The following is a 274631-nucleotide window of genomic DNA, read 5'->3' as shown; positions in this document are numbered from 1 at the left end:
CCAGAAGGAGCAGCTCCTCAGAACTTTGAAGGAGTCTGATAAAGCAGTGTTCCCACAGCCTTGAGCCCAGGTCTCACGGCCTTGAGCCTGGATGCGATAAACTGCCCTGTAGCCTTGGGTAGGCCTGCATGCACAGCTCATATAGTTACTTCACTTTCTGGCCTGTAGCCTGTTTTATTTAGGACTAGAATTTAAGGGGTAGGAGCTTTGGATGAGGTGGGGAGTAGGGGCGCCAACTCGGATGTGGGCTTTTTGGCCTGTGTGACTCCCTCCACATGGGCTTGTGGCCTGTGTGTGGCGTGGACACGGGTTTTGTAGCCTGTGTGATTTCCCTGGACACAGGCTTGTGTCCCATGTGACCCTCCAGAATAAAGGCATGTCAAACATCCCCAAGGCTCTATGCATCTTCTTCCATATACCTGAGCCTCGAGTGGACCTGCCCAGCCTAGAGAAGGTGCAACACAGTACCATAGCAAAATAACATAGACTGAGTGGTTTAAATAACAGGAATTTCCTTTCTCACAGTCGAGAGGATGGAAGTCTGAGAATAGGGAACCAGCATGGTCAGGTTCTGTTAAGAGCTCTCGTCCTGGTTTGTGGATGACTGGCTGCCTTTTTGCTGTGTCCTCCTATGGTGTGAGGGAGAGCAAGCTCCCTGGTGTTTCTTTCTCTAAGGGCACTACCATAATTATGAGAGTTCTACCCACATAACGTCATCTAACCCTAATTACATCCTAAAGGTCCCATCTCCAAATACCATCACAATGAAGGGTAAGGCTTCAATATACAAATTTTGAGGGGACATAAACATTTAGTCCATAACAGAAATCATGATTGAGAATGTCACCTGAGGCTAGTCCATACTAGAATCATGAGGGATAATAATAAATGGTTGTTGTTGCTTTATGTCATTACTTTAGAGATAATTTGATGTATACTGATAGACAACTAGCATACTGGATAACTTATTTATTTTTCAGGCTCCTGCTAGTTATAGTTATTTCCAGAGAGAATAATTCTCTGTACTGTCCTTCCTCATTTCTCTCACCCAGGTGAAGTAGCTATTCTTCCTATGTGCTCCCCAGAATCACTTTACTATGGCATTTAACACAAATGAGTATAATATCCTGTTTCCTCCATGAGAGTCTCTGAAGTCAGATAATACAGAAATTACAAAAAAAAAAAAATTGTTGAAAATATAAACATGTAAAATCCCTGCACATATGATATCTCTGAGGAGTACTTATGGGTAGAGAGGAATTGGGGCAGTACCAGATGTGGAAGAAGCAGTATATTACTCCCAAGGAAAATGTCAATTTGACTCTCCATTTTCAACCTCCAATAATGTGTGTGTGGGCGCACGCGCACGTGCGTGCGTGCGTGTGTGCGCACACGCACAGACTATCTTACAAGTCGGAGAGAATTTTAAAGCACAGACCTGGAGAGGGGAGCATGGCCAGAGGGAGCATGCTTGTTTTTGATATAATAATATATAAATAATTAAATGGGGCCTCAGATGGCAATTAACACTGCAAACATTGAACAGAAGAAAGATCCAAATATAATCAATTAATCAAAGCATATTTATTGAATATCAGCTATGTGTCTGGAACTATCTTATTTGCTGAGGGAGAAATGAGAGAATTAGAAGGAAACCTTAAGGAAGTGATTATCTAATTAGTGAGATAAGACATAAGTATAAAAGAAAATTAGTAATAGAGTAGATAAATGGCTTATTTAAACATATTAAGATCTGATACAACCCAGTAGGAAATAATCAATTTAATAAGTAACCAGCACTATACTCAAAAATATTTTTCCAAAATTGGGACTTTTAAGATTTAGGAATATGAGCTATACCAAGCTTAAACACAAAAGGAACTGTTTATATTTATATATTTTATTAACACCATGATTATTTAAAAAATCCTACATTAAAAACGCTTTACTCAATTTTCTAATTAAGAAAAACAGAAGTGATCTCCTATGGGATCAATAAGCACATTTACTTACTAATTTTTCTCTTTCAACCTTATATTATTTAAAGGATATTTATAGATTTTTCCCTGGTATTTTTAACACCTCAACATCAAAGCTTTCTTATGACCCATGGAAAAACACTATATCAAATTTTATTCAGGCCATCAAGTAATATATGAACATTTCTTAACTATTATTCTCCCTGAAATTCATAAACCCCACTCCAAACAATTGTTATTTATTCTTTTTCAGGCTCTGAGGGTCAACTAGATAATTTTTCTCAAAAAAAATTTTGGTTTTTACTTTTATATATAGTGAGAAGTCCGTAGAAAAGCAAAATCATTTTAAAAATGCACCAAATATGTAATGGAGAGATTAAAGAAAGCAGATGGAAATGTGTTAAATTAGCTACCTTTCCCTATCCTGTCCTTTTTCTTTATTCTCTCTATTAGCAAATGGTTCCATCATTTACACAACTGTAAAGATCAACTTCAGTAGCTTTAAACTTAGTAGGGCTATAAATAATGAATAGGAAATTGTAATACACCGTTCACTTCTATAATCAGAGCAGGACAGAAGACTATGGAACAATCAGACTGAAAGAAATTTTTCAAAAAACCAGAAAGTACCGAAAAAACATGGTTAACAAAATCAAAGCAGGGAGAGTTCTAAGCAGAATTAACATTACAGACAAAGATGAAACGAGAAAGAAGATTCATCTGCAGGTGCAAAAGGAAGCCCTGCATAGCTGCAGTCCCAAATGCAAGCTGGGGATTGGCAAGAGTGGGGCTGAAGAGATAAACAGGAAAGAGTCTGTGAGGCTAAGGAGTATTGGACTTACTGAAGGCAAGGTGGAGACACTGAGTGTTTTAGGTAAGAAAGTGACATTTGCTTGTTGATTTTCCTCTTTCTATTGTGCTGAGAATTAACTGAAGGATGTTAAAACTAGCTCATTGAAAGTAATTAGTGATCTGAACTAAGGCAGTTGAAGTTTGCAATGCACTTGGAAACTAGTGAAGAAATATTAAGGGTATTGAGTTGACAGGATCTGTTGATTAATTTGTGGGCTGTAAGAGGATTTTATTTAAGGTGATCGGGCAACTTGATGGATGGACTTGACAATCCCTGACACAAGTAGCACAAATATAAATACGGTTTTGGCTTGGTGATGTGCTCAGTCTTAGAAGTGGTGATTGTTTCAGATGCATACAAAATTTGAAAGTGCAACTCAAGACATGGAGTTCTACAGGGCTATTATACAATTAAAGCCATGGAACTCAATGGATTTACCCAAATGAAGTATATAAAGTAAAAAAATAAGCTTAAAGAGAATCCTGAGAAACACCAACTTTAAGGAATCAGCTGGGAGATGAACATTTTCAAAAAAGTCCCAGCAGGAATGCCAGGAATAGTGGAAGGAGAACCACCATGTAAACTAAGAAAAGAGTGTGCTTTTGGAAGGAAGCAATGGAGGGTAGCAGCCCCATCCTTTTCCTAGATGTTGGAGAAGAACAGCGGTAATGACGTGGTGGCGGTGGAAACCATGTTGCCCATGAGTGAATGAAGTGTTAGGAAGTGTAAAAAATAAATAAATAAATAAATAAATAAAGTATATGTAGCTCTTTCAAGAGTTCTGGCTGAGAAAAAAGAGGTCATCAACTAAATCTCATTACATAGAATAATTTCTAAAAAACTAAAAGGAGGTAGCCAGGATGTTGTGACATGTAGAAAACCTCCTCTCTGTTCCTCCTTTACTGAAACCTAAGTGAAAATATTGTCTTCTGTTGGGAAACGCCCTGTCTGGTTACAGGCACTGTAGCCCTGCCAACAGGCGAGAGGGCCCCAAGGCTGGAGCTGATCAAGGAGGCCTTGGGAAAACAGGCCCCTGAGGGGACAAAACCTGTCCCTGCTTGGCCCTGGGGGATGGCTGGTTAGTCAATGACAGGTTAGACCCCTCGATGGAAGGGGCAACCTAAGACAGGCGCAGCCACATGGGCATCTGGGAAAAACTTGGGGGACACAGAGAAAGGGCAAAAAGACCCGCACCCCTCGGCTCAGCTTTGAGATGGTTGGGGTCCTCATTCTGCCTTGCCCTCCCCCTGCCTGGCTCAGGTTTGAAATAATACTGGACACAGCCCTGAACTGGATCGGGCAGTTCCCAGGGGAAATCAGGCCTAGAAATAAATTCTTTAAAGCATGCTTTTTGTTTTTCCCTTCAAAAGCTATGATAATCAGCTCATTCTGGGAAGGGAATGTACATTATTCACAGACCCTGACCCTAAACCCTTTGGCGCCCTTATGTTTATGCCCTCATGTTTACTCATCCCATCTCAGACCCATGTAAATCAGTGTGTTCCTGCCATTTGTTTTCCTAAACATCACATCTATTCTCTGTGAACATTAACATATTGACGTAATTAGATCACCTGTACATTCCTATTACCTAGCCCCATTGATAACTTTTTCAATAAATGCCTTTTGAAAAAGGGGCTCGGGGTGCCTTCTCCACTAGAGGGAAGAGCCATGCCCCTCTCCTGGCAGACAGAGTTTACTAGGACGACTCATTTTGTTTGCCCCCATCTGTGACAACCCCCGGATGGGCTCTGTGGGATCAGAGCCCACACTCCCACCTCAGTCTTCTCTGCAGGAGGTTATCTTGGTGAACTTTAGAAAGCCTCTAAACTTCAACTCAGCGGTAATGTACAGGTGCCTGCTCTTGCGTGGCCTTCTCACCTTCACCCAGCCGAAGTTGCAGTTCCTAAACCCTGGCCTTTTCCCTTCAGTGGTAATCAGTGAAAGATTGCATCCTGCAGCTTGGCTGGGCTGGGTAGTATATGAAAGAGGTCAGTCAAGCTGGGAATTGGTGAGAGCCTCTTTTTTTCTCTTATGTCGAACCGTTTAGGAAGAATTGGGACTTCAAAGCACTTCACCTTCAGACGTCAGGGTCAATTAAAATAGACTCTACCTTGGCCAGCCCTTTATGGCATTGCAGCACTGTAAAAGCTTGAGTCTAAACCTAAGGAGGGGCTTTCTTGAGGAAGTCTCAAGATTCCTTCCAATTAGCTTGAATACAGGTCTTTTAATGGTCTTTGAAGGGATGAACACAGCTCACAGCTATCTCCATGCCAAGAGCTTTCTTAGTCGAGTGTCCTACTTACTTCTGGATGTGATGAAGGCAAAGACACTTGGCATTGATAATAGATTCTGACATTATAATCATTCAGGATAACTTGTCACCAAGATAAGCCTGGTCAGCAGCATGTCTGTGGATACATTTAACCTAATTCTTTTTATTTGAAATGGCTGCTTACAGTATAATTTCATCTGGATAAAAAAAGCCACTTCATTCAAAATGATGAATCTGCTTGAAGGTAGGATTTTTGGTACTTCAAAAAACAAATAGAAAGTTAATGTAATATGAAACTGAGTCACACATCTCAATTTTTTAAAAATGTGCCAAGTCTCAGCTACTTTTGTTGAATATTTTGTATAATCAGATATATAGCTATTCTTGTTTGAATGTCACTTCCCATCTTAAGAACTTTTCTGATCTGGCATAGGTCAGTGGAACAGAGTAATTCACCAGAAATAACATATATTTCATATGTTTTGAGAAGCATTAGAACACTGAGATTTAGAGAGGGAGTCTTGAGTCAGGAAGACTGAGTTCAATTCCTATCTTCATCTCTTATTAGCTATGTGACATTGGGCAAATTATTTACCTTTCCTCATCTAGAAAATGAAGATATTCTTGGAATCTTGCTTATTTCATTGTTATGAAGATTAAATAAGTAAACATCTTAAAGGACTTAGAACAATTCATAATGCATTATAGAATGCATAGTACATAATAAGTGATAAGTATTTGTTAAACAAAATAAAGCTTTTTAATCTAGATAGGCTTAGGTCACATCCAAGTTGAAATTTACTGAGGATATACTTCTTGAGAGAAGAGTTCTTTTCACATCATTATCTCTCCTGTATTATCTGGGATATCTATCTGTACTTGGTACTTTCTCAATAAAAGTTATTGATTTTAATTCTTTTCATAATAACAGAAGCTTAAATAACTTTGGAGAATTAGAACCAGGAAGTTTTCTAACTGCAAGTCAAGAAGATGACAATGAAATGGAAGTATATTACAAGAAGCCCACAAGTTTAATAACTGCACCATACATAAATAGTGGTAATTTCTGGTCAGAGCTGTAATTTTCCTGCTAATAGCAAGCCATTTCCAAATGCTGAAAATGTGATAAATACTGCTGTCATGTTTGTTATAAATTTTTATTTATTATTACCAAGCTGTTCCAGTCTACAACTGAATTCTCCCTGTGACCTAACTGTCCTCTTCCTGTATACATAATTGACCCAACTTGGCTTCTCAAAGTCTCTGGGGTACCCTCTGTCTCTCTATGCGCACATAGCCCCTCCATGGTGTATTCAACATATCACACATCTCATTGTCAGGCACACCCACCTGGACCCATTCTCCTTCTGACTTACGTGTAATAACGCCAAACTCTTCATCATCTTCTTGAGTCACTATTCCCCTGTGGTCTTGCATCTGGCCCAGGGACTTGGAGAATCAGGAGTCAAGCCCAAAATTCCTGGATAACTCTTATTGCCAATTGAGATTAACATTTGGGTTAGACTAACCATGCTTTCAGCTTGTATGAATTACAGAATACAGTGGACCTAAGTGTGTCCAACATGAGAGCTGACCAAGCCTTGAATACAGGAGCAAAGTTTAGGCCTTCTTTAGCACACAGCCAAGATTTAGAATTCGTAATATTTAACCCTCATTCTATTGCACTAGGACATCCCTATTTTCTCCTTATTCTAACTACTACACATGAGGTTAATAATATTCAGTGTAATTTAAAGAACTTTAACTTGTTCACGGATTAAAAAGCCCAAGTGAAATAATTTTAAAGCAGTATAGAAGATGTCTAACTTGATAAGGCCTATTTTACTTTGGGCATGACTTTTAAGTTTTTGAAAATTTGTTTCAGGTGTATAGCACAGTGGTTAAAGAATTATATAAAAACTGAGGCCCCAGTTAATTCTAGTACCCACCAGGCACCAGATATAGTTATAACAATATTATTGATTATATTCTCTCTACTGTACTTTCCATCCCTGTGACTGTTTTGTAACTTCTTACTCTCTTCACCTTTTTCAATCATCCCCCTTACCTTCTTCCCATCTGCTAATCCAGTTTTCTACTGTATCTATGAGCCTGTTTATGTTTTGTTTGTTTATTGATTTTGTTCTTTAGTTTCTACATCAGTGAAACAATATGGTATGTGTCTTTCTCTGACTTATTTAACTTAGCCTAATACCCTCTATCTCCATTTATGTAGTTGCAAATGGTAAGATTTCAATCTTTTTTAAAAAGATTTTATTTATTTGTTTTTAGACAGAGGGGAAGGGAGAAAGAGAGGGAGAGAAGCATTAATGTGTGGTTGCCTCTCGCACGCCCCCTACTGGGGACCTGGCCCGCATTCCAGGCATAAGCCCTGATTGGGAATTGAACTGGCGACGCTCTGGTTCGCAAGCTGGCACTCAGTCCACTGAACCACACCAGCCAGGGCAGAGTTAATTCTTTTTTTATAACAAAGTAATAGTCCATTGTATACATGTACCATATCTTCTTTATTCAATCTATTAATGGGCACTTGTATTGCATCCATATCTTGGCTATTGTAAATAATGCTGAAATAGACATACAGGTGCATATATAATTTCAAATTATTGTTTTAAAGTTCTCAAATATATGCCCAAAAGTGGAATTGCTAGGTAACAAGGTAGTTCTATTTTTAATATTTTTGAGGAAGTTGCATACTGTTTTCCATAGTGGCTGCACAATTTTCATTCCCACCATCAGTGCACAAGGTTTCCCTTTTCTCCACATCTTCACCAATACTTGTTTGCTGATTTATTGATGATAGCCCTGCTGATGCGTGTGACGCATTATCTCATTGTGGTTTTAATTTGCATTTCTCTGATGATTAGTGAGCATTTTTCATATGTCTGTTAGTCCCCTGTATGTCCTTTTTGGAGAAATATTTATTTAGGTCAGCTGACAATTTTTTTAAATTAGATTGCTTGGTTTCTTTGTTGTTGAGTTGTATGAGTTCTTTGTAATTTTGAATATTAACCTCTTATCAGGTGTATCATTGATGAATATCTTCTTCCATTCTGCAGGTTGTCTTTTCATTTTGTTTATGGTTTCCTTTGCTATGCAAAAACTTTCTAGTTTGATATAGTCCCATTTGTTAATTTTTTTCTATTGCTTCCCTTGTCTGAAAAGATAACTCAGAAAACAATGTTACTAAGAGTAATGTTAGAGAGTTTACTGACCATGTTTGATTCTAGAAGTTTTGTTTTTCCAAGTCTTACATTTAAGTCTTTAATCCAGTTTGAATTTGTTCTTATACATGGCATAAGAAAGTCATCTAGTTTCTTTCTTTGCATATATCTGTCCAATTTTCTCAATACCTCTTACTGAATAGACTATCTTAAACCCATTTTATATTCTTGCCTCCTTCGTCATAGAATAATTTGATTATATAGGCATGGGTTTATTTTTGGGCTCTCTATTCTGTTCCATTGCTTTGTCTGTCTTTATGCCAGTGCCATGCTGTTTTGATAATTATAGCCTTGTAGTATAGTTTGATATTAGGTAGCATGATACCTCCAACATTGTTCTTTTTTCTGGGTCTTTTGTGGTTCCATATAAATTTTAGGGTTACTTGTTTTAATTCTTTGAAAACAGTATTATCTTGGGACCTATGGGATAACACTATTTCAGGCCCTGGTGTCCTGGTTCTAATGAGTTTTCACACTCTGGGCAGTGATATTATTTAACAGTGTGCCTCAAAACAGCATCTACTGCTATAAATCAACAAGGGCATTAATAGTTCCTTAAAATCCAGCAAGCATGGGGTTCACTTTTCTCCTTCCAAAATTAGAGAGTATTATATCAAAGAGATGAGGATGTAAAGCTCTCAGACTCAGCAATCACTGAGGGTTGTTTCATTGTCTAGACAATTGAGGGAAGTAAGAATGTGAGTATTATCAGCTATAGTAATACACTAAATATTAATCTGTTTTGACAGAATATGTTATATAATGCATATCATGTAAATTGTATATCTATATCATAATTATTACATGTTATACATTTTTAATAGTTTCATAATATAAAATATTTATAAAAGAAAATGTTGCATAAAATGTAAATTAAGACTGATGTCACTAAGATGGCAACATCTTGACCTCGCTACCACTCGATACAGGACACCACCAAGAGAATCCTAGAACACAGGATGAGGCTGGAACACACCCCTGCATTACAGACACAAACAAAGACCACATTAGAAGAGTAAGAGGAGCAACCACCCAATGATCACATTGTCCCTCCCCTTGCCAGTGCAGCTGCATGTGGAAAGATTTCGCGTGAGTTTACAGTTCCTTAAGTAAGAAACGAGAGTCTACAATGAACATCTCCCAACACTGTGGGTCAATTCTTGGGGGCCCCACATTGGTCTCGCCCCATGGGGATTGCAGGGAAATCTGCAGGACTTAACCACTGGCAATCTGATTGTGAGGAAGAAGAGGGGAGGGACTAGCCACAACCAGCACTCAGATAATGGCAGACCAAGTTCCTACCTGCTCTGCCCAAGTTGTAGTCCCAATGAGCAGCTTTGTTCCTCTGTAGAGCCCTCATGGTGACATAGTCTGACAAGAGTACTTGGTATAGGCCTGCCTAATTTGGATCCTCAATTGAAGAGCTTTGCCAATCCTGGAGCTTGATCTGCCTCTATCTGGGCAACTGAGATTAGTCAAAGCCCAGCTCACTGCTGAATGTAGCTTCCAGTCCTTCCCCAACTGAAAGCTTAGTTAGATGCACCTGCGAATTCCATAGCCCAACAATGCTCAAGCACAGTGTCTAGCAGGCAGTGCTGATCACCTGCAGAGCAACCAGAGAACTAGGGGAGCAGGTTGGCTTGAGTTAAGAGGACAAATGAAGAGACTTGAAGAGCTTGAAGCTGCCTCCTCTACTCTGCCCAGGCAAGGAAACTAATTTGTAACTCCATCCATTGATGAATGCAGTCTTCAGTCCACAAAACCAAGGAATCTCACCAGAGCACATGGGAAGTTTTATATTCCATAAAATAGCTCTGCTTACAGAGGGACTTAAGCAGAGAGCACCGGCTGGATTTCCCATTTACAGACATAATTGGTGACCCGTCTGGTCAGGGAATTCTGTACACACTTTGTCTTGATTTGGGTACCCAAACAGTAAGCTGTGTAAGCCCTGGAGCCCATTCTGCTGTCCTACTAGGGCAAGTACGCTGACTGATTAAACCCACCTATGGCTAAGTGTGGTACCAAGTCTGACCATTTAGTAAGTCTGATCAGGGAACCCAGCCAGCATTTCTATCCTACTATTATTAGCCACTGGCAGCCCCACCGCTGACCTCAGAGCTTGGGCAGTGACATTACCCAAAAATTGACCTTGATAGTAAGCCCCACCTCTTCAGAGATGTTACCAGCAGACATGTCCTGAAATCCAAACTCTGAAGTCTGGAGGAGAAGACCACTTACTCAAATGCGCAGATGCCAACCTAAAGAATAAAAGATTACAAAAAAACAAAACAAAACAGATATATATAACACCACCAATGGAAACTAGTAAAGCTCCAATAACTGACCCTAAAAAATGGAAATCTGTGACCTGTCACAAAAGAATTCAGAATAATCCTCTTAAAAATCTTAGTGAGCTACAAGAACATAGAGACAGACAACTAAAATAAATTAGGAAAGCAACACATGAACAAAATGAGACATTCAAAAAAGAAATAGAAACCATAAAAAAGCAACCAGAAGTCCTAACCATGAAAAATACAATGACTGAACTAAATAATTTAATAGAGAGATACAAAAGGAGATTTACCATGCCAAAGAAAGATATCGGTGACCTTGAAGTTGGGGCATTTGATATTATCCGTTCAGAAGAGCAAAAAGAAAAAAAAGAATAAGAAATAGTGGGGAAAGCCTATAGGACTTATGGAACACAATTGAAAGAAATAATAAACAAATTATGGGAAATACAGAAGGAGAAGGAAAGAAAAACTATTTAAAGTAATAATGATTGAAAAATTCCTAAATCACTAGAGAGAAATGGACAGCCAAATCTATGAGGCTACAGGATACCAAACAGTTTGAACCTGAATAGGGCTTCACCATGACACATTATAATTTAATTGTCAAAAATCAGAGACAAAACATTTCGAAAGTAGTAAAAGTTACCTAGAAGAAAACTCGGATAAGATAATTGGCAGAATTTCTTAACCAGTTTTTCAGACCAGGAAAGGATGGATGATATATTCAAAATATTGAAAAAATCAATGTCAAGGAACAATTATATTCTATATCTGTAAGGCTGTCCTTCAAAAATTGAGAGAGAGAAATTTTCCTGAACAAAGAAAATGCCTATGGGAGGTCACCACCACTAGACACGCCTTGCCAGAAATGGTAAAGAGAGTTTTCTAAGGAGTAAAAGAATGCTCATTAACACCATTAAAACATAAAAAGAGAACATACAACTCATTGGTAGTGATAAATATGTAGTCAAAGTTAGATTCTGTAATGTAATAATGGTGGTGTATAAATCACTTACAATCTTTGGTTAAAAGTTAGAAAACAAACAGTGAAAGTAACCATTGTTTTAATAATAAAAAATATGTGAACTATAACATCAATAACCTAAATTGTGGGATGGGAAAAAAGCAAAAGTGTAAAGTTTAGGAATGTTATTGAAGTTACCAATTTACAATAAGGTGTTATAATAAAATTTAGTATTTTATGTAAGCCTCATGATGACCACAAGGGAAAAACCTGTAGTAATTACAGAAAAGAACACAATAAAGAAATCAAAGTCTATTGATAACAAAAGACATCCAAACACAAAGAAAAATGGCAGGATAAGAAATAAGTAATGTTGGATTTCCAAAACAGTCAGAACACAATTAACAAAATGGCAGTACTTAGTCCTTATCTATAAATAATTACTTTAAATGTAAATTGATTAAATTCTCCAATCAAAAGACATAGAATGACTGAATGGACCAAAAATAAGATTCAATAATGTGCTGCATACAAGACATTTACTTATGCTTTAAAGACAACACAGACTGAGAGTGAAAGATGGAAAAAAATATTTCAAGCAAGGTAATCAGGAAAAAAAAGCATGGGTAGCTCTACTAAAAGCAAATAAAATAGGCTTAAACTAAAAGTGGTTAAGGGACTAAGGCAGACATTTTATTATGATAAAGGGGTCAATCATCAAGAAGAAAAAACAGTTGTAAATAGTTATGTACCCAACATAAGAACACCAAATACATAAAACAAAAATTCACAAAGTTAAAAGGAGAAATAAATAGCAATACATTGATAGTTGGGGAATTTCAATAATTCACTCTCAAAATGGACAGATCATCCAGACAGAGAATCAATATGGAAACCATAAATTTGTAAAATACTATAGATCAAATGAACCTTGTAACCTATGACAGCAGAATACACATTCTTCTCAAGCACATATGAAACATTTTGTAGGATAGTGCCTCGACCCGCGCGCAGCGGTGGTCTGAGTGGGAGCGACAGGAGATTGAGAAAGAACAGCACAACACAGACATAACACAAGACATTGTAGAGGAAAGTGGGGGCCGGGAGGGAGCATTGTCCTCTGATGGAGAGACAGTGACAATGACCGTGGTCTCCGTGTTTATTTTATAGGGATTGGTTAGATAAGGTTCAAAGGAGTTTTGCAGGCGTAAGGGGATGCTGTGGGCGCGGACTGTTCTTTCCCCAGGCAATCTACATGATGAAGCTTTCTTCTGCAGAGGTTGCAGTCATCTTGAGCGGAAGCTTGCGGTTATCTACTCCCTTCTCAAGCCCCCAAGCTTGGGCTGTCGCCAATTGCCAGTTTGTTCTGGCTGGCAGATACAAGCGGTTGAGAGTGGCCTTGCCAAGCACTGAACCTGGCTTTTGACGTCAGCCTTCACCGTCCTCCAAAGATAGACCATTAGTTAGGCTACAAAACAATTACTAGTAAATTCAGTAAGATTGAAATCATATCAAGTATCTTCTTTTACCACACTGATAAGAAACTAAAAATCAATAACAGGATGAAAGCTGGTAAACTCTTGAATACATAGAAGTAAATAATAGTTTCCTGAACACCCAGTACATGAAAAAAGAAATTAAAGGGGAAAATTAAAAGGGAAATTAAAAAGTACCTTGAAACAAATCAAAATGAAAACACAACACACCAAAGTTTATGGGATACAGAAAAAAATGTTTGTAAGATGGAAGTTCTTAGCAATAATTACTTAAGAGAAAAAGATTACAAACAAATAACCTAACTAAATGCCTTAAGAAACTAGAAAAAGAACAAACAACGTAAAGTTAGCAAAAGGAAGGAAATAATAAATATTAGAGCAGAAATAAATGAAATTGAGAACAGGAAAACAATAGAAAATGTTAATAAAACTACATGTTTCTTTGAAAAGATAAAATTGACAAACTTCTAGCTAGACCAACCAAAGAAAAAGGAGAGATGGCCCAAATCAAAATTATAAATGAAGAAGGAGCCAATACAGCTGATACTTCAGAAATACAAAGGATCATAAAAGGCTACTACCATTAACAACTACATGCCTACAACCTGGACAATCTAGAAAATATGGAAATATTCTTAAAAACATACAAATTACCAAAACTGAATTAGAAACAGAAAATTTAAACAAAACAATTATTGTTAAAGAGATTAAATCAGTAATTTAAAATCCAACAAAGGAAAGCCCAGGACGAGATGGTTTTACCAGCCATTTAAAGAATAATTAATGCAGATTCTTCTCAAACTAAACAAATTAAAGATGAACATTTCCCAACTCATTTAGTGAAACCAGCAATACCCTAATACCAAAGGCAGAAATGGATACTACAAGAAAACTATAGGCCAATATCCCTGATAGATATAGAAGCAAAAATTCTCAATAAAATTCTAGTGAACTGAATTCAGCAGCACATTAAAAAGATCATTCACCATACTCAAATAGATTTTAGCAATGTGATACATTGCATAAGCTTCTTGACACCTACATACTGTATAAATGTTCTGACCCTCTTGCCACCCTCTTATAAGGGCCCTTGTGATTACGTTGAGCCCACCTGGATAATCTAGGACACTCTCCTCTATTTTAAGATCCTTTACATAATCACATCTCCAATTTCCTTTTACCATATAAACTGATGTATCTACTGGTTCCAGGGATTAGGACATAGACATCTTTGGGGAGACGTTGTTCAGCCTACTACGGAGACTCCTTATTTTCATTGCTCTGGTGTCAATAGTATAGTACTTGAAGCTAAATACCATCCTACTGAAGATGAAAGGTTCAATATTTTCACAGTCATTTCAAGCACATAGTGAAGTCAGCTAACTTCAAGTTTTAAAACTAGTATCAGAAATTCATTTACTGAGAATATAGGGTTTCAAACTTCAATGCGCCTTTTAGATGTAGGTATAAACTAGGAAAGTACCAGTATAGGAAACATTCATTATCTGAGAATTGACAATAAAACCGTTTTCTTTTTTAAAAAATTCCCTATGATAGGAAGATAAATGCATAACAAATAATAATAAATAAGGTTGATTGAATGTTTAGTCAGATGAAATTTAAAGTTCTAAAAATACATAAGGATGTTAAAAAAAATTTAGATTATATTTTAACTGTGCTCTAAGTTGACTCTCGGTATTGAAACTAGAAAAGTTGGCATTCCTGCTGCCTGTCACCCCCAGAACCAATAAATAGAGATAAGGATTGAATCTTTATCAGCGCTTTATTCAGATGCCAGCAATCCAAGACAGCAGCAGATTATGTACCCTCAAAAATGTCTTAACCTCTCATCTCAAGCTGACATTTTTATAAGGAGAAGAAAGGCTAGGTAAGGGGTTTGGAAAAAAGGTCAATTGGATAAGAGTTGTGGTCCTGCAGCAATTTTCCTACTACTTCTTTATCTGTTAATCAACAACTCTTTATCTGCATCAGGGACATTCTCTCCCTGGAACACAGTAGCTCAGGTACCATCTCCACAGCTTGTAGACGCCCTGGGGCACAAGGTTGAATTGCTTGTTGACCTCCTGGAGTAACATGGTCATACATTCCAGTTCCTGGAATAACAGTTTCCCACATGCATTAATCACTAAAGTCTATCAACTATGACTGAACTAAAATCTTAAACTCTTGCGTTCCCCTATTAGTATAGCATTTTTAAAGAAAATGTGAATATTACTGTCTTCATAATAGGCTTCTATAGAATGATCTTAAAAAGGTATTTCTGAAGACATATTTGAGGGCTCCCAAATATCTGAAGCACTCCTAATAATAATTTGGCTCTAAATAATCTATTTTGTTATCATTTTTATAAATATTTTCTTTATTTTTAATGACTATTATGCTAGATCTTCATTTCTTTACGGGATTTGATTATAACATTTTTTCCCAATATTATTTTCATCAATTGCATTAAATTTTATCTACTCAATAACAAGGTTATATTACCTCATAGTTGATTTGCATGATATTTACATAGCTAATCAGGTCATAACAAACAAATAGCAATAATTAAAAACCTGGATGGGCAAAGATGTTGCTTTCACAGGCAATGCAATGCACTCCTACTAACAGAAAAGGGCTATTTGAGCAGGGACTGAGTCAAAAACTCTAAATATATTTTTATCACAGGATAATCATTTCTTTCCTATATATATTAATACGAGGAGCTCAAATAATGAATACCCAGGTAACAATCTCAAGCTTTTAGTTGAATACAGTTATAATAATTTGAAAAATAAATGTATTCAAGACTAAAATTCACATTAAATTTGCCTTAAAATTTTGTTCGTTATTTCACTATTATATTAAGTACATTTAATAGGAAAATGATTAATTTTAATGATATTTTTCTTATATAAAAGATGCATGAGGGCAGTAATTATGTCTATATTGTTCATTATTGTGTCCTTAACACTAACATACTAATATATAGAGTAGACACAGTATCGGGGAAGAAAGCGTGATATATAATTTTTTAAAGTGATTATGTTGAAAGGGTACTCACTACACTATACTATTTACCATAGAGAATGTTATATTAATATCAACAAAGAATTTGTTATAGAAAGTAGGAGAATTGAATTAAATATTGTATTATCAATTTAATGTAGAAAAAGCATAATATTTAACTTCTTTTATTATGACAACAGTCTTGGTCATAATTTAAACTCAGTATTTCCCATAATTCTTCTACTGACCATAATATTAATCAAAACAGACATTTAGAAAATAGTAGTTTCCATTATTATACAAATTTGGAAATAATATACTATATCCTCCTCTTTGAGTTTTAAAGACTCTGATAAGTCCTGTTACAAAACAAAACAGGACAATTTTTGCAACATTTGCTATACTTATTTAATAGTGAAGGATCCACCCCCCTCAACTACCTACAGGGACACAATGAATATATTTAAAACATTTTTTGGAAGCGCTTTCTGGGTTTTTTTTTTCTTCTTCCCATTCCATCTGTTCTCTATTACTTTGAGCTATAAGAATCTGGCAATTGAAGAATAAAGTTTTAAAAAAACCAGAAAAGTAGGTGGAAAAAGAATAAGAGAAGGAAAAAAGTTGGAAGAGTAGAAATGTTCAACAAGTGTAGAGGAGATAGATAAACAAGAGGCTGTACTCTGGAGCCGAGGTCACTGACAGAGGACAGATTTGGGGGTCAAACTGCTGGAAGAGATGGGTTGTCATCATGCGCAGGAAGGTTTTTAGATCCCAGTATCTAATGACAGGGTCACAAATGGCTTTTTGCAGAGAGCAGCTAAGGAGTTGTAGGCATTTAGATCTTTTCACTCTCAGAAATCCCCTGAGATTGTTATGCAAATGTTCTTCACCTCCCTAGAGTTTTAAAAGCCAGGGAGTCAAGAGGCAGCCAGGAAGATCTACTGCTTGGATTTGCATAAAACTGCAGAGCCCACTTAAATAATTCTTTAAAAATAATTGTATTTATGGAATTATGTATGTGTTTATATATTCATGCATATGCACAAAATGTATAATGTATATTGATTAAATAAGAACAAAAAAATTTATTCTCTGTATTCTCTGTATTTTATGTAATACAGAGAATTGTATTGCATACAGAGAAACTTTATTCTCTGTACACTTATTCTATGTATTGTCTGTAATACATAAAGTCAATATCTTTGGAACCTCTCATAAACATGTCTCTGATCACAGCTCTTCTTCCCTCTGGAGCTAACCAGAATCTTAGTTTGTATTTATTATTCCCCTGTGTTTCTTTGTTAATTTACCACACATGTACATATCCTTTAGCTATATATTGTTTAGTTTATTATATTTTTTAAACTTTACTTATTTACTTTATTATTTAGAGAGAAGGGAAGGGAGAGAGAAAGAGAGGGAGGGAAACTTCGTTCAGTTGGCTCCAGTACTTGCCCTGACCATGGACTGAACCTGCAACCTAGGCATATGCTCTGACTGGGAATTGCACTGGTAACCTTTTGGATTACTGGACGATGCCCAACTAACTGAACCATACCAGCAGGGCTAGTTTATTATATTTTTTCAATAATACGTTGTCTCAAGTTAAGTGCTCCTTTATGACTTGCTTTTGTTTTTGAGTATTGTTTGTAAGATTTATGCATGTTGACATTGTAGTTCTCGTTCATTTTTACTGTTGAATCCATCGCATAACTGTTACCAAACAATGGACCCATGGAGGGGGGTGTCCAGATGCTATTACCGAAACAATGCCAGCCCCCCTTCTCTGGGGTCCCTCGGTTGTAGGTCCTTTGCCCACTGTCCTTGGAATTATGGCTCTCAATGGCAGAGTTTGGCGAAAAGGAAAGGAACTATATATTCAAAAGCTACATAGTTTTGATTCATGGCTAAATGTCACTCTTAAATCTCAATATCCCTTTAAAACACCCACCATTTAAAACACCCACCAACACACAGTCCTGCCTTCCCCCCTTTGCCCAGTCAGGCCAATCAGGGGTACCATCCTTCAGAAGACAAAGAACAGAAGTCTGGGTCTCAGCTAGGCAGGCCTCTGGCGGTTCCCGGCACCATCCTCTGCGTTGCCGCGACTTGCAGTTCTTAATCCAAACCCACGTGGCATCTTCTCACGGCCCACGAGCAAGCGTCCCTTCTCCCCTCTTTCTTCCTGAGTGGTCTTCATATTGTTCCCCAGAGCCTGTGTCCCTTTTTTCTCCTGCAGGACCCTGTTGCTACTCATTCCTCTCCCAGTTACATTCCGCATTGCAAGTTTTTCAGATCTTCCTGGTTAGCCTTGTTGAGATGTAAAATAACCCTCTTTGCATATGAGGAATGAAGCTATCCTGTTATTGACATGCAAAATGACTCTTAATGTCAGGGAGGAAGTTGGCCTGCTACTAGTAGACAAAATAACGCAATGGCCCTGCTCCAGGTCTCCCATCCCCCGTGGCGGCCTGTCTTAGGGTGGGGAGAATATATTTTTCTTGGACACCTCAATTTCTGGACCCTGTAACAAATATCCTTTGGGGGAGGCCCTGGCTGTGCCCCATTACATAACCATATCATAATTTATGCAACCATTTTCTATTGCTGGGCATTTTTATTATTTCTACTTTTTTTGCTCAGACAGTCATGAACATGCTCATCTTCAGCATATACTTAGGAACTGGAATTATTTAGTGTAAGCATATTAACATTCCGAATTTGCTAGATCTGAAATTATTTTTCAGGGTAGATATGACTGTTACACCCATTTTTTTCTCTTGTTCTTAGTTATCTCGACTCTAATCTTTTTTCCCTAGGTTCTCCCAACCCTTAACCTTTAGTTCCACCTTGAGGATATTTTTTTTGAAGAAAAAAAATAGCTCTAACAAAGTTGGCCTCTTACCTGAAAACAGGGAAGTCCTTAATTTAAAAAGAAAACCTCACCCACGTTTACCCAATGCAAATCAAAGAGCTGATGGGACGCAATGGGCCCCTGCGTGTGGCGTGCACAGGTCTGGGTCTGCTAGGTGGCCCGGGTGGGCCTCTCTGGAATTCTGCTGCTCAATGCCCTGATAAGATTATCTGAGTCATGCACTATTATTAGTGGTGAAATGACACCAGAATGTCACTGGGCCTTAGATCTAGGCTCAGGTGTGCTTTAGACAGAGCAAGCACTGGGGAAAGCAGGGGGTATGGAACGAGAGGATCTCAATAGAATATTCATCAGCTTTCCAGGTGTGTTTTTTCAGATTTGTGGTCTTCATTGATTGGTTGGCCCTAGAGAGGGGGGTCATCAGCCATGCAGCTGGTCCTGGCCTCAGTCAGCTGTGGGCCGCCTTGGCCTGGCTGCTTTTCAGAGCCTGGAGCTGAAACACAGCTGAGGCCTAGACGTTATCTCTAGTTTGACCAAAACTCTGTCTCTGTGGCTTTGTTTCTAAGATTATTTGATGCGGGTCAGAACCTCATTGTCTTGAGAGCTTAATGCTTAAGGGAGTGGTGATGCAAGGGCTTATCTGGGCGTTGCATGAGGCCACTCTCAGACCTCTTTTGTTCCTCCTCTAAAGGGGTCTAGGACATGGCTAGGGACACATCAGGGAACTGAGGGTCAAAAGAAGGGCCCGAACCATAGGACCAGCAATGTGCTAGAGGAGGAAATGTCACCCTGGGGACAAGGTTCCACCTTACAACTGTCTGTTGCTAGGCACCCAGGAGGCATTCCACCCTGGTGACCTTCTGTACCTGGCCTGTCGCCTCATGCCTATCTAACTGCCTCCTACATAACCACTTGTACTCCTACTAGCATTTTATAAACCTTGAAGTTTACTCAAGTCCTCAAGGACACTTGGTTTTGTTAAACTTGTGGCCAGTGTGCAGCAGCACAGCAAAGTTTACCCCATGATCAGTGGCTGGGAGGCAGAGCTTGTGGAATTTTGAGTTTACCCTCTAAGAACGTCTCTGTGCTCTAGTGTCCTTGTGAACCAGGATGAGGTCAGACCCAGCCGCTGTGGGATACTGTCCTCTTTTAAGAAATAACTTCTGAAAAAGTAAGTTTTTACCTACGGTCTCCATCCTTGAAGCTGAAACGTAGTCACTGCTCCATCCTGTGCAGGTACCAGGACTAGCAAGCGTACCCGAGCAGGAGGGGAGAGGCGTCCTCTGACTGTGTGAGGTGCCCTGACCAAACCAGTGGAGGACGACAGCTAATCTGACTTTACAGTCCCCTCTTCACGCCGTCTGGTGTTTGGAGACAGAGCTAATCACCTCCTGTGGGTTCTGGGGCAGTTTAATGTGGCACTGGGGCAACAGTGTGGGGGCCCATTTTAAAATGGGAGATTGAAAGCCTTTTGTAGTGTAAGGAGACTTGAAAACTCTAACCACTAACTGGAAAATAAGAACTGCAGTTGTATTTATATTGCAAGCAAGTTAAACAGGGGATGCCAAATTCATATTTTTTGGTGACATAAAAACCTTTCACAGACCTCCTATTTTCACATTAAACCTCTTGTAAACTTCTCTGACAAGCTGCACACAGACTCAGTCTTCTTATTAGCACCCAGCCTTATTTCTCACCGTTTCCTCCAAAATTTCACCTTGTCCTGTGACTCTGGTGTTCTCAAGGCCTTACGGCTATGTGAAGCTTTCATTATCGCTATTTCCCTTTCTTTGGAATGACCTCTCCTCCTTTCTTTCTCACCATATGTAGTCTGAGGTTACACTTAAAATTGTACCTTAAACCACAACAGCTACAAGTCTACACCAACCGTGCTTGGAGAAGTTCCAGGTTTTGTAAGGACTTCCCTTTTCTAGAAATGTCCAACATTTGCTTGTGGTAAATTATACAATATATGTCAGACTCCAAGGAAGCAATACCTCAGATAAGGCTCTTAGAGGTTGAACCCCATTTCCAAACCCTTTTCTTCCATCATCTGACCATGGCCCCTAAGACATTGCCAGTGATTTGTTGCTGTTCTTCCCAGTGTGCAACTGGACATAACATGTTACCGCTAACTCTGCTGGAAGCCCTAGCAACTCTTCAAGCCTGTGGCTCACCTAAACATCAATCACCTCCTCGTGAATCCCTAGTATCATGCTCCCCAAGATCCTGATGAAAACTGCTGCCACTGGCCCCATCATTCTTGTCTCTCTCTCTGAAATAACGATGGTCTATTCATCAGTAAAGGCTCTCTCTAAAAGAAACCAAAAGCAAATTCAAGCTGCCTTAAGTAGTAAGCAAGCAATAAATATTGACTCATATACCTGAGAAGTCATAACATAAGATAGACTTTGACCAGATTACATTCCAGGATCACTAACAAGCTGTCAGGCTCAGTATCTCTCGGTTCTGCTTCCTTTTATGTGATGTCTTTATTCGTAGTCAATATTTTCCACATGTTAGAAAAGATGTCAGCCTCAGGTCAGTATCTCCATGGTTTATGAACCAAAAAAGGGTCTCTCTCTTTCCCAGTGTCTAATCTCATCAAGGACTCAGAGAGGTCCTGATTGGGTTTCATGTCCCTTCTTGGACTATCACACTCATCGATTAGGGAGATAGGTTATCTGGGAGAGGTAGGCCAGATCTCGGGCTGAGCGTTGTGGCAAGGAGGTGGTGGCACCATGTGACTGACAGGCCCCCCAGAATCACAATGAATGAAAGATTTCCACAACAGAAACAGTAGTGGTGGAGCTGGACACATGTGTGTACATAAACGGACACACACAAGATCTACCAGGCCCCTCTAAAATAAGCCCACTTAGGGGTCCTACACAAAAGACTTCCATTGGCCCCATATCTAATAGCTCTTTAATGGTGCAAAACTGTCAGTCAGTCTCTAAATTTTCGCTAGTGTGAGTAGGACTGCTTAGAGAGGTCTTGGAGTTAAGTGCACAATGTTCCTAAAATCGCTTTCCTCAGATAAGCTAGATTGTGGCACTAAGGGTTTTTCACTGGTCCAACCTCCCCTGCTGTGATGAGTTTCTTTTGGAAGAACTCAAGCTTGAAAATAGCAAGCTCCACTTACTCAGTTGCACCCTCATCAATCAGAAAGGCTTTTATGCCTTTACATCTCAGAGATCAAATGGTCAGTGCCCTTTTCTTCTAGGAGAGGCTTAAATACAAATGTGAATGTGGGGTAGAGGTGCCCACTAAATCCACCGCTAACATCCGAAGCCTAACTTTGGAAATGAATGGTGCCTCATTCCACTGCTCAGCGTAAACTGAACCTCAAGTTCTAAGACTTCAAAAAGATCTATATTGTTCCCCCTGAGAGTCTATGAAGGTCTTTTCTGTATTTGTATGTTTTCCTTGTCTATTTAACCAACAATTCTTTGAACAGTTATGTATTTATGTCTTTAGAACATTGAACACTTACGCATGAAGGTGAACTGTGTGGTTAACAAGGCTGTGTAGTTATAAAGCAAAATCTTAAACTTATACTACATAATTTTTATATTTAATGCATACTTTTAACTAGTCTTGAAAATATAAAAATTGGTCACATAGTTCAGAGAGTAATTATGACAAATTGGTTTCCTGAGAGATGGTGGAAATATCTCTAAAATGCTCTTCTGCTTTTTTCCTCAACTTTCTTAGAGTGAAACATTCACTATTTTGAACTAATGTTCCTCAAACTGGTCAAGTAAATTGACACCGTTCTGCAAGATGTTTGTCAAAACATATCCAGAGAAATGCTGACTATTTTTCTCTTGGATATTTACAAAGTAGATTAGCATAATAGAAGTTCTAAATTTGTCTGCACTAAAAAAAGCTGTGTTAATTTAAACCTTGTCCTTCCTAAATTATTCTAGCAGAAATTGTTTTTATATGAAATGTCTATTAAAATCAAGTCAATCTTGTACTTAAGGAATATGTATGGGAAAGGCTGACCTATTAAGAGACATGGACTTCCCTTTTATAAGACAACATTTCTGGAATGTTTTGCTAGAAGATAGCTCCTTCACTCAAAATGGGAAGAAAAGATTAAAGTGTCAGGATGGTAAGAAAAATGACATTTACCTTGGAGATCTATCATCTGGGCTCTATGTCAATCATAGGACATTAAATGCACAAGTTTCCCTTCTGACTCTGTATTACCTTATTTTTTCTCTAATTCATTTCTTGTTTACTTTTAATTTTCGAGTTAGCTGTGTTATTTGTCTTTAGGTTGCTTTAAATTTATCTTCTCATATACTGAAAAAAGTTTATTGAGAATATGTATAGGCTACCTGCTCCATGCAGGAATGAAAAGTTAACAATAAATCCATAAACAAGACCTTTAATTATCCAGCCCACTGGGAATTTCAGATAGGTAAGCAAGCTATAACCAAGTGTCATAAGAGGGATTCTAAGGTACTTGGGAGAGTATTATCTGAAGCTTGGACAATCACTTAAGTTTTGTTGAAAGAAATCACACCAGCCCTGACTGTATGGCTCTGTGGTTGAGCGCCAGCCTGGGAACCGAAAGGCCGCCAGTTTGATTCCCAGTCAGGGCACACGCCTGGGCTGCAGGCCACATCCTTGGTTGGGGGCATGTGAAAGGCAGCCAATTGGCATTTCTCTTTCGCACATCGATGTTTCTCTTCCTCTTTCTCCCTTCTCCTCTCTCTAAAAATAAATAAATCTTAAAAAAGAAATCACATCAAAGAATTCAATGAATGAGTGACAGTGAAGTGACCACATGTCAGGGAGCAGCGTTCCAAGTAGGGAGAATAATGAGTGTTCTGTTGAAAGGAGGTTCAAATAAACATAGTAAACTAAACATTTAGTATGGCTATAGCACAGAGGCAGTTTGTGAGGGGGAATGTGGATAAATGAAGCCAGAGCATATAGGAGCCTTACAAGCCATTTTTAAGAGTTGGGTCATGATCAGACTTGTGTGTTAGAAAGACAATGCTGACTACAATGTGGAAAATGAATTGAAAGGAGATAAGACAAAGCAAGGACATCCATAGTGGAACCTGTTTAATAATCCAAGGAATGGGGGGTGTCGATTTTTAAATTGAATGTAAAAGTTCCCCAGATGGGAGCAACTCATGTAAGACGCTTGGGCAGCTGATCCATGCTCCCTCTAGCTCTCTGCAGCTTCAGCTAACAGGGCCATGAGGAGCGGCAGAAAGCATGGTCAGCAGAAAAAAGCAACAGGGAACAACCACACAGTCTTCTATGCTGCAGATACAAGTGGTTGATTTATAGAACAAGTAGTCATAACTCATAACAATGTATCTTGATTCTGCTGCTAGTTAGAACCACCAGAGAATTGTTAAAATGCTGATGTTAAGGCAGAGATTCTGATTCGATTGATCTGGATTAGTGTCTTGGAAACATCCCCAAGTGGGATCAGTAGGCAGGACTAAGATCCAATGAGAACCAGAAATTCAGACCTACATATTGTAGCTTTGTTAATTTGTGTGTCATAATCTAAGGTAGTTGTTCTCAAATGTTACTAGGTATCAGAATTGCAAGGGGAGCTTGTCAAACCCAGATTGATTAGAGTTTCTGATGTAGTAGGTCTGAATGAAACCTGAGAATTTGCATTTATAACAAATACTAAACTGATGTTGCTGCTGGTCCGAAGACCAGACTTGGAGAATCATTAATCTTAGGCAATCATATTGGAAATGAGAAATTTTAGAAGTAATTTATTTTTTACCAGAGAGAATTTTCTTATTTTATTAATTTATGTATGTGGAGTCTTTGTAGTTTCATACCGTGTGTACTGCAAAAATGCCATGTTGAAAACACCAAAGATTAAAAAAGTATAGCATGCTCTTATTGCATGATAGATATGAGAAGAAAATTCAGAGTTTTGAAGAATTTGCTCAAAGTACTTCATAAGCTGATTTTTCTGCTTTTAATAAATTTTATTGGGATTCAAATAAGAAAGGTCGCTCATGTTTTTATAATCAGACATATATAATGGGAGAGTATATAATAATCTGAAGGGTCACTACTGTTTATGACCTAGAAAAAGTTTGTCCACTGTAATCATTGTAGTGGTATGTCCAACCTATGTTTCCGTCTGAAATGAGTCTACAACTTAGGACAAATTCCAGTTCCTAAGACTGCTGGCTGCCTTGTAACTCAGAGTCAGAATCAAGTACATCTTATTCTGACCCTGCTAATTCATTATTCTTTATGTAGAATTATTGTTCTTTCAATTCTCTAGGAACCTGGGTTCATTTACAAAGAACTTTTATTTCCAGCAAAATATTATCAAGCAAAATTTGATTTTTTAGTTAAGCCTGATATGTTTCTCAAAAGTACACAAATCATTTCAAAGTTCTTGTTAAAATTAAAACCTACTTTTTCTTTATTGTGCACGGTTTAATCACATAATATAACTTAGGTCAGAAATTTAATATAAAATAAATTTCTTTCTTTAAAAAAGTGAGTCCCACAATGTCAATGTTTTTAATATTACTCTCTCCACTTAGCTCATTAACATTTATTATGCCAACTGATGAATAAAGTCTTATTGATAGGCAAGGAATTTTCATAATAAATAATTTATTAAGAAATCAAGTTTTAACATCTTTGGCATGTTTTGTACAAACTATACATTTTATTGCAACAGTATTACTTTTAGCAGTAACAAAATGAAATCTACTCAAAGGCCAAAAGCATAATCATTATGGACTTTTATTTCTAAAAATGTACCAATATCAAAAATTACTGGAACTATAAATATAAAGGTAACACCATCAAAATAAAATGAAATGATGCAATTTTGATATTAAGGAACTGGATGACTTCTCAATTAGGAAAAAAAAATCTAGCTAAACAGATGAATTCTATACTGAGTCTTGAACATAAATACACTTGATTTTATTGGACCAAGACCACTAGCCATGGTTTTGTCCTCTCTTTGTCATGAACTCATAACACTTTATCAGACTGAAATGTTCCAGGAATAAGATGGCAATTAAATTAGCTTCAGGAGAATCTTAAAAACTGGCAGGAAAAGCCAGCACATTACAGAGAAATACTTGACTAACTTCCCACACTTGACAATCAGAATTACCAGAGGGAAACTTGTAAGAATACAGATTTACAGGCCCTGTCCCGGAAAGCCCAATTTATGGGGATGTGTTGGGACTCAGGAATCTGTCGTTTTCATAATCACTCCTGGTAATTCTGATAACTGATCCAGTTTAAAAAACTGGGTCCTGACCTATTCTATTAAAATAGGCCTCACTGATTCTCAGTTCTCAACTTTGGTACATAGCTTCTGAAGGCATAGGTCTGGAGCAGGCCCAGGAATTTATATTGTTACAAGTGCCAAGCTTCTGTAACCACAGACTGGATGATGCTGTGCAAACTGAGGCTGACGATTCACAGTGAAATGCTCAGAGGCTGCAGCCAGGTCTCTGCGGAAATCCATACATCTGCCATATGCCTACTGTTGCCCTTCCTGCAAACCTCAGTTGGGTGTTTCTGATTAGCGAAGTCTAAACTGGGAACTCCTCATAGAGATTTCGGCAAATGCAGTTGCCAGGCTTCTATTCTGTTACAAAGCCGGGGGTGGGGTGCGGTGTGGTGCAGCCAGGTGTAGGTGGGGGTTGGAAGGATGAGATGGGTGCAGGGATGGTGGGGGTGGGAAGTAGAAGAGGGGAAATTGTGCTTAACCTTCAGCACAAAAGGTAGCACAAATGTGCAGGTAAATTTTAATAGGAGTTTGTCCCAAACTATGGGAGCCAATTAATATCTGACCATATTCAAAATATAACACAAAATTTCCTTGTCTTCCCTGTGAGAAGTGCAGTGAACGCTATAATATGCTCCCTGGATCTCTGTTTAGGACCGGCACTCATACTTCCCAGATGCCCTGAACATTACCAGGAGTGCTGCCTGGTGAACGGCCCTCAGACCTCAGCCCTCTTCAGGAATCGCATCATTTGATGGGAGTCACCTGACCTAAGGCCATGCCCGGGTCAGGGACAGCTAGCATCCATTCACTAGACATCTGGAGTCTCCTGACAAAACTCTGACAGATCATTTCAGCTTTTGAGCTCCATGTGGGTTTTTAAGGACTTTATTATGATTGCATAACACCCACCTTCTCTATCTGCCTAATCTTGTTTCTTTCGCTTCTCACAAGCGTTGATTCCAAAAGCATCACCCCAATTCTTCCTTCACTCAAATCCTCATGTCAGAGGATAGTATACTAGTAGCTTCTAGTTAATATGGTTAGCAAAAATAAATTAGACATAAATGATTGACAAGAGAAAAATTGCTCTCTGGAAAAAAAAAAAAAAACCCTAAAGAAAATGAACAAATACAAAAACTTATAAAAATTCCCTGAGGAAATCAATAAAACATGAAGACAATGAAACCTATAGCTCTCCCATCTCAATAAACACAACTGTAAAATATAATGGGAAAATTCTAGAAATAAACCAAAAAATAAAATAAAGCAAAATATATACGAACTGCATTTTGAAATTTCAAAAAAATGAGGGTAATTAGGATTAAGGTTTTAAGCTACCAGTTCTCAAATGACATAGAACACTATTGTAATTTTATCAATTCATACTGGATGAGAAATAGATACAGAGATTATAAAATAGAAGAGCACCTAAAAATAGGCAAATGAATACATGAAGATTTAGTTTGTCATAAAAGTATCAATTTATATAAGGAAAGAAAAGAATGAACTGGCCAAGAATAGGGTTGAAATGAGTGTTCAACCATTTGCAAAACATTAAGTCTGATTCATACATCATACCATACATTGAAATAAGGTTAAGTCTTAACTTTCCACTTAAGCTTTTGATTCTCGTCCTTCCTTTCACCTCCATAACGTCATTCCATTTTCCTCATCTTCTTCTATATGACCCTCCTCTGCCTTCCTGTTCCATCAACAATTAAGCAAACTGAAGTCTTTCCTGTCTTAGACAAATAGCCGATACCAACAGCAAAACAACTCTCCAAACCCCACCTGTTCCTTGGAGCTACCACCATGTTTCTTTCCTCTTGATGAAAGTACTGCCTGCTATTACTGTCTTTGCTGATTCCCCTCCAGTTACTCTTCCTACGGCAGCCTGTCTTCTGAACCCACGCCTGACATTGGATCTCTGGGAACAGATTATGCAGTCCAAGAATTCTAGACAAAAATGTTTTCAGAACGTGCTCTCTCTCAGAAGACACGCTGGTGTGGAACTGAAAAAGACTGATTAAGCAGATTGAGAAGGTAGCCTTCAGTGTGCATCTTACCGAGGCCTCAGAAGTCCTGTGTGGAGCACGAGAAGTTTCCATTTGAAACAAGGGGGCTGGACCTTGAAATCCCCATGTCAGACAGTTTCTGGCCTGCGCTGCCTTGTGCAGGGCCACGCTCTGAAACTGAGCGCTACTGCCTGTGGTAGATGCCAATTCCTGGCTGAGGAATGAAGCATTTGGCCCTACACAAGGGTTCAGGGTGGAGTTCCATAGTATTAGCTATGTCTTCGCTTTGAGGGACACACAGCTACTTCTTAAGTAATTTATCCCTCTCAGGGAAAAGTTTTGCTGGGATTCTGGTTTTTCTGGTTTGCTGAGGGAAATTATGAAAAAGGAGGGGTTGGAATAAAATATAGCCTTGCTGCTGCACCTGATCTTGAAACTACAATTGATACTATCTCCCTCCTCTACCACTCGTTTTAGATTACCCTTTCCGTCAGCTAACACCTCTGCTGTTGAGGCTGTTTGCCTGGTCACAGTGCCATTCCCAGGCTGTGGCTGTCGACTTTTCCAAATACTGTTAAAACGAAGCAGAGCAGTACCACAGACATCCCCGGGGATCGTCTGGGGACCTAACATTCTCCCCTCACCTGCAAAGGCTGTCCGGTGCCCTGCCTTCTCCTGAAATGGGATCAATCACTCCTGCTGGGATGGGAGCTCCTTTCCTCCCCTGCCGGACTCTCGGCATGAGGTCCCGGAACTCTGAGTGACAGTACTAAAGTTCAATGGTCCTGTCCCTGGGAACCAATATCTCTAAACCTGTAGAAGCTAAAACTATGTGAAGATGGGTGGAAACCACAGATTCACTCCAAGTAGATCATTGGAAGTGATGGTAATCAGAGTCATTCTTATTTTAACTCGTGGTTCTCAAATCCCTGAATGCTACCTGTGCGGAACATAGCTACATAGAACAACAATTGATTTAGGCCGTATGTGACACCCTGGGACCCTGGAAGGTGGTGCCATTCTCATAGGGTGTCCTCTCTAAGCTGGCACCTCAGCTGTGCTTTTAAGAGGCCAACCCATCTCTATCAGGCGGATTGGTTCTGGGTAGTGCAGTAACGCAATAGGACCCGTGGATCCCTGATCTTCTGCTGCGGGGTGGGCGTGCGGCCGGCGAGTGTGGGGCAAGGGCAGCACCTAGGGTGCAGCATGGAAGGGATCCCTCAGTCTCAGGGCTGTGGCACTTATCTTGGGCCACATCTCTTTCCATATAAGATGGCTCATCAGGTCCCAAGGGGAGCTCTGCTCATCAGGAGAATTTCTTACTAACTGCTGTGTTTCAGGGTCAGCCTGGAGTTTCTTGCGCTGCACAAACGTCTGTTTTTAGCTTGCACCTACCATACCAGTTGACCCATCTATTAATCCTGCTTCTCCATTTTTCGCCTCTGTAAATGCCATGAGGAGCTTTCTGTGAGGCAGTGGGAACGAGCTGGGGAGAAGTGCCACCTAACAGGGGTGGATGACTGGCGACATGAGTCACATGCTTGTGTAGTTTTCATATGCTTTCTGGTTCTGCTCATGCTCAGTTTCAGATTTACCACTTCCATCTTGCAATGGATTGCCGCTGGGTCTTCCACTGCTTGGTGATTGCAGCTCATGAAGGAAACTCTGGTCATGCAGGCACCTGATGGTCCAGGATAAGCTGCTCTTTCCTACTGGGATTGTTGTAAAACCCATCTTGTATCATGTGAGATTGCACCCTATCAATAAACTCTCTCTATTCAATTTTATGTTAGATCCCCCTTGATCTAACATCCTCAGGATCCAGTCATAGACACATGCTCCTGCCTCTTGCCAATACATATTACTCCCATCTTGCAGCTCCATTAGTAGACCAGCACATACCTACTGAGCTGGGCTTGGATTTGACCTTTAATATGGTAGCCAGCAGGGGAAGTACCAGTAGATGCTAAAGATGAGCAAACATCCTATTGTGAGTCATACAAGACCTCTAAGTCATACAAGACCTCTGAGTCATACGAGACCTCTGCATAATCCTCATGCAAATAAAACCATCACTAGCTTTCAGTAAGAGGAATGGGCCATGTTTTCATGCTCAGTAGCTTCATGGGACTCTGAGAATTCAAGGAGCTCAACAGCATCTACTCTTTTCCAGTTGGGGTTGCACCATGGTATAGAACTTTCAGAGCTGAGAATGTAACCTCTTTTAAGGTCCCCTATTCCTACAACTAAATTGTGAGTCTGATCCTCTCCTCTCTCTGCCTTTTGACGGCAGGAGGTTAGGGTTTTTAGAAAACATGCTAAAGAGGCCCTCTGACTCTCAGATTTTGCTTCTAATTGGTGATTTATCACTTTGAGACCTTCTTTATCTCTCTTCAGTGATGCTCAGCAATAACCACCCAATTTAAGAAGGTGCTTTAACCCATTTCTTGCAAGTGCTAGAGACAGTCCATCAGTCAGCACATCCTTCTCCACTGGTGTCTTATCCTACTTCATCATCAGTGAAGGTTTCAGCAATGGCACTGTCTCAACATGCCAGGTGCTACCCATGCTTTAACTACTGCTGCTGGCTGAGCAGTGAGAGATCTAGCTCCAAGACCCAATTTCGAATACACCTTGGAGGACCCCGTCCAGTACCAACTATCTTAGAATGCATTTCCTGAAATGAACTCTGATATGAGAATTGTGAGCAGAAAAGTTATTGATCTCAGCAAAACCTATGAGAGCTATGAAATTGAGATTTCCCTTCAGAATTTCTCTAAATTGAGACAAGGGTTCTTTGTATTCTCACATCAGGACGTAGTTGGTCATTAGCCATCCCTGGAGGAAGATGTAATTCTGAATAAAGCAGTTCCCTGTGGCTGAGTACAACTCCCACTGAGGGGCACAGCTGAGAAATAATAACCACGGGCATTTGGAGCAGGTAGGGGACGAACGTGATGAATGGGCCCCGAGGTGGAGATCTGGATGGAGAACTTCATTGCTTTTTGCAGGGCCACTAAAACTATGCCTGATTTGTTGTTCAGATCAATGAACATCTTTTCAATTTTAACTTGACTTCATCTCAACATTAGATTCTATGGGCACCAATCTTTTTTTGAAATATTCTTTCTCTGGCTTCCTACAAATTATTTCCTTAACACCAGAATCTGTTGATTTCCCTATCTGGCCCCTGCTCAGTCTTTAAAGAGAAAAGTTCTCTTTCTCTACCTAGTCCTTAGCAGTTGGTTTCCTCAGGATTCTGTCCAAAGCTCTTATAATCTCCAGCTAGAGTCACTGCTGATCTGAAAAATCAAGATATTGGGGCTGGGTATGCTCCTACTCTAAACAGAATAATTTAATTTTGTTTTTATATTAGCCTTCTTAGTACATTGTTTCTTTTATTTTTTTTTAAAGACTTAAGAAAGCAAAGAAGTTAAAGCAAATGTTTGTCATGCTCAATAATCAATGGACATTTAGGTTGTTTCTGATATTTTGAGATTAAAAACAATGCTGTAATGGATCAGAGTAGATACAATTTAAATTTTGGTAGGTATCATCAAACTGCCTTCTATGAAAGTTATGACAGTTTATACCTTCACCAAGAGCACATGAGAACACCAGCTTTCCCAAACCAACTGCAGCATGGTGCACTGTCAAACATTTTTGGTGTCTGAGAAAATAAAATAAAAATTTGTATGTTATTGTATTTCAATTTCTGAGTGAGGGGGAACATCTTTCCATATTTAAAAAATTATATTTATTTTTTGATGAATGACATTAATATCCTTTGCTTATATTAATTGGGTCATTGATTTTCCTGTAAATTTCAAAACTCTTTTAAAGCTACTTATTCCTATAATTATCTGCTTTACAATTTTTGTTTTGCAATTTTGTCTTTTATCCTGACTGCATGAATCATATGTGAGCCTTGTAGTTATATTTTATATTTGTATAGATGACTTGGTCTTTCTTCTGGTCTCACATAAATTATTTTGTATTTTCTTCTAGTCCTATGTTTCATATTCTACATTTATACTTTTGATCGTTTTAGGATTTTAAAAATAATAAAGGCAGGAGGGAAGGATCTTCTTAGATTTTCTTAACATCTTTTATTTTAAAAAACCTATTATTTCCTCACTTTATCACATATGTTCTCATCATACTGTAAATTAACATAATTCTAAATCTATTTCTGGCATCTCTCTTTCATGCCTTAGTCTTTGTGAATAATCCTTCCTTGTCATACCTAACTCATTAAAACTGTGTAACTATTTAAATAATTCTATCATTATATATGTGATAACTATATAATTAATAACTATATATGTAAATGATCACATTGGCTTACCACCCCTTGTTTATGTTTATTTTTCAAAAATTTCTTAGGATCACACAATGACTTAGTATGCAAAGGTTAATGGAACAATGTTCTACCTCCATTGCAGCAACTAGTCCAAAAGGAGTAAGTGACATCTATTTTCTCCTTCTTTTATCACCAGTTTTATACTTTTCTCACCTTGGCTAGAACTTAAGTCTATGTGGCTTGCTTCATTAGGGTTTGGAGCTCTCAGTTGCTTTAATACTTCCAGTTTGGATTTATTGCAATTTTTCATTAGACTCTTCAGTAAGCATGAAAAGAGATGCTCTGGTGAACCCCTGCGTTCTAGATACACTCCTGCGTTTCCATATTGTGTTGCAGCAACCCTTGCTTATGGTATTCAGGATCCCTTCCCATGATATAACTTTTTCCTTTGCTTACTGTTTCATCAAAAAAAAAAAAAAAAAAGAAGGAGGAAAGGAAGGAAGAAAGGAACGAAAAGAAAAGAAAAGAAAAAAAGAAAAAACATTACAAAAAACAAACTCATAGAAAAAGAGATCAGATTTATGGTCACCATAGGTGAGGCATTGAAGGAGGGGGAACTGAAGGAAGGTGGTCAAAGTAACAAACTTCCAATTATAAGATAAATAAGTAGTAGGGAGGCAATATACAACATAATGGCTGCAGTTAACATTGTTGTATGGTATACATGAAAGTTGCTAAGAAAGTATATCCTAAGAGATGTCATCACAAAAACAAACAGCAAATTTTTTCTTTTTCTTTTTTTTGGGGGTCTATATAAGATAATGGATTAACCAAATTTATGGCAATCATTTCACAATATATCTAGGTCAAGTCATTATGCTGTACCCCTTAAATTTATACAGTGCTATATGTCAATTACATGTATCTCGATAAAACTGGAAAATGAAAATTAAGAAAAATATACACTTTAAACATTCTTTTCCATGCAGCTATTTAGGAAAAAAGTTAATTAACATAATATGAATCATAAAGATCCAACTTTTCCAAGGCAACTTTGATTTTCAATCAAGCTACACAAATCTCCTCAGGGGCAACGGAAAACCATGGTCTGATCACCTGCTTTAAAGTATGAGGGCCAGGAGAAAGAGAGCAAGCATTGTGAAAGCAAAATAAATTATCCTAATAATTTATCGTGCCCTATTTGAGCACATACACAGACACACTCTTTTAGCAGTTTACTTCCAATACTTCTGTAGTCGTATAGTACAAACTGAGTCATCCAATGTGCTCTTCATTGACCTTTCACATTTCTGTGACCCACATTAGTCAGCAGTGATGATTAATTAGCACTGGTCCGTTTGCTCCCGTGCTGTGTCTTTCAGTCCTTCCATCAGCACGAGCCATTGCGCTTTGTGCCAGGGCGCTCTGTGCCGCGTCCACTGGCCTCTGAGTTATTCAATATTATCCTCTGCCCCTTCCAGGCCATGTACCTTCTGTTCGTCAAACTTGCACTCCACAGGATGCATTTCTCCATCTGGGCCTTACTGACAACGTTTCTGTTACCCTTTTACAAGGTCTTTTTGTTCTATGTTACTCTCATTTCTTTATAGCTCTACAATATGGTTACTGATCAGGATTACAACATATTTCTGTAATCCTAACATAAAACTTCTAACATCCATTTTGATGTGGCCATCACACAAATTTTGAACACAAGGCTAAAGATTATATAATAAGCTTTTAGTTAAAATGAACTTCCTATTTCTTTTGTACATTTGCACTCCAGCTATGGTGATGAGTGTGTATGTGTGTGTAATGTGTAGTGGAAGCAAAGATTTAATGAAAGATTTGAAATGGTGTCTCAACTGGGTAAGATAGTTTACCCCTCAAACCTTAAAATGCCTTAATTAGATCCCAGGATTAACTCATCTTATTATGAACTGGGGTGTTCAAATTCCTGTCACATTCAAAGTACCAAGGTAAATCTGCATTTTAGAAGTGTTTTCTTCCCCCTAAACTAGTTGTAAGCATTCACTTGATTGATTGGATACATTTTCTAAATCAAAGCTACTAATCTAAAAGATCCAGATAGAAATTAACCTTTTCAAATGCATAGTCTATGACTGGGCTAAGTACTGTGAGTTATTCAAAATAGTCTGAGGTCTTTGCATCTGCACAAAGACATAAAAGGTAAAGTTAAGTATGTAAAAATAAAACTCCAAATGTCATAAGGTAGTACATTTTTCAGACAAATGCTATAGACAATAAAAACTCTCTGTTGAAACTTGACAGGAATCAGAAATCATGTGAGCAGGTATACAGTAGGCCTTTTATTTTGTTTTCTTTCTGCAGACTATTTTTATTGGTACTATACTTAAAACTTAGGGCTGCAATTGAGAATACTTTTAAAAAGAAATGGCCAAAAAGAAAGGACTGGGAGAACAGGGGTACATGTAAAGAAAAGCAAGAGAAAGAAACAAAAAAGGGAGCTAAAGGAATATAAAAACAGATTATAGAGAATGTCACCCGTACGTGACATACTACTGAGTTGCACCCAAGACGCAGACCTCAGCACGCCCTCTGGAACGGGAGAGAACTTGGAGTTTTAAATGAAAATCAAATCCATGTGAGTGTATTACTTAACTTACCTTAGTCTCATTTTTCGTTTTTGTAAAGAAACAGTCTGACCCCAATGATCACCAAGATTCCTTTTAGCTTTAAAATACGAAAATTCTAGGAAAGGTCACACTCTAAGCCAGGTGGCCGCTGGGCAATGCAAGTATGTGTTTACATTCCAAACATGTTTCAGAAGCACCCTGCAGAGTTTGAAAAGGCCCTCAAATTTGTCCATCAAAATCCTTAAATATGAGCTGCTCTTTAGTATTTGTAAAAGTGTTCTTTTCTTCTTTTGTAAGAGACCTCTGTCTAAAAATGCCATCTGGGACATATTCACCTCAAGTTTTTTTGTAGCGTGGAAACACTGTTGAACACTAACTGCCTAGAATGAGTACAAATCTATCCAATGGTCAGTAACTGACACCAAAACCCTAAATCACTTTAAGCTTGGAGGAGACATATGTGCTGGGATGGGTCCCAATCAATTCGTCTGTTTCAGTTGAACTCCAGAGTGAATTAAGGCTTAAGCCAATTCTTAATAAATACACCAGATTTTAGCATCTGGAAGGAAGCTGATCCAAAACAAATTATATGATCCATAGAGTTTGTAGCTCTGATGTGGTCATCTGATTCCTGAGCAGTGACCATACCCTGGGTGAGTAGGGTGAACTTTTAACCCAACGAATGACAATTTAGTAAACAACAGCTGCACAGGCCTTTCACCAGTGGAACTATAAAAACTCAAATAAAATGAATTATGTTTACAGTGATATTAGCACTTCAAAAATGACTATTTCTTTTAGTCTACAGAAAACAGCAAGGTCTGCAGCAATCACACAATTCAGCAATTCCTTAGGAGATAAACCATGCCTAGGAAAGGCAGATAGAATTAAATGCCTTTCCTTGTGCTCAAATGTCTATTTACTTTTATCTTTAGCTCTACAATATTTAGAATCTTTTCTAAGGAAAGGAAGAATCTGTCACGAATGATTTTGTTAACAATGTGGCTTATGCTATAATTTATGACTAATTAAAATGGGACTGAAAACTGCATAATGGTGTCACAAATTAACACACTCCCATTTAGATCCCCCCAGGGCTTCTTGACTCCACAGGGTGTGCCCTAATCCTGTAGCCCTAAGCACTTCTAGGTGGTTATTGATTGAATCTACAGATTCAGTTACCGCGAATGACAGTATGCGGTCAGTCCCTTAATTACTTAATGCAGTCTCCGTGGGCCAGGACAATAGGCACATTAAAACAGGTGGTGTAAATTTAGCGGGAATGGGCCTCGTTAAGACAATTTTTATAAAAGCTACTCTACCCAATTGGGAGGTATCTCAAATTCAGTTAGGCAAAGTGTTCCAATGAAAATGATGCATTATCCTAAAAGCCATTTGGTGATGTTATCTGTTGTGTATAAAATGACCAAAGGAAAAAATTAAATTGATAACTAGACTGTAATTGTCTGTATATTGGAGTGTGGATATGCAGGGTAGTATATTGCCTTGCAGCAAGCTTCTTTTAAAACTGGAATGAATAGGAAAAAATGATGATATCTAATTCCTAATCAGAGTCCACTGGATTGTTATTATGGATTCTCTTTTTGTCCTAAACATCTCTGAGGCACAACTAAATGTACTGTGTAATCCTCAAGGCATGAAATCAGTTAAACCATCAATTAAACCACATTATATCGTCTGTTAGTTTCCCTCTAGTTTTCATACTTTATTATTCTATGAAATAATTTTGCTTGTCATTTTTGTTGTTGTTTTTGGTTGAAGCTGATTTGCTGTTTGGTCCAAAAACATTGTAAGGAAGAAGCCAATGATGAAGACTTGGGAGAAACTCCTGAGCTCAGGCCCTCAATGGGGGAAAAATAAGGTCTTCAGTTTTAAGATTTCTTTTTCAAGATTGCTAAACAATGCATGATTAATTGAAAGTTATGTGTATTTTCTTACTGATTCTTCATTTTATGCTAGTTGATGATACATGCATTTTCACTAGGTCCTTAGCCCAACAATGTTTGGTGTATTTTGAATGACAAGGTCAGAGCCCAGAACTAAAATTCCGTGCTATATGTTATTCAATATACTGTCCATTACTTTTATAGTCTTATTAGCCAAGGAGTTAGAAAGTATAATATACTCTATTATCATAGTTAGACTTCATATTCATTCTGTGGTATGTGAAGGAGATAAAAGGAAGGGATATGTCTACGTGTTGCCTCTCTCTGAAGTCTATTTTTCACCTTTCTTCTAACTTAAATCACAACATTAGTTTTAGAAATAACAACTATTTAAAAACATTAGTCTTAGGAATACAGATATTTCCTTAGAATACCCATAATTTAGGAAATATTGTCTTAAAAATCACAGATGATTATCATAAAGATCTATTCTGTAAGTTCCCTTATGTCTTCTAAAGATTTTATTTATTTATTTTTAGAGAGAGAGGAGGGGAGGGAGAAAAAGTGGGAGGGAAACATCAATATGTGAGAGAAACATCGATTGGTTGCCTCTCCCTTACCCCCAACTGGGAACCTGGCTTGCAACCCAGGCATCTTCCCTGACCTGGAATTGAATGGTGAACTTTTGGTTTGCAGAATGACACCCAACCCACTGAGCCACACCAGTCAAGGCTCCCTTATTTTTTAATTAAAAAGTTATAAATATACTGTCCTTTTACCCCCCCTCAAAACTAGTTAAATGAGGTTAATTTTTCTGCTCCCTTCCTTTTGCAATTCACACCTATTTAAAAAAATAATAATTTCCTATAGATATAAAAGGCCAAAGACATTTAGAACACTGACCTATAATCTAATGTTGGGGGAGCAAACTCAAAATTAACTATGAAACAGATAAATGCAACGGAAGATTTTATAGAGACAGAAAGTTCTATAGAAAATTATAGAGTCAATATTCTTTCTCTTCTGTTATTTTCCTTGAGTTATGTTGTCCTCCTTTGTAGCTTCAGCTATCTCTTTGTGGAGAGTCTCTCAGTGGTTCCTACTGCCAGGTCTCAACACAATCAGGTGAATCTCTTCCTAGTTTGGTATTTGCTGACTTCATATTGATAGACATGATAGTAGTATATATACCATGAAAATAAGCAGATGTTACACATCAGGACTTTTTATTTTTCCTTCTGTATAGACAGTTGATAAAACTTTGACTATTGTATCACTAGTCTTAATCTTATCCTAAGTCAGGTTAAGTGTTGGTGAAAATAATTTTTACTTTTTTCCTAGGGTTTTTAAAGCAAGCACACAGAAAATCATATTAATGTAATGAGTCATTGCTATAAAAAGTATACAAAATTAAGTCCCTGAGAAAAAGTTATTCATATATTACTACAAAAGAAACAAGTAATTGTATGCAAAGAAAAAGTGCATGTTTTTCAGCTTTAACTGTTCCAACTGAAGACTGTTTCAAATTGTTGACAAAGAAAATAAACACTGGTTTTATTGTGAAGAATGGGAAGAAAAGAAAAATAAATGTTCTCTTCTCCAAATTGTACCTTCATCCTCTCATACATCAATTATAAATATGAACTAGGTCTCGCCATTCAAAGTATGGTTGGTGGACCATCAACTTGGGCATCTCCTAGGTGCCTGTTAAAAATCCAGAACCTCCAGACTAATCCTAGACCTAGTCAATAAAAAGCTACCTTTTAACGATGTTCAGAGGTGATTACTATACACATTGAAATTTAAGAAGCACTGGAGTTGAGGAGATGGGAGCATGGAAGAGGTAGGAAAAGGAAAGAGCTTGGAGGAGGGTAAGAGAATGTGGGGTTAGGACAGAGGCTCTAACCCCTCTGTTAGAAAAAGAATTCAGCTTCAGGCCATGTGTTGGCTTCTCTAAAAAGGAGAGGTGCTATAGTGGACAAACTGGGGATTTTTTTGATGACTTTTTTTAGATGACTCTTCTATCCCCAACACCTGTGGTTGATTACCTCACTCCCAGCACCTGTTTAAAAAGACAGTGATGCTGACAAGATAATTGTCAATTACTGCTGAGAAAACTGGAGAAAGTTGTCATTGTGACCCTGAGGGTGAAGCTTTTCATTTTTTTCACCATGTAGAAAATGCAGAGTAAGGAAAAGCATGTTCGCCTGTCATTTTGGCACCATTTTACACCAAGGCCATGTGTAGATGAGCAAAGCCAAATGAGACTGACCCAAAAAATCTGGTCTCGTTAGACAGTGCAGTTGAACAGCAGCCAGGCAACAAACTGGAATCCCAGAAATTCAAGCTCTTACTTACTTGATGCTGACAGCCAAGAAGAATAATTTTTTGGCCTTGTGTGCACTTTTTTGCACTATATAACCATATTTCTAAGTCATATATATATATATAGATATAGATATATATCTATATATATATCTCTATATGAAAAAAATACTGCATTGAGAAATAGAAAACCTGGCTTAGTTATAAAAAATGTGTGACCTCTTACAGGTCTCAGTTTTCTCTTCTGAAAAATGGTTGCATAGCTGCTATTGGGATCACCTGGTTTTTCCACTTATCCTCATACTCTTCACCACAGAATAATCTGATCTGTAAGAGCCATTTATCTCAAAAAAATTTGCTTCCTTGCTCCAGCTGTTTCAGTGTGTCCTGACAACCTGTTCGTTTTGTCTTTTGGGTTCTTAAGCCCTACATTTGTTACATTTGTCAGAAAGAGTTTTTTGAACCAAATTGTGCATAGACATTGTCAATAATTCTACACATGAGCCGTATTTTAACTTAATTGTAAGCATTGATTCTTCTTGTGATAAAAGTGATATCCTGAGACATTACAATCATTGGTATGATTGATATAGTTGATAGTTACTAGATATTCTGATATGATGAAGTCACATTATCTGCAGAGGCAAACATCCATAAACAGGAACACAGAGCTGCAAGTCCTCTTTTATAGATATTACTCAAATATTTCCTGCTAAAAATTATCGCCAACATTAAAGATTGCTTGAGTTTCATAGAGCACCTATGGGGATTCATAATTTAATAAGACATCATAGTTTAGAATATTCAAACTATTAACTCTCTTATTAATATTAAATGTCTTAATGTTATTAGGCCTTGGTTTCATCATCTATAAAAAGGTAAATAATAGTACATAGTTTCTAGGTTTGAAAATGAGAATTAAACTAGATAATGCATATGAATGACAATGCCTGGCAATTGGTAAGCACCCCATTAATGTTAGCTGTAATGCTGTTATTATTATTATTACTTTTTAATGAAAATCTACAGCACAAGTTGGCAATATTTCAAACCATTCAATAATTATTCAACTAACCCAACCGAAGATATCAAGGGCCTTCTAAGTTTTGACACACCTAGTCTGGGTGTACTCACTGATTTATTGAGAGAAGAAAAATATTCATTATTCTTCCACCACTTTAATCTTATTGACTCCTAACAGTACCTTCTTGCTTCAAATTCCTTTGAGAAACAGCCAGCGCATTCATCTATCAATGAAAATAAATGTGTCTCATCTCTCCCTTCTTAAATATATTGCTCTCAAAGACAAATAGCAGAGCCCACTATTTCAGTATTCACTCCATTTTCTTATGCATACATCTATCTCTATCTCTGCTGTTCCATAACTTCTACTCAGAATCCATCAGTAGATTCTTTTTGCACATTCATTATGTTCCCTCTTCTATACCTATGGAAATCTTCTTCTTCCTCCACTTTAACCTCTATGAATTCCATGCTTCACAGTCCATTCCAAGATCCCTCTGCAGCATGAAACCTTCCTTGATTACTACAGTGAGGTCTCCCTTCTCTCAACTCTTACTCCTTGGGAGGCATAGGATAAAAAGTAAATGTGGCTTTCAGTCCTAGCCTGGCAACTTGCTAGCTGTGAAGCACTAAGCTTGTTTTTCCATATATAAACTGTGTATGTCAGTGTGTACCAAATAGGCATTGCTATGGGAATTAGATGAACTTGTGTGAATAAATAGGACTTACATAGCTAACAGAACACTAGTAGAACAAAGTAGATACTTTAATCATGTTCTCTTATTGCCCTTGTAATATAGTCAACAATTTGACTCTACTAAGAGTCATCTTTTATTAACAAATATTTTGTATTTGTCTTGGCTTTCCCTTGGAGAATGAAATGGTGTTATTTAGTTTTTCTGTGAAGGTGGAGGGTATTTGTTGGTGAGTTTTAGTGAGTGTTCTACTTACCATAATAAAGCCTATGGATTATCAAACCAATAACTGTTTATGTTCTGGAATCTATATTATAGTACCTATTATTAATGATTCCTTATTCATTAGATATGAGAGTTTAAAAGGATTTGCTATATGCTATCAAAAAAAGGACTCACATGTTTATTAAACATTTATTATACAGTCAGCAATATCTTAGATGGTAGTAATAAAAAGTAATTGAAATAGTAAGCTCACACCATAGCTGGCAAGAGACAAAAATAACAGATTAAATGCAATAAAAAGAGTGAATGCTCTAATATAGTATGGATAAGCAAAAAGGAATAAACCAACCTAGGGAAGTAAGAGAAATATTAACAAAATTGTGCTTTTTTCCTAAATGAAACTATTTCAAGGAAGCCTGCAAAAAAGTTTTCATTATTTCTCCTGACAAAGTAAAAAAAGAAAACAAGTGCTGACAATCTTTAAGATGCTAAGCACCCTTCATCCTGTTTTCTGGTGTAAATGTTTTGCTTCCTTCCTCTCCCAACCCTTCCCCTTTCCCCACTTCCCCGCTTCCCCCTTCCCCACTTCCCCGCTTCCCCCTCCTCCCCTCCCTTCTCCCCTCCCTTCTCCCCTCCCCTCTTCCATTCCTCCCTTCCTCCCTTCATTCCAGAAATGGTGTGTTTAATGATAAAGCTTAGCATGTCCCAGCACCGGGCATGCCCTGGAATCAAAGCAGCAGGGACAGGTAGGTGACCCCCAGAGTACCTCATTTGGCAAAGAAGATAAGGAAAGTGACCAACAAACGGAAGAGCTCCATGGCACCAGACATGGCAAAGCCCAGAATGGCACAGAACAGCTGCTGCTTGTGAGATGGGTTTCTGGCATAGCCAGTAATTAAACTCCCCGACGCTGTTCCAATTCTGGCCGCTGAGCCAGCCACACTCACTATGGGAGCTCCCTTACCAATAAACTTGGCTGCTGTGTCCGTGTCCTGGGAGACGGCACTGGTCTGGCGCTCCCGTCTGGCCACATGGAGCCGCAGCCCTGTGGGAAGGCTGGAGGTTTGGGTGGGGGCAGTGGTAGGGATGGAGCAGGACTATTCTCTTTCGGGAGAGGTGAAGATATGAATCAGTTGTTTATCCATTTTTTTCTTCCTCAGATTCATGTTTCATAAGTATTGTTATCCACAGCACCCATAATTATTCTGTTTCTGAGAAGGTACCTGGATTCACCTTCATTTTCAAAGCCTCGATGCCAGCTTAAGGGAGTCAGTCCAGTGACCATATTTCTAAAAACACTTAGTTTCCCCTTTCACATGGCAGAGAAAAGCAGTAATCTGGGGGAGAGTCTTTTGTGAGGAACCTAATAGCCCTGGAATCACTGCTTCCATGTTGACCCCATTCCCCTAATTAAAGATTTGACATAAACTGCATTGTAATTTCACTTTTCGGAAAAAGGATGTTTCACCGTTCTTTAAGCAGTCCTAGGTTGCTTAGACAGCTTGTTTCTAAGTGCAAGATGAAAGCACATCCCTCCTAGTAAATTAAATCAGGATTAAGTAACAGGGCCATTAAGGCAGCTGGTCTTTGCAAATTGTTGGCCTATTAACCATGTTGCATTATGTTTTCAGTGCGATTATTTATTGTGCACTCTCATCCATGAAGGCTGTTTGCATCCTCAGTTATTTGCGGCCACGGTCCATGTGACCCCAGCCTATCCGAAAGCATCCACACGGCGTTGCCTTTAATGGCTCTACGATTTTTATCCATGACTGTTTTGGTTCTCAGTATTGAAACTGAAGCCACTTCCTCCTCTGAGTGTTACTCTTCTGACGGTTCTGCAGGTGCTGCCTGAGGCCACCTCTAGGTCTCTCTTCAAGCGGCTGCTTTTCCCTTCTGCTGTGCTCCGCCCCAACAATTCTCCCTCAATCTCTGGGAATGAGGACTCTCTCAGATTACCCCTTTCATCTATTTCAAAAGAACACTGGAGGAGGGATCTATTACCAGTTGATTATACCTCCATTGAATGGAAGTCAATACTTAAATCTACCACAGTTAATGCATACTTTTTAAAATATGCCTTGGTCTCCTAGTAGATATTTCTGTTTCCTTTGCATTCTTATTCTCAGAGGTCCTCTGAAATACAGCCAGGAATATTATGTATTGAATGTAACTTACTCCTATGACATCATTGGCCTCTAAAGACTTTTGTAACCCTGAGAATCAAACCTGAATTTCTCACCCTGGTCATCAGGACCCAAGTGCCTGCCTTGGATTCTCTGCTTTTTGGATCCTGTCTCATACTTGTCTTCTTTCTCCTCTCTCACTTAGGTCCAGACGCACAGATTTCCTTTTCTTTCCCTCAAGTCTGCCAGAACTGTCTTCACCCTAGGACCTTTTACTGAATTCTCCATCTTCCCCTAAAGCACTTTTCTCCTGATATTTGCATGATTTCCTTACTTTAAATTTCTTCATAGCATGTATCTCAACCTATTATGTGATAATTTGCTTGTTTTTTTTCCTTGTCTTCCCCTCAATAAAGTAGGCTTTGCAACAACAAGGAAATTGCTTTTGTTCCCTACTATAACCTCAATACTTAAAATAAAGCCAGGCACATAGTAAATGCTCAATAAGTATTTGGTGTAAGAATTGCTTTATATTTATTTCTTTTTTTAAATTTTTAAATCGTGTTTATTCTATTGCAGTTGTCTCAATTTTTCCCCCTTTGCCCTCCTCCACCCACCCCACCCCGCCCCCCTCTCCCACATTCAATTCCCACTCTGTTGCATGTCTGTGGGTCATTCATACATGTTCTTTCTTTATTTCTTCCTCTTTCTTCCCACCATTGTCCTCCTTCGCCATCCCCTTTGGTCACTTTCAGTCTGCTCCATGTTTCCTTGCCTGTGGTTTATTTTGTTCATTAGTTTATTTCGTTGAATAGATTTCACTTATACATGAGATCTTATGGTATTTGTCTTTCACTGACTGATTTCACTTAACATAATATTCTCCAGTTCCATCCATGTTGTTGCAAAAGGTAGGATTTCTTTCTCTTCCTTTTTCTTTCTTTCTTTTCTTTCTTTCTTTCTAATGCAGATTGGTTTTACTTATTTTTTTTAATGTCAATATCTATTACAAAATATTAAAAAATTTAAATCCATTGTAAAGTTCTCAGAGTTTAAAACAACATGATACCAGCACAGAAATAATCATGTAGATCAATGAAATAAAATGAGCATTCTAGAAACAAATGTATGTATCTTTCTAACAATGTAATATATGATTAAATTGATATTTCGGATCAATGGGGAAAATAAGGCTTATTCAACAAATAAGGTACATGGACCACTATTACTTGAAATAAAACAAATATAGAGCCCGATTTCACACATTATAGAACAAATATTCAGGTGAGTTAAACATCAGTATGTAAAATCTAAGGAGTTTGAGGCAAAAACACAAAATAATATTCTTCTTACTCTGAAGTAACATATTCAAACCCAGAAGCTATAAAGTAAAATACTGACAATAGAACTATATTAAACATTTAAGACTATGCAGTAATATTCATGGAAAAAAGTTAAAGGACAAGTAATAGAATAAGAAAGTATTTGCAACACATCTATAAAGGGGTTATGGTGTAAGAATTTATAAATGATATTCCCAGCAGCAAAAGCATAGCAATAAAATAGCCAATATTATCTGATGTTGATTGTACCTCAGGTAAGTTTTAAGCACTCTACATGAATTATCTCAATCCTGACAGTCCCTTGAGATTGATATTATCACAATGAGCTTTGACCTGATAAGCTATTGTAGATAGCAGTAATTGAGGAAGTAAAATCCAGGCATTCTGTCTCCATGGCCTGAAATAGATGTTACCTAGTGTCCTATAAATCATACTACAAAGGTTGCTGTATTGGAATATTTTAATAGTGGATATTCCTTAGTGAGATTCCCAATAATTAAGGAAAATGCTTAAAGTTTGGAGCTAAACTCCTTATATTTCATGTTTTGGAGCCTTTAGAAAGTTATGTAACTCAGGGAAAGTCTCTAAATGCATCAGACTTTCAGTTTGTCCTTTTCAAAGGAGATTTATACCATCTACTTCAGAAGATCCTGGGAAGGAAGCAGATATGTATAGTGTGCATGCTTATACAGCAACATTCACAGAAAATGATGAATAAATGGCTGTTTTTTGAGGAGGACGCTAGTGGTAGTTCTAATGGTGCTATAGCTGTTGATGCTGTGATTCGCTTGTCTCGGGCATGATTACCATGCGTGGAAGGTTGGCTGCCAGGACAGAACCGACAGGAGGCTGCAGTATAAGGATACTGAGGAGCCTCATGAAAAAGGTCAATTTTGTAACACAGTAAATGACAGTTAACATCCAGGATGAATTAATCTAAGCTCCAGAAGAGCCAGCTTCTCACAGTAAATACAATGTTACCAAGTGAATGGAAAATAATTCGATTTGAGAAAAGAAAGAGACAGCTATTGATTTAGGAAAGTAAAAGTTCAGGGTTAGCCCTGACCTGGTGGCTCTGTCGGCTGGAGCATCATCCCGTACTCCAAAAAAGGTTGCAGGTTAGATCCCCAGACAAGGTGCATATGGAAGCCAACCAATCAATGTTTCTCCCACATCAATGTCTCTCTCTCTCTCTCTCCCTCCCTCTCTCTTTCAAATCAATAAAAACATATCCTCGGGTGAGGAATAAAAAAAGTTTAGGGTTAAAAATGAAAACCCACAAGGTGCATAACAGTCTAATGATCATCAGACTGTCTGCTGGCCAGTGTCAGGAAGATACGGAAATTGGAAAATAATAAAGAGAAACTGTTACTGGAAGTTCTGGATGAAGCAGAAGAGTTTTATAATAATAGCATGTCATATGAGTATAAACTAAACAAATATTATCTTAAGCATGTGGCAGAAATGTTATACACATTTTATACGTAAATATGATCCCAACCCTTGCAACAGCTATATGAGGTGAATAACATTATTATCCTCATTTTTCAGATGAGGCACACAATAGGCAAAGAGAGGTTAAGTAACTTTCCTAAGGCCACTCAGTAAGCAAGTGGTTTCTGGGAGTCTGTATCACAAATGATTATCCTGGGAAACCATGGAGGTGGCTCTACTGATCCAGAGGACGCATTGAAGACAGGACTTGAAATATTGGCACAAGTATTGAGAAGAATGCGGGTTTCCAAACATTTTTTAAAAATAAAATGATAAGAGAACACAAACAAATTGTCGGCTAATTAAAATAAATTTCGGTGATAAGGATGTTACATATATTCTTTAAAAAGTATTTAAATATTTCAGTAGGAGCACTGTAATGAAATTTCTTCCATTCTCATCTAATTATATAAGCACATTTGCTCATGCTTATTAGAAATAGTGTTTTGTTGAGCCTTGTTTCATTCTGTCAAGTAAGATTCATCTGTAGGTAATTTAATTAACCCAAGAAAAAGAAGATTCACCTATCTCATTACATGAATTTTCATTTAAGATTTGACTTTTTCTGTTTAATGATTTTCAAAATTTGGTATATGTATGGTTTTTAGCCAAATTTTGGCAATTTATAATTTTAATTCAATCTAAAAGAAAAATATTAATACTCAGAGTCTGATAGTTACGGGATATTTTAAATGGAAATTAAGCAAATATGCATACTTTTTGTTGCAGAGTTGTATGAAAAGTAGTTAATGTTTTTAAAACATAAAACATATTATGATAAATTTTTGTGAGCAAGTAGAAGAGAGATATGAATCAGAGAAATAGAAATAATATAAAATTTGTTAGATAAGACCTTTTTTGTTATTAACTAAAAATATAATAGTGGGTACCAAATTTATGTATTTTGATTCCATTGTTGTCATTTTATAAAGCAAAAATAATAATATATTGTGGTGTCCAAAATATGTATAACAATAAAATAGATAGAAAGAAGAGAGTAAAAGGTGAGAAAAAGAATTTGGATTATACAGTTGTAATATTCTTACATTGTTTTAAAAATAGCATAAACTTTGAAGTTAGACCATGGTTACTTAAATATAACTAGTGTAATAACTACAGAAATCACTAACAATAGCTCAAAAATATAACTAAATGATAATACACAAGAAAAATGAGATAGAAAAAAAATGCAGAATTTACCCATCAAAAGGCAGAAAAGAAATGGTATAAATATGAAATAAATTACAAGATGAAAGAGCTAACCTGAATTATATTGATAATTACCTCAACTGTAAATTAACTTAACAACCAAATAAAAGGCATGTATTTTCAGCCTGGATTAAATAAATAGAACCCAATTGTGTTTTTAAATGATATACTTAAGATACAGCAAATATATAATTTGAGTAAAAATGAGCATACTATGATGTGGCCCCATTGTGCACTAAGTAGATTTTGAAAAATATAGTGCCAAAAAATTTATAATGTCAAGGAGATCAAGTTTTTTAAGAAAAATTACAGTACTCAGTGTGTGTACCTTTAAAACTTCTATACACATGAGAGAAAACTTAGCATAAATAAGTAAATAAATAAATGCAAGACATAGTTTGAGATTTTAACAACTTTCAGGATTTGACAAAGTGGACCCAAGAAAGTGACAGTAAAAATATAAACAATTTGAAAAACATTATCAACCAATAAGCTGACACTTATTGAATGTTACACCTACCAAATACACATGGAATATTTATTAGAATAGACTGTAGGTTTTGTAAGAAGACATGTCTTAATAAATACCGAATGCTTGAAATCATTCACTTTATATCACCTGTCTACCATGCTATTTAATTAGAAGTGAATAGGTATCTGATGATATATCTGAAAATATTCCAAATAACTATTTGGAAATTTATCATCATACCTCTACATAAACCATGGAACAAAAAATAAATAAAGCAATATTTTTTCAATGTCACAATTTATATCATACTGGAAGTTAAATCTGTGGCAACTAATTAAACACAGAATAAAATATCTAGATGTTAACTTTAGAAATGTGTTAGGGAATATGTAGCTTTTGAAAATTCTCCTGCGAAGTACTTGGGTGGTAAAGGGTGAAACGCACTGCTCAAGCTCAGGGAGGTAGGTAACGAATAATCCGTGCAGTCAGAGACCATTGCAGTTAAGGGTGGATTGTGGAGAAAGGCTGGTGAGCACATAGGGGTTTTGAGTTCTATTTTTCTACCTTATTTGTATATTTGTGTTTTGAGAAGTTTCAGTTCCTGGAGGGGTCAAGAGTGTGTGAGCACACATATACTTCCTAGGAGTTTAGGTAGGAGCAGACCTCAGCTTGTCTTGCAGAAAAATCCCTGTTCCATTAAGTGTTTGGATGTAGTGAAAAGCTCATCTTTTCTAAAAGGACTTTGCATCAGCAACAAGGGACAACTCATTTGACAATATCTGTGAACTGCTGGCAATGTTTAAATAGAAAAATGAGCCCTGGCTGGTGTAGCTCAGTGCATTGAACACTGGCTTGTGAACTGAAAGGTCGCTGGTTTGATCCTCAGCCAGGGCACACGTCTGGGCTGCAGGCCAGGTCCCAATTTGTGGGCGTGTGAGAGGCAATTGATTGATGTATCTTTCACACATTGATGTTTCTCTCCTTCTCTCCCTCCCTTCTCCTCTCTCTAAAAAAATAAATAAATAGAAAACTTATGTCACCATAGATGCCAATATAGACAAGTGACATCAAATATCGGTTGAGTGATTTTGATGCAATCTGAGGTAAAAGAGGGGACACATGCTTAAACACTTGGAAGAAATAATTTTGCTCTCCTAATGGGAAAACAATAGCACACATATTGAACTTTTGCGATGTTCCAGGTACTATAAGAATTCCACATATATTAACTTAATTCTCATAAATGCATATGATATATGTTATAATTCCATTAAGGAAAGCAATTCATCAAGACATATGTAATGCTCCTTGCAGCTACAATGGGAATTTGAAGTAGAGACTGATATTTATTTTGAAATAATAAAAATTGAATATAGCTATTGTGTAGATTAGTTTGTGCATAAGCTGAGGACATGACAAACATATATATGTGTATGCAAAGATATCATTTGGACTTCACTGATTTTCTAGGCTGATGTGGCTTTGGTAGCACTTTCCTCAGTTTTTTGTTTCCCATGCCTCCTTTTCATATCCATGAGTCAAGTTAATTCTCAACTTCAATCTATGATTTACAACTGCCAAATCAACTCAGAAGATACTTCAAAGGTCCAGCTTCTCTGTTTGATGAGCAATGCTCTATTCTGTTTGCAGCTCTGCTCAGAAGCAGAGAAGGGAAGATGATTATATACCCCTCTCCCCTTACATGCATGCACAAACACAAATCAGTAAAACAAAAAAATAAAACAAGAAGGTGTGTTTTTTCTTATATAGAATGGCAGACATAACATTTTGAAAAGACCTAAGAAAATATGAAATTCCTTTTAGCTCTTTGTACCCTTCATGGGCCAAAGATTGTACGTGTCTCACAAAAAATATCCAGAGAAACAATAGGAATAATTTATTATTATATCAATTCTATCATATATCCATTTTTACTTGCAGAAATTATGATGTTTTTGATCTCATAAAATGTTTGGATGGCATTTTTTATGTAAATAATTCAGAGGAAAGGAAAACACTTAAGAAATAGAATTCACCCCGTTTTTGTTCTTGGGGGTTGGGAGGTAATCTAACATAGAATAAACAGTTTTAATGTGTTTGCTATAATGTCATTCTTTAATAGCATTTTATGTAAGTAACACTCAAGCATGGCAACATAATAGCCCTGAGAAATACACAATTCAAACTGAGTGGAAAGTATTATTTTATGAGGTGAATAGACAAATACATTAGTCAGTAGAGTGAAGATGGCATTTTTTTTTTTAAATCTTGGAGTTAGTTCTTCCAGTTCTCAATACCTGTGCACTATGAAAGGAACCTTGTGATGAAAACATAAAAATTGAAATACAGGCCCAAGGCCCCTTAGGAAAAACAATTTATTGGCCATAAAATTCACCAAATAGCACATACATGGAAATTGTTGCAATTGGTTTTGATTTTGCAGAGGGGACTGCATTCTTGTAGAAAAAGGTTATTGGATAAAGGGATGGTATAAATTAAGAAGAGTAAAAATTATTTTCCACAACAGTCTTCCACAGTTTTGTCATCACACATAAAATTCCATGAAATTCTCAATGTCTCTTGTTAAGTAAACACTTTTACTTAGTTAGTCTGCTTATTTTCTTGTCTAGACTAAAGATTTTTATGGGCTTAACTATACTTCCAAACAGAGCTACAGTCTTTCTTGCCTTTAGATAGAAGAATATATATATAGGAAAGTGTCATCTTTTTCTTAAAACTTTTTTTACTTAGACAGGAATTATAGAGCTCCAGAAATGCATTAAAATTAATATAAGGAATACACTGAAATTATTTTAAATTAAGGTTAAGTTTAAATATAAGCAAGGGAGATACTGAGAAAAAAATTGGGGAAATTAGGGAGTAGCACAGAGTCACCAGATTGAAAAGACTTGTTGGGGTAACTTTTAATTTCTGTTGTTTCCTCTTTTTCCACTTCCACTACTACAGGTCACAAGCCCAGGAATAGAAGAAATCTCAAAATCTAAATTTTGACAGGCAAATGCTTTATTCAGTATCAAATTAAATATTAATTATACTAACTACATTTAGCTTATTTTCTTACACAGAGTGAACATTCACTGTAGTGACAGTTTCATCATGCTAAAATCTATTCACAAACCTACACTTTGGAAAAAAGTGCTTTTCTAGGAAATGTTATGTACAATACAAATGGAAAACATACTAAGTCTTTTGAATTGTCAAGTTACAGAAAATAAAACCAATCAACCACCAACATTCAGTATACTTTAACAATGGTTTTAAGAAAGAAAATTTTCTTTACATTTGGCAGTTCTGTTCAAAAAGTATTTCTATAATTTTAAAAGTAATAAATGTCTATACAATTTAATAATGTCCAAAGAAAAAGGCATTAAATAGGACAAATAATATTACAAAACTAAACACCCTTATCATCTATCAGTTTGGGTTTACATGAAGCAAGGGGTCCTGTGAGTTTCCCCTGTCCTCTGACTCTGAAACAGTTGTACTTTCAACTCTGTACACAGAAAAACTTGACCATAAATAGAGAGGATGGTTTTGGCTTTGCACACATTTCTATTGGTGCACATAGAGGAGAGATAAAGAGATTTATTTACACCCTTTATGTAGGCAAATTATTTATATAATAAATTGCTTTAGAGACTACTTCAGAATCATACACGTTTGCAACAATAGCTTTTAATTAATAGCTCTTTTTAAAAAACTAACAATATTTTTGTTGAATTTAACTGCTATTTTTGCCGTTTAAGGCCTCCTCTTAAAATGGCATAATTTACTACCACTTAGATAACTAATCATATTCTTAGATTCTGATTACTGGTTAGATTCATTTTGACAATGATTTTTAGTTCTTGAAGCTTTATATTGTAGTGCTTTAAAAGGTGACGTCTTTACCTTGATTACCTTCTTCATGGATAGTTAACTGCAAATAAAACTTTTGTACTAAATTTTGATTAGGTGTATCATGTGATTTCCGTTTGTATTTGGAAACATAAAAATATCTTAAGTGGTAAATAAAATGAAAGAGCTATGTTTATGACTTTAAAAAAATACGAAAGTAGGAAGATGTGTTCATGTTATTTAATGTTACTATTATTTGGAGTGAAAAAACCCTTAATATTAAATTATTCTAATAATATAACTCAAACATACAACTAGAGTATAATTATTTTATTCATCACAAAAATTCCCACATTTGTATTTACATACCAGTGAACATAATGCACAAACATCCTTTTAAAAGAAAGTATGTCTGCTTTTATTCAGACTAGATTTTTTTTCATTTCTCCACAAAATGAACACCTCTTCGGAAGACACAAAAGGTCATTAAAAATAAGCTGGTGACTTAAAAATCAAGATGATATCTGAGATTGGTAAACAAAAAAAAAATGAGCAAGTCATTAAATTAATTATTAAAGTTAAAACTAGTCACATTCTCATAAACTTTCATTAATAAAATTGCATTTTCTACTTTGTTTTTATTATTATTTCACTTTGATGGTTTCAGCTCTCATGGATATGAGGAGTGATATTTGAATTTTTTTCTTCTTATATTGTTTAATTTGTCACACAGACCAAAATACTAGAACAAACTCAATAACTGATTAAAAACTATTAGATTATAGTCTCTGAGTCTAGAATAACTTCAATTACTTCCAAAAAAAGTGCTTTTGTTTGGAAGATGATAACAAAAGATTATAAACTTAAATGCTTCACTGACATAACCCAACCAAAGACGCTTATAGTGAGGGTCATTCATTTTATCTTCCTGAAACAAGGGGACAAAGATCAATGACAGATCTCAGCAACTGACAATTTTTACAAAATTAAAAGTAACCAACAGCATATTTCACTCAAAGCATATAAACTCGTCGTTTTCTCATGAACCACTTTTGTTTTATAAAACTATTCAATGTCCTCTTCCTTGTCCTTTTTTCTATTTCACGTTCTTAGACTGCTATTTTGCCACATGCATTTATACAATTCCTACCATATAAAAGTTGTAAACCTGGTATTTGTTTTCATATATTAAATCAGTGACAATTAGAAATCCTTAAAGCAAGGAAGGAAGATTACAGGTTTATGGCCCTCATTCAATTAAGGGATGTAAGAATTCTAGTTTTATAACCACCATATTGATTTGAAGAAAAGGTAAATAAAGACATAAATAAAATCTAGGTTAATTTAAATATTTATGTGCACCATGAGGACCATGACATGTCTAGTGCTAGTCAATATCATACAAGAAAATGCATGCTCATTTCAGTTCATGTAACATTCACTTTAGGAGTGTGTGATCACCTTTCTCAGGAATTTCCCATGGGTAAGAACAAGATTCTTTGTTCAAAATTTGATCATTGAAGACAGACAGATCATTGACAACTATGGGAAGCATAAGCCCCACGTAAGAAAACATTAGTACTCTGGCAACTGATTCCTCCTGTTTCTACTTTTCCGGCTATTGATGAGAGCCTTTAACTTGCCATAGTCCCCTCTCATCTTCTGAGATTCTTCTCCATGTTGATGTTGCTGCCGAGTGTCTTTGCAATACTGATTAATCATCTGCATTTCTGAGTTGCTGAATGCCCCTATGATGTCCTTTGGGTGGAAGGGCAAAGCCCTCACAGAGCTGGCCCAGGTCCACGGTGACCATTTGTCTGTTACAACAGCGACCATTTCGGAATCTAAAACCTTAAAGTTGATCTTGGCTATGGTCTGCTTGAAGCTGTTTTCTGTTGCAATGCAGTGATACAGTCCTTGGTCAGAATCCTGAATGGAACGGATTAGGAGTCCTTGGGAAGTGGCTATGATGCGTTCGTTCAGCTTGACCTAAAATGGGGACATCAAAATTCTGAAAACCCAACTCTTGTCTTCTAAAATCACATGAGCATCATAGAGAGAATACTGTGGACTTTCACAAGTTTGTCAAAAGTATGGAATACTAACTAACTTCCTTCTTAGTGGACAGAGATATCAGGTGAATCTCATTGCTTTCTTTTGCATTGTAGATCTTGTCTCAAGGGTACTTACTCATTAAAGAGAGGGTGAAGCTATCACCCATATTGCCAAAAATAACTTGTTCATTCCTTTTGGATAGAAGTGCTTTCTCCATAGATAAGCCCAGAATTTTGATTGCTCCAGGAATGTGATTCATAGTCAAAACATGCAGCGAATGAAATTCACATTTCATTTAAAATCTCTATTTCATTCTGGAGTTCTCAACTTTTATTGTAACAAGAATACTTATTAGTAATAACATGAAGCAACAATTATATGATTTAATTTTACCTTTTTTTAATGAGTGAATGAATATTCTCCTAACTAAAAATTATGTAAGCAGTTTGGAACATTATCAAGGGCTTTTTCCAAGTATCCCACACTAAGGAATCACTAAAAATAAGCTGGAATGTCATTGTCTCATAAGACTTTTAAGTGGTTTTACACTTCAAGGAAAAATAATAAAAAGCTATAAGGTTAATATGCAATTACTTTATAATCTTATACTGAAAAAAAAACAACCCACTATCATTTGCTAGATATTAGATAAATGCTGGAAATCCAATCTCCTTACAGTTCTAGCTACAGCATTGTCAATGAACAGATTAAAAACCTAAGTGGTAAAAATTTCCCTGACATGTTTACTCTGGAATATGCTTCCACTGAGGGGAAAAAAAAATCTGACCCAAAATAATATAAAGGAATGTATGTGAAATGTTTTTTTTAAATGGTACATTTCTGTGTAAATGCTGATTTTATTACTAATGGACTCTAAATCAAGGAAAGGCTTTTGTAGATAAAAAGTTACCCACATACAACAGCACAAAAAGGAAAAGTATAGAACAGAACTAGAAAAGAGCAGGAAGTAAAGACTAAAATATATAAAGCAAAAATTTGATGTTATTTATTTTTGAAAGTTTAAATGTACATCATAAATAGTTTAAATGTTGGAGAAATACATTAAAGAAAAGAAATTAGAGGAAGCCTTTCCTTTTTGTGCAAAATTGAAGACAGTTTTGGAGGTCAAGTTGATAACATTCCATATAACATGTATATAATATATATAAGATTTGGTGCAGAAACTTTTTTCGAGAATTTGTTTAGAAGATATACTCTTGCATAATGTTTCTGATAAGAGTAAAAACAAGAAAACTGAATTATAGCTTTAAAAAACTTAAAGTACATTTATACAGTGGAATACAATGCAACCAATAAAACTGAGGTAGCTCTACATATGCTGATATTAAACTGTAGGGGGGGAGGGGCATAGAGAAAAATTATGGAGGATATTTGGAGAAATATGTAATAATTTAATATATCATTTTGGTAGCTTTATGCTCTGGGAAGTGGGAATAAGTTTTAAAGTGAAGGGGAGGAGGGCTTTTATTTTTTTACTTTACTATAATATACTTTATTTTTTACTTTATTATACTATACTTTACTTTTTACTTTACTATAATTTACTTTATGCTATTCTGCAAAACTATTTTTATTTTTCTCCAACTTTTTACCATTTGTCTTACTTTTTTAAGAAAATTTCAATGTTTGTATATCATTAATGTGAGAGAGAGTGTATATTTGCCTAAACTCATAAGAAAGAATTAGGATAAAATTATTAAAATATTAATAGTACATTTAACTAAAGTAAAAATGAGTGGAATTGTGCTCTGCCTAAATTTTTATAATTATTAGTTATTTTTCATAATCTTAAATTATAGCATGCTTGTGTTTTTGATTGAAAATTATCAAGACAGTAATTAGTATTTGAATTACCACATTCTTGAGCATTCGGAAATAGAACACTAGAATTATCACAAGAGATTTAACATATTCCACTTTGAGTTTCATTTATTAATTTCTGTGGCATGTGTTCAAGGCTATATATATATTAATTTAATTTAATTTTAAATAATAAAAAATTGTATTCATTTATTGATATTATTCTATTGCACTTTCTGCTGAATAAAAGGTAAACATTTATTCTTGCTAGATAATCGCTGTTTGAGTTTTAGATTTCACATTAACATACATAATGCAGACTTTTTCAGGAAGGATGGTTCATGTCCATCCTGCAAGACAGTTATTATAATCCAATTCCATTCAAAATAATTTAAAATTAATTAGACTGTAGAAATCTCAAGACTTTATTGCTGATAGATACGGTATCAAAGAAAATAGATATCAAATAAATAATTTGTTTATTAATACAATTTTTTAAAAGTTTTTTAAGTATCATTGATACATTGATTTAGTTCTGGAACAAGAAGGGGCCTGAAGTCTATGTAGCTCATTTTTTTTCCAGATAGGTAAATCCCTTCTTATGCCAATGGTCATCAGCCTGTCTTAATATTCCAGTGTCAGAGTACACACAATTTCCTAAACAGCTCCTGAACATCTTGGATAGGCAGGTTTGAGTGTTAGTATTTTCTCACGTGGAATCAACATCTCTTTTACAACTCTGATGCTGTGTTTATGTTGTATTGTAGCCTGGGAGATATCCATTCTACACAGCCCTGATTAACTTAATGCGTAGTGCCAAACCTGCCCACACGGAACACCTATAAATGCAGAAGGCTCCATTTTTCCCCTGCACTATCAGACTTTATAGTGTTTGGCTAACAACATTACATTTTAGACTACTCTAGGGCTTTCTATATATATTTATTAGGACAACATGACATCAATATTATGAAATTCATTATTTAGACTATTTCACCCTATGCCATTTTACAATGTTTCCTTTTAAAATAGCTGTTTTCAATCAGCGAAGGGTTAATGCAAGTGCTCTTTTATTTGAAACTCTATAGTTTTTTTCCAAAATCACTAAATAAAGGCAATGGTCCCACAGATAATAATTCCATATATTATCCAACCAAACCAGAAAGTTATGAATAATAAAGCAGTGGGAACAGATTACCACACAGCAGAGAAACACTCTTTACCATAAAGGTTATAGTTTAGGGTAATTTCTTGCTGAGGAAAATTGAACTTTGTTTAAAGCCTCTTTCATCTTGTGAATCACACAAAGGTGCTGTTGTGTGAGAACTTGGCTTCTGGATTGCACACATCTTGTTTCTTTTACAAGTGCTTCCTCACATCAATCCCCTCATCTGTGTGCCCAAGCTCTTGTTTCAATCACTGTGTTATTGAGGTGAGCAGGCAGAGAGGATTTCTAATTAATCCATCAACTCTACAGACAAAGGGTTTTACAGAAGGTGGCACTTGTCATCCCAAAGACATAAAAAGATGTTCATATGCTTTTCCCTTTTTCCTTTGATCTGAACCTCACTGAGGGATGGTGTTTTAATGCTCTTTCCAAAGCCCTGATTGATGGCTGCTGTGCTGCGCTACTCGGTTACTCACCTCTTTCCTCCTGTCTTTGTCTTTCTGCAACAACCACTTGATAGATGCCTGCGGAGACTTGGGGGCACACTCAAGGAAAGTGGTGTTATTTTTTACTCCATATTGAACAATTTCAGCTGCATTTCTATATGCTGGAAAGCAAAAATAAATGGAGAGAAATAATGGAATTTAGAGCACATTCTCCTTTTTGAATGTTTATTTCTCTATCAGTTATGACAACCCCCAAAAGGCAGTCTTAATCATTTAATGAGCAGACTATTGTCCATGGTTTTCCTGTTTTGTTTAGTCTAAAGGGAAGGAGAGAAAGACATAAAGAAATCAATATTTATTCAAGAATTACTCTACACCAAATAGCAGAAGGGTACTAGTAACAGGAACACGCTCAATATCACTTTGAACATTTAACTATTACAACATTCTCGTGACTTAGGTTCTCTCAGCTTTTCATAGCTGCGCAAGCCAAGCCTGTAAGTTATGAGGAGACTATATCTTCATAAGGAGTTGGTATGTACCAGGCAATACTGAAACCAGGTTCATCCCACCCCTAAACTCCATACTCAAGGCACTATTGATGGAATTCAGAGACACTGGAAAAAGGCAGACGGCAGGGGGCGGCCGCAGCAGGCTGCCGTGGCTGGGAACACAGGCTTTGGGCTCGAGGTGCCTGAGGTAAAATCCTGACTTCACCGCTACTGGTTGTGAACGTTTAGACCAATTACTTGATCTCTCTGTGTCTCATTTTTACTTGGCTCTAAAACAAAGATTATAATAATTTCATACAGGTTTTACAGAAATTGTTAAATTATGAAAAAATTTAGTATAATCATGTGGTGGCTTAGATATGGACAGGATACTCATTGATAGAGCAGGGATAAAAATATTGTAGACCCTACTTGGGAACCGTTTTTTGAGCATTAAGTGAGATAATCCTTAAGAAAAGCATTTAGCTCAGGTTCCGACACAAAATCAACAACAGCATTTGTTCATTACCTCTACTGCCAATACTGCTACCAGGATGACAACTATGACTATTAAGGAGAACAGATGCTAGATTTATAAAATATTAGGTAAATAGAGAAAAGATAAACTGAATTTATTCCCTAAGTTTGATTTGTGGAACAATTAAGCAAAATGCATCTTAATTTCCTCCTTCTAGTTAGTGTAGTCAGTAACAAGACAGTCATTTTTTATTAAAGTAACACCCACACTCAGAGAGATGAGCAAATGATGTCTGTGTTAACTGCTAACCACAGCACATCTGTAGCACCGTGATGAACCCAGAGGAAGTCCTGCCTGGAGATTACTGTGCTGGTTGGGGTGATGGGGAGGGTGAGCGGGGGAGGGTGGATTAGTGGGGAAAGTACAACATATCTCCATGTCAGGATGGAAAGAAAAACATGAAATTAATTGTAAGAGACAGTACTGTCAAAAGTATATGGGATGATTATAAATTGTAAAATCAAGGCACTATAGTACACCGATATGTGGAGCAGGATTATTCACAATAACCAGCAGGTGGAAGCAATCCAAATGTCCAGCAATGGGTGAATGGATTAAAAAAATGATGTGTTCATACAATGCAATATTTCTCTTTCTTAAAGAGGAGAGAAACCCTGACACACTACATGAATGAACCCGGAGGAAGACATTATGCTAAGTGAAATAAGCCAGTTATAAAATAATAAATATTATGTTTTTCACAACTCTTAGTATACAACCAAATAGCATTTAGTTTTAGTTGCCATATATGTATACAAAGAATTTTTATATCAAATCTTTCTTTAAAATGAAATACTGGAATCGATTGAAAAGTTTCCTTAATTGAAATATGATTTGGAACATTGCTGCTCTTTATCAAGTTTGACCACTGCTTGCTTTTACTACCTTTTAGGTTAAATCCTCTGCATTGAGTCAGTGGATTGCCATGTCTCACATCTTGTCTTCGGCTCCTCCTGTGAGTGAAGAAATATATAAAATATTTAGCATTAACAGTGCCAGTTACACCACACTTAAAAGACAACATTTTTAACTTCAAAATCTTGTGATTGCCTAAGCTTTCATAAGGAAAAGAGGTCTGATTATCTCATATCTCTGGTTCAATACTTCAAATATAATGTAAGGTACTTAACCTTGCTTTTAATCCAAACGAATTCAGTCTCTCCTCATGTACCACTTGTGACATAATCGCTATGAACCTCCTATTATGTGCACTTCCTGGGTAAATGCTAGATTCTGTATTAATAGTGTACAAATAGTGTACTACCTCAAGAGTATAAAGTCACTACCATCCTCCTTATAAATTTTTTCTTAATTAAGCATACTTTCCTTTCAAAAGTGAATACTTTCTAACAATTTCCACATATAGTAAAACTTTTCCAAAAGAAATTATATAGAGATAGAGCATGGATATTAAATATTATATAAAGTTAAGCAAAAGTGTTCATTTACTGGAATACTCATTTTCCTCCAACTTCTTATTTCAAAAATTTTCAAGTCCAAAGAAAAGTGAGTATGAGTACAATGAATATGGCTATACCTGGATTCATGAATTGTTGTAGTTTGACATATTTATTTAGTCTTCTTTCACATCCAAGTATATGTCATGTATGTATTAAGAATGCACATATATGAAAAATTTTACAAAATAAGTTACAGACATGATGATGTTTCACCCTTATATGCTTTAGCATGTATCTTCTTAAAACAAGTAATTTTCCTACATACCATTATCACATTGAAGATAGTAATATTTATTCAATAACATCCTATAATACACATTTTATATTAAAATTTACCTAGTTGTCCCCAAAATATCTCATACATTTTTAAAGGTTTATTCAGGAATTATTAACTTTCACTTATTGTATTTAGTTGTTACGTATCACCAGCTTAAATATTTCAAAAATTCAGTTACATTCCTTATAAGTTCATTACTATTTAAATAAGTTTTAAATTATTTGCAAACTAACTATTTAATTTCCTGAATCTTAGTATTAACTACATATATTAGTTTCAATTGTATTACATGGTTCAACAAATCAAAATAGAGCAACTGACATTCTCTTAGAAATGATTTGTGGATATGAACATTGCTATAAGACACCAGGAAGGGAACTCTCCTTAAATATTGGGAGTACAACTATAAATTGACTATTTACTATCAATGCTGAGAAGTATATACAAAGGAGCATATAACCTAAGTAGGTTAGTTGTTAAGTCTCTCATAATATTTTTATCCTTGAAGATAAGTTAAAATCAGTAAAAAAAACAGAAAGATGAAAGTCATTCAGAGATTATCAAATTCACAAAGCAAAACTAATCTCAAAGTCATCGATAATGAAAAAATTTATTTTAAGGTTATGGCAAATTATTAATAGTTTATGTACTTAATATGTTGTATACATGTATCTATGGAAATATAGGTATAAAATTTTGTGTCATGTAAGTATGCTTTTTTTCCAGAAAAGTCACATGATCCTTATTCGATTATATATTTCTATACAACCACACAGACATAAATTAGTAGTAGTCACTCTTGTCTCAGAAAATATAATTATTGCTAAACTTTAGAATAGCTCCTATAAATGATTTTACTGCATTGCATTTGCTATACAAGGTCTGTCTGGAAAAAGTCCAGCCACTGTCAATATAAGAAGAATGGTTTACATGACAAAAAAGAATGGTTTGGGTGTAATCTGGCAGCCAAGGAGAGTGGACTGGAATGCACATGTGTGAATGATGACTTCACTGTACTGGTCAGTGTGGGAGTGGTAGACGCTGTTGAGTGGGCATGTGTACTGTGTGGCTCTGTATTCAAAATGACTGAGCGAGTAGAGCAACGAATTTGCATTAAATTTTGGATTAAGGTTGAACATTCCTCTGCAGAAACTATTCACATGATTCAGAAAGCACAGCTATAGGCAACTGGTGATTGGCAGCTTCATCAGGACAATGCACCTGCTCATTCATCCTGTCTGGTGCAGAGTATTTTGCTGAAACATCAAATCACCCAGGTGACTCAGCCCCCTACAGCCCAGATTTGGTGCCCTATGACTTCTGGCTTTTCCTAAAACTAAAGCCACCTTTGAAAGGGAAGAGATTCCAGACTGTCAATGAGATTCAGGAAAATGCAACAGGGCAGCTGATGGAGACTGGGAGAAGTATGTGAGGTCCCAAGGTGCCTACTTTGAAGGGGCCTGAGGTGTCATTGTCCTATGTACAATGTTTCTTGTATCGTGTATCTTCTTCAGTGAATGTCTCTATTTTTAATGTTACATGGCTGGATAATATCTGGACAGAAATCGTATATTTAAGTCACAGCATTATTTACTATTAGCTAGCTAAGTGTGTGTATATTATATGAGCATCACGTGAGAGCTCTTATGGATGAACTGGTCATTTTTAGCTATCAAAACAAGCAATACCACTCACAATGGTTAAATTTATTTTTCTGCGATCAGTACTATGTTATGGTTTACTCATGCACATGAACCCTCAAGCTGGGTAATCTAAATTTACAGTATCACATAACTTTCAGACATTAAAATATCCCCCCAAAATTATTATGACTTGGTTTAAATGATGAGATCAGCAAGGCTGTCATCTGAGCCTTTTGTATGTGCAGATTCCCTGTAAGGCATTCCTCCAACATCACAGAAGTGTGCTGGTAGGCAGAATAATGCACTATTATATTGCATGCAGGATTTGGGATTTGTCTCAAGTTGCCAATGTTTCCTTCATTATAGTCTATTCCTTTGGCTAAACAATGAAATCATTTTCCTCTTGTATAGAAAACAGATATTTACTTGAAGACTGAACTGATTATCCTGTCTTAAAATAAAATTTCTAACTAAATATCTGAATCCAGAATAAATATCATTTGAGTCTAAATTGCAGTATTTGATACAAATGCCAAAATATTTAAGATACATGCGGGTGAAGAGGAAAAATGCTTGTATTGCTTACTAATAACTTCTTAAAAAAAGAGAAACTGCTGAACCAATGATATAGAACCACTCTATGTCAAAGTATGGACTCCATTGATTTCCACATATAACTACTTCTCTTTTTCCATACAAAGGACATGTTTTTATTTCATTCCTATGAATTCCTCTATGTGCTCTTGTTCCAGATAGACAGTACAATTGGGAAAAAAACAAAACAAAACAGGCAAGTTAACACTACAAAAGAAAATAAATGTGGAAAATTCTCCAAATGAACATTTTTTACCATTACTATTTAATCTCTAAAGAAAATAAATACTATATATGGGAATTTAGTAAATAGTTAATTCATTCAGCAAACATGCTTTGCTTTCACTAAATTGAAAATAATCTGGAGAATTTAAACAGTATAGATATTTTTAATGAAACTTCCAAGGGATACCATGTATGTTATATTTTTGGCTCCCTGTGTATAATTAGCACATTCCTAGAGATCACCAAGATAGTTCTTTAAATGGCTACTACTTTCTAACCCATGACACATACATATATATTTTTGTTTGTACGGTTTTACTGAGGTATAATTGACATATAAATTTTAGGTGGATAACATAATTTTTCAATATATTTATATATTGAAAAGTGATCACCATGATAAGCCTAGTTAACATCATACACACATAGTTGCAATTTTTTCTTTTGTTGATGAATTTTAAGATTTACTCTCTTAGCAACTTCCAAATATGTAATTCAGTATTGTCGACTATAGTCACCATGATGTGCATTTCATCCTTATGACTTAATTATTTTATAACTGGAAGTTTGTACCTTTTGATCCACTTCACCCATTTCTCTTACCCTCCAACACTCACCTCTGGCAACCATCAATCTATTATCTGTATCTTTGAGCTTGGTTTGCTGTTATTGTTTTTTAAATTCCACATATAAGTGAGATCATATGGTATTTGTCTTACTCTGGCTGACTTATTTCACTTAGCATAATGCCCTCAAGGTCCATCTTTATTTTCACAAACGTCAAGGTTTCACTCTTTCTTATGGCTGAATAGTATTCCATTGCATATATATTTTGATATACAAAATCAATATTGTAAAAAATACTGCAATAATCACAGGGGTGCATATATCTTTTCAAGTTATTGTTTTTGTTTTCTTTGATAAAATACCCAGAAGTGGAATTGCTGCTTACAAAGGAGTTCTATTTTTTTGAGAAAACTCTGTACAGTTTTCCATAGTGGATGTACCAATTTATAATCTCATCAACAGTGCACAAAGATTCCCTCTTTTCTTACATCCTTGCTAACACTTGTTATTTCCTTTCTTTTTGATAATAATAATACTAATGTGTTATCTCATTGTGGTTTGGATTTACATTTCCCTGATGATTAGTGATTGAGGTTGAGCATCTTTTCATGTGTCTGTTGGCTACCTGTATGTTTTCTTTGGAAAAATGTCTATTCAAATCTACTGTTCATTATTTAACTGAACTGTTCATGTTTTATTTTTGGGTTTTTTTTTTTTTGCTATTGACTTATATGAGGTTTTATATATTTGGATATTAATCCCATGTCAGATATATGATTTGCAAATATTTTCTCCCATTCAGTAGGTTGTCTTTTCACCTTGTTGATGATTTTTCTTTTTCCTTTTCTTTTCTGTGTGAAGCTTTATAGTTTGATGTAGAACTAATTGCTTATTTTTGCTTTTGTTGATTTGTTTTGAGGTAAGATATAAAAAACTTATTTCCAAGACAAATATCTTATTGTTCTGTATTTTCTTCTAGGGGTTTTATAGTTTCAGATCTTACATTCAAGTGTTTAATCTATTTTGAGTTAATTTTTGTGTATATGTAAGATAGTGGTCTAGATTTATTTATTTGTTTGTTTGTTTGTATGTGGCTATCCAATTTTGCTAACACCATTTATTGAAAAGACTGTTCTTTCTACATAGTATATTCTTGGTTCCTTAATCATAAATTAATTGGCTCTATATATGTGCGTTTATTCCTGGGTTCTCTATTCTGTTCCATTTATCTATGTATCTCTTCTTATGCCAATGCAATACTGCTTTGATTACTATAACTTAGTTTGATTATTATAATATAGTTTGAAACCAGGATGTGTGATGCCTCCAGCTTTGTTCTTCCTCTAGATTGTTTTGGCTATTTGGAGTCATTTGTGGTTCCGTACAAATTTTAGGATAGTTTGTCCTATTTCCGCACAAAATATCATTAGAATTCTGAAAGGGATTGCACTGAATCTCTAAACTGCTTTAGGTAGTATGGACATTTTAACAATATTAATTTTATAATCCATGGGCACAAAGTATATTTATTTATTTGTGTCGCCTCAGTTACTTTCATCATTGTCATATAATTTTCAGTGTGCAGGTCTATCACCTTCTTGATTAATTTATTTCTAAGTATTTTAGTCTTTTTGATGCAATTGTAATGGGATTGTTTTCTTAATTTCTCTTACTGATAGTTTGTTATCATTGTATAGGAATAAAACAGAATTTTATATATTAATTTTGTATCTTGCAACTTTACTAAGTTCATTTATTAGTTTTAACAACAAATCCATGATACATGGTTTAATGCCAGGTACCATATTGTAACATTAAGAATTAAAAGATAGTTTTAGTTTTTTGATTATTGCAAGAACATGATTAAGATCATGATTTTTGATATTAGGATGGTAATGTGGAATCTATGTTTATGTATACATCTTGGAAAGAATAACTGGGGTTATAATAGGTAGGAGGATATAGGAACAAATAAGTTAACTCATATTTTAACACAAACTTGTAAAATATGGTTCAAATATTCAATAATTGTCTACATATAGTATAGAATTTTATTTTAAGAGTATTCCTTGTTTGTTAAATAAGAATGCCTGTTGGACAAAACCAAGGTCTGTGAGTTTTACAGGGAAGGAGTGCTAATCTCCAATTCTTTTATAGAAAAGGCTGATATGCCTATAGGACTATGGTAAGATTCACTTCATAGTCCCCACATCACTTTCTTAGAAAGTATAGCGTTTCAGCTTTTTTCTGTACTAAATCTGTTTAATAGATTGAAGATTGTATTCCACGTTTTACAGGTGCCAGCTTTTGGAATGGCTTACCAAGAAAAATTTTTGCCTTACAAATAGTTACAGAAATAATCTTGAAATATCACTGCTATCAAAATTGAGAGTAAAAAAACAAACAAGCAACACATACAGCGGAATGAGAAAGAATAAAGCTATAGGAGTCATGCTACTTAGTATCAAACTATACTATAAGGCCATAGTAATTAAAACAACATGGGAGTGGCATAAACATAGACATATAGATCAATGAAACAGAATAGAGAGCCCAGAAATAAATCCATGCCTTTATAATCAATTAACATTTGAGTAAGGAGAAAAAAACATATAATATGCTAAAGATAGTTTATTCAATAAATGGTGTCGGGAAAATTGGACAGATATATGCAGAAAAATGAAGTTATACCACCTTCTTAATCCAAACACAAGAATAAATTCAAAATGGATTAAAGACTTAAATGTTAGACAAGAAACCATAAAAATCATAGAAAAAATATAGGCAGTAAAATCTTGGACATTGTTTGTGGCAATAATTTTTCTGATAGATCTCCTTGGGCAAGGGAAATGAAAGAAAAATAAACAAATGGCACTACATCAAACTAATGTTTTTGCACAGCAAAGGAAATCATCAACAAAAGATAACCACTAAATGGGAGAAGATATTTGCCAATATATCTCATAACAGGTTAATATCTAAAATTTATAAAGAACTTATAAAATTTAATACCAAATAAAAAACCCCCAAGCAATTCAATTAAAAAGTGGGTAAAAGCCCTATATAGACCTTCAAAGCCCTTCAAAGAGGACATAGTGATGTCCAATAGGCATATGGAAAAGGTACTCAAGGTCACTAATCATCAGAGAAATGCAAATTAAAGCTACAATGAGATACCACCTCACATCTGTCAGAATGCTTTCTCCCCACAAACCTACTCTTTCCACAGTCTTCTCTTTCTCATTAAATTCCATCTACATATTTCCAGTACTCTGTTCTGAGAACTTGGTTCCTTTTTCAGTCCTCTCTTTCTCTAACATCCCACATCTGATACACAGCAGATTCTGTGAGCTCTGCGCAGAATCAGACCACTTTTGCCACCTCCACCTCTAGCATCCCCGGGCAGATCACCATTACATCTCCCCTGGATCATTAGAGTAGCCGGTCTTAAAGCTTCTCTTTCCCCTCCCCCATCCTCTTCCTACCTCAGGGCTGCAGGTCCAGACAAACTCAACTAGATGATCTTATTGAACCAAAGTCAAATAATATCACTCACATATTCAAACATTCTCTGTAGTGTTTTATTTCAATTCAGCTTTAAGGATTTCTGGTCCCTTTCTTTGGAATGCTCGTTGCCCAAATAATGCCATGGTGGCATTCCTCTTCCCATTCAAGTCCTTGTTCAACTATCACATCCTCGGTAAGGCCTCCCCTGCCCGCCCATTTCACATTGTAACCCCTTGCTTCCCACATCTCTTGTCTCCTTTCTTTGCCCTTTTAAAATTCATTAACTTTCTCATTTTTTTGATGTACTAGAGGGTTTCCTTATTTGTATATTCTCTGTCTTTCCCTTTATAATTTATTATCCCACAATGGAGGAATTACTGTGTTTTTGTTGTTGTTCAGAGTAATACATGTACCTCTAGAACACTGCCAGGTAAATAATTGTTCCTTGATATGAATTTGTTCAAATAATAGATAAAAACATCAGAATAATCTTGATATGTGCGACTGCAAGGGCTGTTTAAACTGTCAATGTCCTTAAAGGCCTGTATCTATGACAGAGCATAAAGTAGTTATGATACAGTATCACCCCACTGATTTCACTTGAAAGATCCTTGGTGCTCATGGCTGGTTCTATTTCCTTTCTGCTGTTGACACTAATTTTTATAGGTTTCGTCCTGCCATCCATTTCAAGGTATGATTGAAATTATCTGTGACCTTGCTGACCCTAGATTCTGCATATTCTTTGTTCTGAGGTCAGTTTCACTTCTGGTGGTCCCCTTTCAAAATGATGCACATTGGTTCAGAGTTTCTTGCCTAAACCTTTGTTTGGATAAAAGACACTCTGCTTCAGACTGCCCTACTCTCTTAATCTGATCAGAAATCATGTGGTCACCATTCTAAAGGGTAAAGAAAGAATGGTCATTAAGGTTTTGAAGGCAATTCAGCGTACTCATCCTGGAGCAGTGCTCCTTTTGTGTAAACTACACAAGCATTTGATTACAGGAGAATTAAATGGCACAGGGAAACCCTGAAAGGTGCGATTTAAGGGTATACTCAATCAAGCATATAAAACAAAAATGACTTAAAAATTAGGAAATGTGAACAAATGATAAATGTTGCTTGTGTTACAGATGTGTTTTAAAAGGAGAAAAACAATTTTCAAAGTCCTTACACTAGTTATCATATCCCTGAGAATCCCAAGTTATAAAGCTCTGATACTTTTTTCATTCAAAAACTATACATGGAGCTAAACAGAGCTGCTGCTTTTGGTGCTGGCTTAACAGTGCACCACAATTGCCTGGTGACATCAACTTTGATTTTCAGCTGAATGTTAGTACTCACCGCTTCCCTGTTGGGTAGAACCTAGAGCAAGAATGGCCATCCCAGGCGCAATAAGGGTCCCTTGCCAGACAGCAGTCGGCGCAGGCAGTGCCGTAGATGTGGCAGCGATGCAGAGACACTTGGGAAACCCCTTCATTGGAACTCACATACAACTGTTGCTATTAGAAAAACGATGATGATTTACTTCAGATGTGGAAGTTAAGAGAGGACTTTCAGCGGGAACACATTATAATATATGCCCACAAACCCTTGGAATCATTTTGAAAGTAGACTAAAAACGAGAAGCAAAGTCCAGAGGGGTACAAAGCCAAAATAAACATAATTTTCCTATGTTAATATGCCTATAACATTACCACTTTCCTGTTTAAAGAAAAAAGCTCAGAGCACTATGTAGAATGGTAATGTGTTTTAGACATTGGGATTCATTGTTCTCTCAGATTTGAGCTAATATAGTACAGATTTAAATTATGATGTTTGCTTTTCTCTTTTAATGCTGTCTTTTAGCAAAGCACAAGGCAGCTTTCTTATTCTTCAAGTCTGGCAACCCATTACATTGTAAATTTGAGAGAGTGAAGACTAAAATACAAAGCATTTTTGAGTTTAGAAAAGGAAGTAGATAATATAAGATAAAATTTAAAAAACATTTCTCACATGCCTTTGAAAGTGACATATTTTTCATTAGAGGAATTTTTAATTATTTAGAAAAATATCCATATTTATATTTAGACATATCTTAAACTTCTTATATATCCAGAGCTATTCAGCACCCTCAGTCATAAATAAAGATTTTATCCTCCTTCATTTGTAGGGTGTCAGGAGTTTTTATGATACTGCTCTAGTTCCTTTAGCTGTGAACAAAATGGTTCTCAGGAGTTAAAGGGATATGTTTCTAACTGACACTTAATATTTTACAAAGGACTGATATACAATTCAACTTAGCATAGAATCTCTGCACTAGAACCTGAATACATGCACATACACATTCACACACACAACTATCTATCTATATCTATCATATACCATCTATCTATCTATCTATCATCCATCTATCATCTATCTATCTATGCTATTTAAAATTAAATCAATGGGGACATCATTGATGTGGCAGGCTCTGGAGGAATACTTCTGGGATTCAAATCCTGGCTCAACCTTAAAAGTGCTGCGTAACTTTTCTGAATATCAGCTTCCTCTTTGGTAACTGGGAAAATAGAGTACTTATCCTACAGAGTTTTTGTAAGAACTAAACGTAAAGGCCAACTCCCCAAACAATGCTTAGAATTGTTTTTGACTCCTAAAACCTCAATGCATGGGAAATAACAGTAGTAGTAAACCATCAATTTGTAAATTTTCAATTCTAATAAGTCATTTGAATCACATCTCTATGTCTAACATAATTATTTACTCATATCAATGAACTTTTTAGAAATTGGGCTGAAAAATATTGAACCCCAGTTGAGACAAAGCATAAGAAAACTGCATGTTTGAAAATAATCATTTCTCTAGGAATATCTGAATAGTGTTTATTTCAGATAATTGAGTACATTGATGAATAATATAGTGATTGGCCCTGGCTGGTGTGGCTCAGTGGATTGGGTACCGGCCTGTGAACCAAAGGGTTGCTGGCTCGATTCCCAGTCAATGCACATGCCTGGGTTGCGGGCCAGATCCCCACTTGGAGGCATGCAAGAGGCAACTGATCACACATCCATGTTTCTCTCCCTCTCCTTCTCCCTATCTTCCCCTCTCTCTAAAAATAAATTAAATATATATATTTAGTGAATGCACCAGCTTCATTAAAACAATTTGAGGAAACTAGTTTATTTGAGAAAAGGATACCAATAGTTTCACTCTAGAAATTATCTTTTTTATTAATCAAATTATTTTCTGCAATACAGAATGCAAGAATAAATTAGAGAATAAAGGAGCATAAAATAGACAATAATATAATTTGAGCACTAGGGAAGGCACTAAATTTATGACATTTAACTATATACATAAAATACCATTGGCAATTTGTAGTTCTTTCACACTGTAAAAATAATGCAGTATGCAGTTAGTTGGACAAATGAATTCCCCCCAAATCAAGTAAGTACCCTGCCCTCTATCTAAGCGATTTAATAAAACACTTTTAATTATCTACATTTTAAGATGTTGAAGTTATCTAATATTCACTTTTTTCTGTATGTGTGTGTTATATATTGAATTTTATGGAATGGATTGTGAACAAGTTCATAAGTGGAATTACAGGTTGAAACCTGTAATTGTATATTGAACTACTACTATGTCACACAAATGGCTTGGTGTTCATTTTGAATTTTGCTCTAATACTTTTCTTTCCATTAAACTACGGCAAACAAAGGGCTTCCCTGCTGACTTCAAAGACAATTTTGACTAAGGATCAGCTCTCTAGGACACTAGGGGAAATGACAAATAGATTCTTGTTACTTGGAAATATGTTTGTTATTAACCATACAAATATTTTTACAAATAGATCTTTAGCTTTGTTGTACCCTATTTATTTTTCTTCATAAAAAAAGTCAAGTGAAAAATAGGAGAAGGACTGTGGATTACTTGTTCATCTGTAGCAGACCAAATATGGTGAAGAACACTAAAGTTGTGTCATCAGTTATGCTAACACATAAAACTTTTATTCTCTATTCCAAGAAAAATAAGTCTTAGGCTCTTACAAACTAGAGTTACAATGACTCACTTTATTTTAGGCAATTTATATAAATTAATTTGTTTGTGAGAAAAGCATTGCCTTGCAGAGGCAGAAATTTAGCTCAGTGAAGTTAAATGATTTGTTTATAACTTATAGTCAGGTTGGGATTCAAATGCATGCCAGCCCTACCCTGAAACATACTCCATTTTTGATTTGCTTAGAATGTTTGTTTTGGGGTATCTTTGGGGGATGGAAAGATGCATATTTTGCACATGTAGAGACTGGAACTGACTTTTCCTTTCTGTGATTCTTGTGTATTTGGATGTGCAGGCACAAGGAAGATTAAACATTCCTGATAACCATAGTCTAACATTTCTTCGCCAAATCCTGAATGTGGATATGGCTTAGATTTGAAACACTCAGACTTTTTTTTAATGACATGTATTATCCTGAAAGATAGAAATGCACATCTGAAACCTGCGATGGCAGCAGGACCTCAAAAGAGGATTGATTACTTACTCCAAGCCCCTGAAAATACAGGTGAGGTTATAGTAGAATGCACATTATGCTAAATTCTTTCTAAAGAAAGATTATTTTTATTTCGGTTGGCTTCACACAGAGTAATATTTGAGAATATAGGATATACAAAATATTGTGATATCTTGCTGTACCTATGTATGTTCTGCTCTGACAGATTTTTGTACAAAAATGAATCTGTTTTGTGTCTATTAATAGCTCATGAATTCTACATCAAATTTGAAGGTGATTTGTGATATTTTGTAAACAGTATTAATTAGTTAATACTAACAATTTTTCAGGCATTATAAATATATTTTTCATAGTAAATTTTTTACATGCAAAGAAAGTAAAAATGGTGTTCATTTTACCTTTTTAGATGAAATTTTCATTGTTGTTATAGGAGCATGATTCTGAAAAAAGTAGAAAAGCATTATGTTAGTTGCTCAAATAATTATTATAAAGGATTTTGCATTAAAAATGGTCTCTTTTCTGTTGAAATTCAAGAAATCATCATTTCTAATGCATATGTACTTTCAAAGTCTAGCAATACTTGTCTATAATACATTTCTGCTGTTGGGAGTAAGGGTGGTTTGTTACACAAATATATGCTAAACTATAAAAAAGGTGGCAATTCTAACATATATATCAATGTAGTTGTTAGAAGATAAAGCAAATTTGGGAGAATTGGGAAAACCGTATATGGAATACTGAATCCAATAAGTAACTCAGGATGCAATCTGGGCAGCTGGGTGGGGGGTTGTGAAATGGTGTCCCATCTTAATCCAAAACATAGCACTCCAAGTAAGATTCTATTGTTCACCTGACAAATGTTGCTTTGGAAAGATGTATTAGCCTGAACCATACTTACTCTTTTTTGTTGCAAACAAAGTAGTAATGTTAAGGTTCTCCTTCGATAAATGTGAATTAGTTAAAGATCCAAAGAATTTTCTGAAATAGTGACAGTCACTCCTTTCATAACTTTACTTCTTAAATATTATTAGTTACTTTTAAAGATTAAAAATTAGACTTGTGATAACCTGATGAAGGTCTGTGAAATTTTATTTAATTAACTCAAGTGGAAGCAACATCTCAAAATCAACTATGCCCACAATTATTTCACTTTCTGGATTGTGTGTGTTTACACTTAAAAGATAAAATGGTGATATCTATAAACACTCTATTGCAACAAGTTTTGATCATCACTTAGAAATACACATGCATACAAAAAAAAGTATTGCAAGTTATATCCACCGAGGCAAGTTCTAATATTTGTACCTCCAATGCAAGTTAAACTTAGGAAATCTGGACATATTTTCAGAAAATATTTTGTACAGAGGATTGAAATAATAGATTGTGGTTCTGCACAGTATGAAAAACAAAGTGCCTGCTTTTTTCAAGTTGCATTGAGTTTTCTGTAGTATATCAGTGTGACACTTAACTAAGACTTTTTTTTTCAATTTAAATGCATCATTTCCTGACGTGCCCATCATAGTACATCATATACACCCAATTATTTTTACCTCACCTCTGAAAATGTGACACAAACACCATGTTGAAGACAGTAACTGTATTTGGTAACTGTATCTCTCAATTTAGCCACATCAATCACTGGCACACGCATCCATAAGAAAGCTCAAACTTTTTTAGCTTCTCTCTTGGGCGGATGTCCCCCGCATGCATTTTGACTGACTCTATTTTTCCACTGAGAGTTTATTCTTTGTGATGATAACACCAACATAACTCATATAACAGACCATAAGTAGTTAGCACATGATCAGAAGAACTCATGTTTCTTTAAGACCTTTCCGTAACATATATGTTTGAGTTTGTGTCAAACTCACTTAATTAACATTTCCTGAGGACCAAAAAAATGGTATTTCAGAATTAAAAATGAAGTGCTGCAATATGGCATTTTTTGCTATCTTCAAAAGGAGTCTAGAATAAGGTACTTTATATTATTTTGGCTACCTAAGTTGTACCTATTGAATTAAATGAGAAAAATATATTTTACACATAACATTACTCTGGTTAATATAGTGAAAAATCAATTTCTTCACAAAGCAAGGCACAGCAAAGGCAGTTGAATGGACACGGTTAACATTTAATGAGCACAATTTTAATGCACTAATTACAAAAAGTTTATGAAGTGAGTCTAGCATTAAAAATTATAAATGTAATGACATTGGGAAATTTGTCAGGATTCCCCACATTTTATATTTGACTTGATTCATTTTAGAAAATATTCCTTCACATTTAAAGTTTATTAGCATAATATAACAGCATTAAATCTTGATCACTTATGTGCTTATAAATTCAGCATTTTTCATGACTGTGGTAATGTATATTAACAATAAGTTAATACATGCTGGGTCTACTAACCTAAACGAAACAACTGACAGGACTAGAACTAGTCTGCTCTTGAGTTCTGAAATGCTACTTTTATTTAGTTAATGGCTGACTCTGGTCTTTTGGTCTGTGGGCCAATGTTTCTTAATTGGTTTAGTTGGAAACAGAAGAATGCAGTGGCATTGATTCCATGTCAAAGTTTCTCCATCATCCTAACAGCTCCTTCCTCTATGCTTCTACTCATCTTTCCAAATGCAGATAAAAGGGGCCACTTGAACTATGATGACCCACACTCTAAGGAGAGGACATGCAGGACATCACAGACGCATAAAGAATAGGCACTCTGCCCTGACCAGGTAAGACCTTATAGGATCGGACTTCCCTCTGTGAGCCTTTTTTTTGTCATGTTGTGTTTTTATTTATTTATTTATTTTTAATGCTTAGTTCAAGGACAGAAAGGCTACTACAGTGAAATGTCAAGTTCAGAGAGAACATGTTTTGAGTGATAAAGGGACAACATTTGTTTTAGTTAATTAGGGTGACATTTGAATTGAAAGCAATAAAACAAGAAAACAAAGGTTTTCTTGAAATTCCTGGCTAAAAAATATGAGAAAGTTTATCTAACAGTCAATAATGTAAAAAGTATTTATGTTTCAGTGGTTTGTAAAGCAAATGATAAAAGCCTTTTCCTGGAAAATCTTGTAGCCCTTGACTTTTTTTAAAAGAACTCATTTAAAAAAAATAATGATGAGCAAAATTCTTAAAGTTGTGATGACAGCTGAAAAAACTAATCTTTTTATGTTAAGATAGCTTGAAATACATAAAAATATTTCAGACAAATATTCGTTCTATATTTCTCATTTTATCTGGTGTTTTCTACCCTCACAATTTATAACATTCTTTATTTGGTCTTTTATAAAATTTTCTTTTTCTCCAAAGTGGCAGTAAGATTAAAGAATTCTATTCATCATGCATCTTTAGAGATTAATAGGTATTCAAACCTTGAAAACTTCCAACTCCTCCAGAATGAGCTCACCACTGGCAGAGCTGTTAGTGGGAAGAACCACCACCTTCTGCACAGTACCCCGATCTGAATCAGAGAAGAAAACAATGAGAGGTTGCAGCATTTTTTTTTAAGGAAAGAAATATACTTAGACATCGGATTACTGGCTTAGAATTTAAAGTAGTATTCTTATGTCACATAAATATTTTCTAAGCATTTAAGTATGTCACTCTATGAATCATGTATATTTTGGTTTAAAAGAAACCAGTTGAGATTTAGCAATGTGGGGTTAAAGCAAATTTTGAGTGATTTGTTGGAATAACAATTATTGCTTCCAAAATATGTTTCTAACATAATAATTAATGATACATCATAAATATCAAGTGATTTTCCTTTTAATGTATGAGCATGTACCTGTGAATTTGTAATTTGGAAAGGTAAATTGTCACATGTAATGAAACATTTTAAAAATTTTGTTGACAAATCAATAAGGTTAACTTGAACTGAGTTGTACTGGACTTTGCAACTAGAAATCATTTAGTGATGAACATCACCTGATCTTAGAAGTTTCAAACTATACTTCTTAAGCCACACTAAACTAAAAAATAATCCCAAACTTTGCAGGCTCTAGGTATAATTTTAAAACTTTAATTTTTTTCTGTTTCACTGATTAGCTTCCTTAGAATCAGCCCTGGTAACAAGTGTACTATTTTCTTGGAAGATAAGTAATGAAAAGTATATATTGAAAATGAAAAAAACATTTGAGGATGCCATGCAGAGATGTCACAATTGAAAATTAATAAATATGGTTGAAGGTGTTTCCCAATTTCTATTAATCACAAAGAGCAGTGGAAACTTTTGGGGAATAGAACATAACCAAAAAATCTAAAATAAAATCCTTGAAATTATAACACTTGGGGCAGGATACTTTTTTTTGTGTGTGTGTGTATGATGGATGAGAGTGTAAAAACCTATTTGTTTTAGGTTATATTATCATAAAGGTCATACTTTTTTGAAGAAGAAGAAGTCACAACAGAGTTTTATGGCTCCCTGCTACAGCTTGTAAGGATCACTGCCATTCTTCATGACAGCAATGACCTCTTTCTTGAGTAGAGACTGAGCAGAAACTGTTTAACCATAGTCCCAAATAAAACTACATGAAAGGAAATCCTGGTTACAGAGGTTCTCAAAGATAAAGCTATCAAATCTGACAACAATTAATTATTCTCAAATGAGACAACTGGCTCCATTTTTTACCCAATGTCCCAACTTACTATGAGAGTAAAATTTTACATAAATCATCATTTCTCCTAAAAGAACCCACAACAAAGGTACTTTATTCATGCCATTTATAAAATATTACAGAAAGAGCAGCTATAAAAATGGCCTAATAAAAGGATAATGCAAAACTTGGTTTTCACTCATTTGCAATAAAAGCTAGAATGCCCCTTTTTATTGCGTGTTTTCTTATTTTAGTAATTTTTTTGTTTGTTGGTAATGATGAGTAAATTTCCATTTTAAGACCATTAAAGGGAAAGATACATTTTTCTACCAAGTAAAACCAAATGTGAAGTTATCTGAAACTCTTGCAAAAATATAAGTATTGGTAACAATACTGAAAATGAAGTTTAAATAAAATCATAGAAATGCAATATCTACAAACAAATATTCCATGGTTGCCTAACTATGTGAGTGACTCTATGATAAAAATATATTATTTAAATCTGACTTAAAAGAAAATAGATATCCATTTTAATTCTTTAATTTTCTGTTTTGACTTGTTTTGCTACTTCATGAGATAGTATTTCTGCAGAGCCCTTTTTTATACTGATTTAATTTTTATCAGCATATTACCAATGCATATATTTGTTCTTATTATAATTATACATACTAAAAGTTTTTTATTCATAAATTAGTCATTCAAATTTATAGTTTTAAATATGAATGAAATAGGTTTAAATCCTTGTGGTATTGCTTCCATCACTATTAGTCATGATTAATTTAGGTTTTATGAGACATTCAACTGATAGAGTTTGGGGTGACTTCTTTAAGTAAAATAATACAAAAATACAAAATCAAATTTGTTTGAGTCTTTCCAAAGAAGAACAAATGAGTAACTCTAAAGATATGGTAAATCCACCTCTGATAATTAGCCTAACTTTTTTAAAAAAAGGATTTTATAAAATTGGACAATAATACATTCTTTAAATTGAAGAAGCTCTAATTATTCAATATTTACAGTATCTTATTACTATCATTTTATTGTTCAAGATTGCTTTTTCACAAGTCAGAGAAAGGTTGGAAAATCTCTTCTTCAATTGAATATAAACAGATCTAACTCTTGGTTTCATTTATTCATTGGCCTTTGTTCTACATCTCCCGAGTACACTCAATCTGTTTTCTACATCCCTACAAGTTTGTCTTTACATGTGCATACTCTTACCCTGTTCCACGCAGGATCACTCCCTTCAGGAATACCTTATTCAAACTAAAATACACATCATTTTCCCTGTCTTTCTCTAGACATCCTGCAGGTTGGCATTATTCCATTTAAAAAGTGCTCAGAACCATACAGTTTTTCTTTTTAAACAATGATGCCAGATCTCACTGAGACTGGAATATTTAAAAGACACAGCAATAGTTCTGATGGTTGATCAACAACTTAGGTGACTGCACAGGATCGCTAGGACTTGAAGTCTCGGAAACAAATACCCCAACTCTAGTCTTGTACACCACTTACAAGGTTCCCACTCTGGACGTCTTTATATTTCTGATCCTATTCCAAACTGCCTGATTCCTACAACGTCTAGTTCAGAGTCTCAAGACATTCAACTTGATCCAATTTAATCATGACTAAAGCACATCATAAACCAGTACTTAGTAGAAGTTCAGGTGTCAAACATGATACATGTGATTTCAAGTCTCTATAATGCAATTCAATTTCAACTCAATTCAGCTGTCAGGGCAGTTAGGCCATCAATGGCAGCTTAAGTGTCTCTATTTGAGAGAGGCCATTGGAAAAGTAGTATCAGTGAATGCTGTTGTTCAGCATCTCCGACAGTGTATTGATGCTAAAAATTGTGTAGGGTCAAATAAATTTGGATAGTACTAGATTAACCTAGGTTAAGCAGGTTTTTTGCTGCAGAATCTTTCAGAATGATTAAAATACTTGTCTGCATCATGAGGACAATATAGTATTCAGTGACTTTGCTAATACCATTAATTTCATGTGATTCCTAGGTACTACCATCCATGTACTTTTAGAGACCGTGTTGCATTATACCAGTAGTTTCTCACAGTGTGGCCTTCAGACCACCTCATCAAAATTACATAGGGTGTTTACTAAAAACTTAGTTGTTGGCTCCCATGTCAGACCACAAACATAATGTTTGGAAGTGCTAATTTTACATAAGCTTTACAGCAAACACACACACACACACACACACACACACACACGCACACACACATGTGCACATATATGCACGTGCACACACACACACATTCTCTCTCTCTCTCTCAAACATTTGAGAATCACAGAAGATAACATAATTTTTTCCTAACCTATTTCATTTCTTGGCAATTGTATTTGTCAAAAAAAAGCTACTAAATTAGTGTTCATATTTTTTTGATTTTTAAATTTTATTTCTTCCTAAATTCAGCTAATATATTCTACTAATATATGAAGTTAATGATTAATTTGCAATATACTAAAATTATGCTAAGATTTTCCCCAAAATTATAATTGAGTTCCAGATATTTTCAAAATCAAAGTATATGTATATATGATATATGAAATTAAAAAAATACCCACTTAATCTTGAAACATTAAAATATCATGGAGAGAAGGAAATGGGTATTTTAAAACACTTTTGGTGGAAATGTAATCAGAAAAGTTTTTCTGGTGGGCAGTAAGGCGGCTGGTCAGAACAGCATTCCTGCAGTAAACAACTGCAAAATGGGACAAACCGTACAGCATAACTCTTTCTAGGTGATGAATAATAGACAGTGCAAGACTAAAACACGAGAAACTCACATGGAAATATTCATGATCACCCAACTATCTGCTCGGGAATCTCTTCCCAAGAGAGGTATAGGGAGCTGGTGAATGAATAGTGCATAGCAGTCCAACTGAGATGAGGAGGCAGATACGAGAATTTAGGGCAGCAGAAACAAATAAATTCCCTGGCACACAATATCTGAGAGAGGGAGCTGCCCAGAAAGTGGGTTCCAAAGTCCACGTAGAAATCCCCTGTGTCTGTAGCTAATTCCTGGCCTATATATTTGCAGGATGAGATCACTCAAGGCTTAACAGATTTCAGCTGCTAGAGTAAGACTGGAACAGGCAAGTTATAGGTTCAGCAGTTCTGAGGAAGAGTGATGTTGGGTGAAGGCTGGAGTTCTGGTTCTATCTTAGTAGATAGATCTCATTAACACCTTGTTAAAACTGACATCCTGTTGACACAAAAAGGCTGAGCCTAGAGGAGTAAGTGTCATATTCTAGAGTAAGGCTTACTTTAGGCTTGCCCTAACACAACCTGAAACGAAGATCTGATAACACATACAGAGGAAAAAGTTTGGACTTTGAGTTCTGCTAAATTAGAGTGACTTCTCTTGTACACACAAAAAAATTTTTATTACTGATTTGAAAAAGAGAGAGAGAGAAACATCTGTTTGTTGTTCCACTCATTTATGCATTTGTTGGTTCTTTTTTAAAAAAATGTATTTGAGAGAGAGAGAGAAATAACGATTTGTTGTTCCACTTATGCATTCACTGTTAATCTGGTTGATTCTTGTATGTGCTCTGACATGGGATTAAACCCACAACCTTGGCGTATTGGGATGATGTTCTAACCAACTGAGCTACCCAGCCAAGGTCTCATTAACACACAAGAATGTTAATGGAAAGTAAAACAAATTCAAAGTGATCAACTAATAATTGACTGCCTGTGATAACAAGAATTAACCCTTCTCTGGGAAGATAAGAGAACCTAAATCTAAGGCATTGTTTATAATGTCCAGTATTCAGCAGTAACAGAGATGATTATACATGGAGAGAGAGAGAGCGAGTGCAGGGCAGGGGCACACGTGTGATCGACAGTCAAGAAGAATTCAAGATCACCCAGATATTGGACTTCACAAATAACTTAAAGTAGCTATTATAGTTATTATAAATATGTTTAAAAATTTAAAAAAAATTCTAAATTGAGAGAATGAAATTATAATGAACAGATATAAAAACTCAGAAAAAAATAAAAACTATAAAACATCAAGTGGATGTTTCAAAACTAAAGTACAAAAACTGAAACAAAATATTAACTCCATTGACTTAGTAGTAGAGATTAAAAAAGAAAGTCAATGAATTTGAAGCCAAAGGAATAGAAGTTACCCAGTTTCACGAGTACAAAGGAAAAAAGTTTGAAGAGAATGAAAAGGTTCTTTTGGGTATGTGTGACATTATCAAATGATCTAATATATGTGTAATTGGAGCTATAAAAGGAGAATAAGGAGTTATAGATGAAGAAAAAATATATGAAAAAAATAATGGCTGAAAACTTCCCAAATTTAATGAAAAATCCTAAGTTGAAGATCTAGGAATTCAGGAAGACCCAAGATAACTACATATAAAAAGAACCATACCTAGGAACATTATACTTAAACTGCTGAAAACAAAAGATGTAGAAAAAACTTTGAAAGCACCCAGAGAAAAGGACATATGTCATGAGAACAAGAAATACAATTCTTGCTGGCTTCTTATTACAAACAATGGAGGCAAGAAGATAATGGATAAGATTTTTTAAATGCTGAAAAAACAAAAAAGTTAATCCAGAATTTTATATCCAGAGAAAATATTATTAAGAAAATGAAGATGCACCCCTATGTTCACAGCAGCACTATTTATAATAGCCAAGTGCTCAAAACAGCCAAAGTGCCCATCAGTAAATGAGTGGATCAAAAAAAATGGTGATATATTTACACAATGGAATTCTACTCAACAGAAAGAAAGAAGGAACTCCTGCTTTTTGTGACAGCATGGAAGGAACTGGAGAATATTTTGCTTAGTGAAGTAAGCCACTTGGTGAAAAACAAATGACATATGATCTCACCTATAAGAGGAATCTAATGCACAAAATAAACTAATGAACAAAACAGAACCACAATCACGGAAACATAGAACAGATTGAAAGTGACCAGAGCGGAGGGAGGAGGGGGACACTGGTGGAAAGAAAGGGAAGAGACTACACAAAGAACATCTATGAATGATGATTCATGGACATGGACAACAGTGTGGGGATGGACTGTGGGGGCGGGGTGGGCGGAGGAGGGCAATGGGGGGGAAACTGGGACAACTGTAATAGAGTAACAATAAAAAATGATTATAAAAGAAGACAAGATGAAATCAAACATTTTTTTAGATAAAAGATGGAAGAGTTTTTCCTTCAGGCTTCTTGCATTTGAAGAAATGCTAAAGAATGTCTTTTAGTCTGAAGGAAAATAAGGCGAAATGAAAATTCATGTTTATAGTAAAAATAAAGAGAGCCAGACGTGGCCCTCATTCCATCAGAGCTGGCTGGTTTGCAGATACGTTTTGGAACTGCTGCAGCCAGTCGCAAACATAAGAAAAGCTGACAGGACGAAGCTGATTCCTGCTCCCTGCAAAGGAGGACGGAGCCAAAAGCTCCAAAGAAAGAAGCCAGGGCCCTGCTCAAACTACATCTGAAACCACCCTATATAGTGCTCTCAGTTATATGAATTAATAAGCCTTTAAGGAAAAGTAAACAAACTATGGCATTTCTGACTATCTCAGGTAACAGTAAAACACCACCACTCCCATCCACAAATCACCCAGCAGAGGTAATGGTGATATCTCACAAAGTGAAAAAAAATGAGTATTTAAGTATAATCCATCTATATGAGTAGGGGATTATACTCTATTTTTAATTCAGGCCCATTATCTTTTATCTGCAATTTTAAATTTCAAAACCGTTTTTAAAAATTTCTTGGGAGGTACAACCTGTCCCAACTTGAATTAACTTGGCCACAAAACCTGACCTGCACTTACTGGAGGCTATTTATGGTCTTTATTTTTTATACTTGGTTTGAAGACGTCTGTCTCACTGCAGAAATAGTACTGGGTATTTGAGAAGGTGTGGCCCAAGGTTCTATAGACCATTTTACCAAATATACATGCAAACATCATTTTTTCATTTTTAAATACTTCTGAATCCCAAAACACATTTGGTATCAAATAAAAGAATCTAAACAAGGATTCTTTTCTCTATATTTTCTTTTTTATCAATTTTCTACACTTAACAATTAAGTATCTCTCCTTTAAACAATAAAAACAATAACATCTAACTAAGCAAAGCTATAGATAGAAATCACTTTCTGATTAAAATTAACATGTTAAAGTAGATGGCACATACTCAAAAGCAGATCTACTGAAGTCATTCTGTTAATTTAGGACACTGCTTTTGAGTCTGCCTAAACTGCTGTTAGGGACCCAACCAGTTACACTGTTCCCCTACATGCTGAACGCTGGGTGCACGTGTAACTGTGCTCTGCGATGATCCTTTTTGTAGTTAGCTCCGAAACAGACCAGGTGATGGCAGTTTCTACATCATTTTTATATATATATATCCCTTCTCTCCCAAAATCTGAACGAATGTCAACTATTTTCATTGTATCCATTCTGGTTTTACACCTGCAAATGATGTAAACTTCAGCAAACCGGCCTCCTATAATCTACTTTATTTTTCTATAAAATGTGGACCTAGTATTTGCTTTACATACCTGATGAGGCTGTTCGTGATCAAAGGAGACTGTGTATGTGAAAATTCCTTGTAAATTTTACAGACAGCATAACTAATTTGACTTTCCATGGTCTGAAATTGTCCCTTCTTATTCTCACTCTTTGCCTGTGACAAATTATTTACTATTCTTATACACCAGTGCTTTACTTTTATCTATAATTTCCAAACAGAAGAAATGCCTCCCACATTACCAGCTCATTCATCTATGATCTGTCATGAAAGGTTTTTTTATCTCAGCTTTTCTTATTAAGATGTACTCAAATTTATGTAACAGTGAAGGATAATTACGCACTTATTGTTCTTTGCCTGTTTCCTTCCACAAGAAAATGAACCGTAGGGGAGACATTTGTATGTTTTGTTCACTGCTTATATCTAGTGAATAGAATAGCATGAGATATCTTAACAGAAATTCAAAAATATTTATGAATGATACATATACTTATATATTTATAATCAAAGACATATATGATTGATCTCAATAAATACGTATCTACTGTATAGGTACATATGTATGTATACCTACTAAAATCTTATTAGTTTCTAGGCAGTATATTCAGGGTTTTACATACATTATCTCTTTTAATATTTAAAATAAGCCCATAAAGTAGTACAATTAAGGAAACTAGGCTTAGAGGTGTTATATAATTTACTCAAGGTCATACAACTGATAAGCAGTAGAGGACAAAATTTAAGCCTAGGTCCTTTGATTGTCAAAGCATGTTCCCTAATTCTTACTATAGAATACTTCTAATAATAACTTATTATAAATATTTTAATAGGTTATTCTGTAGTTAACAATGTTTGGGAGAAGGTACAGCCAAAATTACAATTGGTCTTTATGAGGATAATACCTGGAAATTTTAATGTGCCATATCATACTACCATATGTATATGTAGAATTTTATAGGTAAGGAGTTAGGCATGTAATAAATTAGTTGAAAAGTAAACTTGTGGGGCAAAGTTGAAACTGATAATTATAAAAGGAGTAACTAAATTGTAAGTTTTGATTTAGTTGAGGCTTACCAAAAAATCAGAAAACAGTAAAGTATGGCAATTACATTTTCTGACCTAATTATTTATTCAATCAAGGTTTCTGTCCTCATGAAAAATATCTGCTATATCTAATGTATCAAAATGTGTTTAACAAGTTTACAATATAGTCTGTTTTGTTTATTTTAGTTCTAGAAAGTTATTATATCTGTAAGGTTTAAGAAAAACCTTATAATTTAATATCAGGCCTCATGATAATCTATCAACATATGGATTATTATAGTTATTTCCTGGAAATACAACTAAAAAAAATACTCAAATAGGTACTCAGAAATCACTAAAATTAATGTTTTAGTGTTTTGTAAATTCCTAAAATTTACACATCATCTTTCAGTATCCCTTATTGCATTATATCACAAATCATTTACTTACATTTGAAAACAAATAAACTGACTTTAAATAATGTAGGTATATATTCCACATAAGGTTTTACTGATGCTACACAGTATGCAACATCTAAATTTCCAAAGATGCAAAATAGGGGTTAATTCTATTTAACCTTTTATCATTTGGAGAAGTATTACTGAGATTAATAATTTTTGTGGCCACAAATTAACCTATTTTCCTGCCTAATTTTTTAATAAGATAAGGTGTCTCACATTTGTTTTCAAAGATTCAATAAACCGCATACAGAAACTACCCTGGAACATCCACCTCAGTTGCTGGGTGCTCAGGCAAAGAGAAAGGGATATAAAGCTCAGTTGCTGGGCTCTCTCCCTCTCTTGATGTGGTCCTCTCAATCCCCCACTGACTTGCCCATGTTAACCCCTTCCTACTTTGTCCTGTCCACCTCTCCTTCTCTCCCCTGCAATGGTTATTTTCCTCTCAAACCTTGCTGGTCAGTGAGAATGTAGGATAATGAGGAAAACAGGGCATTACAAGGTCACCCAGATATAACTGGACCATGTGTGATAATCTCACCGCTGCTCTTTTCCTGCCAGCTACTCGCTTTTCTCGAGGCCACCATAATAGTACTTCTTATTCTCCTGTTACTTTCACAATCACTCTTCCCCCATCTTCTTGGTAAGTGCCTTTTATTTTCCTGCCCCGTGAGTGAGCTCCCAAGAGTAAAATTCTTATCTGCACGGCCTCCTAGGGTGACCTCAAAGAATTGTCATGGACTCAGCTAACAACACCACTGCTAGCGACCCCACTATCTACATCTCCAGCACAGTCCTCTGGGCTAATGTGTTATCTGTAATAACACCCTCTTTGAATTATCCATCTCGATGGGCCACCAAATTTTTAACTCAATGTGAGACAGATCTAGTCTTAAATTTAATTATTCTTCCTAATAACTTCACAACCTAAGCAAGCCATTTAACCTCTGAAAGCCTCAATTTACACAGCTGCAAAATGGTGATACTAATAATGCTCATTGGGTTGCTGTGAGGTTTTAATGAGATGATATATCTTAAGTGATAAATTCAGTCTCTGATGCAAAACAGGTCATAGGGAAGGATAGGTATATGCCATTCAAAAGGGAATTCCTTACTCTCCAAAGCTACTTGCTCATTATACAGTCCCTTGATCAGTGAATAGTACTTCTTTTCAGGTATTTTCCAAGCCACAAATCTACAAAACACTCCAGACACTTTTTCACCCTCCCATCTTTCCGAAATCAATTTATGATCTGGCTCTTTTCCTTTTCCTAAATCTCTCTTGAACTTGACAATCTCTCTCAACCTCTGACTTCTAATTCCTGTTTTAATTTAGGCTCTCATCATTTCTTGCCTATAGCATACAAAAACTCTCTTAACTGGCCTTCTTTTCTCAGTTTGTAATGTATCCTCCAGACTATTACCAAAGTGATCTATTTATGTAAGGGCAGTGGCTGGCCAACTCTTCAGATGACCCCTAATGAATCATGCCTTGCATAACTTCTCCTTTCGAATATAGCTACAGTGTGTGACCTGCAACTAATAAACAGAAAAATGCAAAGGTGATGGTATGTCAGTCCCATGACTGTGCCACATTATATGAGATCTATTTTAGTAGAGTGTAGAGAGAGACTCCACTAGCCTTGAAGGAGCAAACAGCCTTGTTTTGAATGGCCAATGAAGAGATTCATGTGGGAGGGAACTGCGGGTGGTCTCCAGGAGCTAGGAGCCTCATTTCTGCATCAGTAAGGAACTGAATTTTTCCCAAAACCATCTAAGTTTGGAAAAGGATCTTGAACTGCAGAAAGGAATGCAGCCTGGCCTACACTTTTCATTGCAGCCTTGTGAGACTCTAAGCAGAGAGTACAGCTAAGCATTCATATGTGGAAACTGAGATAATAAATGTGTGTAGTTTTAAGCCCCTCATTTTGTGATAATTTATTATGGAGCAACAGAACACTATTGCAAATGTGTGTCAAGCTGCCAATCCCTTCCTGGATGATACAAATCCTTACATTGTAGATCTTAACTGTTTTCTATGAAGATTTTACAATGCTCTTTCCCCATATTGCTCTTTGGTTAATTCTCTTATGCTTTCAAGTCTTTGCTCAACTATAAGCTTCACCATGTGGCAAACCCTGAGCACATATCTTCCTTCACCAGCTCTGTTGTTTTTTTTTTTTTCCCCCAATGGCATTTATCAAGTTCAAAGAGATTATGTGATTTGCTTATTTATTATGGTTATTTTCTCTTCTAGTAGAATGTAAGCTCCACAGGGCAGAGGTCTTAGTCTCTGATTCACTGATGTGTCCTAAGCACCTGTAAGAGTGCCTGTCACATAATATGCGTTCAATAATATTTACTGAACTGATGTGAATTGCCTCTTCCATATGAGCTCCTTAAAAGAAAGTGCTATTGCTATTGTTTTTTATATATCATAAGCCTTGGCACGCAAGAGGCCCCAAAATTATAATGAGTGAATAAATAACATCTCTGTGACGTATTACATGTTATTCTGTACTGAGTGATAAAGAGCTAAAAAACATACTATATTATATATTTGCATTGATCAGTAAGGGCTTTGCCAGAGTTTTGAAACATGAGAATTTATTATTATTCATTTTAGAAATTCTTAAGAGAAGCATCAAAATAGTTTCATTCTAGTCTTTCAATTAGGTGAGAATTCAAAACCTACATCATGTTAGTTTTCTATGGCTGCTAAAAGAAATCACCACCAACTTTGTGTCTTAAAACAGCATAAACTTATTATCTTAGACTTCTGTAGACCAGAAGTCCAACATGGGTCTCACCGGGTTAAAATCAAGGTGTAGGTAAGAGTGCCTTCATTTCTAGATATTTGAAGGACTATCTACTTCCTAGCATTTTCCAGCTTCTAGAGAACATTCAAATTCCTTAGCATATGGGTCTCCTTTCTCCACTGTCAAGGCCAGCAAAGTCACACCTCTCAGATTACATCTCTCTCTGATGGTAGCTGGGAAAGGCCCTCTGCTTTTAAGAAGTCTTAAAAAGACAGGACAGGCCCAGGCAATTCAGAAAAATCTCATCACAATGTCTAGAACGTTAACCATACCTGCAAAGTCTGTTTTCCCATGTACGGTTCTGGGGATTAGGATGTAGAGAAATTTGAGGGCTATCATTCTGCCTGCCACATTAGTGGAAGAGAAAAATAAGCATACAACTAAGTAAAACATATATGATTCTAATACCACAGACTCACCTCAGAAAAATCCAGTTTCAAATCTTTTTGTTCCAATTTACACTTCATATTCTAAAATGAAACATTTCTCATTTATTGAAACATTACATTTATTTTTCTACAATTTGAACCATTCTCAGTTTAGTAAAAAGATTTTTAAAAAATGGCTTTCCACCAAACCACTCCACAACTGACAGCTGGCTATAGACTTTCTTTGGGTAGCCATATAGAGGAGACCTGGCCTGGCTGAGCAGTAGGCTGTTAATTCTTTTCTTAGGGACAAAGGCTGCCAAGTATGCCTTGGGGAAACTTAGCAGCACACCAAGAACAAGGACATAGTACAATTATTTCTTCTTAACACACCACAAAAGGCTTTATAAATGTCTTTAGGCTACAAAATCTTCTTATATTTATGTAAGAGTTAAAGGTTAAATGAAGGCAACATACAGGGATGGGGTTGTACTGTAATTCTTTTCTAATGTGTAGGAAAATATCAGTAATTACATAATAAATTAGCCTTCATTATAGAGCAAATTATTCCTCCTCCTGCTGAGAGGCACTCTCTCATTGCCTGATGTTCTAAAATCCTCCATATATATCAATTGAATATGCAGAATCCATTTTAATTAAGTAAACAGAAGCATGTCAAAGAGATTCATGTGTGTTTGGTGAGAGTATGAGACATTTTGAACACAAATATAAGCCCCATTTTAAAACAACTTTGAAAAGTGCCAAGATTTAGTGATACATAAAAATTAAGGTGAAGTCCTACCCCATTTTTACATCCTTTTTTCTCCCTTGAAATATTAACTCCTTCATTCCTAAATACCTGCTAAATAACATTAAAATGTATCACATTCATAGGTTAAATTCTTGCATAGTTAATTCACACGCACAAATCCAGTCTGTTCCAAAGCTTCTCTGTCACCTTGTAAAATGCATTTTTTTCACATATAAGACATGATGACAACTTGTGGATGGGTGAAATTGAGTAATATGATTCAAAGCAAGTAATGTCAGTGCTAATGTTGAATGTCAGCATATCTGGAATACTATCTTGACATATGTGGATGAAATTTCTAATTCACAGTAAAATGAGAAAAATATAAATGAAATTACCTTAATTTCACAAAGGGAAAACATTATAGAGTGATGATGGTAAATGAGGTAGTAATGTGAAAAAGATAAATGTTCAAGATGTAAAATCAGACAGCAAGAGTTTATATTCTGGCTGTTATCAATACTAAATATCTATGTGATCTTAACTTGACTGATCTTCTGTGCAAACAAGGTGAAGGATAAGTGCAACTCATTCACTCATTCATTCAAATAATCTATTGAGTGACAACATTGAGTTTATAGCTATGAATAAATTAGAAAGATATCCTTGCCCTCCTTGGAGACTACATTTTTGTAACTGCTCATAGGATAGTTATAAGGGGTAGAGAAGATTCAATGATATATCAGGTAAAAGGTAAGCATTATAAATAAATTTAATTAGCATCATTATAATAGTAATACAATAAATTAATAATAGATTCATAAACCTGAAAAACTGTACTTATTTGCGTAAGTAGAATACTAAATAAATAAGTGGTTAATTTAGGCAATCTAGCAACACTAAAATTTATGTAATCATTATATGAGATGTTATGCAGTCTTCAAAAGAATATATTTCTGGAGTAGCTTAGAGAAAAACAATCCTGCTTTTTGAAATATTTTCAGCAATAAGTCGTATCTTTATTTTTTAATAAATTATCTTTTAAAGGTAAAATTTAAATGAGAACATTTGCCTCTGGATTAGCAATCACTGTATGGGCTCTCTTCCATTTTTTGTTTTTTTCTTCACATAGTCCTTTCTGCTCCTCTTCTACATGATCAAGCAGTCATCACACTGTGATTTATGATCTTTCTCCTGTCAATTCGACCATCATTCTACTCTGTTCCATTAATATTTCCTACTGTGAAAATCCCTGTAGAATCCTTGGTAAACTCTCAGATGTTTCCAGTTTCTGCTTTGGAAAGCAGTGAACCACAATGTTATTAAAAGCCAGTGACTTATGAAGGGATTTGTTTCTTACCCCTAAGAGAAGGGGAAGTCTAGACATTATCCATAGAGTGACACTCATGCACAGCTTCCCACTAACAGCAGTATTTTCTAAACTCAGAAGCACTGTTCTGGCTATCAAATTTTACTTGAAGTATTTGGGGGAGGTTTTTTTTTTTTTTTTAACCCAAATGCCTAGCTTTACAGTTCAATAAGTATGCCATGCCATGAGATGTGATGCCAGAGCCTGTGAGTTACCGTGAAGGTTGTTATCCTGTAATGCTGCAAGGCAAACACATTAAGTCTTTAGTCACATTTGTGGCACACACTTCAAAACTCCGCACTTTCAAAGGATGTACTGGAGCCAACATTCCAACTTAGTACTCACCCAGTTAAACAGAAGCTAATAAGAAGCATGAAACCATATATCCTATATAAGAATTTTGGCAGAACACCACGTGTATCAACCTTACATTAAAAAAAAAAATAATAGCATTAAATAATCCTAACGTTCTAACATCCATTCATAAGAATACTCTCATTCTTTCATCAGAAACCACATGTCATTCTGATTCATGTATAGTGTTAAAAATATAAATTTGACAGAATGTGTTTGAACCTGACCAAGCACTTAAATATTTTCATAACTCTAGAAGCAAAAGAAACATAGGCAAAAATCTCTTCACTGTGCAATACAGTCAGCTTTGAAAAAACAGCCTGTGTGTAAGCAGTAAAACAGTAAGTGGCGAAGTTAAAATAGAAATGCCAATACTATGAGAGCCCTTTCCTGCTGCTTTCAGTCTTTCCTAAAGATTAAAAAATTTAACAAAAAAACGAGTAAGAAACATAGAAATACTCAGAGACTAAACACTAAGAACTATATAAGCAAACAAACAAAAAAACCCAAAACAAAACAAAAACCTACAAAACATCACAAATACTACTAGAGGATAAAATAAAGAACTGATTTTGAATACATTTTTTTCAAGTTGTGATCTCTTTTTAGAGGGGATAGTAGCAGGAATCCATTGGAAAATAATTAAGCAAAATTAGATTTTAGTTTAAGTTTGAATAGAGTAGCAAAATAATTATTATTCAAGATAAAAGAAGAAATATTTATTTGGGGCAACCTTATGAAGATAATAGAAAATATCTTCTTTAAATCAATTTTCTAAAATTATACATAAAATTAAATGACCAAACAGGAGTCAGCAAATTTTTTCTGTAAAAGGCCAAATAATAACATGTTTTAGGCTTTCAGGGCTAAGGGGTCTCAGTGGCAACTACTCAGCTCTGCTGTAGTTGTGCAGAAGCAGCCACAGGCAAAACATAGGTGGATGTGGCTATTCTAATAAAGATTGATTTATGAGCACCAAAATCTAAAAATCTTATAATTTCTACTGCTCATGAAATCTTCTTTTTCTTGTTTTTTAATCATTTAAAAATATAAAATATCATTCTTAGTTTATGGATAACACACAGTGGAGTTAGATTTGGTTCTGGTTGTGGTTTGTTGACCCCTAGACTAGGCATTCATGATGCAAATGGTATAAAATAAAAAATGAGATGATAAAGCCCGCCCTCCCTCCCTTCTTCCCTTCCTATTATTCTATCTATCTATCTATCTATCTATCTATCTATCTATCTATCTATCTATGTATCTGGCATCTGGCAGTACACGAAATATAATGAGGCAGTCCAATGACAGCCTCTCAAACTCAGCCGAAGTAGTATACTGTAATAGGCTAATTGTAACAGTTACTAGGCACTGAACCCACACAACTATCATGAGTTTATGTGGGCTATAGGATCATTTATAATACTCAAAGTGAATACAGTTAAACAATACCATATTTGCATTCCAATATACCATCATGTAAATTTTTTCCTATGGCATCGTTTCTGACAACTAATGTCTTCATTGAATTCCCCTGAATTTTTCATGATGGTAGAGAAACCATGAGAGCAGCTTGCCTTGTGGCAATGATTGGAGTATCATTACTTATTTATAACAGCTGAAGAGCTCTTTATTACTTAGGCATTTGGCAACACCCAAGAAATATTATATCCTTCCTAAGACATTTAGATACAAAATGCTAAGAAATCCTGGGAACAGTGACCTATGTTTTTCCCAAGTTCCAATTCAGAGAAGTATTTTATTTACTTTTAGTAGCAAACAAGCACTGAGAAGTCTCTTTTAAAGAAATTTCACCAGGAATCCAAGAACTACTTGAGCAGCAAATATTTTGTATTGATATATTGGTTTTTAGAATTTCAGGTAAATTGAATTACTGTTTTTAAGTCATGGAGTGGTCTGACATGACTATGAGGATAAGGTTCAGGGATTAAATGAAATACTTTCCCTTCAGAAAGATGCTGCTGGGAAAAACACTGTCACAGCATGCACTTGCCTATTAGAATCATCTTCAAGAGACTCATGGGGCGCTGTAAGCAATCATTAGGGAAACTTCCCCCTAAAATTAAACATCTATTTCTAAATGCTTTTTTCAAAGTGACACAAATGTTTAAATACCAGTGTAAAAAAGTATATGTAAAGGTGCCAGATACTTATGTGGTAAGAAAAGCCAAATAACTTGTGTAAAAGCATATTTCTTACTGTCTCCTATCTGAATAAATACTGCTGCCCAGTTTATAAAGACTTAAAAATTCCAGTCATGTAATTTTCATGTACAGTTTCATGAAAAAACAGCCTGATTATAACACCAGAGTCCACCAATTAGACAAGTTTCAAATGGAAAAAAAAACAAAGATTTTTTTTTCTGAGTAATATGGGACATTAGGGAAAGATGTGATTTAAAATTACTTTACTTCAGGAAAAAAAATAAACTTTTTCCCCCCGAATGCAAACTCCATTGAATGATCTGAGTCAAGGAAAAAGCCTTCCTTTGTAGTCATTTATATGAAGGCTGTATCTTTGGAGAACACAGCTTATATGCAATGGTACTAGCTTTTGAAATCTGTTATGAATTTATTTAATTATATGATTAGCAGCAAGCTTACCAGGTACTGTGAATGTCTAGATGGAAAATATATATCGAGGAGAAATAGCACCTTGAGAAGAATGTGTAATAAGAATACAAATATGGGAGACTGGATTAAGCATTGATTAGAAGATCTCAGCAATGAATAAATTAAGTTTGAAGAGTGATGTCTAAAATGTTAATGGATCATATAATTTGTGTTTTCTAACAGTAAGCTGTAAAACCAAATACTGAGCTCAGGAAATGGCAATAACTAGAAATGTACATTTGTGATTTGTTTGCACAGAATAGATAATTAAAAATCAAATGAATGAGAACAAAATTGGAGGAATCACACTACCTAATAACAAACTGTACTGTAAGGCCATTGTGATCAAAACAGCATAGTACTGGCATAAAAAACAGACACATAGATCAATGGAACAGAACAGAGAGCCCAGAAGTAAACCCATACCTTTAGAGTCAAATAATATTTGACAGAGGAAGCAAGCACATACAATGGGCTAAACATAGTTTCTTCAATAAACATTGTTGGGAAAATTAGACAGATATGTGCAGAAAAATGAAACTAGACCACCTTCTTATACTACACACAAGAATAAATTCAAAGTAGAAAAAGGATTTAAATGTTAGACCTGAAACCATAAAATCCTAGAAGAAAACATAGGACGCAAAATTGTGGACATTGCTTGTAGCAATATTTTATTGGATATATCTCTCCAGGCAAGGAAACAAAATAAAAAAATAAATAAATAGGACTACATCAAAATAAAAGTTTTTGCACAGCAAAGGATATCATCAATGCAATAAAAAGACAACTCATGGAATGGGAGAATGTATTCACTGACACATCTGATAAGGGGTTAATATCCAAAATTTACAAAGTACTTACAAAATTCAACACCAAAGAATCCCAAACGACTCAATTTAAAAAATGGGCAAAGGCCCTGAATAGACACTTCTCCAAAGAGGACATACAGATGGCCAATGGACATATGAAAAGATGCTCAAGGTCACTAATCATCAGAGAAATGCAAATTAAAACCACAGTGAGATACTATGTCACAACTGTCAGAATGGCCATCATCAATAAATCAACAAACAGCAAGTGCTGGTGAAGATGTGGAGAAAGGGGAACACTTTTGCACTGTTAAGGGGAATGCAGATTGGTGTAGACATTGTGAAAAGCAGTATGGAGAAAACTCAAAAAATTAAAAATCGATCATCTTTTGACCCAGTGATCCCACTTCTGGGAATATATCTGAAAGAACCCAAAACACTAATTCAAAAGAACATAAGCACCCCTATGCTGATTGCAGTGTTATTTACAATTGCCAAGATATGGAAGCAGCCCAAGTGTCCATCAATGGATGGGTGGATAAAACAACTATGGGACATTTACACAATGGAATACTACTAGGCCATAAAAAAGAAAATTTTACCCTTTATGACAGTAGAGATGGGCCTGGGGAATATTATGCTAAGTGAAATGAGCCATCAGAGAAAGATAAATACCGTATGATTTCACTCGTATGTGGAACCTAATGAACAAACTGAACTAATAAGGAAAATGGGGACAGACCCATAGATGGAGAGCAGGATGGCAGCTAGTGGTGTGGGGGAGGTTAGGGGTTGGAGGGATTGAGCAAAAAGAAAAAGGGACTCATGGACACGGACAGCAGTGTGGCGATTGCTGGGGAAAGGGGAGTATAAGGGGACTAAAAGGTAATGTAAAAGAAATACAATAAAGATTAAATTAAAAAAATAAAATGTTTGGCCAAGTTAAGAAAAAAGAATAAATAAGATGGCCAATGTACATGTAAAAAGAAGAGGACCTTGGACAGAACCACGAGGAATACCCACACTCATGGGCTAGAGGAAGGCAGGCTAATGAGGAAAATTGAGAAGGAACTTCCAGAGGAAAGGAATTTCTGTGGCTTATGGCTGAAGCAACAGGTAAAGAGAGATTCTACAGTGCTAAATGATGTGAAGAGGAGATGGAGGTATACCAATGGTTAAAGGCCATTGAATTTTCTTGCCATAGAAACATTGAAGACCCTGGCAAAACCAGCGTTACAGCAGAGGTGGCAGTGGGTGAAAGCTAGGTCTAGTTTCACATCCTGTCATAAGATTTCGAGGCCAAGAATGAAGTGAAGAATAAAATGTAATAAAAAAGTGAATTAGAATATAATTGATAAAGAATGGTCCTGGAAATATCAGGAGGAGATAAAATTAAAAGCAGAATAGGAAATGGTTAGTCTGGGAAGGTAGGATTATTTCTCAGGTATGCGACAAAAGGAGGACTAGTGAAAACACAGACACAGATCTGTCCAAGTGAAGGAGGCTATGCCCAATAGCACAAGTCAGATGCTTCTCAACCTCAGACCATTATAAACTGTAATTATATGAGAGTGAAAGATTCATATCTGAGGTTTTACATATAAGAACAAGGGTAATATAAGAACTCTATAAGAAACGTGCACTTTGAAAATTGTATTTAGCCAAGAAAAAAAAATCTACATATTGATTGAAGTATGAGTGCAATTTATTCCTTAGCTGAGAATACATATTCCACCACTATGTATCTTACAATGAGGTTTACAGACACATTTTATATCTATTTCTTAAACTAGTAGAAAAATTACCTAATTTTATGGATTAGTTCTAATATTACAACAAGACAAGTAAGGAGATTTCATCACCGTCTACAAGGTAGTCAGGGATAGAAAGAGATGAATTCCTACCTGACAGGCAAATTAGTTTCTTTCTCTTGAGTAGTGGTTCTCAAACTTTAGTGTCCATTAGATTTACTGGAGGGATTGCTAAAACACAGATGGCTGGCTGTCATGTCCAGAGCCCCTGGGTTGGAGCCTGGGAATCTGTATTTCTAATAAGTTCTTGGGTGATACTGATTTTGCCCCTCAAGTCAGGGGAGCACGCTTTGAAAACCACTGTTAAAAGACTAGACATTCAACAACATGTAGGGCTAGAAACAAGAGCATTTTCACTCAACTGTCTATTGAAGGAAATTCACAAACTAGAGTTTGTGAATATATTAAAATAGTACCATTAATATTTTAAAAAATCTATCTGTATTTTTCAAAAACTATCTCACTGATAGTCACACAGTAGTATATATTGAGGACTTTTGGTACCAGTATCATAGCCCTTAACAGTTACACTCTTTTCTACACATTAAAGTGTAGTTTGAGCTCAAATACTTACCTGTTCCGAGAAACAAGACATGGTATCTGCCATCAGCAGCATTCACTCGATCCACAGCTATCTTTGTGTACTTATAGTCAGTGCCTATACGAACAATCAAAGGCCTTTTGTGGATAGGGTAGATGGAATTGTACATGAGAGGGTGGTTCCGAATAAAAGTGACAACGTCGTCTGGGAACTCCTTGGTGGTTCGCATATTGGGTGTAAACGCTCCTCCTGGACACTAAAAAATATTTTTTTAAGATATAATGTTAATAAAATATTTACTTAATTTTAATAATGATCAAAGGTCCTCTACTTTTCAAAATACTTAACTCAAATTGTTTTATTTCCTGTCTTGATGAGTAAATAGCATAACTATATATAGTACTATATAGTACTATCTGTAGAAAATCAATACAAGGTGTATAATTTGATCATTTCAATGAGGCTAAGTCCACTTATCTTACTTTATTTGTTCTCAGAGAGGAGCGACACCATTGTGTATATAACTCTTCACTTTCCTGATTTATTACTTGTTATTACTTACTTTGTCCCAGACACAGTACTCTTAGAAAAAAAAATCATGTGGATATAATCGAATGCTGTTATGGCTAAAATTAATTAGACTATCCTGATCAAATTCAATCAGAACTCTAATGTGCAGGAATTTTAGTCCATCTGATCCCTTTTCCCTAAGGAAGGATCTCTGAAGTTGAAGCTTGGATTGGGTGTGGCAAATTAGATGTGACAATTCCCCTCTGAAACCACTGAAAAGACCCCCCAGTGACTTCTATTAATCTTAGAATAAAATCCCAACAGCTTAGCATGGCTTGCAAGCCCCTGTATGCCTGGCCTGCATCTATGGCTCCCACACTAGTTCTCGCTGTCCCTGAGCCTCAGGCATGCTCTCACTCAGCGCCTTGGCACTTGCTTTTTCCCATATGAAATACTCTTCCTCACACAAGTCCATGGCTTCCTCTGTTACCTCATTCAGTTCTCAGTCGAAAAGTTTCTTTGTTAAAGGTAACACATATAAAACTATCTCTCCCTCTCCGTTTCCACTGTCCAATTAGCTTGCTTTATTTTGCTTCACGGTCCCACTTACCTAACTGTACATTATATTAGCTGCTTTTATTTTTATTGTCTCTTTCTCCCTCTGTAATGTAAGCTGCGAATTGACCTTAACTGGGTACATTTTATTCATTGTTTCACCCTTAGACCTATAACAAAGCTGACAAATAGTGGATCTTTGACAAAGAGTAGTGAATTATTCCATTATGTCTGGCATCCAATTTTGGTGCAGGGGCTGTATGAAATGGGGCCTCTATCCTGGCCAAGGGAGGAAAGATTCAGAGCATCAAGTTCAAAGGGGCAGATAGAAAGCAAAACTGAAATCAGAAAAAGGACTGCTGGACAGCTTCAACAGTTCTGGAAAGGGAGCATGACAAGGGCTTCTGAGGAGAAGATTCCATTTACAGGGCACCTGAGGCCAAACTCAAGGGTAGGCTGGGAGCTCTGGAGCTTGGAACTCAAACACACTCACTAATAGGATCCAAGTGTTAAGGGATATGAGCAAAACTGTTGGGTATATTCTTTTAACGTGTACAAATATTATTTGTCTAACCCTATTAAATATTCTATCGATATCTCTACTTTCAGGAAAAAAAAGTAACTGTCAAATTTTTCTTGAAAAAAGCACTCCTGTTCTGGTTTTCTTTTCTCTAAAGAGGTACAAGGTGAAAGGGAAGCAATGAAGTAAGCTACCTAACCAATAGCAATGGGCATAGCACCTGTGGTAAACAGTAGGATGTAATAAGCACAGTAACAAACTGCAAAGTTATACTTTATCCAGAGGCAGCAATGAACCCTTATTTCTAGCTGATTGCTCCTATGCAGCAATATAAACCTACTGTGGCCAGATCTCAACAGAAGACAGAAATGTGGGACTTTATGTGAAATTTGCCAAAATTTTAATGTTGACTTAATGAAAAAAAGATAAACAATTTTAGGGACCAAACAAAACATGGCAACCTCTGGGTTAGTTCTTGCGACAATCATCCAATAATGTCAGTGTCTCTGGGTCCACATTGCCAGGCAGATCCACATTTGCAAACAAGTCCCAGTAAGTTACTAATGTGGCCATGTTCATTTAGACTGAATGATGCTGAAAGCAATTTTAGGCTAACTTTGACCAGTTAACATTACTAGAACTTTTCATGGGACTAGTAAATATAGTTCTCTTTTTGTAGAAATGCACAGGGAGCAATTAAATGACTTCATGAAGAAGAGATAATAAGAAAGTAATAAAACTAAGCCTCTTATTTGTTATCCCATTAACTAGACTTTTGTCTGGGTTTACTATGTGTTTTTTTTTCTCTACAAAAAAAAAAAAAAAATCAGTATATTTAAATACACATGTTTATAAATTGCCCACAACGAAGACCAAATGAGGACAAAGAATTTCATTTGAGGGTGTTCTAAACTGATGAATGTGTTCCATCCTTCTCAAAAGTATATGATTATGGGTGTTTTCTACCCTCATTTTTCATACAAAGCAGAAAAAGGGAAATACATTGCTCATGGAATAAAAGCATGGAAAGAACAAATGCATGAGCAATTTAAATAGTTCCAGACCTTCATAAAACAACACTAATTATGGTTTGCTAAGTTGAGATGTCTCTTTAAATATTTGCAAGCATTTTCATTTGTAAGTTCCAGAGAGATCTAAAGTCAGCACATATTACAATTATATAATTTCTAGTTAGTGATTATTTTCACATCCAATAAACAAATTAAAATATGTTTTATTTATGGGTTTTACTTAATAATAATTAAAATTCAGATAAAAATGTATATTGCTAGTGCTCAAAACCATAGTTATTAAACCAGTAATCCAAACAAATCAACTCACATCAGTTATTTTATATTTACTCATATGTCCTCCATTTGGGACTTCTGTTTATAATATTCACAATGAACTTCTTTCTTAGAAACAAGCATCTCCTACTGTGAGTTTATTTTAAAATTACAAAAAATTTGTTTTGACAATAATTAATTTTTCTATTAATTCATGGCATAAACCACAGGTAAAACAGAATAAATGATAATGATGGTGACAAGAACAAAAATTGACCACCCTTTTTAGACTATCTGGATTTGAGAGTTTGCTCTTCTAACACTGCCAAGTGTAAATAAGATGTGATTAATTTAGCTCTTACCTTGTGTATGTGTAAACTTGTGTACCGAAATCTAAAGGTAACCTTACATCCATGTGCTGCCATAAAACAAAGCCTTTCTCCATTAATTAGGTTGGTGTCTCGTTCCTCAGAAGGATAATTTTACTCCACAAAGAGTCATTAAGTAATTTTAGTTAAACTTTTCCTTTAAGTGTTTGTTCTTCTCCAGTTCTAGCATTCTGTTTATCAAGCATTGATAAGCACTCCTTTTCTAAGTAAAGACATTTTAAGTGTTTTGATTACTAAAGTGTTAGGTGATATGCTAGGAACAATAACAATGCCATGATAAAGAAGTGTCAGCAATTGCAACCCTTAGTTTCCCTCCTATTCTCAGGTATTCTTGAGCATTTGCTGACCTCTGATGCTCCTAAATGTTTTCCTAATCCTCACATCCATTGTGCTAGTTTTCATCATTAACATATTCATATTAATTCATATGTCCATTCTCTGAACAGCTTTTATCCAGGAAGCATTTTGATGTGCCTAGCAGAAAACTTAAAAATAGGAAGCTACAATTGTCTTCTAGACACAAGTATTCTGGTAAGAAAGATGGACAAAGTCAAAGCAAAATAAGACATAAATAATAATTTAAGACAATTATAAAATAAATAACAGAGCTTGCGTTATGGTTACAATCAATTGCCATATATGTTCAAGAGCCAGTATTTTTTTAAACAAATTTGGAATAGTGAAGAACTTAAGGCTGCCAGGGTCAATGAAGTGGTTTAGAAATAAGTATACAAAGTTTGGAGTATTTAGAGAATTGTAATTTCTGGGGCATTGTTGGATCATAGAATACAAAGTAGAAGAAGGAGGTAACGGCTGAGGCTGAAAACAGCAGAAAATAAATGCAAAACCAGTCAGAGAAGGAGTAACTGGCATGGTCAAGAGGAACTTGACTTAACACTTGAAAGATGAGCAGTAAATTGATAAAGAGGAAGACTCACTGGTATTCTAGAATTGGGGCTAGTTTCTAGCACTGGTCTATAAAATGTGTATTTTGAAGAAACGAATCTTATGTTTAGACCCTTGGTAATTTAGGCCCTTTATTTATTTAAAGCCCAAACAATGACATAGTTATGGTCTTCTACTTACACTAGCTGGCCCTCTTCTTCCTCACATTCCCCCCACCTAAAAGAACCCTCTCCTCAATCCTGCTAGGACTCATTTTTCTTTTCTTTCTTTGCCTTGTAATGTGTACTCTAAACTTTGCCTTAAACATCATTTCTTACCTATCCAACTTATTCATATCCAGCTGCCCCTCAGGACCAGCTCAATCTCATGTTTTCAATATGCTTTCGCAAACAAGGCTGACATACAGTATTCCCTCCTCCAGACTGCAAGGTCATTGTCTATTTTATTCATGCATTTTGAATGACCTGAAACAATATGTATTTTGATTTTTCATGTCTATATGCCTTATGTGTTTAATATCATTGTAAACTTATTTTCAAGCATCTAAGAGAAATAGAAATACTTCTACTGGAAGAACAATGGGAAGATGCATGTAATCAACAGAAGTGCTAGCAATCAACTTCTCTGCTTCTTGCCAACACTATGGGGATTATGATTCTGTGTTGTTTCGCTATACCGGGTACCAGACCTGTTCAAAGCATTATGGTTCAAGCCAATGGTTCTGATCTACTTCTATACAGATTTTAAAACTGAGCACTTTTATTAGGTTCTGCTTTAACATGGTAGTATATGCAAACACAATCTTCTGCAGAAGCTTTATACACATTGCAACAGGATAATGTAACATGTTAGCTCAGCCACAGAGAGAATCTGCAGATTTTTTGGCTGCCCTTTGCAACATACCAAAGGTGTCTTGTTTCTTCCACAAACTTGAACTACTTTGGAAAAACATTATGACACAATTGGCAGGCTTCTTCCTACTGACTTAGACTTGCTGGTCAGGGCAGTTTGCTAACACAACTATCAATCTTGCTTTAAATGAAGCACCTACAGGAAACATTACAATGAGGGTATAAAATTTCTGCCAGTGTCATTTCTTTAAGAATCCAGTCATATATTTACGAGGTTACCTGGCAACTGGACTACTGTGAGGGAAATAAAGTACAGCAATCACAGTTGACCTTTCATTGGGAGGACTTCAGAGGCAACATTCTTAACCGTAGAGAAGAGAGAATGCTGTGGATCACTTGGCTGTAGGTCTTCTGGCCACATGAATGGGATATTAAATCCTGGAAGCCCAGGGAAGAGACAGATACTGGCCAGTATGAGTCATAGAGCTGACTTCATGATGTGTTGTACTGTAAAGGGTGGAGGGACCAAATCTCCAGGGAGAAATGCTTTTCCAGGAGGAGTTCCAGAGGTCATTCCGCCACCCTGCCCCTTTTATTCCCTATGGAGCCCTCACTTGACTTTTTTTTTTCTTTTTAAATTTAGAGGCACTGCTCTTTTCTCAGCACCAGATGTAAGGAACCACATTACAGAAATATGTCTCAAGTACTGATTACTCCCTTTTCTCATGGAGTCAGCTCCAGATGTGTGTCACTAAGTCCTGGCTTATTCCATAATGCTTTAGAACAGAAAAAAGAAAATGCTTATTCATAGGAGCTTGGAAATAGTGAAAATGGGACTGTCAGTATAATTTTCTAGTTTAGTTTTGGTTCATTGTTTTACTAAAAAGCGTTTACCTATCCTCACATTTTATGTAGCATAATTGCTATTTGATATGAGTGGTTCTCTCACTGTGATTCTCAGAGTTCCTTTGAACGGGGTGAAGAGTCTAATGAGCATTGAGACAGACAAGGTAGGTTTTCCTTCAGGAAAGAAATCCCTGATTTGTAACATTTTCCAATTTCTATGGTGTAAATACTTCTACTATGCTGATCTCAAGTTATTAGGGTGATGCACCTACTTGAGACAAGGTGCACACAATGTGCTCTTGTGAGCCAGTATGAGCTGGCTCCAGTACACCTTCACTGAAGCTCTGTGGCCATTAACCCTTGTTCAATTAGCATGGTTCTTTTTTATCTGTCTTATTGATTTATCCAAGGGATTCTCTTAAGGTATTATTTGGGGGGAAAATTTTTGTTGAGTTTACAAATCAATTGCTTCTTCACTATACCCCATACATGTGTTATTGAAAGAATAATTGATAAAAATATACACCTCTTAATTTTTACACTTTTTATATACACTTTTTAATTTCATACTACCTCTTAATTTTTACACTTTTTATATACACTTTTTAATTTCATACTACCTCTTAATTTTCTATATTACAGTGAAACAATGACTTGGTCATCTCCAAATATCAAGTACTTCTCAAAAATATGACTTATCTCTGAATATGTTATCAGTGAGTCATGAAATACACTGAATAAAAGAATGAGAGCTTTTGAGTTAATGGAATTTGAAAGTTGCTCAATTTCCCCCTTCACTTTCTCATCTCTTACATAATCTCTGCTTTTTATCCAACACACCTCAAATTGAGGTGCTTTATATCTCTTCACTTATTTTTATTATGTTATACAAAATAATTAAATTTTTTTTTATTTTCCCCTATTTTGCTGAGATATGAGCATCATAAAGATATCATTTAGAAGGTGATTGTGAATTCTATGATAGGACTGTGTTGCCAGCCATATTATGATTTTTTTAAGTTTAATTCTTTCATGGATAAGTAGTAATGCTGACAATCTTTTGAAAATTAATTAAAAGTTAACTTAGTAATAAAATACATATCAATGATTAATCTCACAGCTTCCTAACAGGAAACCAAACTTTAATTTTGAATAAATAGGAAGTCTTAGTGAATTATTTTTTCTGTTGTAAAAATATTGACAACAGTATAATTTAAGAAGATGAGAAAATAAAGGAGTAAATAATACAGTGTGAATAAACCCTAATAGTTACAAAAAAGACATCAACAATTGGTAAAAATTATGTGGGGTGAATATCTGAATGCACATTAGCAAAAGAAATTTGATATTCAAGTTAAAAGAAAAAGGAAACATTTTTAAAGTTAATATTACTTTAACAACCATATTGTAATTTTTTCCATAAAATCATTCCTCTTTACTTACATATACTTTATAACTTTAACCCTATTCTATGAATGCACAGACATTAGAAAGTTATATTCCTATTGATGTTAGTTTTATGACGTTTATATCTCCTTTCAATGAGTACACTGGATGACATTTTACAGAGGCAGAAACTAATCAATATTCTAGAATGCAAGGCAGCACTGTTATGCATCAAAAGAAAAATAAATAGTAGGACTGTGATCCTTGTTGTGCTAGAAGAATTTCTAGAGAGTACAATCTCCCAGTGTATTCTCTGTAACTTCACCTGAAAAAGTTAATTTTCAAGGTACCCTTTAATTCTACTGATATTGCAAGACACAGGTATATTTGCATGCCTCAAACTTTATAGTTTATAAATAATTTGTCTGAATTATAATATTACCTGCATTGTAATTATTTGCTCATAAATACCATTTTCCATCTTTGAGAAGTAACATAATTTTTAAAATAAAGATACCCCTTAAAAGTGAAATATTGACATGTAATTTACCTCTAAATTAATTCTTACATGGTTATTTCTTCATAAAAATAGATGAGATTCCTTAATATAAGGAAGACTTGTGAAAAGCAGCTAGTATCCACATTCTTAGGTTTCCACCAAAAGGTTAACACTTTCCAATCTATGGTTTTAATGATAATATAATGAGAAAAATATCTCTGCCCTATCTAATATACCCGTGGCCTTGAAATCTACATAAGACTTATTAGCAATAGAACTTAGAAAAAAATGTAGAGAGTGCTATAACATATATAATATATTTATAAAATCCTAAATCGGGGAAGTGGTGGCTTGAAAAGTTATAACAAATATACTGGTAGACCTATGGTTGTATTTAATGACCAACAAATTGTTATTCATTTCTTATTAAGTTATATTTTTCTAAAAAACAGAATAACAGGAACATTTCTGGGTACTTACGGTTCCAGGGCGAGGATATGGGATTCTACCCTGATAGGAAATCAGCTGATGATTGGGCCCTTCTTTGTGGGCAAAAGGACCATTAAATACAGTCTGTATATCTGATAAGTGATACACACACACTGCTGATCCTTTAAAAACTGAGCTAAAAAAAAGAAAAGAAAAAGATCTATTTTCTTATTATTTTAATTTAAATGCAATTGAAAAATAAATGGTAAAGTTTGTGATAAAAATTGATGTGATTCACCATAGAAATGTTCAATTTCATGGTATGCCTTGTAAAGATAAAATGTTTCTACTATTTTGAAATAAAGCATTGATATACAAAACATTAAAACATTTAATTCATTCATGAATGTTGTAGACAGTGTTATAGAAAAGTCCTCAATGTTTCTGAAATGTAGTGTAAGTTAAAGAATTTTCTAACTAGTTTATCTTAGCAACAAAAAGTGATTTGATGATTTAAAAATATGATTTTGAATTCTTTATCACTATGAATACTACCTATTATAATTTCACTTGCAGAAACAAATCTCATTAATAGGAGAACACCATATCTCTTTGTCTTGACTTTTAATGTAAGAGTGTTCTTATATATTATCCTAACTAGTATTGGAGAAGTCTAAATTGTCATTACTTATGTACTTTCATAAAAAAACGTCAGAATAAAAGGGTCCAAAAAAGATTAAGTAGGTTACCTTTAGTCAGTAAAATCCCATAAAATTTGTTTGGATGCTTAATGAAAACTATTTCCATTATCATTAAGGTAGACTGACTGAAGCCAACATTTTTCTGAGTCACATATTTCTCTTAAATTACATGTATAATGGAAAACTTAGATGGCCAATGAAAAATTAAATGCGCATTGAAAAAAAACAAGGTATATTATTAGTCATTAGCATTAATAGTCAGAAATGACAATTCAGACTTTTCAATATTAAAGCAATTGGTGATGGGCCCTGCCTAATATGGATCAGTGGATTGAGTGCCAGCCTAAGAAGCATGGGGAGTCGCTGGCTGGGTTCCCAGTCAGAACACGTGCCTGGGTTGCAGGCCAGGTCCCCAGGAGGGGGTGCGTGAGAGGCAACCACACAGTGATGTTTCTCTCCCTTTCTCCCTCCATTTGCCTTTAAAAATAAATAAAATCTTTTTTTAAAAAAGCTATCAGCGATGGGAAAAACAGAAACTAGACAACTATGTTTTTGAAATGAATATATTCTTCTTATGAATTTTTTTTATTGTTGTTGAATTCTTCGTGAGTTAAATTGAGACTACTTTCTTTGTCATAACAGAAGTTAAACTTATTCTAAAGGACATCTTTTTGGACATCTGATAGGATAAATGTTAATATGATTTATAATCAATATCCCTATAATCTTCTTTTTCATTGAATGGCTGATTATAGGTTACAATCATACCATGTTTTCCTCACTAGGAAAGAATGCTAAAATCTTTAAATTTTCATTTTGTAGTTAACTGTGTAATAAAAGGGACATCTTACATTCTACAAGGCTATATCATGGATGGAATATTGCATTGAATTCTGAGTAACCTTACTAGTGTAAAATAGAAAAGTCATGTGCAGGAAAGGGTGAGAATATGGTGAATGTCTTGAAATACATGATGATTGGGATTAGGCATTCCAGAGAAATTAGAAAACATTAAATATATTTTCAGATATATGGAATATTGTCATAGGGAATATAAAAATAGAGTCAGTGTTTTGTTAGTTTCTAAATAGTAATCACCTTAGATTGCTCTGGATGTAAAAGTTAGTTTACAGAAATGGCAAAAGTTCTATTTGACTCATGAGTCTTCAAATTATTTCCTCAAAACAAAATATCTCACATACTTTATTCATGCATTATAATTAACATTTTTCTTTCTTTGATAGCAATATCATATAATCATTATAAATACTTTGTACAAAACTTTTGAAAGCATTAAGTTCAACTTAAATATGTTTTGGTAATAACGCAGAAGTAATAAAACAGGAAGGTTAAATCCTAAATGTGATGTAAAAATTAAAAGTTGAAAAGAGTGCTTTTGCAATAATTACTATTATTCAATAAAGTTTATAGTTTAACTCATAAATTATAATTGTTTAATAATTACCTTGATGTTGTAAAAATGCCGTACACTAGTGTTGTCCTTGGGTTATCCGTTTCAAGCAGAAACACATCCTCTATAAAAGGAAAATGCTATCATTTTTTTTCAAGTTCCCAAATATTAACTGTATTTTTAAAATTTTACCCTAAGAAAATAACTTCAACTATGAAAAAATATTATTCAGAAAGATATTCTAGTAGCATTATTCCAATTTAAAGGCTAAATGAACTAAATGATAGGCATATGATAAAATAAGTTAAATAAAATGTTATACAAACACTAAAGGGATTTATGAAGACTATAACCTTAAGGAAATCATGCTAATAAAATAATATTAAGTGGAAAAGGCACAATGGAATATGATATGAACTAGAACCACATAAACCTTAAACTACACACCAGAATATTATAGGAAGGTTACCAGAGTGTGTCTCTGGTTAGCAGAGCCTTAGAAACTTCCTGCTGCTTCTTTTTTTCCCCTGCATTTTCTACAAATCTTTTAATGATAATATACTTTTTAATTTAAAAAAGGTTACAAATCTCAGTTCTTTTTGACCTAGGGTCAGAAGTTGTAACATGGAAGAAAACACTTTCAGTCACTTTTTTCTCCACAAAATATGACTTTTTTTTGGCTTATGGTCAAAGTTGCTAGTGATGTTTTTATTAAATCAACAATTCCTCTAAAAATAAGAAGCTATATATTAAATCAAAGACAATGGTATAAATCAGTAATTTTCATTTTTCATCTCAGGGCACATATAAACTAATTACTAAAATTCTGCAGCACACCCAAAGATGTATGTTTTGCTGATGTGATTAAAAAAAATGGTGGGGGGTAGGCAGAGACAAATGTATTTGAAAAAAAAACAAACAACAAAAAACGTATAATTTTGATTCATCTACTGTGTTGGCTATTGCTATTTTTTTTTTAAACTGACAATCTAAGGGAAAAGAAGCCTAAATGATCGGGTACTGATTGCGTGTTTTAAAATATCTTGTGGCACACCAGTGTGTTGTGGCACCCTGATTGAACATCGCTGGTATGAATTATAAGGTATAGCAATACATAACAAAACCTGGAAGTAAATTCCTAATAGGAAACCCCAATTAATAAACAATTGTTATGATTACAAGAAGAGTCTGTTTTTAGTGACATTTTTGCAAATAAGATTCTTGCTGAGGAATACAAAGGAAGAGGTATTTATTTTAAATTCACAGTAAGTTTAGGACCTCTTAAGCAATAAATTAATAGCCTCTAGCCTTTCTATATATGAACAAATGCTGACACTGTCTAAATTTCTGTAAAAAACAAGAAAGATAAATATCCTGAGTCACCAAAACATAAACATACTTGTAAAGAATCTGGGGGAAAATAATGAATGACTAAGTTATAACAAAAATAATGCTTAGAACGTTTTTCTACAAAAGCTGACATAGAAATTTTTGTTTCTATGATCAACATAATGGCTTTTGAGGAGACCAACTATCTTTCAGTTTTTAAAACTGTTAGAAGCAGTAAAGTTTTTCATATTATAATATGCTTTTATTGCTTACCGCCTTCCTACCTCAAAATCTGAGTAAATTAATTTACTGACAATAGATAGCATGTTATATTTTAATGAATTAAAGAAAAATAAAAGTTGTTTATAAAAGTGCACTCAGTACACTATAATGTGTACTACCTTATTCTGATTAAAAAATGAAAAATGTTCCTTGTTAGAAAGGTATCAGATTGTTAGTCCTCATTTAATCTGGGAAGTACAACTTCCCTCATGTCACACATGCTGGAAAAACTTTGTCCCAGAGTCACCAAAAATAACTTAGATTGGAGCGTAAGTCTCATTTCTACTCTAACAGTTTTTCATTTAACTTCTATTCTGTCCATTAACTGCAATAATAAAAATATATAGCTGCATTCTCAAATAAACTGATTTGAAAATAGAATATTAGAGTTTAAATACATCAGGAGGATTGAATGTGGGAGGTGAGGGTGCATAGGGCAGGGGAGAGTAATGGGGGGAAAATGGGGATAACTATAATTGAACAAGAATAAAAAATTAAAAAATAAATACATATATGCAATACATATTCATTTTAGAAAAGCACAAATACAGCATTACATATATATAAAGTATACAAGTACCTTTCTCCCTCTTTCATACACACAATCACACACTTAGTCATATACATTGATGAATACAAGAACTAAATGTTTCAGCAGCACATTCAGAGGCAAAACTGATTTAAAAAATACTTAAGGAAACTTATTAACAGTATCTAGATCATTAATTCAAACGGATGCATTGTTTATGCTGAAAACATTCATGTAAAAGACATCTTCTTCTGAGAGTTTATTAAATTTTATAAACTTTACAAACTCTCTTTCAAACGTTTTTCAGATTCACACCTCTGTACCTAATTCATCAAAGTGTGTTTCTGGGCCGTCCTCGTCAGTTACAGAGCACACCAGCCTTGCTTTTAAGAAGGTAGTCCACTTGTTGACAAGGCTGCGCAGTCCACCCGTGTCATTCTGAAAAAATTTGTAAACACATTTCAGGTTGCTTAAATAAATATCGAATTCTATTAAAAATTCAGCTTGGATTCTTGTTACCTGGGGCTTCATTGTAATATAAAGGATGGCTACGTTAACCACATTTGAATATCAACAGATAAAGAGGAATATTTAAGATACATAGTTATGTTATAATATAGTAGGTTATATTGTGGTATTATTATTCTATAGTATGACATCAACTGACAATATTTTGAAAAATGAATTTATGTATATATTCTCTAAAGCTTTACAAAGTTGACAATAAATGTTACAGAATATATGTAATTTAATTTGCCTTTTCTTCATAACTCACTGTATTCAGTATGAATGGAATTATTGTATACAGTGAAGTTTGCATATTCTGCTATGGTCAGGGCAATTGGTTTAGACTTAACAGCAAGTGGTCCCCAAAAGTTCTTTTTTTCTCTCCTTTATTTATGTGTTATCATTTACTCCTCAGTATTTCTTGCTGCTCAGATGCTTTAATATACATACTTCTCCACCCAGGATAGAGAAAATGGCTTTGGGATCATTCACAAATAGTCTCTTTTGATAACATGACTTTTTTCTGTATGCTCAGTAGCTTTTCACCCCTTTGGTTGGCTTTACTGTCTTGCTGTAAATGATTGAGAAGAAGCTGAGCATCACTATTAGTGGAATATTGCAATATTTAAAAATAAGCTATTTTAAACACTAAATGCTTTAAGAAACAATTCTGCACAAATGATGCTATTCATAAATGTCAGGACAAGCCTGTAAACCTACTACAAAGGCAAATATCATGATGCTTTTTCTTAGCTGCTATATATATTTACTGTTTATATACAAAAATATTTTGGTTATAGTTTATAATTAAAACAGTATTTTATTAAAGCATTTCTTAATTTTCACTCTTGTAGATAGTTCCTCCATAATTGTCTTTTAGTAAGGTTTTGCTATATATTATTTGCAAGAATTGTACTCTTTCTGTAATATACAATTTAGCTATTTGTTTTTAATACTAATATATTAAATAGAAAAACAAAAATTAACCTCATGTGTTTATTTGTATAAACCCACAACCAAAATATTTCCTTGAATTGAGCTTTGTGTTGAAATAAGGTATTTATCGCTTATGATTGATGTGAATCAACATTAAGTTCAAATGTCTCCAATTAATATTTTATTAATTTGTAACAGTAGATAATAGAAGTATAAAGACCAACTACTGGAAAAAGAAAAGATATTGTATAATTTAAAGTCCTTAGTCTTTCTTCAAATTATAATGGCCCCAACAATCTAGAGGAAAAATAACAGAATTGGAGGTGTCACCTTCCTAGACTTCAAGCTATATGACAAAGCTATAGTCATCAAAACATTATGGTATTGGTATAAAACAGACTCATAGATCTATGGAACAGAATGGAGGGCCCAGAAATAAATTCATGCATATATAGTCAATTAATTTATGACAAAGGAGCCAAAAATATTAATTGGAGAAACAATAGATCATTCAATAAATGGTGTTGGGAAAATTGATAGCCACATGCAAAAAGAAAAATAAAACTGGGCCACTTTTCTACACCATTCAAAAACAGTTAACTCAAAGTGGATTAAAGACTTGAATGTAAGACCTGAAACCATAAAACTCCTAGAAGAAAACAGGCAGTAAACTCCTTGACATAGGTCTTGGAAATAATTTTCTGAATTAGACACCAAAATCAAAGCAACAAAAGCAAAAATAAACAAGTGGAACTACCTCAAACTGAAAAGCTTTTCACAGCAATGAAAACTATAAACAAAATGAAAAGGCAACTTACAGAATGGAAAAAAGTAATTGTAAATCATATGTTTGATAAAGGGATAATATCAAAAATTTATAAAGAACTCATATAACTCAATAGTCAAAAAAACTCGATTAAAAATGGGCAGAAAATCTGAGTAGATATTTTCCAAAGAAGACATAGACATACAGATCCAACAGGTGCATGAAAAGATGGACATTACCAATTATCAGGGAAATGCAAATCTAAACCACAATAAGATATCACTTCACACATGTTAGAATGGCTATTACTAAAAAGATAAATAATAAGTGTTAGCAAGGATGTGGAGAAAAGAGAACCCTTGTGTACTGATGGTGGGAATATGAATTGGTGCAATTACTATGGAAAACTATGAAGTTACCTCAAAAAAATTAAAAATAGAACTATCACATGATCCAGCAATTCCATGTCCAGATACTTATCTGAAGAAAATGAAAACATTAATGCAAAAAGATGTGCACACCCCAGGAGTTACTTGTGGCATTATTAATAATAGTTAATATAGTAAAACATCAGTGTCCACCAACATATAAATGGATAAAGAAATGTGTTATATATACACAGTGGAATATGATTTAGCCATAAAAAATCTTGTGTGCAACAATGTGGATGGGCATTGTACTAACAGAAATAAGTCATACAGATAAAGGCAAATACTGTATGATCTCTCTTATAGGTGGGATGTAAATAAAATCAAACGAACAAAAAAAACACCTCATAGATATAGAGAACAGATCAGTATTTGCAAGAGACAGGGTTGAGGTAGGAGAAATGGGTGAAAGGGATAAAAATTTTTTTTTGCTTTTTTTTAAGTTTCAATAAATTGAATTTAAAAACAATGTTAATACTTACAGGACATATTCTAGCAATCATGGAATGAATCTGTTTTGTGCTTCTACTATTGTCAGTCAGTTTCTCTTTGAAAAAGAAGTAAATCTTAGCATCATTTGGATCAGTTCCATCTGGGATGACATGTGCATCCACAAACATAGGTTCTAAAAGAAATACAAAAGCTTTAATATACACTCATGATAAAAAAAAAATCCACCTACTGTTCATCCAAGTAGACCACAGACACATGCCTTCTCCATCTATGGTATAAAAAAATAATTTGACGTTTATAGGCAAAAAGTCTAAAAGCAGCAATTGTATTCAGTCAACATACAACATTTGGAATGTCAAGTGCCACAAAATATAGCTATAGTATGACAGCTCAAACAATTTTTCTCTGTCTGCAATACATTCTGGAAGTTCAGTAAATGCAAAAAAAAAACCCCAAAAATGAACACACACACACACACACACACACACACACACACACACACACACTCCCCACCCCCTCCCCTCCCCCCAAAAAAGAACTCTGTGCACTGGTAAGTTTTAAAAATTGAAAAACTTTCCTGCCAGTTCTTTCCCATGGAATCTGATAGTCATTTTATGGGGGAAAAAGTTTGTTTTTTAAAGTGTGGTTTTCAATCTAGTACATATAAACTCAAATTCTTTGAAGCAGAGTGGGGAGTCCAGAGTCCAAGATCTGAAAAACACATTTTTCAGAAATACAGTGTATGAAATTCAGGGGAAACTTTTCAAGGACAAAATGACGTCATTTGAAGGCATAGAGGGATTCCTTATTTCAAGAACAAAACAACTTTTAGAATACTCTATTTCCAGATGTACTGGAGAAATAATTCGAAGAAGTAAATGGACAATCAATGCTTTCTTGTGCTGGCCTATCAGTTGAAACAAGATGCTTAACTGTAGTGATTCATGCTTAACTGTGTAATGTTAAGTGAATTGCCAAATTTAGGGTAAGTAAGAAATTTTCCCCAGGGTGAAATGACAAAGAATTTAGTGGTTTCTTTTTCTTCTAAACAACAGCAACTCATTGAAATTGTGCATTAAAGTCAAATGAGCACCTTTCCTGATGTGAATTCCATGTGATCCCAAGAATTGGAAGCAGTTGAGCACTGATAATCATAAAATTATTATACTTGATTTCTATTAAGTATTAGTCAAATTATGAAAAAACATATAGCAGTTTTATAATTTAGAATCTAAGTATAAAACAAATTAGAAATCCCTGAATACACTGTACTCATTTTAGCCATCATAAATTTAGAGATTTTAATCTTTGACATTAATAAAATACACAAACTATATGAGTAAATATGTAAAACTTAAATAGAGAAGATAATTGTATACATGTTTATATGGTAAATATCACTTCATTTTAATTTATTCATATATCCTATGATAACTGTATGATAGTTAATAGAATATGAATGTTTTAACTTTTTATTTATTGAAAAAATTTTAAATCATAAAGTACAGACTTATTGTTATTTATGACCTAGTATGGTACTTTTTGACCATTTTTACCTAATTTTCATTATGGAGTTAAACAAATTTGTTTAAAGCATCATGCTGAAAAATGTACAAAATATTTTCTTACCACTTAGCCATTTGGAATTGTGTTGATCAGTTCTGACTGCATTCCTCTTAGTTAAACTTCGAAAAATAGCAGCATCTGTCCCCATGAAATCTATATACATTCCAGAGAAAAGTTCTTCATCTAGGAGAAAGAAATTGTCAACATAAATCTAAATTTTTAAGGTTATTTAAAAAATAAAGGAGAACTGGCTTATTAGATCATCACATATATTACAGAGTATTTATAATGGATAATTAGTTGACATTGTCCACCAAATAAAAAGTTGGGTAAAATTTAATCTGGTTTCATTATTGACTGTATGAATACCAAAACAACCTTATTCTATATAGAAATAAAAATTCCTCTGCCTGTACTTAATTTTACTAAGTACCTATGTTTATAAAGTATGTATCAGAAATGGCAAAAGTGATATAAGTATAGAAGATAGCAAAATAGCTCAATTAATCATTACTTTGTTTTATAAAAACATTGTAAGAGACAGAAAACTAGGTTTCTACTTTTGGTAATAATTAACAAACTGGGAATTAGAACCAATCATTTAGTACCCTGAATCTTAATCTTCTCACCTGTAAAATACAGGAATTGAATTATAAACTCACAAGTTCTCACCACATATTAAAAATTATATAATTTTACTAAATAAATTGAAAATGATAGTTATCATTATTATTAATGGCATGGAGGCAATATTAAAAATTTTAAAATACTATTAATGATATAATTTCATCATTAAAGGTACACATTTTGATTTTCCATGCTAGAAGGTTTCTATAAAGTAAATAAAGTGCCATATTTTCATTTACAAAACAATATATTAACATTATGTTAATAATATATTATGTTAATGTTAACATAATGTTAATTATGTTAATAATAACATAATATATTATTAATTAATTATGTTAATATATTATGTTATGTATGTTTTGGCTCATTAACCATTAATACTTAATGGTTAAGCCATTTTTTATGTATGTAGAATTAGGATGTAGAGACAAGAAAAGATATTTTATAATTAAATTAAATTATCATTATTGATGGCAAAAACATTTTAATCTATATATACATAACATTTAACCTTTAGTTTATCCATATTAACTTTTATGCTAGTAAAAATAATAACTATTGAATGGTATGTGTGACCCTTGAGAATAAAGTAGTAGTTTAATATCTGTTTAAAAAAATAAAATTTATCAGGTCTGTCCCACTGAACCACCACGCAGCTGTGTTCTCTTGCTAATGTTCTAGAATTACTCCCTGGCTACTTTCAGACTCTGGTCATTTTGGCAGGGCTGGAACATTATGAAGCACTCTAAGCTCACTGTTTATTAACAATACCAACTGGCTCAGGCTAGACTGGAGAATGGAATGTTTTAATATGTGTTCATCAGGTCATGAACTGAACCCCTACCAGTTAGCAAGGGGGTAGGCAGGAATTGTATCACCCAGTTGTGCTTCCTAGTAGGGGTCTAAACCCCATGGGAACAGATTATGGGGAGGTAACAAAAATGTGCATGAAAATATTTTGAGCAGTTTAACCGCTCTAAAATTCTGTGAATATTTGTAAGCATCTATACAAGTATTCTATAGATACATTGTTGTTAAATTGAGATAGCTTTGTAATTATTTCACACTTTTGCTCTACCCAATTATCCAGAACAGTAGGTTATAAAATACTGTTATTCAACAGACTGATTAGCACAGTTACTATATCTGTATCTAGGTAGGGAAAAATACAGGGTACTGGAAGATGGTGTATGGCGGAGAGGGCTGATTCTAATCCCGTTACACACCACCTTATTAGTTATATCTTAAAACATTACAAAAGTCCGCATGTCCGTCTTCATTTCCTGTCTTAAATGATCAGTAATTGGGAATAATAAAGTGTCTGTTTTATTTTGTATATGAAATTTTTAATTAATATCACTTGGGGAAGAATTTTGAGGGTAGGGTATTTATCAAAGTAGGACGTATGCAAAGATAAAGTTGTGCCTTTTAACTTTAATCCAAAAATATTTTACTTTTCAATTGTAGTTTCACTAACCAGAAAAATCTCATGGGATTTATGACAGGTTCTTTAAAAGATATATCTGACTTTTTGTTGTACTACAACAATGACTAAAAATAGCAAAAAAACCTAAACTTGCCCATTTGGTTATATGCTACAACTGCATTGTGAAAATTGGAATTCAAATTCCCAATGTTTCTTGGCACTTTAATAGAAATATTTGAACTAAACTGTGTTTAGTGGATTGCAATTGAACAGAAATGATAAGGAACTATATAACAAAGTATGATAACTAAACAAATCTACTCTGCAATATTGGAAATGCTATTGGAGATCATCATAGAGGATAATCAAGAACAAATAAAATGATAAATACAGGCTTATACAGCTTCCTGCTCATTTTGGTTTCAGTTTTTAAGTTAAGCAAAATCATTTAGTGACTTTCAGTGATAGTATAAACTATAATGTTAATCAATATATTAAAAGGTAGCTTAGGAACATGAGCACAGGAATTGAAGACTCCTCTCCTTCAAAAATGAAAGCCAATAACTAAATTCAATTTTGTTAAAAAAAATCCAATTTTCTATCGTAGTTTAACAGTAAGATTAATAATGCTTTGTTGTAACCTTTATTGTTCTAAACAATATTTGATGAGATAAAACTACAGTATTAGTGTAACTGACCTTTGAAGTTTATTTTCAAAGCATTTAACTTCAAATAAATGAAAACTCTATATATTAAACTAGTAATATCTATAGATCTATTCATGTATTTATATTTAATAGAATTTCTAAAGGTGAATAAAATTTCATTCCTATTGAAGAAAAGACTTTTTAAGATACTGCTCCTATAATTTTTAAAAATCTTGTCTGAAAAGACTCTGTATCAGACATATTTGGATATCTTGTAATTTCAAAGGCTTCTAATATTTTTGGTCCTAATGATATACTTTCATTTCCTCCTTGCTTAATTTGAATGAACATATGGAAATAATTAATTGGATAACTTCCAGGGATACATTTTAGTCAAAGCTGGATGTACCTGTTTTAATTTAGTTTCCAGATATAAGAAAGAAAGATGGATTGGCTGCCTCTTTAAATGAATCAAAGCTAAGCATTTTGACCACAAAAATTATTTTGCCACCTGTTCTATTGTCAAATGACGTAATTTTACCATTGGCAACACACACAGAAAGCAAAAAGGGAAAAGCATCTACTGTAGAGTTGATGCTGGAATTCCAGATTCATCGCCACAGTCAACTCATGTTAAACCAAAAATATTCTAAACTGTCTTAATTAACCAAAAGAGAATGTCATTTAAGTGAATTATAGAAAGGCATTCAATGTTTGAGACTCAAAGACATTGATTCATCAATGTATGTAGCAGCAAGCAATTGGGCCTGCTTCTTAGCTGATATATTTTATGGAAAATGAGGAAATGAAAAAGTGACTTTACCATCACCTCTCTTTTTAGTATAGCAGCTTAACAATCCACAGAGAATATATTTGGGTAACACGTGTAATTTGTTAGCCTTTCATTAGAGTAACACCATTTGTAAAAGATCATTAAAACATGAGGAAAAGTGGGTATATTTAATACTAGAAAAATACTACAGAAAACATTGAAAATTGCTGTATAATATGTAATAATATATATACATACACATGCTTTTTTGTAAATTGTTGACTTGCTTTAGGAATGACAGCTCTGTCATATTAGAAGAAAAAATACGCGCTTATCATAAACACTCTCAAAAATGAGAAATTAAATCTCCATTTCTCAACACATACATTTCTTAATGCAATTATCTAAATGAGCATACTATGCCAGAAATTATTTTTCCTTGATTTCTTTTTTTATTTTATTTCCTCCTCCTTTTATTTTCCACTTACTGATCATAACAGATACTGTGTTCACATTAGGGTTGAAAGAGCAGCGTCCTTTTCCAGATTCACACTTGGAGTCAATCATGAAAACTTGGTCCTTTATTGTAGAAAAAAGTTAAAAGGTAGTAATAATAAATAGCTTTAGACTTAGTTAATCAATTATTTTTATAGTAAAAAATATGCATTATCATAAATAATAAGCTTTTCCCTCGGTTGCATGTGCCTTCCCAGTTTACTATATTAAGACTTTCTTATCCTACAGATGAATCCATTTGTAAGTTTCAAGTTAACATAGCACATCAAATTCTTATCCTTCTACATCCCCGTAAACCTGATCCAGTAAGTTTTCCTCAAATAAACGTTATTAAAAAACACTTGGAAATCAAGAATTATTGTAAATCGGAATAAGCTGAAAATTGACCAAAAGCAGAAAACTGTCTACGGAAGAACAATGTGTACAGGATTATAATATTTCCAAAATAATCAAGACATTTTAAATACAAAATTTTGTCACCATTTAATTTTGTTATATAAAGTATTATATTAAATACAGTAATCCATAATTTAGATAAAAATGTTTTATTTACTCATTTATTTAACAAAAATATATTGAGCATCTACTCTATCCCAGGCACTGACAATACATTAGGGATACAGTACACAAAATAGACAAATATCTTTTCCTTCAAGTAATTTATAATATACTTATAAAGAATATAAATAGTAAGTATAAAATACAAAGACAATAAATACATAAAATGTAGAGTCCAATAGATGGTGCTTAAAAGAAGTGTTAAGCATTGAATGGGACTACAGAAGCCCAGGGACTGAGGACCATGGGTTCAATTTGAAATATGATAATCTGTGTACCCTTGAGAGGGAATGTTTTGTTGGAATATTTATCTTTTTCTTATGTAAGTTAGTAAACGCTACTACTTAAACTCTAAGAAAAAAATTATCAGTTTTTTTGGTTGCATTAGATAATGAAGGTCCTTCACTCTCAAGCTAAGGTTTTTCAAAAGCAGCCTCAATATTTTTGGGTATGCAAATGAAAGGATCAAAATGCCTCTTTAAAAAGATTGGGCCTTACCTTGTGCTTTAGGAAGACTGAGAATGTCAGTTATAAAAACAGACAATGGATTCAAGAAAACAGATTTGTTTTCAATTGCAATAGTCTAAGAATTAGATAATAGTAAACTGACGTACCAATCTCAGTGGTCATTGTAAGAGCAGTAAGGATACAAAAGAATTTGTAAAGTGAAGATAAACAGAGCTTGGCATTCAATTACAAATTGGATAAAGTTCAGGAAGATGACAAAAACAAAGATGATTCTGAAGTTTTGAATCCTTCAAGAAAATAAAACTAGTTCATTTTTGTGATATTGAGTTTGATATATTGGCAGAACATCCCTGAGGCAAGAGAAATGCATAGAGCTTGGAAAGAATCACAGTCCTCTAGGCTGGAAACATCCTGCGACATGATCCTCTTCAGTGAATTAGCTCTGCAGTTGAGTCTCCTGGCTCCTAGCTACATCTGGTTTCCAAAAAACCATCATTTATATAATGATTACACTAAATACATAATGAGAAACTTGAGGAAAAACAATAACAATAGTAAGCCTGTTTGTGATTCTTTAGTCAGAGACGTACATAGATTTGACGAAAAAAGTGAACTGGCATTGCAGGAATTGGTGAGATTGTGTAGCTACCCCTTGCGCCCTGCCTGGCCTCTGTCACGGCACAGCATCCTTGTACTCATGCGGTTGTAATGGCCAGACCCTGTCATGACCGGCAAGGGGTGTGGTCCCCTCGAACATCACTAATTCAAGCACCCTGCAACAATTCTCCAAACTCATCTCCCAAGAACTCTTTTTTCCCCCATTTCATCAGCCTTTTCTCTTCTTTATCAACCAGTTTAGATTTCATAATTTATCATTTCAAAATTTTTTTGAAAAAAATATTAAAATTCCTTGAATCTGTGATTTTTTTTCATGGCATCCACAACCTTAAAGGACATGTCTATATACATTCTCCATATTTGCTTCCAAACTTCTTAGCAGCAGGTGATCCAACAGAGTAGATTCAACATAGTATAGATTTGTGATTACAACCCCAAAATGGACCCCCTGTGCTCTCAGCAGCCTTTCAGGGACACTCCTATCAACTGGTTCTTTTATTAATAATTTCAAACCATTGCTACTTCAGTCAAATCTCCTAACTCATTCTCAGTTCATATGATTCACAACCACATTGCTCAGAAAGTGAAACCCCTCAATGACAGGTATTCAACTTTAAATTACCAAACCTAGCCCAGGCTGGTGTGGCTCAGTGGATTGAGCACCAGACTGTGAAGCAAAGGGTCACTGGTTGGATTCCCAGCCAGGGCACATGCCTGGGTTGCCGGCCAGGTCCACAGTAGGGGGTGTGTGAGAGGCAACCACACATTGATGTTTCTCACCCTCTCTTTCTCCCTCCCTTCCTTCAGTCTAAAAATAAAATAAATAAAAATCTTTAAAAAAATTACGAAACCCATGAATACATATATTCACTAATATATCCATTAATATATAAGAGAAACTAATTATCTTATTCTGAGGCCAGCAATTCTTTGGAACTCATCCAGTCTTCTTAGGCAATATATATTATTTCCATTATCCCTTCTCTTTCTTTGATCTTGTTAACTGGATCTTTTATAGCATCATCTAAACAATCCCTTCAGCTCCTACATATTTCTCTCTGTCAGAGTCACATTTCTTAAAGAATTGCATATACTCACCATCGTTACCTGATTTTTTACTTTCTTCTCAATCCACTTTATTTGGGCTTTCAACCACAATTGGTCTAATGAAACCCTTTTTGATAAGATTCTTAGTCACAGTCATGCTACACAATTCAGTGTTTATTTTTTAAACCTGATTATTACTTGGATTCTCAGTCGTATTATAGATGGGTGTCTCACTTATATTTTTTTTAAAATGACGTGTTTTTATTCCCAGAATCAACACACTCTTGTTTATCACTCTACTTCTCTGGCTGTTTCTTTTTAGTACTGCTTGAGGTCCCTTTTTCTCCCTCTGGACATTAAATTCAGAAGATCCTCATGTCAGTTACAGTCACTCCTCTTTTCACACTACACTCTCCTTGCATGATTCACCCCACTCTTTGTTTGGGCTTCAGCTGCTCTTATAAACCAATGACTCAAACATTTATATAGCCAAATTTTTATTCAACTGCCTACTTGATATTTCAACTTATATATTTCAACAGAATCTCAGATTCATCAAAACCAAACCAAGGCTCATAATCTTAACCTCAAACATGGTTCTCTTTATTGTGTCACATCTCAGTTCAGGGCAACTATTAAGTAAAGAGACCAAAAGTAACAAATAAACAATCAAAAAATAAGCAACAGCATTGTCAACATCTATATTTCTTTTTCCTTGGCGAAACCCACCAATATCAGCTATATTATTGTACACTTTGTGCCTAATTCTCTTGTCTTCATTGCTACCACCTGAGTGTAACAATCCCTTTGCTGGCCTACTATATCAATTCTCTAACTTTATCTCACCACAGGCCTCCTAAGTACTCCCCACCCTGAATTATTTGTAACATAAGCAAGTGACAATTCTGTTCAAGACATTTTCAGCTTAAGACTGCTCCAGGCATGAGGTAAACAGTACTTGCATCCTCCCACAGCCACATCAAAATTACAACTAAACTACAGAACAACCATCATTCAGAATCTCCTGGAATCTAGCTGAACAAAAGTCCTACAACTAGGAAGTTAAAGAAGCCACATTCGGACTGTTAGGGGATGCAGAGATGAGGAACCCGTTGGTCCCGTTCCCATGTGTGGCAGATAAAAATTAGGAGAGAGATCTCAGCTCCAGAGCTTTCCTCTGAGGAGCAAGGGGTCCCAACCCCACACCAGGCCCTCCAGCCCAGGGTTCCAGTGCCAGGAAGAGATGTCCCCATAACTTCTGGCTAAAAATACCAGAGGAGATTGAGGCTGAGAGAAACAAAGGGCTTCTAGAGTCCCAGGCAGTTCCTCTTAACAAGCCCACACATGGACTTACTCAGACTCACTCCCTCTGACCTCCAGCACTGGGGCAGCAGCTTGAAAGCCACCAGTGACACACAGGTGGAAACTGAGTTGTCTGGCATCAAGGCAAGAGCGGGAGGGCAGCTTTCTCCCCAGCAGAAGTGCTGGCAGAGGAAAGTGGTCCTTTGATGAGGCCTCCCCCCTACAGAGCCAGCAGGCAGGCACCACATCTGAGACTGCATCAACAAGGCTCACACTGCCCCGCCCTGGTGATTCCCTGAGGCTCGGCCCCTCCCAACTTTTAGGCCCACCCAAGCTGTTTTCAGTGGATTTTCCAAGGGCCTGTCTTGGCTCATGCTTCAGATTTTCCTAAAATCTCCCAAACAAGCAGTATCTGGCCTTAACATGCCCCACAACTTCTGATATGAGGCCACAGACCTGGTACTAGCAGCAGTTGGTCTTGGTTCACAGCTTGGCCTTGCCTGGGCATCTCCACACCCAGTGCAAGTAGTAGCCATTTGCAGATTGCTTTGTAGGTCATGCTGGGTGGCCCTAGACAGAACACAGCTGTGGCTGACCTTGGCCTACACCACTGGGAGGCTCCAGAGCCAGTGCACCGCATGGACTGCTTTAGACAATTTTGAAGCACCATTATCCAACCACCTCTATAAGCAACATACTCAAGGGGCGAACTCAGTGGACACTAGAGCACCACTGAAGTAAATCCTGCAGGGTGTGCTTCTGCACAACTGATCCTCCATGGCAGTCAGAAGTTGGTAGTTGGTGGTAAAAGCCAGTCCTTGTAGGGATTTGCCTGGGGGCAAATCCCTCACCTTGAAAGACCAATAGCAGTCAAGACTCAACTACAAGAGGAGGGCATACACAGGGCCATACCTCCAGTACCCAGCTTGGGTGATTAGACAGTCAGTGGCACTGGACCTTACAGAACACCTACTACATTAGGCCATGCTACCATGCCAGGGAGATGTAGCAGCTCTACCTAATACTCATACATAGAAACAAACACAGGGAGACTGCCAAAATAAGGAGACAAAGAAACATGTCCCAAATAAAAAGAACAGAACAAAACTCCAGGAAAGGAACTAAACATGGGCCAAATATGAAGACAAGCGATTTACTAGATGCAGAGGTTAAAACACTGGTTATAAAGATGCCCAATGAACTGAGTGAGAACATCAATGGAATCAGAAAGGACCAGTCAGAAATGGAAGATACTCTAACTGAAATAAAGAATAATTTACAGGGAATCAAAAGAAGACTACATGAAGCTGAGAATCAAATCAGCAATTTGGAAGATAAGGAAGCAGAAAACACCCAATCAGAACAGAAAAAAGAGTATAAAAAACTACGGATAGTTAAGGAGCTTCTGAGACAACTTTAAGCACACCAACATTTGCATCATAGAGGTACTGGAAAGAGGAGAGAGAGAGAACAAGAAATTGAAGACATATTTGAAAAAATAATGATGCAAACACTTCCTAACCTTCTGAAGAAAACAGACATACAAATCTAGGAATCACATAGAGTACCAAACAAGATGAACCCAAAGAGGCCCACACCAAGGCACATTATAATGAAAATGCTAAAAGTTAAAGACAAAGAGAGATTTTTTAGAAAAGCAAGAGAAAAGTGGTTAGTTGAGTAGAAGAGAGCTCTCATAAGACTGTCAGCTGTTTTCTCAACAGAAACTTTGCAGGCCAGAAGGGACAAGGAGTATTCAAAGTGATGAAAAGCAAGGCCTACAACCAAGATTACTGTACCTAGAAAAGCTATAATTTATGATCAAAGGACAGATAAAAAGCTTCCCAGATAAGAAAAAGTTAAAGGAGTTAATTACCATCAAACCAGTATAATATAAAACCTTAAAGGGTCTTCTTTGAGAAGAAGAAGAAGGAGAAAGAGAAGCAGAGGGAGAAGAAAAGATAAATCCAAACAATAAAATGGCAAATACACATCTATCAACCATTGAATCTAAAAAACAAAATAAGCATATAAGTTTGCCAGATGGAAGGGAGGTTCAGGGGATGGATGAAAAACTTGAAGAGATTAAGAAGTACAAGTTGGTTGTTACAGAATAGTCATGGGGATCTAAAGTACAGCATAAGGAATATAGACAATAATATTCTAATACCTATAGCATTAGATGGGTGTGAGATAATTGGGATGATCACTTAGTTATATAATGTCTAATCACTAAACACCCTAAATTAATATAATAATGTATATCAAATGTAATTGAAAAATACAAATGATTTAAAAATTAAAAAAAGAAAAAGATTGTTACGGGTGCTTCTTCTTTGATAGCAGAAAGACCAAGATCTTAAAAGTAGCTAACAAGTTCTGACATGATTTTGTTTCTGCCATTATTCTTATTAAATTAATGCATATTTGTAGTTTGAATCAATAGGAAAAAAATAATAGGACCAGAAAGAGAACCGGTGATGAAAAATCAGGAAAGAAGGCATAGAGAAATGTTTGATGGTTATATACATTGATAAAGGCATTGAAAAATAGAAGGCATGACCAACATGTTATAGATTGGTTTAGGAGAAAGAATGCTGATTAGGGGAGTCAATTTCGTTATTGATTGGAAAGTACAGCCTACCAGTCTGGACGGTTTGTGTATAAGTAAAGAGAAAGAGAGGACAAGAGTCTAAAAAAAGTTACGGATTCAAGATAACAATTTAAGCAAAGAAAATATAATCCTATTTTTCAATAGAAAAAAATGTAAATGCAAGGGAAAAGGAATGATGATATAAAACAGAGTAACAAATATTACTAATCTAAGAACTTGATTGATAAGGAAAATGTACAACTCTTCTGACAAGAGGAAAGCTACAAAGATGCATAAACAGAAAAGTTTGGTGACTAATTTACTTCAAAAGTACAAGGAATAATTTGGATGCCTGTAATATTCTTGGTTTTCTATGATATTCTTGGTCAGTCAAAGGTGAGGTTATCTGCTTGACGAGTGACAGGGTCAGGGGCTTAAATGGTATTCAATTGTTGGAACTGACGTTATGGACACATCTGATAAAATCGGCCAGAAATAACATGTGATAATACTCCAATACTTGTTTTGGATTGATGTTTTATTTCTTATTTTAAATCATTATTTATGTTCATTGCTTTGCCTTTTTCTAGGATGAGAAGACAGAGAACAAAGATAGTGGAAAAAAGAAAAAAACCATATGGTTAGGAACTGATGTAGCAAGGATTGTAGCCTCTTTGGATGCAGATAGTTGAAAAGCTCTGGGAAAGGCTCTGAATCAGTCTCACTAAATAATGAAAAAGTAACAGGGTTTAATGAAAGTATGTGTTGTTCCAAATGTAAAGTACGCCTATAAAACAGTTCTCTGAAAACCAATGAATTTCAATTTAACAGGTAGACAAAAGGTGGTGCGTAGTGTCACAGAAATAAAGCTGAATATTTAATGAGTATTCCACTCTAACCTGGTTCACTTTCAAACCAGTTTCAAATACATGAAAAATGACATATCTTAGTAATAACACAGGATGTTAGCAGTAACTACTACTTCTTGTCATTACAAAATATAATGTTAGTGATGAATAAGAAGGGAAATTCTTTCAAACTACAACTGTCTGCATCATGTGGTAATTTTATGCTCAGGGACCTTTTATTCTAAAGAAAATACATACATTAGATGTTGGATAAAGCTGCATTTTATATTTACTACAGATATGTATATAAATATAATAGTATGATAAAATCCTTTGACCTACCGAAGAAAGCATTATAAAGCTCAAAATTCTTAACCTCTTTTTAAAGACTTAAATTTAATCTTAAAATATTCATATATTCTTTACAGAGATTAATTAATGCAAATGCATCCCCTTTGAAATATATCTTTTGAAGTGAGGCTAAAGTAGTTCATTTTTGGTAAAGTTATTAACATTTATTCCATGCTGGTTTTCCAAAGGAGATTATTATTTTTTGACTGACTTTCCAATTAAGTCTTGAATTGCATAGTGGGCGATTTGTACATGGGAAAATGATTTCATTTGAAATCAGTGTTCTGCAAACTGCTATGCTATTGTTGGCCTGTGCAGTGACTGCACAGTCTTCAGCAGAGTGTCTGACAGACTGCAGACGTCTGGGGCAGTAGTTTATTTAATCAATTGATCACAGGCATGTGGTTCTAATGACAAGCTCAATGCAGCCAACTGTACTCTTCCAAGAAGCATAGCTTTATGTTTCTTTAAGAATTTTAATATTTCATATTATCTTAGAAATTGTCTCAATATGGGGTCAAATTATAATTACTCAGTTATTTTTAAGTGACTTTTTACTCACCAGAAGTTATATATGTATAAATTACATGTATGAAAAAATTAATAATAAAGGAATATAGAGAGATTGTTCTATAATATTCATACTAAAGTAGATTAATTTTTGTTAAAGGAAAAGAAACTTAAGGTATATAGTAGCAATATTTAATTTTTTTAATTCTAATCTGTAAAATTGGATTTAAACATTATTTTAGACCTTTATTTTCTAGATTTGTTGCATAAATCAAGCCAGATATTTTGAAAGAATTCAGTTTTTAAAATACATTAAGTAAAGCAACATGTTTGACTAACAGAAAGAGGAAAGACTCTTTTGGGCTAATTAATAGTTTCCTTAGTGAATAATTGTAAAGAGGGATAAACACAGTCTTAAATATCACAGATGAGGTTGAAACAGCCATTTGGTTGACTATACGTTAGCTATATATTTAGTGTTAAAAGATACTGTTGTTCATAGAACCTTAAATCATTTTAACCAATGTAAAAATAAGGCTAAAATATCTTGAATAAGGCTAGTAGACTGCTGTTAGTCTAAAATAAAAGTATGTTTTATTAATTACATAGTTTCATTCAGTAGGCACTTGGCAACCTCTTTTATACATCTCTTACAAGTGTGTATCTCATAAAAGTTTACAAGTTTGAAGCATAAATAAGAAATTATTTAAAATAGATTGAGAAAGTGCATGTATAGTATAATATTTCTATATTTTACAGTAAATATTATAAACACCTTGCATTCTCATTAATTATGAAACCATATCATTTTCCTTCATTTTTTGCAGTTTTTCCTTTCTGAATATTATACATAATTATATATATATAATTAAAAGAAAAAGGCTGTATTTTAAGTAACTTGACAGACACAGACAAAATGTAATATATTTTGTGTTTACAGGGCTTGTAACTATTTTATGACTATTGATGATATTTCTAAGTTATTACTCTAAAATGCAGTTTTTAGTAATCATTGACACTAACCAAAACTAAGAATGAAAAAAAAGTTACACTTACCTCTGACCTTCTCCCTCTGTTCAAATAAGTACAGACTGGGCTGAAAGCACCACTCCCACAAACATACAAATGAGTGCGGTTGAAAGCCTGAATTACGCGGACAAAGTTCCCACAGCCATGCTAAAAGAACAGGTAAATATGCAGTTAGTAACCCAATGATCTTAGTGTAATTTCTAAGTATTACTGTAAAACTTGGCTCTAAGTTTTTCTTTCTGCTCTAAACTTTTTGTTGTTAGGAGCTAAGAGAACAGCCTCGTTTATACCATTGCTTCATTTCAGGCAGAAAGTAGTCCAACTTAGATAGTGGCAAAGAAACATGACTCTCCTATTTCATTTCTATATGCTGTGTAAGTTTTTACATTCTGAAACTTTCTGAACTTACCCTTTACCTGAGATTAATTACACCAAACTGTTTCTTTAAATTTTCTTCAAAACTTTATACGAACACTTATACACACCTACACACTTTATGTGAGTATAAACATGTATGATTATTAAGTGAAATTGTCTTTATACAAGGCCCATATGAGCATTAGTACACAATGGCAAACACTACTGGCCTTTACAACTGTTTAATAATACAAACCTTGAAAAAATGCCAGCATTGTTGCTTTCTACAAAAACTGATGCAATTATTAGCTTTTTGTCTGTAATCCCCTAAAATACTTTCTTCTCCTCCAAAATCTCCTTTCTTTCCTGCTCCCAGTCTGTTGGGAGCCGCTTTGAGGGGTATTGGGGACTACAGTCCTGTGCAAGCGAGGGCCTGGGAGCGGCTCAGTTAGTCTTGTCCAGAAAACTGGTAATGCGGTTGATAGGCAGGACCTGATAATAGCTCCAAGGGCCCCCGGGGAAACTCAGGCCTAGAAGTAAATTACACTCCTTGAAGCATGCTTTGTTTCTCCCTCAAGCTCTGTTATTCTCACACCAAATAACTGGCTCATGCTGGGAAGGAAATTTACGTTATTCATGGACCCTGACTCTAAACAATTTGGTGTCATTATGTTTACACTCATCTTGGAACCAAGCAATTTGGTGTGTTTCCTGCCATTTTTCTTCTTCAATACATCACCTATTCTCTATAAACATTAACATACTAATGTAAGGAGATTACCTATACATTCCATTCCTGCTACCTATTCCCCCCTTAACCCTCTCAATAAAAGCCACTGAATGAGGCAGGGGGGGCACGGGGGCGGGGCTTGGGGCATTCCCCACTAGAGAGAATCACCTTCTTCTTTTCTTGACAGGAAAAAGGTGTCTGGGACCATTCTTCCATCTGTGGTGAATCTGGGGACTTCACGGGTGGAGTCCCCCATACCAGTCCAACCATTAAAAATTGTCACTTACTGACTCAACTTAATGAAAACTTATGATTGTAATTATAAATTGACTACAGCCTTGCAGAGGTACATGAACTAGGCCATCATCAAATGTAGGTCTCTGTGACTGATATAATCACTGCATTTTCCACATTTACTAGGCTCACTAACCTATGCTGACTACAAATTAATCGAGCCTGAGATTGAGGGTTGTTCCCTTCACAAAGTCATTTTTCTTTCAAAGAACACTATTAAAAATAATGTAACAAATCAGAGACAAAATTTTTAATAAAAAATATATCAAAAGATAACAGTGGTTTTCCCAGGGGTGGTCAGAAACCATAAAGGTTTTTTTCCCCCTAGATACCATGTATTTTTACTAATATTTTATAATGCACATTATTATTTATATAATTAGAAAAGTAATAATACAAATTTTGCTAAAAGAGAAGTTATAAAGTCAATTATTACTTTATATTTTCCCATCTTTTTTCCTTTTATATTCATTATTACTTGACAGTCAATATATGCTTATTTTCATATGTAGTAATTTTGTACATGTTTTTATTATAGGTTTTTATTATCAAATATTCAATCATTAACTCTTCTGTCAACAAAATTAAAAGTTACAGGCCAGACTGTACACTTTATTTTTATTTTAAGACATTAAGGATTTTTGTTAAATATACAGTGTCACTGTATCTTGACACCTGTTTACAGAGGTTCTTGTAAATTGACTACATAACTGCAGATGATAATGTGTTTCTCTGGAGAAAAACCATAGATGAAGCATGATATGTATATAATATGTCTATGTTAAAGATATCTGTGAGCAATGAGACTTGTGTTTATTTTTTTCACATTCAGGTTTAGTCATTCTGGGATTTTGTATATACTGTTTTTTTCATAAGATATGAACTCAACCCAACTCTATTAATAATAGGTTATGCCTGTCTCCTGCTGAGTTTTGTAGACCTTTTACCATCATGAATTACTGGTACTGGTATTAAAAAAAGAAAAAGGGAAGAAGACAAAGCAATCACTAGAATTTCTTTTATATTTCAAATATATTTTATACTTATGTACTTTATATCTATGTATTACATATGTTTATTATAGCTAATATTTGTTGAGGATTTATTATGTGCTAGACATTGAAATAATCATTTTATATATTTAACCTCTTTTACTCACCAGGAGGCTGATTTTTTACCTTTATATCTCACATTTATTTAGCATTATATGCTACTTAGGCACTTAACATTCACTCATTTTTTTAAAAATAATTCAACCCCTTTTAGAAGAATAAAGCTTAGAGCTTTTTTAGTTAACGTGCCTGAGGCCATATAGCTGGAAAAGGGTGATGCAGGTTTTCAAGCACAGATGTGTCTAACCCATCTTGTAGTTTTAACCATTTTATAATGTGTTACCATATTGGTAATGTATAGTTATTAAATGGGAGTTTTTATTAACTGTTATGTTTTCAGAGTTCTTCCTTTGATGTTAAGTTTTTAATCTTTACAACAATGTTCCGGTTAAAGTATTAGTCCCAAATTTAGTGATGAGGAAATTGAATTTTAAAGAGGTTAAGTGAAATGTCCTAGGATTTATAAGTAACTGAGTTGGGTCTTGACCCATGGCCACCCTCCACCATCCAGCTTTTCTATAGGAAGGGCTTGATTAACCATGTGGCAGATTCCCATGCCATCTGATGATGCTCAGTGTCCCTCCAAACTTCCCCACAAAGAAAAATGCAAAAGGAAAAACAAATCAGTTAATTACTGAAAATCATGTTCTAGGTCCTTTCCATTTCCATTGTACAGCCTTAGCTTCTGTCCACATTATTTCTGACCTAGGCCAAAGCAATTCTATCAGTTTCATTCCGCAAGTATTTATGAACTCAGTGCAAGCACTGTACAAGTGCTGGCAACACTGGAATGAGTAGAGTCAATTCCTACTTTCAGAGAAAGGAGGGCATCATATATCAGGTTGTGGTAGATGCTACAATAGCGTTATATTTTTCAAAATGTGCTATAGAAGGAAAGAAGAGAATGAATAATGCTGAACTGGGTGTAAAGGTTTAAAAGGGGTGTCAGCAGAGCTGGAACTTGTAGAATGAGCTAGAGATTTTGACAGGCAAAAGCACAAGGAAAATTTATTCTGACAGAAAACAGAACATGAATTAAACAATGGAAGTATGGCAGTGCAGGATTTACTTGGGGAACAGTGCAGAGAGGGGATAGAGGGTTACTGTCTGATGAAACCAGAGAGGCAATTAGCCTTGATCTGTCATGTTATAGTCTTCAGATGGGCATAGAGAGTGGATTTAAGTACACAGATTCAGAGCCATTGGGAATCTGGATTTGTCTTTTACTACCTGTTTGAACTTTGAGACATTTAATTTCTCTTGCTTCAATCTTTTTATCTGTGAGTGGTGATGATAATATTTGCTGTGAGCAATACAGGGTGGGGCAAAGTAGGTTTACAGTTTTTCATATGGAAGATAATATAATAATTAATAAATGACAATACAAGAATAGACTGTTTTGCATACTCACAACTGTAGACCTACTTTAAAGCACTTGGAATAGTGTCTGGAACATAAGAAATACATACTAGGTTAGATACTAGATTCTTTCATATGCATTTTCGGTTTCAATTGTCAATACAAACCTGTGAAGTGAACAGGGCATTTGCCCTGCACAGAGCTTAGGGAAGGCCCTGACCATCGTAGACATCCAGGAAAGGTGTGGGGAATGAGGCTGCAATGAAATTTAGGACCATGGATAATTTTGTTCATTGTTCAACTCTGTTTTGAAAGTATTTCTTGACAAAATGCTAAATGAAAAATCATGATGCTAACATTATGCAAACTAGTTTAATACTATATATGTATGCTAGAATAATGCTAGAATAATATACCCCCAGTTTTTAAGTTACTATGGATAATATAATTTATTTTGTTTACTTAACAGCATTATAGCACTTTGTGTTATATACTGTTTTAAACTCTCTGCAAATATTAACCCATTAATCCTCTTAAAAACCCAATGAGGTATATACTATACATATGTCCATTACACATTTAAGAAGACTAAAGCTCAGAGAGGTTAAGTCTCCAGGGTCAAAGAGCTAATAAGATATTGCTTTCTGTTGTTTTCTATATGCTTTTTTGGACCTTCAAAGATTTCTATGTTGAACAATAATTATTTATATAATTTAAAAATAGATATTTCAAAATTATATCCTGGAGCATAGGTGAATAAGGCTTTAAAAATATTCTCTCTTCATGATCCATAGTATGCAATAGTATGTGTAAGTGTATTACTAAAAATATATATATATATTTTCCAGTATTTTAGGATCCTTTGGTCACAGAAATAGGGAAACAGATACTCTACAATTAATAAATCAAGTTTGACATTGTGTGCATGTAATGCATATATGTCTAAATATATGTAATCCTGCTTAATTTTCAATTTGCTAAGTATTTACTTAGCAAATCATTATGCCCTATCTCATTGGATATGTTTGACAGAATGTGCTATTGTTTAGCTCAATTTATTTAGAATGAGTAAAATATTAACATTTAGAAAGAAATGGAGCATGTAAGAATGTGCATACATAGGGCAGAAAGGGAAATAGGAGACAGGTTACATTCTCTTTAACTGAGGCAAAAAATAAATTAGCTATTTTCCCACTATGATCATTTATTTTCTTTACATACATTAGGCTATTGCAGCATGGAGATACAGTATTACCTGGGGTTAAATTTGAAATTATAATGAATTATTTTCTAATAATTAATTGTTTTATAATAACTTTAAAATATGATATAAGCAAAAAATCTCAAGGAATAAGGGATATTTGATTATGGGTTTTATTTTTACTTTTAATTGCTACAGCAATTTGAATTTAATTGTTACTAGTTTTGTTTAGTAGACGATTAATATAATGTTTAAAAGCAAAAATGCTTAATTTAATCAAAATGTAATTCTAAAATATGTGCAACACAATTTTTAATAAATGGTATTAATCTAAGGGCATTAATAAACTCATTATTCACTGTGTGGATCCACCAACTTTTAATAATCACTTGGAAAATATTCCCATTCTTGCTTGCTTCCATCTCTATTTATTCAGATCTTGTTTAAATTTTATGAAGTACTTAGATTCAGATCTGGGCCCTAGGAATAATGACACTTACTACAAGGTGCTTCCAACCATAAGGGGAGAGTTAAAAATAAAAGTGCAATGGAAAAAATTGCTAGCATGTTTCAGGTGTGCACATAGGGAGGGGCAGCTAGCCCAGTCCCAGGTAGGGAGAGAAGAGTCTCTAGGAATGTGACATCTGCACTGTTTCTTGAAAGGGTGGGTAGATAATTTCCAGGCTGAAATGATGAGAAGATAACTAAACACAAAAAGAATTACATGTAGCATGTACCAAAGGCTGAGAAAGGGGAAGGGTACCAGTATCATGGAAATAAAATAAGGGGCCCTGGCTGGTGTGGCTCAGTGAATTGAATGCCGGCCTGCAAAACAAAGGGTCACTGGTTAGATTCTTAGTCAGGGCACATGCCTGGGTTGCGGGCCAGGTCCCCATTAGGGGGAGTGTGAGAGGCAACCACAAATTGATGTTTTCCTCTCTTTCTCCCTCCTCTCCCTTCTCTCCAAAAAGAAATTTTAAAAATCTTAAAGAAATAAAATAAGAGGACAGATTAACAGAAGACAACATAGTTACCACTATGTCTATCCAGCCTTTCTTAAACATCCCAGCTGCAGTGTGTTTTTTTGTTACCTTCTGCGTGTATCTTTAGCATTTACTGTAGTCTTCCTTGTGAGGTGGCATGTTTTATTGGCCAAAGGTGCAGGATCTAGAGCCACACGTGCCTGAGTCAGACAGTGGCCTCCCACTTGCTAATAGTGCAGCTTTTGCTAAGTTTCTCACTCTCTTTATCTTGAAAATGTGGATGGTGACAATAATGTCCATCTTGTGCCTATTATTGTTTGATAATGATTGCATATAGGTCTCATCATCTCTGGTATGTTGTAAAGACTCTCAAAAGTGGGACCCCATACTTACTCAACTCTGGTCTCTTCACAATAACTAATTTGTGCCATAATTATTCAATTTCCACATTTAATAAAGATGAAATATGAAGCCATTAGATGATATTTATTACAAGAAAGTTTAAAAATTATTTAATATTTGGTCTCATTGAAAAGTATAATAAAAATAGGTTGTTTTGCAGATCTTCTAAAGGCTATTTACCATCATTTTTCTACCACTGCCCTTTTTTCTAAGGCCTGATTAAAGAACGTTTCTCTATATGTATAAGTTTCTCTATAGGTTGTCTATGAAGTGAGACGGGATCATCACAAATTCTTTTCTCTTGCATAGAGAAAACATTTATTTAAGAGAGTTAGTTTGATGGTTATTTCCCAGGACAAAGCAATTTTGGCCATGCTAGAGTAGAACCCCCCACCAGTTACTTATCTTGTATAAACTAATTGGCTGTATAGCAGAATTTAAAGATATCTGTGAATGATATTACAGTATGATGAAACTGTGGGAAAACATAAGCATGCATTGAAGATTTTATCTAATGACTTAATTATAAGAAAGCAAATAGCAGAACATTTCTATTTTGCCAAAGGGAGAAAGAAATCTAAAGACTTGGCTAAGATTCTTTAGAAAATCAACAGGAAGTTTTGAAACAAGAATGTGCAAAGGAGTCCAAATTCTAAATATTCTGACTGAATGCAAAATAAAAATCTTTTTGAACGAAAGACAATTAAATGCAGTAATTATGGCCACAGGATATTATTGTGGTAAAAAGCAAGTCATGATCAGATACACATCAGTGGGAAAAATCTCTACATTAGAGAATGAAAGAAAATAGTTTAATTCATGCACAATTATTGAATTAATAGCTTCAGGGGACTAAGAAAAAAGCATACTCCACAGAATTATACTTCACTCTACTACTGGCTCCCTAGAAGGCAATCGTAATATTCTTGCAAATGTTGCTTCCACATTTTTCTGGCTTTCTTCCTCCAGATAGTGATCCAAAAGATTCTGCAGGCAGCAAATATGCTGTAAGCTCCATCTGCCCATTTTAAAATTTCTCTTATAAGGTGAATTATGAAATTGAAAATGTGAGACCCATTGCTGAGTCACTTCTGGTGAGCTCTCTTGCCAAAAACACCCGCCGGTGAGACCCAGAGATTCAACACTCCGTGGCCAGCATTGAGCCTGACCTTTTTAGAACCTTAAGCTTAAGACTGTTGAGTCAATAAAAATAAAAGTTTCATTTCCACACTTCTTCCACAAGGACTACTCTTTTCTTTGTTTGAACCAATCTGATGAATCTCTGAAATACTACCAAGGCTCAGGACACAGCGTTCTCTTCTGAAATTAGCATTCTTACTGCTATACATATAATGGTAAGTGTTTAGTCAACACTAAATCTAGGCTGTCATTTGTTATGACCTCAGTCCTGATTGTGTGTGTGTGTGTTTGTACACTTACTAGTTGTGCTACCCAATCACCATATGAATCTCATATCTGCATTAGCATTTATTTTCATGCTTACTGAATTAATGTTGACTTCTCCAAAAAGATAAGGAAGTGATGAGAGCCAAATGTTTCTATATTGGCACAAAATTGCACCTCTAGCAATTAACCCTATGCCAAATGCACAATAGGTGCTCAATCAATATTTATTGAATGAATGATTGAAAGGATGAATTTTGGTAAATAAACTTTACCAAATTATATGAATTATTTTGATACTTGGATTCATTATGTTATTTTTCATGATTTGAGATAAGAAGGTGAAATGACATATATGCTTCATTATAAACATTCAATGACTTGTGCACATTACAGATCTGCTCCATACGTTTCTTTTATAATATTCAAAAATACTCTGCCAGTTTCAGCAAGTCATTAGTAGAAATCAATGTAGATTTATTGCTTGACTCTATATGAAATGCTACCTAAAGGAACACAATTTGTATAAGTGTTGCACCCTGAAAATTTATTAATATTTGTACCATCCTTAATTGCTGTTTCTATGGCTATTTTTAATTAATAAAGATCGCAGTCATCACTGGTGATTTATGCCTCTGAAAGGTGCTGGCTAGCCATAACCCTTTTGCTGAGACTCTTTCTTTGGAAAAGCCCACATGGTATCTGGGAGTTGATCCAGATTCTTGCATTATCATTATTTCAGCAGCCTGCTGAGAATTCCACAGGTTGGATCCACTTGGAACAGGGGTTATTACTGAAATCCATCATGAAAAGTGTCAGGGTACAATAATGAAAGCAAGTCAGGAAATTTTTACCTAGTCAGGAATTTCTAAATTACAGTGTTTAAGTTGCAATCTTTTTGTATTTACATTTTTTACCATATGTCTAGCAGAGGATTTAAAACACCAACACCCGTTGTCTCATTCTTGGCTGCATTCAAGGTACATGGATTTGAAGACCAAATATTTAAGTTTTTGGCTTTTTTAAAAATCACTCACTGTGGGATCTTTGCCAGCCATTTTGCACTCTTCAACTTTGATTGTAGATGCTGGCCAGAAAACCTGCTCAGAAAGGAAAATAAAGATTGTATAAATCTGACAGTGCATGTGACAACTCAGTGTTCTTCATTTACATTATGCTAACAGGTTTCTTTAAGGTATTTCTATATTTATATTTCAATATTCTATCTTTTTTCATTTTATAAAGTTAAATTAATAAATATTTTATTCTCAAACTTATGATTTTATTCCTTCCATCAATTTTTCTTTTAAAAAAACCCTTTCAATGTGTGTCCATTTACTAATGGTTTAATATTTTAAAAAATGAGGTCATCATTAATGTGCACAATGTAATGTATATTTCCCACCTTGTGATTTATAATACACTTCTTCCAAATGCTTATATCACAATGAATTTACATTTAACTTGCAATCTCAGTTTAATATTATTTTGAGTAAACCACACAGCCAGGCTGGTAGATTTACTTAAAATGGGCTCCTAGGTACATCAACGGTTAAAATAACTGGGATAAAATCCTGCTCTGAGGTATTGTATTAGCATTCCAAGTCATTGTAGCCTTGCGTCAGGTCTGGTGGTGATAATTATTTTTTTAAATTATCCATTGCCCATTCTTAAAATAACAAGTTCAGAAATCTCCTTGTTGTAATAAATTTATAATTAGTCTACTTTTATTTCTTTATACCAGTGAAGCTCAATTTATTTCCTTGTTGTAAAACAGAATGATAAATATGGGTCACATTTGTTCAAAGAACAGTGCATTTAATAATTGTGTTCCTTCCAAGGCCTTCTTGGATTACATCAGATGACAGCCTAGGTCTTCATTTAATCTGACCATTTTTTTCATGCTATACTCTATACTTTTTTTTTCTTCCAATATGCATATACACAGGACATATTTTCTCATTTAGCTTAAGGTTTTACATTGTTAAAAACTATGAAACTAGACAAAGAGACTTAAATTGATTACATTATCAGTTCATGAAATAAGTACTAATTTCCAATTATTAGAATGCAGCTATATTTTCTATTGTCCTAATGAAATACATAATTTTTTCACTGTATTTGAAGCTTTTAAAGAAAAAAAGCATACAGAGGGGGTCAACACTACCGTAATGAAAGTAATAAACTTACACTTAAAGCTTCTTGACTTATATTGTTAATATTCAAGGAAAGAATGTGATCTTTGCTGCCCACATAGATCCGGTCCTGATCTTCATCCATTAATAATATCCTATAGTCTAAAGGGTGGTGGGATAGGCTGAAGTATTCTGAGGTCTTGGTTTCTCGAAGCTCTGAAATAATGAACACCACAGTGAAAATAAAGCACTGTATCTTGGTTCTATGATTCTATTATTTTAATGAAATTTATCTTACAGAAATATTTGCCAAAAAAGTAAAGAGGCGTTTTCCTCCTAAAATAATAAATTAATTTTAAAATAGAGTTGTGTCAGTGGATAGTTTTATTTGTCTCTGAAGTAAAACATAAATCAATAAATTCAATGTTAAAGTTTATGGTGATGATATTTGATTACAAAATTGTTCACATTTTGCAAGAATCTCAATTCAGTTTTATTTTTGGTTGTCATCAACTCAAGAGTAGTTAAAACAGATTAACAGAAAAAAATATATAGTTAGCAGACTGAACAACAAAAAAGCCCAATGAACAAACAAATAAACAACAGCAGTGTTAACGTGTTCCTAGTCTGTCCTAATGTTTTATTGTTGGACTCATTACATCATTTTAGGGTTATTATCCACTCTAAATATTTACCTTATTTCTTCAACATGATGTTAACTGGTTTAATATATTTTCCTATAAATTACTTGAAAGGAAACCTATTTTGTTCCTATTATATTTCATTAAAAAAGGCAATGCCATTTAAGTGTTTATTTATATATTAGAAGGAAAAATAATGAATTGTCAGATGTTCTGAATTTTTGTATTTCAGTTTGTCAGTGATCAGTGACTCACGCTCATTTAGCTTCTTTTACATAAAACATGTGCCTGTTTACCTGAACTTTGAAGATAATGAATGCACTATGACAATAAAAAAATCAGTAACAATGATAGCAGATTCAATTTTCTTTCCAGTCAAAATGTTCTTCTGCACAACTTAAGACTTTTCCATTCGAATAGTTCAGGTTTTATTTGTTCTTTAGGTTATGTTATTAAGAGAGTGAAAAACTGTACAAGAGTCTGCTTTCTGGGATTACTGTTTCAGTGATGAACTGTTTAAGTTTTAGTCATTGAGTGACAACAACATTTCTAGAAATTCTGATAGGGCTGTGATTTGACTTAAACCAAAACTGGAAATTGTAAGATTCTTATGGGAGGCCATGAACTACATTCTGTGAGCACTTGGGCCACATCTTATATGTGAAGATGGAGAAGTCATACGTTTAACCTGTTTTTTAGGCACACTAGTTCAGAATGTCTGCCCTAATATCCTTCAAGAAGCTTTATATCTAGCTGATAATCTGAAAATGCTATGAGAGTAACATAGTGATTCTGATGCCAGGCTGTGGAGTCTAACTTCCTGTGACATTGCACAAGTTATTTAACTTCTCTGTGCATAATTTCCTCATTTTTAAAAAACAACAAGTAACTTCTACCAAGAGTTTTCATAAAAATTAATTGATTTTATACATGTAAACATTTGAAATGATTGGTGGAGAAAGTATTCAACAAACTCTATTACTGTTAGTATTACCAAGTGTGAATTGTTAATTATAAGGAGATATGGAATTAGATAAAATATATATTTTCCTACTTTTCCTTTTTTTTTTTCAATTTAAGGATCTAGATCCCTAAACTTACTAACACATGGCCTTAATATATAGGCTCTAAAATTATTTCCATATGACAATAAAGTACAGAACTTTTTATGTGAAAGGAACTATTAAGAAGTTAGAAAAATATTTCAGAAGAATCTTGAGAAGTCAATCATGAAAGGATACAGGAACAAAAGACATTGAAAGATCATTTAAACAAGAGACTAGACCACAGATCCTTGGAAGTTGGAGGTCTGAGATGCTGAGCACTGTGCAGGCATGCCAGCCTAGTTACTGAGCCCCGCTAGGTATCACAGACAGGTGGTATGGTTGGCAGTGGTTGTGCCACTGGCCCAGAACCTGGAAAAGCTTCCTTCAGGAAGAGAGCTAGAAAGTATGGTGGGAGGTCATCAGGAGAAATGTCAGCCCCCGCTAGACCAGGTAGACTGAGATAGGAAAAAAAAATCCAAGAGCTCAGAACATGAGAATGAATTTGGAGAATCAAACTAATGTTCCCCGAAGACTGGATAAGTCACAGGCTAACTTGACTTTTCCTAAAAATCCAGAGTATTTTTAAAAACTTGCTTTTCATCCTATGGAGCAGATGCATGGTTGTGTAATTTTTCTGCAAAGCATCAGGTAGATTATAGCTTATGGTACAGAGTAGATGTTCAATAAATATCTCTTCAGTAAATAACTCTCCAGAAAAATACCTAGCCTAAGGAAGTAAAATGTGACTGAGTTCAAGGACTCAAGGGACCAATCACTGCAGTTCGAATCCTGGCTCTGCTTTTTCATTTCTATGTATATTTGGCAAGTGCCTTTATCCCTCTGCTCCAGTGTCTTCATTAGTAAGGTCAAGATAGTAACAATACCTACAGAACAGAGGTGTTGTGAGGTATAATTGTTAATACACATTAAATGCTTTAAAGAGTGCTTGTCCTCGAATAACATGGGTTACCTATTATTATGCCTTGGGACAAGACATCAAGCTTCTGCCAGCAAAATAAGAAACATAATTCCTTACATGGAGAGAAAATATGGAGGACTAAATTTCCTGACTTATATTTATTAATATATTTAATATTTCATTTATTTCAGATGTAGAATAATATACTCAAGTTATTTGAGCAAGAAAGTAAAATAATGAAGTCATTTTAAAGGAAGTGATTTTTTTAGTGTGCAGGACAATTTTGGAGTATGTGAGATTAGAAAACTAAGAGATGCTATTCCAGATATGATGTTGATAAAGACCTGATATGCTAGAAGTGAAAAGAGAGTTGATGTGAGGAACACTTAAAAGATTAGAGATTATTTTATATGAAGCTGGTTTAGGGGTAAAGGGAAGCTATAAACGCCCACCCCAAAGCTATAAACAAAAGAGAGGAGAAATAAATGAACATGACTTTACATTAGAGGGATTCAAAATTTCTTTGGTAGGGAGATTACTTAAGTGTTGATAGTTTAAATTTACATCAAAGCAGACATGTCCTATGAATATGTAAAATTAGATAACCAATTTGCCATTAGAAATGTCAAATCTTCAGGTAGAGATTTCTAATTCTTCTCATGAATTATGTGAAGCTCTGAGAGTAAGTAGATAGGTCTGAAGAACAGTAAATCTCAAGTGAAAAGAAAAACATAGAGGTGCATTGATTGTTAGATCCAAAAACGGTAGCTCTGCAATTGACCCTAAAAGTGAATCATGATGTAGAGGCAACAATGTGATATTGTGGAGGGATTATAGCTTCGAGTCGGACAGTTCTAAGTTGAAATCCCAGCTCCTCACTTGCTAAATATGCTACTTTAAGAAAGCTACCTCACTTTTCTCAGTTTCAATTTCCTCCTCTATAAATTGGCTATATTCCTCATCTACAAAATACGGCCCACCAGCACACAGTAGAGGATTAATGTGTGTTACGTTCAGCAGGAGACACTGTTGACCCTTTGTCTAACAATATTATCCTTTTCTTCCTTGCTGGCAGAGCTTGTCTGTACCCCCTAGTCAGTGAATGGTTTAAATGTGGTCCTGTTACTAGTTATGGTCAATAAGATTTAAAGATAAGCCTTCTGCAGGGGTATAGAAAAGGTTTCTTGGGTTTTAAAAAGTGGGACACAAAAAGACAGGTGTTTTGTTTTGTTTTTTCTACCTCTGGATATTGATATGTAAGCATATTGTACTTGTAGTAGTTGCACCTACCAAAAAGATTTCTAGCAGAAATTTAGAAGAAAGCTCAGCTCTTTCAGAAATATTTCAGATCTGAACTACCCTGGAACTACTCTACAAGTAGACTACTTCTGTTACGTAAGTTTAAAAACAAAAAATCCTTGCATTTCTTAGAAATCTTGAATTGAGGTTGTCATTTTCTCTTCTTGAAACTGTTAGTAACTGATATATATTTGGATGTTCACATCCCCTAATTACTATTTTCTCACCCATTCTACCATGATTTTGTGCATTTTTTAAAAAATACTTTTTTTTCTTTCTTCCCTTTCTTTCTAATCTATAATGAAGTAAAACCAAAAGTGTGATCTTAGCAGGGAAAATAGCCTCAACTAAATTTTATTTGCAAGTAACAAACAATTGTAGTTCTCTTCTTTATCTGTTTCATTAGAAAATAATTTCTTGCATTAATTCAAATAATACAGGGAGCAATAACTGCATTAACTTAAGACCTTTCTGGTCCAAGGATTTTTATCTATTTTTCTGAGTCATAAAGCTATCTTCAAATTTAATTACCTTTAGCTCATTGACAGTTGACAGCTGTTAACCAAGAAAGATTTACTCTAGAAGTGCCCCTGTTGGAAGCCTGGAAGCCAAGGCTATTTAGTTAAAATGCTATTTAAATCGCTATTAGTTAGCCATAATTGAACTTTGGTGCTTGGGGAAAAAAAACAAAACATTTTTTTTTAAGAATAAAGAAATGAGTTCAAAGCATTGAGAATTTTTCTCTATCTATAAAAAGAATGATTAAAGAATCCATCATTTTGGTTTAATGTAGATCCAACTTAAGTCAGTCAATGAGTCAATGATTTGGCCATGGTTAGAGAAAATGACTAATTTAATGATGTGTCTACAGTGAGCGAAGGAAATCACAATTACTGGTTTCGCATCTAAACAAGTGAAAAGAGTGGTGCTTTACTATAGTTCTTTAAATCTTAGTAATGATGTCATCTTTTTTATAGCATTGGAAGTACAGCTAGTTGTGTTGTTTCTCAGGACATGCTCAACTGATTGAAAGGAACTTTGGCTGAGGGTGTGTGGTATTAGAAAACGTAGTGGCCCCAAAAGGGCAGTGTAGGTCTCTTAGTCTCTGGGAAAATCTCCTGGTAAACAGTATTACAAAAATACTGCATGCTTCTATCCTGAAATCTACATTATTGTAGACTTCAAAGATGGAAAATTACTGTTGCTTTCCATGCCAATGATCTCTGAGGGAAAATATGCAGCTTGATATGCTCACCTGAAATTCATGTATTGACATGGACTTTTCTTGGTGATAGAAATTATTGTGAGCCTTGAATATTTGACCAAGCCTAGGAAAACAGTACGCTTCCCCAAAATATAGCAATATAAGCTTTGGGATCCAACTGAAGTTAGTCAATATATTGCTGAAGCAATTACAACATAGTTTAATATATAGTAATATATGTTGTTGGTAAGTCACTCTTTATCCCTAACCACATTAAGACCTAACCTTTGTTCTCTGTTAAATCAGTCAGTGATCTTAATGTTTGAGGTGACTTAAGTCAAAAGAACTCATTTGTGTGCTCAGAAATGCAGTCTTGGTGAAGGAGGGTGAAGAGCCTGGGGTTTTTTTTTATGAATAATATATATCTCAAAGTACTGAGAAGGGGAACACATTTTCTCTGAACACTAAATTATCTTTGGCCTTTTAAAAGTTTGAAAAATAGATAAAAGATTACTTGATTGAAAGTCAACTCTCAGCAGTCTATTAGAAAAATATGCAATGGTAATTAATTATATTTAAAGTTCATGATGTGCTGTTAATTTATGTATTCAATGCACATTTATTGAGCTCTTATCACAGCTGGCTAGATACTTTCCTCAAATAAGAGGACACAAATATGAAGATACCAAGACCTTATGACAATCCCAAGTCTTACCTTACATTCTGTTATAGTCATGCTTCACTTAATGATGGAGATATGATCTGAGAAATGAGTTTTTAGGTGATTTTGTCATTGTATGAACATCATGGAGTGGTTACAGAAACTTGATGGTATAGGCTATTCCAAACATAGGCTAAATGGTATAGCCTATTGCTTCTAGGCTACACAGCTGTACAACAAATTACTGTACTGAATAATGTAGGCAATTGTGATAAGATAGTATTTGTGCATCCAAACAGAAAAGATACAGTAAAAGCTGTGCACGCTCACTTGCAAACACTGGTGGTGCAAGGGGAGGACTGAGGAGGCAGGCACCCTGGGAAGAAGAGTAGATGACAGGAGGGAGGGAGAAAGAGGCAGAAGAGGAAGAGAGGGGGACAGAAAGGGAGAGCTGAGGTCCAAAGAGACCCAGAGAGATAAAGGTTGAGATAAGAAATAATACAAGAGAGATGGGGAAAAGAGGGAGGATAGAAAAGAAGGGAAGGGAGGGAAGATAAATGATTTTGTGCACAGGAGTATGTGCACATGTGATGCCTGTGCATGTGATGCGTGTGCATGTGGACCAAGCCTCTTCTTTCAATATCACAAACATTTGCTTATAATCCATTATAATCCTGTGGGAACACCGTGGTATATGGCCTGTCTTTGACCGAAACTTCCACCATTATGTGTCACATGACTGCATTCTGTTTGCCCAGACTCCCATGAAGTTTTTAACATGAACCTCAGCTCTCTCTCAGGCACAATATGCATCTACAGATTTCAGAATTAATCCTTAGAATATTTTTTTTTATTTCAGACATATTGCTACCCACAGAATAATTTCCTCTCCTGGATGTCTTATCTCAGAAGAATTTTAAGTAGAGTACACTGAAATGAGCATCCTTTCCCTGAGGCTCACTATTTTCAAACTGGGTTAAAAACTGAACTTCACCTGACCTTTTAAGGCAAAGAGGCTGATAAAAACAGGAGCAGTGAAACTTCAAGAGACTGAAGCAACAGCTCCTAATTCCTAAGGCAAAGAGTGCCCAGAACGCATGTTGTTAATACCGTATTTGCTAAAAAATAGAGTTCCAGAGAGCTACCACTTGTGGGTTTTCCAGTAGCAGTAACTGTTTTAGGTACTTTATAAAATTATTTTATTTAATTTATATTCAAAGCTTTGTTGTTAGACATTAACTTCATTCCTGTCACATAAAGAAAATAAAATTCAGCTATTTGAACAATGTTACAAAGATCACACAGTAATGAGTAGAAGGAAGAGAGTAGAGCCCCTATTCAAAGCAAGGTGAGTTTCTTAATCTGTGAGCTCAATAGGATACTCTCTTGTTTTTCAAATCAGACAGACAACTTCTAGACTTAATTGTTGAGTTTCTACCATGTCCCTTCCCTGCACATGAGTCTATGCAGTGTCAAATAGCATAAAAAAATGCCTGAGCCTTTCAAATTTTCTTTGTCAGTTTGCGGGGTGGTGAGGTGGGGGCGCTAGGGAGACTATACTCCAACAGCTTAATGAGAAAATTCTCAGGGATACTGTTGTCACTAAACTATCTTAACAAGTCTGAGATGGGTTACATGATTGTTAGATCAGAAAGTCAGACAGAGCTTCATGTACATGGTAAAAAGTTTCCATTTTTCTGTTTTTTGATGGATGGGTACAATCTGCTAAGTGGAAGTCAAATGCCAAATGGAGGGAAGAAAGACTAAGGGAAACAGTTCTATTTAGTGAGTTGGCCAGGGAAAGGCAATAGTGAACACAGAATGTATCTGCCAGGTGTTGCATCAGAGGAAAAATTAGCCTCTATGCGGAAGCTTAGAAGATGGGCGAGTCTCATCCTGGTTTGCCCCAGAAAATCCAGTTTGTGGCTGTTTTCCCAGCAAATGGTGCCCCCTTTGCACTCAAAAGATTCATGGTTTGGATGTTAGATAATCACTCTACTTTTAAGTTCCCATGTCTTGTCTTGAATGGCTTTTCATTATTTTTAGAAATACAAAGTTTTTAACATGTCCTTTAGGGCCGGCCATGATCTGATTCAAGATGACCTCATTAGAAAAATCTCAATCAATACTAGAATATTTGCTTATTTTCTTTGTGTTCTCACCCTTCTGGTTTTCTTTTCACATCTTCAAACTAGTTGCCTTCCTCAATTCTGCCTCAGGGCCTTTGTGCATGTTATTTCTCCTGCTGAAAGAATCCTTCCCATTTTCTTCTAACTCCTACTCATAACTTCAATGTAATTTAAATCAGACTGCTTCATAAAGACTTCCTTTATCCTCTAGATGAAGTAAGCTCTTAGGTCTGCTGATATTTGCTCAATATTCCTTTGTGGTTTTCTTTTCTATTAAAAGCTGTCTGAAAGTTGGAGATTATTTGAAATGGTCTAAAATGCCATAGATTAAGCAGTGAGGAAATATACTGCATGACTTGCTAAGATGCACTCTGTCTTTTGCAAAGTTTTGCAGCTGAGCTTTCTCTGAATAGGATATGAAGTTTTTTGTTCATTCACAATCCACCTTTTTTTCCCTGCTATATTGAGTTTTATAATTTTTTAATCTTGGTGAATTAAAAATTATGAGTATGCGCCAATAAAATGAGAAAAAATGTTATCATGTTTCCAAAATTGGGGTGCTCATGATAATTATTTTATTACTAATAAAAGGTAAAGTGAATGAAGTGGGGAGCCCTATTTTGGAATTAGCCAACTGGGGATAAAGTTCTATCTTCACTATTTGTTGATTTGGGACTTGGTTTGCCCCCTTTCTGCAATCACTCCCTTCTCCCCTCCATCCCTGCTTTAGATCTTAAATCTACAAAACAAAAGGAAGAATGAGATTATGTATTAACCAGAATGATTTTTAACGTCCCCTGCAGCAATAAGTGTCCATGAAAATAATTCCTTTTTCGCACTTTGCCAGTATTATCGACTGTTATAGAATATCTGTAAAGCTACTATAATCCTTCACATTACTATAAATCTGATAGGAAGAAAGGGTCTGTTTAAAAACTTCTCTTCGAAATATGACCACAGTAACACAGCTGTGTCTTTTCTGGAAAAAATAAATGAAGCTAAACCTAAAACCAATCTTTCTGTCCCCATACCTAAAGTTATTCTGTTTGTGTTGTATGGTTTGATAACTGCACAATCACAAATTCTAATTTCCCATCCTCTAAACTCACTTTGGAGACCTGAAAGCAGACTTCAAAGATGTTGGGTGCCAATATTTGGCCCCTTGTCAGGGAAGTGGTGCTGGATACTATCTCAGAGTGTGAAGAATATACACTTGGGGGACAACTAAAATGTCCTGAGAGTCTCTGAACTGTAAGGAAGTAACTTCTGGAAAGCAGAACCGAATCTGAACCTACTGTGCAGCTGTAGAGGACAGCATGGATGAGTGTTCCTACTGTCAGGAAGGCCTCAGTTTCAGAGTGAACACTTGACCTGTAAACAAGGGTGATAAACTCGTAGAGGAGGAAACACGTCATCTGACGTCTCCTTTCCAGGACTCTTGACACTTCTGGAAAAGCTGCTTTGGGGCAAAGTGATCAGAAACAGTGTGTCAAAAGTGAGAACAGTAGTTCCAAGGCTGTCAGCAAAATAAAAGAAGAAACATAACAACAGAAAGGCAAAAAAAAAGAAAGAAAGAAAGAAAGAAAGGAAGGAAGCAGATATAATAACAATTGGAGCTTGAGAATGGAATGGTGTAAATTAGTGTACTTCTACTAAATATAATATTTGCAGTCATTACAATTGTTTATGTAAAGATTTGAAGATATGAAAAACATTTTCTCAGGTTGTGAAGTTTTAAAGGTAGGCTATATTCAGTATGAAAGCAGCTGTTAAAAATTAGTCACAGAAAATAAGCTAGAAGGAAACATTTTAAAATATTATACTCAGAGTCCAAAGGTGGTAAGACACAGAAACTTAAAGACAGGGAGACAATACCTCAGACCAACACGTGTGCAGTGGGCAGAGTGAAAAGCTGAAGCTGCCACGACGTACACAGCTGGCAAAATCCTGGAGCGCGGAGCACAGTAGACTCCATGCCCCACTCTGAACCTCATAGTGACTGCACCAAACCATTGCTTGGAATGATTCTTACAGTAGCACTTAACTCTTGTCTATCACACAATTTATACTATTTGTTGGTTTTCCATGCTTTCAATAAAACTTCCATTGCATACATTGTGGCTTCCAGTGGAAACTTCTGCTCAGCATACTTGATTATAGCAAGAGTTGTAGAAAATTCCATGTGCTGAGTAAAAGTCTCTTGTGCCATTTCTCCCCCATAAAGTTTTCTGACACTTCATTCCACAGTTTTCTATGACATAAAGCTTACATTTTATATAATATAGCAGGCTCTACACAAAATTAAAATATTCTCTGAGAAGTATATATTTTATTTACTCATTCATTCAACAGATAATATATGAGCCAGGGACCAGGTAAAAAGATGGAAATTCTTGGTCTCTCCCCTCAGAGTAGACAGTCTAGAATGGAGGTATACAAACAACTGCAGTACAAGATGACTGGGGAAATTAAGGGGCCACTAAAGAAGGAAGATTAAGTTTTCCTGGAAATAGCAGGGAAATCTTTAACAGAAGAAAGTTCTTCTTATTTCAGTATTCAACAAATAGCAGTTGAGCCACTCTATTAAACTAATAATCAACGTAATGAATGCAGAAAGTATTGTAAAAGACAGGATAGGAGTTCAAGACAAGGCAGCTACTCTACATCAGGGGTCAGAAAAAGCTTCCGTGAGGAAGTGACTCATAAATTGTGACTTGAAGGATAAATATGAGTTAATAAAGAGATACATGCATTTTCCAGGGAGTGGAAAGGGCTTGTGTAGCGATCCCTATGTGGAAGATTCAAGGGTGATTAGTTTTATAGTTGATAAAGAAAAGGATTTGAGTGGTCTTTTCTAAGCAGAAGTAAGATGTCAACCAATATGCAAAACTCCTTATATAACAAACCAAAGTGGCTGAACTTTTCCCAAGTTGCTTGAGGTGCCAAAAAAAATTATGAGAAAGTGCATGATATCACTTACAAGTTTATTAGAAAGAATTCTGCTAATCATGCAATCTCAATATTTTGATACATTAATAAGTGAATAAAGTAGAATGAAAATATTTGTATAACTAAACTATAAGATGTCTGCATAAAATAAGTGTGAATAAACAAAAATCTGGAAAAATTCAACTTACATTCTGCTTCATAATGTGTTGAATTAAAAGTAACAGTCTGATAATACTGATGGCTCAATTCAATATTCTGTCAGTTACAAAATATATAATTACTCTTAAATCAAGAATCAGGCAGTGCAAACTTTCTTTACAGGCCTTTATGATTTAACAGGAGTCTGGATGCACTGCCCCTAATAAAATGTTGAACTAGACAAGAAAAGAAATACCAATTATCACTAACTGAAAAACAACTATATATTGCCAATATTTTTTGATCATTAGATTATTTTATAATGATGGGAGACCACCCACAACTTTCAGTAAGACAGACTATTTGGAATTTAATCCCACTCCCCTGCACCAACGAAAATTCTTGAACTCTGCTTTTGCTTCATACATTCTTAAACCCATTTTCATTTGCACACAGGAAAAATATAATAAACTATATACCATAAAATCTCAAGTCTAAAGAACCAAGCTTTATGACCAAAGAAATACAGAGATGTTTTCTTCAAGAGACAGCTATTTTATCTAAACATTTTTTAAGTCAACATGACTCATTGTTTAGCCTAGTTATTGCATTTGGCTTCAAAACAAAGAAACAAGTTTGGGGAAATGTAGGGGACAGTGGAGACATGTTCATTTTACTTGAAACACATTCGTCAGTCGTTCAATGCAGAAGCCCCCTTTTGTTCTTTTTTCTTGTATCTCTCTCCCCTCACATTGTCTAAAATACAAGGTCAGTGACTCTGCGGTGTTCAGCTGCTGGAGAGGAGATTTAACCAGAGTCATTTGGATGTGCCTCTACATAGTATTAGAGCTTCCCTTTGATTCTTTTCAAGAAAAACACAAAGGATCCAACCATGTTTTCTGCAGCTTTGAAAAGCCCAAGATTCATCATATACACAATGGCTTTCAATGTATATGCAAGCCATTTTTCTTTTTCTTTCTTTTTTTAATCCTAGATTGGGGAACCATTTGTTTCCAAATATCACATGATGATATTTTAAGATGGAGTGGCTGCCTCAACACTCAGTCTTTCAAAAGGGAAGATCAGTGTTTCACATTTCTGCTTTTGCTCTGGAAACATAATATTTATCATTCCTGCATGCACTTCAAGGAGAATAGCAGAATATGAACTCAAAGCTTATTTATTTTACAAAATACTATTGCCTCCATGAGGTAAGCGTTTGCCAAGACTCTCTTTACTATTTCAGGGTAAAAGTAAAATCTTTTGGTAGAAATACAGTGCACTTAAAAGAGGAAGTGACAAGCTATTAGAAACCAAAGTTTGACCTGAGTATTATAGCTCCCAGGTGCCTTCTTAACATGGAAGGAAGTTTCATTCCACTAATTTATAGCCATATTAATCCTTGAATCTCGAAAAAACAAAACATATTTTATTAGGCAAAATGACAGGTGTAGATAGTTGGGATGGTGTTATCTGAGGATTTCATATTACACAATTCAAGTGCCTTAGCAAGATTAAGTCAAACAAGCCACTTCATGCCATAAAACCAGAAGAGTGGATAACAGTCTTCTAGTTAGGAATTTGCTTTTGGTTTCTCTTCATCAAAGAGATGTGCAAGTTGTATTTCCCTAATTTTAAAACTTTGTAAACTTTCTTACTTATAATATTAAATGTAAAAATAACCAAGATTGTCTTTTAATATCCAAATAGAAAATTAACTTAAGCTAGTACAATTCAAGTCCAAAAATCATTTCCACCTAAGACAGGTAATTAAAATGAGACTTTGCTGCTGATTCTTAACCTCATGACTTTTTCTGGAATAAAGTCTGTTGTTTGAAGGCAGAGAGGTTTATGCTCAGACATGGGCACTGCATCTAATGAGCTATGTGGCTTTAGGCAAATTACTTAAATTACTAATGACTAAGTGCCCCTACCTGAACGATGGAAAGAATACCTTTCTCATGACGCAATTATGATAACTGAAGGGAAAATAAGGGCAAAACACCCGGAGAATAGTGGCTATCATAATTTTTAGTCCCATGCCAAGATGGGAGTTTCAATTTTAAACAGGATATTTGTTCACTGTCATAGCTTTAGGGCACTACTCTGCAGGTGTTTTCTGAGTTAATCCTGCTAAATAAAGTCTATTGAATTGATGTCTAATTTGTATTGAAATGCAATCTATGTACCAATAAAAATAGTTAATGATGTTTTAAAATACTAGCAAGAAATAATTTTGACTTCAAACACAAAAGTAAATAATTAAAAAAAATACAGCTCTCCTTAATCTTTATCCCATCTGCCTCTCTTAAATTGCTACTTAATACTTTCTAATAGTTCTTGAGAATATAAAGTACCTATCCCTTTACTAAGATCGTAAGTTAATCTCACATCAGTCCTATTAACTAGATCCTATTGTTTTTTGCTTTAAGAATATGAAAAACTGAAGATGAATCTTGGGTAACTTTCCCCAGTTTCGAATGTAAGTTGGTATCACTCAAAGTTCATGCTCTCAAGCCCTTCGTGGAATATGAAAACACATTCGGCTGGAGGACTCGGTCTCCTTCACTTTTTCCTGAGTATAATAGTGGTTTTAAAAATTTAACACAGATAAGAAATATGTGAATTTCTTATTAAAAACAAAAATACACAGGAATAAAAATAGTTCCTTCCAGAAACACCTACTCAAAAGGTTTTCTCAAATTTGTCTGTTGAACATACCAAACTTGTTGTAGTACCAGGGCAGTTGCCAAGGAAATTAACCTGGCTTGCCTCCTACTTATGATTCAGATCTCAGCCGGCACCTAGTCCAGGAGAATATCCTTGTCCACCTTCTTTAAAAGAGCCCCTCCCTTATCTTCTCTACTCATCACCTTATTTTGTGATCATGAAGACTTTAATATTAGTTTTGCCTTTAAAGCTAAAATTTACTTGAAATATTATGCTGTTTGGGGTAGAATGAATATCAATGTGTGATTAGAATGGTTTTTAAAATATATACTTTAATGTGTCAATTTTGATACTGATTTTTGTTTGAAACTATCTGACAAAAATTTCAAGATCCTACAAAAGATGAACTTGTTTTTCTTTACAAAGTTTTGTAAAGATAAAAGATTATACATATGTACTTTTGCCTAATTCTTCTCTTTCTATGAAAAATTTAGAAAGAGTCTCGAAACTGTGTGAGATGGAAACAGGGAAGAGGGACTAAAGCTTATTCACAGCGACAGCACTTGTGTAGAAAAGCTTTCTCCCAATTTTTGGTACAGGTGATCACTAACTTATATTTGAATAAGATCCAAAAATCCATAAGCAAGTCAATAATTTGAGGTTTAAAACTAACTTTTCTTCTAAAAGAACCCAACATTATAAGTTGTACTGAAATCCAACAGTTCTCCCTGCAAAACCCTAGCTGTCATGTTGATATCATTAATGATGATATTGAATGAAATGTTTGTCCAATATTACCTTCTAAATTTTACCTAAATTGTGATTTATCTTCATTATAGTCCTACAGAGTCAGTAATGGTTCACAGCTTGGACCCTGGGGCCAGGGTGCCAGGGAAAACACTCTACTTGTCACTTACTCCTTGTGTTCTCTAGCAGTGTAATTCTTTGGAGCCTTGGTTTACTAATTCATTAAATGGACATAATATCACCTATCTCATGAGTTTGTTGTTAAGTAAACTAAGGTAATTAATAAAGCAGTTAGAGCAGTTACAGGAATATTATATTGCTCAGAATATATTCGCTGTTATCATCATTCCTATTTTCAAAAATTAATGGTAATATTCCTCAGAGAGGTCTGATATCTTTCTCAAGGTCATACAATTAAATCTGACCAAAGGGAGAAAACTAAAATTAGGTCTTTTTGGCTCTAGAACCACTGTCCATTCCAATATACCACACTTTCTTTCTACACTGTCAGGGACCCATCCATTAATGGACCACCTTTTTGAGAAACGAATGTAGTGTGTTTGTTTAGCACATCATTTAAGTGATATTCAACATATATAACACAGCCACCATGAAAATATCCTTCTAAATCTCTATCTGGTTTGTGAAAACATATTTCTCTTTGTCAGAGAGTTTAATTCCCCCTACACTTGATGAGCAGAACTCAAATGAATCCAAAGCTCAAAATGTTTTAAAATAGAGCAGTGAAAAACTGCTCTTCTGTGTCTCCAGTAGGAGCTCCCAAACCCTGTTTGTCCAACTTCTCTCCCTTCACAGGTTACAAAGTGCAGCCATACCCTTCTGCTTTTCATTCCCAGTCTACCAGAGATTCCCGGATCCCTACTGTTCCCTCCCAGAAATGGAAACTATTGTGAGGCAAAAACTGTTAGGAAGTTTGAAAGTGGGAAACGAAAGCTCATCATTTCTAAGATACTAGAAATCTGATTGCATTCCCTGTGGCATCTTTGGATCTTTTTGAACATGTATGAGCTGGACATCACTAATCCAACTGCTGTCAGGAATACCATAAAAATTAAAAAATAAAACATGTCTTCTAGAAACCTACGGTCTTGCAGGGTAGACATGGTATGTTTATGGTAATATATTACAAGGCAGCATAAGATAGCTACTCTTAAAGAGAGGCACAGGGTGGCGCTGGCCTCCATCATCAAACCTGTACAACAGGCAATCATTCTCAATTCCTCCCTCACAGGAGACCAATCAGGTGCTGATTCTTACTAACTTACCTCTAAAATGTCTCTCAGAATATGAATTTCTTCTGCATCCAAACATCATTCTTTAATTCTAGACACTTATCATCTCTGACTGGATAATTGCATGAGATAACTGCTCTTCCTGCCTTCAGTCTTTTCCTTTGTTCAAATCTTTGCTCACGGAATGTTGGAATGTTGTGTAAACATAGGCTCTATGGGCCAGTCTGTGTGCTGGGAGCTAGGAATACCAAGACTCTGACCCTACCCTACCCACAAGTCAGGTGGAATTCTCTCAGCTTCCTGCTTCTGCCTGAGTTAACTGACACCCAAAAGCTCTCAGCATGACCATGTCTTTTACACACAACACTTCTGTCACACTTTAAATCTATGGTTAATTCCTATTTCCTAAACTGATAGCTCTGTGCTTGTAAGACATCATGGGGCACTTTAAGAATCTAGTAAATGTTATGGACTTTCTTTTCCTCAAAAATTTTATTTATGATCATAATCATAAACTGCTTATGCAACTTCAGGATGTCGCTGATACACTAGAATTCATTCAACTCTCCCTCCACATTCAATAAGTGGGGCCATGCTTCCAGGTTATAAATGTCCCAACTACAGGAAAAACTCTGTGCCTACAAGTATGCCAAGAAGTGCCCTTCATGACCTTCTACTTATTTCTTCAGCCCAACACCTGATATTTCCTCCTTGACCTTTATGCTCCTGCAGTACAGCTACATCTGTCTAAACACACTTAATTATCTCATACTTCTCAGCTATGTTCATACTAGACTTTGCCTTACCTGCCTTGCTAACTTTTCTATGATTTTAATGCTTTACCAGTAATAATTTCTGTAAGTCTTTCCCAGTTCACACTTTCTCCTGTGAGAAATGAAAATAAGGACTCACCTTTATTATATACCATTTTACTGGCACTAAGATGTGTTTTAATTACATAAATGTAATCTTTGCACTATGGGGTTTACATTTGTATTTATAAATATGTATTTATATTTCCTAATTATAAATACACATTTATATTTCTTAATTAGAACCACATATTTATATTTTTAAAAAATGTATTATTTATTTTAGAAACTTCCAGAATACTTTAAAGAGGTAGGTAAACTATACCTGTTCAATGGAAATTGTTTAAGTTGAGGGAGGGGAAGGAATATAATGGGGGAAAGAAGGGGAAGGAGCAAGTCAAGGAACATGTACAAAGGACGCATGGGCATGGACAACAGGGTGCGGACTGACTGTGGGGGAAGAGCAAAACCAACGGGGAAAAAGTGGGTCAACTGTAATTGAACAACAATTTTTAAAAAAGAAAGAAAATTGTTTAATTTTGATGGACAAAGTCTTCAATTTTCAACCCAATCGTGGGAAGGGGAAGGGAGAACAGAATACTCTTTTTTTTTCCTTTTCCAAAAGTAATAAGAGCACAATTATTGGCATCCTCATTTTGCTTGTGGAGCATTTAGCACAGTGAATCAACAGTGTAATTAGTCAGGAAGGCTTCTAATACCAAGCAGCCTATACACGGCTCACTGAGGCGACCGGCATGAGAGCCTCTGTGACTGCACACAGCAAGGTGGCGCCGTGGAAAACACTCACTGCACAGAGGGGCAGGGGCAGGAATACAACAACAATCTCTTCCTTATAGCCAGCTTTTTATTCTTGAGCATATTTTCTCAGCCTCAGTTTCCATATCTGTAAATAAAAGGTTTTAACTAAATATTAATAACATCCTTTCTAGTATTTTTTTGCACCTTAAAATTTTATAAAACTACCCTTTACCCATACCCAAACATAAACTGAAATCTCCCAAATTTTATCTATAATATGCCCCTGCTTCTTTCCTGATATTATTTTCATTGCTCAACATGCAACTAATCTTCATGTGTATGAAGTTGTTACATAATTTCTGAACAACGGTTAAGCATACGTACCTAAATAAATTTCAACTAGTATATTACTAGCTTGCTCTGATTTGATATTCAGAATAAAAATTAACAAAAGTAACTAAATTTTAAGGGGGAAAAAAACTGTTTCAAGATACACTTTCTTTTGGATTTGGATTAGAACTATGCCCGCTTTCTAGTGTCATAACTAAACTTGAAGCTTTAATTTTTGACATGAGGAGGGTCATGCAGTTTCTTGATTAAAATCTCCCATCTCTAGAGAGTACAATAGTAAATTATCACCTCTCCTGTCTAGCATGCGCTAGAGCGTTAAATCAAGCAACTAAAATTATTACATAGGTAAAAACAATCCAAGTCTAAACCTTTCTTCAAATCCAACATTTTTTCTCATCTCCTTCTCCTTTATCTGATTTTAATTGTGTTTCTTTCTTACATATAACTTATGCAGCCTATGTATGTTATAGAAGGTAGTCATTTTCATTCCATGTTTTCTTTTCATTTTTTAAAAATCCATAATGGGTCTATTTATGATCTTTTGTTGTAGAATCTAGATCATTTTTTAAAAATCCATAATGGGTCTATTTATGATCTTTTGTTGTAGAATCTAGATCTAGATTGTCTTTTTCTAATTCTGGAAATCCCTCTCTTTTACATGGGGAGATGATAAAATCACTGTAAGCCCACATCAGCACCCTTCCCCTTACCATGTTTTACAGCATGTTTCTTCACACAGGAGATCTTACTGCTTCTTCAATCCAGCTTTTGAATGCTATGCAAAATATGATTTTGCGGCTAGTTGCTAAATTTATCCTTAAGTATGTCAACCTAATTCTACCATGAGTGGTAACTGCTTAATCTTCTACAGTTAACTGTTCTGTATAAAAAATAATACAAGAATATTTATTTAACCTTCCTTTTATATACTGTATAAATAGCTTTTCCACATATTATTTCAAACCAGAGGAGAAGTAGTAAGGGTAAGTTTTAGCAATGGTGGCAATTAAAGAACTTTTGATGCTTTTGCTGGATAGATACATAAAAAAAATGAACACTGCTGGCAGAATAGTTTTCCCTGATTTTAAAGTCATAAGGTATATTTTTAAACTTATAGACTATATCAGTTATGGTCTCTACTTCATGTATAATAAAAAAGTTGTACACATAAAAATACATTTTCTTAAAAGTGGAGTGCTACTGAATATAGTACTTTAAAATTTTTTTTGTATTATTGTTCAATTACAGTGGTCCCCATTGTCCCTCTGTTATTCTCCCCTGCCCTGCCCACTCCCCTCCCACGTTCAATCCTCCCTCACATTGTCCTTGTCCATGGGTTCTTTATACATGTTCCTTGACTTGACTCTTCCTTTTCATTACAGTTTTATAAAATAAAGGTACAGAGTAACCAATACTCTTACTTTTAGTTGGTACAAATATAAATGTGTACTTTGTTTCTGGAAGGCAGATCTATTATAGATTTAAAAGCTAACAACAGACCCCACAGAGATTGATACAGATTACCTTTATGGCTTCAGGATAGGTAAAGTTTTCTTAAATAGGGAAAAAATAACAATGAAAAAATAATGAATTGGAATTTTCATTTATACATCATTACTTGTATAAACAAGCTAGCCAAATAATGAGAGAAGGTTTGTAAACTCAACCTATACAGGGCTGATATTCAGAATGTAAAAAAAATGTCTAGAAAGTAGTGAGAAAAAATTAAAATAAAAATGGGCAATATCTAGAAATAATTGTTCTAGAAGATATCCAAGTGACCAAAAAACATTTGAAAGAGTTCAAAATCATTAGTAATCCAGAGAACACAAACTAAAACTACAATGATATATTACTGTATAATTATCAGGTTGCCTAAATTATTGGTTATTTCTAATGTTAGACAAGGATATAGAACCACGAAAATTTTCATATACTGATGGAAGAAAAAATAACATAACCACTTGAGAAAATAATTTGGCTTTATCTGTTCAGTTTGCACATATGCATACTATATTACCCAGCAACTAAATTCCTAGGTATATACCAAAAGATTCACCACGAATGGTCATAGCAGCTTTGACCACGAATGGTCATATTCATGATAGCACCAAACTAGAAATGAAACAAATGTCTATCAACAAGAGAACGAATGAACACATCATGGTATTTTTCTATAATGGGTACTACTCAGCAATTTTTAAAAAATGAACTACTTCTGTTTATTACAATGTCAATGAATTTCTCAAGCAAAATGTTAAGCAAAATAAGTCAAGGGAAAATAAAATATACTATACAATTCCATTTATATAAAGTTCAAAATCAGGAAAAAATTAATTTATTGTGTTAGAAACCAAGACAGTGGTTACATTCGGGGAGAAGAGATGATAGTCATTGAGAGGCACAAAGAGGGACTACAGATAATTTTTAACCTGGTTCAAAATATGGTCTCTCTGTGCTAACTCATGTGATAATTCCTTTTTACAGAAGAGTTGTGAACTTTTTCTTGTACCTATGTTTGATTCGTTAAAAATTGTATTTTAAAAAGGGATATTTAAATCTAAACATGTATAGTTTGTGAATTGGGGTAAGTTTCCTTGTTGCTGTAACAATTTACTACAAGCTTTGTGGCTGAAAAATAACAGCAACTTATTCTCTCACAGGTTTGGAGGCCAGAAGTCCAAAATCAGTATCACTGGGCTGAAACCGTGGTATGGACAGGACTACACTCCCTCTGGGTGCTTTAGAGAGAATCTGGTTTTTGCCTCTTCCTCTGGGGCTGGTAACATGCCTTGGCTTAAAACCATCTCACTCTAACCTATCCCTCGGTGATCACACTGCCTTATCCTCCTGCTCTGTGTCAATTCTTTTGGTCTTTCTCATATAAGCAAACTTATGACTATATTTAGAGCTCACCGAGATAATCCAGGTGTAATATCCTGATCTCAAGAACATAAATTTATTCATAACAGTGAAGACAGTTTTGCCATATAAAGTAACATCCACAGGTTCCAGGGATTACGATATGGATGTATTCAGGGAGCCGTTATTCAATCTACCGTACATAGTGTCATTGACAGAGTTTAAGTTCAGGGAAGAAAAAAATAACTGAGGACTAGAATCAGCTGAGAAGGCCTCCTGGAGCAGGAGGCTTGGGAAAACTGCATTTTTATGGGTAATGGTCTCAGAACATGTAAAGAACAGGCAGACACAGTACAAAATGGTTGCAAATGATGTCAAGCAATAAAGAAAATTATGCTTATATAATCCACCACTTGTAAAAACAAATTGAAATGTACCTTAAATGTGGTGCATGTTCATGAAAAGAGAGAATATTAACTTTAATTGTGTTTACACATTAGATACTTCATGAGTAAAAATATTCATTTTAATATGATAAAATATGACTGAAAGGTGAGCATCATTAACAATTTTTGTTTGTTCTAGGTTTTCAGAAAACCCTCTGAAACCCTTTGTCTTCTCTAAATGCCTGTGCTTACTACTTTTTTGCAGTTAGTCAGGCTGCAAATGCAAGAAGGCTGACAGAGTGTTGTTGGAGATGAGGCACTAAAGCAAGGCTCAGACACAGTTTGTTGGAAGCAGAAGAACCCCTTTATTGTCTTTCCCAGTTGGGTCTCTGAGAACAGTCCCGTGGAGAGTCAAGATATTCTCACAGGCCTGTTCCTCGCACTATTGTTGTTTTATTGTTACACATGCAGCTTAATCCCTGACCTTATCAACATCACTGGTTTGAAATGTATGTCGATCCCCTTGGAACAGTAGCTAGTGTCACTTGTTATTCACAATTCTTTTCAAAAGAAAAGGAGATTCTGTTCTGACATTCTTTCAAAGAAAATGAAATAATTTCATTGACATAATCTCCATAATTAAAGCTAAGGTTGTTATGCAAATAAAAATGATTTTTGCCCTAACCTAGTATGATTATGTTAGACATCAAAATAATTCTGTAAAATAAGTTTTGTGTTTTAAGAGAGGTTATTGAATAAAATATTCTTTTCATTCTGGAAAATCTTATGCTCCCCCAAAAATGCTATCAAAGAAAATGAGAGAAAGCCTTTCCAAGAGTTCCCATCTGTCTTTTTTTGCTTAAAGTAACCTTTAGAGCAGATCCTACATGAACTTGCACAAGAAGTAAGCTTTTGAATATACATGGTGAGCGGAGGCTTAGTGCTCTTTTAACTGATCAGGCTTTGAAACAATTTTCCCACACCGTCCACTTAGGGGGGCCATTAAAGAACAGCACAGGTACCTCCGAGAAGGTCTCAGCCTGAAGGTGGAATACAGTCCTGAGGACCCGCTGCTGGGCTGGAAAGGAACCTCTTAGCTGTTAGGTCCCGGGTGAGGCCAAGCTCCTTGGGTAGGGCTGAGGTGACTAAGGTGAGAAAGAGCCACCTGGGGTTTTTCAGTATTTTATTATCAGCAGAGCTGTATTGATGCTTATCACCTGAATATCAGGCCTCCATTCATCGTGTTAATGGGTGGCCATCTGCATTCTTTTATATTTTTATGGAGAGGATGTTTACCCAACAATTAAAATCAATTACATTACAGCTAATACATATAATTTGCCAAAAATAACATCTCTTGAGAGACCAAGACTAACTAACATCCATATATGTTTTCTACCATAACATCACTTTCTATTTTTGCATTTTCTTATTCTTGTGGTTTGAAGGTTTTGACATGTGCACCCACTGTTATAAACTGCATTGTTTTGGAATTTGTATATGAGACAAAACACGAGAATGTTTCCTGAAAACAGATATTTTGAGAGTGTTTAGGATGTCTATGCTGCTGAATTGCCCTACTGTCACTGCCTAGGGCATGCGCGGCTTTTTAAAAATTTTTCTGTCACTTCTGTTTCTTTACATTGGAATTATAATAGACAAGAAATATAATAATCTCATATTTATAAGTAACATTTCTCTAAGTCCTTTTCACAATTACGGATCAGTTTATATAATCTTCATAATAGCCAAATTAGAAAAGAGACTCTATAATTTATCATCTAAAATGGGACACTTTTGGGTTTGAACAGGGGAACTAGTGATAATTACTTCAGAAAAACTGAAGTAAATGGGGACCAGTTTTGGCAAACTAAGATAGATGGTTACCATAATTATGAGAATTATTTTTATCTTAATACAGTTGAGAAAACTGCAGTAGAGATGTTTAAATAATATGTCCACATTCACAGCATCTACTAAAGTGGCAGAATCAGGCCTGGCTCCCTGGGTAGTCTGACTCAGAGGCTTTGATCTTAATCACAGGCCTGGATGACTAGAGTGGAATCAACACAATAAAACTCAAGGGACTTGATATCTATAAAAGGAGATTATAATGTTAACAGTTTACCTTCTTTGAAATATTCGGTTGTAACACCAGTTTGGGATAACTTTTTTCCTTGTGTTTAGATGTCACTTCACCATGAAGCTCTTTTAAAAAATAAACTTTTCTCAATCACTCACATTATGTTTTAACTAGACTTGGCACATATTTAGCAGTCTAGTTATCATGTATTTATATAAAAGATACACTTTTATTCATTTATTTCTTGCTTCTTAAATGTGCTGTGTGTGAGGAGATATTTGGATTAAATGTATTCAGGTAACACAGTTATTAACAGTCTTACATAAATGAGCAAAGGAATTTTAATTATCACTACCAATGGTTTTAGAGTTTACAAGTTATTATTATCTCTTAGAGGACTCTCTATGAATATGCAGTTAGAAACTCATTGTTGTTTCAATTTCCTAAAGGTGTCAGTATAACAATGGATTTTACAGATAATCTAGATTTAAAAAGTGAGCCCTTTAAGCCTGGGATTTTGGACATTTGCTCTTTTCTGTCCATTCAGAAGCATGTCTACTTCTGACAATAAAGCATTCACACTAAAACGAAAAAGAAACATGAATATGAATGAATTGAGAACAAAATGATCACCTGGAAGGAACAAGGATTAGCAAAAGCAGGGAGAAGCTGGCACTACCATGCTCCCCAGCATTCAAAATAATGAGGATATCCCTACCAGACATTTTCAAAGGACAAAAAATCCTGCAATGGTGGAAAAAGTTGGTCAGGAAAGGATTTTATGCTGATATAAACTGTACATTTCAGCCTTAGAGTTCACAGATTAATAACCAAAGAAGTTATTATTAACTTCTTTAAATAACTTTATAGAAGTTATTTATATTGCAGATATAAATTCTTTTCTAGAAAAAAAATATTATGAATATTGTCTTATTATCTTACTGACACTTCTGTTACTGAGGAAAACTCAGCCATTTACATGTCTCTACTGATGAACGAGCTAGAACTGACAGGAAAACGGACCAGACCCTTTATCTAGGCCTATGGTCCTTAGTGGAAAGGCCAAGAGGACACCCCACCCCCTCCAGGCCATCAAGCATAGCAGAAATTCAAGGTGTTAGCATCCTAAATGGTGACTCCGTTTGCCTCCCCTGTACTTTGGAATGAAAATTACAGCCCTTGAGATTGAGCTTGAAGCAAAAATCAACATTAGCCCCATCCTCCCCTTCCTCCCCTCTTCCTCCCTCTTATTTCATTCTAACAACCACATGCCACTAGACAGTGGGATCAAGAGGGGCAGTCACTGAGGCCCTAGTCTCACAGATTTCATCAGTACATGTTGCTTTTTATTTTTAATAGTCTCTCTTTACCTCCATTTATGCCTTTCATTAAATTAATTTGTGAATTTAATCCATTTTCTTTTTTGCCTTCTTATATATGTATATGCTTTCCTTGAGTAAGAGTTAAATTTCTGACTTTCATGAAGACGTAAATGTTTCAAATGATGCAGATTTTGATGTCAGGAACATGGGCATCCTTTAGGAAAGGAAATTCAAATTCATGACATGCTCATGTGCCACATTTTTAAACCCAACAAATTACTCAACAAAATAATAATTTCATAAATGTCTGGGGAAAGAAAAAGGCATGAAAAGACAAAAAAAAAACCCAACAGGTAAATTTCAAAATTTATTGCTAAATCAGCCAGGACATATCAGAATTATTTATCACTAGATAAAATATTTGTTTAAGGTATATACATTTTTCGTTTAAGGTATATTAAAATTTAAAGGCCTGATATAAAGGGTTCTCTCTTCACCTGAGATCATGTCATAAAAAATTAAAATCATATCCTTATGACCACTTAAATCTATCAAAAATTTATTTGATAGATTTGGTAGATGGCCAGTTCTTCCTTTTTTCTAGTCCTCTGACCCTTGACAATAATATTGAGGAAAGCATTTTAATCACACCAGTTACAGCTTGGAGTCAGCATGAAAAACATAAAAAGGAACTAAAAAATCCTTTGCTAACTAAACAATCTAAAAATTTTTACAAATGTTACTTGTCAATTGCATGACATTTATTAATACTTTGTTATTAAACTTGATGTTTCTAAATATGACCAAAGATATTCTATGTTCACAAAGCAGGAAACAATCAAATAGCTTGAAGAATTTTTCGTCTCCCCTAAAACTTCAGTAATATTCAGATATTGAACTTTGATATGGGGATTTTTGTTGTGTTATCCAAGATACTGCTTTAATTTCACTTTATTTTTTTATGCATCTAAATGACTCAGCTGCACTTAGAGCACTGACACATTAAAAATACCATTAGGCATTTGCTACCTAAGATGGTGTAGACTCCTAAATCTCTCTGTATGTGAGAAAGGCTTTCAGGAGAGTCTTATAAGGTTATGTGCCCTGGACCCCACTGTTAACCACTACTGGATCATGATTTCTTTGGGTAGGGCTCAAGATGCATACTTTAAATAAATCTTCCTGACAATACTGATGTTCAAGCAGGTTTGAGACCCAGTGATCTATATAATGGCAGAGCAAAGATGTTTGCCTTTCGGGCTCTCATCTGGTGTGACTGATGACCCTACACTAGACCACAGAAGAAAGTGTTTAGTTACGTAGATATCCAGATATATCACAAACTGAAAAACCTCTGTGAATACTGCACAGAAAACTAGAGTCTTGCTCTCAAGATAGTGTGAGGTTAGAGCTTTATGTTGAAAATTCATAACACCACAGAACTTATGAGGAAGAAATTCAGTCCCTATTTTTACAGACAAGGAAAATATTAAATAAAGTAAATCATGACATAAATATTTGTGATTATAAATCATACATACTTAAATGAGAGTGCACAAAATGAATAGGACATTTTTTAAATGCCTGAGATAAATAGAAAATAAAAAAGGTTCAGTTACATCAGGTTGAGCTCTCCAAGTTCATGAAGCTGCAAAGTGTTTTGTAGGTCAGAGACCATCCTTTTTACATCCTCTTGCACAGCCCAGAATGTTTAATTAGATCGAATGCATTTTAGCCCAGACTGACTCCAGCTTTAAATAGAGCAAGTATGAATTAGAGGTAACTTTCCAATGTCTTTTTCCATTTATTTCAGTGGCCTTAGTTTAGGGAGGAAATAAATCTTCTAATCCAGCTTGAACTTAAATATAACTGAACCCTAGACATGTAGAAGTAAATGGCATCTAAAGAGGATGAAGTCTGGACCCCTTAGTTAGAGTTACATTATTTGTCCTCTTCATTGCCACATACAGACTTTAATAAGAGCCTTAGGTTTTTTGGGCTTTTTTTTTTCTTTTCGTTTTTCATCATTTGAAATGTTTTGTCTAAATTCCCTCCTGAAACAGGCATTCATTGTATTTTAGTTCTTAGACCATAGCTACAAGAGAAAGAGAGAAATACACAGCGGTGAAAAGTGACAATAATTCCCCATTTGTTTTTTGTATGTGAAAGGAATTATATCTATTTTAATTACATAAAGAAAGCACTATAATGTTTTACACACACATTTAGATACTTTTTTTTTTCTCTAACCACTAGCAATCACTTCCTTTGCTGCTTATAACAAGTATATTGCTAAGGTTTGGTCTGCTTGTCTTAGAGTTTTTGGTTGTATTGGAAAATCACCCAGCATGCTCCCCAGGAAGGATGTCTGATCTTTTACACTATCATCTCCATGTTAATCCTAGATATTTATATCAAGCTTCAGGTGGATTCAGTAAGTTCACAAACACTTAAAGACTCTAAGTCAGGGTACCAACTAGTCCTCTCAATCATGGCTATTCGACTGAACAAACTGAATCTTATATATTGAAAACAAAGAACCAATTGGGAGATTGAAATCAAATGTACAGCTCATATAATTTTAGGTCTCTGTGTTTTCTATGTTAACAAATATTCAGGGGCACACAATTTGAAACTTAGTACCCTATTACTGCCACAGTATTTTGAGTCTATTGATTCCCCTGGATGATAAGCTTCTCTCTGAGATGAGGCATGAGACCTTATTTGGTAATGATAGCTTGGTTTCCAGCTCAGTGGCTGGCACAGAAAATGATTCTGAAAGGCAACTTAGAAATTTCCAACAGCTTTTACGTATGTTTTGGTTTAGAAATTCCTTTGTAAGTCTGTGAAATAATTTATTTTTAAATAATGTGTTTTTAAGACTGTCTCATCGATTGGGCTACAAACTCATGTTTAAATTTGAGAAAATTTTTTAATGAAGAGTTATAAAATATAAAAGGTAATTATATAACACCTACTTAATTTGTATTCAAGTAAGGATTAATTCCTATGAAATAATCTTATGGTTAATTGTTACCTAGCAAATGCATATAGACTACAGTTTTTATGCCACATTCCATTCAGCAATAATACTGTTTCCTAGGAGAAATTAATTAATGTGTAGCTTTATTCAGCTAAAACTATGACTATGTTCTAGTAGCTTAAATTTTTAATAATAAACACAAGTTTTAAAAAAAGATTATGAATCTTCCCCGATGGTCTACTATTTTCTGGTTTCTTCATTAAGATTTTGGAAATATAGGAACACTGTTATTGCTTCCCTAAGATACTTCACCATTTGTATTATGGCTGCTTTTCAGAGTGGAGCACCATCTGCTAACATGAGCATGGATACACAGTAGGTCCAATTGTGCCCCTTGAAATACTGCTGCAACATGGCCAAGAAAACTTACTTAACCTAACAAAACCTGTGTGTAGTCTGAGCTCTGCCCAACAATGTTGAGTGTTCTAGCAACGTTATTCTTTTTACTTTTGATAGTATTGAACAATCTCAATCAGGAAGCAAAATGTAAGATTAATTGACAGAAACATAGAACAGGGGTTTGAGATCCAAAAATGCAGAGGTCAAGGGCCCATGGTCATTATTCTTCCAGTGGTGGTAGAAACAGAGTTGGCAAGTATATTCAATCAAAGGGGATAAACAGTGAGTAGGAGGCCACCCACACAAACCTTTGCTTGTTTACTTGGTTATTTTCATAGAATACCATAAAGACACATGTTCTTGGGCTTGAACCACTCTGTTTGGGGAGACCTACTGCTTAGTTAGTGTTTTTTCTTCCTTAGGTACCTTTGAAGCACACTTTTGCATTTCTTTTTTAATTGATGTTTATTTATTCAGTGTCAGAAATGTTGACATAGCTTTATACATGACTTTAAGTCAAAGGTATTGGGATGGAAATAATATGGAAATAACATGGATAAATTTAAACTTAGTATAAATACATTAGGAAAATACAAGCACTTGTAGTAATATAATTTACAATTAAACTTGTCACTGAATAGCATGATGTCACATACTTACTTGCAATGACTTTCAATATTATGGGCCTGCTTTGAACATCCAATAAAATGCCTAAATTTCAGAAGTTACTGAACTTTAAGGCTACTTCACATTTAAAAGAAGTATTTGTGGCAATATATCAAGTCAAATATATACTGAGCCAGAATCTAGCTCTGTTCACACAAATTAAGTAGTTATTACTTTAAATGCTCAAAATCCTTAGTAAGATGATCTCAAAATTTAAAGAAAAGTAACTACTATTGAAATAACAATATTAATTCTTCAAAGAATAATCTTTATATATGACTTTAAGTCAAAAGTATTGAGATGAAATAATACGGATTTTCACTTAGTTAACAAAGACCTTTATCTAGTTGACAAAATCAGTGTGTATTATTTGCCAACCACTAGGCTTTGAGAATACAACACTGAATTAAACACCATGTCTCTCTCTTCATGGAGTTTTTATTCACTGTTTAATTTAATGCTGCAAAGGTTATTTATGTTGTTATTAAAATCATCATTAGTTATTTAGTGTTAGAGAAAATAATCAGAGATTGCATATAATTTAGGAGATCAAAAATAATAATAAAGGAAAAAATTTTAAAAACCCACTAATACCTTATGGCCTCCAAAATATTTAACCAGATGAAATAGTTTTTATCCCCATAGATTCACAAAGTTGTAGATGGTTCTTAAATCTATCACTCTAGGTTCTACTCATGTCCTGAGCTACAAAAATAGTATCCCCCCAAATGCCTACTAAATGTCTCTTCCTAAATTTCTAAGTGTAATTATAACTCAGTATGTGTTGACCAGAACCCATGATCTTATCTTCTAACAAGATCTTCACCTTCTGCCTTCTGCTGATAAAGGTGCTGTGATTTTCCCAGCTTGAATCAACCAGTATCTTTCATTCCTTCACATTGTTTCCTCAGCTTTCACCATATCCTTTCTGCTGGATTTGATACTATTCTTCATCACCTATTACATAGATTTTTTATCACTTGAATATTGAAATGAATTCTTAAATGTTTTTACCATCTTAATCAGTTGTAGCATTTACACATACTCTGGGACAATATTAATCTTTCAAATACAGTATTTCTTTAAACCTCTCAATTATTAATTAGCTTTGTAATCTTAAACAGGTCAGTTAAGCTCTCTGAGACATGAATGTATGAAATTAATGGAGTCTAAAAGTCTCCTTATCCTTAAAAAATTAATGATGGTTTATCAGAGACAAAAAATATTTTTGTTTAAAGGTTTCAATTCCACATATATTAAATATGTACTTAGAATCTATAACCTAATTAGCCTCTCTAGCCATATCACCTATGATGCCTCTAAACATATCTTCCACTCTAGCCTACTGGCCTACTAAATATGCCACAAACATAACCCAATCATTTTATGTCCAAGTCTTGGCTTTTGTTGTCTCTTTTGCCTGGACTATTCCTTCCTAAAGTTCACCTTTCTCACAGATTAAACATCCAGATGTTCCTGATTTTTCTCCTTTCCATGTCCAAAACACTTAGTTTACACTGTTTTTACTTTACTCGATCTGCAAGGATATAATTTCTTACATTATTGTTCCTATTAAAAATGTATTAAGAGAAGTCACTATATTTTGCTTCTCTTGTTATCCCTTATGGTACCTAATTCAGTATTTTGTACATAGAATTGAGTAAGTATCTTTTTACATAACATCTAACAATTTAAATGAAAAAATTTACATTATTATAGTGGGTTAAAAATTCCAAAGTTCTTTCAGATATATTTCTTCCAATAGTTTGCATAAAACTGTATTATGTAGATCATAGATTCAATTCATCTATAAGGAAACTGATCCTCAGGTAAAGTTAATTTGTCAAGAATATATAACTTGATGTCTATACTCGGGCCTGAGATTAAAGGAAAGACTGTCTTCTGAGATTTTCAGTGTTTTTTTCCCTATGAGATTATGGTCAAAATTAAAATTAAAAGACATGTATTTGCAAAATGAAAACCACACTTTAAGAAATGTACTAGTTTAAAAAAAGATCTGGATTTAAATCTTTTAAACAATTATTTTTACTTCTACATGTTTTTCTACTTAAGAAGGAGTTCTGTCACCTGGGTAAAACCTGGTTTATCTGTGAGTTCCATGACGATGGCTCTGCAGCTGTATAATAAGGCGCTCCCGGAAGTGCCAGGGCAACTGGGAAAGGTGTGAGTTTAGGCTGAAAACTAGATATTCTGAAGAAAAATATCTTAAGTTGGTGTTAAAGGAGCTAATTCTTAGAGGTTCTTGCAACACAATAATAATTTTAAATAGTCACTAAAAATATGAAGCATTTAAAATATATGAAATATTTATTTGCATTTACAGACATTGTATTAACATAAGATTTCTATGGTAAAAAAATTAAACGAGAATAAGCTTCCCACAGACTTCGGGTCAAGATGGAGGCATAGGTAAACAAGGCTTATCTCCTCACACTATTGCATCACAATTACGACTAAAGTATAGAACAATCATCACTCAGACCCATCAGAAAATGAGTTGAATGGAAATCTGGCAAATACAGGATTAAAGAAACCACATCCATCCAGACTGGTAAGAGGGGTGGAGATGCAGAACAAGGTTGCTACACATCTCAGTGTGGTGGATAAAAATTCAGGAGGAATGTCTCAGGAGCGGGGAGTCCCAGACCCACACCAGGTCATGCAGTCCAGGGTTCCAGTGCAGGAAGATAAGTCCCCATAACTCCTGGCTGCAAAAAGGAGTGGGGAATGAGTTCGTGGAAGAAATTTCTGGAGTCTCAAGCAGTTCGCTTTAAAGAACCCATACATGGACACTCAGACTCACTCCCTCTGAGCTCCAGCACCAAGGTAGCAGCTTGAAAGGCACCAGTGGCATAAAGGGAGGAACTGAAGTATCCGGCGTCAAGGTAGGAGCTGGAGGACAGCTTTCTCCCAGACAGAAGGGCAGGCAGAGGCCATTGACCCTTTTCTGAACTCTTCCCCCTACAGGGACACAGAGCTGGAAGGTGGGGGTCATACCTAAGACTCCATCACTTGGTTAACACTTTTTGTCCCGGCCTGGAGATCCCCTGAGACACTGTCCCATCCAAGCTGTTAGCAAGGACTTTTCCATATGAATGACTGGTCTTGCCTCATGTTTCACCACCTCCTATCCTATCCTATCCTATCCTAAATCCTATCAAACAAGCGACAGCTGGCCTCAGTGAGCCCCCAGCCCCTATTCCTTCTTGATAAATGTCCCTAGGCCTGGCACTAGGAGCAGCCAGCCTATATTCACAGCTTTGCTTTGACTGGGAATCCCCAAACCTGGCACAAATAGCAGCCATCTCATATGGCTTTATAGCTCATGCAAGGTGGCCCTGGGCAAAATACAGGTGGGGGCTAACCTTGGCCTGTACCACCTGGGAAAACCCAGAACCTACGCACCAGGAGACAGCTACGGACCATGTCAGAGCAGCACCACCCTGCCCCTGCACAGCTGATCCTCCACAGAGGGAGGAGGTTAGTGGTCAGTGGTTACAGCCAGTCCTTGCTGTTGACTGGCCTGAGTAAATCCCGCCCACTGACTTGCCAACAGCAATCATGGCTCAAATACAAGAAGAGAGTATACTCAGCCCACACAAAGGGTACATCTTGAGTATACAGCTTGGGTTTAAGGGAGGCTGTGCCACTGAACCTTACAGGACACCTACTACATTAGGCCATGCTACCAAGACAGGGAGTCATAGCAGCTCTACCTAATACATAGAAACAAACACAGAGAGGCTGCCAAAATGATGGGATAAAGAAATATGGCCCAAATGAAGGAACAGATCAAAACTCCAGAAAAATAGCTAAACAAAATGGAGATAATGAGTCTATCAGATGCAGAGTTCAAAATACTGGTTATAAGGGTGTTCGGGGAACTTAGTGAGGACTTTAACAGCATGAATAACATCCAGTCAGAAATGAAGGATATACTAACTGCAATAAAGAACAATTTACAGGGAAAGAACAGTAGAGGGAATAAAGCCAAGAATCAATGATTTGGAACATAAGGAAGTAAAACACAACCAACGAGAGCAACAAGCAGAAAAAAGAATTCAGAAAAATAAGGATAGTGTAAGCAGTCTCTGGGGAAACTTGAAGCATTCCAACATTTGCATCATAGGGGTACCAGAAGGAGAAGAGAAAGAGCAAGGAATTAAAAATCTTTGAAAAAATAATGAAAGAAAACTTTCCTAATATGGTGAAGGAAATAGACATGCAGGTCCAAGAAGCACCGAGAATCCCAAACAAGATGGATGCAAAGAGGCCCACTCCAAGACACATCAGCATTAAAATGCCAAAGGTTAAAGATAAAGAGAGAACCTTAAAAGCAGCAACAGAAAAGCAGTTAATTACCTACAGAGGAGTTCCCATAAGACAATGAGCTGATTTCTCAAAAGAAACTTTGCAGGTTAGAAGAGATTGGCAAGAAATATTTAAAATCATGAAAAACAGGGACCTATAGCCAAGGTTGCTCTACCCAGAAAAGCTATCCTTTAGAATCGAAGGGCAGATAAAGAACTTCCCACACAAGAAAAAACTAAAGGAGTTCATCATCACCAAACCATTATTATATGAATTGTTAAACAGACTTATTTAAGAAAAAGATCAAAACTATGAACAATAAAATGGCAATAAATATATATCAACAATTGAATCTAAAAAACAAACTAAGCAAACAAGAACAGATACACTATCTAGAATATGGAGAGCATTTTCATGGTTGCCAGATAGGAGAAGGTTGTACGGGAATAGGTGAAGTGGTGAGAAGATTAAGAAGTACAAAAAGGTAGTAACAAAATAGCCATGGGGATGTAAAGTACAGTACGGGAAATAGAGTAGTCAAAGAACCTATATATATGACCCATGGACATGAATAATGGTGGTGGAATTGCCTGAGGGAGGGTGGGTGCTGGAGAGAGGAGGCAAAGGGGAAAAAATGAGAACTATAATAGCATAAGGAATAAAATATAATTAAAAAAATAATAGGCTTCCCACAAAAGGAAGTTCTTAAGCCTATATAGCTTCAAAGCTGACACATTTGCTAACTACATGTGGTTAGAGGGAATGCAGAGAGCAATGTGAGACTGAAGTTGTGAAAAAAATGAAGCTTGTGCATCAACAAACATAATTAGGTTTAGATAAGCAGGAAAAAGTGAGAGAATTACAGCGAAGGGATTATGTTCAAATGTGTAGTAGAGAAATCCCTATTTGGAAAGCATATATTTGTTAATAAACAACAAGTTACCAATTTATATGCCATTATAGAAATTCATAATGAAATTTTAAATCAATCATTGTAAGAAAATATGTTTAGATAATTAGAGTATACATTTTCAAATATAGAAAAAATACATTTATTTTGGTATAAACATAAGGCCTTTTTTTGATGTTTGGAACCACATCCTAATAAAAGTGCCAGTATTTCAAAGTATTACGGTTAGGAAATCACTAATAAATAATGATGCTGTAAAGTTAATGCTGTTTTCACCTTTGTCAACAGTTCTGAGTCCACTGACCTCCTTGTTTCATTGTCTTGTTGTTCCAGGTGCTTTGTGAAATTTTGTGAATTGCTAGTACAGACAGGAGGAATGTGATAAATATGCTAGGAGCATAAATACACCCCCTAGCATATTTATCATTCCTTATATATCCATATGTATAAACACATACACAAACACACACACACACACACTATTTAATCTTCTCCTTATGGAAGACATCAAGAGAAGGAACCGCTCCATACCTCTGGAGACCAAGTATGTAATGCAAATTAATCCGGCAGTCCAGAAGACAGTATAAACTGATGACAATAGAAACCCAGTCAAGGTCTTAGTGTTAGGGTACAGTGAAGCGTGATGAGGGTAGTAGGGGCAGGGCAGCGCATGCCCTGTCTAGAGGGGTGGGCACTTCATTGCCACTATAGTCTCTGTACGGACAGATTTTCCAATTTCTCAAGAGAAACAATTTTGTTTTTATTATGATATCTTGCAATTTAAAAATATTGACAACTGAGTCATTTTTTAATACTGCAGAGGTGCAGCTATACATGTTTGAGGGTCAATCTGACCTGTAGGCCGCAATCTGTAGCTTCTAGAACAAAACGCTGCTGGTCTCTCTCCCAGTGAAGACAAAACAAATGGCAGATTTGAGGCAGCACCAGAAACTGCAAATACTCATTATTTTTTCTAGTTTGCACACTTACATTTTAATCTAGGGCTTTCATTATTAATATAGATCTTCATTGGTAATATATTTGTCACCAGCTGATGACCATACACACTCATTTCCCTGGAAGCAAAGATTATTCATGAAATTTATATGATGATGTGAGAACTTGTTCTTTGGGGTAGGGGGAGGGGAGATGATTGTAGTTCGCAGAAATCCCACACGTAGCAGACTGCAGGATGCCAGTTATTGTCTGTGTGGTGCTACAGCCTACTAGTGTGGCTATACCAAGTGTCCCAAAAGGAACTGGGGCAAACAACCAAAAACATTTGGAAAGCAGTTTATCTGTAAATCAGGAATTGCCCATATTACATACATTAAGAGCTTGCTTTGTTAAAACAAAAGCTGTATAATAACATTAAAATACACATTTAAAATTAGATATATCAGGAAAGGTTATTTACTATTCCTAAGAGCATAAAATGCCTGTGTATGTTAATGGAATGTACCATGAATAACTACAATGATAATAGAGGAGATTTTTCAAAAGCATATTTTTACATGAAATCCTGATATTACAACTGAGTGCAATTTTTAGGAGCTTGAATGAACAAACTAGAATGCTCCCTCCCACTCTCATACATACAGATTTGGCAATGCTGTTAAGTAATCACATATGAATTCAATGTTCACAATTAACTATAATTAGCTAGCCAAATGATAATGACAGTGTGTACTTTAGCAGCAAAGAAAATCAGCATCTCATTACAAGACTAGCAGAGGTTGCTTGATATATAAAACTACTTATTCATAGGTCCATTCTTAAATATTAAAAGCACAAATTTTTGTATGTTACTCTTAACATTTATAGCCTAATAAAAGCTATCAAAGAAGAAGTAAAAATGTGCAGTGGGTGATGTTTTTATACATAGCCTGACTTCCATTTCTATATTCTTCTTTCCAGGCCCCATAGCAGAGCACTTCCGTCAGAGCTGAATGCTAGTGACTGATGTTCTCCATGCCAGGCACTGTGAGCAAGTGAGTCAGAGGAGCCAGGAGCACCTCAAACATGTTTTTGGTTAATATGTTTTCCTCCTGTTGGTATTTAGAGTCATATGATTTATTGCAAGGTGTATTATTTTCTTCTCCAAACCAGCATCTCCTTTTCCTGAGAGTACTATTCATTTAATAGCATCTGACCAGTTTCTGGGATTCAGACTTCAGTATCATCCTTTGCCCTTAGTTCCTCATTCTTCAAACCAAAAATGGTTTTGTATCCTAAGAGTTCTAATTCTCACCTCTAACTCCAATTTTAGGTCCCTCACCATCCCAGTTTCTTTCTCAGATGTTACTCTATTCTCACCAATTCTTTCTTTGCCTGTTATCAAAGCTTATTTTCTTATAGAACAGATGATAACAGATGATCAAAAACTCTGATGTTCAAAAACTTTTAAAGTCTTTCTCTTTCTTGAAGTGTAAAAGTTCAACCTATAACTTGTAGAGTTCAATGTTCACCATTCTGTTTTTGAACTGCTTCTCCAATACTGTGTTTATACTATGCTACCTCTTATTGAATACTAAGCACTGTGCACTCCTTGCTATAGAAACTGGCTCAATCAGTGCTTCTTTCTCCATCTGGAATGGGTTCATCCCACCTGAGTAGCATGCTAACACCCTTCTAAAGTGTCCAAAGTCCATCTGAAAAGCCCCCTTCTCTCCCATGTCTTGTCTAATTTGCTGCTAATCAAAATTGTCACCTTCTTCTTCCATGATTCCACAGCATCTTATCAATGCCTCCATTACAGTGGTCTGCAGAGCTTATATTAGTTCTTTCCCCATTAAACTGTAAACTTCCTGAGACCAAGAATCATATAAATTTTTTAAAGTTATTATTTATTCCTTTCACTCAACACATTCATTTGTTAAATAGATTTTTCTCCCTTTTAAGTGAACTATAGCCAGTCTTTTCTTCTCTTATCAAAGGTTGACATGCTAAATCACCTAATCAGGATTCTTTTCCGCATCATGTTCCTTGACACTCAGCTTCCTATGCTACCCACTATGCCATAACAATAAATTAAACACTGCCAGAGGATGTACTGTGTGTCAGGGACTGTTCTACTTATTTTGTGTTAATTCTCACAACTCTACGGCAATCTTTATTTTATAGATGCATAAACTGAAGCATAGTGATCTTCAATGGGTTTCGCGAGATAATGCAGCTAATGTAACATGGAGTTTGATACCAGAGCCCCAATTCTTAATGTTCTCTATGGGATTTGTATTTTTAAAGAGCACAGCAGACACATTTAAAGAATGGCTTTCTAAAGGGAGAGTTTAGAAGCTTGTGCCCCCTGGGTGGGAGGAAGAAAGACCTCCCCTGGAGTCCTTCAAATCACACTATAGATGCAACACCTCCTTCCTTTATATTAACTGCTTGCTTTGGAAGAATATGTGTATTTTCCCCGAATGAGTTCAGGCTTTAACACTGGCCACTGTTAATTTATGTTCCTCTATAAAAGTCAATGTGAGTTTCTGGCTGTAAATTTGTCATGCCTGAGTAATGAACTAAATTGTGCTTTCGGTCAGTGTTCCATTTAAATTGATGTGACCTCATTCATTAGCACATATGTATTTATAGCTGTAAGAAATGCATAAAGGTTTCAAAAGCTTCTGCCCACTCAAAAAATCAAAGGGAGGAGTGGGTTGAAGAGTTAGTAAAGATGTGTGGGGAAAAACTAATTTTATTTTATTTAAATTTCACTATAAAACAATTTTTCTTATATGCTACCTTTATTGTTACTTCCCCATTTTAAGACCTTTAACTTTTTCACATTAACTGCATGAACAGTTTCACAACCACTGCCTTAGGTGCATAGGTTCCTATAGAGCTAGTTCAAAACTATCCTCCTAAACATAACTCCCATTCAGATGGTTTATATGTTCACTTATTAATGCACTTATTCTACACGTTTACTAAGTGACTATTAGTTTCAGGCACTGTTCCAGGTGCCAGTGGGTGCTGAAGTGGTGGTGAATACAACAAAACCCCTGTCCATGTGGTACTTACATTTTGGTAAAAAAAAACAAATCAGAGAGGTAATTTTAATGTACGATGTATATATATAAAATAGAATTCTCAAAATGTTTGGTCTGAAGATTCTTTTCCACTCTTAAAAACTATTATGTACCTCAAAATTTTGTGTTAGGTCTATGTTCATTGATATTTACAATAGAAATTAAAATTGAGAATAAGTTCAAATATGTACAAATGTGTTAGAAATAAACATAAAACCCATATTAATATAAATGATATAATTGTATGAAAGTAACTATATTTTTAAAGCAAAAGATTAGTGAGAAGATTGGCAGTGTTTTACTTTTTTTTTTCAGATCTCTCTAATATTTGGCTTAACAGAGGAGCTGAATTTTTATATTTGCTTCTGCATTCAGTCTATTGCAATATCACCTGTTATATAGCTTCTAGAAAACTCCACTATACAGCCATAAAAGAATGAGAGCAAAAAAACACTCTGTTACATTGAAACTAGTCTTGACCTCATGGAGCTCCCAGAGAGGACATTGGGAGCCTTCAATGGTTTCTAGATCACACTACGCAAACCAGTGGTACAAGGGAAAAAAAACAAAGGGCAAAGGGTAGGGTAGTAATTTTAGATAGGGGTCAGGAAATAACACTCTGAGGAAGTGAAAGCTGAGTGGAGGTTTGAAGGAGAACAACCCAAAACAACCATAGGCATAGAAAACAAGCAGCACAAATAACTCAGGGTGCAGAAGAGCTACAAAAATTTGAGAACCTAAAAGGAGGCCAATGTGGTGAGAGTGTGGTGAGCAAGGGAAAAAGAAGCATGAACTGTGGTTGCAGAGCAAGGCAGAGCTGGACTGAGCAGGGCAGAGTTCATAAGCTAGTGTCCCGTGGTTCTGCTCTGAACATCTGTCTTGCAGATGTATTTTGTCTGCACAGTGCTCCCCCCGATTCCTATTGAACCAGATATTTTTAAATGAAGATTTCCATAAAAATCTGGATTTCTGGATTCTCTTAAACAGATCAGAACACTAGTAGGGCTACTTCTAAGTAGAGCAACTAGAGCTAAGTAGCACTCCACTGCATCAGAGGAAGCCATAGTCTCCACGGGCTGCTTTACTTATTAAAGTCACCTTCCTGCCCTACTGGTGTGGTTCAGTTGGTTGGGCATCGCCCCGCAAAGTGAAAGGTCACTGGTCCCATCCCCTGTCAGGGCACATTCCTGGGATGCGGGTTCAGAGCCTGGTCAGGTTCCGTCTACAGTCCAGGTGCATGCAAAAGGCAACCAATTGATATTTCTCACTCACATCAATGTTCTTCTCCCTCTCTCCCTCCTTTCTTCTCTAAAAAATAAATAAAAAAAAATTAAAATCACTTTCCTTACCTCACAGACATACTCTATTTGTGAGACCTCTAAGGAGGGGCTGTGGCTTGTGTTGCATTTGTTTTTGATTCCAAGTGAAGTGGGAAATCCTTGAATTGTAGCTTATAACATACTCTCATATATGTTTTTAAAAAACAACCAGTTGTGTGAAAAGGGGATTGTAAGGGCCATAGTAGGAGCTCTTGTTGAAATGTTCACCATGCTCCATCTCTTCCAGCTCTCGAGTGCATCATGAACTTTGTCTTTGGGCCTGCCGTTCTCAATCAGAATGCCCTTTCTCCCACTCAAACCTTACCTTTTCTGCCTCTAAGGTCTACCTCATAGCTCCTTCCTCAGAATGGGGACATAGATGGGAAGTATCTCCAGAGCACAACTGTTTTCTGAGGCTCTTATGGTAATAATTGTTTTAAATAGTGTATGGTTTTAGCCCTGGCTGCTGTGGCTCAGTGAATTGTGCCCCAGCCTGTGAACCAAAGGGTCCCCAGTTCAATTCGCAGCCATGGCACATGCCTGTGTTGTGGGCCACGTCCCCAGCTGGGGGGTGTGCAAGAGGCAACCACACATTAAAATTTCTCTCCCTCTTTTTCTCCCCCCTTCCCGTCTCTTTAAAAATAAATAAGTAAAATATTTTAAAAAAATAGTTTTAGAACTTGGTACAGTAATATCTCATCATTTAGACCTTGAACTCCCTGATGGCCTGAACTCATTTCTTGACTACTCTTACTACCTAGACCTGACTGCTTCTGCCAATCTGACAAGAAAAATCACAACTAATAATGATTTTGAAAGCAGTTTCTTAGGTGCTTCCCTTATACATTGTCTAAGCTCTCAGTACCCTCAGGCTTATTGATTGATTGATCAGAATAGGCAGATCTTTGAGAGATTATCAGAATTATGTCTACATTATTAGAAATTGCTTCTATAGTACAGGTGCTACCTGCTCTATATATTATTTAAAAGACCATGGGTGAGTAATTTAACTTCTCAGTTTCTTCATTTGTGAAATGAAGTTGTAATACAGAGCACCTCCCTCATGAGCTGTGTGAAGATTAAATGAGATAATACATACATAGTGCCCAGTCTTAACTATTATCAGCAGCATGGATTTCAGAGGCTTGACTCACATTCAAGAGATATGTCTGTGCTATTCATAAATAAGAAAAACTGTTTCTATAAAGTCCATCCACTAAAAGACATATGGAAGCATACCTCTTTGTTATATTAATTTTGTTGTAATAAAAAAATTACAACAAAAAATCCGTTTCCTGGGGTGGGTGGGTGTGTGTGTGTGTGTGTGTGTGTGTGTGTATTACTTAAAGACTTCTTTCTTGGGAGGAATTTGTGTTTAGTCAATTAATATATTAATAATTTCTCTCATGATCTATTTTTTGTAGTATCTTTGGAATTTTATGTTTTTACATCATGTTTACATTACCAATCTTCATAATCCATGCTACATGGGTAGGTCTAGCATTTTGAAGAAGCATGCAAGGCATCATACAGAGAAGTAAAATGATCCAGAACAGAGGCTCTGGAACCAGATGGATTGGTTGGGGCCCTGGATCTTCCACTTGTTTTGTGTCATAAGTAACTTCTCTGTGCCTCATTCATTTCATCTGTAAATTGGAGCTAATAACAATATCAAACTTACAGGATTGTTTTGTTTTAAATATTAAATAGGTTTTGGTGGTAATTTACAATTTATGTCCCAAAATATGAGTATTATTAAATAATTTAGTAAACATTGAAATATAAATGATACTGCTTTATAGTCATTAAAAATATTTTCAAAATTATTTTGATCATTGAATAGCTCCTTAGGCAATATAAATGAAAGCCATTTGATAACGCACATTAGGTCATGCTGGAAGCCCCACAAATTTTTCAATTCTTTGTCAATTTGATCTGTCACATGCAAAATACTTATTCGTAGGCAGTGTGAAAATACTTGTTGGCAAAATGAAAATGTAGCTGGTTTCAAAAAGCTCCCATTTCTTTGCTCTTTCCATCACTGAATTGCTCCCAACAGTGCCTGGGGAATTGCTTTCAGGGTCACACCAAACTGGGCCCAAGAGATTGCAATAATTACACCCCAGTGGTGTTGACACTTAGCTTTGTCCTACAAGCTGCTGAGGACGGGCAGGGCGCCATCTGTCATGTTAGATGGCCACACAGCTAGTTATAAGTGATAGAGATTACTTTTCTGACATGCTACAGTTTGTTTCTGAGCCAACCTTCTGTAAGTCTGATGCAACTAGAATTATCTTTGGAAAAAGATCATGGCAACATTATAAGTATATACCAATCATACACAGTTACAAAATTTAAATCATAATATCACAGGAAACATGCACAAGTCACTTTTAATTAGAACTTGTGCATTTTTAACATGTATCCTAATTTATGATATATTCCTACTTATTCCATTTGTCATACCCTACTGAATTCTTTTTCAAATTTGGAATGTTTTGCCTCCTTGTCCTCCAACTGCTAAACTCTTTGTAACCTAAAGTTCTTTTACTTCAGCAGAAACTTCCTTTATATTAAAAAATTATTTTTTATTTTTATTTTTTCAAATTTTAAAATATATTTTATTGACTATGCTCTTAAAGTTGTCTCATTTTTTTTCTCCCCTTTATTCCTCTCCACCCTGCACCCTCCCTCCCACCAGCATGTCCCCCCTTAGTTCATGTCCAGGGGTTGTACATGTAAGTTCTTTGACTTCTTTATTTCCTATACTATTCTTATCCTCCTCCTCTTTATTTTGTACCTACCATTTATGCTTCTTGTTCCCTGTCCCTTTTCCCCCATTCTCTCCCGTCCCTGTCCCTGCTGATACCTCTCCATGTGATCTCCATTTCTGTGATTCTGTTCCTGTTTTAGTTACTGTTTGTTTTTGTTTTTAGGTTCAGTTGTTGATAGTTGTGAGTTTGTACTGTTCATAGTTTTGATCTTCGTTTTCTTAGATAAGTCCCTTTAATATTTCATATAACAAGGGCTTGGTGATGATGAGCTCCTTTAACTTGACCTTATCTGGGAAGCACTTTATCTGCCCTTCCATTCTAAATGATAGCTTTGCTGAATAGAGTAATCTTCAATGTAGGTCCTTGTCTTTCATGACTTTGAATACTTCTTGCCAGCCCCTTCTTGCCTGTAAGGTTTCTTTTGAGAAATCAGCTGATAGTCTTATGGAACTCCTTTGTAGGTAACTATCTCCTTTTCTCTTGCTGCTTTTTAGATTCTCTCCTTATTTTTAATCTCGGGTAACTTAATTATGAAGTGCCTTGGTGTGTGCTTCCTTGGGTCCAACTTCTTTGGGACTCTGAGTTTCCTGGATCTCCTGGAGGTCTATTTCCTTCACCAGATTGGGGAAGTTCTCCTTCATTATTTTTTCAAATAAGTTTTCCATTTCTTGCTCTTCCTTTTCTTCTTCTGGCACCCTTATGATTCCCCAGATGCTGGAATGTTTAAAGTTGTCCCAGAGATTCCTAAGCCTCTCCTCATTTTTTTAAAAATTATTTCTTCATTCTGGTCTGGCTGAATGTTTATTTCTTCCTTCTGCTCCAAATTGTTGAGTCCCAATTTCCTTCTCTTCACTGTCGGTTCCCTGTTTCTTTATTTCACTTTGCACAGCCTTCACTTTTTCCTCTATTTTGTAACCATACTCAACCATTTCTGTGAGCATCCTGATTACCAGTGTTTTGAATTCTGCATCTGATAGGTTGGCTATCTCTTTGTCACTTAGTTGAATTTTTCTGGAGTTTTGATCTGTTCTTTCAGTTGGGCCATATTTTTTTGTCTCAGCACTTATTTTGTAAGGGGTGGAGCCTTAGGTATTTACCAGGGTGGGGCAAGCCACATGGCTGCATTGTGGTGCTGTATGTGGGTGATGGGTCAGAGAAGGAACTAAGCTGCTTGCTTAGCTCTCACCCTTTCAGTCACTTTCCTCACTACCCACAAACAAATTGGGCCCCTCTGGTGCTGATTCCTGGATGGGTGGATTTGTGTATATTCTAGGGCCCTGGAGGTCTCTCCAATGAACACTCCTGTGAGGCTGGGAGTTTCTCCCAATGCCGCAAACCCTACAAGTTTTTACAGCCAGAGTTTTTTTAATCATCCAAGTGTGGGACTGCCTGGTCCACCAGCTGCTGCCTTGCCACATGTCCTCTCTACCCCGGCTGCCCATCTCTGTCCCTCCTACTAGTCTGGATGAATTTTTCTTATTTAACTCCTTGGGTGTCAGACTTGCATACAGATTGATTTTCTGGCAGTACTGGTTGTTTTTTTTCTTTTACATTTGTTTTTGTCCTTCTTTTGGTTGTGCAAGGAGGCAAAGTATATCTACCTATGCCCCCATCTTGGCCAGAAGGAAAAAAATTATTAGATTTAAATCCCTGTAAAGATTCATGTGTAATTTTAAATACCATATACTTCCCTACCAAATCTTGTCTGAATGTCGCCTTGCCATTTAGTGATAATGGCCACTGATGTTTCAAACAGCATTTCAACTACATTTCTCTTTAAATATATTTATTATTTGACAAATGGAACTTAAAAAAATACATTTACCCTGTTGTTTTCCTGTTTTTAAAATTAAATTTCATCTTTACATGGTTTTAGTGATGATATAGCTTAGGTATATTTTCCTAGGTATTCTTGTTGTGCATTGATAAGAAAATTGATTGTAACAAAGTATTTTGTACTTTTAACATTTTCCACAATTTTGCAAATTGAAATGTAAGAGGTAATTTATGATGTGGGAGATTGGATATAGTACAGTTGGAAGCAATATGACTGAAAGAAGGCAAAATTCCTCTCCATATATCCTATTTAATCAATTCCCACTAAGGGTAGAATATTTTTTTCTTTCAACCTAAATCACACCTTTGATTAGTGTTTATAATGACAAGTATAAAATGTATATCCTTCATTCAAATTTAATAACTCTTTATTACAACCTCTTTCATTAATGTAAATTTTATTTTCACAATGGAAATGTATTACATTTATTTGAAGTTCTACTGAATAAAAATGAATATATTTTACAACAATTGACATTGGAACGCTGAGGTAACTTAGAAAGTTTTATACCAAGCTACAGAAGACAAAATTAATTTATCATATGGGGGTGGTGGTGAAAAGGAATCAAGAATGGTGCCCATAAGGGAATATATTCCATGATACCACAGTGATGAATCTATTTGTCCAAATCCACTGAATATACAACACCAAGAGGGAACCCTAATGTAATCTCTGAACTTTGGGTGATAATGATGAATCAATGTAGGTTCATCAATTGTAATAAATGTACCACTGTGGTGGGAGATGTTGATAATGGGGGAGGCTGTGCTCACACAGGAGTGGGAAGTACAAAGGAAATTTCTGTACCTTACTCTCAATTGTTCTATGAATCTGAAATTACTCTTTAAAAAAAAAAATAGGGCTCAAGTTCCTAGCTTGGGCACTGGGATATATGGGACTGCCATTTACTAGATATAGGACAAAGAAGAGAAAGGAGTTTGGGAGAAGGAATAGATGTTATTCAGCTTGAGTTTGAGGATGCCTATGGAATATGGATTTTCATATTGGTGTCTATACATGGTTATATATGAGAACATTGGGTCCAGGGGACATCTCAATTAGAGATACTTATGGTAAGGAACATAGCATGAGGATGGTGATGGAAGCCATGCCAGGGGACAAGATTGTCAAGAGTGTGGAATGTTACCCTGCAGACATTGATATTTATGGAGTAGGCACAGAAGATGGAATTTGAAAAGACTGGAAAGAAGTTGCCAAAGAGGTAGAAAATAACATGAAAGAATGTTGGCATTAGAGCTAGAGAAAAGTGGTCCATAGTGTCAAATGTTATAAAGAGATCAAATCAAATAAAGAATGCAAAGTATTTTAACAATGGCAGTGAAAAGGCAGATGACTCTGATGAGGTAATGGGGGAGGGATCCCAACTGCAGAATGCTGAAGTCAATGGGGAGGAGAAGGCATGTAGGCAGCAGATAACAAGAATGCATCTAAAGAGCTTTGTACTGAACAAACTGGTAGGTGCTGCTAGAAAACTGGATCTAGGAAGGAATTTTAAAATGATGGTAGACATCTCATCATGCATTAATAGAAATGGTCATTTAAACAGAACTTGTTGGAGACACAGAAAGGGGAACAAAGGCCCTTTGCAGACAAAGGATATAGAACTCCAGAGTTCAAGGAATCAGCCTTAGGAATAGGGACACTGGTCTTTTCCACTCAGGAGGGCACAAGGCAGAGAGCTATGGCTGCAGTAAGAGAGCATGCACCTGATTGTGCTCTTAAGATGTTACAGGAGAAAGGGGAGGTAAAGCGACACACATTCCAGATACAGATAAATATACATATGAACTAAAATCACAGTGTCAAACATTAACATGTAGTAAGAATATTAAAAGGCAAACCACAAAGAAGTTAGATGGTATTTAAAATGAGTTTAGATACATAGCCAAATGTAATTCAGGGTGACCTTGAGCCAAAATACTTAGAAGGTTTCCCTATCCAATTTATAGAACATCTAATTCGCTTTGTAGGAATCTCATCATAGTACTTCCTTAATGAAATCTGCACCAATCCCACCTTTAACCCAATACCATTTTTACTTTATCCCCTATTACTCCATTTCTTACTCACTCTACTTCAGGGCCATTGGCCTTCTTCCTAGAATATCCCAGAAATGCTCCCTCATACCTTTGGACCTTTGCTGTGGGTCTTTGCTGTCTGAAATGCTCTTCGCACAGACAGACCCTTGATTTTCCCTCATCTCCTTCAACTCTGCTCAAATCTCACCATCTCAGAGGCTTGCCCTAACTACCACCAGTTCAATACTGCAGCCTTACTTCTCCATCCCTACAGAACACCATTATCCTACTTTTTCTTTCCCATAGTATTTATCGCTAAGATACTGATATTTTATGTACTCATCATGTTTTGTTTTTTATCTGTCTCCTTTCAAAAGAACATAAGGTCCACCAAAGTAGGAGCATTTCTTCTGTTCAATGATGGACAAGTATTCTCTGCCTATAAGAGTATCTGGTACATAATAAGTGCTAAATAATATTTGTTAAATGAATGAATGATTTTGAATAAGGTAATGATTTACTATATTTAAAAATCATAGTGGTTGCTTATATTAGAAATACATGTTACATAATTTGCAGAAATCTTCCCAAAGATCTATGCCTGTCAGTGTATTTTGAGGGAAATGTTCATTTTCATCTCCACTTATAAACAATAACCTCATCCAAAAGTAGAACATACTACAATGAGAAATAAGTCAGTAATGTCCTCTAGGTAAGTCCCTGGCATCATAAATATTCCACAACAATTATTCTTATGGAATTATAACTTTGGTGATAAAAAATTAAAGTTAATTTCATCACTAGGAAGTATAGTGATGTTTCTGATAAAAAAAAATGGTCTCCTACTCTAAAACTTCATGTCCAAGTGTTTTGCTGCAGTAATTGCACTGGGAAACACAATGCACACGTCACACGTTTCACACACATAGTCTCAAGATTATCATTTTACCCGTGAAGTCAACAACATGATTGTTCTTCTGAAGGAAACTCAAATACTGCTCTATCTATATTTTCTTAGCTAATCTTGTACCATTTTAATATATTCAGAAACAACCTGTAAGATATAAGGAAGATTTAAAATGTGCCTTATGAGGAAGCCATTTTTTTTTTACCACTAACATAGCAGCACCAGCTTCCAAGAAAATACATTGACACTTCCTTCAAATATACTCTGAGTTTTATACACTACTTATAAGAATAATGGACACGTTTTGGCATCATTGGAGGAGTTTTGCATGTGTAATTCATTAGGAAACTGAATGCCAAAATTACTACATTCTCCCAGAGCTTATCTCTTACAGTATGGAAAAATCAAACCTCTCCTAAATGTGGTGTTTGTCTTAGTAATCATAGAGTCAACTATATGCACTTACAGTTGGCTTCACAACAGCAGCAACAGCAATGAGTTGAAATAAGGTTAGAAAATTAGATTCATATTGTTTTTTGTGGAGATAACCAATCAGTAGGGCTAGAAACTGCTAATCAGCCAGTGCATTAACATGAAGACAGTGTGAGGGAAAAATGTCAAGCCACATAAAATTTGCTGAGAATCATAAAAGGCTGAGGAAGTTCATTCATATATAAATACAAACATTATTAGAAAAAAAACATGAAATAAACTACTCCTGTGATTCTGCTGATTTACTTTAATGCTAAATATTTTAAAATGCCTCATATTTAAATAAAACATAAATGTACCAGTAAGGGGAAAATGCAGCATATAGAAACACTTAGGAACACAAAAAGTGACTGTGTTCTTTTGAAGGTCATGTGGTCACACATTTGAAGGTCACACATTTATTGTGACCATATGAAAAAGAATCACAATCACAATTGACTTTAGTCATTATAACTGATAGCACAGATTATTAAACCTAGTTCCCAAGATGCTACTGATTCAATACCATATAGATTGGACCACTAAAATGGCCCCTTTAAAATCTCAAATAATCTCAATTTATAAAATGAGCTGTTCTAATCATGTCTATGAATACTGTCATAATTTTCTGGGCGGTATTTTACTGGCTTGAAATGCGATACACTTTCTGGCATTTTCATTTTCTTAGATGCTGGACTGTAGCAAGAAATTTGAATCACTGTATAGCACTGCGTGAAACCTCAAAATACATTCTGGAATTTTTAGGAAATGCATTTTTTTAAGGAAATGCATTGTCAATTATGTCTCATATAATTTACATGTTTGCTAAAATACAGCCATATATTAAAAAGCCATTTAATAGAGGTTCTGACTCATAGTAGGTAGTCATTGAACATTTGGTGATTTGTTAAGTACTAGTGTCAATGAAGCATTTCATCTCAAACAGGCGCACTAGAAGCCAGATTAGTGTTGGCTTCCCTCTTGTGGAGTCAGGATTACCTCATGTCTCACTTCAAACAATTTATTTTTCCTGTATGCATGGCTGAGTTCAAGAGTTCTTTCCTTGTTTTAATTGGATATATTCTCTCTTCCTTTCTTTTTGTCCAACTCTTATAATATAGAATAGACATCCAAAAGAACTCTGTAAGAGTTATCTGGAAAACTTTTATACATAAATGTTTAATTTGGACAGTTTTCATGTAAAAAAATGGATATATATACATATATATATATATATATATATATATATATATATGTAAAAATTAAACCAAAAAGAAAAGGTCCCAAATAGGAGACTCCCATCAGTAAGTGACATTCACCTAAACTCATTTATATAAGAGAAGGAACGACAGTAAACACACTTGAAGTAAAAGAGAGAGGACTCCATGGCATGCCAGTCCATGACACAACCTCCCAGAGAAAACCAGGAGTTCTCTTCCAAAGTTGGTTTACATGACTTCTTTCATGTTTTACTATTACAATACTTACATATTTTTTTCCCCTCAGGTGTAAGTTACTATGCAAAAAAGCACCCTATAGGTACTTCTTGTGTTTAGCGATCAATACAAAAAGCACCTATTAATAACTGTTAATTCTAGCAAATCAACAGCCTCTTTCTAAAATTAAAAGGAAACATCCTGGAAAAGTTGATTCTGTCTAAGCTCATCACGGCATACTGGACATTTAGATTCTGTTTCAAACCTCAGAGGGCAGAAGCACACATCTTAACATGACCCCTTGTTCCAAGTCACAAAATGTAGAACTAGGCCCAGGAAAATCTGTGTTTGGATACTGCCTGATCTGGGAGTTTCCCACTGAATCAGAGTTAGCTCACTTGGAATATCAAATAAAAGCAATTGCATAATACAATGGCATAAAAAAATTGGTTTTACCCTCATTATATGAACTTTTGAGAAACAGGCTGCCTGCTTCCCCAATTCAATTTTGCATACTCAGACATAAGGTCACGACCCTCTCTTTGGAATGACATTTTGTGTTTTTGTGCTATGACTCATGCAAGCCTTTTTTTGCTGTTACTCCCACCCTGGACAAAAAAAATGGCTCACAGTTTGCCTTAAGACAGGCTTCAAAAGCAGTTTTACAGTGATTCACTGCTCTGTAGTCTGTCACAGTATCAAAGCACATCCTTAAGTCATAAGGAAAAGACCCAATATATGAATAAAATTAGCTCATACCATCAATTAATGATAATTTGCAAGAATCATCACTCATTTGATTTTCATTTGGTATCATTATTTCCTATGAGAAATTTTTTTTTAGAGATAACACTAAGTGTGAGGCTCTAATGTGACCATAATCTCTCAGGTTGTACCATAATCTCTAGGGTTCAAGTCAGTGCCATGGCCATTTTGCGAGTAGAAATTTCATTTCAGCAGAAAAAATATTTTCTATGTTAACTTAGAATGCTTTATTTAAATTTAATTATTAGTGAGGTGAACATGATAGCCCCTACACTATAGAAACGTGGTTAAATGTTATTATTAGTTTTGAAATGTAATCCTAATCTATTAGTAAGCTTATTTTCATGCTACAGTCACAAAAATTGTAATTAAAATAATTTAGCCCTAATTTCACATATATTAACATACTTAATACACTGATATCTCTTAAAAGATGTGAAATATTTAAACATACAATCCATTTCAATTTCTACATTATATAGTCAAGAAAATTGAGATTGGTCCAAGTTCATAAGGCTATTAGTGAAAGAATCAAGGCAAAGATTTTTGACTCCACCATAGAAGACTTTTAGCTATATAACTAGTCTCTATCTATAACTAGACTCTATCTATAACTAGACTTTTAGCTACATAACTAGTCTCTATCTCATTGCTACAAAAATTAGAGGTCCCATTAACCAACTTTTCAAACATGAGATATGCTGTAAGGATATCTAATTAAAAAAATAGCACTATGCTCTAACATGGTAAAGAAAGAAATGAAACCTGCATTTTACAAACTTTTGACGAGCAGTAAATATTTTGCAACCATCTAACAGATAGACCAGGCAGAGAGAAACTGCAGCCTTGAAAGGAAAGTTGGTGAGAGAACATAAGCATCCATTCTTATAGAGTGGCATTGTTTTTCATTGAAACTGGGTCAAGGTAACCAAGATATAAACTGCAACCACATGTTCAACAGAAATATTGAAGCAACTGTGTTTCTCTGGAGAAGAATTTCTTTATGTGTTTATTACTGCTTTGATGTACACCATAAATTTCTGCATAAAGGTCACTAAATTGTGATGACACATCACAAACCAAGCTGTTAGAATACGTTGACCGTATAGGAAAACTGTGTAAAGAACTGGAGAATAATAAACATTAAGGCCAGTATATGAATTAAAGAAACAAAGATTAAATGCCCTTAAAGGAGAAAAAACTTCTAAGGAAATCTTTGGTTCCCACAAGGTATAAATCAAATATTGTACTGTTGAGTTGAAGTTATTCTTTTTATAAAATCATTTCAGTGGCAGGCTTTCACAGGATTAGTTTTGTGTAACACTTATCTTTAGAATGAGACCAAAAAAAAGATTCTCGTAATTAAATCTGTCAACTCTTTTAACATTTTGCAACTCAGGATTTTCTCGTATATACTATTTCTGAAGCTGAATATCACCTAGTGTCTGAAATATAATGTATTTTTATGTTTTCAGACATTTTGATAACAGATCTTCCATTTTCACCTCTTTCATCCTTAAGTCAATTCCTGCCTTCTTAAAAAACTGTACATTGGTAAATTCATATAAAAAGTAAAATTGATCAAAGGAAAAACTTTAATAGTTCTTTGATGAGTTTTGAATGCATGAGTCAATTCAAAGTAATTGTGATAGCCATGTAAATGTGTTATGTTTAAAATCTTCATAGCCATGTAAATTTGCTATGTTTAAAATCTGTTATCATTATTGTATGCCAGCTAGGGCACTGCTGAACTCTGGTCCATACTCCTGCCTTCTCTTCCTCCATCTCCAATACTGCATTTATAGATTTTCATGCCTGGCTGCCCCAGTGATTCCACCTGTGCAGTCCTTCCATCTAAGTGCCTTGTCATTGCATAGTGAGCCATCACTTTATACAAACCTGCTGCACTAAGCATCTGTTACAGCAAACCTTCTGGTGATATATTGATTTTTTAGTTTCAGCTGTCCCCCTTGAGACGTTAGACCAGCTGTGTTTTTTTGTAAGATTCCACTGAGTCTAGAGCAAACACATTATCTATTTAAACTAATTCAAATAGAGGGATAATCAATCACTAGTGAAAGCATCTCAAGATCTCCCATGGCAAATAACTATGAGAAGTTCCTTGGTGAGCAAGGATTCCATGTTCTAGAAATTAGTTAAATGTAATATCCTAAAATTTATTAAACCAGACTTCTGTTAAAACGTCACCAGCATTTAGTCTAGTTTTTAATGCAGAATAGTATGGTTGAATTTATATTAGTATTTAAAATTCTCACTAAGTCAGTATTTTCTTATTACAAGACAACAACAACAAAAAGAACTGGAATATTCCTAGGTAATAAATACTAATCAATTTTTCTCTTATTCTGACATTGGCCACGAAGATCTTTTTTTTTTTTTACATGTTTTTGAACAACATGTGTGTATGTGGTTTAGTCTTAAGACTCTTTCTTTAAATTTTACTTTTTGATTACAGTTTACTTTCAACATTATTTTTTATTAGTTTTGGGTATACAGCATAGTGGTTAGGCAAACATATACTTCGCAAAAAAATAGTAAGATCTTTAAATGTGTGTGTGTGTGTAATGTCAGTGACAGATTAGTTAAACTATAGCATCTATTTCTAGCCTCTAAATGCTTGGCTTACATATACAATTACTAGATAGTTAAACTAAAATAGCTCAAAAAAGATTTCTATTTACAGTAGTTATATAATTTTATGGAGCAGTTCTAAAATTTAAGGCATGATACATCAAATAATTACATTTTCTCACATGAAATATTTATTTAAAATATTCACACAGTTTTAAATGGACAGAGTGATCAAATATCTAAACAGACTGGGCTTACCAATTTTTAGATAGTATCTAGAACAATTATTTAAATTTTGTATAATAGACAGTATGAGGAAATAAAAGTCACTAAATTGAAAAGAGTAACTCACTGAAACTTTATAACACTTTTTGAATACCGCTCACTATGATTCTATCTTCTGTAAATTTATTAAATTTAGAATAAAGCAGAAAGATTAAATTGATGATTCAACTTCCTAAACCAAGATTAAGTGGATAAATCAAATCCCCAAAGCATTGGTAGAACATCTAACAAATTACAGTATTAAACAGTACAGTAGCCTCAAGGCAAAGATTAAAGACTATCACCCTCAATCTGTCAAAATGTCAGTTACAGGTTTTACACTTATTATTATATAGATTTGTTACATGAATTGAAAGTACTGTCCAACCTAAATAAAAGAATAAATGATATTGGATACCCACTAGCAATTGCATATCATGGAAAAAATTCTTAAAAGACTTCAAATATATTCATCCCTCTAGAGTAATATTCACAAGTTTAACACAGTATAGTATAAAAGCTTTTTATGTCATCTTAGACATATGAATTAGAGTAAGTCTGACTTTAGTTTACTAGCATAATAGTAAATAATCTATATAAAGAATACAGTTTGGAGGACGGAATTATAGAGTAATACAATTTTTCTGCAGAAGTCTCCTTATGTTTTAAAGGTTAATAAAGGTTACCTTTTGGAATAAAAAAATCATTTTAGAAAGATGTCTTCTAGTATTTTCCTCCTTTAAACCACTCTAATTCAGAGATGGTTCCTGAGATGACAACTTAAAATAATTTTGTAATTAATATGTGATTATTGACATGAACACTAAGTTTATAATACTAATGCAGTGAAGAAATATCTGAAAGAAAGGAACTATGTATTGGACATCTACATTGTAATTAACAAAGGATGAGGAAGATCTTGTATCATTATTCCATAATTCTGTTTTAAGTCTCAAAAGTACAAGGATCCTTGACTTGGTTTTGATTATGCTTAGACATAAAAACATTTAAAATATGTATAACCACAATAATTAAATAAATAGATTAAGTCCAATTAAGGAGACACATTATGCAGTATTATTTCTCATAGTTTAATGCTAAAACTAATTTTTATTTATTTTATATTTGAAATGTGTTTTGAATTTCATATTATAAAAATAAAAAAAATATCCTTTTTTATTTCATCTCATAATACTGTGTTTGAGAAAAAGTATTTATTTTTACTTTCATTTACATATGAGAGAAAGAAAGATGGTGAAATTTTATGAAATAAGACATAGCAAAATTAAAACTGGAATCTAGGTCTCAGTATTACTAATCTTGTATACTGTGTGTTACATATAATCACGTATATATAATCACCTTTTGAGGTATGAATAAATACAGCAAATGATTACTTATTATTCATGATTTCTTTTTAATATAGACAGTATAATTTTTCTCTTTAATTCCTACACATCCCTGTGATTGACTTAAAACACCTGTTATAAGCTTGAGATTTTAATTTAGTTTAACCTTTAGAATATATTCATCTCAAAGAGGTATGGTTACAAATGTATTATTAATTATTAACATTATTAGTAAAATATATATTACTTCAGATAACATATATACAAATCAGAATGACTGTACATGTTTCCAAGTTGAATGTAATATTTTAAAGGAAGAGATGTAGTTATCTGAAGCATAAATATGGTGATAAAAATAAGGACACTTCATATACTGTAGAAAGAAAAAAGGATTCATTTGTAACATACTCCTAAATAATGCCCAATAGTATAAATGCTTTTTCACTTATGATAATGTTTAATAACACAATCACAAGTAACTAATTTAGCCAAATCAAGCAGATAGAGTTGGGAGTAGTCAAACAACCATTCAAATTATACCTCTGGCACCTGTAAGCAAATTTAGCAGCCACATTATTCAATTTTTAGGTGTTTGCTTTCTTTATATGTAGTCTATTGTTCTCATAATTTGAATAAATAATTAAAATGTACAGAAGTGAATCATATTAACTGTGCGTTAAGAAAAATCACTTGTTTTCAGAAGTCCAACATACTGAAGGTACTCATATTGTGGTTAAAAGTCTGTTGTCTGACAACCTAGGAACTTGTTCAATTTAATTTATCGTATTTTCAATACATAAATCTGTATCATTTGTTGCTGTCACTTTTGGATAAAATTTCACCATGGCTCCATCAAGGGCAAAAAAATAAATAAATAAATAAATAAAAGAAAGCTTGTTTTTATCTTGATCTCTTCAGTGACTGATATGGAAAATGATTCCTGAAGGAAGCTGAGGGTCTTCCTAAGGTCCAAAGGTATCTCTCCCTTTACTTGAAGTATTCTTTCAACACAGATTATAAAGTTCAATAAAAAGATTAATTACAAGGTTAAAAAGCATATAAACAAAAATGAAAGTAAGTACAGAAAACAAAATCTTGAAAGGGCACTTGGTAAAATAAACTTTGGAAACCACTTCTAAGTAACCAAATCTAAAGGCTCAAAAATGACCCAAGATGCTTTTCACTTGAGGTTTGGCCGAGTTATTTTATTATATATACTTTCTGCTTTTTAAATCTGGCTAAAATACACATGTTCAGTGGTAAGTGAACTTTGCCCAACCAGCTTGGCATATACGAAGTGACACAGTTCATGGAGTTTCAAAGATGGCAAGGAAGAACCAAGAGCTCAGTGTCAGAGAAACATCTCCACAGAGCAAGTTTAGATTCTGCAAGTTTTTTTTTAATACTATTCTAGACTATGTGACACCATTAGCATATTTTCACTTTTTCAAACACCCAAAACAACAAAGATCCTATGCATCAAGTGGATGCATTATATAGGTACAATGCTATTATTCTGTATTTTAGGGTGTTTCTTTGAAAAGCATATACACATGTAACCTGTATGTGACCAGAGGTCTCCCTACATTAACAAGATTTAATAAACCTTGCTTCAGATCCTGGGCCTGATACAATGATAAGTCTCTCAGGAATTCCATGCCTAGCTCCCTTGTGCTTTTCTGTGTCTTGCCTCGTTTCAAAGCAGTATGCATGCTTCTGCCCCATGTGAGATGAGGCTTCGGTGTTCCACACTTCTGCTGGTTTCCAAAGATACTTTGAACACACTTGGTATTTTGTGATGCTTAGCTAATTTTCAGTTGTTCACAAGTGAGACAGGAGGAATCTCTTTGTTGAACAAGAGGGGCATCGTCGAAGCCCCTCTGCCATCTTTCCTTGGTTCCCCTTTTTGAGCCCAAACTCCTGATAATGTGTCCCACCTCACTGTGCACCGTCTTCAGCAGAGTGAATCCAAACCCTCTCTCCTTAACTTCCATTCCCCATGATACCACCACTATTTCTGTAGTAGTAATAGCCTATAGGGCCAGCGTATCTTCTCCAGCCTCCCTTAAACTCTTATAAATGGAACATTACACACACACACACTCTTCAAATAATTTGGGATCAATATAGAGGAATGGGAATGAGGAAAAGAGAACAAAAAAATAACAAAGAAAGAAGATATAAATGTGTTTTGACAGTTAGTTTTTCTTGTTTTAATTATCATTTTAATATATAAGATCAATTAACAAGATATTTTCAAAAGTGAAATATAAAATTTCTTTAAAGAACAAACAAAATAGGCAAATTATTTTCTTGAGTCCTGGGAAAAATAGTGTATATTTTTTGCTGAATACAATGGTCAAAATTAAATTAGAAAATACAAAACTATAAGGACTAGTAATTTCATCCTAACTAAAATATATTCTACACATTATCGAATGAGTATACTTTCCCTATATTAAGATTATTTTTCCCATGCTAACTAGATTGATATTACTATGATATTTACTCTTGGACGTAAAAGGCATTAGAAACTATGGAATTAGAACAAGAATGATCAACTAGGAAAACATTCTTTTTTTTTCTCTGATTCTTCTAAAAGTACCATGCTTAGGTAATAACTTCCCCCAAAGCATGAAATAGTAAATGTCTTAAAAAACTATATATCCCTCCATTTATTTTTTTTAATTAGTTATAGGCTGCTTCATTTAGAGAAATGGTTTTGTAATCACTTTTTGCATAATAGTAGCATCTTAGGACCACACACAAAATCATTGACTTCCGTAAACAGTCTCTTTACTGTTTACAATCAATTTGTAAAGTAGTAGACAATGATCTATTGCTTTACAAATTGATTAAGATTACTTTGACATTTAATTTATCTTTCAGTTCTCTATATCCTGCAGAGTTATACAGATGCTTTTCTTGACAGTATATGCACATTATTTCAAAGACAGTCATGATATTTTCTTCTTTTCATATGATTTTCTATTTATTATTATAGATCTAACTGCAATTAAGTCTGTACATGTCTAAAAAAAAAGTAGGTACTAGATACTGTAGGAAAATGATGTGCTAAAAAATCTTTAACACCAAGGGGAAAAAAGACCAAAACAGAGCATCTTACACATAATAGACACTGTAGACACTGATATTTGTTGAACTGAGAATTTAAGCCACTATATCATTTTTGACAAGTACTGATTCTTCAAAACCATGTTATCTAACATGCATTAAAAAAGATATTTCTAAAGTTTCAGGAATAAGTATTTTGCTATCTATCTACTAAAGTTCCTAACTAAACTTTCACTCGTAATAGCTGACTCCTCTGCTGAAGTTTGGAATGTCTGGTTGTATTATATTCTTTTTTCCCTCCATTTTTCATTGTTTTACCAAGACTTGATTGTATTTCTTGTGATTTTTATTTTAAAGAAGTACAGGGCACTGATTATTCTTAGAGCAGTTTCACTCTTTAGAAAAGAATGGAAGCTATGAGTGGTGCTTAAATGGACAGGCTAAATATGTACTTCAACCCCGTAAAATCTCTTGTCTCTAAATTCTTTCATCAGAGGATGAGGGGAAGAGGCAGAAAATGTTATACCTGGAGAGTTGCTACTTATTTTTAAGTCATAATCACCCCTTTTCATTGCTGATTTATTTTCATTTCCATGTCTAGCCCTCCCTTTACTCTTAATGTTGAGCCCTGAACTCCAACCAACTGCCTTGCCATGGCAACTTCACTCATTATTTGAACCAGGTTAGTTTTTCAAATTCCATTTTATGCTAATTCCTATAATCATCATTGTTTAAATCCATCACATGAGCTCTTAGACTCAAAGTTCAGAAATTGATGTCTGTATCACTGCTTTATTACAGATACACTCTCTGTCTCCTTTCTAGTCTGTATATTCTTAAACTGTACTCTCTCTTCAAGGAAAACTCAGACTCTTTTACACCTCCCCTTTATTTTTTCCTTATCTCTTTATCCTTTAACAGTAAGCATTAACAGTGTCATTTGTTGTACAGTTGTTATTCTCTTCATTTCCTTAATGTAATATAAGTTCTGGAAAGCAAGAAATCAATTAGTTATTGAGGTTCTGCTCACTATGGGAAATACTGCCTTAAATGTAGGAAGTTCTCAATCAAAGTTTTTAAAATTAGAAAATATCTTGAAAGGCTGAGAGGAGTGTCATATTGGTATGGACCACTGTGTAATTTGTGTTCGTTTTCACCCTATGTTTATGTAGACACTAGTACTGAGATACATGAATAATTTAGGAAACTGCATTAAAGATATTTCCAAAATATATCACACCCTGGGGCGGGGGGGGGGGGGGGAAGAAGCTCACTCTCAAAAAATTAACTTAAATTGTCTTTCAGCCTTTAACTTAAATTGTTCCCTGCATTCAATGTAAAACAGACAAGCATTTCAAAAATGGAAACAAAACCTTAAAAAGTTATGCAGGGATTTTAATGCTGTATCATGACTGAAAAGTAACTGAAAACATTTCTGTATTTTGAATACTATTGTTATAACTTACTTGAATTTTAACTTTTGTCACACATGGTTGCTGAGAAAACTAACACTACCTTCCAATGATAACTTATTTTTGTCACTGTTATGAATGAAATATAAAGTTTATAGTACAGCAAGATGATTCTTCCTTTGGTAGAAAACACAAATACTTCAGACTAGTTCCTAAATATTGTGAATTATAATTTCAATTATGGTAGTTGCATAAGAGAGTATATTAGAATATACTATTTTTCTTATTTAAATATGGTGGCCTTTATTAATGAAGAATATAAAAAACACACTGAATTCGACTGGTATATGTACAGTTTAAAGACATATTCCTTGTGCCTCCATAGTAAAGCAGAATATAAATTATTCCACATGTATTGTACATTATTTTACATTTTCATTTAAGTTGAATGTTTATTAGATCGTAATCTTTCATAACTTTTTCCACAATAATTCTGGAAATTTCTGGAATTGTATAAGTTACAGATGCATGTTTCTACCAACATGTTTTTTTTCTTTAAAACAAAATTAATACATTTCCCTAAAGTGCATGTTTCCAAAGGAGAAGGTTTTGGACCTTCTCTAATACTGGCTATTTAGCACTTACTGGATTTTTGGAGGCAGATGACTATAAAATGCTTTATTTTCTTCTCTTTATAAATGCTAATTGCAACAATAGGTGTTTTATAAAACCTACTGATTGTTGGAGATTTTTTTTTAATCAAAAACTCCCAATTCACAGGTCTCAGTTACTTTTTATGCTTATGTCTTTTGAGAGTGACTGAATTTACATTCTTCACACCGCATTTCTAATTTCTTCATATACTCATTAACTGGATAGCCAGAAAAGAGTGATGATGATGTGGACAAGTCACAATTATATCTATGCTCCAGTTATTCTGCCTAGCAGTGAAGACACTCTCTGTGGGCCTCAGCTGTAATATAAAAGGGCAAGATTAAATGATGTCCATTCTTCTTTCAGCAATAAAATTCTGATTCTAAATATGAAAAAGTGACACATACTCTTTCTGGCCACCAGGATGCCACTTAGCATTTTACTACAATTAGGCTGTTTGAATATGGCTGCAATATAAAACATGTCTCAACACTAATCCATCCAACACAACCACTATGACCTGGCGGCTTCCTTATTGATTTATCTCAACACACACAGACACACACACACGCTCTACATACATACACATTCTTTCTGAATGTGCCATTTATTTTAGTTAAAACTTTTCCTAAACTAGTCTTTAGTAATGCTGCTTAATCACTATGTGGCTTAAAGTAACAAACCAAGGAGTCTGTGTGTGGTGAGCATGTGGTCATGAACAAGAGGAAATCTGAATTTAAAGGGCAGAAAGCAATGCAAAATGGAAGCCAGCCGACTAACTCTGTTTTTCCAGCTGTTTCAGTGGTTTAAAAAATTCTAATAAAACAGATAGTATTTCTTTATAGCCTCATTAGTTTTCCCTATGTAAATTGACAATGCAGGGCAGTGTTCTCTGAATTCAATGTTTATATACAGCAATCTTTCAATTTTAAAAATATATTTCTTGACCATGCTTAACAAAGTGACAAACTTTAATAAAGGTATTAAATAAAAATCTGCAGAAATTCTAATTCCTAACATGTATATCAAATATACATTATCACAAGATGATTAGAAAATTATAGAGATTATTAAGTTTAAACATAAAAGGATCTCAGCAATATATACAATCTACTAATTATATAGGCAGGAACAATGCTGGACTTTAAAAATTACACAGAGGACAATGGCTCAAAAATCTCTTGGTAAACATCCAAACAGCTGTCTCATTTTCTAAAATACCTTTCTCATCTAGAAAAATTAATGTTAATGATTCAACTTAAGGTTAAGATGAAGTTTATCCTAAAGAAATTATGTCAATTGTTCTCGTTTTAAAACTTTTCTTCTATAATCTACCCTATATATTGACTGATCTTTAGGCATATATTAGTATACGAATGAAGTCTGTAGGTACAAAATTAATGTTTTTCATAATAATTTCTTAAATGCTATAAAATAAAAAGGGAATATAGAGAGTACAGTTATGTGAATATAGATTTGTGTTTAGTTATTCAATGTAGATTATAGTCAGTATTCCCACACTATTTTTAGTATAATCATAATATTATTCACATTACAATATGTTTAAATTGTTTTCATTTTTGATTTGCTTAAATAGAAGCTCACTGTCTTTTAAATAGTTCTATATAAACACTGGATTCATTTTTTAAAATTTATAAAATAATGCAATTGTAGAAAACCTGAAAATGCTTCAACCTCAATAAAATCAGAATCATAAAGTGGTTATTCTAAGGTACTCATTGGTATAATCATCTGCATCAAATCAAAGTAACAGTAAAAACTCATGCTGTCTTTCCTTTAGTCTCTGCAACTATGGAAGTTCTTCCTCATTTCACTATCCCCAGACACACTGTTATTTAAGGAGGCCTCAGTAATATACCTACCACCAAGAACAGGTACGTCTCAGGTTACCTTTTATAGAGGGTCTACATCAAAAAAAAATATAGAAGGGGAAACAAAAAAATAAAAGTCATCTCAGTACCCACCTAGAGCAGCCTAGTAGTGAACTAACTAGACCTCAGTTAGACTACAGTAGTAGCCCTAATAGATCGGACCTCTTATCTTTCATCAACCCTAGTGGTCTTTCTTCAGAAGTGGCTCTCAACAAGGTTGTCTGTTAGCCCTAGTCTAGTCCTGACATCCTGTGACCCACTAGCCTACGTCGTAGTTTCTCTTCTTTCTGTGCCATTTTTTTTTGTAGCCTGCTTCTTCTTGAATCGAGCTCCCCATAAAAGAGAGCTGATGAGGCTGTGTGTCAGGGGGGTGGGGGTGGGAGGGATTGAGCAACACCGTCCTGAGAGGGACATGGACAGCCAGGCTCAGAGGCCCAGAAACCTCTTTGGGCAGCGTGGTGCTGGGGAACTGTCCAGCAGCTCGCATGGCCTGACTAATTCACATTCTAAAAGTCAATGTTGTAATTCTAGTCACTCCTCCCTCTAATCTCCCTTTTAGTGATTATTAGAAAAATAAAGATCTAAAATGAACTAAAACCAGGTGAAATGATTCATTTTCTGTTTCCTGGACAGTGCAGCAAGGTATGGGGTAGTGGGGCAGTGAATGGTAATATTAAATGTAGGGATTTACATCAAAACATAAAATATATTGAATAAAAAAACCCAGCCATTAAAAAGTCAACATTCTTTTCTTTTGTTCCTTGCGGGATTGGACATTACTCCAAAGAGAAATGATGTCTGCTTTTTGAAGGGGCGCGGGGGTGGGAACTACAGGAGAGGTTTAGAAGTAAAAAGGCTGCTTAGGTAGCTTTACTCCACAATCTTCAGTCTCGCCTACATGCCCAGGTCAGTTCAGGTGTCCCTTCTAAAACACTAGCAAAGAAATTGGAAGGATAGTGAAAATGAGAGGAAAATGACAGGACACTCAGGTAGAAAAGAATGCTCAGAGGTGGGTAAGAGGGAAAATGAGAAGCATGAAAACTGAAGAGCATAAAGATAACTAGCTGAGGTAAAACACCGGAAAACAGTTCGAAAGCTGTTTAATTGATTGCAAGATTTGATACTGGGAAAAACAAGGAATTGAATAGAATTCAGGCTAAGAAGATTAAGAAGTATGCATTTATAGTTTTAAGATTAAAGTTACTGTGCTACATTTTAAAACTATATACTTTTGAATTAACAATTGTTTTTAGCCTGTTAGGAAGTACCTTAATTGACAGTATAATCAAGTAGTACAAAAAATAAATCATAAATTTGATGGAATGACTACATAATGAAATTTCTCAACTACCCATGAATTTGGAAATTATCATTTTTCTTGTGTTGTGCCAGCTTGACATGCCTTTGTTAAAACTCTGGTCAACTATCATAAAGGATAAAAAGAGAGTTTAGACAGTTTATTTTGACCATTTCCAGAATTATTTTTTCTAAATAATTTTCCAGATTAAAAAATAAAAATATATAAACTCAAGTACTAAATAATAGAAACAAAGGCAATTATAATTATCATTATAATAATAAGATATATATATGCTCTAGGCAATGTTTTTTGTCTGTTAATATTTAGTAAAATAAGGGCAGTACCAAATCGCACCAGTCCTGCAACTCAAAGGACTTGGGAATCAGACTTCATTGCATTGAGTAGCTGGACACTTATGTAAAGTATCACTTTCCTTAATGAAATCTGCATGAAGCTAACATATCTGACAATAGATTTTTACTGAAATATGGGAATAAAAGTTTTATAAACTTTTTAGATGTAAAATAATAACCCATATGACTACATCATTAGTCACAGACTGCCGATAACTTCTCTGAGGGAAAACGAAGAGCAAAACACAAAAAACAAACAAACCAAAAACCTCGACCTCATGATCACAGTAGTGGCATGGTAAATTCTATCTCAAATGCTGTCAAAAGCACAAATTATTTTAAGTGGTTTGTGCCTTCATGCAAACCTCAACACACGCACATTCACCAGTATATTTGTGAAAAATGTGCTATTGATGAAAGGTATTATTTTGTTCAATTTTGGCATAACGAACATTATATACACACATACACACATATATATTTTTAGGAAGATATGATACAAAACTTGTTTTATGATTTTTATTCCTTTTTCTCTATATTTTCCTTGCAGGAAAGAGTGCTATATCTCTTTCATTCCCCAATACCATGAGGTAAACAGCATTTTTATAAGACCTATAGCTTTACCTAGAAATTTTTTTTTTTTCACTGTGCCATTCCCTAGACCAAGGGTATAAAACTCCATGTTGGTAAGGTTCAGAAAGGTAACACAGGAAACCATGATAGGAGACAGCACTACACAGACCCCATATATGCTTCCTAGGTCCTCTGACTTTCCAAGAAAAAAAGAGAAATAAATATCATCAGATGAATTCTCCTGCCACTTAAATGTTAGCAGGTAATTAGTTTTTAAATCATACAGGAGCCGAGCACATCCTTTTCTAGTCCTGTGACACACAAGATTCACCACATCTAGAATAATGTTTCTTAATATGACTAGGCAAGACATTTTTAGGGGCATGGAATATATTCTTTTGATTCTCTCAATGTATATACAATTATAATAATAACTAACATTTAACATATTGTTACTCTGTGTCATACTAATAGTTCTACACGTTCCCTCATTTAACATTCACAATGATGTGACCAGGTAGGAACTAATTTAACCTTATTTTATAACCCAGTAATTAAAATCTAGGAAGTTGAAGAAATTCTCCTGAGTCACTAGGCTCACTGGTGGCACAGCAAGCCTTCAAGCCCAGGCAATCTGTTCCTGGGCCTGACCGGGGGTTATGCATTTGCCTTAGCAAGTGGAGGTTGTGCAAAACAAAATCAGTTATTTCCACTTTGGTTTAAATCAGGGAAATAGTTAGGAAGGTCTATTCACTACTGTCCTGCAAACTGCCCATTAAATTTAAGAAAAGCTCCTCTATGTAACATATGAATTTATAAAATATAGTTCTTTTAAGACTAGTTTATTGCACTCTCCTATAAATATTCCATCACCCTTTCCCTCTTAACTTCCAAGACAACACAGGGACAGGAATGAAGTACGGAAAATGCATAATTTGTCATTTTGTGTGTGTTCTCTAGATGATGCTGGGTGTATTGCCGGGGCGACTTAACAATATGTTGGGAAACACTGCCCTATAACACTTCATCTGTACACTGTGCTGAACAGTCCTGGCATGATGGGGTGGGGGCGATGAGTCACAGTGTTGCCTACTGACAACGGTGGCGCAAGGAATTATTATACCTCTTTCTGGTGGGAAAACCCCAGAAATGAATTAGGAACCTGAACATTATAAAAAGTCAAACACCTTTTTTTCTAATTTTCAATTTAGAATTCAATGATGATTTGGATTTTATCAACAACACTCTAAAACAAATAAATGGTAAGTAAAGTAGTCCATGAGAAATAAAAACTACCTGACTCATAACCCTGTAATTTACTACTGTGGCTATTTTAGTATTTTACAAGAGTAATTTGAGTAATTTCAGTCAACACAGCATTTTTTTTCCACCATTCAGGAAAGTACAGTTGTGTAATTTACATTGACATACATGGAAAATGCACGTTTACTAAGCCAGATATTGATATTTTACTCCTGGAAATATTTTAAACATGTAATTCTCATCAGCTCTTCACTTTATTTTGTCTATGAACTTTGCAAGACTTGCTACCAAGTACTAAATATTCAATAATAGCAGCTGTTGATAATGGCCAAGTTTTTAACTCATGTTATCTTAATATGCACAAAACATGACTTTTCTTTATAGTCTGAAGTACTCAATTTTTGTTCTGTTTATTATTTACCTGCCCATAATATTGCTTACTTTACTTCAACCATATAACCCAAATACAGTGTTTTCTCCAGAAATTCTTCCATTGTTAAGTGTGCAGATATGTTTCATAAGTTAATGAAAGCCACTAGCCCACAGCTTTCCTGCCTGCATGACTGTAGCAGAATCATAGTACAAATGACAGAGACCTAAACAAAAATAATTTGCTAAGAAGAAAGTTTAAGGTATATTAAGAAAGAAATCTCTGAATTATTGGCACTTTATAATCCTGGAACATAGTGCTAAACAGGGATTGATTCACTGTTTTGTGCTTTCTGACCTATTTCTGCTCCCCTCCCATAAGCAGCTATAATTCATTCATTCTTTTACTTCCAAGTATTTATTAAGCATCTACTATGCATCAAACATCATTAAATAGGCTGAAAAAAAAAAACCCAATGATATACAGAGAAGCACCAGAACCTGTTTCCATTGCCACAGGGGACATTTTTTTTCTGAGTATGAAGAAACCTTGCCTGTCTTGCATCTACTCCCACTCTCTCCACCACGATCACCACTACATATAACCTCTTCCCCTTCTGAAGAGTCTGTTATCCACAATTAGACACAAAGTGCATACACATGAAATTGTCTATGAGCGAATATCCATTGCACAAACCTTTTTTTAAAAAAAATGCAAGGCAAAGTGGTGGGCGGGAGGCAGAGACAAATGTATTTGAAAAAATAAATTAAAATAAAATTAAAAAAAAAATGCTGTTAACACCAAGCTTTACGCTAGGCCTGATGACATAACATGAATCAAGACCCAGCTTAGGTTGTCAGCAATCTCACTCAGATGTCATAGATTTCAAAATGTAAAGGACATAGATAATAGAGCATGATTTCCTAGGCCATGGCTTTCAAATGGATCTTATCATTTCACACAGAAGTGAAATGTATTTGTTCACTCTTAAAGTACTGGCAACACTCGAGCTGCATTTTGCCTACACTAATTATGATTTCCCTGGCATTGAAGATCTCAGTTGTTGAGGGCAGAAGCTAAATTATAAGATTAGGAAAGACTTTATCCTGGAGATGTTAGAGCAATAGACTGAATCAAGTTCTCTTTCAGTGTTAAAAGAAGTTACTTGCAGATTTCATGTTCTCTAGAAACTACACTTCAGGGGTTTGGGAGCAGCGGTTCCTAAATGTGACTGTAGAATGAAATCACCTGGGGTGGCTTAAAAACACTAGGGATTTAAAAACCTCTAGACATACTGACTTAATTGGTCTGGGTGGGGCCTTGGCATTGGGATTTTAAAGCTTCCAGGTTAATCTAATGTGTAGCCAACATTAATAATCACTGTTCTAAGGTCTTGGGTTTAACCATATCAGTCATTTGAAAAACTCAGAATACTGCTTCTTTTCCTGACCTAATTTCTTCAGTCTTCTAACCCTCATGATGGACTTGCAAATTGCTGATGAGAATGAAAGCCCCGAAAAAGTGTCTCTAACCTCTCTGCTATGGAATTTATGTGGGGACATGAAAGATGTCTCTGAAGACCTAATTATTTTGAAACATATTTAAGACAGGCTCCTTCATGCCTTAACTATCTCTCAAATATGGCCAAGATTGTCTGTGTGTGTGTGTGTGTGTGTGTGTGTGTGTGTGTGTGTGTGTGTGTGAGAGAGAGAGAGAGAGAGAGAGAGAGAGAGAAAGAGACAGAGAGAGAGAGAGTCATATAGAAGAGAGACACACACACAAACATGTTCAGATATCAGAGAAATGGAGAGGACTCTAAAAACAATCCCCATCACTACTATTACTATAGGCAGTTTAAAATTTTTAATGGGCATTTGAAGACAACCTGGTAAACTGAAGTCAAGCTGTTTGGCAGCTTATCAGTCAGACAGTCATAAGGACTGTGCATAGTTAGAGGTGTTGCTGGGAATTTGGAGGTAAGTAAGAAAACAAAGCAAAACCCAACAAAGGTACTTTGCCTTAGAGCCTTGGAGAACCTCAGTTAAGTGCAATAACCTATTCCTTGGCATTTCAATTGAACACCCCTCTCAATTCAGATTATAACCACGATAAAAAATACATGTAATACCAGGTAGCAGAATGATTAATGTCCACAATGGGTTTAAAGCCAATATCCTAAACCAATTTAAGAAAACGTTTTTATTTCAAAGCTGGCCTGTTCAATAAATTGATTGTGCCTCTTTTATGGCACACATCCTGGTGTGCCTGGTGTAATAGTTATTTATGTAGTTCACTTATTCTGCTGCCTAAAACAAGTGCTTGCGAAGAAAGAGGACTCATACCATACTTTTTTTTGGTACTTAATAGATGTAGCAGGCAACACTTCACAAGGTAGGCACTCTAAAATATCTGAAGAATTCAATGCAGTTCTTGGGTATTTTTCTTTTAGTTGGATAATGTGTTAAAGGAATCACTCTAAAGTAGGGTAGATGAGTGGGCAGCAAAAGAATGAGAGTCAGGTGGACACAACATTCTTTATAAAAGCCCAAAAATATTTTCTCATATTGACCCATAATTTGCCAACAATCAATTCTGACCAGGTTTTCCAGTTTCCACTCTAAGGTTAACATAGCTTGTGTTGCTGGAGCTTAATTCAGATACTATATAACCTTGAAAAATGTCTATGCTAGTAATGGATCTCAAAAAATTTATCTTTAGTTATTAAAAATCTAACCTTTTTTTACCCAGAATCTATTTAGAAAGGTTTAAAATTCTGACTTATTATCAATATCTATTGTAAAATTTGGAAACCAGAGGTGGATATTTATTTTAAGGTAATTTCACTTAAGTGCTATGGCACTTTCATTTCCAAAGCACAAAGAGATGATGCATCTCTAGGCCACCTTTAAATCAATTCCTGCTACACATTCCATCAGCACCTGGGCTCTGAGACTTTCTCCATTTCATGAATAATTCCAGGCTAAGCTTGATAACCTTTTTTTTCTCCCTTCAATTAAAAAAGAAGAACCAAAGAGAGGATGTGAGGAAAACAAATTCAGTTTGAAAAACTGCTAGATAAATATATTTCACACATTAAATTTCTCATGTAGTATCAGAAATACCTATACATAACTATGTAAAGAAAAGTACCAAATACATATCAGAGAACTTAAAAGATATGAAATGAATTAAAGCAATATAGATTATAAGATTCCATAAAGATAAACAGTTGAAAATAAACACATTGTAAAAGAGACATAGCTATTACAGATATAGTAAGGAAAAGAGAGAAGTAATCACTTCCTTTCACCTAAAATCAGAATATTTCATTATTCTGCAGGACAGCGACATGTGCTTTTTTCCTTCAACAAAATATAGCCTATTTAATGTTCTTTTCCTCCAGTAACAGAAAATTGCTTGTAATACTGTAGATGATATGACTGAATGAATAACCAAGTTTATCATACAAGCATGAAGATCTCTTTGCTTGTCCTACTTTGGATATCAAAATAAAAACTACAACTGCATAGAGCATATGCATTATCAGATGCCCCTGAAAATATGGCATAATTATATTTTCACACAAAGATTTTAAAACCCCAGTCACATCAGCAGGTTTTGAGTACTAATGGAAAATGGAATTGATGCAATTATGTTGAACAGTGGCAGGAAGCGTAGCTTTTAAGAGAATCAGCTTAAAGAAAAAATCCCAGTTGCATGTGCATTAAAGCTGTCAAGGTGCTAAACTAAAGATCTGCTCTTTGTGCCAGCTAAAGCCTTGCCCGACTCCAGAAAGTAACTTTCTGAAGCCATGCCAAGCCCTTTGCTTGAAAATAACATCTTAATCGGTTTCTTTTAATAATATTCAAAATGCTCTTTAGGTAATAATAATACACTCATTGTTTTATTCCAGCTTAATGTTCTGATCTCTTGGAATGTTCTGAGTATTACTATTGAAAGAAAAAAAAGTCCCTGAGTCTGAATTTATGGAGCAACAATCTGGCTAGATGCACAAACAAAATTTGGAAGCTTTTAATGCCAGAAAGACTGTTTCTATTTGAAATCCAGATTTGTACATAACAGCAATGAGACTCCAATCTCTTACCATTTTTTGCATCATTGCTAAATAATAACATTTAGGTGTGCATACAGAATTAGGTTGATAATGTTTAAGGAATGCTTAAGGCTCTTACTGACAACTGACACAAAATAAATTATTCAACAAGCCTTTTAAAATCAAGTCATAATTTAAGACATGAGGTTTTGTTTTTGCTTGAATTATGACCACTAGTGTATATTTAAGAGGTTGGAAAAGTTATAAAAGGAACTCTAAAGTAATCACCACATCCCCTATTGTCAAAACTAATACATGCCTGGTCATTATCTTAAGTATCTTCATTAAACATTTTCAATCCAGCCTACTGCATGATTTGTGTACATATAGACATAACTCTCATTCCATAATGAAATCCAGTACAAATATAACTTCTTTTATATAAGCCAATTTTATAATTACTTTGCTACTATTCACCTACTTATTAAATAAGAGGTCCATGGGTTAAGGATTATAGTTCTGGCCCTGGCCAGTGTGGCCCAGTTGGTTGGCCTGTCGGCCCGTAAACTGAAAGGTCGCTCAGGTTTGATTCCCAGCCAGGGCACATTCCTGGGATGCAGGTTCCATTCCCAGTCAGGGGCATACAAGGGGCAGCCCATCCATGTTTCTCTCCCTCTCATTCTTCCTCCCTTCCTCTCTCTCTAAAATCTTTAAGCATGTCCTCAGGTGAGGATTAAAAAAAAAGAAGAATCATAGTTCTGTTGGAATTGTGTTTTTACATGTTGATGGTAGAGACCATCTATTACATGTAATAGTTTCTACCATTTAAAAGTAGCTGTGGCCACATATACCGCTCTACTGGATCCTAACACACTGTCCCTTTATTCTGTTTCTAATTTTGTTAGTGCTATCTTAAAATCTTCAGATCCATTGTGTTATCCAACTTCGGTATCAGTAATGAATAAAGTGCCAACTTGGTGCATCTCACACAGTTTGTACAGAGTTATGTCTATTTACAAAAGAGAAAAAGACTTTTCTAATCTAAATTTTATGAAATGATTTTAGAAAACAGATGCATATAAAAGATTATGTTTCATATGCTATAATTGGGACTTTCAATTGCTGCTAACTATAGTAACAGTGGCAACTTGGGTTGCAAGACTTCACTGGCTATAAAAGAGACAAGTATAGTGAAATAAATTTAGAGATTTATTTATGATTCCATTACATATCATTTACCATATTTGTATTCCTGTTATCAGTACTAAAAATGGGTTACCCACTTCTGGCAGATTCTTATTCAGAAAGTCAGTTTGTCCTCAGTATTACCAGTCATCAAGTGATAGTGAGGCAAGGCTCAAATACATAAGTCATCAGAGTTTCTTGTTGGCCCCTTGCTGTTTACTGTACGTCCAAGTGTTACAGTAACATTTTAAGTACTAAAGTGCTTATGAAGCTAATTATTATATTGTTATTATATAATTATAAATTTGTGGTATTTGAAACTTTAAAGAAGAAAACATAATATCAGAAACACAATAACTTTTTTCCTGAATTCTCAGTTTTTGTTATATGCATTTACAAGACACTATACACTTACAAAAGACTGAACTCATATTGAAATATAATGGATGTCACTCATAGAATATATGTATGTATGTGTGTGTGTATAGATAGTGCATTTATTTTTATCAGATATATATTCCCTCTCCCTAATTCTGCCTTTAGCAAGAGAAATTCTATACTAAGGAAAGATGTTTTTCATGGAAGAATTTAGCAACAGTTTCTTTAGTGCTATAACTTCTACAGAGACTCAAGGATTTCCTTGTGTGAAATCCTCTTCTTAGAGAAAAAGTGGTGGGTGTGGGGCGGGGGGTAGGGGAATGGAGACAACTGTTCTTGAACAACAATAAAAAAAAGAAAAGGAAGAAAAAAACCCAAAAAGCCATTTATAGTGTTAACACTGAAAAGAACAAAAAAGCAAAAGCAAAAGCAATTATCTACTGTAAAACTATATTGCTTTGACTCCTTTGGTTTATTAATTCCATATAGACTAGAGGCTGGACATTAACCATTTCATTATATATAAAATTAAATATAAGCAATCTTACAATCAAAGTCTAGTACCTGCTCATTTTTTATTAAAAAAATAGTTTCAAGGAGGTGATAACTTAGAAATTAATTAGATAGAACATTTCATACTTTTATTATCAATAATCTTAAATGCAGGCAAGTTGTAAAGTTGAGAAAGGCAAGAATATTAGGCACTTTTACTGACATTACTTCAAATTCGAGCATAAGATTATTTTCATGGTATTTTCCTTCTAAGGCAATACATAAGTGAGCCAAGTAGAACACTTTATTCTAGGGATAGATGAAGGGAAAATGGGATCGTGATACAGATTCCACATCAAATGGAAATCTTAATTACAACAGCAGTCGCTTGGGAAAGGCAAGACAAGAAAATAATGTTCATTAATTTACATGAATTAGCTACAAATAACAATGTAAGTTTTTGGTATTTATGTATTGCCTCAATTTTTTCAAAGACAATTTAAAAACATTTTCTAATGTGGTGTTAAATATATTTAAAGTCTGACATAATAATCCATAAATGATTGCTAAAAATTAAGTAGTTTAAAACTTGAGGTATGTTTAAGCTACATTGTTGTACATACTTTGGAAAACAAATTTGTTAATATGCACGTTAATGGTCCAGCTTTTCTTCAGATATTATAATACGCATTTTCAGAAGGTCTCTGATTCCCTACAAGCACAGCTCATTACTAATTTTCCTCTATTTTTTTCTATTTCCCTCTTCTAGTCTTAATGTCTGCCACCATCAAGCTAGAGGTCCTTAGCCAAGATATTTATTCCCCCTGGGCTTCCATGCCTACCTACCTAATAGGTAATCAGTAATAACTGAGATATAAGGTGGAAATTTTCCAAAAAGTAAAATGCATTCTGTAGAAGTAACATGACTATTTAGTGCTCAAAGAGCCTTTTAATTCCCACTGAATGACGGAAGGTTGAAATGATTGTTTTAGAAAAGCATGCATCTTGGAAATTAGAATATACTTGCCATCTATTACAGCTCAGCACATTGTTTCATGGCTAGCACTGCCCTAAAATAGCACATGGCTTAGCACTGAGCTCTGCCTTGTATGTGTCCTTCTTGCCAACTCATACTCTGTTCCTTGTGTTTAAATTTGTTTTCATTAACAACAGAGGTCTTCAATAACACATAAATGAAAATGTAGAAGGCAAAGGGCACTGGGATTTGCCCAAAGCTTGCAGTTCTTTTTCTCAATACTTTTATTGTTTGACGGTAATGGAACTAAAACAAAAATGAGTTGTTTTTTTTTTTTTTACTCATTATATAAAAGGTATTTACGAAATGGAAAAATAGAGTGTGTCTCAGTATATATTTAGTTGATGCTACAAAGGTAGCCATAAAAAGAAAAACACTTGAATCATTTTTTTTTTTAAGAGAAAGTGTAGACTATATTGAACTCATGGAAACACACTCTGATAAATCTGCACAGAAGAGAGGAAAGAGAATAATAAAATTTTCTATAGTTATCGTTTGAGCTCAGACTTGCTCCTGTAGCCAAAAATGGAGATCTTTCCTACAGCAACTAAATAAATATGTTCCAGAGGGGTAATTCCCTCTCCTCATCTTGATGAATTCAAAATTGAAGGGGGAATTAGGGATGCTGTAGAGAATGAATTTTATTTCCTTCATTTTCAGGAAGGCGTGATGTTTTAAAAGAAAAGCAAAAGTCTACTGCGATACCTTTAACATGATAAAATGAGTTTATAGAACATCTTCCTGAGAATACATTCTTTTCTTTTGTGATTTTTGTGGACTTTAAAACTTTCTGTAGCCAAGTCTACAGACATGGCTCCATCTCTGCAGGTTTGACTATGTTATATTCATGTCCGTTTGTATCCCTGTGACCTCAGGTGGTTACTTTCTCTGTATCTCCATTTATGAGGCTAAACAATGTTGTTAGAGAATTAGATGAGATTAATTAACATTTATAACATACACTTTTTCTCCTCATACATGAACAACATATCAATGTTTGATCAACAGGGAAACAGAATTAAAATAAGGTATCTAGCATCATTTAAACCATATTCATTTGATAGAAAGTTTAATCATAAATGTTTACACATATTTATGAATAACCATGGAATATGACACATTTTTTTCAGGAAATTGCTTTGGTTGGATGACTGACTAAACATAGCATATAAGCTCACTCTTCTGACTTCAGACCACTGAAACATCTCTTTTCTGTTCCCAGTTACAGGAACCTTGGATCTTTAGGAATGATTTAACATCACATCATCTTTTGGCAGTACAACTTAATTAGAATATAAGAAAATTCACCTAGGACAAAAATTACTTTTTCTATGGCAAGGTTTCCAACTTCTTCTAAAGATCTTCAAAAAAAGAGATCCACAGCCTATCATTGAAACACAGTCTACCCTCACATTTTCCAAGAGACTCTATTTGCACTACTTAAAATTTCCCTCCTCCAATGTAAGGCTATGAAAGAGATTTTGTTTTCTTTTGACTGCTAGAGTCCTATATAAATATACACTATAAGGAAAAATAGACATACGAAATTCCTTGGCAATTTCTTCACATCTTCTGTTCCCATTGTATATTTGATGAGAGTTTTAATTTGCTCTTTACATCAAATTTAGTGCTACTCTACTGAAGACTATGGTTCAGCAATGTCCAACGCACCCTTGTGTTCCATATACCAGTTCCTTCATGAGTTCAATGACCCTCTCACAGAGGAAAAATGAAGAGAGTTTCTTATTCACACAGCACCCCTTACTGAGTTTGAGTTTATCAAAACATGCAGGTGCTATTTTAAATGTTTAATTGACATTTAATTGAGACCATCAGCAGGGGGTTTTATAAGAGACTGAAGTAACACAAGTTTTCCCAAGAACTAAATATTTCAGAAGATTCAATACAATCAGAGTGAGCTTTCTCCAAGATTAATGGAGAAATCAAGAACAATTGCCTTTGTTTTTATCTCTTGGGCAACCATAAGACAAACTGTTTTCAACAAATGTGCCTTGAAAGGTTAATGCTACCACAGTTCATAAAGAGGCAATTTATTATTTGAGTTTATTGTCTAATAACAATTCATCAGCTTTTGGGTTTAGCTCACTAGTTCACAGGGGTCCTTTTATTTGTCGTTTATTTAACTAAGCTTCTTGTCAAATGAAGCAGATATTAAAAGATAAAAAATGTTTTCTAAAATTTCATCCTCTCTCATTTATACACTATCAATGACCTGGAGACTTTTACAACTGTATTAATAAAGATTAAGCACTGAAAGAAAGTAGAAAGAATCACAAAGTAAATAACTTAAAGCACTGATAATCCTACGCAAGCCTAGATGCTACATTTAATATTCCTGTTGCCCAATAAAACTAACAGTGACATTTTCATGTCATTACAGCACGGAAAAAAAGAACTACTAAACTAAACTTCACAACAGCATGGATGGAACTAGAGAGCATTATGCTAAGCGAAATAAGCCAGGGGGCGAAAGACAAATACCATATGATCTCACCTATAAGTGGAACCTAACCAACAATACAAAGATGCAAGGAAAATAAGACCAGCAACACTGAAAGAAAAAGAAACCAACAGAGACAAGAGGGAAGGAGGGAGGGGGGCAGGGGACAAGGAGGGAAGGGGAAAGTCAAGGAACATATATAGCAAGGACTCATGGACAAAACCAAAGGGGAAGAGCTGAGGGAGGGAAGGAGGAAGGGGGCACGGGAAAGTGGTGGGGGGTGCGCAGAGACAAATGTATTTGAAAAAATTAATTAATTAATTAAAAAATGTAAAACTCAAACTTGTGCTGAAAAATGGCTAATATAAGCTAAGGAAAAATGTTTCCAAATAGTAGAAACCTTTATGAAGTTTCAGTCTTTTGATTGTCATTTTCCTTTTCAGTTTTAGGCAATGATTCACAGGCTTCAAAGGGGTGAAGAACAGTTTAGTAGTAGGACTTCTTTATTGTTCTAGAGAACACAAGCAACGAGTTAATAAGACTAATAATTGACTTTCTGTCATATATTTATCAATGAATTTATTTTTGAGATTTCACAGCTTAATAAGTGCTTTAAGATATTTCCATTGGCACCTTAGTAACTCATAAGAGTTTGAGCCAAAAGAAAAACTGAAGTGGAGCCAGACTGCTGCCAACTCGGTAAAATAATATTCAGGCTTTTTGAAGCTGCGGGATATTGAATGCACCTTTGTTTTATCCTACTTCTTTATTTCAAGATATTACCTTCCTACCCCTAAAAACATAAAAGATGATAATCCAGTATTCATCAGGATTTCTTAAAAAAGTAGTGCCTGAGCCCTGGCTGGGTGGTTCAGTTGGCTGGAGCATTGTCCCATACACCAAAAAGGTTGCATGTTGAACTCCCAGTCAGGGTGCACACCTAAGTTGTAGGCTTGGTCCCAGTTGGACAGCTGTGGGAGACGACCGATTCATGTTTCTCTCTCACATGTGCCTGTCTTTGTCTCTGTCAGTCTGCGTCAGTCTCTCTCTCCCTCCCCCCCTCTTCTTTAAAATTATTTTAAAAAACAACAAAAAAATATCCTTCAGTGAGAAGTAAAAAAAAAAAGAAAGAAAAGTAATGCCTGATAACTCAGAGGTTTGTACAAGAAAGACGAAAAGACAAACATCCATATGACTGAATGATTGCTTCTTTGGTAATAGAGGTGGAGCTCCTCTGCATTCTGGATGAGTTAGCTTGTGAACTGCAGTTAACATCCAATCTTAAAACAATAAAAAAGGAATTTTGCTATTTCAGTAATAATAATACATATCCCTGCTAACTTATATAAAATTAACAAATCAAGTAATTAAATATTAATTAAAGTATTGAATTTAAAGTCTATTAATTTCTTCACACACAAAGTATTCCAAACAGCAAATATTCCTGAATAAATTTCAATTTAATCATCAAAAGTATGAAAAAACATCTGCTATATTATATAACAGCCATCACTTTAGCTATAATGTATGAGCTATATTTGGTATTCATATGGATATAGGTGTATTTTATTTATATATTTGTATGGGTATATCTACATAAATATATTTCATTTCATACTACAAAAATTATTCCACATTCCTCCCTTCCTGAGGTCCCATGGTACTCTTAAATGCTCCAATTTCAAGCCACTTACTATGCTATGACAATAATTAGAAATCAACCAAGTAAACTGGATTCTAAGTTCAAGCTTATTATTAAAAAAATGGACTTTAAAAAAATAGAATCTTCAAAAATTCCTCTCTCACATTTTAAAAAATATTTTAGCGTTATAATGAAGAAATGGGTATTCGCTGTTTTTTACCTGCTATCTGTCATTGCTGTGAATTATCCAAAATTCACTAAAGGGAGGTTGTGGTATACCAAGGCTCTCCTAGTTGGGGAAGTACAGGGGTGAAGAGTATCAAAATTTATGTTAATTCAACATTTATTGAGCAATATATCAGTCTCTATGCTAAGTGGAGGGGAAGTAATTAAGAGTATAAATGAAGACCATATTTCTGCCCTAAAGGAATTTACAAATTCCAATTCTAATGTACGCTTGTATATTATACTGTAATAGGATATATTCTATGTAACCCCCAACACATTTTACAAACTTAATTCACTAAATTTTCAAAAGTTATATGAAGTATGTGTTATTCCCATTTTACAGAGAATAAAATTCTGCATTAGAGAAATTAAGTAATTACCCCAATGTAGCATTCCCAGGAAGTAGCAGACAATCATGATTTAAAACCAGGTTTCTATGACTTAAAATCCCTGAATTTTTCAAAATGGTGTGTTTAGTTTTTTGTTCTTCCCTTGTGAGGTCATTTACACAAAATGTTCTTGAAAGCATTAAAGAGATTATCCTAGAAGACTTTCTCAAAGGAGGTAGTATTTTAAAAAACAAAACTAAGCTTAAATAACACATAATTATAGAGAACAAGGGGTACTAGAAATAATTTTGTCCATTTTTTTTAACTGGTCAAGGAACTGAGGTCCTGATAAAGTTTCAGAATTAATTAGCGAAGAATCAAAGATCAAAAACCCTGATATTTTGGTTCCTATGTAAATGCTGTTCTTACTATACCACATTGTCAATAAAACATTCATACATTTATTACATCAATAATTAGTCCATTTAAATACATTTCCTAATATTTTAATAAAAAAATTGTAGAGGCCAATGGAATAATGGTTAACATTTTCCCTCCTTTATTATAACTAAAATTTTGTCGTTATTTTTCATTGTACAAAGAAAAAGAAGACAAGTGACATACACATACAAAATACATTTCAGAATAAGGATTACTACCAGGAATAATCAGGAATATTCAATAATGGGAAAGAGGGCAATTCATCAGGAGACATAACACTCCTAAACATGTCAGTCCCTAGTAAAAAAAAAAATCCAAAAACATGAAGCGAAAATTGATGGAACTGAAAAGAGAAACAAACAAATCCATAATTATATCTGGAGAGTTAAATTTTTTTCTGTCGGTAATTAAAAGAACATGTAGACCAAAAATCAGCAAGGATATAGAGAAAATAACAAACCATCAACTGATTGAACCTAATTGGTATTAATAAAACATTGCAGCAAAAGCAGAATACACACTTTTTTTTAATATAGACTATATTCCATGTTATAAAATGAGTCTAAATAGATTTTAAAGAATTGGAAGCACATGCTGTATGTTCTTTTGACAACAAGAAATTTAGCCAGATATCTGTAACAGATATATATATGTACACACACACATATACACATACATACATATATAAACCAAATACTTGTATTATACAAAATATTTCTAAGTAACTCATGGGTAAAAGAAAACATAATGAGGGAATTAGAAAACATATTGAACTAACTGAAAATCAAAGCATAGTTTGTCAAAATATGTAGGGCACTGCTAAAGCAGTGTTTCAAGGGAAATTGATAGCATACCTGCATAACCTGTTACATGTTTAAAAAAATTCTCATATCCCTGATTTAAAGCTCCATAATAAGAAGTTATAAAAGAAAAAAATTAAACATAAAGCAAGAAGGAATAAGATAATTAAATTTTGGAGCATAAATCAAGAAAATATTAAACAAAAATAATAGAAAAAAGTTGACTATTTAAAGAGATCAATAAAATGGAAAAATAGAGCTCCACACAGATCAGTCAGAACATAAAGTAGACATGAATTATCAATATCAGAAATGAAATTAAGAACATTACTACAGATCCTACAGACATTGTAAGGATAATAAGATACGAGGAATAACTTTATCTCCGTAAATTGAACATCTTAGATTCACAATCAGAATTGTTAGTTGAAAAAGTCACATTACAGGAACTTTCCCAATTTTTAAATAGAAACAAAATTTAATACATTTAACTCAGTAATAACATTTTATATCTATTCAAATGTAGACAGTATTTTCATTTTTCCAAACCCCAGAACCTTTTATTAAAACTATATGCAACTGATTCCTTTTATCATTATTTTGTATTTAGTCCTGATTTTATAAAATACTATATCTAAAATCTCTACTGGATAAATGCAATGCTTTCCCTTGTATATTAACAAGCTAAACAATTTTTGTCTCTTGTATATCTGTGCCCTTGCCTTTCCATATGACCTTTATAGATTCCATAGATATAGAATGCAATGTCAATAATGCTATAAAATAGAAATCTGTTAAACTACTGGATTTGTCTTCATCAAAAATTCAACTTAAAAAAATTTGCATAAACTTTATATTCATTTGAAAAGCTATTTGGCATAAAATATTTATAAAAATTACAAAAATGTTAATATCTACGTCAGTTCTCTTAACGTGCAAGATCTAACTGACACAAATGCAACAAATTAATGACACTTGAAGTACATTCCCCCGCAGGACTGATACCATCTGGCTGACCTTGCACTACATCAATAGAGATGGCAAATCTGTAAATTGTTTCTTAAATGTTATCAGTATATCATTCCACTACCAGAAGAAGGGATGGAACTTGGATGGGAGAAGGGATCTCTTGTTTCACATACCTTTAAATCAACTGGGATTCTTTATTTGACTGTCAATATGATAAGACTGAGAGGATTCTCCTAAAGTTGCCTCCAGAAAAAGGCAGGCAGAGGACGATGTAACAGTAAAGATTTTAAGACAAAAGAGCCAGGAGGCAACATAATTATGACAGACTATACAAATCAAAAGGCCTCTGCCTGATGTAACTTGAAAGTATTTAAATTTCCTTAAAAGCATCTTTCAAGCCCTGACTTTTGGTTGTGAAGTAGTTATAGAAATTTGGAAATAAATGAAAGACTATATCCATATGTATTTAAATTAATATGTATTCATATACTGGATGGGGCAAAAGTAGGTACACAGTTGTGAGAGCATGAAACAGAGTTTATGATTTTATTATGTATTATTTTATTATTCTCCATGTGAACTGTAAACCTACCCTTGGCTCACCCTGTATATGTCAGCCCTATACAAAATTCTATATTTTGATGTTAAGACTAAAACACTTTGGAGGAAATTTAGTAGCCTACTCATTGTTATACTCAGATAAACCATCATAAAATCAATGAGAAATTTTAAATAATAAGAAATTTGGAACAAGCATCTAAAGCAGGTATACTATGAAATCTCTTAAGAAAATGACTATAAATGTATGATTAAAATTTAAACATTTTAACAGTTGTTTTTGCCCAAGGTACTTTTCCTATGATACTTTACATAATATATGGTTAATTTTAGGAGATATTTTGTATTTAATATTGAAATTACGGAATTTTCTTTTTTTTTTTTTGAATTTTCATTAAGTGTGTTTTCCCTGTGGATGTATCTCTTTACAACAGTCTCTAAATTAAGTGATATTTTTCTCTCTCTGATTATTTCCTCTTAAGACTCTTGGGAAGAATAAAATATCAGGAATTATAAAATTTTGAGATCAATAGCTTATTTTATCATACTGTATTCTACATATGTTATAAATTAAGGTAAGTCTTATTTTGCAAGAATCTGTTTTGAGTTTGAGAGCATTTAAAATATTAGAGTTGCAGTATTTTTAAAAGCCCATCATAACTTCAAGTCACTCTATGCATAGCAGTGACTGTCCTATATATTATTGAAATTTGGTTTTAAAAAGTTATATTACAGAACTTCCTTGAAAGACAAATTGTAATGGTCTCTTCAAGTACAGACTTGATGAAACATCCCTGGTGATATACATGTTTCTAATATTTACCTATATTGGATTAAGTTTAGGTTAAAAAAACTTTGGTTAATTTTTGTGCAATAGAGAGAACAGGTGTAGCGACCTAATCGATGAGAACACTCCATCTTCCTATACACCGAGAGAAATATAGAAAATACAAGAGAAATAGCACTACTCCATAATGCCTTTCTTTTTTATTTCATTAGTTATTTCATAGCTCTCAACTTAGGAGAAAAGGTGTAAGCGGACTGTGAGATGCTTTAGTAATTTTTAAAAAAGGACACTTCAAAGGGTCTCCTTTTCTTTCTTCACAGCTTAACTGGATAGCCATGGATTTTAAAGGTAAGGCTTAGAAGCTAAGGAAGCAATTAGCTTACACACTCTAAGTTCTAAATAAGTCTCTCCAGAGTTTATGATGACCTTGGATAAGGCACTTGGTGACAAGGAAGGAAAGGAGGGAGGGAGGGAGCCATTTGACTGATAAATGTCAGTCTTACTACTATCTGAAATTCAAGAACTTCAAGAAATTTGAAACATAGTTTCAAAGACGTCCTGATATAGAAGGGCCTTAGAGTATGTTTTATTTTTCAAATTAAAATAAAAAATATGCCCAATGACACTGCGGTTCATGCAGAGACAGATTTGAAGAAGTAAAATATATATATGTCATATATATATATTATGTGTGTGTGTATATATGTTTTGTGTGTGTGTGTGTGTGTGTGTGTGCACGCGTGTGTGTATAAATAAAATAAGCCTGACTGGCAGTATGATCTTCCTGATCCATTTCTTATTCCACCTATCCAGTTAGTATGGGTTATATGACTCATTAAAATCATACATCTGTAAGTCCTTTGAAATACATACATTAAAGCTCGTGCATACATCTGGCAAACCATTCCTTTCAGAGGATCTTACAACTTTTATGCTTGTGAAAATGTGAAGTCACACCCAATTCCCTAAGCTTCTGAAAACATTTATACACAACAGCAACTTAAAAACAACAAAGGAGACTTTGCCAACCTAGAGAAGTCCTTGTGGAAATAGAAGAAACATAATTATATGAAAAGACCAGGTTCTAGACTAATGTTCAAAATGTGCTAGGAAAATTTGTCAGTAATTACACCTGCATAGCTTTTTCTGCTGATGAGGATAAGTACATAGGTGTTTCTCAACCAAACCAGGTGAATATTAAGACCAGAGATCTTAGGCTTTGAGTCCTTCACCTTGTCAGCACCGCACCCCCCACCATGCATACACATGCAAAAACAGAAGAAACTTAAAAAGAGGCATAATATACTTCAAGAATTTTCATAAAGAATTTCAAGAAAGTGCTTTTGTCTATTAATCAATAATTTTAAATAACCCTGTCATCCAAAAACCAGTTCCATCAATATTTTTTTAATTAATGAATACTCAGTAATACTTTACTGTCTTTAATTTTTGAATCTGGATAAGAAAAATAGTAAATACCATTCTCTCAGAGTATTTATCAACTTTCTTACCATTAAATGTTAAATAAACTCTTGCTTGGGGCTGGGAAGATCCTTGTACACAGAGAGAACAAACAAATACTCCAACCAACATGCAAATTGCCTGGAATGCCATTTCTTCAGATTTTCAAGTTAATATCCAAGGGACAACACCTTTAAAAAAGAGATAAGTTTCTGATATTTCATTTCACATTTGAGGAGCACATCCACACCCAATGCAAACAAAATCAGCAATCTAGGCAGAACAGGCAGAGCTCCCTATTTACAAGACATTTCTAAACTTTTATAGTCATGCAAACAGTAGGAGGTGCTGTGACTTTGCTTCTTAGATGTGAAAATTTGGATTCATCTCATTTGGTTTGGAAGTGTTTGCAAAATATAAATTATTTCATCCTCCAAAACATAATGCTAATATTAAAACAGAATAAAACAACCAGGAAAAAGTTATTGATTCCCAAAGGAAATCCCAGTATTTAAATTTGATCTTCTCTCTAAAAATCACATTATCTTTAAATGACTTGAGGATGGTTCTAATAGGTATTAGTGCACGAAAACATCCTTTTCTACCATAAATACAGTAGTAGTATGAAAATCCTACGTGAACACTTATATGTACCCACTCACTTCCATAGCATTAACTCTTTTGGAGCAATCACCTCTAAAATGGTGTTTCTATACATAAATTTATATATGCTCAATTCCTGATAGCTAAAATCACTTGAAACAGTTATCAGCCAATATATACAGATGATCATGCAGCTGTTAAATGATGTAGATGAGGTAACCATGGACTGGTGCCAAATTCAAATGAGTGACCTAGTGGTGAGCAATCCAGTGAACCATGTATTTCTCAATACATATTTAAAATAAATCACAGAAAGTGGCTGTCAAAATTCCAAAAAAAGAAAAAATCAGAGAGACAAGGACTGTTTGAAACTGTAGCTATACAATTAATACATGCTATTAACTAATATCTGAATACCGAGGAAGATCAGGCAATGTATAACTACAGATCTCTGAGATCCAGTGGACACAACATGTGAAATAAACTCAGGGCTACAAAAAATACCCCATCTTTCTGAGTTTAGCATATTTATACACTAAAATGGCATAATAGAGTTTAATCTAGAAATTAATTTTATAGGTTACAGCAATTCTGATCTTCAATATTATGTGGCTTTTTAAATTAAAATCTTATTACTAATTTTATTCAATAAAAAATGCCACTATAAATTCTAAAGCTACTTCATTAATACAGAAGAAAAATCACAAGTAAACTCAACATGCCACTTTAAACAAAAATTGTAAGTTGATTTCCTAGGTGGTACATTATGTTAGGAAAGTTAGAAACAAAATTGTATGCCCCTTTTATCACACAGATGGAGGAAACCCTAGAGATGTTTGTGTTGGTAATTTTCAAAAGAAACAGTTTCTTCCTGCTTCCACAACCTCTTCACCCTGTCATCCCTAAGTTAATTTAGAAAAAAATGGATTTTATGGAGTGACTTTCCCTTAGTAATTTGCTCCCTGGTACAAAACCATAAATATGCCTAACCTTTGTCTCTTTATTATGGAGAATGATAATATTTACACCCTTTTACATATTAATATTACTAGTAATTTATCTGGCATGTCTCCCCAAAAGAGACACACGCCACAAACCGCAAAATAATTAATAATAATAGTAATAAAGACGAAATAGCAGGTCAAATGAAGGGACTACACAGGGCAATGTGATTTCAAGCCTAACTAGAGAAAAGTGACTCAAGCCAAGTGTCTCACACATGCCTCACACCCCTTATTTTGTAACTTCTTCCCTTTAACTCAGACAGGCTGGTTGTTGTTTTCACTTCTGATAGAAACACCAATAACATGAAAGAAAAAGATTCTTATGTCCTTCCAGAAATTTTGCCTCAGAAGTCACTGAAATACTCAATTTTAACTCTCCGCAGGTGTCACAACCTAAAGAAACATCTCAAGCCGGGCTCTCAGCAAAGGAAACAGTTCCCTGACAAACTGCATATGCTCCTAAGAAAACGTGTGGACTTGAGCACACTGATGTGTGAAAAGTCGATATACAGACCCAAAAGTTATATTTTGGTAAATTTGTAATGCTGAAAATAAGGAATCCAGCTTACCGGGGTGGGAAGAGAGCAGCACGGAAAAATCAACTTGCTACCGGTTTGGCTCCGCGTGTGTTTCTAGCCCTTTTCCCAGAAGACGTTAATTTCTAGAGCGTCCCAGTGGTGAAATTCTTTCTTCCTGGTCCTCTGAGTTTCTTTGTAAAGGAATCCTCAGCGTTGCGCTGCTGTGGCACCCGGAGCCCTTCGCCGCGTCGCTCAATCAAGCACCTCGGAGTGAATGGAAGCTGGCCGGCCGTAGGGGGGGGCGAGCGCTCGGTGTCTGATTACAGCGACGCGGCGCGCGGCTCCCGCTGCCCCGGCGCGCCGCCCAGCCGGCTCGCATCACCAGCCCAGCGCACCCGGCCGCATCCCCACCGGCGGCCGCGAGGCCCCACCCAGGGCGCGCCCGCGGGAGGGTGGCCGGGAGCCGCGAGGGCGGGGCGGCCCGCGGAACGCGCTGCCGGGAGACGGAGGAATGCGCTGCAGCCGGCGGGAGGACCAGCGAAACAACTCTGCTCCTTGGCCGTCCTTTGCCGTGGAATCACCAACTTACAAGAGGTGCTCCAAGGTTTTTGTTTGTTACCGGCAACTCTTCGAAGCCATGCAGCCGTAAATATCAAAATGCAAAGCAGTCTTCTTTTTCTTTTTCTGTTTTTAGAAAAGGATCACTGCATCCTTTTAAGGGAAAAAGATGCGTGTTTAAAAGAGCATGAGTCTTGTCCTTTTCCTGCACCATATTTTCTAAAATCCATTGTCATTAAACCAACAGTCTCGTCACAGAAGTTTATCCTCTTAAATGGGTTTTGTTTTCTATTGTGTTTCCGTAATGTACAGAAAGCACTAATTCTGTTGACCTATCCACACTGGCTCAGTTCCAGTGCCTTTCCCTCCAGGATACTCCCAGAACGTAATTACAAAAAATTCACTTCACAATTTTGTGGAAGAAGGCCGTTCTGAAATATGCCAACAGATAAAGATTTACGACTCTAGACACGGAGAGTATATGTTTCTAGATCTATTTTCAGGTAAACTCGTTAAACTGTGGAACTGACTTTGTTGTTTAAGTGACAATTATGTCTCCGGACCACAATGAACTACATGCTGGAACAGCAGGGGAAATGAGCTTCCACCTCCCTAAAAAGAGCAGGTACTTGCTTAAAAATCACTATGGGCTGCAGCCCAGCAGATGTCACTATACAAAGGAACTATGGAGTGCAATTTCTTAACCTTGTTTTTTACTAATTTTCTTTATGAAGTAAAACATATCACTTCATTCTTATAAACTGTATCATAGAAAATACTCCTGTGAGTGCAAAATCATTGCTGGAGTGGGACAGTTGACTTAAATCTCAGGTAGGAGAACATGAAGAGGTGATTAAGATACAGCTTTCATGTGTCTAAGCATCACCTGTTATGTCCAGTCTACATAAAACTGTCTCTAACTCTCTGTATAGCTGAGATATGAAGGGATCACATCAAATGAGAATGCAAATTTAAGAGTTCAAAAATTATATTCCAGGGCCAATATCATCTTTACATGTCTGTTTATGGATTAAAAAAACAAAGAAAAAAAACCCCCAAAATTTCTCTTCTAATGGATGTATTATTTTAAAAAATTTAGTACTGTTAAACTCTTTTTGTGATGTTTAATGCAATGAAAATGTGAGCAGCTCCTTGACAAAAGTTTGTAATATTGAATTTAACCCACCAAACATCTCATAGTATTAAAAACCAGAGGCAAACATGTAAGCATAATGTACTTTTCTCTGAAATACTTCTGCAACTGATTGAGGTTCAAGTTACATATTGACCATTATTATCTTCCTACTGATGTCTGCATCAACATTAACTTAATGAGGGAGAAGGGAAAAAGTCATTAGAAAGAAGATTAATGTAAGCATTAATAAATTATATAATTATTAATTTAGAAATGTGTAGCCATTCAATGCTGCTAAATCTGTAACTCCATGTAATGTAGGATATATTATATACTTTATTTTTAAGTTTCAGGCAACCAGGATAAAAAAAATGTAAGGTGACATGCATGTCAACTTGTATATTTACAGGGGAATTTACTCAATTTACAAAAGCCTAAAGAATTAGCTCAGTCCCTCACAAGGCTATTGAGACTATGACAAATGGTTTAATTTAATCACAGTCTATGAAACTTGTGCTGCAGTTCCCATCTTGCCTGAATAAACTTCTTTCCAGTGTATTTAAGTGAATGGTATTTGCTTAGTACTGAACCATTTAATGGTATTTGCTTAGTACTGAGACATTTACCATAGGCCATGCCTCATACTGAGTCTTGAGTCCTGCTAGGCATTAGCCAGGGCAGATTCAAGGACACGTACATGGCTGCCTGAAGCCTAGGTCCATAGAGTGACATTTTACTAGTGGTAAAAGGTGCCCCCAATAAGGTTTATCTCTGCCCTGTTTCTCCAAATTGCCCAGGATCCTAAAACACCTTAACAAATCAGGACCTATATAAGAAACATTGGTCAGTGGTGCCACTTATCTAGGATGCAGTACTTGCCTCTGTCCTTCGAGGTGGAAAACTGTATTAGCTAACTGAAAAAGCTAGTTCAGGAAAGACGGACACTAAATGGATCTACAAGACTAATTACACAATTAAAATTTAGAGACCACTAATTACAAAGTTTGCCCTGATCAAAACACCTTGGGGGAAAAAAGTTAAAATACTTAGAATCACTCTCATTCAGATGTTATAGCACCACCTTTACACTGACGTTTTCCTGCTGAAATACAGTGGCCTTAATTTTAATTTTCATATTTTTGGTGGTCCTTAAAAAGTAATTTAACTTAACTTCAACTCAGACTGATTGAGTGATGTTCCTATATCTTTATGAGTTGTGCAGCTAAGAATTCTTATTTCAAATTTAAAAAGAAAATAGCTTTCAGATTTTTTCCATCATACAGAGGAGCTATATGAATAACCTTTAACTAGAGAATCTCAATTCCACAGAGATTGAAAATTGTCTTTTTATTAGTCATAGTACATAAAATTATTTGTCACGGGAGACCATATACCACACATATGCCCGGTACTTTGTATATTATATGAACAACAATTTTAATGAAATTACTGTTTTACAAATGGGAACATTGAAGGTTTTCCCAAAGTCACATGGATAGTAAATATTGAAATAGAAAAAGAAATTCAAGCATGACTGACTGACTCACAGTCTTATATTTTTCAATATGAATCTGAGCATTTTTTACACTTATTCCCTCGTCTTCCTCTTCTCTTTAACTCTCCTCCCTCCTATTTTCCTCCTTTTTCAACTTCCATATGCCAGACCTTTAAATTTCCTGAACTGTATCTTTAGAAAGTCTGTACTTCAAATGGTTATTTACTTTGCTTACATGAGACTTACTTCTTGGGATCCCTTAGCTACTCTGAGACCAAACCGGTCAAACAGGTCTGGTCTAGAAATCTGTGTGTGGAATTGCTATCTATGCAGTTAATGGGGTTTAGTATTTCCTCCATTAAAATCATTCTTTATTTTTTAATAAGGTGAACATATCTCTACTTTTATTGTTAAACCATTGGTAATCTATTTCCCTGACCCTTGATCTCTTTCTCTGTTGTTAGGTACTAGACTACAAATCTTGAATTGTAGGGTCTCTGCCATTGAACAAAATAAACCAAGGACAGTGGTTTCCTCTGGAGAGGGAAACTTACCAAAAAGAGAATTTTCATTGTTTGCCTTTTTTTTACCTTAGTAATTTTAAACCAAGTGAATGTATAAGCTTTCACAAAATTCAAAGTTTAATTCTTCAACATTTCTTTTAATACCTTTAAACATCTCCAACACAATAAAGTACATATTTCCCAAGTCAACCAAAATAAGAGCATGTCTCAGTATTTCAGATGTAAAAGTAGAATAGTAAGGCATTTCAGTAGTAAGAGTCTGTCAGTGATTTTACTTCTTTAGTATGTGCATGCAAGAAAGTCATAAACCAGTGTCCTGGTCACTCACACTTTCATCACAGGGATAAAATGTAAACTCTGTATTGTTTTTTCCTTATTGGAATATTTCACATGAAAACTCAATGAGGGGAGATTAACTGTATACAACTGCAGTTGCAAAGTAACCAACAGCATTTAATAAATAATATTTGTTCGTTGAACATAATGCATATACACACCCACAGAAATACTTTTAAGAGAGGTAAGCTGCTTTTATGGATCTATTGTATCCAAAGGTCTCTTTCTTTTTACCTGGGAGTGCAAAACACTTTCCCATACCTATTCTCATAGGAGAGCCCTGAGAGGCCTGTGTTAGTGCCTCTGATTGTCAGATGTATGTAATGAAGCTCAAAAATAATAACCAGCTGGAGCAATGAATTCGGGACTGCTAGTTACGGCTAATTGACTCTCTTCTAAGCCCTTCAACTTGGCTAAAGGCCTTTTCCATGTAATCTTCAGATTTTACCGTTTTTCTCTTTTTCGTGGACTTTAAATGGTTGACAAGAAAGTAGAGTACTATTCAATTGTGTAAACAACAATTTTCATATCCTAGCAGAGGCATTCTCATAATGAAAATCATACGACAAACTCAGTCCTCTTCTGTACCAGGGATTTCCAGATATAGAGGACTGTGTAGTACATTTGAAAAGCATCAACTACTTATTCTTACATTTTTATACTTTATTTTATCCTACTTATTTTATGAGACTTAATGCTTTGACATTTCAATGGATATTTAAAAACTTTAAGGAAGAATACATAGTTTTTAATTTTTAACAAATATGACATAAGTTAAAGTACACAACTCTCAAAGAGTACATGTCCATGAAATATTTTTCCTTCATGGATTGTATCCATTGCAATGGGCTCGTTAAACTACACCAGAAGTGCACCAGGAGGCAGATGGTTTAAAGAGCATGTGTTATTCAATAATTTTACAAATAGTATTTATTTTAATCTCTATAAGAGTCCTCCAAAATTAAGATATAAATATCCCTATTATGAAAAATAAAAAAGGAAATTCAGAAATCTGAGGCACCTTCTCCTAGACAGTGAATTCCGACCTGACTGTTCCAGAGTGATACACTTCCTGCTTCCCACTACCCTTTTTGTGCTACTCTCACAGTTCAGTAAGGAGAGGGGAGTGGAAACCTTTACCTTTCCTCCTAGGCTATTTAAGTCCCAAAGAAGGTTGTTTTGTTTATGTGTTTTATATTATTGTTTTTGTTATTTATCCCACAGATTTGAATTATGAATGCAGGCATCTCATCTTTATCATGAAATTATGACCAACTTGAGAGCAGAATCCCTGTATAATTTCCTTTGTGTCTTTTAGAAGAGCTAGAAGTAAGATGATTAATAAGCAGCCTTGACATACGGGTGGAGAAGGATTTCGGGAAATGTGAGTGGAGCAGAAAAGGGAATCAGTAATAAATTGGCCAGGTAAAAGGCCACACACTTAAAAAAACAAAAATTCATGCAAATTCTTTTATCATCTACCCAGGTATATTTATAGTTGTATAAATTGGTTCTATCCCCTTCAAATGTCTAGTTGTTATTTATGTAAATACAGTAAATGGCAATCCAGAAATAAATTTTCATAGTGGATTCAGCCTAGTAACAGGAAGTTCATTAATATCAAGAAAGGTCAAATCTGATTTTATTTAATTTATTTTTGTAATTTATTGATTTTTAGAGAGGGAGAGGAACGGGGAGAGAGAGTGAGAGAGAACATCGATGTGTTGTTCCACTTATTTATGCATTCATTGGTTGATTCTTGTAAGTGCTCTGACCCAGGTTAGAAACAGAAACTTTAGCCTATCAGGAAGTTGCTCTATCAACTGGGCTCCCTGGCCATGGCCAGGTCAAGTCTGATTTTAAAATTACTAGTCTCAGATTACTGTTATGCCGATTGTCGCCCTGGTTACTGAAAAACCTTTTGTTCATTCATCGAAGGGTAAAGTTCCAGTTTACTTCCATGGCTCATACATTCCCTTTCACTGACTGGTCAGGGTTAATCCCTCCTCTCATCTCACCAATTATTTCCTCTGTCGCCTTAAACTTCATATGTAGCAAATGCTTTATCTTCCCCTTCTTTGATCACACCATGCATTCTCACACTGCTGTGGTTTTTCACATGTTGTTTCTTCATCCAATAGCAGTCTTTCTCATTCATTGAGACTAACCACAAGTAAACCCTGCTATAAACCTAGGCAAAGTCAATCAAGTACTGGATGCTATATTTAGACTCATAACTTTGTCAATTTTGATGTGAAATGTATTCTGAGCTCTGATAAGTAACTAACTATAGCATTTTGAGTATTGCTTAATTTCCAGTTTTAGTTTTATTTATAAAATCAGAATTATGACAACCATCAGGTTGATTGGTTAATTAGATAATATAATGTGTCTTATCACCTTGTCTCTCACTTCTGTATCCGGATAAATTTGTTCCTCTTGTCCTGGAAGGGTGGCTTAGGTGGTTGGAGTGTCCTCTTGCACACCAAAAAAAGGTTGCATCTCCTGTAGGTCCTGTGGGTCCCAGTCAGGGCTCCTGCAGGAGCCAACCTATGGATGTCTGTCTGTCTGTCTGTCTGTCACTTTCTATCCCTCCCTCTTGTCTCTATCTCTCTCTCCATTCTTCTCTCTCAAATCAGTAAATATACCCTCTGGTCAGGATTTTTAAAAATATTGTTTATCCCTCTTCTGTATCACTTAATGTTACCATTGTATGAAACTTTTCTCCACAGAGTCCCACTGCTACAGAGCAAGGCATTACAAGAAAACTTAGACGTTTTGTAGCCAGCAGCAAAGCCAACCCTTGGCACAAGTGACTACTAGATAAATGGCTGCTCAACTGATTAAACTCAATTTTCTCCCAATGATGTTTTGTAGACACTAAAGGCCTAAATAAAATATTTTATTATCACCGATAGTGTTGCATTCAAACACATGCACTTTCTTACAGGCTTCTTAAGTAACTATTTTCCAAGGTTTATAACTTTACTCCCCAAGGTAATTATGTTTGCATTTTCCCCTTCAGGCCATATTTGAATTTTAATTTGAGTTTGTAAAAACTGTGGGAACATGTGAACTGGCTTGATTCCTGATAATAAACTACTATAGGAACAGGTGGTATGAATTAATTTTAAAATCTTTTTTTCATTTTAGTTTTAAACTTAAAATTCAGGAAATATGTTTTGAGTCCTCTGTTTAAAATTTAAAACAAGATTCTCTGAAAATTTTTATCACATTAAAATAAAAATAAAAGCATGATAAAAAGAAACTAGTAGCAGCAATTCTTGGCATGGAAAGGGAAAAATTGCCTATTTCTAGAAACTGAATATAATTTTGTATCTTCTCATGCTGCATTTAGAATTGTTTCATTGAGCATTCTTCTACCAAGGTCTTAGCTTGAAGTAACAAAAACATAATCTTTTAAGAACAAAGTTTTCTACCAATTGTATTTTCACATTTTAATCTGTCAATTGTATAGATTTCCATCACAAGTTTTTTTCTTTTTTTGTAATGTATATGTTATTTGGAATAATCTCATACATTAAAAACCTGGAGTTATTAATAACAGCTTGGTTGTTAAAACTTACTTTATTTACATTGAAGATTCTTAATTTACCCAAGAGAATTCTTTAATAAGCAAGTCCCTATAATGTATTCAAACTAAAAAAAAAAAATCTTAATTTTCAGAAAATATCTATGGTTTAAAGAAGAAAGGGTTATAAAATATTATCAATAATCTCAGTTGTTTAGTTTTAAAATGCTATAATGGATAGACTAATGCAAAACTTTTATAATTATAAGCATATTACTTAATGAATATATGGTTCATTATTTGTATTTATATACAAAAAATCCTTATTAACAAGGAAAGAAGGCATTTGTACTTCATAATATAGAAAATATGAAAATTTTACAACAGTAAACATTGTTGAGAGGCACTGAGCATTGGCCATGAAACCAATGGCCCCCATTATTTTTCTCACCGCTCCTTTGGAAGGCAGTAATGTGCATCTATGACTCCAGAAAATTCACTACATATGTCTGGTTTTACCTAGAGAAATGCCTTTCACAACAAGCTATTGCTTTTCCTGGTTTTAAATAGCCCACCCTTCCCACTCCCCCACACGCATATATTTGGAAGAAGTGTGCTATTAAAAGTTTTTAGATGTATTCTGACCCTGGATGTACAAAGTTTAAGAGCAAACACTATAATAAATATACCATAATTCTTTTACAACATAGGCATACTGAAGGCATGACCTCAGTTTTGACTGTACAAATTAGACTTGTGCATCCATGTATTGACGTTATTATTTGTCTTTGTGTGTAGACATAGACCACACTGGAAAGGTTTATAAAGTGCAGCAGCCTTCTGAATATTTAGAAATATTTCATTATTTGACTTTCATTAAAGTTTCATGCATTCGCATAAGCTCTTTGTTTTTCCGTGGGATTTATGTTCTTTATACACTATAGGCACATTTCCTGGGATATGATTTTGTTATATAACATCATTTTACAAAATACGTATATTTAATGCATGTAGTCTTTCATTTTCATTTAAGGCTCTATAACCTGACACTCATTTGTTTTTATTCTTTTGTGCACTTCCTCCCTTATCAGCCTTTTTAAAAATACTGATAATTATTTGAATGAAACCATATTATGGTCTGAGTATCTGCGAATTGAAACAAAAGAAATTGCTTTTAATGAAAAGAGTAAATTTTTGTAATATTTTAAACAATGACTGGTTAAATAATGCACTGGTTAACATAGTGAAGTTTTTGCATGTGCCAAGTTTCCATCAGATTTTGAAGGGCAAACAAATATCCTTTGCTTTTAATTAACATTTTCCCCATATTTACACTTGGAAAAAATAATCTCTTCACTGCTCAGTTTCACCATTTTTAAACTAAGATTAAAGATCACAGATTTACGTAAGCTTAAGTTTAAATATACTTTCCTCCAACATCACAACCTGGTAACTAACCAAGTCACATTGATGATCCATATTTTACTGAACTTGCCAATTTATACAATAAGTTAACCCAAACAAGGCCCTCTCCTAGTATAACTGCACTTCTCAAAATGGTCCTTACATGCTCTCACAAATAAATACAGTTGGCTACTCTGGAGCCTATCATCCCTTTCCTCCATTCCTCACCCTTACCTCTGAGTCAAAACCCCCATGCCCACTGTGAAATATGAATGTCTTTAAGAAAACAATGTTTTGCTCTGTACAATGCCAAGGATGGCTGAAGGTGGAAGGAAATACTTCATGCATTTCTGATACTTTCTAACAGAAAGCTGCTAGTTCAGTTTGCATCTTATATCCTAAGAAATTTTGCAAGGAATAGTTCTGTTAGTATGTACAGCTTGTATTTTCAGCATATTTTACATCCCAACCCTCAACCAAGATAAGAAAAACTAGGTAAGATAATAGATCTAAATGAAACAAAGGAGAAAGAATGCTGTACTCACAGCCTCCATCCCTCCCCACCCCCTGCTCCCCTCCCCACCCCTTTTAGGTCCTCACCATCTGCAGCTCTGCTGCTGCACCCTCTGGGGAATGTACTGTCTCCGAGCAAGCCATGGCCTCATTGCCTTGACTACAGTTTCAGTGGCTTTCCAAATTATGTCAGCATCACTCAGGAGGAACTGTGGACTGAATTGTGTCCCTCAAAAAGATATGTTGCAATCCTGACTCCTCATACCTATAATTGTGACCTTATATTGGGAAATAGGTTCTTACAGAGATAATCAAGTTAAAAAAAAAAAAGGTCATTACATGGGCCTTTAATATATTATGATTGGTGTCATTTGAAGGAGCACAACACACGAATAAAGTAGCAGAGATTGGAATTATGTTCCCATAAACCAAGGAGCATCTGGGATTACCAGGAGCTGGAGAGACAAAGAAAGATTCTCCTACAAAGGATTCAGAGGGAGCATAGCCCTGCTAACACCTTGAATTTGGACTTCTAACGTGAGAAAAAACTTTTATTGTTTTAAGTCACCCAGTGTGTGGCACTTTGTTGCAGCAGTCTAGGAACTTAACTAATATTAACTAATTTTCTCTTCCTGCTCCCCACACAGTGCTATCTTCTTTTCCCTGGATCATACTACTTTTTTTGTTTGTTTGTTTGGTTTTATTTCCTCCTTTTTTTAAAAAAATATTTTATTTATTTTTAAACAGAGGAGAAAGGAGGGAGAAAGAGAGGGAGAGAAACATCAATGTGTGGTTGCTTCTAACATGCCTCCTACAGGGAACCTGGCCCACAACCCAAACATGTGCCCTGACTGGGAATCAAACTGGCGACCCTTTGGTTCGCAGGCTGGCACTCAGTCCACTGAGCCACACCATCCAGGGCTGGATCATACTTTATAAATTACAATTCTATGGAAACTCAGACAAGTTTTCTAACCTTTCTGAGCTCCAGATTCCTGACTCATCTAATGTTATGATGTTTCTTTCCCACAAATGTGTAGTTTAAGTCAAATGAAAAATATAAAATATCTGGCATGTATTAGGAGTCATTGATTATAATCCCTGTTTCACTAATTTCAAACATTTTCTGATTATGTGTAATTTAAAATTCTCAATTTTATATTTATCAATCAAAATAAAGTTTTATGTCTTAAAATATTTAGTTGAAAAAATAAAGACACTTATTTACAAAAATAGTACTGAAATTGGATTAGAGTCTGAGACATTAGTATGAATTCATATTCAGCTTAATATATAAATACCTATGGAAACAGAAATAGTTAGAGATATGTATGTGTGATGGTTACTTCTTTGTGTCAACTTGGCTGAGCCATAGTGCTCAGATATTTGGTCAAACATTATTCTGGATATTCCTGTGAGAATATTTTGGGGTGAGATTAACATTTAAATCAGTAGATTTCCAGTAAAGTGGATTGCTCTCCAAATGTGGGTGGGCCTCATCAGATTAGACATAAACCCAAATAGAACAAAAAGACTGGCCTCCTTGAGCAAGAAAGAATTCTTTAGCAGATGGTCTTTGGGCATGAACTGCTACATCGCCTTTTCCCTGGGTCTCCTACCTGCTGCCCCACCCTGCAGATTTTGTACAAGTCAGCTTACATTAGTGCATGAGCCAATTCCTTAAAATAAATCTCTTTCTATAATGCACCTATCCTATTCTATTTTTAAGGAAAATCTTAGTATAGTATGAATACATGGGTTAGTATGCATGCATGTATTACCTATATACATTGAGAAATCCTACAAGTAATAACACGATAGTGGCAATATCTAATACCTAGACCTTGACTTCTGAATAGTTTTTTCCAATAAAAAGAAACCAGGCTCTTTGGAAAAATGGCTGATTCTAGGACCAGGGAATGAAAAGTAAAAAGATGAGCCTGGATCTCCTTGTAGTTCCAAAAAGTAAGAAAATCCTCAAAAATAAAAGAATAAAGACACTTCAAAAGGACACAACTAACTTAAAAGAGTTCCTCGTGGCCAACATTGGAACAATTTGAGCAAAAAAATAAATAACATAGTATTGAACTATAACTTAAAGTATAAAAAAGTACACAGGAGTAAATTTAAATAAATAATTGGAGGAGAAAGACAAATTTTTCTTCCCAGACAAATCCCAATCAAGATGTGTAGGTACTTCCCAGTAGAAGATGTGGAGATTAATTTCTGTCTCCATCTAGCTGGAAGGTGGCCTAGAATTAATGACTCACTTCCAAAGAACAGAGGTAAAAAGGAAAATAGTAACTACACAGTGGAGAAACATGGAAAACACCACCCTAACCACGTAATTAAGTTTAAAATTATGAATAATGTAATCTAGTTAGCATGTAGTTTAGATATGATGTAAAGAGAAGGGTGCTTCACCTGTGTTATATTCTTTCCAAAGGCTATAACCATAGTCAAATAGTGACAAAACAACAGACAAAGATTAAAAGACATTATGCAGAATATCTGTCTAATACTCCTCAAGATTCTCAAGGTGACAAAAAACAAGGGAAGGCAGAGAAGCTACCACAGACCAGAGTAGACTGGGGAGACCTGGCAACTAAATTACAATCTGCTACCCTGAATTAGATCTGAAAGGTAAAGAAGATATTAGTGAAAACTTAGTGGAGTCCAAATAAAGTCTGAAGTTCTTAACAGTAATGTACTAATGTCATTTTCTTAGTTCTGATAAATGTACAATGCTAACGTAAAATGTTAACTAGAGAAACTGAGTGAGAGTATATGAGAACGCTGTACATTTGCCACTTTTCTGTAAATCTAAAATTATCCCAAAATAGAGAATTTACTTTTTCAAAGTAGCTCCGAATTTAAAAAGTAAATAGTTTCAATGAAAAGTAACAATTCTTTGGCCAATTCCTCTTTTCCTCTGATCTGTCCCACTCTTCACTATTAAACAGTATAAAGCTCTATGCTAATTTTTCTACTTACTTTTCGAGATAATTTTTTGTGTTCATGAAACAACAGGTGGAAGTAAAGACCTCACAATATCTAATTTACTCTCAATGTCCCCTTCCTGTGAAAGTGAGACTGTTTTATTTTTGGTTACTCTTTTCGTTGTGCTTCCATTATACATTCCTTATTTCACTAACAATAGCCAGCATCTCTCGAATCCCCAGTTGTGAGCTGTGTGCTGTTACCACCCACAGGCCGCCTTCTAACTCTTCTCCAACACCCTCTCTTTAGTCACTTGAGCATTTTCTTATTTGTTGTCACGATCGATTATATTTTATTCTGTTTTATAACAAAACTTTGATCTTTATAATCTTTAAAACTGAAAGGCAATATGCAGTGTTTTTTATTTATGTCTATCTAAACGGCATTTACCATGGAACGATGTTATGATGTGATAACATTTTCTAGCTGTTTCTGTCTAGATTCATTCATTCATTCATTCATTCACCCCATCATTTATATCTTTTCTGGAACTTAAGCTTACTTTTTAGGGGGGTACCCTTTATTATGTTTCATGCTTTTCAAAATTCTCAAATAACAAACTTACGATATCCTGTCTTTTTTTTTTTTTCTCATGCAATAATTCCCTTCTCTAATTCTCCTGCCCCAATCTGGGCTGATTAATCCCTAAAACATTCTGGTACATATTTATATGATTCTTGAGAGTTGAATTCTCTATTTTCTGTATTCTATATGCTCATCTTCCTCTTTTTTGTGTGTTTGTTTATTCTTTCTTTTTTTTCTGAAACTCACACTTTGAAAACTTTCTTTAAAAAGCTATGTGAAAAGTAACATTCAGCCACCGTAATTCTGTGGCAGGACTTAATTCTGCCCACGATTCTCTCCATATGGCCCAGGATGAAGATTGGCCAAGTGTGCAGACATTGTACTACATTCTTCCAGGATCCAATTTTGTTGTTAAGAAGTCTGATGTCAGTTTCATTATTACTTCTTTGTAGTTAGCCAGCTTGGCTTTTTAGGAGCCCCTTGTTGTCCTTGTTATACTGAAACTGTAAAATACTTTTCTGAATGTCCATCTTTTTCATACACTCTGGTAAGCACTCAATTAGCCCTGTTAATTTGTAGGCGCATACTCAGATCTCTCAAAAGAGATTGTTTATTAATTTCCTTTTAATTCTTTTTCTTGTAATTTTTCTCTTCATTCTTTCTAGAAATTCTTATTAGTTTGATGTTCAGTCCCCAAGATTGATTTTCTATGTCTTTAGTCTTATTTACCTTTGTGAGAAATTTCTTTATCTTCTAAATGTCTTAATGAATTATTTTGTGGGCAATAAATTATGAATTGCTAGGAGATCTATTTTGTTCTTTGATTATTCCTTTGTCATAGAATCCTATTCTTATGGATACAGTGTATTCTTTACAAAAGTCTAGTGGCTTTATTACATTGTTGATGCTTTATTCTTTGGTGAATTATCTGTTCTCTTGGGATCATTTATATTTTTTTCACTCTGGTTTTTTCATAATTCATAATTTTCTATGCTTAACTGTAAATTTTGATTATCCATTTATGAGAACACACAACTATCAGGTTTTCTGATGTACGAGGTATTTGTTAATTGCCAGGCTGCTTAGTATAAAGTCAGACAGTTGGATGCTTCATATTTGGATCCCAAAATATCAGACTATAGATGGTCTTATTATAGAGTAGCTATCTCCACACATGCAATAGTCCTTAAAGGGTTAATTTTTGATCTTAGAATTTAAAAAGCTGGTTACCAAGTATTCTACATTCAGTTGTGAGAAACAGAGGAGGTCAATTATTGCATCTATCTGCTTTAATCTTCTAACTTTTATGGTAACTGGTACTTCTAGTTCTTACAGGTTTGCAGCATATATTACCTCTCTGTTTACCAGCTGCTGCTGTGGCCTTATTTCCTAAGCCACAGACCGTTCTACCCTTTTGAAATAGTACCACTTTACCATCTGCTTTCTGTTTTCTAGAAATGTGTCAAAAAATCATGAATAGTCCCATTCTGCTTACCCTGTTACATAGCCCTTTAATATCACTTCAATGTAAAGTTAAGTGGGGAATGATATAAATACAAATGTTCTCCCTACCATTTTGAACAAATCTTCCCCTCTCTTGCCCTGCTTTTTCTTTGGAATTTCTGTTTCTGCACCTCAAATCAACGTTGGTAAAAATTCTTTTCTTCCCTGGAAGGATTTATTTAGGAAAAAAACCAGAATGCCCATACAATTGCTTTCAATATTCCTCACTGATTAGATTCTAGCTGTTCTAAGAATTTACTATATACTAGAAACTAGACAATTCTAAAATCAAAATACACTATATGTGGTGTAGAGAAGGCTGATTATCTTCTCTCATTTAATTCCTGGCTTCACTTCCTCATCTACTGAATTAAAAAATATATATATATATTTGTGCTCCCTTTTGACTTAAGCATTGTTTAATTATGTATAAAGACTCTGTTAGAGGTTATTTTTCATAATTTAAATGACATCCCAATAGTATAACCAAGTAATAATATTTTTAACACTTTCAAGGCATTCTATAAAATATTCACAGAAATAGTTTTTGTCAATGAAAGGAAAGAATATCTTAGAATTTTTTCACATAAGTCTTTTTATATAAGTTTGCCTGTGAACTTAAATAGGGTTTCATTGCATATTGTGCCTTCTAATTTATTAAATTTATACATATTAATAAATATGTAACTATATATTTAAAACATTTATGTAAAATGTTTCATGCATTCTCTAGTTACGAAGCCTATGCAAGTCTCTTTACCTCCTTGTAAGTCTATTTTTCTTTATTACCAGACAGTACAATTACCTTCTCATGTGGAATGAAGCAGTGACTTCAATGACATTTTAATGGATTTTAAGTGGATCCTGACCATGACCTTATCTTATTTGTATGTAAGTTTCTGTAAGCCATTAGGCCTCTGTCTTCTCTTCAGTTAAATTGTGTGAAACAACACTGGTGCATTCCTTACTTAACATTCTTTTTTGTTATATGATAAAATAATATTTGCAAATCATTTTTATTCATGTAATGAATTTTTTATAAAATTAGATATTTTTAATAATGGCATAAAATAAGGTGAACTGGTTTTGGATCAGCGCACTTGCACTAAGCAAGCATTCCTTATGATGTCACTTTTAATGTCAGCAACACTCTCTGAATAACATATGGCCACTTCAACCTGGTCTAGGCCACTTTGTCTTTCTCCACTGGCGGTATATATTTCTAGAATTTCCTTACATGACTGCCTGATGTCTTTGAACTATTTATTGTAAAAACCTGGTCATCTTTATTTCTGTAGGTAAAGTTAAAGTTAAAAGCAAATGCATTAAAACAGAGAGTTTATAATAATTGTATTTTGGTTATAATATTTAATACACGTTTATTAAATTATCAGTAGACATTTTCCTTAATTCAGAAGATTTCTTTAAGTTTTCTTCTGGGGATAAATCAGTATTATCTTCTAAAAACCAGTTATATATTTGCTTAAACTCAAATCTGATCAAACCATCTTTTATTCCTAAATTATCTGTGATGTTTAGATTCCTAGACATAAAAGGTCCTTTTGAGATCATGTTGTGTAATCCACTGCCTTATTCCTATGGAAACTAAAGCTTGGGTAGTTGGTGAATTGTTCTAATAATGAAACTAATAAGCAGCCAGACCTCAGGTTGAACCAATATTTGTTGGTCACCAATGTAGGGCTCTTGCCATTGCCAATCTGTGTCCACTATATTCTCATACCTCAACAAATCAGCTATTCATTGTGCATTGGTTTAGAGAACTAACATGATGGAGTAAATATGTCAATAGCTATTTATCATTGTACAGAAATTCATAGAGTTCTGTATCATATAATATGAAAGATCTTAGGGGTCATCTAATCTATTATACTTACACATTCTGTACCCTGAGTGCATATGTGTGTGTGTAATATAACATAGGCTTAATATAAGTATATATTTTGTATCCATTTTATATCCTATGTATACATTTAAACTGATTTATTTAATTTAATTTAAAAATAAAAAAAACCCTATGGTTTATACACTCATGCTCTGCAAAACTGCCAGTCTTGTTTTTCTCTCTTCAGGATCTCCAACCTAATGGTATCTCTGGCTGAAAATGCCCTCACTTCAACCTCTGCATGGATCACTACTTCAGGTCATTGAGATTTTAGTTAAAATGTCAGCTCTTCAGAAAATTGTTTCTTGTTTATTTATTTGTTTTTTCTTATATTTTAGTTATTCATTATTTAATTATTCAGACATTTATTTATTTTATATTCTTAATTTTATGATTAAATTTTCATAATTTTCTATAAATCTATCTCCTATTGTCCTTTCTCTCCATTAGTGTGTAAATTAAAGAAAGCGGGGGTGGGCAGGACAAGGGAGAGCAACTGGGAAGAAGGTTTGACAACTGCAATTGAACAACAACAAAAAGTAAAACAAAATAAACAAAACAAAACGAAACTCATAGGCACGAAGTATGGTGATTATCAGAAGGAAAGGGAGGTGGGAGGAGGAAGAAGAGGGTAAAGAGGGGACAAATGGTGATGGAAGGAGACTTGACTTGGGGTGGTGAACACAATACAATATACAAGCGATGTATTATAGAATTGTACACTTGAAACCTTTATAATTTTATTAACCAATGTCACCTCAATATATTCAATAAATTTTTTTAAGTTAACAAAAATAGAAAACAATACATTTGTCTATTTCACAACTATTATTTTCCTAATCCAATGCCTGGCATGGAGTTGCTCTCAAAAATTATTACTTAAGTGAATAAATTAACTTCTGTGATTTACAATCTCTTAACATTTTTATGTTATTATAATCTTTTCATAGGAGTCAATGAATATTTTTTAAAATAATTTACTTTCGGTTACTGCACATGATCTAAGAAATGCATTATGATTTACTTACTTAATTCTCTACTTTTAATTTTTTAAAATATTTTGTTTGTTTTCAACTTTTTTTTTTGTTCTAATTTGAAGTTTCTCAACCTTAGCACTATTGCCATTTTGGTCCAAATATTTATTTGTTGAGAATGGAACAAAGATGCTGCCTCTTGCATGGGGGGATGTACAGCAGCATCTTTGGCCTTTGCTTACTAGTAACTACAAGTTTCCCCATTCTCTAGTTGTGAAAAGAAAAATATTTCCAGATATGGCCAAATGTGCCCTGGGGAACACAGTCACCGCAGTTGGAGACCACATCTCAAAATTATGCTGTAATACATACCTTTAGGTATAAAGCTTCTTTTCATGCGTAAAATTATTTCTAAGGGTTAACATTTCAGATTCATTTTATAAGTGGAAAAGTAGAGGCTTAGAGAATAAATTACCTTGCCAAAGATTACACCGTCATGCAGTGGCAACGTTGGAATTTTATCCCTAGTATGAATTCAGAGCTTTCTGTTTAACCAACATGTTTCAGGATCCCTAAGTGAGGATCCCTTATACAGTGATCCCAGACTACAGTATCTTGCTTTTTGATTCCCTCTTTCACCCTACTTCCACCCTATTTTCCCCAGATTGCCTCGCTCTCTCCCGTCCTGGCTTTTGATAATCTATTTTCCTATCTCACACATGTAGATTCCTATTCTCACTGTTTTACCCTTTTCACTCACCTCTCCTTTTGTCTTGGTCAGGTTCCAAAGAAGCAGACCCCGAGCCAAGGACATTTGTGTAAGTGATTTATTAAGGAAGTGTCCGTAGAGTATACTGCTTAGGGTGTTGAAGGAAATGGGAGAAAGAAGGGAAGAAAGCCAAGCAGCAGTGCAGATGCTCTCTCAGGCCTCCGTCCTGCAGAAGGTAACTTCAGCCTGCTGTAAGGAGCTCTGATATATGTTATGTCTTAGAGGCACCCCAAAACTGGAGGCAAAAGAGGTAGTTTTCACAAAATCTGATAGTCTTCCATCATTGTTAGAGGGAGGAGATAGGTTGTTGAATATACACGAAACCATTAACACTCCACTCCCCCGTACATACCGGTAAAAAGAATCCATATGTATCTGTGACGAGCCCCTACACTGTCCACTACATACTACTCAGGAAATGAGTCAGTCCTACCATGAAATTTACCATCTGTTCACTGTTTTCTGTTGGTGTGACTGCTCTACGTGGTCCTGGCTAATAAACCAGAAACACTTAAGCTAGCTGTAAACAATGGTTCTGGGACTGGGAGTTCTGGCATAACCTGTTTTAGGGATCCTTGGTCTGAAACACAAAAGGAAAAAAAATGAGTGTGTTCACGTGTGTGGAAATTCATTGACACACTGAAAAGAGGTCCCTGGATCAAAGTGACGTTCTTGGGACTCCCATTTCAAGGCACTGTCTTAGGCAGAACTGGAATTTTTGGCCCGAGGAAAATGTCAATTATCTTACTTATGGACAGCTGCTCCCTTAATGAGGGCTTAACTTTAACTTTGTAGGTATAAACTGGTCATCTTTCGATTTATAAATATAAACACTGTTATAAGGAGTACATCAAGGGCAGGGAGAACGGACACAGCAAAGAAAATCACCATCTTATTTCATTCAGAAAGAAGTTGTCACATGAATCTTGACAAAAAATTTTCTTACAAACTGAGGATTATGCAACTATTTCCCAATAAAGTTAAACAGAATGATTGCGCTTAGTCTTGTGATTTCTGTAATAAAAATAAGACACAATAACATAATGATGCATAATAGAGAAATTTTTTAATTTCTTCATATCAGAGATGTGAACATAAATTTGAAATAAGTATCACACTACCAAAACCCCAATGCAAGATCACTTGCAAGGAAAATGTACACAATTGATACCATACAAGTGCCATTTATTAGACACTGCTGTTCAACAAGCTCTTTCGTCATTTCTGCTGTTGTTTGGTCACTTTCCTTCTCTACTCTTTCCTGTCTCTTTTCCTTCATCTAAAGTATAGTGTTTATTACTTAAGAAACAAGTTTTCATATCCCTTTTTTGTCTCTTGCCAAGAAATTTTTTCACTTTCCAACTGTAGACATCAAGGAATTTTTCTAATGAATCCATTCCAAAGAGTTCTGGTATCTGCTGATTACATGTAATTTCTTTCAATCAGTTTCAATACACTGATATTGGAAAAAGGTAGAAAGAAATAGAAGACTTCTCTTCTTAATATTGTAGTGCTTACTTAAAAAAAATCAAATGAGTTTGTATCATCAGATTGCTATTTGAAAGACCTAATTTGAATAAAAGGCTCAGTTTTCTCTTCCACATCCAGGAAACACTGCTGGTCTATAGCTCTTGCCAGCACTCTCATAACTGATAGCTGCCCCAGACAGACAGTTGCAGAAACTCTGGCTGAGTCATGTCTCTGCTCAGCTACTCAGTAATGAGCCATCTCGAGGGACATTCCTGAGATGGACCAAAGCTGTATTTCTGGTCTCCACCTATTTCTCTGTCATGCCCCAGGCCATGCCCACATTGATGGAATTTCCAATGTATTGCCTGCTTTGTAGGGCAAAGGAAAAATCTCCAGAATTGTTACTTAATATTACTCAATAAATCAGTAACAGAAGCAATGAATGGAATGGAATGCAAAATTCTTGGCTGTTAGCCGTAGATGGAACCACTTCCTTCCTATGAGCAAATAGTGGTTAATAGATTGGCTTGAGAGGCTGTGGGAAAGGCATAGTGTCTAAGTAGTTAATTTTACTCTGAAAATATAGAAAACACTTATCATTTTCAAGGGGACGGACTACTCCTTTTGCTATTCTCTTTTTTTCTCTTGGAGTAATGAGTATACACACCCAGGTAATAAAGAGTCAGTGAACAAATGTTTGTTGATTTTCATAATTAAACAACATGATTCAAAAGAGTTACTAAACAAATATTTACTGATTTAATAAATAATATGATTCATATATGCAATATATTAGTTAGGTTCTGCAAGTTCTATATTATTTCCTTTCAAACAATATTCTATTTGTGTCTCAGGAGAGCCCGTAAAAGAAAATTGCTGCTGGAATTCTAGAAAGACAGCTATCCGAAAATGAAAAGTAATAAGTTAATAAAAATATAATCAAAAGATGTTAGAGAAAGTGAAATGTAAAGAGAATGCAGAAGCAGCTTTTTTACATCCTTATTTTATTAACAGTCCCATCTGTACTGAAACCAAAGTATAGAAATGAACAAATTTTCTTTCAGACTCAAGAAAACTGCTTATTACTGTTTCCTAATTATCTTTTTCAAGATGCCACATTGCTGTTAACTCCTCAAATATCTCTTTATTATATTCACTCCATTCCGTACCACTGCAAATGTTTCAGTGTTATCGACTCTGCTTGCTCCCTAACCTCACCCTTTCACTAATGTGTTGAAATTCCTGTATTTGTGTACCACACCCTTCCCCACATATGGCAGACATCAGTATTGGATCAACAACATTTTCTGCAGAAATCTCATTTTTAAAAATTTATCTAAATGACTGTGATTTACAGGAATGGGCAAAAAAAAAAATCTATTTGTTCTAGTAATTGTCATCATTGATCCTTTTAGTCCATGCTTCAAAAGACCACCAAGGTTTCTTTTTAAAAAAAAAATTCTGAGTATTCCACCTCTCTGGATACATCTTGCATGGCACATAATTCCCAAGAAGATAAAAGGTAAACTCTTTAGCATGGTAAAGGGCTTTCCAACCTGACCTTAACTAGCTTCTTCCACTCCCTGTTACATTAGGAGTTCCAAGCTCAGTGTGCTCTACATCACTCATTGTTATTAATAATTCATCCCCTTTCAAGTCTCTATGTCCTCACATTTGCTCCTCCTTTAGCTAGAGACTTCCTTTCTCACATTATCACTTCATCTCTTTCAAGATTTGGATTACATGATATCACATCTCTAATACCTTCTGCAAGTCTCCCAGACAGAAATAATTATTTACTCCCCAGACACTTCAGAAACCAGCAAAAGCCTTGAAAGTCTAAACTGTGTTAGGTGGTTGTGCTGAAGATAAGATATAGTTGTTGTTCTATTAAAGATCAAGGACTATAGGGTCTATGAAAATATTTCAATTATAACTTTTGTGTTTAATTTATATTTCACTTATTTTTTATATAATCCTCACTGAAATGAAATCTTTGAAGAACTCTTTTTTAACATTCATTGTGAAGTGTAGGCAGAAGTTACTGGAAGCCATAAGCAAATTGGTGTCAAGAGGGAAGCAGGATGGACACGAGAGCATTACAGGACCTTCTCATTACTAGTTGAGTATTGGTCAGCACATTAAGATAAATACTTCCTGTTACACCAGCTTTCCAACCAGGCATTAGTTTTTTAAATTTGCTGAAATGCAGTGACAGCTGCAGATCTTCCTGGAGATGAGCAATAAGGGAAGTGGATTAAGAATATAATTTTAGAAGAAAACCAAGTCATTAGAATTATTCCCTTAATAAAAAAAAATTCTCTTAGAAGGGATAACATATTAATCAGCACCTTAATATGTATTTATTTATTTTTTTAGCAAATGTTTTTTAATGGCCTTCTCTGTGTTGAAGATTTGCTAGATAGGTGACATAAGGGATGGATATAATCTCATATAGAGCTTATACTCTCAGAGTGAAGAAAGACAATAAATAACTGATGTGCAGTAATGTGAATTATAAATAATCAGTTAATTATTTCACTGTAATTTTGAAAGTGAGGTAAAGGAAGCATAGAAGAGAATAATATAACCTGTTGGGTTAGGCAAGTTTTCTATGAAGAGCTATTACTTAAGCCACACTATTAAGGAGGCAGGAGTTAGGTGAAAAGGGGATGGCAGGGCATTCCTGTGCAAATTCCCCACGGTGGTGTGGTATAGAATGCGTTCGAGGAGGTGAGGAAAGCAGATATAGTTGGAAAACAAAAACCTGAGACAACATGTGTTAAACTGAGCAGATAAGATATAGGAAGTAATTAGATTGTTGTAGGTTATATTCAGGATTTTTAAATTTTGTTATAAAACCAATGGATAGGCATTTTCTCTGTTCTTTAAGAGGAAGTGATCTGAGCAGAATGTTGATTTCGTCAGATTTCCTGACTAAAGGATCATAGATTGGAGATGGATAATGTTGATGTGGGTGTCTAATTATCATGTCAGAATATATGAAAATATTTGACGTAGAATTGACAGGACTTGATGCTAGATTGGATATAAATTTTAAGGGAGAGGAAAATATCAAAGCTTTCTGGCTGAACCAAGTAGGTGGCTGCCAAAATCATACTCTGCCAATGGAACACGGGAGGGGACCTGCTTGCTATGAAGAAAGCATGCATTCAGGTATGGATACATTGAATGAGATGTAACTATAACTCAGATGCTAGGGTTACCTTCCATACATGCTTGGACCAGAGATTGTATGTGCCCTCACCAAGGATTGAACCCACCACTCTATGGTTAAAGGAGTGATGCTTAACCAACAGAGCCACACTGGCCAGGGTGCACATTTCTGTTTTATAGTCTTCCTCATAGAGAGGGTGAATGAAGTCATTGGAGAATATAGTAAAGGCCAGGTAAAAAGTGTGGAATAGTAATGGAAGGAGGCTTAGGAGATAGCCTTGAGTAACTTTAGCATTTAAACATTTAACAAACTAAGAGGTTTGAGCTGAACAGACTGAAAACATACCTGAAGTAGCTTACCAATGATTAGAAAGTGAACGATTTTAGAGGACAAAGTATTTTTACAAAGAGATTTGCAAAAGGCTTAGATAGTTTCTTGGCAAAATGAATTTTGCAAAGGATGAAAAAAAGTCTTGTTTCACATTCAAATAACTTAAGTACAGAAAGAAATTATTAGTAGATATTCAATAGTTGTAAAAATAATATGGTACAAGTAGTATAAAATCTAAAAAGTATGGATTGGATTTCTGGGCAAGAGGGAGGTATAGATAAACATGGCTCGCCTCCTCACATAGCTACAATAAAATTACAACTAAAATTCAGACAACCATCACTCAGAACTCTCATAAATCAAGTTGAATGGAAGTCTGGCAACTATGGAATTAAAGCAACCACATCCATCCAGACTGGTAGGAAGGGTGGAGATGCAGATTGGGCTGGTCCCATATCCCTGTGGAGTGGATAAAAATTTGGGAAGAATATCTTGGGAGCAAGGAGTCCCAGCCCACACCAGGGTCCCCAGCCAATGGCTCTAGTGCCAGGAAGATAAGTCTTCATCATTTCTGGCTGCAAAAACAAGTGGGGTTTGAGTTGGTGGAAGAAACCTCTGGAGTCCCGAGCAGTTTCCCTTAAAGAATCTATACATAGACTTACTCAGACTCACTCCCTCTGAGCTCCAGCACTAGGGTAGCAGCTTGAAAGGCACCAGTGACATACAGGGAGGAACTGAAATGTCTGGCGAGACACTTCAAGGCGAGAGCTGGGGGACCAGCTCTTCTCCCAGACAGAAAAGTGGGCATAGGCCATTGTCCCTTTTCTGAGCCCTCCCCACACAGAGCCATAGCCAGCAGATGAGTGCCATATCTAAGACTCCATCAACCTGGCTAACATTGTTTGCCCTGCCCTTGAGATCCCTTGAGAGTCCATCCCTCCCAAATTATAGGCCCATTCAAACAGCTAATATGACTTTTCTATATGAATGGCTGGTCTTGGCTCATGCTTTGCAGCTTCCTAAATCCTGTCAAACAAGCAATACTAGCCTCAGTGAGCCCTCAGCCCTGCATACCTCTGGCTAATTGGTCCCAGGTCCTACACTAGCAACAGCCAGCTTAGAGTCACAGCTTGGCTTCGACTGGGAATCTCCAAGCCCAGCACAAGTAACAGCCATCTCAGAGGGCTTTATAGATCATTTAGAGTGACCCTGGGCAGAACACAGGTGGGAGCTGACTTTGGCCTGTATCACCTGGGAAATCCCAGAGCCTGCACCCCCAGTGGGCAGCTACAGACAATGTCAGAACAACACCACACTGCCCCCACGCAGCTGATCCTCAAAGGAGGGAGGAGCTTAATGGTCAGTGGTCAGAGTTAGTCCTTGCAGCTGACTGGCCTGGGTAAATCCTTCCCATCGATCTACTAACAACAATTAAGGCTCAACTAGAAGAGAAGGGTATACTCAGCCTACACAAAGGGTGCACCTTGAGTACCCAGCATGGCTAATAGGGGAGGCTGTGCCACTGGACCCTACAAGTCACCTACTATATTAGGCCACACTATCAAGACAGGGAGTCATACCAGCTCTACCTGATACATAGAAACAAACACAGGGAGGCTTCCAAAATAAGGAGAAAAAGACACATGGCTCTAATTAAAGAACAGATTAAAACTCCAGAAAAACAAATATTAAAAAAAAAATGGGAATAAGCAATCTACAAGATGCAAAGTTCAAAACATTGGTTATAAGGATGCTCAAGGAATTTAGTGAGGACCTCAGTAGCATAAAAAGATCCAGTCAGAAGGGGATACATAATTGAAATAAAGAACAATTTACAGGAAAACAACAGTAGAGTGTGTGAAGTAGAGAACAAAATGAAAGATTTGGAACATAAGGAGGTAAAAAACAACGAATCAGAACAACAAGAAGAAAAAAGGAGCCAAAGAAATGAGGATGGAGTAAGCAGCCTCTAGGACGACTTCAAGTATTCTGACATTCGCGTGGGGTGCCAGAAGGAGAAGGGAAACAGCAAGAGATTGGAAATCTATTTGAAAAAATAATGAAAGAAAACTTCCCTAACTTGGTGAAGGAAATAGACTTGCACGTCCAAGAAACACAGACAGTCCCAAACATGATGGGTGCAAAGAGGCCCACTCCAAGCTACATCATAGTTAAAATGCCAAAGGTTAATAAGGATAAAGAGAGAATCTTAAAAGCAGGTACCTATAGGGAAGTTCCCATAAGACTGTCAACTGATTTCTCAAAAACAACTTTGCAGTCTAGAAGGAACTGGCAAGAAGTATTCAAAATTATGAAAAGTGAGGGCCTACAGCCAAGATTGCTCTATCCAGAAAAGATATCCTTTAGAATCGAAGGGCAGATAAAGAACTTCCCAGTCAAGAAAAAAATAAAGGAGTTTGTCATCACCAAATCATTATTATATGAAATGTTAAATGAACTTATTTAAGAAAAAGATCAAAACTATGAACAATAAAATGGCAATAAATACATATCTATCAACAATTTAATCTAAAAAACAAACTAAGCAAACAAAAAGAACAGAGACAGAATCTTGGATATGAAGAGCATTTTAATGGTTGCCAGATTAGGCTAAAAATCAAACCTCTATGCTATGTCACCATTTTGACATTTCCCATTGTTTTTAGATGATTCATTTGATTTTTTTTTAACCAAATGTCAACTTCAAAAATCATCTAATTTGCCTAAAAGTAATAGTTGGCTCTTTAATGTGTTTCCCTATAATGAGGTAACAGTTTTTTCTGAGAACATCATAATGGGTTGGTCTTGGAACTCCCTGCCAGAGCAGTGAACTAACATCGACAGGTATACTTATTTACAAATTTCATTTTACACAAAAATAACATCATGACACCTAAGTCAGATATTCTTTTTTAGGTTTTTATGGCAGAATTTAATCATTTAGTCAAGAAAGTAATTTTTAGTAGAAATCTGATTTTTGATTCCATGAATTCCTTTCTAATAAAATAAATACCTTAGAGCATTAGTTTTTCCTTTTCAAAGACAAATCAAATAGCCTGAAGGTGTGGCATTGTCACTATTATCTATTAGCACCACAGAAAAAGAGATCTGGACTAGTAAGTAAGCTTGGCATTCATAAATCTCTTTAAAGCCAAACCAAATATCCTGGATTTTTGGAAAGCACTGGCAATAATTCTTGAAACAGAGGATAATGCAAGAACAGAGCAGACAAGTACAAATTAATTGTTCCAAGTCAAAAGTTAAGAGGTCTTCTGAAATATTCGAGCAATGAGAAAGGATAACATTTGCTCTTAGAATCATGACAATATTATCATTAAACCTTTCTATAGCAGCAAGTGGTTTGAATATTTGAGAGGCAGGCAGTGAGAGAAATCCACTTCTCAAAGAATTAGCTTTTGAGGTACACTTAGAAAAATGAGGATTTCTACAGGCAGAGAATGACTGGGAAACTGTAGTACCTGAGAGAAGATATTAAGGGTTGGATGAAAATAAAAAGAGGTTGGAGGAACCAGCTAGTATTATGGTATGTCTAGAGCATAGGGCACTTAAAGGAAGTAGCAAGAATTCAGGGTAACACAGCCATTGTTTGGTCTGTCGAGTGCCTTTCCTTCCTTCTAATGTGCTTTTTTTTTTTTAATCATGTGCTTTTTTAAAAATCTTACTCAAAATATGTAATTTTATATGGGCCATCAATTTCAATATATTGCCTGGCTTCCAATTATATTCTTAATGCAAGAATGGCAGGTGGCTCTTGGAATGCTTGTCCTTACATGTATAAGAGAGAGGCAGAAGAGGAGGTTGAAGAAATAAATACCAGTGTATTCAGGAACTTTGAGAAAGTGCATAGTCTTCAAGTAAGTTAGAATTTCAACTTCCCATTCTCTCTTACATTTGTGTTTCCTGGTTGATATTTTCTTCCTTTGGTGTCCTTGTTTATACAGAGATTAATGACTATGTTTCCTTGGTCCTGTGACATAAACTTTTTATTTAAAAATATTTAATAATTTTGGATGCATAGTATAATCAATATGACCTTTAACATAATACATATTATGCTCTTATTTTTCTCTTGACTGTTGTTCTCAGGTCAATAGTGTTTCTATGGTTGATAATGTCTTAGAACTGATGATATGCATTAATTAATATATAGTTACCATGAGGAGTTACTACATTAAAGCATTCAGAAGAGTACTTAGTATATAAGTGCCACTCAACAAATGTCAGTCATTATTATAATAAACATCATCATGATTACTTAAGGCAGGATAGATCTTACTCTGCTATTTATTATCTGTGGATCCTGGTGAATTATATAATTTTTCTAAGCATTGGGTACTCTTATTAAAAATTAAAACATAAGATTTCCTTTAAAAAGTAGTGAGATTAAATGAGAGCATCTATTTTATGAGCCTATCAGTGTCTGGAACAGCACAAAATCATAGTTGAGGAAATGATCAATCTGCTCCCAGTTCGCTTTAGCTAATCATTAGACCATTTAACATTCTGAGCCTTGGGCTCTATTTGCAAGACTACCCTTTGTCAACAGGTGTATTTAGGAAATGGAGAGACAAGAGAGAGCAGATATATGTGATGGTGGATGTGACAGGTTTTGGCTTGCATCCCTTTTCTTATGCTTCATATCCTTACTTTGGGATTTCAACTTGATGATATCTCTGGGCCTAAAGTGACAGATAATAACAGCTTTGTAACTGTTGTTTGTAGAAAGGAATGAGAATGTCATGGGATATCCTGATGGTGTCCTTAGGTACAAGTTTTGGCAGATTTACACAGTGACCCTTTGGCTTCTTTCTGTGTAGAAGTCTCTCAGTTTGTTGGGTGATTTGAAGTGGTTCCATTGCTGTCATATAATTGACAAGGGGGTCAGGGATGGTAAAAGTTAGTACAATGCCCAGTAGGCTTGAATTAGTCTTGCAGAACTGATTGTTAAATTTTCGGGAGCTTTGCATGTTAGTAAAACAGTAATTAAAAGTTAAATTATATAAATTTATAAATAAATTATATTAAAAACAAAGGTAATAAGCATCTAAAACTCATCACACCCTAAGTATTTCACTACATCACCATATAATTTATACTTTTGAAGCTATTTAAATCTATTGTTTTCAAATGGTGAAATTGTTATCTAATGATGAGCTATACTGTGCATGACTTTTCAGCTCTGCTCACTGACAGAACATTGGCAGTTTTAAATGAGCCATGATGGTAATATACTCTACAGAAGAGAGCTCACCTGTCCAAGATGCTTCTTAAACATTTACTCAGATGCCACTTGGGTCAACATAGAGTTAGACTCATTAAAACATAGTGGAAATGTTGTAAAGCAATCATCATGTACAAGAGCTCATCACCAGACTTCCATGAATTCACTTTATGTCAAAATAATGGTAGTTTTAAAACTGTGTGTGTGTGTGTGTCTTTTTTTAAAAAGACAAACTAGTGAGTTCAAGAGGCCACAGTTTATGCCCAGTAGGACATAATTGTTAAATATTCAGGAATTTCAGTAGTTAGTTGGTAAATGGTTGGACACTTGAAATTGTTGATAGTGTGAGAATACTTGCACTACAACCCACGGTGGTGTAGTTGTTTTAAAGGGCTGGTTTACCAATACCATACCAACAATTCTTATCTTTCCTAGAATGTCAACTAAAGGTTTTCTGGTTTATCATTGTGCTCAGTCATTTTACGGTCATTCTTATTTAGACCTAGCACAATATGTAGTCTCAATCTATAAATGATATAAGGATAAAGTCTATCAAACATTCAGAAAATACATTAGAAATGAAGCAACAAAACCCAGTAAAATTATGTATCACATAATATTTACATTGTATACAGTATAATTTTATATATTTTCCCATTTAAAAATGTTCTCTGAATTCCTCTAGCATTTATTTCATTTGAATTCTGTCACCTTTTATGCAAAGGAAAGTAGACTGAAATTGCTTTTCTCTTGTTAATTATTTTAGTCAATAGGTAACTTTCTTTTGTAGGAGTAAAAAGATAACAGTGAAAAAGCTTTTTGCTCAATTTTCTAGACACTGCTACTGAATCTACATTTTAAGAGTTACACATAGAACTAGTTACATTCAAATATATATATATATAAATATATATATAAACAAGGGTCAAATTCTAGAAAATAGTTATGAAAACAAGTGCTCATGCATTGATTGATAAAAGTTTTTGTTTGGCTGTGTTTGACTTGGGTGATTAGCTAATGATTTATTAGTTTGTAGAGACCTCAACATTCACTCATGGCCAGCCTAGGCGTGAAAGGTAACTTATCCTTCTTTAATTACTACTTTTACAGCACTGAAAATGCTAAAATAAGTTATCATAGAAACATTGTTAATTCAAATGTTTTATTTGATATAAACATTTTTTTACCTGATATAAAATATATATTTACCTGATATAAACTTGATGATTAAAATGTAATTTACCAAAAAGTATTTTTATAGAGCTTTACAGAGAACTCTCTCTTAGAGTAGTTAAGGAAAGGGAGATACAGTTTAATAATACAGAAGGTCATCTGAACTCTAGTATTGTTATCTTTTAAAGAATCTAGTATAACTGCTTCTGCCATTCCTATTTTGAGTGTGGTGTCTCATTGGCAGAAATTGCATGAGCATGCTTGAGGCTTTTGAAACTTTATCCTCAAATTCCGAGGGTCTATCACATCATGAAACTCTCTTTGATTTTGTAGATCTACTAATCCAGTGCCAGCCCAGATGATGTTCCCAGGATAGAACCAGTGGGGCCTCATAATCTGGAGCTCAGTTCATATGACATGGCTTAATGAATCACAAAAGACAGCAAAGCTATTTAACATTATCTATAAGAATTAACTGATGTTATTTCAATGTCAAAATGAATGTGATTCCTATACTGTAGACATTTCATGTGATTTTAGAACTCTCTCCATTTTTAACATCAGATTCTATTTTAAGGGCCAGCAGTCAGTGTTTACCTGAGTAGTTGAGCTAATTTTAAGTGATAAAGCAAACCTATGAAAATGTTAGTTTATTTTTTATGCCATGTATTTATTCAATATTTGTTGTTCATATACCTAGAATGTGATGGATATTGAATAAACTTTAGGGAATAGTGAGTTTTAAAAGAGACATGGTTTGTGTTCTTAGGAATCTATGGAGTGTTGTGGACAAGATAGGCATTAAAGAATAATTCTAAGTGCTCTATAAATGTTACAAGAAATCCAAGGGTAATGTAAGAATCCATAACACAAGATTTAACATAGTTTTGGGAAGTCAGGAGTCAATTTCCAGGGAAAGTGATGTTTCCACTCAAATAGAAAAAAAAAAAAATCAGAGGATTTAATTAACCAAAGAAGTGGGGCAGCATTACTAATTTATTTACAGGCATCTTTCTTTCTCATCTGTATTCTATGCAGTTGTCCTCTTACTACTTGTCTTAATCTATTCAAAGTGCTGTAACAAAACACTGTAGAAGTGGCTTATAAACAAGACACTTATTTCTCACAGTTATGGAGGCCGAAAAGTTCAAGATCAAGGCGCAGACTCATTTGGTGTCTGGTGGGAGCCTGCTTCCTGGTCAATAGACAGCAGTCTTTTTCTTGTGTCTTCACATGGCAGAAAGTGAAGGGAGCTCTCTGGGGTCTCTTTTGCAAGGGCTCCAATCTTCATGACATAGTCACTTCCCAAAGGCCTCACTTCCTAATGTCATCACATTGGGGGACAGGATTTCATTATATGAATTTTGGCAGGTCTCATTTAGTTTATAATACCACGTTTTGAACTGTTCTGGAGAATACGGTTGTTGAGAGGAGTAGTTTATGAAGGGACATGAAGAGAACACACCTGCAATGACACCTAGCAGTCCTCTTTCTCCCGCCCCCACCACCTCATAGCCATAACCTTCTCATCTTCGATAATCCCAAAACTTAGGCAGGATTTAATTTAATTCAGGGATCTCATGGGACTGAAACAGGTAGAATAAAATGTTCCCCGAAATTTTTCCATTGAGACAAACCCTAACAGACGATGGCAGATATCAATAGGTAGCTATAAAACAATGGTTCATGAACTAGCCTTCTTTTAAGTTTCTTTTTTTCCCCCAAAATGAAAGCCAAGCCATAAATCACAAAGACGAATGCAACACCTGGTTACAAAAGTCCCTTTCTGCATTCCATAAGTGCCGCACAATCCCAGAGTTGTTCAGCTCGTTGACGTATATCTGGGCATCAGTGTTCCAGAAAAACAAAAGCCTGATTGGTTAACTCCAGCAACTTTCATGTTCTCAAACCATAAAAACCCCTAAGCACCACCTTGGAGCACAGAACCTGAGGCCCTATCTCAGTGTTCTCACCCTCTGCAAAGCCTCAATAATCTGCCTGTGCTTTTATTAGTGTCCCCGGTCTAAATTCTTTTCTATCAGAAGACAAAAACCCAAACACACTGGTAATAGGACTACCTAAAAGGAAATTTTACCTCTGCAGGATGGAAAGAGAGCCATCATACAGGACTTCCTACTTCTCTTCATCCTCTACTCATTTAGCACCTCCTCAATGCTTATGAATTATCTGTAATTATATGCAGGGTTTTCTTTGTTTGTAAACATCTATGTTTTTCTTCCTCCCCCTGAGAGAGGCTCTATAATCATTCACTTAATTTTCAAATGGATCTGACCCTTTAATAATAGAACTTTCAAAAGAAAATGTTCTAACTCACTAACATTAGTTAAATATGTACCTGTATTTTCTTATTATTTTGTGGTTTAATTTGAAATTTAGTTATTTAAATACACATAATTTAATTTGGAATATACAGTAAGGTAAAAATCTCAGTTTTTCCTATTCTATATATTAAATAATAAATGCTTTCACCATCAATTTGCAAAACATCTTTTATTATGTTTTATGTTCCCATGTGGTATAAGGTCTGTTTCAGGGTTTTTCACAATCTTTTAACCTATGTGCTGCCTTTTTATACAAACCCCTTGGAGTTCTAATTCTTGTAATTTTATACTAAACTTCCATGTCTGAACTAATTTTTTTATCTTACATATATTTTTTAATTTTAAATGTATATTTTAAAAGTACTTTGTCAAGTTACCAAAAGTAGTCCATTGAGGCAGTGATTTCGAGAGCATTAAACCTATACAGTCATCAAGAAAATGAATTATTTTACAAAATAAGTCTTTTCATTCAGTGGACTAGTATTTCTTTCTCTTTTTTTTGATATATCTATATATTTTCTATATATTCTGTATGTTTCTTTTTAAAATTAGTCCTAACACTGTTACTTAGATGCTAACATGTTAAGATGCTATTGTATTTAAATGTTATTACAAATGCAGTCTTTCCTGATTATCATTATAACAGGTTACTGTTGGCCTTTTTTTTCTTTCTTTCTCCATTTTACCAAACTCATCTATTCATTCTAAAATATATAAGGTTGATTCATTTGGGTGTTCTATATAACATACAAATAATGTAAATATAGATTATTTTTTTCCTAAATCTCTTATTGTTTTCTTTTACTTTATTTTTTTATCCTGTTATGTTTTATACAACAGCTAGTGTAATAATAACAGTCCTGGCAGCAGTGGATATCCTTGCTTTTGTCCTGATTTTAAAGGAAACTAGTCCAAAAGTATTTGAATAATTGTAAATAATTCTTTAATTGGGATTCAAAAAAATGACATTCCCACTTGAAAGGAAAGGTTTCATCTAACAATCTGTGTATATTATCAAGATTAAAATATTCATTTCAGCATAGATTCCCTTTATGTGCTTTTTAATAGCAGTTATCCAGACCCCCAGTGCAGTTGCATTTATTTTTATTCAGTTTTTGCTTTTTATATATTTCCAAGAAATTCAGCATCTTATCTGAAACACTCTAACTCATGAGTAATTGTTACGCATGTCTTAAATAATGTGGTTTGAATATATGGGGGTGGGGGGGTGTGCAAATTACCATGCGCAATATTGGCAACAGACCAGAAACGTAGTTTAAATTTCACTTCCGCTATGAATCCTCTCATGATCTCTTGGATATAAATAATTCTTCCTTCCTAAATTTGTAAGATATTTTGCTTCCAACACTCATGTGACACTTATATTCTCTTTCAATCTTTTTTTAGTAAATTATAGTGATATCATTCACAAGGTCAAAAGTTAGACTGTTTCAAATCTCAGCTCTGCTTCTTAACTTGTTATGTGACCTTCAACAGCTTTCTAGAACAAATTATCTGACCTTCTTACCACAATTTCCTCATATGTAAAATGAGAGTAAATAATATTTATAATTCACTTAAAACTTTAGAGTGTTCTGAAAATTAAAGAAGTATATTAAAGAACTTAGAATAGTTCTTGGCACATAAAACATGTTCAGTTAATTACAATGAATGGATAATAACAGTAGCTATTGAAGGTTACCTTTGTGTTAGACACTCTTGTTAATGTTTATATAGTACATGTATATGTAATGTTTATATGTTTAAACATTTAGACATAAATGTGTTTAAACATTTAGACATAAATGTTTAAACCTGTAGAGAAATTTTATGAGTTTATTTGAGCCAAACTGATAACAATTGGCAGGAAACAAAATCTCAACAGATTCCAAAAATGCTTCAGAGAATGGCAGTTTTGCGCCTTATTTTATACATTACAATCAAAGAGGAAGACGCAAAGGGGTTGCATTGATGATAGATTAGGGAAGCAGAAGAAGGCAGCGGAGGGAAATCTCTGGAACTGGATAAAAAGTAAAAGAAATAGACACATATTTCTTTTATATTGGTTAACAGTTAACAATTAACAGTGAACAGCTAACAATTAACATGAAAACAGTAACAATGGGGGCTCTGTGGTCTCTGTTCTGGTGGGAGATTGTGCCCTGAGGGATCTGAAGAAAAGGAATTACCCTGACAGGCCAAAGGTATGTAATCTTAAATGCAAAAGGACAAGAGACAGCTTCAGTTAAGGTAAAGACTGACCTTTGTCACAGAAGATAAGGACCTAGTACAGGACTACCCACCATAACTGGCTTTTAGTTAGAAAGTTTTCATTTCAAACCATCGTATATGTTTACTTTAGGTCTCTAGTTTGTAAGCACCCCCACCCCATGTGGGCCTCCGCTGAGCTTGTCAGTTTATTATATAGCCCTTTCTCATCCATGCATTTCATTTCCCAATACACTTATGAAGATTGCAGAGATTAAATTTCTTTTCCAAAGGCAGATCCTTAGTAAGTCAGAGAGTTGCTATTTCAATTCAGCTCCTCTCCTGGTAAAGCCTCTGCTCTTTGGCAATACAGAATTCAGGTCTCCAACCACTACCATGAGAACAGGGGAGGCTCTCTTCTGCACAAATCTATAGTTTCCCATGGAGTATAAGTGAGGCCTTGTATGGACAACTCAAATATGGCAACTAACACATGTACCAGTGGTACTCAAACTTAACTGAACTTCTGGATCACTAGGGATTTTTTTTTTAACATCTTTTTTTAATCCCAATGTCCAAGGTACTCCCATACCACTTACATATGCGTCTCTGAGGGTGGTGTCATGCCATCAATACATTTAAAACTCCATTTAGAATTTAGAGGAATAAATTCCCACGTCTTTCAAATGGGTCAGGAAGGTCTTCACAGAAGAGGTTCTTCTTGACTTCACATTTAAAGGAGGAAAAATTGCGATAAATCATGGAGAAAAGAAGGAGTAAGGAAGAGATGTAAATATGAATGAATAGAATGTGCACATACACAACAGAAGAGAAACAGTACATGCACACTGGGGCAATTGCTTGAATTCTGCATAACCGGTCATCTTGTATCATCCCCTAGAGATCTTTAAGGAATAATGTTTGTAATTCATATACTATAATCTCTATCTTTTATTCTAAAAATACAGCTTTCTTAGTTTCTTTCTTTTCACACCCTGTCTGGCAAACCAGTCATGTGCTATTTTCTTTGACTATCTGAATGAATTTCATTCTGGTTATTTTTACATTCTGCTTATCATTTATTTGTATCCAGCTTTAACTAAAGTGTTTATTATATTTAATTTTTGTAGTCTGCTTATGTTAAATATTAGGAGATGCATCTATTCTATTAGATTGTGCAAATTTCAAATGTAAGATCATTTTTTTCATTTATATGTCCTATAATTCTGTATGCAGTATGTGTACAATAATCATTTTTTTGTATTTTTCTATTATGTAATTTGTTGCAAATAACCTGAGTATTTCTTTTTTCTTTTGAAGAATTTAATTATTGTTGTCTGTACTTCTTTCATATTTTTATGATTATTAACAAATATCTTTTATTGAAAACAATAGAAATTTTAATGACAAATTATATGTGTGTAAATATGTATATAAAATACATATAAGATGAAGTGATAAGGTAAAAAATAACTGGCAGTTTGAAAATATATTAAAACTTAAATCTATGACAAGAAGACAATTTATTTAAATGACTCATTTGTGTACTTCTAGCTGCGGTATTAATTAAAAAAAAAGATAAAGAAAGGTTACAGATGGGATAACAAGTTGCATATAACAGGAATTTTTGTAAAATGTATTATTTTGCTTCAAATTATGTGCAAATAATTTCCAGTAATCAATTGGTCAGAATGCAATTTGAGTCATAATTTAAAATTTAAAAGCAAACAATAACAAAAACAAATTAGAAACTGTGGTGATTGCTGGGGAAGAGGGAGTATAAGGGAACTAAATGGTAATGGATAAAATACAATAAAAATTTAAAAATAAGGAAATGTTATGTAAGTCTCAGTGGAAAAAAAAAACAGCTGTTTACTGCAAATCTGAAGTAGAAAATCCAAATGTAAAGAATGAATATATTTCCTTTTGAATGGAATTGGTAGCAAACTGCAACATATGGTTTGAAATCACATTGCTGACAGTTTTTGGAAACTACTAAGTGGTTTCCAAAATGAAATCAAAAATTAAATATCATACTATCTTTAAAATGAAATAAGCTAATATGTGTCTGAACCATTTATTGAAATCTTGCAATGTTAACTGACTCTGTGAGAGAAACACAATGTAAAAGTGAAATGGATAGATTAGAAAGTTAATTGACTGATTTGAACTTGTATCTTCATAGCCATATGCCTGCTATCTATTGACATGACACGTCAGCTACTAAGAGAAATTTTATAGTCCCTTAGAAAATTTACATGAAGCCTTGGAATCATCCTTTGGATGAAACTATTGGAGCATTTGTATAGCAATTGCTCTGAAACAGTATTCCCTGGGACCATAACTAGTAGTTGCCAAATCCATTGTAACCCAGATATCCTATTCTACAGAAAAATACAGAAAACAATTGTGTTTTATCCCCATACCATGGTTTCCTATCTTGGTCAAAGACTAGAAATTTAGGTTATGACAAACATATTTGTCATATAAAGTGGTCCCACCAATGGAAAACACGATTTGTCAAGATTTCCAAAATCATGTCAATTTCACAAATAGCCCTCTAGAAGTTCACCAGATTATAGCAACATTAAGAGATGACTCAAACATTTTAGTTTTTTCCTTTATATATATTTTTTATTTCATTGAATCTTTTTTGTATTATTTTCATCACCTTTGAGGCCTTTTATTCCTCCCTTTCCCCAGCAATCACCACACTGTTGTCCATGTCCATGAGTCCTCTTTTTGTTCAATTCCTCCACCCCCTAACCTCCCACTAGCTGTCATTCTGCTTTCCATCTATGAGTTTGTTCCATTTTCCTTGTTAGTTCAGTTTGTTTATTAGATTCCACATATGGATGAAATCATATTGCATTTGTCTTTCTCTGACTGGTTTATTTCACTTAGCATAATGTTCTCCAGATCCAGCCATACTGTCACAAACGGTAAAATTTTCCTCTTTTTTATGGCCAAGTAGTATTCCAGTGTATAAATATCCCATAGTTGTTTCATCAACTCACCTACTGATGGATGGACACTTGGACTGCTTCCATATCTTGGCAATTGTAAATAATGCTGCAATGACACAGGGTTGCTTATGTTCTTTGAAATTAGTATTTTGGGTTCCTTTGGATATATTTCCAGAAGCAGGATCTCTCAGTCAAAAGGCAGACCTAGTTTTAATGTTTTAAACGTATCTCCATATTGCTTTCCACAGTGGCTGCAGCAATCTACATTCCCACCAACAGTGCAAAAAGTTTCCCCTTTCCCCACATCCTTGCCAGCACTTGTTTGTTGATTTGTTGATGGTAGCCATTCTAACAGGTGTTAGATGCTATCTCATCACGATTTTAATTTGCACATCTCTGATGATTAGTACCTTGAGCATCTTTTCATACATCTTTGTCTTGTGACCCTCTGTATGTCTTTTTGGCGAAGTGTCTATTCAGGTCCTTGTCCATTTTTTAATTGGGTTTTTTGATTTTTCAGTGTTGAGTTTTGTAAGTACTTTGTAAACTTTGGATATTAACCTCTTACCAGATATATCAGTGAATATGTCCTCCCATTCTCTTTTTTTAAAAAATTTATTGGCCATTTCCTATGCAGCACAAAATCTTTTTAATTTGATGTAGTCTCATTTGCTTATTTTTTTCTTTTGTTTCCCTTACCTGAAGAGACATATCCAATAAAAATTGCTACAAGCAATTTCTGAGATTTTGCTGCCTTTGTTTTCTTCTACAGTTTCCATGGTTTCAAATCTAACACTTAAGGTTTTGACCCATTTTGAATTTATTCTTGTGTGTGTTGTAAGAAGGTGGTCTAGTTTCATTTCTCTGCATATATCTGTCCAATATTCCCAACACCATTTTTGGAATAAACTATCTTGAGCCAATTGTATGTGCTTGCTTCCTCTGCTGAATATTAATTGACTATATATTGTGGGATTATTTCTGGGCTCTCTATTCTGTTCCACTGATCTATTTGACTGTTTCTATGCCATTACCATGCTGTTTTGATTACTATGGTCTTACAGTACAGATTGATATTAGGTAGTGTGATCCCTCCAACTTTACTCTTCTTTCTCAAGATTGCTGTTGCTACGTTGGGCCTTTTGTGATTCCATATAAATTTTTGAAGTATTTGTTCTAGTTCTGCAAAATACATCATTGGAATCTTGATAAGATTGTGTTAAATCTATAGGTTACTTTTGGTGCTATGGACATTTTAATGATATTAATTCTATCTATCCATGAACATGTTATGTGCTTCTACTTATTTGTATCTTCTTCAACTTCTTTCTTCAGTGTCTTATAATTTTCTTAGCACAAGGTCTTTCTACTTCTTTGGTTAGGTTTATTCCTAGGTATTTTATTCTTTTTGAAGCAATTGTGAATGAGATTGTTTTCTTGATTTTCCTTTCTGTTACTTCACTATTGGCATATAAAAATGCAACTGATTTCTGGATATTAATTTTGTATTCTGCTATATTGTTGAATTCATTTATTAGTTTTAGTAGTTTCATGGTGGAATCATTGGGTTCTCTATGTACAGAATCATGTCATCTAAGAATAAAGAAGATTTATTACTTCCTTTTCAATGTGGATGCCTTTTATTTCTTCTTCTTGTCTGATTGCTGTGGCTAGGACTTCCAGTCCTATGCTGAAAAGAGAGGTGAAAGTGGACATCCCTGTCTTGTTCCCAGTATTAAGGGAATAATATTAGTTTTTGCCCAATGAATATGATGCTGGCAATGGGATTGTCATTTATGACCTTTATTATGTTTAGGTATGTTCCCTTGATTCCCACTGTGCTGAGAGTTTTTTATCATAAATGGTGCTGGATTTTATTAAATGCTTTTTCTGCATCTATTGATATGATCATGTGGTTTTTATATTTCATTTTGTTTATGTGGTTAAACACATTTATTGATTTGCAAATGTTGTATGAACCTTGCATTCCTGGAATAAACTCCACTTCATCATGTTTTATGGTCTCTTTGATGCATTGCTGTGTGTCGTCGGCTAATATTTTGTTGAAGATTTTAGCACCTATGTTTATTAGGAATAGTGACCTATAGTTTTCTTTCCTTATAGTGTCTTTATCTGGCTTTGGAGTTAGATAATACTAGCCATGTAAAATGAGATTGAGAGCCTTCTCTCTTGAATTTTATGAAAGAATTTGAGAAGGAGAGGTGTTAGTTCTCAGGCTGTATGATAAAATTCACCTGTGAAGCCATCTGGTCCCTGGCTTTGTTTGTTGGGAGTTTTTTGATTACTGCTTCATTTTCAGTAGGTATAATCTGTCTATTCAGATTCTCTCATTCTTCCTGATTTACTTTTGGAAGACTGTATATTTTTAGGAATTTCTCCATTTGGTCCAGGTTGTCCAGTTTGTTGACAAATAGTTAGTTATTCATAATATTTTCTTACAGTCCTTTGTAGTTCTTTGGTGCTAGTTGTTATTTCTCCTCTTTCATTTCTGATTTTGTTTATTTTGGTCCATTCTCTTTTTTTCTTGAGTCAGGTTAAAGATTTGTCAATCTTGTTTATCTTTTCAAAGAACCTGCTCTTGAATTCATTAATCTTTTGTATGGGTTTTTTTTTTTTTTACTCTATTTCATTTAGTTCTGCTCTGATCTTTATTGTTTCCTTTCTTCTACTTACTTTGGACTTTGTTTGTTGTTCTTTTTAAAGTCCACTTAAGTGTGAAGTCAGATTGTTTATTTGAACTTTTTCTTGTTTTTTGGGATAGGCCTATAATGCTATGAATTTCCCCCTTAGAATTGCTTTCCCAGTGTCCACAGGTTTTGGACTGTCATGTCCTCATTTTCATTTGTTTCAAAGTATCTTTTGATTTCTTCCTTGATCTCATTGTTGACCCATTCATTGTTTAATAACATGTTATCTAGCTTCCATATCTTTGTGTGTTTTTCAGTGGTCTTCTTGCGACTGATTTCTAGTTTCACCTCATTGTGCTCAGAGAAGATGCTTGGTAGGATTTCAATTATCTTAAATTTTTTGGAGACTTTTTTTGTGTCCTAACATGTGGTCTATCCCAGAAAACATTCCATGTTCATGGAAAAGTATGTATATTCTGCTGCTTTGGTGTGAAATATTCTGATTATATCAATTTGACTAATATGTCATTTAAGGCCAGTGTGTCCTTGTGGATTATCTGCCTGGAAGATCTATCCATTGAAGTACGTGGGGTGTTAAAATCCCTGACTAGTCATGACACTATTTTTGTTGATCTCTTTCTTTATGTCCATCAACATTTGCTTTACATATTTATGTGCTCCTATGTTGGGTTTGTAAATGTTTAGTAGGGTTATATCCTCTTGTTGGATTCTTTTTTTTATTGTGATGTAGTATCTTTGTCTCTACTATAGCCTTAGTTTTAAAGTCTATTTTGTTAGATATAAGTACTGCTACCTCAGGTTTATTTTCTTCTCCATTTGTGTGAAATATCTTTTTCCATCCCTTTACTTTTAGTTTGTATCTTTCAATCTGAGATGGGTCTCTTGGAGGCAGCATATATATAGGTCTTGTTTTCTTAACCATTCAACTATCCTCTGTCTTTTGGTTGGAGCATTTAAGCCATTTACATTTAAGGCGATTATAGATAGGTATGTATGTAGTACCATTTTATTGTTAGACTGTTTTCCTCCGGGTTTTTTTTTTTTCTATTTTTCTTTCCCCTTCCCCTCTTCCTCACAAGCCCTTTAACATTTGTTGCAGTGCTGGTTTGGTGGTAACAAACTTCTTTAGCTTTTTCTTGTCTGGGAAGCTCATTTCTCCTTCGATTTTAAATGATAGCCGTGTTAGGGAAAGTAGCCTTGGTTGTAGGTGCTTGCTTTTCATCACCTTGAATATTTCACACCACTCCCTTCTGGCCTGAAATGTTTCTGTTGAGCAATCAGATGCCAGTCTAATTAGTGCTCCCTCATAGATAACTACCAGCTTTTCTCTTGTGGCTTTTAGGATTCTCTCATTCTCTTTAAGCCTTGTCATTTTAATTATGATGTGTCTGGGTGTAGGCCTCTTTGGGTCCAACTTGTTTGGGACTCTCTGAGCTTCCTGGGTTTGAGTGTCTTTTTCCTTCACCAGATTAGGGACGTTTTCAGTCATTGTTTTTTTAAATAGGTTCTAAATCCCTCACTTGCTCTCTTCTCCTTCTGGTAGTCCCATGATGTGTTCCACTTAGTGTTGTCCAAAATGTTTCTTAAGCTCTCCTCATTTTTTAAAATTTATTTTTTTCTGTTGTTGTTCTACCTGGGTGTTTTTTCCTACATTATCTTCCAAATCACTCACGTGATCCTCTGCTTCATTTAACTTACTGTTTATTCCTTCCGGTATATTATTTATATCAGATATTGTATTCTTTATTTATGACTGGTCCTTTTTTATGGTTTCTATGTCTTTTGTCATGCTTTTGAATATTCTTATAATCATTACTCTAAATTATCTGATAATTTGCTTTCCTCCATTTCATCTAGTTCTTCTGGAGAATTCTTTTGTTCTTTCATTTGGAGTCTGTGTCTTTGTATTACCATTTTGGCTTCTTCTTTGTATTTTCAGCCTTAGTAGTTAAACTGACAAGCTGTCAAACTGATCAATAATTAATTTAATTAAGCTGTAATCTGCAGACAGGCTTTAGCTCCACAGGGTGGGGCAGAGTAATTCCAGTGGGTTGGGTTCTTCCGTCCCCTCAGGATGATGCCACTTGGCAAGGCTTGCTCTGCCTGAGGAAGATGGCTTCTGCAGTATGGGGAATGGCTCAGCACAGAGATCCCGGCAGCTATTCCTTCACTTCACTCCCATGAGTCACCAACCCAAGACTCTTCTCAAGCATCTCTGTCCACTTGCCCTCCCCCTGATGGAGCCAAGTAAGTTGCTGCAAACAAAATTTTTTTTTTATTTTCCCATTTTTATTTATTTATTTATTTATTTTTTTAAATGTATTTACTTTTTAAATACATTTGTCTCTGCCTCCCCCCCACCTCTTTCCCTTGCCCCCTCCCACCTTCCCTCCCTCAGCTCTTCCCCTTTGGTTTTGTCCAAGAGTCCTTGCTATATGTTCCTTGACTTTCCCCTTCCCTTCCCTTTCCCTGCTCCCCCCTTCCCTCTTGTCTCTGTTGATTTCTTTTCCTTTCAGTGTTGCTGGTCATATTTTCCTTGCTTCTTTGCATTGTTGGTTAGGTTCCGCTTATAGGTGAGATCATATGGTATTTGTCTTTCGCACCCTGGCTTATTTCGCTTAGCATGATGCTCTCCAGTTCCATCCATGCTGTCGCAAAGTTTAGTACTTCTTTTTTTTCTTTCTGCTGCGTAATATTCCATTGTGTATATGTACCATAATTTTTTGATCCAATCATCTACTGATGGGCATTTAGGTTGCTTCCAACACTTGGCTATTGTCAATTGTGCTGCTATGAACATTGGGGTGCATAGGTTCTTTTGTATTGGCATTTTGGTGTTCTCAGGGTATAGTCCCAGCAGGGGAATCGCTGGATCAAAAGGCAGTTCCATTTTCAGCTTTCTGAGGAAATTCCACACTGCTTTCCATAGTGGCTGCACCAGTCTGCATTCCCACCAACAGTGGACTAGGGTTCCCTTTTCTCCACAGCCTCGCCAGCACCTGTTGTTTGTGGATCTGTTTATGATGGCCATTCTGACCGGTGTGAAGTGGTACCTCATGGTGGTTTTGATCTGCATTTCTCTGATGGCTAGTGATGCTGAGCATCCTTTCAAATGTCTCTGGGCTTTCTGTATCTCCTCCTTAGAAAAGCATCTGCCCAGGTCCTTTGCCCATTTTTTGATTGGATTGTTTGTCTTCTTGGAGTAGAGTCGAGTGAGTTCTTTATATGTCTTGGAGATCAAACCTCTATCTGATGTATCATTAGCAAATATATTTTCCCATATGGTTGGCTCCCTTTTCATTTTGCTGATGTTTTCTTTCGCCGTGCAGAAGCTTCTTATTTTGATGAGGTCCCACTTGTTTGTTCTTTCCTTTATGTCCCTTGCTTTAAGAGACATATCAGTGAAAAAATTGCTGCGTGGGATATCTGAGAGTTTTCTGTCAATGTTCTCCTCTAGGACTTTGATGGTGTTGTGACTTATATTTAAGTCTTTTATCCATCTTGAGTTTATTTTTGTGTATGGTGTCAGCTGATGATCCAATTTCAATTTTTTGCATGAAGCCGTCCAGCTCTCCCAACACCATTTGTTGAAGAGGCTGTTATTGCTCCATTTTATGCTTCTGCCCCCTTTGTCGAATATTAGATACCCATAGAGACCTGGGCTTATTTCTGGGCTTTCTATTCTGTTCCACTGGTCTATGGGTCTGTTCTTGTGCCAGTACCAGATTGTTTTGAGTATGGTGGCTTTGTAGTAGAGTTTGATGTCCGGTATTGTGATCCCTCCTACTTTGTGTTTCTTTCTCAGAATTGCTGCGGCTATTCAGGGTCGTTTATGGTCCCATATAAATTTTTGAAATGTCTGTTCTATTTCTGTGAAATACGTCATTGGTATCTTAATAGGGATTGCGTTGAATCTATAAGTTGCTTTGGGTAGTATGGACATTTTGATGATATTAATTCTTCCCATCCATGAGCACGGTATATGCTTCCATTTATTTGTGTCTTCCTTAATTTCTTTTTTCAATGTTGTATAGTTTTCTGCATACAGGTCTTTTGTGTCTTTGGTTAAATTTATCCCTAGGTACTTTATCTTTTTTCGTGCTATATCGAATGGTATATTTTTTCTGATTTCTTCTTCTTCTATTGCATTGCTGGTGTACAAAAACGCCTTTGATTTCTGAATGTTGACTTTGTATCCTGCTGTTTTGCCAAATTCACTTATTAGGTTGAGTAGTTTTTTGGTAGAGTCTACAGGGTTCTCTATGTACACTATCATGTCATCTGCAAACAATGATAGCTTTACTTCCTCCTTTCCTATTTGGATGCCTTTTATCTCTTTCTCTTGTCTGACCGCTGTGGCTAGGACTTCCAATATGATGTTGAAAAGAAGCGGTGAGAGCGGACATCCTTGTCGTGTTCCCGATCTTAGTGGGAAAGCTTTCAGTTTTTGCCCGTTGAGTATGATATTAGCTGTAGGTTTTTCATATATGGCCTTTATTACGTTGAGGAATGCCCCATTGATTCCCATTTTGCTGAGTGTTTTGATCATAAATGGGTGCTGTACCTTGTCAAATGCTTTTTCTGCATCTATCGAGATGATCATGTGGTTTTTGTCTTTTCTTTTATTGATGTGATGTATCACGTTTACTGATTTGCGTATATTGAACCATCCCTGCATCCCTGGGATGAATCCCACTTGATCGTGGTGGATAATCTTTTGAGTGTATTGCTGGATGCGGTTTGCCAATATTTTGTTGAGGATTTTAGCATCTATGTTCATCAGTGAAATTGGCCTGTAGTTTTCTTTCTTTGTAGTGTCTTTATCTGGTTTTGGGATCAGGGTGATGCTGGCCTCATAGAAGGAGTCTGGGAGTCTTCCCTCCTCTTGGATTTTTTGGAATAGTCTGAGAAGGACAGGGGTTAGCTCTTCCTTAAATGTTTTGTAAAATTCTCCTGGGAAACCGTCTGGCCCTGGGCTTTTGTGTGCCGGGAGTTTCTTGATTACTGCTTCAATTTCCCCAACTGTTATCGGTCTGTTCAAGCTTTCTGTTTCTTCCTCCTTCAGTGTTGGAAGATTATACTTTTCTAAAAATTTGTCCATTTCATCAAGATTTTCAAATTTCTTGGCATATAATTGTTCATAATCGTTTCTGATGATCATTTGTATTTCTGTGGTATCAATTGTTATTTCTCCTCTTTCGTTTCTGATATTATTAATTTGGGTCCTCTCCCTTTTTTTCTTGATGAGTCTGCTTAATGGTTTGTCAGTTTTATTAATCTTTTCAAAGAACCAGCTTCTGGATTGGTTGATCCTCTGAATTGTTCTTTTTGGCTCTATGTCATTCAGTTCTGCTCTAATCTTGACTATTTCCTTCCTTCTACTTGTTCTGGGATTTATTTGTTGTTGTTTCTCCAGTTCTTGAAGTTGCTACAAACAAAATTTTGCACATTGGTCCTTTAAAATGTTCTCTTGAGTCTCCAGCTCTCTGTCCCTGGCAGATAGAAACCCTGCATCTTTTTGCAGCTGGGTGTTATCTGGGTCCTTTCTGGCTCTGGTGCTATAGGCTGGGGAGTCCAGCTTGGGGTTTAGACCCCACACTTCTTGGGGGAACCTTATAGCAGCTGAATCTTGCATCTCCTCCACACTCTCTACCCATCATGTGGTGAAGTGGTTTCTTTTCACTGTCCGAGTTGTAAGGCTTCCCTCCAGCTAGTGTTCATTCAGTTGGTTACTCACGATACTTTCTCTACCATTTAGTTTTAATTACAGATTGGTTCTGGAAGGAGGTTGGTGTAGCTTCTATTTACTCCTCTGCCACCTTGGATCTGAATCAAGCATTTTAAAAGGTGACATCATATACTAGCAAAAGCAAAGATCTGGGGATCAGATTTATGTGTGCTTTCCCTTACAATCTTTGTGACCTCTGGTAAACCATTATATTTTTCTGAGCCTCTTGAACTTCTTCTGAAAACTGGCAATTACACAAGGTTAGTGGTTTTTCCATGCTTTGCGGGGGGAGTGTTTTTTATGTATGGTAAAAGGCTCATTTTATATGAAGTCGGATGTGGAATATTAGATTTTTAGAACATGCCAGTATGTCTCTTCACTTACTTGCCTGTCATGGACCAGTCAGAGAGTATCATTTGGAGCTCATATCAACAGGGAGAAGAGAATTATAAAATAATATTAGCTATTTGAGATATATTATCTCAAATAGCTATTTAGCTATTCAGAGATATAGTATCTCTGAAGTTGTCCAAAAATAATTTTGAGAAAAGTAAGGCTCGACCAATGATGGTGAAAAAGAAAAGACAGTGTCTATCTACTGAGGCTTTAGAAGTTTTAAAAAGCATAAAATTAGATTATTATTTTTTATGAAATTCTTATAGTTTTAACTTTTTAAAAACTGTTATGAAAATGAATTTTGTTTACCAATTAGTAAGTTCCTCATACTGTCTTAAGCATTCTATAATTAATAATTCATTTGACCATATATCAACCTGAATAACAGATGAGAAAACCAAGGTATCAGAGAGGTTAGGTTACCTGCCTATGACCACACAGAGATTAGACGCTGGAACTGGAATTTGAACCCATGAAAAGTGGCTACATAATCTGTGCTTCTCACAGTCTAGTGTATTATAAAGTAAATTGACATCCACTAGAAGTGATCATGGTACTAAACTCTTCTGACCAGTTAACTCATTATGCACACCATAGAATAATGCAGCTTCTGCTTTCACTGTGCATCTTCCTCAGCTTTCTGTAAATGTAGAATTCCATATCCTTTATTAAAAATATCCAGTCTTAAGCATATCCATTTTCTAATATAAAACTCTAAAAGAAAGTGTTATTGCCCAAACACTTGCACAAGTGGTAGTCATTTCGGGGTTATCTTTTCAAATAGCATTTTTTGTTTGTTTGTTTTAGCAAAAACCCTTCTTGAAAAAATAAATCAATTCACATATAAAACAAACTTATTTAATGTATGTCATCGAGAAAAATTCATTTGTCTTCAAGACGTTAAAAACTGAAATCAAGGGCTATAAAAAAAAAAGGGCTACAGAGCTGCAAATAAATCCATTATTTCTCTCTTTGGGTTTGTTGTATCATATATGGACAATCTTTATTGACACAGATGAGTAGTTAGGAAAATAATTTTTTTCCAGAGTTTACCCTGTAATTTCTGTTAAGGCTTCATGGCTGAGTATTGGTAGGAAATGTTGAAGTTGAAGCACTGTTATAATAAATTTGTCTTTATAATAAATATAAAATCAGAAAAAAGAGTCCCAAATTGACTACTGCTAATACTCTATAATATAATGTTGTGCAGTTGTTATTTTGCCATTTAAACTTTTATCCTGACATGTACAACTGCTAAGCCAATGAACATAGATCTTCCTAATGGGGCTTGGTATGGGTACATGTATTGAGTAATACACTCACTTGTACTAATTTGCATTAACGGATATGCTTAGGTTTGAATTTGTTAAAAATCAAAGCAAAATAAGAAATAGCGCTGAACTGAACTTTTTTAAAATTTATTTTTTATTATACTTTTCATACTGTACTAGTTTCAGGTGTATGGCATAATGATTCAATATTTACATATCTATGAAGCAATCACCACAGTAAGTCTAGTAACCATCACCATACACAGCTATTATGGTATTATTGAATATCAAACCATGGTGTACCTTACATCCTCAAGACATATTTTTTAACTGGAAATCTGTTTCTTAATCCCCTCACCCTTTTCTGTTTATCCTTCCACTCCTGTCCTCTCTGGCAACCATAAGTTTGTTCTCTGTATCTATGAGCTTGTTTCTGTTTTATTTTGTTTGTTGTTTTATTTTTTAGATTCCTCATATATAAGTGAAATTATACTGTATTTGTCTTTTCAGACTTATTTCACTAACATAATACCCTGGGGCCATCCATGTGCACTTTTTAAATTTATGACAACATTTACAAGAAGCTGAAGTAAATACACAAAGATGGCTGGAGACACTTCAAGATCTGCACAAAATGAGTTAACCTCCAAGAATAAGTTAATGTATTAGGAGTTCTACAGGGTTGCATTTCAACACAAAATACACTTTCTGTGGATGTTGTCTGTCATTATAGCTTTTAGAATGAAAGTTGTGTAAATTTAAAAAAATTTTAATTAAATCATTGAACCCCCCTACCCTGCCTCAGTACAACAATAAGACTTAGGTTTATCTATGTGAGGTACAATGATGTGATTCTAAAAACTTCAATAATTTTTGAATAATTATTGGCTAATAATTTATTTCTGGATTGACTTATTGGTAGATATTTTGACAGGTGTACTTTGCTTCTTTTCTGTAAGACTGTTTTTTTGTAAAAGGAACATGTAGAAAAAGGCAGTGTTTAAATTTTTTTCCTTTCATACTATATTATTGAATTTTAATCATTTTAATCTAGCAAAATTTGATATAATCAGGATTTACATGACCCTTTTCTATTGAGATAAAGAATTCTTAGTATAAGGTGCTCACCCTAATGTAAAAATGTCCTTTTTTCATTCTTAAAAATGTCTGCATTCTTCTGTGGATATGGACACTATGAATATCAGTGGGTTCTCTGTACAGTCAAAAACTAAAAGCTTTGTAAAGGGATGAAAATAAATAGGTTGGCCAAAACTAATAACATCTTCCTTTTGGATGGATGTGTTTACTTAAAAAGTTAACCTTTTAAAAGGACTTTGAACATGTCTCATTTTTATCCTTTTCCTCTCTTTTAACTATGTATGTTACCAACCTCTGGCAATTATTCCTTCTAAATGACTTATATTTGCACTCCCTACATTCATTCCCATTGTAAGCTACATAGTCCTGCTTACCTGTTTGCGTTACTGCAAAATATAGTCTCTGTGCTTCCAGTATTTTTGCCTGTTTTCTCTAGATTAATTATTCAATGCTTTTAACAAAAATAATAAGAGATTCTGAATATCTCTCATAATAAATTCAAAACACATTAGCATGAGATTCACAACACATACATACATGCATACATATCCAGAGACATCTCCTAATTTATTAATATTGTTAGTGTAAACCCACTGCTGCATATATAGCAGTCTCCTCACTATATGTTTCATCTATTCTCTCCTCTTACTTAAAAATTCTTGAGCTTTGCTTAAGGTTTAGAAAGACCTATTTCTCCCATTTTGATAGAATTTTATATTTTTAATAGTAATGAGGGATTCTCATTTCATTGTAATATTTTATATTCTATTTATTTACTCTAATTTTATTTATTTTTTGAGAGTGTGGTAATTATACCTGAGAAGAAACTTCTGCTTTGTTGATTTTGCTTTCCTGTGCATTCTGCCTCCCACTCCCGCAAACTTACTGCATTACTTCATGATAAATAAAATACAGTTGTGCATATACAACAAGTAACAAAACATAAACCAGATTATGTGAGAGAAATTGAAGTTCATTGTGTTGTTTTGAAGTTGTCTTAAATGATGGTTTGGTAAATATCAAACCCAAATGCAATTTACTCACACATACCCTATGATTTCTGTAATGACCTTCAATTACTTACTTCCCTGGAACTCATTTGTTCAACAAATATGCATTGTGCGCTGTTCTGGGTGCTAATGATATAATGATGAACAAAGAAGAGCCAGCCACCTACTCTCCCAGAGCTTAGATTTTAGTGGGGCAGAAAGGCAATAATCCATAACAGCCCAAGTGAAAACCAGTGGATAAAGAGGTCCTGTAAAAGCCTACAATAGGGCATTGACCTAGGGAAGGATCTTAGAGAACTTTCCCTGAGGGAGTGCTCTTGGACTGAACTCTGAAGCCTGAGCAGACATTAATTTGTTAAAGAAGGAAGGAAGAGAAGACTATTCTAGCAGAAGCAGCAGCATGGTTAAAGATCTTTCAGTAGAAAGGAACATGACTGATTCAGGACTTGAAGGAAGAACAAAGCAGTTGAAAAAGAGTAAGTGTGCGAATGTGTTGGAAGATGAGCCTGGAGACAGAGCTGGAAGCCCTAGTTAACCTGGTGTTAATCCCTTTTAATGAGATTTTCATTTTTACCACTTTAAGAGCGTAAGGAAGCCAAAGAGTAGCTTTCAAAAGAAAGAATGAAATGTTTAGAAAAATATTCAGTTCTAATTGGCAAGTAAAAATATAAGATTTGTATGTTTTAAACATTCACAATAAGAGAAAACACTTAGGGATTGTTAATAGGCACATTAAATTCTATGTTATTTTGTTTATATAAAGCAGTTTAAGTTACAGTTCAAAAACTTATTGTTTGTACTGACATTTAGAGTCTGTATTATATGACTGATACAATGGTACCCAGCACATTTTTGCAAATAAACCATTGATTACAGTCTAGGATAGCCCAATGTTTTTAAATTAAAACACTAAAACTGAATAAGTGACCAAAATGTTTATTTAATAGACAATGATATATCTATAGATTATTAAACAATTTCACCATTATACTTCTGGTTTGCTTCCAGCTTGGGTTAAAAATGACTTGAAATTGTTACTACCTGACCGTTGCTGACACATTTGAAATTAATAAGTCCTCAGTTTAGCTCCTAGCACATGTCCACCTGATAGAGCCAGCAGTCCTAACTGCCACCAGTTTCTTCTTCAGCAAAGTTAGTTAAAAGGCCAGGATTAAGGTGTTTAACCCCACCAGAAAGAAATGAAAAAGATTACTAAGGTTACTCTTCTTCTTCCCTAGAGACCACAGCAAATCTGTTTCTTATCATTTCTCTTCGAGTGTTTTACCGTGTCAAATATATCAAATAAATGAATTCTCTTCTTTCTTTATAAACCTTCTAAACACTTTGTTTCCCCTTTCCCAGTTATTCTCCCCTTTGCTTGCTTGGTAAACATCTTAAAGCATTCCTGCTTTTTCTATGTTTTCACAGAATTCAGATTGTAAATTAAGATATTCACTTAAGTCATGAAGAAAGAATGAGTTGGAAAACTGAATTGCCTAATTATCTCAGTGGGTGGTCCCTGAATTTGGGAATAAAATTTATCCAAGGGCCGGGACTGTAGTAACTAGGAGCAATCCACAATACGATAACATATACCTAATGCTTATTTGATATTACAATCAAACATTGACCAAGGAAGAAAACCACTATAAAAAAATAAAATACATTAAAGTCTGAAGTGAAAAATGGGGGAATCTGTGATTTCGTGTGTTCTATTTATTTTTTAACACTGAGCAGACTATACATAACAAGTGTTCATTTTCAACTTTCAAGTGTGGTAGTAGGCAGTGTTGCAAGGAGTTATATGAGTGCTGAAAGTTGTCCCCTCCCACCAAAGTCATATGTTAAATCTAACTTCCAATGAGATGGTATTTGGAGGTGGGGCCTTTGGGTGGTAATTAGGCTATGAGAGCAGAATCCTCATGAATGGAATTTTGTCCTTTATAAAAGAGATCACTGAGAGCTCCTGTTTTTCTTCCCTATTCTACCATGTGAGGACACAGAGAGAAGACAACTCTCTGTAAACTAAGAAGCAGGGTTTTTGGGGTTTTTTTTAAAGAATGTTTTATTGTTTATGCTATTACAGTTGTCCAATTTTTTCCCCCCTCCACCCAGCCTGCCCCCATTGCCTCTACACCATTGTTCATGTCCATGTGTCCTTCATCTATGTTCTTTGACTAATCCCTTTACCTTCTTTCAAGCAGTCCTCATCTCTCCCCTCCCCTCTTAACTGCTGTCAGTCTATTCCATGATTCTGTGCCTCTAGTTCTATTTTGCTCATTAGATTCCTCATATAAGTGAGATCATGTGGTATTTGTCTTTCACTGACTTGTTTATTTCACTTAGCAAAATAATCTCTAGTTCCATTCATGTTGTTGTAAGAGGTAGGAGTTCCTTTCTTTCTTTCTGCTGTGTAGTATTCCATTGTGTAAAGGTACTACAGCTTTTTATCCACTCATCTACTGATAGACACTTAGGCTGTTTCTAAATCTTGGCTATTGTAAATAGCATTGCTATGAACATAGGGGTCCATAAGTTTTTTTTAATTGGTGTTTTGGGATTCTTAGGGTATATTCCCAGCAGTGGAATCTCTGGGTCAAAAGGCTGTTCTATTTGTAATCTTCTGAGGAAATTCTGTACTGTTTTCCACAGTGGCTGCACCAGTCTGCATTCCCACCAATAGTGCACTAGGGTTCCCTTTTCTGCACATTCTCTCCAATGCTTGTTGTTTATTGATTTATTAATGATAGCCATTTTGGCAGGTGTGTAAGTTCTTAACACACACTGAATGTGCTGCTGCCTTGATGTTAGGCTTCCCAGATTCCAGAACTGTTAGAAATAATTTCTGTTGTTTTTAAACCACCCAGTCTATGGTATTCTAGTGTAACAGTGGCATAGACTAAGATATTTGAAATTATCAGAGAAAGTATTTCTATTGTTAGTATAGGTTCTTTTTATATTATGAGAAAATAACTTTTTTTATAACTTATAAAGTTATAAAAGTAACTTTTTAAAAATGTCCTTTTAATATTCTTATAATATGACCTTATAAAATTTCTTGTTCTATAATGTAGGGAATTGAAATTCAGAAGTGTAGTAAATGAGAAGCAAATCTAGAATTAGAATTCAAAAATCTTGTATTTCAAAGCCTGGTCTTTTCCTCATTACTATCAGTTCAGTTTTTACTTTTATAGTAGATTTTTCATACATGAGGGCCAAAATGGAATGTTTGTGATGTATAACAAAAAAAAATCTTGTTATGGGAATAGTGGTAAAGAGCGGGGAAAATGTGTGTTGATGAACAAAGCATTTAACAGTTTGATGTCTCACTTACATGGAAACAATCTTGAGGTCATCTACCACCTGTTTTTTTCAGATTCTGACATATCTGGCTTATATAAACGCCTTTATTTATTTATTTTTATGTAAAAATTTTACTGCTGGTTAATAAAATGGGGAAAGAGAATGTAAAGAGCAGAAATAATGTGGGAAATTAATAAAACTCATAAAATTTAATCCCTGATCCTTATCTTCTAACTTCTTCATAGAATTTAATACTAATAAACAGATATTAACTGTGAACCTTCCAGAAAAAGCCCTCCTTTCAGAGAAGACATCTAAGAATCAACACATTTCCTACAAAAATTGCATGCAGACTTTGGGGCTTCTCCAGTGATCACTTGTTGGAGGAACATTAACAAAGTCAGACAGCTTTACAAACACACTGTGATACAGAAAGTCTGTATTATTCCTATTTGATTTAGACTTTTTTCAGTGTGGATCTACCAAAATTTCTCCTCCATGGGGTGCCTGGCACATGGTATGACCTGTATTTGTGGAATTACCTATCTGTAGGCCAAGCTTTTCCGTGAAGCACTGGGAACATCAGGTCATCTAAATCTAAGCATGACTAGAAAGTATATCAAAAGTAATGTGAAAGACTAGAATTTTCTTTGTGATATTGATCTCTAGTAAAATATATTGCTTATCTTGCATTACTGGGAACATCATGACTTTCATTCAATTAAGTAATACTCTCTTTTGAATTTCATGTTTTTTTCCTTCCAAGTTTTATTTTCTATATGTGCACATAGATATTGAAATTTTCCTTGGTCCAAACATTTTTTAAAATTAAGTAGCAATAGTTATGTGTAAGTAAGAATGAGTGAAGATTTGGTTCTTTATTCGCAAAGAGTATGACTACTCCCCTTGTGACAATTACTTAAATAATAGAAGGCAAATAAGGATTAGGGAAAAGAATGCATTTCCTAAGCATTTGCTAAACAGTTAATAATAATAATAATAATGCTCATAATATGTCTAGTTCTTGTTGGGTGTGATAATAGGGAAAATTCATTCATCTTTTCATAATTGCATACACTTTAATATTGTATAACTCTGAATACATTTAGGAGATGAAACCATACAGTAATTTGAGCTGGAAAACTTTATTATGAAGAATTATTAACTATAACAGGGAATTGAAAAATCAAAGGTGGTTGGCTACAGCAAGTTAAAGAGAACTCTAACAAATCTGGAAATGAAACATGTGAGGCATAGTCAGAACCATAGGGCTGAGATAAAATGTCCACAGAAAATTCTTCCTTCCTTCAGGCCTGAGATCCAGACTTTGTTGGAGAGAAAATAATCTTGGCTCACTGAAATAGAAGTTGTGGTGGAACTTGCAAGAAGTCAGTCCTCCAGGAGTTACCAGAAATCTCCTTCTTGGTATTTGGAGAAAGCTTTCCAAGGAGAGATGTCTCTGAAGAGGAACTCTACGATGAAGCCACCCATGTGTGTTGGCAAAACTGCGGGTTCCTGAGTGCTGCTCATTACTGTACTGTGAAAGCCTGGTGCTGAAGGAGTCGCCTGCTTGAAATGTAGGTTTAATTATTTAGGTGTGGTGAGGCCAACAGATAAGGAGATGATTGTCATTGGAAAGATTGTTAAACTCATACATCTCAAGAGGAGAGGACATACCATGGAGCTGGCATGTAGCACCAGTATCAGTTGAGAGGCAAAGACAATGAGGGGAAAACATGGGCAAGAACCTGTATTGTGAGTTCCACAGGAAGGAAATCACAAGGCAGGATAAGCAGGCTTATGATTGGCTAGTTGGAATAATTTTAGCAGTCTCTGGGGTATAGAAGCTGTTCCTAATTATCTGCTCCCTGGCCCTGGGATAGTTAGGGCAGGTAGATAGTGGCCCAGAGTGTGAGGGCCTGATAAAGGAAGTGATTGAAGACAGGGTTTCTGGATTAGTTAGCATGCATGTGAAACAAGCTTTTGTAGGCAAGCTGTTTTCTGTCTGTAGGAGAAAACTAGCCCTGGGAGGGGCAGCAAGGTCTTAATGTCAAAGTATCAGTATAGAAAATGAAAGTGTGGTTAATACACAACCTCCACTGCAGACGCTGGCACTGGGGAAACAGCATGCACTATTGGAACTGGATCCTGGAGAAGCTGGCCTTACAGCAGTAACCAGGCACTGGAGAGGCTGTGCACTGTGGAAGTCTTCCAAGAGAGCACACTGGAAAACCCCCACATGTGGTATCTTCTCAGCCTCTTCTATGGACCAAGTTTTACAAGCTTATTAAGTCAGCTGATAAAAGTAAAATCTTTAAAAGGTCAGTCTACATTTTTGCAGAGCAGGTAATGAAATGTGTGTTTGGACATAAAAGGTAGTATAGTTCTATATTCAAATGTTGATTTTGATATGTGAGTGTCTCTAAGTTAGTTCAATATGCTGTTTGGGAATCTCATTTAGTGAATCAAACTGGAGTTAGAATGAACTTTTAGATCTGCCCCAATCTGGGCTGAGATGGTTGGTCCTTTATATCCCTGCTTTGATCTGTTATTGGATAGAGTAGCCCAAGAAGGTCAAAACTGAGGCAGTGCCTGGCATATAAAAGATGTTCAAGAAATATTTCTTGAATTTATATTGTTATTATTAACATTCATTATTTTTAAAATAATTAAAAGGAATTCTTACTGTACCCTTCCCCCACACTTGGGAACTAGGACTTGCTAAATCTGCAATAAGTAGAATTGCAAGAACAGGTATCACAAATTCCCAAGTAGGCCACTCGAAGTGATGGTAGGTGGGGCTATTCCTGCTACTACAATTCTGTTCACTAGCAGAGTGCCACAAACAAGTTTTTAAATTCAACTTAATTGCATTCCAGAGGATGGTACCCCATTCTCATAATGTGTCATTGTCAAACTACCCACTTCAGCCATGAATTTAACAGGCTGTTCCACTGCTCTGTTGGGCCAGCAACTTCTGGATGGTATGGAATGTGATATGATCTTTGCTCATGGTCTCACTCTGGAATTGTCTTGCTCTGAAATATGTCCCCGACTCTGATGTTAGATTCAGGTAAGGTCTCATAAAAGTGAATCCTGCAGGCAGGAAAGACAAAAATGTACCAGAGTATCTGTCTATTTCTGTCAGAGTGGATTTGTGGTTGTCCTGTTCGAGATAGAAGAGGTCAAATGCAATCAATTTTCACTCACTGTCCATTTCTATAATCCTTAAGAAAGTGTGCTCTATAAGGAAATCAGCATTAGTATCTGTTTTTGGAAGGTCGAATTCTGGGGCCCATGCATAAGCTCCATCTC

The 274631-nt window shown here is 34.9% G+C and overlaps 1 protein-coding gene across 1 annotated transcript; it reads right to left on the bottom strand.

Moving 5' to 3' along the window:
* Positions 1-53184: 53184 nt before the first annotated feature.
* Positions 53185-219048, bottom strand: SEMA3C (semaphorin 3C). The gene is made up of 18 exons (XM_054564390.1): positions 218813-219048; positions 216687-216827; positions 135674-135834; positions 134521-134583; positions 125669-125788; positions 116290-116380; positions 112390-112509; positions 110790-110932; positions 107994-108108; positions 105585-105654; positions 103470-103614; positions 95275-95497; positions 74541-74629; positions 71562-71603; positions 68013-68170; positions 59284-59351; positions 57400-57530; positions 53185-53868 (listed from the first exon to the last, which is right to left on the bottom strand). The coding sequence occupies exons 2-18, from the start codon at positions 216787-216789 to the stop codon at positions 53455-53457; spliced, it is 2256 nt and encodes a 751-aa protein (XP_054420365.1). The 5' UTR covers positions 216790-216827; positions 218813-219048; the 3' UTR covers positions 53185-53454.
* Between the last annotated feature and the right edge of the window lie 55583 nt (positions 219049-274631).

The sequence above is a fragment of the Pteronotus mesoamericanus genome, unplaced genomic scaffold (genome assembly GCF_021234165.1).
Source record: "Pteronotus mesoamericanus isolate MK-2021 breed Mesoamerican mustached bat unplaced genomic scaffold, CSHL_Meso_final scaffold_85, whole genome shotgun sequence".
NCBI classification, from domain to species: Eukaryota; Metazoa; Chordata; class Mammalia; order Chiroptera; family Mormoopidae; genus Pteronotus; species Pteronotus mesoamericanus.
The sequence above is the reverse complement of the archived record's forward strand: the minus strand, read 5'-3'. Positions and strand labels throughout refer to the sequence as shown.

Excerpts from the sequence above, each read along its gene's own strand:
- SEMA3C (XM_054564390.1), bottom strand. The coding sequence starts at position 216,789 with ATGGCATTCCAGGCAATTTGCATGTTGGTTGGAGTATTTGTTTGTTCT. Across the intron at positions 105,655-107,993 it reads AACACACTTTGATGAATTAG|AGGATGTGTTTCTGCTTGAA; the intron begins GTACAGAGGTGT and ends TTCCTTTTATAG. Across the intron at positions 95,498-103,469 it reads CATATCCTCGCCCTGGAACC|TGTCCAGGAGGAGCGTTTAC; the intron begins GTAAGTACCCAG and ends AATATTTTTTAG.